This window comes from Sebastes umbrosus, chromosome 19 (assembly GCF_015220745.1).
Source record: "Sebastes umbrosus isolate fSebUmb1 chromosome 19, fSebUmb1.pri, whole genome shotgun sequence".
Lineage (NCBI taxonomy): Eukaryota > Metazoa > Chordata > Actinopteri > Perciformes > Sebastidae > Sebastes > Sebastes umbrosus.
In genome coordinates this window covers 3943300-4156649 of record NC_051287.1, presented here as the reverse complement: position 1 = coordinate 4156649, position 213350 = coordinate 3943300, and the positions used below count along the sequence as shown (strand labels likewise).

The following is a 213350-nucleotide window of genomic DNA, read 5'->3' as shown; positions in this document are numbered from 1 at the left end:
ACAGTCCAAAGACATGCAGGTTAATTGTTGACTCTAAATTGCCCTTAGGTGTGAGTGGTTGTCTGTCTCTATGTCTCTGTTTCAGCCCTGTGATAGTCTGGTGACCTGTCCAGTTTGTACCCCGCCTTCGCCCAATGTCAACTCTGAATAGGATAAGCGGTTACAGATAGTGCAAGAGCTTAAAATCCTGAGGTATTTGGTACAAACTCCTCCTGCTTGTTTCTGTAACTTGTGTGTTGTATTGTTCATCTTGACTCTGTTGAAGGTCTTTTTACACACTGCAGGAAGAAGCGTTGAGCATCCTGTTGTCCTCTGAAATATCCTCTTTTTCTCCCACAATAGTTTTCATTAAAGTGTCGCACAATTTTTAATATTATATTTGAAATGTATGCAAATTGAGACCAGACTAGACTGATGCATGTTGAGATAAATGACCACCTACAGAGGAGAAACCTTTGATTGAGCTCTGGTGCCACCTTCAGGCCAGACTTCACTAGTTTTTGGGGTTGTTGTTTTTTTGCCAAGAATAGCAATGTTGTATTTTTAGTTGTATTAATATAGTATGTGTGGAGGAAGCATCATTTTTGTTCATCTTTCAAACCTAAAGTAAAACGAAATACTTATATTACACGAAACTGATTCCCTTATGAACATGGTGGCAGAATAAACCTTTTAAATGCATCAAAAACCACATATAGGTAAATGTAAATTAACCCTTCCTTTATAGATTTGTGTTGCTATAAAGGAGGTGTGTGCATTTTGACTTTTTTAATCTTTTGCAGCAGCTGAAGGTCTCGGTACGCTCCGTCTCTCTTCTCTATAACCTATCCTATGTGTTCGTCTTCTTACGTCCCTGAACTCTTGGATACGTGGCGATGCTTTAATCTTAGTTTAATGTATATGAACTGATTGCACATTATGTGTAGGATGGTACAAACTCTTTAACGTAGTGTGTTGTATTGTTATTGTGTCATCTGAAGACTGTTGAAGGTCTTTTACACGCTCCGTACTGCAGGAAGAAGCATTGAGCATCCTTTTTGTCCATTCGAATTGTCACAGAATTGACATTTTGGCAAACTGAGACTAGACGAGACTAGAAAGGATAAACCGTTTTTGTAAGAACACGGCTGCACCTCTGGTGCCACCTCCAGGCCAAACTTCACTCTTTTTTTGGGGTTGTTTTTCCGCACAGTGATATCCAAGAATAGCAATGTTGTTTCACTACTTTCATCCTTCCAATATTTATTGCATGTAATTATTATTTCGTCCTCATTACCAGCATGGCTACAGACTTTTAGTTTTATTGTATTTTCAAACCTAAAGTAATGTTTAATACCTAATGAAATACTTATATTACACAAAATTGATTCACTTATGAACATGGTGGCAGAATAAGCCTTTTAAACGCATCAAAACCATATACAGGTATATGTAAATTAACCCTTCCTTTATAGATTTGTGTTGCTATAAAGGTGTGTGTTTACAACCTGTCCTATGTGTTCATCTTCTTACGTCCCTGATCTCTTGGATATGTGGCGATGCTTTAATCTTAGTTTAATCAAGCTTAATGTATAACGTAACGTTAGGAGTTTTTTTTTGTTATATATTTTTTTTTTCTCTTTTTTTTTCTTATAACAAAATAAAATATGGATAAAACAAAATGAAAAAAAACCCGGATCAAATAAATAAATAAATGAAAAATAAATAGATAGATAAAAAATAAATAAATAAAACTTTAAAAAAGCCAACATAACTGGGCAAAGATCAATATCATGTGACTGTGTACAGTGTGTTCGCTTGAGAGGGGTGGCTGGCTGTCAGTCAGGGTGCAAATCAAATTAAGGCAAGATTAAAAAACAATAAGATAAAATAAAATAAAATAAATATAAATAGATAGATACATAGATGATAGATAGATAGATAGATAGATAGATAGATAGATAGATAGATAGATAAGTAGATAGAAGTAAAAGAATGATGGATAAAAGGACGGTGTTTAAAAGGGTGATGGATAAGAAGATGATGTTTTAAAAGAGAATGATGGTTGAAAAAGATGATGTGGTTGTATGCGGTGTGTGCTTAATGTCTATGAACTGATTACACATTATGTTTTTCGCATCATTGGGCAAAAATTGCATAATAACCTTTCAGTATATTGTAATTCAAGTGTTCTGAGAGATAACTAGACTTCTGCTCCTCCTCATGGATCTTTTTTCAGGCTTTAGAAAATCAACAGGTCATTTCAGAGAGAAAGCGTTCCTATTGGCTATGCTCCGGTCATGTGACCGGTAGTTTGGCTTTCCTTCACCAGATTTCACAAACTTTCTCATTTTACAGCTAAACCGTGCACTACAAGATGATTCTGAAAACATTTGAGGAGAGAAATAGGCATTAATGTAACATAATATTGATTCATATTTGATCAGCGCTGCCTAGTTTGACTGTTTGGTCGGAGTTCGCGAGTGATTGACAGCCAGACAGCAGACCTCAGATCAGCTCTTACTGCTTGATTTCCTCCGGTCTGTGAAATCTTGCAGATGCCGTTAGGAGCACCGGAGGACACAGAGACACATCATTTTTTTCAGGTGACCTGTTTCATGTACTACTGTCACAATATAGCGACCGTTTTATAAAAATAACTTTTTTTTAATCATATTTGCTCCAATCTGGCCTACTGATGCTTTAATCTGTCACAAGTACATAAATTGTTTATACAATTATATTGTTGTTTTAGTCTAGCTTCATCTTTTATATTGAATATTGAATTAATAAAATATATTAAAATAATTTAGAAATATAATCAGCATGATAATAATAAATAAAAATAATGGAACACTATTGTTCTGAAAATTATAATTAATGTGGGGAATCATGTCAGTCAAGTCAACTTCCTGAAGTGTTACGGTGGTGTAACCACTATTCAAAGAGGGTCAGTGTATCTTTCGGTCATTCAATTTTCTTTTCACAAACGGATTCTAAAAAATGAGAAATTGAAATACTAGATGTTTTTCTTTATCGGGGTCAAAAAGGGATGAACTAAACTTTAAAAAAACGGGTTGATTTTCATTTTCTATTTCTAAAAACAAATAATAAAATCACTAAAAGACAGAAACAAAAATCGCCCCGTTTTTTCGTATTCTGCGACCGGACGTTGTCATTTACAAAGTAAGAGCGCGTATGAGGACGGCGCTGTGACATGACTTCTTCTCTGAGACACACTCTTTTATCGTTTAAAAAAACTACGTACCGATCCATGTCCATCACCTTCAGTTACACAGCAGCACAATTCTTCTTTCTCTCTCATAAACACAGCACTGTCCTCATACACGCTCTTACTTTGTAAATGGTAACTTCCGGTCGCAGAATATGAAAAAAACGGGGCGTTTTCTTGTGATTTTATTTTTTGTTTTTAGAAATAGAAAATCAACCTGTTTTTTAATTTTAGTTCATCCCTTTTTGACCCCGGTAAAGAAAAACGCCTTGCATTTCAATATTAATTTTTGTATTTTAAAACCAAAATCAAATAACCTAATTTTTTGTTTTTTTTAATATCCTTTTGTGAAAGGAAACTCAAATGACCAAAAGATACACTGACCAAAGAGACATTTTATTAAATAATTGTACATCAGTAAACCAGTGTGCACTTCCCCTTTAAATCTCTGCACCTGTCGTTGACTTAACGGCCACAGGTGTCGCTGTTAACAAGCATTTCTAATTCTTACAAACAGTCCCTTTAAAAAAAATAAAATTTAAATAACCACTAATTTTTTGTTTTTTAATATCCTTTTGTGAAAGGAAAATCAGATGACCAAAAGATACACTGACCAAAGAGACATTTATTAAATAATTGTGCATGAGTAAACCAGTGTGCACTTCCCCTTTAAATCTGTGCATCAGCTGGACTTCCTGCATCACAAGTCCCTCCCACCTCTCCTCCACATAACACCAGTGTGAGCTCTCTCTGTAGGTCTTGTGACTCTGCTGCTGGCAACAACATGATCACTACTGCTGTGAAGTTCACACTACTGCTGCTGCTGGCTCTGCTGGGCTTCTCTCAGGGCCACCAGAACAACAACTACATCATCGATGAAGGAGAAGTAGAGGAAGAGGTGGAGTCTGTTGTTCAGGCCTCTAAATTTGGATCTCTGTGGCCTCTGCCGCAGAAAGCTCAAATCTCTGATGTAGCATTCAAGATGACCAGCTTCAGCTTCAAGATAGTTGATGCCAAACAGTCAACAGCTGGGCAGAGCTGCAGCCTCCTGCAGGATGCATACAGGAGGTAAGAAGCTACACTGTTGTGTTTACAGCACCGTGATGCATTCAGGGACAGCATGGTAAACATGGTTCTCCCTCAACAGGTATTATGAGTACATGTTTGGCAGCAATAGGAGACAGGAGCTGATGAAGAGAAGCAGAGGAACAGGTCCAGTAGAGCTCACTGAGCTGCAGGTGTGGATCACATCAGCTGACTCTGAGTGTGACGGTTATCCTAGTGTGTCTTCTGATGAGTCATGTGAGTTTCTCTTCTCTTCCTCATTCATATCATAATGCACATTTAATCATTAATCTGCTGCACTTGTGCAAAGTGAGAACTAACTAGTGCACATTCACTTGAGTAGTTCCTTTGTGTGAAACTGTATGACTGTATGTTCTGCTACATGTCAGAGGGAAATACATATACTTTACATTTAGCTGATAATACTTTTACTAAAGTGACACATTTTCAAAGCAGGACTTTTACTTGTAATGGAGTATTTTTTTTTATTGCAGTATTGCTATTTTTACTTGAGTAAATTGCTGATGAATTATGATATTTATCTATTGCTTTTTAAGATATATATATAACCCCAAAAAGCATTTTACTAATATACAGTGGTGGTGGAAAGTACTAATAAGTACATTTACTCAAGTATTGTACAATGAGGTGCTACTTTATACTACTTTAGTTAGTTTACAGATTCATATTTTATAGACAAAAAATATGATACACTGTTAAAGATTAAACTGCCAAACAGTATCCACTTGCATTACAAGTACTTTCACTTTTGATACTTAACTTTTAGCTGATAATACTTGCATACTTTTACTTAAGGGACATTTTCAAAGCAGGAGTATTTTTATATTGCAGTATTGTTACTTTTACTAGAGTAAATGATCTTAATACTTTCTACAACACTGCCTAACCACTTGCATTACAAGTACTTTCACTTTTGATACTTTACATTTAGCTAGTAAATAATACTTGCATACTTTTACTTCAAAAGTGACACATTTTCAAAGCAGGACTTTTACTTATAAAGGAGTATTTTTTGCTACTTTTACTTGAGTAAATTATCTCAATACTTTCTACAACACTGACGACTACATGTCAGAAGGAAATATTGTACTTTTTTACTAATTTCATCATGAATCATTCTGCTGCACTTCTGCAAAGTGCTAACTAAGTACATTTTAAGTACACATTCACTTGAGTAATTCCTTTGTATGAAACTTTATACCTATGTTCCACTACATTTATTTAACAGCTTTAGTTACAGATTAATATTTTATAGACTAAAATATGATGCACTGTTAAATATTAAACTGCCAAACAGTATCCACTTGCATTACAAGTACTTTCACTTTTGATACTTAACATTTAGCTGATAATACTTGCATACTTTTACTTAAGGGACATTTTCAAAGCAGGAGTATTTTTATATTGCAGTATTGTTACTTTTACTAGAGTAAATGATCTTAATACTTTCTACAACACTGCCTAACCACTTGCATTACAAGTACTTTCACTTTTGATACTTTACATTTAGCTGAAAATACTTTTACTTAAGTGGCATTTTCAAAGCAGGACTTTTACTTATAATGGAGTATTTTTGTATTTCAGTATTGCTACTTTTACTTGAATAAATTCTTAATACTTTCTCCAACACTGACAACTATATTTAGTTTACAGAAAGAGACAAAAATATGATGCACTGTTGAAGATTAAACTGCCCAACAGTATTTGAAGTAGTTAAAATGGGCTCCATCAGGACCATTTTTCTGCATTACAAGTACTTTCACTTTTGATTATTTTACATTTAGCTGATAATACTTGCATACTTTTACTTAAGTGACATTTTCAAAGCAGGACTTCTACTTATAAAGGAGTATTTTAATATTGCAGTACTGCTACTTTTACTTGAGTAAATGATCTTAATACTTTCTCCAACACTGCCTCTGCGGAAATGATATTTGCATAATGCGGAAATGATATTTGCATAATGTTATCTGCAGACTTCTGCTGATGTATTAGGATATTTATCTGTTGCTTTTTAAGGCTTAACCCTCCCCCATAAAAGCATTCTACTTTATAATATGCAGTGGTGGTGGAACTATTTATTTGCTCAAGAACTGTAAGATTTTGAGGTCCTACTTTATATATCTACTCCACTACATGTCAGAGAGTATTATTGCACTTTTTACTCCACAACGTTTATTTGACAGCTATAATGATTATTTAACAAATCAAGATTTGACAAAAACATAAGTTTATAATACAACACATTTCAGATGTCTGACTGTTTGCAGTTTCACCAAAGAGGTAAAATGATCTCACAAAACCCAGCAAAGACTACAGAAAAGTCTTCCAAACGAATACTTTTACCTTTGATACTTAAAGTACATTTTACTGACAATGCCAAATACTTTTACTTAAATATTTGAATGCATGGCTTTTAGTTGTAACAGAGTATTTTTACATTGGTGTTTTGGTACTTTACATTACTTTACCTTACATTTTACAACAAGACATGGGGCATATATACTCATGACTTGCCAGTGGAATTAGAGATTACCTGGACAGTAGATACTGTCAAATGTTTAAAGCCCACCTGAGTGTTTAAGACCCCGACTTTAGCACCATAATAACCACCTGACGCACATGCAACTGTTTGTGTCCACAGATGAGCTGTCCGTGGATCAGCCGTACGCTATCCTGAAAGCACCGAAGGTCTGGGGAGCCCTGCACGGTAGGATCTTATTATTGCACCACTTCAAATAATAACCAAGTGGTATCGATTGATTATTTTCTGTTGATCACATAATTATAATCACTTCGGCTCTACTCTGGACCATTACAAACAAACCTTGCATCACACTGAAGGGGTTTATTTCACAACAATGACCCGCTAGCTGTACATTATTACACTTATTACACGGCTACTTACTGAAGAAATCAATCATTTTGACACAAAAACGGTCCTCCAGAGTCCGACATCAGAACTGCGTCCATAGCAACGGTCTGTTATACTTAGCAATGGTCTGTAATACATAGCAACGGTCTGTTATACTTAGCAACGGTCTTTTATACATAGCAACGGTCTGTTATACATAGCAACGGTCTGTTATACATAGCAACGGTCAGTTATACTTAGCAACGGTCTTTTATACATAGCAACGGTCTTTTCTTTTATACATAGCAACGGCCTTTTATACATAGCAACGGTCTGTTATACATAGCAACGGTCTGTTATACTTAGCAACGGTCTTTTATACATAGCAACGGTCCGTTATAAAGAAATAACGGACCGTAGAACGCCGTGATTGACCAATCAGAATCGAGTATTCAACAAAGCCGTGTAATAAATATCGTTTTTGGGATATCACATGACCTAGATCGTGATAGAAGATTTTAGCCATATCGCCTAGTTCTACATCACAGATGAAAAATGTTTGTGTAAAGTATATCTGCATGTGTTTGCATGCGTAATAAGTGCAATCAAAAGCTGTTTGATAAAGTGCTGGTGTTGCGTTACACCTTGTGTGACAGTTTGCGTCACTCCCTTCCACAGAAAATGACAGTTGTTACTGTGGAACTTTGCTCATATGTGTTTCATCACATGACAGTAACTTAATTTTATGGTGTCATTAAATCTTCCAGGAACTTGACATGATAACGTACAGTGTGTTTATTTATTTGGCATCGTTTTTAGGTCTGGAAACTTTCAGCCAGTTGGTGTATGAAGATGAATATGGAGCAGTAAGTGAAGGACAATATATACATTTTTTAATTCATAATGAGGATCAATGGTCAGCTGCATGAGAACCAGGTTCTAACTCTGATTTTCACTTTATTTCTTTTCAGAAAACCATCAATTCAACAACAGTCAGTGACTTCCCCAGATTTGCCCATCGAGGCATCTTACTGGACAGCTCGCGCCATTTCCTGCCCATTAAAGTCATCTTGGCCAATCTGGTACGTCAATTTTTATTTTGTTTTCTCATTTTTAAGTTTATTCACTTCATTAAATCCATTTTTTTCTTTTTGTTCCTTCATACAGGAAACAATGGCGATGAACAAATTCAACGTTTTCCACTGGCACATCGTGGACGATCCATCCTTCCCGTACCTGAGCCGAACGTTCCCACAGCTGAGCCAGCAGGTCAGTAATTATTCAGGTTACTGCTGTTAAATCTCAGCAAAGACAAGTAGAGTTTTTTAATATGAAGATATTGTATTTCTCACAACTCATTAAACTGTTGGCAGGGAGCGTACCACCCGTACACACATGTGTATACACCCGCTGACGTGAAGATGGTGATCGAGTTTGGCCGTCTGCGAGGCATTCGTGTTATCCCGGAGTTTGACACTCCAGGTCACACACAGTCTTGGGGCAAAGGTGAGTTCTGAAAGTGTTGGTGGAGTCGCCACCATTTGTGAATGAAATGCAAAAAAAATATGTATTTTTCAAATTTTATTTATACAAATTGAATTGTTATTTATATCGCCCAACCCTACCTGGAAGCATTCAGCAAGGATATACCAGGAAAAACAATAAAGCATGAAAAATCTCCTCCATGTTGTTTTCCTCTTAGGCCAGAAAGATCTGCTCACACCGTGTTACTCCGGCTCCAAACCCTCTGGCACCTTCGGACCGGTGAACCCCATCCTGAACACCACCTATGACTTCATGAGCCAGTTCTTCAAGGAGATCAGCACCGTGTTCCCTGATGCCTACATTCACCTGGGAGGGGATGAAGTGGACTTCACCTGCTGGTGAGACTATAAACACAATGTCAAATAAACTTCTCCTCAGCATCAAAGATTAGACGGCAGCAAAGAGTTTAGAAGCAAAGAGATGAAACTTTGGTGCATAGCTGCTAGATGGCACTGCGATAGCGCTGCCACTGAAAACGCCAATGAGTCTGGCGTAAGCATAGCTCTGCTGCTGGGCGCTGATGTTTCAATGGAACGACCAATTGGCTTTCACGTCTACTTCTACTTTCTTTACAGCAGTTAATATTTGGCTGCTGTTTTCTTTTTTTGCCCTGCAGGAAGTCCAACCCGGACATCCAGAAGTTCATGGAGCAGCAGGGCTTCGGACAAGACTACAGCAAACTGGAATCGTTCTATATCCAAAAGTGTGTTTCTTATTTTATATTTAAGTGTTTTGCTTGTGCAGCAGTAAACTGGTTATCAGAGAAACGTCACATTCATTCTATTCCTTATTCAAAAAAGAAAGATTTATTTTGTGCCTGTTTTGACTTGATAGACTCTTGGATATCGTCACCGCCACCAAGAAGGGCTACATGATCTGGCAGGAGGTGTTTGACAACGGTGTGAAGGTAACTAAAGAGTTGTTTCCATGTTGGGGATAATAATGTCGCACTTTTATATAGTAACTATTATAGAGATGCACCGATCGATCGGCCGCTGACTGGAGACAGGCAATGTTCAGCTTGATTGACCCGATCAGTCTCAGATATAGCCGATTTTGTGCTGGTCAAATTTACATGCATGCGCCGAACGATGGTTCACGTCCTGCGCACAGACCGTAACCGCCAACTTGGCGACTTTCTCTCTAGATTTAGCGACTTTTCGGACCCTCTTAGCGACTTTATTTCTTCAAAGCGACTAGCGACAACTTTAGTGATTTATTCAGCCTTCTTAGGCTGTGCAATCAGTAATCATAAATAGTTTTGTATGAATAAATACATAGTTTAAGATAGATAATAAATAGGCTAGTTGACTCTCTATAATAGGCCTACATACACACTATAAAATAATATTTTCTGATTCTGAAATGTATGAACATACAGTTGAAAGAAAGTTACAAAAATGTCGTGAATTATATTTCTTAGAAAGAAAGAAAATCATCCAGAGTCGGCAGGTCAGACTTTTAAAAAATCTGAAAATTGCAATCGGTGCATCTCTACTAACTAACACCAAGATTTCAGTTTGATTGATAAATACTTATCACCATTTATAATTTGTGTTTTTGTTTTTCATTCTGTGTTATTAAAGGAATAGTTTGACATTTTGGGAAATTTGCTTCTTATGTTAGCTTCATATTTAGCACACAGACATGAGAGTGGTATTAATCTAATCATCGAACTCTCAGCTAGAAAGAGAATAAATGTCAACCTATTCCTTTAACCAAACCCAACAACTCCTGTAGTATGTAACCTAAATCCAGTAGCTTGGTCTGTAACTATTCCAGTTAAAGCCAGACACAGTAGTGGGTGTGTGGATCGGCGGCGGCTCTAACGAGGAGATGGGCAAAGTCACGGCCGCAGGTTACACCACCATCCTCTCCGCCCCATGGTACCTAGATTACATTAGCTACGCACAGGACTGGAGGAATTACTACAAGGTTGAGCCACTCAACTTCAACGGTCAGTTTTCATATAAATGACAATTTGATGTCTAATTAATTTAATTTGATGGAGGAATAATTAAGGCAAAAAAAGAATTTGTTCAACAGGCTTACGCTTAAAAACTGCACAGTTGTGACGAGGAGAGTCAGAGACAGACCTGAGGTGAAGATGGGGCCGTGTGGGTGGTGGTTTCACATGTCGTGTCTTTCACGGGTTGATGTAGAACACTGAAGTGGAGGACCAATCCTGCTGTATTTGAAACAATGACCCAATAAACTAAATACTCAAATCAAATAGGAAGCACATAATGAGTGAACAATGTGGCATGGCAAGAAGGTACACACTTTGTCTGTGGTGTTCTGGGTTCAAATCGTGGGCGCCGGAAGTACTTTATAGCCCTGTCCCACTTTCTTTTTAAGGTTGTGAGTCATTGTAGCCCCCGCAAATGCTCCTATAATGCAAAAAAGACTTTTCCACCATTCCCGTCCAGACTGTGGAGTAAAACTCTCATTTTAATCTGTGCAGCAGCCGTCTGCACTGCTTTTTCTTTCAACAATACGTGTGTAAATGTGAGGTTGATGCCCAATAAAAAGCACTGAATAATATATTTATCCACATTTTGCAACCGGCGTAGCAGAGTGGATCTTTATCCAATCATAATCAACCATCGTGTAGCCTAATTGAAATGAAATCAAAGTGATCTGACATCCAGCCCGCTACAGTTTCATAATAAACCGAAAATGTTTTTTCACTTCTCAACTGGTGGGCTGGTTCTCGCCGGGTGCATCGTCCGGTGTGCCGCGACCGAGGTCTGCTTGGAGATGGGATTCCTGGCGCGACGGTCAACCGGGGCTGACTGTCCTCAGTGTGAGGGGTCTGCAGCGATGTCGGCACCTTGCCTTGTTTACCACGCTTATGCTGTGTGACTTTTTGCCATCAGCATTCACAACCATACAACGTTTATGATTTAGAATGACACCACAGTCTCTCAAAATCCTGTGGGAAACACTGTATTACATCACCCATAGCTGCCCCACTGACCCACTTCAAAACTCATTCCGACGCCGCCGGTTCAAATCCACCAGCAAGGAGAAAATAAGTCAAGTTTGGTCCTCCATAAACCCGGACCAAGACGAGAGTGGACTGAACCTTTTTTGATTTCCAGACACTCAAAATGTTACCATGCAGATTATGTGACACGTGTTCTGCAAATAGTTAAAAATGAAACGGTTTAAAACACAAGGCATACATTTCTTAAATGGGCTTGAAGTAATAGAAGGCTCTGACATTTTCGTCTTTGTCTCTCCCCTTCCTCCATCTTTCGTCTTTATCTTGCTGATATTTGTATGTATGTGTGCTCTGTAGCTGAAACCAGACACACTTATCCACGTTTGGAAAGGAAACCAGGAGCAATACCAGAGTGAGATGGCAAAAGTTACATCGTCAGGGTACCAGACCCTGCTGTCCACTCCCTGGTACCTGAACCGTATCTCCTACGGCCAGGACTGGCACGGCCATTACAAGGCCGACCCACAGGATTTCAAGGGTTTGTGTCTGCATGATTGATTTTAATTAGCAAGACTTTATTCCCGCTAACCCGTTATGACTGATAATTTGCTGTTTATGCAACATTGCTTTTTTGTCAGTATTCACATACTAGGTGTTATGACTTTGCCTCACTCATACGATTCAGTTTTATTGTTCTGTTGTTGGTCTGACTCAGATTTTATTGGCTGTTTTGTTTGACTCTTGTCAAAGTTGTTTGTCGCTCCTGTGCAAATACGTGTAAGCCTGTTGAATGAACAGAGGGGAAAATATCTTCACAAGATCACAGTATAATTATAATTAAATTAAGGATTTATTTAATTTAACACTCACTAAGTTGTAGATTTCCTGGATGTTGCTTGGGCTACCTGTTCTCATCAAGTTACATTTTAAAACAGGAACTGAAGCACAAAAGAAGCTTGTGATTGGTGGAGAAGCCTGTTTGTGGGGCGAGTATGTGGACGCCACCAACCTGACACCCAGACTCTGGTATGTTATTACACAGCAAGCTCTTATCAGAAAATGTATTTTGAACCATGGCACATCATATGACTGTAGACTGATTTTTTTCTTTTTTCTTTTGTCTTCCGTCCCTCTCCAGGCCTCGTGCCAGTGCTGTGGCAGAGCGGCTGTGGAGTGCCAAGGATGTGACGGACATCAACGATGCCTTCAACAGACTGTCTCTGCACCGCTGTCGCATGGTGGAGTAAGTATCTGAAGTCTGTTGATACTATTCACATCTATATCAGTACCTATGGAATCTATATACTATGACTTTTTTTTACTTTTTTCCACATACTGTACTATGACTTTTTTTCGACATGCTATACTATGACTTTTTTTTTTTACTTTTTTCGACATGCTATACCATGAGTTTTTTTCGACATACTACACTGACTTTTTTACTCTTTTTTCGACATATAATACTATGATTACTTTTTTGTCATGAAAAGCTGCGACAAAGAAGGGAGACCAGACGAGTTTCAGAGTACTAAATAGTAAAATTTATTCACAACATAATAAATTAGGAAACAAACATGAAAGTCAGTAAACAACAAAAACAACAAGCAGTCGCGTCTGCGATGGAATCAAGAGAGCCGTCCAGTGTGAAGGTGGTGAGGTTTTATCAAGAAACAGCCCTTGTTTGGCAGATCAAGCTAACGACCCAGATCCTTCAGCACAGGGAGGAGCTAGCAAAGGAAGGACACAGGAACACCTATTGGAGGGAAGGGGAGAAAAAATGAGAAAATAAGAAAGAAAAGTCATCGTGTAGCGTCTCAAAAAAAAGTCATAGTATAGCATGTTGAGAAAAAAAACACATAGTACAGAATGTCGTAAAAAAATCATAGTAAAGTATGTCGAAAGACATAAAAAAAGTCATAGTATTGTGTCGAAAAAAGTCAGTGTAGTATGTAAAAAAAAGTCTTAGTATGTCGAAAAAAAGTTAAAAAAAAGTCAGTATGTCGAAAAAAGTAAAAAAAAAAAAAAAGTCTAGTATGTCGAAAAAAGTAAAAAAAAAAAAAAAATCATAGTATGTCGAAAAAAGTAAAAAAAAAGTCAGTATGTCGAAAAAAGTAAAAAAAAAAAAAGTCTAGTATGTCGAAAAAAGTAAAAAAAAAAAAAGTCATAGTATGTCGGAAAAAAAAAGTCAGTATTGTATGCGGAAAAAAAGTCATAGTGTAGTATGTAAAAAAAAAAAGTCTTGGTATGTCGAAAAAAGTAAAAAAAAAAAAAAAAGTATGTCGAAAAAAGTCATAGCATGTCGAAAAAAAGTCATAGTGTAGTATGTAAAAAAGAAGTCTTGGTATGTCTAAAAAAGTAAAAAAAAAAAAAATCATAGTATGTCGAAAAAAGTAAAAAAAAAAAAAAGTCATAGTATGTCGAAAAAAGGTAAAAAAAAGTCAGTATGTCGAAAAAAGTAAAAAAAAAAAAGTCAGTATTGTATGCTGAAAAAAAGTCATAGTGTAGTATGTAAAAAAGAAAAGTCTTGGTATGTCTAAAAAAGTAAAAAAAAAAAAAAGTCATAGTATGTCGAAAAAAGTAAAAAAAAAAAGTCATAGTATATCGAAAAAGGTAAAAAAAAAGTCAGTATGTCGAAAAAAGTAAAAAAAAAAAAAAAAAGTCTAGTATGTAGAATAAAGTAAAAAAAAGTCAGTATGTCGAAAAAAGTAAAAAAAAAAAAAAGTCTATGTCGAAAAAAGTAAAAAAAAAAAAAGTAGTATGTCAAAAAAGTAAAAAAAAAAAAGTCATAGTATGTCGAAAAAAGTAAAAAAAAAAAAAAGTCATAGTATGTCGAAAAAAGTAAAAAAAAAAAAAAACTCATAGTATGTCGAAAACAGTAAAAAAAAAAAGTCATAGTATGTTGAAAAAAGTAAAAAAGAAAAGTCATAGTATGTCGAAAAAAAGTCAGTATGTCGAAAAAAGTAAAAAAAAAAAAAAAAAAGTCCAGTATGTCGAAAAAAGTAAAAAAAGTCAGTATGTCGAATAAAGTAAAAAAAAAAAAAAGTCATAGTATGTCGAAAAAAAGTCATAGTATGTCGAAAAAAGTAAAAAAAAAAAAAGTCATAGTATGTCGGAAAAAAAAAGTCAGTATTGTATGCTGAAAAAAAGTCTTGGTATGTCGAAAAAAGTAAAAAAAAAAAAAAAAGTCAGTATGTCGAAAAAAGTCATAGCATGTCGAAAAAAGTAAAAAAAAAAAAAAAAAAGTCCAGTATGTCGAAAAAAGTAAAAAAAAAGTCAGTATGTCGAAAAAAGTAAAAAAAAAAAAAAGTCAGTATGTCGAAAAAAGTAAAAAAAAAAAGTCATAGTATGTCGAAAAAAGTAAAAAAAAAAAGTCAGTATGTCGAAAAAAGTAAAAAAAAAAAAAAAAGTCCAGTATGTCGAAAAAAGTAAAAAAAAGTCAGTATGTCGAAAAAAGTAAAAAAAAAAAAAAGTCATAGTATGTCGAAAAAAAGTCATAGTATGTCGAAAAAAAGTCATAGTATGTCGAAAAAAGTAAAAAAAAAAAGTCTTAGTATGTCGAAAAAAAGTCAGTATGTCGAAAAAAGTAAAAAAAAAAAAAGTCATACTATGTCGAATAAAGTAAAAAAAAGTCAGTATGTCGAAAAAAGTAAAAAAAAAAAAAAGTCTAGTATGTCGAAAAAAGTAAAAAAAAAAAAAGTAGTATGTCGAAAAAAGTAAAAAAAAAAAAAAACTCATAGTATGTCGAAAAAAGTAAAAAAAAAAGTCATAGTATGTCGAAAAAAGTAAAAAAGATAGTATTGTATGTTGAAAAAAAGTCATAGTATGTCAAAAAAAAGTCTTAGTATGTCGAAAAAATGACAAAAAAAAAAGTCAGTATGTCGAGAAAAAAAAAGTCAAAGTCAAAAGTATGTTGAAAAAAAAGTCAGTGTAGTATGTCAAAAAAAAAAGTCTTGGTATGTTGAAAAAAGTAAAAATAAAAAAAGTCATAGTATGTCCAGAAAAAAAAAGTCAGTATTGTATGCTGAAAAAAAATCAGTTTAGTATGTAAAAAAAAAAAGTCTTGGTAGGTCGAAAAAAGTAAAAGAAAAGTCTAGTATGTCGAAAAAAGTAAAAAAAAAAAAAAAGTCAGTATGTCGAAAAAAGTAAAAAAAAGTCTTAGTATGTCGAAAAAATTAAAAAAAAAAAAGTCTAGTATGTCGAAAAAAGTTAAAAAAGTCAGTATGTCGAAAAAAGTAAAAAAACAAAGTCTAGTATGTCGAAAAAAGTAAAAAAACAAAGTCTAGTATGTCGAAAAAAGTAAAAAAAAAAAGTCATAGTATGTCGAAAAAAGTAAAAAAAAAAAGTCATAGTATGTCGAAAAAAGTAAAAAAAAAAAAAGTCAGTATGTCGAAAAAAGTAAAAAAAAAGTCAGTATGTCGAAAAAAGTAAAAAAAAAAAAAAGTCTAATATGTCAAAAAAAGTAAAAAAAAAAAGTCGTATGTCGAAAAAAGTAAAAAAAAAAAAAAAGTCTAGTATGTCGAAAAAAGTAAAAAAAAGTCAGTATGTCGAAAAAAGTAAAAAAAAAAAAAAGTCTAGTATGTCGAAAAAAGTAAAAAAAAGTCAGTATGTCGAAAAAAGTAAAAAAAAAAAAAAAGTCTAGTATGTCTTGTACTTTTTTGTCATGAAAAGCTGCGACAAAGAAGGGAGACCAGACGAGTTTCAGAGTACTAAATAGTAAAATTTATTCACAACATAATAAATTAGGAAACAAACATGAAAGTCAGTAAACAACAAAAACAACAAGCAGTCGCGTCTGCGATGGAATCAAGAGAGCCGTCCAGTGTGAAGGTGGTGAGGTTTTATCAAGAAACAGCCCTTGTTTGGCAGATCAAGCTAACGACCCAGATCCTTCAGCACAGGGAGGAGCTAGCAAAGGAAGGACACAGGAACACCTATTGGAGGGAAGGGGAGAAAAAATTAGAAAATAAGAAAGAAAAGTCATCGTGTAGCGTCTCGAAAAAAAAGTCATAGTATAGCATGTCGAGAAAAAAAACACATAGTACAGAATGTCGTAAAAAAATCATAGTAAAGTATGTCGAAAGAAAGTCAGTATTGTGTCGAAAAAAGTCAGTGTAGTATGTAAAAAAAAGTCTTAGTATGTCGAAAAAAAGTTAAAAAAAAGTCATAGTAGTGTCGAAAAAGTAAAAAAAAAAAAAAATCATAGTATAGTGTGTCGAAAAAAGTAAAAAAAAGTCAGTGTAGTATGTCAAAAAAAAAAGTCTTAGTATGTCGAAAAAATGACAAAAAAAAAAAGTCAGTATGTCGAGAAAAAAAAAGTCAAAGTCAAAAGTATGTTGAAAAAAAAGTCATAGTGTAGTATGTCAAAAAAAAAAGTCTTGGTATGTTGAAAAAAGTAAAAAAAAAAAAAGTCATAGTATGTCCAGAAAAAAAAAGTCAGTATTGTATGCTGAAAAAAAGTCAGTTTAGTATGTAAAAAAAAAGTCTTGGTAGGTCGAAAAAAGTAAAAAAAAAAAGTCATAGTATGTCGAAAAAAAGTCAGTATGTCGAAAAAAGTAAAAAAGAAAAAAAAGTCCAATATGTCAAAAAAAGTAAAAAAAAAAGTCGTACGTCGAAAAAAGTAAAAAAAAAAAAAAAGTCTAGTATGTCGAAAAAAGTAAAAAAAAGTCAGTATGTCGAAAAAAGTAAAAAAAAAAAAAAAGTCGTATGTCGAAAAAAGTAAAAAAAAAAAAAAGTCTAGTATGTCGAAAAAAGTAAAGAAAAGTCAGTATGTCGAAAAAAGTAAAAAAAAAAAAGTCTAGTATGTCGAAAAAAGTAAAAAAAAAAGTCATAGTATGTCGAAAAAAGTAAAAAAAAAAAAAAAGTCTAGTATGTCGAAAAAAGTAAAAAAAAGTCTAGTATGTCAAAAAAAGTAAAAAAAAAAAAAGTCTAGTATGTCGAAAAAAGTAAAAAAAAAAAGTCTAGTATGTCAAAAAAAGTAAAAAAAAAAAAGTCTAGTATGTCGAAAAAAGTAAAAAAAAAGTCAGTATGTCGAAAAAAGTAAAAAAAAAAAAAAAAAGTCATAGTATGTCGAAAAAAGTTAAAAAAAAAGTCTAGTATGTCAAAAAAAGTAAAAAAAAAAAAAGTCTAGTATGTCGAAAAAAGTAAAAAAAAAAAAAAAGTCGTATGTCGAAAAAAGTAAAAAAAAAAAAAGTCTAGTATGTCGAAAAAAGTAAAGAAAAGTCAGTATGTCGAAAAAAGTAAAAAAAAAAAAGTCTAGTATGTCGAAAAAAGTAAAAAAAAAAAAAAAAGTCAGTATGTCGACAAAAGTAAAAAAAAAAGTCTAGTATGTCGAAAAAAGTAAAAAAAAAAAAAAAAGTCTAGTATGTCGAAAAAAGTAAAAAAAAGTCAGTATGTCGAAAAAAGTAAAAAAAAAAAAAAAGTCAGTATGTCGAAAAAAGTAAAAAAAAAAAAAAGTCTAGTATGTCGAAAAAAGTGAAAAAAGTCAGTATGTCGACAAAAGTAAAGAAAAAAAAAAAAAGTCTAGTATGTCGAAAAAAGTAAAAAAAAAAAAGTCATAGTATGTCGAAAAAAGTAAAAAAAAAAAAGTCATAGTATGTCGAAAAAAGTAAAAAAAAAGTCAGTATGTCGAAAAAAGTAAAAAAAAAAAAAAAAGTCTAGTATGTCGAAAAAAGTAAAAAAAAGTCAGTATGTCGAAAAAAGTAAAAAAAAAAAAAGTCATAGTATGTCGAAAAAAGTAAAAAAAAAAAATGTCATACTATGTCGAAAAAAGTAAAAAAAGTCAGTATGTTGAAAAAAGTAAAAAAAAAGGCAGTATGTCGAAAAAAGTAAAAAAAAAAAAAAAAAGTCATAGTATGTCGAAAAAAGTAAAAAAAAAAAAAAAAGTCAGTATGTCGAAAAAAGTCATAGCATGTCGAAAAAAGTAAAAAAAAAAAGTCTTAGTATGTCGAAAAAAGTTAAAAAAAAAGTCTAGTATGTCGAAAAAAGTAAAAAAAAAGTCATAGTATGTCGAAAAAAGTAAAAAAAAAGTCAGTATGTCGAAAAAAGTAAAAAAAAAAAAAAAAGTCTAGTATGTCGAAAACAGTAAAAAAAAAAAAAAAAGTCTAGTATGTCAAAAAAAGTAAAAAAAAAAAAGTCATAGCATGTCGAAAAAAGTAAAAAAAAAAGTCGTATGTCGAAAAAAAGTCAGTATGTCGAAAAAAGTAAAAAAAAAAAAAAAAAGTCTAGTATGTCGAAAAAAGTAAAAAAAAAAAAAAAGTCATAGTATTGTATGTTGAAAAAAAAGTCATAGTATGTCAAAAAAAAAAGTCTTAGTATGTCGAAAAAATGACAAAAAAAAAAAGTCAGTATGTCGAGAAAAAAAAAGTCAAAGTCAAAAGTATGTTGAAAAAAAAGTCAGTGTAGTATGTCAAAACAAAAAGTCTTGGTATGTTGAAAAAAGTAAAAATAAAAAAAGTCATAGTATGTCCAGAAAAAAAAAGTCAGTATTGTATGCTGAAAAAAAATCAGTTTAGTATGTAAAAAAAAAAAAGTCTTGGTAGGTCGAAAAAAGTAAAAGAAAAGTCTAGTATGTCGAAAAAAGTAAAAAAAAAAAAAAGTCAGTATGTCGAAAAAAGTAAAAAAAAGTCTTAGTATGTCGAAAAAATTAAAAAAAAAAAAAGTCTAGTATGTCGAAAAAAGTTAAAAAAGTCAGTATGTCGAAAAAAGTAAAAAAACAAAGTCTAGTATGTCGAAAAAAGTAAAAAAAAAAAAAGTCATAGTATGTCGAAAAAAGTAAAAAAAAAAAGTCATAGTATGTCGAAAAAAGTAAAAAAAAAAAAAAAGTCTAGTATGTCGAAAAAAGTAAAAAAAAAAAAAAGTCATAGTATTGTATGTTGAAAAAAAAGTCATAGTATGTCAAAAAAAAGTCTTAGTATGTCGAAAAAATGACAAAAAAAAAAAGTCAGTATGTCGAGAAAAAAAAAGTCAAAGTCAAAAGTATGTTGAAAAAAAAGTCAGTGTAGTATGTCAAAAAAAAAAGTCTTGGTATGTTGAAAAAAGTAAAAATAAAAAAAGTCATAGTATGTCCAGAAAAAAAAAGTCAGTATTGTATGCTGAAAAAAAATCAGTTTAGTATGTAAAAAAAAAAAGTCTTGGTAGGTCGAAAAAAGTAAAAGAAAAGTCTAGTATGTCGAAAAAAGTAAAAAAAAAAAAAAAGTCAGTATGTCGAAAAAAGTAAAAAAAAGTCTTAGTATGTCGAAAAAATTAAAAAAAAAAAAGTCTAGTATGTCGAAAAAAGTTAAAAAAGTCAGTATGTCGAAAAAAGTAAAAAAACAAAGTCTAGTATGTCGAAAAAAGTAAAAAAAAAAAAAGTCATAGTATGTCGAAAAAAGTAAAAAAAAAAAGTCATAGTATGTCGAAAAAAGTAAAAAAAAAAAAAAGTCAGTATGTCGAAAAAAGTAAAAAAAAGTCAGTATGTCGAAAAAAGTAAAAAAGAAAAAAAAGTCTAATATGTCAAAAAAAGTAAAAAAAAAAAGTCGTATGTCGAAAAAAGTAAAAAAAAAAAAAAAGTCTAGTATGTCGAAAAAAGTAAAAAAAAGTCAGTATGTCGAAAAAAGTAAAAAAAAAAAAAAGTCTAGTATGTCGAAAAAAGTAAAAAAAAGTCAGTATGTCGAAAAAAGTAAAAAAAAAAAAAAAGTCTAGTATGTCTTGTACTTTTTTGTCATGAAAAGCTGCGACAAAGAAGGGAGACCAGACGAGTTTCAGAGTACTAAATAGTAAAATTTATTCACAACATAATAAATTAGGAAACAAACATGAAAGTCAGTAAACAACAAAAACAACAAGCAGTCGCGTCTGCGATGGAATCAAGAGAGCCGTCCAGTGTGAAGGTGGTGAGGTTTTATCAAGAAACAGCCCTTGTTTGGCAGATCAAGCTAACGACCCAGATCCTTCAGCACAGGGAGGAGCTAGCAAAGGAAGGACACAGGAACACCTATTGGAGGGAAGGGGAGAAAAAATTAGAAAATAAGAAAGAAAAGTCATCGTGTAGCGTCTCGAAAAAAAAGTCATAGTATAGCATGTCGAGAAAAAAAACACATAGTACAGAATGTCGTAAAAAAATCATAGTAAAGTATGTCGAAAGAAAGTCAGTATTGTGTCGAAAAAAGTCAGTGTAGTATGTAAAAAAAAGTCTTAGTATGTCGAAAAAAAGTTAAAAAAAAGTCATAGTAGTGTCGAAAAAGTAAAAAAAAAAAAAATCATAGTATAGTGTGTCGAAAAAAGTAAAAAAAAGTCAGTGTAGTATGTCAAAAAAAAAAGTCTTAGTATGTCGAAAAAATGACAAAAAAAAAAAGTCAGTATGTCGAGAAAAAAAAAGTCAAAGTCAAAAGTATGTTGAAAAAAAAGTCATAGTGTAGTATGTCAAAAAAAAAAGTCATAGTATGTCCAGAAAAAAAAAGTCAGTATTGTATGCTGAAAAAAAGTCAGTTTAGTATGTAAAAAAAAAGTCTTGGTAGGTCGAAAAAAGTAAAAAAAAAAGTCATAGTATGTCGAAAAAAAGTCAGTATGTCGAAAAAAGTAAAAAAGAAAAAAAAGTCCAATATGTCAAAAAAAGTAAAAAAAAAAGTCGTACGTCGAAAAAAGTAAAAAAAAAAAAAAGTCTAGTATGTCGAAAAAAGTAAAAAAAAGTCAGTATGTCGAAAAAATTAAAAAAAAAAAAAAAGTCGTATGTCGAAAAAAGTAAAAAAAAAAAAAAAGTCTAGTATGTCGAAAAAAGTAAAGTCAGTATGTCGAAAAAAGTAAAAAAAAAAAAAGTCTAGTATGTCGAAAAAAGTAAAAAAAAAAAAAAAGTCTAGTATGTCGAAAAAAGTAAAAAAAAGTCTAGTATGTCAAAAAAAGTAAAAAAAAAAAAAAGTCTAGTATGTCGAAAAAAGTTAAAAAAAAAAAGTCTAGTATGTCAAAAAAAGTAAAAAAAAAAAAAGTCTAGTATGTCGAAAAAAGTAAAAAAAAAAAGTCAGTATGTCGAAAAAAGTAAAAAAAAAAAAAAAAAGTCATAGTATGTCGAAAAAAGTAAAAAAAAAAAGTCTAGTATGTCGAAAAAAGTAAAAAAAAAAAAAAGTCATAGTATGTCGAAAAAAGTAAAAAAAGTCTAGTATGTCAAAAAAAGTAAAAAAAAAAAAAGTCTAGTATGTCAAAAAAAGTAAAAAAAAAAAAAGTCTAGTATGTCGAAAAAAGTAAAAAAAAAAAAGTCATAGTATGTCGAAAAAAGTAAAAAAAAGTCAGTATGTCGAAAAAAGTAAAAAAAAAAAAAAAGTCTAGTATGTCGAAAAAAGTAAAAAAAAAAAAAAAAAGTCATAGTATGTCGAAAAAAGTAAAAAAAAAGTCTAGTATGTCAAAAAAAGTAAAAAAAAAAAAAGTCTAGTATGTCGAAAAAAGTTAAAAAAAAAGTCATAGTATGTCGAAAAAAGTAAAAAAAAAGTCTAGTATGTCAAAAAAAGTAAAAAAAAAAAAAGTCTAGTATGTCGAAAAAAGTTAAAAAAAAAAGTCTAGTATGTCGAAAAAAGTAAAAAAAAAAAAAAAAAGTCTAGTATGTCGAAAAAAGTAAAAAAAAAAAAGTCATAGTATGTCGAAAAAAGTAAAAAAAAAAGTCAGTATGTCAAAAAAAGTAAAAAAAAAAAAAAGTCTAGTATGTCGAAAAAAGTAAAAAAAAAAAAAAGTCATAGTATTGTATGTTGAAAAAAAAGTCATAGTATGTCAAAAAAAAAAGTCTTAGTATGTCGAAAAAATGACAAAAAAAAAAAGTCAGTATGTCGAGAAAAAAAAAGTCAAAGTCAAAAGTATGTTGAAAAAAAAGTCAGTGTAGTATGTCAAAAAAAAAAGTCTTGGTATGTTGAAAAAAGTAAAAATAAAAAAAGTCATAGTATGTCCAGAAAAAAAAAGTCAGTATTGTATGCTGAAAAAAAATCAGTTTAGTATGTAAAAAAAAAAAAGTCTTGGTAGGTCGAAAAAAGTAAAAGAAAAGTCTAGTATGTCCAAAAAAGTAAAAAAAAAAAAAAAGTCAGTATGTCGAAAAAAGTAAAAAAAAGTCTTAGTATGTCGAAAAAATTAAAAAAAAAAAAAGTCTAGTATGTCGAAAAAAGTTAAAAAAGTCAGTATGTCGAAAAAAGTAAAAAAACAAAGTCTAGTATGTCGAAAAAAGTAAAAAAAAAAAAGTCATAGTATGTCGAAAAAAGTAAAAAAAAAAAGTCATAGTATGTCGAAAAAAGTAAAAAAAAAAAAAAAAAGTCTAGTATGTCGAAAAAAGTAAAAAAAAAAAAAAGTCATAGTATTGTATGTTGAAAAAAAAGTCATAGTATGTCAAAAAAAAGTCTTAGTATGTCGAAAAAATGACAAAAAAAAAAAGTCAGTATGTCGAGAAAAAAAAAGTCAAAGTCAAAAGTATGTTGAAAAAAAAGTCAGTGTAGTATGTCAAAAAAAAAAGTCTTGGTATGTTGAAAAAAGTAAAAATAAAAAAAGTCATAGTATGTCCAGAAAAAAAAAGTCAGTATTGTATGCTGAAAAAAAATCAGTTTAGTATGTAAAAAAAAAAAAGTCTTGGTAGGTCGAAAAAAGTAAAAGAAAAGTCTAGTATGTCGAAAAAAGTAAAAAAAAAAAAAAAGTCAGTATGTCGAAAAAAGTTAAAAAAGTCAGTATGTCGAAAAAAGTAAAAAAACAAAGTCTAGTATGTCGAAAAAAGTAAAAAAACAAAGTCTAGTATGTCGAAAAAAGTAAAAAAACAAAAGTCATAGTATGTCGAAAAAAGTAAAAAAAAAAAGTCATAGTATGTCGAAAAAAGTAAAAAAAAAAAAAAGTCAGTATGTCGAAAAAAGTAAAAAAAAGTCAGTATGTCGAAAAAAGTAAAAAAGAAAAAAAAGTAATATGTCAAAAAAAGTAAAAAAAAAAGTCGTATGTCGAAAAAAGTAAAAAAAAAAAAAAAAGTCTAGTATGTCGAAAAAAGTAAAAAAAAGTCAGTATGTCGAAAAAAGTAAAAAAAAAAAAAAGTCTAGTATGTCGAAAAAAGTAAAAAAAAAGTCAGTATGTCGAAAAAAGTAAAAAAAAAAAAAAAGTCTAGTATGTCTTGTACTTTTTTGTCATGAAAAGCTGCGACAAAGAAGGGAGACCAGACGAGTTTCAGAGTACTAAATAGTAAAATTTATTCACAACATAATAAATTAGGAAACAAACATGAAAGTCAGTAAACAACAAAAACAACAAGCAGTCGCGTCTGCGATGGAATCAAGAGAGCCGTCCAGTGTGAAGGTGGTGAGGTTTTATCAAGAAACAGCCCTTGTTTGGCAGATCAAGCTAACGACCCAGATCCTTCAGCACAGGGAGGAGCTAGCAAAGGAAGGACACAGGAACACCTATTGGAGGGAAGGGGAGAAAAAATGAGAAAATAAGAAAGAAAAGTCATCGTGTAGCGTCTCGAAAAAAAAGTCATAGTATAGCATGTCGAGAAAAAAAACACATAGTACAGAATGTCGTAAAAAAATCATAGTAAAGTATGTCGAAAGAAAGTCAGTATTGTGTCGAAAAAAGTCAGTGTAGTATGTAAAAAAAAGTCTTAGTATGTCGAAAAAAAGTTAAAAAAAAGTCATAGTAGTGTCGAAAAAGTAAAAAAAAAAAAAAAATGATAGTATAGTGTGTCGAAAAAAGTAAAAAAAGTCAGTGTAGTATGTCAAAAAAAAAAAAGTATTAGTATGTCGAAAAAAATGACAAAAAAAAAAAAGTCAGTATGTCGAGAAAAAAAAAGTCATAGTATTGTATGTTGAAAAAAAAGTCATAGTGTAGTATGTCAAAAAAAAAAGTCATAGTATGTCCAGAAAAAAAAAGTCAGTATTGTATGCTGAAAAAAAGTCAGTTTAGTATGTAAAAAAAAAAGTCTTGGTAGGTCGAAAAAAGTAAAAAAAAAAGTCATAGTATGTCGAAAAAAAGTCAGTATGTCGAAAAAAGTAAAAAAGAAAAAAAAGTCCAATATGTCAAAAAAAGTAAAAAAAAAAGTCGTACGTCGAAAAAAGTAAAAAAAAAAAAAAGTCTAGTATGTCGAAAAAAGTAAAAAAAAGTCAGTATGTCGAAAAAAGTAAAAAAAAAAAAAAAGTCGTATGTCGAAAAAAGTAAAAAAAAAAAAAAGTCTAGTATGTCGAAAAAAGTAAAGTCAGTATGTCGAAAAAAGTAAAAAAAAAAAAAGTCTAGTATGTCGAAAAAAGTAAAAAAAAAAAAAAAGTCTAGTATGTCGAAAAAAGTAAAAAAAAGTCTAGTATGTCAAAAAAAGTAAAAAAAAAAAAAAGTCTAGTATGTCGAAAAAAGTTAAAAAAAAAAAGTCTAGTATGTCAAAAAAAGTAAAAAAAAAAAAAGTCTAGTATGTCGAAAAAAAGTAAAAAAAAAAAGTCAGTATGTCGAAAAAAGTAAAAAAAAAAAAAAAAAAGTCATAGTATGTCGAAAAAAGTAAAAAAAAAAAGTCTAGTATGTCAAAAAAAGTAAAAAAAAAAAAAGTCTAGTATGTCGAAAAAAGTAAAAAAAAAAAAAAAAGTCGTATGTCGAAAAAAGTAAAAAAAAAAAAAGTCTAGTATGTCGAAAAAAGTAAAGAAAAGTCAGTATGTCGAAAAAAGTAAAAAAAAAAAGTCTAGTATGTCGAAAAAAGTAAAAAAAAAAAAAAAAAGTCAGTATGTCGAAAAAAGTAAAAAAAAAAGTCTAGTATGTCGAAAAAAGTAAAAAAAAAAAAAAAAGTCTAGTATGTCGAAAAAAGTAAAAAAAAAAAAAAGTCAGTATGTCGAAAAAAGTAAAAAAAAAAAAAGTCTAGTATGTCGAAAAAAGTGAAAAAAGTCAGTATGTCGACAAAAGTAAAGAAAAAAAAAAAAAGTCTAGTATGTCGAAAAAAGTAAAAAAAAAAAGTCATAGTATGTCGAAAAAAGTAAAAAAAAAAAGTCTAGTATGTCGAAAAAAGTAAAAAAAAGTCAGTATGTCGAAAAAAGTAAAAAAAAAAAAAAGTCAGTATGTCGAAAAAAGTAAAAAAAAAAAAAGTCTAGTATGTCGAAAAAAGTGAAAAAAGTCAGTATGTCGACAAAAGTAAAGAAAAAAAAAAAAGTCTAGTATGTCGAAAAAAGTAAAAAAAAAAAGTCATAGTATGTCGAAAAAAGTAAAAAAAAAAGTCAGTATGTCAAAAAAAGTAAAAAAAAAAAAAAGTCTAGTATGTCGAAAAAAGTAAAAAAAAAAGTCATAGTATGTCGAAAAAAGTAAAAAAAAAGTCTAGTATGTCAAAAAAAGTAAAAAAAAAAAAGTCTAGTATGTCGAAAAAAGTAAAAAAAAAAAAAGTCAGTATGTCGAAAAAAGTAAAAAAAAAAAAGTCTAGTATGTCGAAAAAAGTGAAAAAAGTCAGTATGTCGACAAAAGTAAAGAAAAAAAAAAAAAGTCTAGTATGTCGAAAAAAGTAAAAAAAAAAAGTCATAGTATGTCGAAAAAAGTAAAAAAAAAAAGTCTAGTATGTCGAAAAAAGTAAAAAAAAGTCAGTATGTCGACAAAAGTAAAGAAAAAAAAAAAAAGTCTAGTATGTCGAAAAAAGTAAAAAAAAAAAAGTCATAGTATGTCGAAAAAAGTAAAAAAAAAAAGTCTAGTATGTCGAAAAAAGTAAAAAAAAAAGTCAGTATGTCAAAAAAAGTAAAAAAAAAAAAAAGTCTAGTATGTCGAAAAAAGTAAAAAAAAGTCTAGTATGTCGAAAAAAGTAAAAAAAAAAAAAAAGTCGTATGTCGAAAAAAGTAAAAAAAAAGTCTAGTATGTCGAAAAAAGTAAAAAAAAAAAAAAGTCGTATGTCGAAAAAAGTAAAAAAAAAAAGTCTAGTATGTCGAAAAAAGTAAAGAAAAGTCAGTATGTCGAAAAAAGTAAAAAAAAAAAAAAGTCTAGTATGTCGAAAAAAGTGAAAAAAGTCAGTATGTCGACAAAAGTAAAGAAAAAAAAAAAAAGTCTAGTATGTCGAAAAAAGTAAAAAAAAAAAGTCTAGTATGTCGAAAAAAGTAAAAAAAAAAGTCAGTATGTCAAAAAAAGTAAAAAAAAAAAAAGTCTAGTATGTCGAAAAAAGTAAAAAGTCTAGTATGTCGAAAAAAGTAAAAAAAAAAAAAAAAGTCGTATGTCGAAAAAAGTAAAAAAAAGTCTAGTATGTCGAAAAAAGTAAAAAAAAAAAAAAAAGTCGTATGTCGAAAAAAGTAAAAAAAAAAAAGTCTAGTATGTCGAAAAAAGTAAAGAAAAGTCAGTATGTCGAAAAAAGTAAAAAAAAAAAAAGTCAGTATGTCGAAAAAAGTAAAAAAAAAAAAAAAGTCAGTATGTCGAAAAAAGTAAAAAAAAAAAAAAGTCTAGTATGTCAAAAAAAGTAAAAAAAAAAAAAAGTCTAGTATGTCGAAAAAAGTAAAAAAAAAAGTCATAGTATGTCGAAAAAAGTAAAAAAAAAGTCTAGTATGTCAAAAAAAGTAAAAAAAAAAAAGTCTAGTATGTCGAAAAAAGTAAAGAAAAAAAAAAAAGTCTATGTCGAAAAAAGTAAAAAAAAAAAAGTCATAGTATGTCGAAAAAAGTAAAAAAAAAAAAAGTCTAGTATGTCGAAAAAAGTAAAAAAAAGTCTAGTATGTCAAAAAAAGTAAAAAAAAAAAAAGTCTAGTATGTCGAAAAAAGTTAAAAAAAAAGTCTAGTATGTCAAAAAAAGTAAAAAAAAAAAAAGTCTAGTATGTCGAAAAAAGTAAAAAAAAAAGTCATAGTATGTCGAAAAAAGTAAAAAAAAAGTCTAGTATGTCGAAAAAAGTAAAAAAAAAAAAGTCATAGTATGTCGAAAAAAGTAAAAAAAGTCTAGTATGTCAAAAAAGTAAAAAAAAAAAAGTCTAGTATGTCGAAAAAAGTAAAAAAAAAAAAAAAAGTCAGTATGTCGAAAAAAGTAAAAAAAAAAAAAAACTCAGTATGTCGAAAAAAGTAAAAAAAAAAAAAAGTCAGTATGTCGAAAAAAGTAAAAAAAAAAAGTCCAGTATGTCGAAAAAAGTGAAAAAAAGTCAGTATGTCGACAAAAGTAAAGAAAAAAAAAAAAAGTCTATGTCGAAAAAAGTAAAAAAAAAAAAGTCATAGTATGTCGAAAAAAGTAAAAAAAAAAAAAGTCTAGTATGTCAAAAAAAGTAAAAAAAAAAAAAGTAGTATGTCGAAAAAAGTAAAAAAAAAGTCAGTATGTCGAAAAAAGTAAAAAAAAAAAAAAAGTCATAGTATGTCGAAAAAAGTAAAAAAAGTCTAGTATGTCAAAAAAAGTAAAAAAAAAAAAAGTCTAGTATGTCGAAAAAAGTAAAAAAAAAAATCATAGTATGTCGAAAAAAGTAAAAAAAAAAGTCTAGTATGTCGAAAAAAGTAAAAAAAAAAAGTCAGTATGTCGAAAAAAAGTCAGTATGTCGAAAAAAGTAAAAAAAAGTCAGTATGTCAAAAAAAGTAAAAAAAAAAGTCATAGTATGTCAAAAAAAGTAAAAAAAAAAGTCATAGTATGTCGAAAAAAGTAAAAAAAAAAAGTCTAGTATGTCGAAAAAAGTAAAAAAAAAAAAGTCTAGAATGTCGAAAAAAGTAAAAAAAAAAAAAAAGTCTAGTATGTCGAAAAAAGTCATAGCATGTCGAAAAAAGTAAAAAAAAAAGTCTTAGTATGTCGAAAAAAGTAAAAAAAAAAAAAGTCTAGTATGTCGAAAAAAGTAAAAAAAAAAAAAGTCATAGTATGTCGAAAAAAGTAAAAAAAAAAAAAGTCATAGTATGTCGAAAAAAAGTCAGTATGTCGAAAAAAGTCTAGTATGTCGAAAAAAGTAAAAAAAAAAAAAGTCATAGTATGTCGAAAAAAAGTCATAGTATGTCGAAAAAATGACAAAAAAAAAAAGTCATAGTATGTCGGAAAAAAAAAGTCAGTATTGTATGCTGAAAAAAAGTCAGTGTAGTATGTAAAAAAAAAAGTCTTGGTATGTCTAAAAAAGTAAAAAAAAAAAAAAAAGTCAGTATGTCGAAAAAAGTCATAGTATGTCGAAAAAAATAAAAAAAATAAAAAAGTCAATATGTCGAAAAAAGTCAGTATGTTGCAAAAAGAGTAAAAAAATAGTCATAGTATAGTTTGTTGGAAAATTACAGTATGCTGAAAAGATTTCAAAGTATACTATGTCTTAAAGTCATGAAAAAAGTCAGTGTATTATGTCAAAATTTTTTTTTTTTTTTTTTTTTAAAAAGCCATAGTAAGGCAGGTCGAAAAAAAAGTCATGTAAAGTATTATGAATAAAGTCATAGTCTTGTATGTCGAAAAAAAAAGCCATAGTATGACAAAGAAAGTCTTAGACTATAGTATGTCGAGAAACATCATAAAAAGTCCAAGTACAGTATGTCGAAAAATGTCATAGTAAAAATTGCAAATACTTGTACATTTCTATTTATTCATTTATATCAAGAAATATCTGCGTGCAACAAAAATACATTTGTGAATCCTTCTATGCGCATCCATTAATATTAATACCCATCTGATTGCATAAGTATCTGTCTCCAAATGCTTTATCATCCACCGGAAACACGCGTGTTGAGGGCTATTAATTAAATATAAAACATTAATCATCTAATCTTTTCCTATCTTAAGGCGTGGGATCCCAGCTGAGCCGCTGTTTTCCAGCTACTGTCCCCGTGAATACAGAGGTGTCTGAAAACAACGGAGAGGCTGGCCGTGGGAACAAGAAAGGGAAGCGAATCCACATACAATCAACTCTGTGCTTGTATTTCAAACTAAGAAATCAAATGCTTGACTGCCTATGTGGAAATGTCACAAATTTTTTAAATCTGCTCTACAGAACTCCTCTTGATCACATCTAATGTCATAAACATCTTGAATTTATGCACTCTATTTTTATGAATGTTTGTATGATTGATTGTGAATAAAATGTTGACAGTTTTGGCACGAGTTTTGTGTTTCATATTAAAAAAAACAAGGGCATGTATTTGGCATCGAGCTAAGACCATGGTATACAATTTGTAATGTCTTTGCCTCTTTCATGCAGTGGGTATTAATACTATAAATAGCATTTTACTTACTGATATTTACTGTAAGTCCTGGTTTGGGTACAAGTGTCCATGTCTTGGTCTCAGAAGGTCACTGGTCCCATTGCTGATCAGGGGATCACAGCAGACCAGCCACTCTTTTAAGGAGGGTGTTCTGGTCCTGGGGGTTCATGGCCTCATAGGTGTCCAGCTCCAGGGAGAAGGTGGCATTGCCGGACGTTATTGTTCGCAGGATGGTGGAATAGCCCTTTAAAAGGAAACAAGTATGAATAGTTAACAACTAGAAATGCTAATTTTTTATTTTTTTTCCTAACCGATGATCGACCCTCGTTAACTGATTATTAACCGTTAACCGACAAGATTAGTGCGTCGCATCCAGCGGTGCTATTTTTAGTGCCCAACAAGCCGCCCAGCTGCAATGTCAGGGTTACCCATTAAACCAAAAACTACAGACAAAATTGCATCTCACCATCATCTCAGCCAGGGGCACAGTTGCTAGCAGCACCTTGTCGTCATGGCGACTCTGGATGTCTCGGACGGTTCCTCGTCTTTGGGCCAAGTCGCCCAGCACAGAGCCGAGGCGTTCCTCCCCGACAGTCACCTCCAGGGACATCACTGGCTCTAGGACCTGACCTCCTGCTAGCCTCACGGCCTGCAGGAACACAGAAACAGAACTGTGGTTTATCTGTTGATCATCCTGTAGTTTACAGTTATGAGGCGGGAACTCATAATGGTTTACCTTCAGCATGCAGCGGGACACACAGGCGGACACCATGGCAGGAGACGTTCCTGGTTCCATGTTGACACTTTGGATCAGTGTAGATACACCCTGTAAAGGATAACCTAGCAATGGACCTGAAGGTGGAAGCAGGCATTGATAATGATTTCAGTTATTTCTTAAATAATACATCTTCAATATAAACAGGGCAGGACAGGTTTGCATGAGTTGCGTTGAATGATACCTTGAAGATATGAGCTGTGTACTCCATTCTCCACTGCCTCTTTCATTTCTGGTGATAGCTGTCCTCCCAGTTCCTCTGTGAAAGTGAATTCACATGAACCACCCGTAGCGGAGATGTCCAGTGGTGTGACGGTCAGCTCCACGGTCACGACATGTCGTCTCTCCCCAACAGTACGGTCCAGCGTATCTACGGTATAATTTAAGCAGGAAAATTCATAAAGGAACAAAAATTAGGACAAGTACAGTATGTAGTTGACAAGAGTCAGCGCCGCCGCTAGGTAAGTAACGTACTAAGTGCCGGAGAGTGGCCATAACACTGCCTATTGCCACTGAGGTGTTGCGAACCTCGCGGTAAAGACGGCTCAACTTTGGAGCAAAATTTTGCCCCTTTTCCAGTAAGCTAGCATGACATGTTTGGTATCAACGGTTCATCACAAACAAGATTAGTATGACACCTCTGTGTGTCCACTACCTTAAAACCCTTGAAACCCGCAACAGCCTTCAAATGACAGTAATGTTAATGCCAGTCAGAAGATCCACCATCATTTTCAGAGGGTTAAAAGTAAACCAAGAACTGAGGAGGAGGAATAATTCCAATTTTAAGATCATAGTGATTAGTTATTTCTCCCCCTCCCATGATGCAACGATTAAGAAATGATTGTTGTACCTGTAGTAGAGACCTCGTGGAGAATCGACTCCCTGTAAGCCACCTGTAGCGGCCCGAGGTGAGTCTCAATGCCATACTCTCTCCTGATCCGATCATGGATGATCTCGATGTGCAGCTCTCCCATCCCACACAGAATGGTCTGAGGAAAGAGACAATTAGTTGAGTCACTGTAGCAGATGCTCCAACTAAACAAACTCCTGGCTTATCCCATGATGGTATTACGTACCTGGCCAGAGTCAGGGTCAATCCTGACTTTAAGACTGGGGTCTTCTCTCTGGAGGCAATTCAGTGCATTCTCAAGATCTTTCAGGGGAAAAATACAATGTGTGAGAGACTTTAAGGTTGCTGGAGTATTTGTACAGTAGCATAACTGTAATCACTGTTACTGACCAGCCTGTTTGGCCATGGTGGGCGGTTCTATGGTGCAGAAGAAGACGGGATCAGGGACCTCCACCCCTGAAAGAACCACGCTGGCATGTTCCCCACGCTTCTTCCCAGCCTCGCCGTCACTTTGGGCTCGGCGGGCTGCAGCTGCTGCTGAAGCCTTCGATGAAACGATGGTGTCCCCTGTGACGGTCTAATGTGGAAAACAGAAAGAACATTTTGAAGGGAAAATCTTCAAAATAGCAAATAGAGAATATAATGTATATCTATGATGCTCTACCTGCTTCAGTCCGACAGTCAGAGCGATGTTTCCCGCTGTCATCGAGGGGATTTCTACATGCTGATCAGCAAACGGCACCAGCAGCCTGCTCATCCTCTCACTGCACACAACATGATACCAAAAATAAAAGCTTTGACATATCATGATAATGATTTCAGTCAAAATTGCACTGTATTGTAATAGAAGCTACATACATGCTGTTCCTGTTGATGTTGTGGACGGCAGTCTGTGGTTTCAGAGTACCAGAGTAAATCCTGAGAAACACCAGAGGACCACGCTGCTTGTCGTGGAGAACCTTGAAGGCCAGAGCACACAAGTCGTCCTTGTACCACCGCCTGTAGGAAGATGAACAGAGCTTATAGTCTGACAACATGGAAACATATTCATAAAAGCACGGCATATTCATTAAAGGACGATTCCAGCATGATTTGAATCTTCCATTCATTTAATATTAACGGTTTTAGTCGACTTGTGTGCATCAAAATAGAAGATATTTGTTAAATCGGTTTTGCACAACTTCTCAGGCTCATTCAGACGCATTAAATGTCATGTGACACTGAAAACAGACCTCAAATTGAGTTAGTATAGCTCAGAATCACATTTAACAAAACTGAAAATGCATAAAGGTAAAGAATAATATGATAAAAGCATTGAAAAACAATATCGGAGTACAGAACCTGGACACCAATCATGCAGGAAACGTCACAGCTGCTCAGGTCTGAGTTTGTTAAATAGGTTAAAGAATGTACTCACACCAGGTCGTGGTGGCGTTCATTGGGGGCAGGCAGGTAGGCGGTGATGGCATCTAAAAGAGGCTGAACACCTTTGTTTCTCAAAGAGCTCCCGCAGAGTACTGGGACGCCTTTACGGGCCAGAGTGACCCGCCGCACAGCCTCCTGCAGCTGAGGACACAGTAGCACGGTTTACTCTGTATTCACAAGTACTTTAAGTTACTTTATAGGATTATATTGTGGTTCAATACAACACTTACTTTGATTGAGGGAACAGCATCAAAATTGTCACTAAAATCAGTCAGCAGCAGTTCAGCAAACTCATCATCAAGATCAGCAACCTGTGATTGAGAACAGAAATATTAACTGGAGAATACTTTAACATTTAAAATATTAAACATTGCTGTAAATGTTATGACACGTACCTGCTCTATTAAAGCCGTCCTGGCCTCGTTGACTTCCTGCAGGAGTTCCGGCTCGTCGGACTGGTCGAGAGGTTTGCTTTCAAACACTCGTCCATCATCATCTCTCGTAGATCTTAGCCTCCATATCAGCTTCCGGCTGGTTAACAAGTCGACCACACCGGAGAAGTTTTTGCCACTGCCGACCGGAATCTATGAAACAGGACGGCTCTGCATGAGACAGCTACAGTACACGGTGACACACTCCCATTAGGTTTTCAGGTATACTTTCTTTGTTTAGCTTGTTTTTCCATTTAGTTATTGCAAATTATAGAGTAATAAAGATAAATTTGGACTTATTTGGCTTATTGTATAAAACCTGGTGGTGGTAAACCACTTATCAGTGAACTAATAATGAGAAAAAGTACAATGAAACGCCACTAGAAGACGTTCCTTCTTGTAAACTCTGAGTAAATCCATCCATCCCAAATTGGGAAACTCTTGTGTTACAGCAGCAGGTTATCCAGACAATGCACAGGAACAGTAAATACCCAATAAATATACATATCAACACTAGAGAATAGATACAGTACATTACCAAGTATGCAAGTTAGAATTTTTGTTTTAAAATGAAAATTTTAAATTATAAAAATGAAATGAGGTAGTAAACTACCCCGACTTCACGAAGAAGCAGTTGTCTGACGTCATACAACAATGGGAGCGCACATTCTACATTGATAAACCATCATCTAAAAGTCAACGTAAAGTATTCGCCTGTATTTTATTAAAATGATATATACTATTTTATATTAAAAACTGTTCTGCATGTAAATTGATGTCAAAATATGTCGCCATGTTATTGTGCTAAACAGTCTCTGAAAGTTATCTTCTTCAATCATTACAAATTAATGTCTTTAAAGCTGCAGACATGCTGCTGACATCCCTGGGATAAAGGGGTCAGGATATAGTGACAGAAACAATTCACTTTTTATCATATTTGCTCAAAGTTAGCGACTGCAGCTTTAATGGCATGTAATAGTTGCTGTGTTTTTCAACAGGCCTACCTGCAGGAGGACTGGATTGGCTTTCAACTTCTTTCTTATGCTCTCAATGGAAAAACTTAAACTGAGAGAAAAAAAATGAAAGACAGTTTTCAGTTAAATTTTGAAAAATGAGAAAGAAACTTGTTTATGGTTGAACTGTTAAGTCACTCACTTTGCTGCAGGCTTATCCATCTTATTCAGGAAACAAACACAGGGAACATGGTGCTTCTCGGCTTGTCTCCACACGGTCAGAGTCTGAGCCTGTTGGTGTTTACAAGGGAACAGAAGAGAATACGTTCAGGGTATGCCCAAATACATGACCCAAAACTGAAAAAAAAGAAGCAGTGGGCTCACCTCAACACCGGCAGAAGCATCAAACACAGCAACAGCCCCATCGAGAACACGAAGTGCCCGTTCTACCTCGAGAGTGAAGTCAACATGTCCTGTAAACACACACAGTCATATTTGAGTGGCTGCTCTGTCTCATTTCTAGACTGTTTTATTCTCACAAGGATGTTATTCCTACCTGGGGTGTCTATAAGGTTTATTCTGTGAGTTTTCCAATCAAATGTGACGGCTGCTGACTGTATGGTGATGCCACGCTCCCTCTCTTGAGCCATAAAATCTGTCACTGTATCCCCGTCGTCCACATCTGAAAGCAGAAATAAATTAAAGTGACAAAAACAAACAGGTAACAAAGAATTACCTATTGTTTTCACCATCCTACACACCTCCTAGTGCTCTCGTGTAGCCAGAGTAATACAGCATCCTTTCTGTGGTTGTCGTCTTTCCTGCGTCGATGTGGGCCATAATGCCGATGTTTCGGATCCTGCAGATACAGTTCATGAGTTAACACGGAGCCCAGAGCTGAATCTAAAGAACATTTCAAAGAACTGACTGCAGAATGAAATCACTTACTTGGATATATCAGGGTTGACCACAGCCCGCAGTGATTTGACATCATCTATGACAGCAAACATGAAGTACAATGATGATCTGACTGAATCACTGATGCTTTGTAAAAATGTCAACAGGGCTTCCTCCATCAACTGAGGAAGATCATGTGATATGATCTACTACTAAATGGACCATGCGGTGTTGAGAATTCTATTTTATTAACAAATTATATGATTTATAATGATGTGAAAATGAGAAAATCCATTAAATATGAACTTATGTCAGCTAAAACTGGAATATACTAGTTTTTGTTGCTTGACGAATCAACTAATTAAAGCATTGCGTCAGCAATGGTTAATCATAACCAGTGGTGGAATGTACTAATAACATTTACTCAAGTACTATACTTGAGTACAAATTGATGGTATTTTTACTTGCGTATTTCCATTTAATGTAACTTTATACTTCTACTCCACTACATCTCATTTGCCTGACAGCTTTAATCACTTTTCTGATTACAGTTTTTCATCCCCTTCCTGTCCAGTGAAAATGATCTATCTCCAGATGTGTTGATTTTGAATCAGTGTTTGTGATAAACTGAAGGATGAAGTGTTCCTTTATGTGTTAAGGAAAGCCTCCTACTTCTTAATCTAAATAAACTAATTAAAAGCCTCTTGGATCAGCTGGAAAATGCATCGTCACAAAGCTGAAAACCGGCTGTTTCACACCATGAAAAGTTGATTTTTTTTAGAAATATGTGGTTCTCACAGGACAGTGACGCTACAAACATATGATGATCTTATAATATATGATGCATTGCTGTAGATTAAACTAGCCAACAGGATATAAAGGAGTTAAAAACATTTACAGCAGTAAAATGCAACATGCACCTTCATGCAGCAGAAATATTAATCCAGAAACATCATATATAATAGTAAAACACTGACTTTTAATACTTTAAGTACATTTTACTGACAATACTTACATAATTTAACTTAAGTAGCATATTGAATGCACTCCTGTTACTTGTAGTGGAGTGTTTTTCTTCATAGTGGGGTATTGTATATGCCAATTTTTATATCATACTGACATAATTAATGTAATCAATAACACCTGTGTTTACCTGCAATGACATGTTAAAATGCTGCTGTGAAAAGGGCATATTGCTACTTAAATAAAGGATCTGAATACTTCTTCCAACGTACCTGGGAGAAAGCTGTAGTGTCTCTTTACAGGACAGCTCACTCTGCATCTGCAGCACTGCAGCCCAGCTGTTAATAGATACCTTCCCTGTGAAGGACAACAACACTGCTATGAAGTCAACATGATATTAAGATAATTAAGCATTTAGTTTGGCAAAGTATATCTTACCCAAATCATCTTTCTTAATGTCCCACAGGCTCTAACATGCATCTTTAATGTCTACTTATCTTCCAAGCTGTTTCCTCAGAGTCAGTCTGAGCTTAAAACAAAACATTATGGAGCAACATCGCATTCAAGCTTGTCATATTAACACTATAACAATAAAAAAAGAGGGATATTTACTATAACCAGCAGATAAACATTACATTTATCCCAAACAAAAGCTTTAAAATATCCAAAATATCCTACAAAACACAATCTCTGCTGCTAAATGTCATGCTTTCATACGGTGCGGCTCTAAAATACATCCCCTATACTTCCGGGCACGGAAACAAAATCGGCTCCGGCAAAATTAAAAAATGTAAAAATGTTTAATACACGTACATGAAGTTAGGCATTAAATATTTTGTCAATTTCTATTTTTTTAAAAATAATGTATTTTGTCTTTAACACGGTCCAGTGTCACTATAAGACTTTTTTAAGCCAACGCCGGTCATATTAAGCCAACCCACATCCCGTTGCGTCTTAATGACGTATTTCCTCTAAATTTCGGCTACGGGGATAACAACATCGGAACGACCCCAGTCCGACTTAAAACACCGAATAATCTGCGTTTTTACCAACTTTTACCACCTGTAACGCATTCATCGGAATATTTAACTACTATAAAACAAAATGGTAAGAAAACATCCGGTTTTTAAATTTATTATATTACTTTTATGAGGCGTTTAACAGGTTAGCATGGTGTGCTAGCATTTCACATGTGGCAGTGACGTGCTGCTCTGCTCTGTTGTTTATAGTCTTCATATTAACACTATATAACATCCACTCACAGAGATGCAGTTGAAACAATAGGTGTATGAGCATGAAAGTTTGATTTTATGAAAGTTAGTTTAGTTGTTTATCATCCATATGGTCTGCAGGACAGATAATAATGCACTATACTCATCTTTAACAGTTTCTTCTGCACTAGATTCACTTTTTTTAATAGTCGTGTATCACAGCTGTCACCCTGCACTATATTCACTTTTAACAGTTTTATTCATCTCCTGGTATTTTTATATCTGGTATATTTTTTGTACTTTGCACTACTAACTTTTTTACTGCCTTTTTACTAACATGTTTTGCACTATGGAACTGTGATGCTGGAAACTTGAATTTCCCTCGTGATCAATAAAGTTACTATCTATCTTCTTAGTTTTAGGGGTCTGAACAGTGTTTTCCATTTAATTATGGAATCTAAATGAACTTGGACAAGTCTAAAGTGATAATGTAGCTGTGTTTTTGTTGGCATTTGTGTTAAAACGAGGAGTGGATAGACTCAGGGCTGCAAATAACAATTGTTTTCATTATTGATCAATGTGCCAATACATCAAGTCAATACTATTTATATACCCCAATGTCACAAATCATAAATTTGCCTTAAGGGGCTTTATTTATCTCAGCCAAAGGTGACGTCTTCAAAATGCTTGTTTGTCTAACCACCAAGCCCAAATGTCAATTTACAATGATATAAAATAGAGAAAAGCATCAAATCCTCACACTTGAAAAGCTGGAACCAGAGATTGTTTTTAGCATGTTTGCTTGAAGAAATAACTGGAATGATTAATCAATTATACATTGTTGATAACTTGTCAAATTGACAACTTATAATATTTACTAATTAAGCTCTAGATAGATTTTTAGTTAATGGAAATGTGCTAGTTTAAATAAGGAGCGCTTTTAAAAATTAGTGAAGCTTGTAAGGGCCACTATAGGAGTCATGTTTGTTACATAAGATCAGTTTAATGCTGGAAGTTAAAATTTGCAAATACAGCCTGACTAATTGGAAGTTAGTTTCTCAAACCTTCACCATATATATTGTCCTATGCTGTAGTTTTTACTTGGAACTGGAAACTGTAGATTTCTGCTCCAAATCTGTGCATTTACTTCATAATGAAGTTGAATTTAATTGCATGTTTTGTTTTTCCTTTCGTAGCCCCAGAACGAGCATATCGAGTTACATCGCAAGCGGCATGGCTACCGCCTGGACCACCATGAAAAGAAAAGGAAGAAGGAGAGCCGTGAGGTCCACGAGCGGTCCCACAAAGCCAGGAAGCTGATCGGTTTGAAGGCCAAACTGTACCACAAACAGAGACATTCAGAGAAGATCCAGATGAAGAAGACGTGAGTATATACAGAAAATCTGTGTTTGTCTTTATAAATGCTGCCAAACAAACCATAAAAACTACGCTAAATGAACAGCCAAACAATTCTGACTTGTGTCTTTGCAGCATCAAAATGCATGAACAGAGGAAGACCAAGCAGAAGAACGATGATAAGACCCCAGAGGGAGCAGTGCCAGCCTACCTGTTGGACAGAGAGGGACAGTCCCGTGCTAAGGTCCTCTCCAACATGATCAAACAGAAGAGGAAAGAGAAGGCTGTAAGTACCAGATGAAATCTGCTCGTCTGTAGTAGCATGCAACAGTGAAGATTTCCTGAAACATATTTTTTGTCAGTTAATTTTATGGTAATGATATAGATGTGTGGAAATAACTTAACTGGTTTCTAATCACAAATGTGTAATGTTTTCTGTAGGGTAAATGGGAGGTGCCCCTGCCAAAGGTGCGTGCCCAGGGAGAGACAGAAGTGCTTAAAGTCATCAAAACTGGAAAGAGACAAAAGAAAGCCTGGAAGAGAATGGTCACCAAAGTCTGCTTCGTCGGCGATGGCTTCACCCGTAAACCTCCCAAATATGAGCGTTTCATCAGACCCATGGTAAGATTGTAGCATAAATTAACTGAAATGTTTTGTATGTCAGGTTACATTACACACTTGAACTAACATGCAATACTGTTTCTTCTGTACCTTCTCTTTTATTCTACTTTAGGGTTTGCGTTTTAAGAAGGCTCATGTCACACATCCAGAGCTGAAGGCCACGTTCTGCCTTCCCATCCTCGGAGTGAAGAAGAACCCCTCCTCACCGCTCTACACCTCTCTAGGAGTCATCACAAAAGGAACAGTCGTAGAGGTCAATGTCAGCGAGCTGGGCTTGGTCACACAAGGAGGAAAGGTTATCTGGGGTGAGTGCTCATCTATGTGTAGCAGTGTATTTACGTGCACTACAGTAATGTGATAATGTTGTAACCAAAATATTTATTTTACTTCCCAGGTAAATACGCCCAGGTGACAAATAACCCAGAGAATGATGGCTGCATTAATGCCGTCCTGCTGGTATAAGACTCTTGACCTTTATACAGACTGTGCCTGGTAACTCTGAATTTACACGAGGAGTGTTGATTACAACAAAGATGCGACAAGAAATGGGCTTCACATCACGGGACTAACGGGAAGATCAATGATGCTACACTTGGAAACACAACTGTTTTTGTAACAGAAGAAGAAAATAGGGTGATCACTGTGTTAAATGTGATATAAATAAACTTGATATGACACCAGATCATTTTTGTCCTCTTCTTTGCTTACTTGTGAAATACTCCATATAATAAGAGAATAGCTAAGCTACGTATTTGCCACTGAAACAGTAACACAGACTCTTGCTGATATCCCAGCTATAAACTACTACAATTTATCCAACAACATAGTGAGTGAAATGCCCAAGAGAAACTAGAATATCTTTCAAATTTAATGAGTCTATTTAGGGTGCACCTACACTTTGAACTGGGTAATTTCATGAATTAGAATGAATGCATTACAACGTGAGAGCTTTACAGGTAACATGCAAAAAAGAATATGCACTAACAAAACTGCTTTTCCCATCCATCCTTATGTAAGTTATATTATTGTAGAGGTACAGTATGAAAATAACCACAACTCAAAAATGCACATGGCATATTTTGAAGCTTCAAACTCATAAGTTCATTGTGTCGAGACCTACTGTTATAGTTCATTTTACTACCGTTTCTTTCTTTTCTTTATTTTAGCCGTGGGCCTAGAGTTGTACTTTGCACAGTAGTGTTTTGCAAGCTATTTGATTATTACATAACTATTTCAGTCCCAAGTTTTCAAGCTGCCGCGGCTGATCCATCACATTAGTGTAGAGAGGAGAGCCAAGTCTGAATGATTTGAGTTCAAAGGGGAAGAGAAATGTGTGTGTGTGGAATCAATAAAGTTTGGTACTTTGTGTACTGGTGTGCTGAATATTTGGCTTGTCTGTTCATAGATACCAGCTTAACTTCCTTTAGAATCACAGTATACACTCAATGATGGCTGTGGTATTCCCTGCTATTTTTAACTTTACATGTCCAGACCTATAGATACATTAGAAAGAAAAACAGGTCATGAATAACTAAATTATTATCACTAAATTTAGGATAATGTTCTTGCACACTCTGCCTCTCTTTTCTTTCTGCATTACTACATACAGCTGTTCTGACTTGTTTTATTTCTTTCAGTATTTGCTATTTAAGTGTATTCATAAACAGACAGGTGATCGTTTTCGTTCCCTGAATTGAAACCTTTCTATGGTTCAAATTAAACTGTTTGACAGGTCAGACCGGAATGCTTTCAGCTTTTCACCTGAGGACGATGAAGATGGCTTTCCGATAGGAAACTCTATCCAGCTTGTCGTAGTAGTCCAGGTACGGCTTTATGCTGTCAATCAAGCCAGGATGCATCTTGTCCATCTCATGAAAGATGAACATTGAGTGGGAACAGTTGGTGACGTTACCTTTGATCCACTGCTGCAACTGAGACTGAGGAGAAAGGGAAGCATATTCATATAAAAGGCCAAACAGAGCAAAGCCAATCTTTCAATTGAAAGTAACTGGATGTGTCATCATACCTTGTCGGTGTCACATTTATTTGAATATGGGAAGTGAAGTTCAGATATGAAAATATGAACAAAGCTGCAGAGAGCACCAGGGGCTTCTTCTTCCGGTTGTCGTTGCTCATGAATCCATTCGCAGCTTTCAGGATGACGCATCAGCTAAGATGTAACCTCATGTTCGGGGTCAGCTTTTCATCATTAAGACAGCTGCTTCATTAAATTGTCCCCCTATGGTTCAAAGGTCATGGTCCGCACTCTTCAGCCTGATGTGAAGCATACATCAGAAACAGTGACATCAAGAACATTTCATATTTTATTTGTGATTTGTTTGTCTGGTGTGTTTACAGCAGAGAGGCTCGCTAGTGTTGGTTTTCCATCCACACAAACAATATTCTTTCACATTCCACTTAAAGCTCCCTCACTGAGCAATTGTATAGAAAATATTTCACAACATTTTGTTTTTGTGGATCAAAACCTGACAGCAAACGGTCAGATTTTGAGAAACCAACTGAATCTTTTAAGACAAAATATTGAGTATTGAAAGAAACCTTTTGGTTGAATTTTAAATAAAAGTAATTGGATAATCAACCACTCTGATATATACAATATCATTAGAATGTTGTATTCTGAACTGTCTGCATTTTTAAGAATTAAAAAAAAAAAATCAAGTTTTGGTAACATGTTGTGTTGTGAGAATATTATCCTGAGTTCATCTCCAGTGTCTGTAGATGGTCTGTCACGGTGTGAATAAGGCAAAATTACACCTGGAAACATTTCAATATGGAAACATCCATATCAATTACAGTGTATATTATAGAATTCATTTCAATATGACACATAGAAACAGTTTTCTGCATCATGTATTTCTGTATTTGAATAGAGACCACCAAGGCCTACGTTGACTGTTGATGAACTCATGCACAGTGGACATGTGAGTGAAATGACTCAGTGGATTTAAAAAAAAAGGTGACATTAAAAGAATTAAGGCAGGTGTTTCCAGTAATCCATATAATATATACACATTAAAAAAGCAAATGCACAACAGTGAAATGCCGTGGTTTTACTGACAGAAGGACACCTGGTTAGTCATTAAGGAAAACTAACCCGCCTTTGAGACTCTCACTAAAGCGGCGATCAAACCCCTTAATCACTTATAAAGGGATAGCATTCCAGTCTTATTATTTTTTCATTCAACTGGTGCTGTTCTCTTTCATCAGCCTCCACATTCAGTGTAAGCGATACGCAACATTGGAGAAGGTCTGCTGAAATCCTCCACTTGGCCACAAGGTCAAACAGAGAAACCTCCACAGGGAGCTCTGCAGAGTTCAGTCAGGTTGACTTCCTCTCTTTAGTCATTTGGCTAAGACTGTTTTTCTTTAAAAAAGTGCACATAGTGATCGAACGTAGCATCCATCAGATTATGTGTAGTAGTCCAACTTGCTCTCTATCGTTTTGCAGCCTTTGACGGAGAACACTCTCTCCGATTTGGGGAAATAGACGACGTCTCTGGCCACCAGGTCTGCCACATTCTCGTCTGGCCGAGCACCTCTGGCTTTCATCTCAGCCATGGCGCATTGGACAACGTGCTTGTACTCCAGAGGCAGAAACGGGACGAAAAAGTCCACCAAGTTCTTGTCAATCAGACTAGTATGCCACAAGCCACCTGTAGGAAGTGATTAACAGATACTTTAGTAGTACAAGAATCCACGTTTTTCATCAAGTCTAGTTTCTGAGTGATGACAACAAAATATCCAGGAAAACAAAGAAGCGTTCATTTATTTTATACTCACTTTTCTTGTTGTTGAACACCGATAGAGAGATCAATGTTTCCAGATCTTTTAGCTCGATCTCTTCTCGATCTCGTCCTGCTTTCCAGAAATCTAAAGCCTGCTGTGTGATGCTCTCCCCTCCAGCATTGCTAGGAGGAAGATTAGAAACGGGGAGCATATTAAAATTTGCCTCTGATTGCAGCAGCAAATGATTGTAGTTCTATGTCATCATCATCATCATCACCATCAAGTGAATGTCAAAAACAAAGTTTTAAACACAGAAGTGTTTTTATACGTCACTGCTCTGTTGAGTTTTTATCATATAAAATACTAGCTTTTAGCCCCAACACACCAAACTCTGACCAAATATATCTCAAAGGCTGCAAACAGGTGCAAAACATTTTTACATTGATCACACCACAGATGTTTTCGTTATTTGCAAACAACTTGTCGAAAACATCGACAAAACATCTCCTCAACAAGAGCATTTAATAACACACCCATTGTCAAGATTCTGATGGAATTACATTTAACATCACTAAATTCAGGATGTTCTTGCACATTTTGCTGTTTAACTGAGAGAAACTGCAGAAAACTCTACGTACACTTCTCCTTTCTTACTGTATTACTACATACAACTTCTCTGAATTGTTTATTCAATGCTTCATATCCGTAAAACCTGTACAACCTAAGCTAAAAGGTTATGACAGGCAATAAACTATAAAAATTGATAAAAGTATTAAAATTGTCATAAATTCCCAAAATATAAAAATGTATTTTTTTCATAAAATGTTACTAATTAAATAAAAACACAAAACATATTGATCCAAAAGATTTCTAAATGTAGAAACGTGGACAAAATATTTCTTAACACTTCATAAGCTATTTGAACTAAGAACATTTTTTTAGTTTTTGAGATATTCTCATTTTTATAAGCAGATCAAGTGCAAGGCGCTTTGATAGTTTCCTTCCATTACGAACGTAATGACATCATAACGAATGTAAAAAATGATGACACGAAAGACAGAAGCCTTAGCTTTCTGCTGCAAGAAGAATGAATGCTCCAGCTATTATGGTTTTTATTTTACATTAATCTAAAGAGGATCATGCCATTTTTAAAGGGTTCATGTGTATTTATAAACAGACAAGTGATTCACTTTCGTTCCCTAGATTGAACCCTTTCTATGGTTCAAATGAAAATGTTTGACAGGTCAGACTGGAATGCTTTTGATTTTTTCACCTGAGGAAGATAAAGATGGCTTTCCGATAAGAAACTCCATCCAGCTTGTCGTAGTAGTCCAGGTACGGCTTTATGCTGTCAATCAAGCCAGGATGCATCTTGTCCATCTCATCAAAGATGAACATGGAGTGGGCACAGTTGCTGACATTGCCTTTGATCCACTGCTGCAGCTGAGACTGAGGAGAAATAGACGCATATTCATAAAAAAGGCCAAATACATTGGGTTTCAATTGAAAGTAATTGGATTCTATCTGATCTGGATTTGTCATCATACCTTGTAGGTGTCAAACTGACTCGCATGTGGGAAGTGAAGTTCAGATGTGAAAATGTGAACGAAGCTGCTGTCCATTCCCTCTTTGTAAATGTTGTCAGCAATCAGCTGACTAACAAAGTTCTTCCCGGTGCCGGTCCATCCGTGCAGAGAGAGCACCAGGGGCTTCCTCGGGTTGTCGTTGGTCATGAATCCATTCACAGCTTTCAGGATGATGCGTGATGCGATGTGCTGTCCAAACAGTTTGCTCTCCAGGTCAGCCTCGAGACCTACAGAGTACACAGCACAAAGTCAACAGGATTAGTGAATGCAAACACCTGACTGAAACACCTTTCTCAGCATCTCCACCAGGAGAAATGGTTTAGCTGATGTGGTAAGCCATCAAAATCATGCTCCATTTAGTTGTTAGGTGGCAACTTAAACAAAAGCTGTACTCATTAAACATATAAAATCAAACTTAATTTGTACCAAAGTGCTTACAAGTGACGGACACGCTGATAATAAAACTATTGGAGACTAATGCACACAAAAACAGAAATGATAAAAGTTAAATAATAAAATAGGACAAAAAAAATACAAAGTGATGAAAGACATTAAAACATTTAAAAAAGAATATGATTAAATAAAATTTACATATTGACCATAACACATTCTAATCAAAAGCCAAAACGAAATCTACACTTTTAGCTTCTCTCAGATCCCATCAACTTGGACATCGCCTCAAAAAACCAAAACAGTCGGTCTGAAGATAAATCTACAACTATTTTGATTATCAATCAATTTTCTTGAAGCACAACTGCCAAACAATACCTAATTACATATTCTAAATTGTGAGAATTTGCTGATTTTCTTTGTTTTATGTGATAGTAAACTGTATATATTTGGGGGTTGGATTGCTGGTCAAACAAAACCAGACAAAAAAGGTGTTAATTTTCACAATTTCCTGAATGAATCAATTATTCAAAAACAGTGATGCAGCCCTAATAATGTTTTAAGATGTTCACAGCGGCAGTGGTGGAGCAAGTATTCAGATCCTTTAAGTAAAAGTACTAATACCACACTGTGGAGATACTCCACTACAAGTAAAATTCCTGCATTTTCAACCTTACTTAAGTAAAAATATGTAACTATTATCAGCAAAACTATATGAAAAATAAAAGTACTCATTCTGCAGTAAAATGTCGCCTGTCAGTGTTTATTATTATATCTGATGTTTCTGGATTAATATTAAAGCTGTATTGATGTGTATGTTGCATTTTATTGCTGTAGATGTTTAACTCCTTTATATCCTTTCGGCTAGTTTAATCTACAGAAATGCATCATGGTCTATAAGATCATCATATGTTTCTATGTATAAAAAGTCAACTTTTCATTGAGCTCAGAAAATCAGCCCTTTCAGACAAACGTTTGTTGTTAAAAGGAGATTTCAGAGTATTTTAGTCTCCCATTTAGGTTTCAATTTAAGTAAAAAAAACAGTAACACCCAACCCATGGATTTTCATTGTCGCCTAGACTGCACGTTAATGTTTCTGGATTAATATCACTGCTGCATTAATGTGTATGTTGCATTGTAACTCCTTTATATCCTGTTAGCTAGTTTAATCTACAGCAATAGATAGATAGATAGATAGATAGATAGATAGATAGATAGATAGATAGATAGATAGATAGATAGATAGATAGATAGATAGTAACTTTATTGATCCTGAGGGAAATTCAATTATCCAGCATCACAGTTCCATAGTGCAATATTATATATATATATATATATATATATATACACATATATATATATATATATATATAATATTGCTTAGTGCAATGCATCATATTCTATAAGATCATCATATGTTTCTATGTATAAAAAGTCAACTTTTCATTGAGCTCAGAAAATCAGCCCTTTCAGACAAACTTTTATTGTTGAAAGGAGATTTCAGAATATTTTCCTCTCCCTTTTAGGATTCAATTTTAAGTAAAAAAAAAAAAACAGTAACACCCAACCCAGGGACTTTCTTGGTCGCCTAGACTGCACGTTAATGTTTCTGGATTAATATCACTGCTGCATTAATGTGTATGTTGCATTGTAACTCCTTTATACACTGTTAGCTAGTTTAAAGGTCCCATATTATAAAAAAGTGAGATTTTCATGTTTTTTTATTATAAAGCAGGCTTAAGTCCTATATAAATACTGCGAAAGTATCGAAACGCTCAATCCACAGGGAACTACACACAGCCCGTATTCAGAAACTCTGCATTTGAAACAAGCTGTCAGGATTTCTGTCCATTTGTGATGTCACAAATATACAATATTTAGACACTTTACACAGATTTAAACGTAAACATTCTAAATGTGTCCCAGTTTATTTCCTGGTTGCAGTGTATGTGAATGTCATTAGCTGACAGGAAGTACACATGGACCCAAGCTGTTGCCTAGCAACGCATTTCTGTTGCAATTCCGTCAAAATGCGCTAAAACGGAGCGTTTCAGACAGAGGGTAAATACAGGCATATTCAGACAGACTGTATGAGGGAAAATAACGTTTTTTTTTTAACATTACAGCATGTAAACATGTTCTAGTAGAAACACAAAATACAAGTATGAACCTGAAAATGAGCAGAATATGGGACCTTTAATCTACAGCAATGCATCATATTCTATAAGATCTATTTATAAAAAGTCAACTTTTCATTGAGCTTTCAGATAAACGTGTATTGTTGAAAGGAGATTTCATGTTACAACATGTTACTCCCTCAGATTTCGGTTTGAAGTAAAACACTCCATTGACTTTCATTGTCGCCTTGACTGCACGTTAATGTAAATAATTAACGTTTACAGGTGTTTTGTCGCTTTAAAACAAACTCTACACACACCTTTGCACGCGGATGCACCTGCTCACCTGTTGCATTGAGGGCTATCCATTTAGGATCGCAGCTTTCGTGTAAATAGTTGTAGATGGTTCTGCCCAGAGCCGCTCCGACACCCAGAACCAGTGTTGTTGTGAACGGCTCAAAGGAGTGAACCAGCAGGCTGGCTGACGACAGAACGCTCAGTAAGACACAGAGATGTGCTGATTTCATCTTAGAAACCACTTAATCTCTGACATCAGTCGTTGTTGTGCAATAAAAACAACCATAAACACCCACGAGCACAAACAGCTACTGAACCAGCAGGCTAACCTAGCTAACTAGCGACTTCACAACGGGGCACTTCCCTATACGTCATTAACACGCGACAAAGCAAGATGAGCTCTGATCAGGTTCAACACAGAATGACAAGTTTGATTGATAAATTAATAAAAATAATAAAAATAATAATAATAATAATAATTAAAAAGATTTTAAAAAAATAAATAAATAATAATAAAAAAGTAATAAATAATAAAATATTAAAAAATAAATAATAATAATTTTTTAAAAAAGTAAAAAAAAAAATAATAAAAAATAATAAAAAAAATGTAAAATTTAAAAATAATAAAAATAAAAATAAAAAATATAATAAAAAAATAGTAAAATATAAAAATAGTAAAAAATAATAAACAAATTAAACAAATTAAAAAATAATAATAAAAATAATAAAAAATAAAAAATAAAAAAAATAATTAAAAGTAATATTATAAATTATAAATAATAAAAAAATTATACATTTAAAAAAAAGTTAAGTAAAAAAATACAAAATAATAATAAAAAAATTACAAAAAAACTAGCTTCTTCACAACGGGGCACTTCCGTATACGTCATAAACACCCGACAAAACAAGATGAGCTCTGTTCGGGTTCAACACAGAATGACAAGTTTGATTGATAAATTAATAAAAAATACTAAAAAATATTAATAATAATTCAAATTAAAAAAGTTAAAAAAAATAAAATAAAAAAAAAATAATTAAAAAAAGTAATAAATAATAAAATAAAAAAAAAAGTTTAAAGAAAGTAAAAATAGTAAAAAAATATATATATATATATTTTTTTTAAATTCTAAAATAATAAAAATAAAAACAAATAAAAAATAAAATAATAAAAAAATAGTCAAATATAAAAATAGTAAAAAATAATAAAAAATAATAATAAACAAATTAAAAAATAATAATAAAAATAATTAAAAATTAAAAATTAAAAAAATAATTAAAAGTAATATTATAAATAATAAATAATAAAAAAATTATACATTTAAAAAAAAATTAAAAACTAGCTTCTTCACAACGGGGCACTTCCGTATACGTCATAAACACGCGACAAAACAAGAAGAGCTTTGTTCAGGTTCAACACAGAATGACAAGTTTGAAAGGGATGTAAATATACATTTAAAGTATAACAGGCTGTATACATGTTTATACATATATTAACTCATATAATAGAGTTGGGGATGGCTTTAGTTATGGATTTAAATATGTCATGATTGTAGTTAAACATTAAACTAGTTAGCTTCTTCGCTAAAGAAATAATAAATAATAAAATATAAAAAATTAATAAAAATAATAAAATAATAATAATAAAATAAAAAAATAATAAAAATAAATAAAAATATACAAAACAAAATAAATAATAAAATATATAAAAAAATATATATTAATAAAATAAAAAAATAAAAATAATAATAATAATAAAAATAATAAATCATAATAATAAAAAAATGATAAATAATAATAATAATAATAAATAATAAAATATAAAAATAGTAAAAAATAATAAAAAAAATTCAACAAATTAAAAAATAATAATAAAAATAATAGAAACAAATAATAAAAAATATAATAATATAAATAATAATAAATACAAAAATAATACATAAAAAAAATAATAATAATAAAAACAAAACAAAAAAAACAAAGCTAGCTTGTTCACAACGTCGCACTTCCGTATACATCATAAACACGCGACAAAACAAGACGAGCTCTGTTCAGGTTCAACACAGAATGACAAGTTTTAAAGGGATGAAAATATACATTTAAAGTATTACAGGTGGCTGTATACATGTTTATAAATATATAACTCATATAATAGAGTTGGGGATGGCTTTAGTTATGGATTTAAATATGTCACGTTTGTAGTTAAATGTTAAACCAGTTAGCTTCTTCACTAAAAAATAAATAAATAATAAAATGTAAAAAAATTAATAAAAATAATAAAAATAAATAAATAAAATAAAATAAAAATAAAAAAATGTTAAAAAAAATAATAATTAAAAAAATAATAATAATAACAAATAATAATGAAAATAATGAATAATAAACAAATGTTAAATTTTTTTTTTTTAAATGTAAAAAAAAATTTATAATAATACAATATAAAAATAGTAACAAATAATAAAGAAAAATTAATAAAAAATAATAATAATAAAAAAAATAAAAAAATAAATAATTCAAACATTAAAAAAAATATATATATATAAAAAATATAAATAATAAATAATTAAAAAATAATACATTTAAAAAAAGAAATGTAAAAAAAGTAAAAAATAATAATAAAAAAAAAAAGCTAGCTTTTTCACAACGGGGCACTTCTGTATACGTCATTAACACGCAACAAAACAAGACGAGCTCTGTTCAGGTTAAAAAAAAAAAAGTAAAAAGAATTATAAAAAATAATAATAATAAAAATAACAAATTTAATAATAATAACAATAATAATAAAAAAAAAAAAAATAATAAAATATAAAAATAGTAAAAAGAAAAATAGTAAAAAAAAAATAATACAAAAAAATTAGAAAAAATTAAAAATTATAATTTAAAAAATAATACATTTAAATAATAATAAAAACAAATTTAAATTAACAAAAGCTAGCTTCTTCACAACGGGGCACTTCCGTATACGTCACAAACACGCGACAAAACAAGACGAGCTCTGTTCATGTTCAACACAGAATGACAAGTTTTAAAGGGATGTAAATATACATTTAAAGTATTACAGTTGCCTGTATACATGTTTATACATATTAGGTAAGTGCATAGCTAACTTACCATGTAACAGAAGCGGTTAACGGTAAACCGGTAGCTGATATTAGCTAGTTAAAGTGTGAAGAGCTCACTAAATAATGAAAATAACAGGTGTAATGTGTTAGTTAGGTACACCTGTGTTTACCTGTCCTGTTGAAGGAGATCCACTCCGGTCGGCAGCACTCGTGGAAGTAGTAGAAGATGTTCTGGTAGCTGGCTAAGAAGCCGGTCAGAGCAGCAGCCATCCCCACCGCGATGCTGGTGCTGATCGGCTCTATCGCCTCCGTCCTGCCGGAGCAGACGAGCATCAGCAGCGGCAGGACGAGGCGCTTCCTCAGGTTCATCTCTCTCTGATGGGAGGAGCGGATCACTGCTTCATTAAGGTTAGATGTTAGTATAAGATATAAGACGCTAGTGTTCCCGGTGAGTGAGCCAAACTGTGTGCAGAAACCAGACTGAGAGTCAACACAGTGCAGACTGCTGGCAGAGAGGAGGCGCTGTGTGGTTGTCATGGCATGACGTCAGAGAGAGTCCAAAGGTGACGTTCACCTGAGGATAAACCAAATCCCACTCATGGACCCACTTAACTCAATATATTACAATATAAATATTCATTAACACAACTTAAGATACACTTAACTGAAATAAATATTAATTGGAACAACTTTAAGATACACTTAACTCAAGTCGTTTTACTTTGCATGTGTAGTGTGTGAAGCATCATAGTTGTTACTATGGTTACCTGCTGGGATGTTGATGTGTCCTGATATACAGTTCTATTATTACCTGCCAGCCATTAAGAAACTAGTATTTTCTGTGACAATGGTATAAAATCTAATTCCAACAGTTTTGTCTCATTAACATTGTTGATCAAACTGTTTCCACTGATCCATTTGCTGAGCTGTGAATCCTCTTAAAGGTCCCATATTGTGCTCTTTTTTTTTTTGGTATTTTGTGTTTCTACTAGATATTTACATGCTGTAATGTCAAAGAAAAAGAAACATTATCATAAAAATACAAAAAGTATTATCATCAAAATATACTTAAAAGTACTCATTATGCAGAATGACCCATTTCAAAATAATATATATTATATTACTGGATTATAATTATTGATGCATTAATGTTGCAGCTGGTAAAGATGGAGGTAATTTTAACTACTTTATATATTGCTGGCTTAATCTGTAATAATACATTATAAATTATTTGTTCATTTATATTTTGTATTAATAATCTGATTCTGCAAAGTAACTAAGGTCATCAAATAAATGTAGCGGAGTAGAAGTGTAAAGTAGCATGAAATGAAATTACTCAAAACAGTACAAGTACCTCAAAATTGAACTTAAGTACAGCAATTAAGTAAATGTTTTTAGCTGTGGTAGAAAGTAACTAAATACATTTACTCTTACATTTTTATTTTTTAGTACCTCAAATTTAAAATAAAGTTAAGTACTTGACGATGCAGTGTTTTAATCACCAAATTTTATTTATTACAAATTATCAAAAGATTTTTATAAATTTGACAGTACCTGACAATTCTTCCATGATACTCTAAAAAACAAATCACATTTATTGCATAATCATTTTTAACAATAACTACATTTTCTCATATAGGAAAAGTACCTCAATCATGATTTTGTTAAAATACAAAATATATAAAAAATCATTCTTCAACAAAGACGCTGACCACTGCCTTTAAAGCTTAGGGTCAGAGAGAAGACATTTTCAGTTACACTGTCGTATTTAGATATATGGATTCTTGATTGTTTGATTATTAAGACATAACTGGAATGTGATCGACCCCCCCAAAACTCAAAACACCAGAGACTTTGGTTTTTCCCAGGGGAACTCCTGTCTGCCAAAGTGACCGTAGCAGGCGGTGGCCTGGTAGATTGGCCGCTTCAAACCCAGCTCTCTGTAAAAGAAGTCAATATTACACTGTTATATTTACAGAGAAACACTAGAAATATTTCAGCTGTGAAAAACGACACATACTTCACGATGATCCCCGGCCTCAGGTCAAAGTTCTTTTGTACTATTTTCAGCAGCTCGTCTTCGTCCCTGTTCGATGAGCCGTAGTGAAACACTGAGATGGCGAGAGGTTGGCTCACACCGATCGCATAGGAGATCTAACGGGAGGAACAGACAAGACACCAATGCTTTCAGTCATTATTGATCACCGCCATCACTGTATCTCACAGACTGTATTGATAAATCAACCTGATCTCATGGGAAGCCGTATAAATAGCACGTCATTTTAAGGATATTCCACGTTTCATGACACATTTTAGCTTTTCACGTCATTTCACTCTACAGGGTTAACGTTGTGAAACTGCTTTTCACGTGTCATTTCACGCCACATCATTTCCGTTCATGTCATCAAAACTATGATGACGGCCACAGTTATGTTTAGGCAACAAAACCCCTTAGGGGTTAGGTTTAGAAAAAACATCATGGTTGAGCTTAAAATATGTACATAAACAACGTAACGTAAGTATGGACAACATGTCACAAATGTCACTAACATAACTTCAAAATAACTCAACAACACTTTGGGAAACAAACGTGGGTCTCCTGGTTGAAAGTCCAGTGTTTGTTGGACCCGGTTGTGTCTAAAAGGTAACTCTAAAACTGTAAAAAAAAAAAAAAAAAACCTTGTTAACTTTGTAAACTTCATAAACTTTGAACATTTAAAAAAACTTGCAAAAAACTCTTGTGAGACTCACTGCTCGACGACCTATCCTAACCTTAACCATTCAAGGTCAATGCCTAACGTTAACTCTTCGAGGTAAATGCCTAACCTTAAGCATCTCGCAAGAGTTTCGCAATTTGCGTGTTATCTTCTAGACGCAACCGTTGGACCCACATACCTTCTCACTTTTTATACATTAGCTCTGAGCGTAGCATATTCATACAGATGCGTTTACATTGCAGTCAGTACAGTCTACATGGCGTCTTTTATTATGCATTGACTGTCTTATCTGTTAAGTGTCCTTGGGTGACTTGAAAGGCGCTATAAAATATAAATTAAAATGTATTATTATTATTAATATGGAGTGTAAAGTGCTTTGGGAGGTCGGAAGACTAGAAATGCATTATATAAGTGCAAGTCCATTTATTGTGAAATATTTGCAGTTGTGGTGGAAAATTCAGTGACTGGCACGGTTCCCATGCGGTACTTCAAATGTAGCTACTGCCATCTTCTGGCACTTGCACAATAGGACACTAATAGATCAGATTAAATCAAAGCTTCCACTTTCTGATAGAGGTTTAATTTACAAATCAATTTGGTGATTTGAATCATTTTGTTCAGTTAATTCAAAGATTTGCTGTCACTGAGAAGACACCACAGTATTATTATTGGTAGTATTACTAAACAAAAAGTGAGTAACAAGTGGAGCTTTATAAACCTTCTCACCTGAACGAGGGCTCTCCTGCACAGTCCAGCTTTGACCAAAGACTTGGCGACCCAGCGTGCTGCGTAAGCTCCGGACCGATCCACTTTGGAGTAGTCTTTCCCGGAGAAAGCCCCTCCTCCGTGCCCGCCCCATCCTCCGTATGTGTCCACTATGATTTTTCGCCCAGTGAGTCCTGCATCACTCTGATGATACAAAAACATCAACTTCTGCTTGCACAACATTGATTTATCTTTAGTTACATTTCCCTCTGTGGTTTAGTCCTCACTCACCTGTGGGCCGCCCACAAGGAATTTCCCACTTGGCAGTAGATGGTAGATGGTCTTGTCATCCAAGTATTTGGCGGGAATGACGACCTTCACCACCTTCTCCATCAGATTACGTCTGATCTCTTCCAGGGTGATGTTCGGGCTGTGTTGTACTGAGATGACCACAGTGTGAACACGCAGAGGATCCATGGCTCCATTGTCGTCTCTGTACTCCACTGTGACCTGCAGAAAAGAGGGCAAAAAGCTAAAAGGAAACTCTTTACTCCACAATATCAAAACTAAATGTCATGCAACAAAGGTCAGAGTCAAACCGGGAAGGTTTTCGTTCATGTTCTTTGCCTTTAACCCTTAATCCACCAGTGTGCTCCTCTGTAGGCTTTTAAGATGGCTCACTTGTGATTTGGAGTCTGGTCGTATCCAAGGACACTCTCCGTTGAGTGACAGCTCCTTCATCCTGTGGTTGAGTTTGTGAGCCAGAAGGATGGTTAACGGCATGCACTCCTCGGTCTCATCTGTGGCGTAGCCAAACATGAAACCCTGAGGAGACAAGCACACCGATAAAGATGGAAACCAAGTCTGAGCAGTTATGTCAAAAGTTTCAAATCTTTAAACATTCAACAGCATTCAGCAGTGTCACCATTTTCATTCTAAATCCACGTGGTGAAACGTGGTAGTTTGGATAAAGTTGAGGTTTAAAGGTGAAATACTGAACCTGGTCCCCGGCACCGATGTCCTCCTGATCCCTGCCCTCAAACACACAGTCTGATATCTCCACACACTGCGGCTCCAGTGCCACCAGCACATTGCAGGTCTTATAGTCAAAACCTGCACATCACAGATGAGACTCATTCACTTTAATTCCCCAGAAAAATTATGCACAAACTTAAAGTTATTAAATAAGAATCCCACCTTTTGAAGAGTCATCATAGCCAATCTTCTTGACGGTATTTCGGACCACTGACTGGAGATCTACAATGGCCTTGGATGTCACTTCTCCAACTAGTAAAATCATGCCCGTCTTCGCCACACATTCTGAAACAAAACATTATGTTTTTACTGGAAAAGACCTGACCAAAGTGAAATTACTGTTTTTTTCAGTGGAGTCTGGTGGCTTTGAAGAGACTAAGTGTCTTAAATATGTTTTACAGCTGTACATTGCTTTGCTCCCGTGCCGGTACTCCTCTCTGTTTCTCCAAACTGGTGGCATGTCGACCGCCATATACTGTAGGTAATACGCTGACTATGGATAAGTACCTCATACAACCGCACTCCAAAACACTGAATTGAACTTTGATCAAAAGGGTAAACACTGATATCCAGACTGTTTAATTATTAGTTGTCAAAATATTGTTTCACATTAGATACAGACAAGTATTAACAACTGTCCTATTTTCATGTTTGCTACTATTATAGTTTAGATTTGTCCACACTGGGCAACATTTCAGATAAACTCTCATGTTGCTTTCCAGTTTAGTTCACAGACAGATTATTGATAGAGAAGAAAGAAAAGAAAAGTGGTGGTGAGTAAACAAACCAAAAGAAATATTCTGTGTACTCCTGTGAAGCCTCAAAACAAGACATAAACATCAATATCATCAGACAGAAAACTCACCACAGGCCACTTTAGAGTCAGGGTCTTGACTGAGGTATGCATCGAGCACAGCATCACTGATCTGATCACACATTTTATCTGTGAACACAAAGTCAGAGATATAAAAGAAAGAGACTCTATATATTATTATATATACAATGTTTTTGAATACTGAGATTATTAACCCTAAAATGACTCTTTTCAGAACTTACTGAATGTGATTTAATAATTTGTATGCACACTGACACACTGAGAGCTGTTGCTGCCCGTTGGGCTGCAGTTTGCCATGTTATGATTTGAGCATATTGTTTATGCTTAATGCAGTACCTGTGAGGGTTGTGACAATATTTATCATTGTTTTGTGTTGTTAATTGATTTCCAATAATAAATAGATACATACATTTGCACAAAGCAGCATTTTTGTCCACTCCCATGTTGATAAGAGGATTAAATACTTGACAAATCTCCATTTAAAGGTACATTTTGAACAGATGAAAAATGTGCGATAAACTTTGCAGATTCATTATATTTATAAATGTAAAATATAAATCAACTAATAAATTATGATGCATTAATAGGCTATAGTATAATAGTATATATACATATATATATATAAATATATATATATATATATTGTATATTAAATATCATATTATATTATTATATATATTTATATATATATTGTATATTATATATTATTATATATTATATTAGATATATATTTATATATATATATATATTAACTTCAATTTTAATAAGTCACATTTGGCTCTGTGAACTTAAATTGCAGTCTTTTTTTATTTTAATAGAAAAAAAAAAAATAACAAAATTAACCAGCAGATTAGGTAAATAGATAGAATAAATAAAATTGTAGACAATGCATAATGCATAATGACCAATCTACTTTTACTGCTTTGAGTATACTTTGATTCTATAGCTTAGTTTTGTACTTTTATTTAAATAAGATTCTGAATGCAGGATTTTTACTTGTAACTGAGTATTTTTCTACACTGTGGTAATACTACTTTTACTTATGCAATAACGTTACTTCTTCCACCACTGACTTTAACAGGTAAACTGAACAGTGTACTACATCAGTACACACACAGAGAGGTATAACCATGACAACAGAGTAGTAACTAAGGTTACCGGAGTGTCCTTCTCCAACAGACTCGGAGGTGAAGAGGAAAGTCTTCCCGCTGCGGGAGGCTCCTCTCGGGTTCATCTCCTCCAGCTGCTCGGTCCGTCGGTCGGTCGGTGGAGGAAAGTTGTATTTAACGGCACCGTCTCTCTTTAAAGTGTAAACTCCTTCTGATGTTCACCGACACTGATTATAAAAAGAGAATAATTAACTCTGAAGGCTGAGCTGAGCAGCGTGTGAACGCTGTAGAGTTGATTTAAGAACAGGCGGATTAACTTAAGAAAACAACTGATGCAACGTTTCACCAGTACACGGTTAATAATAATAATAATAATACTAGTGATAGGGTGATAAATACACACCGTTAAGTGCTGGTTGTCGGTGGTTTTCTGTCGGTAATCGGCTGTTTTGTGGGCTGAGGAATGTTAATGTTGACAGGTGGAAGACCTTCAGGCAGCAGCACGGACAGCCTCAGGATGGCGCTGATACAACACGTTCAATTAAATTCAATTCAATTAAAAATATATATAAAATAAACCTAAAAAATACAAAATAAAATGCAAAATAAATATAACAAATGAAATAAATGCATCAATAAAATAAAATAAGATAAAATAAACATAAAAATAAAATACAAAATAAAATAAACATTGAAAAATGAAATGTAAAATAAATATAAAAAATAAAATAAATGCATCAAAAAAATAAAATAAGATAAAATAAACATAAAAAAATAAAATGAAATACAAAATAAAATAAACATTAAAAAATGAAATGTAAAATAAATATAAAAAATAAAATAAATGCGTCGATAAGTTAAGATAATATAAACATAAAAATAAAAAATAAAAAATAAAATAAACATAAAAAAATAAAATGCAAAATAAATATTAAAAAAATAAAATAAATGCATCAATAAAACAAAATAAGATAAAATAAACATAAAAAAATAAAATGAAATACAAAATAAAATAAACATTGAAAAATGAAATGTAAAATAAATATAAAAAATAAAATAAATGCATCAAAAAAATAAAACAAGATAAAAATAAACATAAAAAATCAAATAAACATTAAAAAATAAAATGCAAAATAATTATAAAAAATAAAATAAATGCGTCGATAAGTTAAGATAATATAAACATAAAAATAAAATAAAAAATAAAATAAACATAAAATAAAATGCAAAATAAATATAACAAATGAAATAAATGCATCAATAAAATAAAATAAGATAAAATAAACATAAGAATAAAATACAAAATAAAATAAACATTAAAAAATGAAATGTAAAATAAATATAAAAAATAAAATAAATGCATCAAAAAAATAAAACAAGATAAAAATAAACATAAAAAATCAAATAAACATTAAAAAATAAAATGCAAAATAATTATAAAAAATAAAATAAATGCGTCGATAAGTTAAGATAATATAAACATAAAAATAAAATAAAAAATAAAATAAACAAAATAAAATGCAAAATAAATATAACAAATGAAATAAATGCATCAATAAAATAAAATAAGATAAAATAAACATAAAAATAAAATACAAAATAAAATAAACATTAAAAAATGAAATGTAAAATAAATATAAAAAATAAAATAAATGCATCAAAAAAATAAAACAAGATAAAAATAAACATAAAAAATCAAATAAACATTCAAAAATAAAATGCAAAATAATTATAAAAAATAAAATAAATGCGTCGATAAGTTAAGATAATATAAACATAAAAATAAAATAAAAAATAAAATAAACATAAAAAATAAAATGCAAAATAAATATTAAAAAAATAAAATAAATGCATCAATAAAACAAAATAAGATAAAATAAACATAAAAAAATAAAATGAAATACAAAATAAAATAAACATTAAAAAATAAAACAAAAATAATAATACATTTTACTAATATCTCACCTCAATCACCTTAAATTTGGTAACATTATATATTATCAGTGGTGGAAGAAGTACTGTGATCTTTTTTTTTCTGTAAAAGTACCACAGTGTAGAAAAACACTAAAGTAATATTATAGTTTCATCTTGTTACTTTTATTTGACAGATGTAGTTTGGCTGCAAAACATACCACATCATTTGTGTTGTTGTTGTATTGGATTGCATTATATCCAAAGGTGTCTCTTATATGATCTGTCTTATCTAAACGGACAAAACACCAATTGCAGTATAGTGTAAGGTGTAGCTGTTATTTATGACACTATATAACGTCACATAAACTGCTTCCCACAGAGCCGAGTAAACATCTGGCCCATAGCTGAACAAAGAAACATCATAAACTTCAAAGGAATAAGATTTATTGCAGGGCTAGTATAATAAGCTGTAGTATATTGTACACGTGATCAATTTGTTGTGTTTAAGTCCATGATTACTATGATTACTTATATAAGTCACAGCCAGCATGGTCAGGCTGCATACTGCACTTTCATACTCACATACTGCAGAGATTGTCTTCACTATTGGTCTTGATTATTTAAGGTAATAGAACATTAATTTATATATTTCTATTTGACTTCAAGCGATCATATGTTTACAGTGTTTCTTTAGTATTTGGCAAGCATTCACCAAAGTGCAGGACACTCCCAATGTTCAGTTAGTATGACTCATGGCCAGATCCTCTTTATTAGGGAAGTACATCAAGTAGTACTAACAAAGTACTATCAAGGTATTTATTGACCTGTTTAAGCTTAAGTACCATTCTGAGGTGCTTGTACTTTACTTGAGTGTTTTAATTTTATGCTCCTTCTAAACCTGAGCAGTTTTATCTTATTATTTATTTTATTATCTTTATTTGTTTTAAGTATTTTTGCTTTGTTTAAAATATTATTTTCAGGTATATCCTGTTTGATCTAAACCCAAGCAAAGTTTTATCTTATTATTTATTATTATTATTATTATTATTATTATTATTATTATTGTTATTATTATTTTATTATTAATAAAGTATTTTGGCTTTGTTTAAAATATTATTTCAGGTATATTCTATCTGATCTAAACCCTAGCAGAGTTTTATCTTATTATTTATTTTATTATTTTTATTTTTTCAGCAGGAGAAAAGGAGAGGAATTTGTCCCCGCTGATCTCAACACAGATATAATCCTTTGCCATTTAAATTATTATTATTTTTGCATAAAAATGTAATTCAGCACTGGCCTGCTTTATCTAGGGGAGGCTGTTATGTATGTTATCATTATAAACCATCAGCAGTGGGAGGCAGGGCTTTTTCCAGGCTGATCTTAGCAGAGGAGAAGAACTACTGACAGTCAAATCAGAAATAATCAGGTGGTGGAAGGGACATTTAAACCAGTAAAGTGTTACTATTTCTCAGAGGAACCTTCAACATACTGACAGGAGGGAGGAATAAAGCAATTTATTCTGTATTTGGATCCCTGTTATCTTCCACAGAGTGGTCGCTAATCTTCCTGGGGTCCGCACAGAAACAATAAAACAATAAAAACAATTTGACAAGTTGGACCTTGAGGAGCTCGTGGTGAAGCTTTGTCCGTCTTGTCGTCAGGTCATGATGTTGTCCAACACCAGTAAGCCATCTGGAGTGTCTGGACAGCATGGCAGTGGACTAATGGTCCACATGGCAAACGTCTCATCTTGCATGTTCATGCTCACAGTGATGATGCAGGGAATCTTTTCACAGGAGAGACTTAAATGTATTTGGTTTTTGAAAACAAGCCCGAGGAGAGTTTGGTTTTGATCGGGCCGGAAGGAGAGGAGCTTTGGCTCGGGTTGAGGAGGAGTTGGAGGAGAGGCTCCGGTCAGTCAGAATACTTCAGGAGGAGGAGGAGGATGTTGAGCTTAGAGATGAACTCCTGACCACCAGCTTACCAGAAGGACTGCTGCTTCTGTGGTTGCAGAAGTCAAAGCTGGGGTTGTGGCTGGAGGTTACCAACAGTTTGAGGAGGAGTCGAATGTTGAGCTTAGAGATGAACTCCTGACCAGTGGAGAGGATAGTCAGTGCATAATCAACATTTCTCAGAGGAGGCTTCAATGTAGTGACAGGATGGAGGGATGGATGGAGCAATAGATAAACCAGACAGGAGTTTTCTTGCCTTTAGAAAGGCAATCAGAGAGGAGTTTTGTCAAGGTGTCAGAGGGCAAGGAGACCTGCAGCTCTTGCTGGGGTGAGGAAGAGGAGGAGGAGGAGCTCGAGAATGCTGGGATCCAGAGACATTTTACACAGGAGGCATTGTCATACTTACAGGATGAGGGATGTAGAGAGTCATGCATGTTTGAGGCAGTGGAGACTTGTTTGTATACGTTGAAGGAGGTTGAGGGCATGAAGGAGAGGTTTTTGGTGAGAGAAACTGGCGGTGGACACCAGTGTTGGAGGAAGGCTTGAGTTAATGTTTGAGAGGAGCTTCATGAGAGAGTGAGGAGGTTCTGGTAGAAACAGGAAGTTTTTCAGTTAGACATTTTGGGAAATGTTTCGCTTTCTTTCAAAGAGTTAGATGTGAAGACGTGAAGTGCGTTAAGTATGCAGCTGGACTCAGATTAGCAAATAGCTAAGCTTAGTATCAGCTAACCTGTGAGAATGTCACTGTACAAGAGGACGTATGGGCAAGTCATCTATTGTGAATATGCCCATCTTCCTTAACGTCCTCTGTCTCCTCAGTCTTTGTTCCTCTTCCAGCCTCTTCACGTTCCAGACTAGTCGGCGTTGGTCTATTTCCAGATTCCTTCTTTCTATGAGCAGCTTGTTTATGTCGTACGCCTGTGGTTTGAGGTTACCTGAAACCAACAGCAAACGAAAGGTTAACTCTGGAGTCCAGTTGTACATCTGCACATCTTCTATTTGAACCAATTTACTGTAATTTACTATAATACATTACATCAGGGCTGCAAACGAGTACTTTTACTTTCCATAACTTTTGTTGATAATTTTACTTTGGTAGGACTTTTATTTGTAGCTTATGGAGTATTTTTACATTGCATATTGGTACTCTTACTGTCTGTGTATCTTTAGGAGGCAATGCATACTTTTATGGCATTTTATGTGTAATAATGTGAGTTGACTTTCTCACCACGACGTAGGTTCTGCTCTTTCACAACGTTGTATCTGTGGAGGGCATCGAGATGGTCTCTCTCGATACCATGCCACCACATCTGCAGACTGGAAAGCCAACTATCCTTCACTTTATCACTCTCAGTCTTCCACTCCTTTTCTCTTCTCTTCTTTTCTTTTCCCTTCTTCTTCTTGACCACCTTGTGTGTACCTCTCTCCCTCTTCTGTCTCTTTTTCTCCTCCTTCAGCTGTCTTTCAGCTGCCTTCTGTCTCTCTTTCCTCAACTTCCATTCCTCCTTCATCTTCCTTATCTGTCTTTCCCTCTGCATCTTCTCTTTCTTTTGTCTCTCCTTTTCCTCCCTCACCTTCTTCCTCTGTCTTTTTCTCTCCATTTGCCCCCTCATCCGTTTCTCTCTCTTCTCTTTGGCCACACTATGCCATCTTTTTATCTCCTCATTCACCTGTCTGTCTCTCTCTTTCTTCTCCATCTTGCGTCTCTCTCTCTCCTCCTTCTTCTGTCTTTCTCTCTCCTTTATTGCTGGGTCTTTCTTTTTTCTTCCCCAGATAATGGAGATTCTCTTGTTTATCTTCCACCTCTTTCTCCCAGCCAGCTCCTGTTTTTCTTTCTCTTCTGCCTCCTGTAATCGTCTCTCTCTCTCCAGCTTGCGTTGCTGTGTCTCCTCCTTTTTCTTTATTTTTCTCTGAGCCTTCTCCTCTTTTGTTATCACCTTATTCCTTGCCTTTTCTATCCTTTTCTGAAGGTATTGCTCCTTCGCTCTTTCCAACTTCTCCACTTTTTTTCTTGCCCATTTTTCTCTGGACTTTGTGGTCAGTCCCCAGGCAAAATTAACTCCCTCGGCTCTTCTCCTGAATGCCAACTCCTCCTCCTCTCTTTCTTGGTCCTTGTCCAGAGCAGAGAGAGGTCTTTCAATATAGGATTCAGGGAGGATTTCTGGAGGTGGCTGAAAGATCACCTTTTGGAGTGCAGATGGAGAAGAGTTCTCACCCCTTCGTCCATACTGCCTCCTTCCAGCAGAGTGCTTGCTGCCTTCAGAAGAAGGTGGAGAAGGGCTCTCACCCCTTCTTCCATACTGCCTCCTTGAGAAACAAGGCATGTTATCTTCGGTGGAGGAAGACGAAGGGCTCTCACCCCTTAGGCAGTACATCTGGTCGGTGTCTCCACAAGACAAAGGTCTCACAGACCTTTGCTTCTGGTACTTCCTGGTGGTGGAAGCAACGGTGTTTGCGAAAGACCAGCGGCTCTCACCCCTTGGTCTTCGCTCCTTCGTGGTGGTCGAAGGTTTGGTGTCTCCACGAGACGAAGGTCTCTCACCCCTTCGTTTGCGCGTCTTCTGAGAAGAGCACATCTCTACTGGAGCCCCTGGTTGTACAGAGGATTTGTGCTTTCGAAAGAACATTGTCTCAATGACTCTCTGACGCTGGAAAAACTGCAAACAGACACAGCAATTATTTAACTGATAATCTGAATATTTTTTCAAGCAGCAAATTCTTTCTAACTTAACTTAATTTTCTAACTCAACCAAAATTAACTGAGAAATATTTCTCTGGTTACTCGGCATGAACAAAAATGTTAAAGGTCTGTCAAAAATATCACTTCAAAACTCAAGACTTTAGACTATGATTTAATTTCACATTAATAAATTAAGTATTAACGTCTGTAAGACGCACATATATTGATTGACACATTATGGCTGCTAAAAGTAAAGTTATAATAATAATAATAATAATAATAGTAATGTCAATATGTCTACTAGTAGTAAGAATAAAAAAGAGTCTCAAAACTACAATGAAAGTAATTCAATTTCAGTTTTCAATTCAATGTATTTATATAGCGTCAAATCATAACAGAAGTTATCTCAAGACACTTTTCATATAGAGCAGGTCTAGAGCGTATACTCTTTAATTTACAGAGACCCAACATGTAGCACAAGAGATCAGAAAACCACACACACAGTTTAAAAAGGGGATTTAGGAGTCATATTTATTAAAATGTCTGTGCAATAATCTCTAATTCACGTTGCATGAAGTTTCTTCAAGTGCTAAGAAACACTACACTTTTGTGCACATGCAATTCAGACAACAACTAAAGCAACATTTACTATTTGAAATTGTTTTGTGCAAAGATAAGTTTATTTGCATCTCCTGATTACAACACATCTTTCTGTACTGATATTTGGAATATAACTAATGAAAAAAGTCATTTACTTGACAGAATAATGTGGGTAAAGTAAATGTACTCTTTCCCCAACACAATACAGTTCTATTAAATATAAAAGATCAAGTAAAAAAAAGTCTAAATCATGTCTTACCTCTCAAATGGCTGTTGTGGATATGAACCAGGAGTTCTGTGGTTCAGTAAATTAATACGTGTTCCATTATGATGTCAAATACAGAGCAGAACATCGTGCAGTGTATTGCACTATAGTTCTACTGTCAGTTCTATCGTTTGTTTTAAAAAAATACAAGCAGTAGTGGAATGTATAGTACATTAATTATACTGTAATTCAGTACAAATTTGAGATACTTTACTTCAGTATTTCCTTCTCATGTCCCTTTCTACTTCTATTCCACTAATTTATACCAGTTACTTTACGAATGAAGATTCATGCACACAAAACACACGAACCTGAAACTATTAGTCGATTAATCAATTGACAGAATATAAAATTGGTAATCATTTTGATGTCATTTTTTTATGTAAAATTATTATTTTTATTATTATTATTATTATTATTATTAATAATTATAATAATAGTATTACTATTATTATTATTATTATTATTATTAATATTATAATTATTAATTATAATAATAGTATTACTATTATTATTATTTATTATTTTTATTATTATTATTATTATTAGTAATAATAATAATAATAATAATAATAATAAATAAATAATTAAACAAATAAAATAAAAATGAATAAACAAATTGATAATAATTTGGTGGTTTGGGCTGTTGGTCATGTGAAGGTGTCACTTTGGGCTCAAACATATACAGTATACTTACATCACCACTATGTATCAGACATCAGATAAGACGTCTTCCAGTAACAAATACACAGGAAAATGGTGATCATAAAATAATATCAATGGTGCAAATTAACTATTAAACTATGTACATTTACTCAAGTTCTGTACAATCTTAAGGTACTTGTACTTCACTTGAGTATTTCCATTTTATGTTACTTTATACTGCCACTCCACTACATTTATCTGACGGAGACTGGTTGCTTTTTAGATTAAGATTTTACATAGATTTTATGGATTAATCACTGCTATTATATGACTACACATGCTAGTTATTCCTCTTCCTCCTCCACTCTGATCTCTCTACTTCCCTTCTGATGATGCACTCTCTTCACACATGTTGGTTGTTGCAATGCACTAGAGGAAAAAGCAGAAGTAGTGGAACAAAAAGTGGCGAAGAAGGATGTAGCACAGAATTACTTGGAATCAGAGGCGAGACTCTACAAGCAAAAACGTTTTTTTTTTTTTCATGCATTGGTCAATTTTGAGATTTGGGGGCTATTTTTCTTCAGTCTTCTTTCAGACTTGTGGAAAGAAACATCCAAAATACACATTTAGGTTTTTATTTTACTACTTTGTTTATGTGCGTCTGTTGATTTCTCATATATAACAATAAAAATAATATTTATTATATTTCTCTTTATACTTTATACTTTATACACTGCCTTTTAACTGAAATTGCTCTTTTATTTTGCCTTTTTATTATTATTTATTGCATTTTAAACCTTTTATTTGCTTATTTTATTCTCTTTTATTCTTCCTACCTGCTTCCTTTTTTAACTTATTTATGAAAAAAACAAGTTTTATGCACTTTTATTTCTCATCTGTGTCTTTTTTTAAACGAAATTATGTATGCTGCCTGTATGTGTTACATACATAAACTTGCTTTGTGTACATAACTAATCTAGTATTATTTGTAAAGAGTGGAGGTACTGTTTATTTTTGAAACTGAGTGCTTAACTCGTGCTGTAAGACAACATGGATGAAGCATATTTGCATTCATGAACCGTCCCTGTTTGCTGAAATAACAAGCTGCACAACACAGGATGAGGAAATGAAGTGTAGCAACAGAATGACTTCACCCTTTTATTGCCTTGCAAATATCTCTCTGGTGAAAAAACAAGAGCCCTTTGCCCGGACATATCAGCTCAACAACACTGGCCTGCGTCTGTTGCTCTGACAGCTCATGGTATGTAAATCTAAATAGAACAATTGGGACTAACATATGTTTTAAACTTGAATTGTGTTATTTAAAGTCTAAAATCGTTGGTGAATGTGTGGTAACAAGAGTTCATGAAAAGCAGGAAATGAAAGTGCTGCATTGAGTTCATGTTCCGACTTGAGGTCTTCGCAGCAACAGTAACTGGCTCCTGTTGAGCCAATGAGACTATGATTGAGGCAACAGGTAGTTAATGAGTAACACGGGAGAGGTGCAACCTTCAGCAGACATTTGTTCAGCTCTTACTGTGTGACTCATGCAGTCACAAGAAGCACACAGATCGGCTGCGTTTGTTTATTATACTGGCAGGACTTGGATAACAGGACTTTTGTGGAGGCCTTTATGAGTTGTTTTGTTGGTTGTGACTGAGAAACAGAGCTGCTGTTATGGTAAGTGGTGTACTTTTTATACAAGGATGTTTAGTTAATTGTATTTTTTTAAAGATATCACCGATTGTTTTATCTAAAAATCATTCTCCATCGGTCTGTCCATGTTGCACTTAACCACCACAGGAGGTTTTCATGTGACGATCACACAGGCCGCAGTTAAACTGACTCTCTTTATAGCACCCAGGAAGTGAGGTCTGGTCAGTTAATAACTGCGACTACAGCGGTTGTTGCTCCTATGTTTGACTTCCAGTGTGGTTTCTGTGGTTGTAAGATGTGGGGTTTGTGATTGATGTCACTAAAAATCAAACAATTTCCCCCCCCCATCTTTCTCAGGCTGACCCACGATCTCAGCCTCCGGCCGCTGGCTCGTCGGCGTCTAAACTCGACACGGTGCAAGGCCAGGTCAACGAGGTTAAAGTCATCCTGAAAGACAACATCAGCAAAGTGCTGGAGAGGGGCGACAGATTAGATGATCTGATCGGCAAGACTGATGACCTGCAGGCGTCTGTAAGTATATCTGAACTCTCTATGCTGATGTTCATAGATAAAGTTTTCATGTATGACTCATTAAAACAACAAGGATGGTAAAAACGGGTTTTACGGCGGTGGAAAGTACATTTCAAGTACTGTAGTTAAAGGGACAGTGTGTAGGGTTTGGCAGCATCTAGTGGTGTGGTTGCAGATTGCAACCAGCTGAGTACCTCTTCGCTCACTCCTCCCTTTCCAAGACTGCGGTAATGTGAGCCGCCGAGTGCAAAACCGTTATAACGCCGTTCGCCTTGATCATTATTATTATCATCATAATAAGACTACCGTAGGAGCAACGGAAGTCAGACGGCAGCTGGCGGTACCACGGTTTTACACTCTGTGGCTCACGTTACCGCAGTTTCACAAGTCTGCCGGAGAACTAGTGGCCTTCAGGTAACGATAAAAAGACTCTCACTAGAGCCAGTGTTTGGTTTGTCTGTTCTGGGATACTGTAGAAACATGGCAGACTCCATGAAGAGGAGATATAAACGGCTCATTCTAAGCTAACGATTCTCATTTTCAAATGATTATACACTAATTAAAACACAAAATGATCCCACAAAATGCTACACACTGGTCCTTTAAGTACTTGTACTTTACGTTTCTGTTACTTTATACTTATAAATAAGAAATATTATACATTTTATTTGCTACAGTGAGTAGTTACTTTTCAGATTACGATTTAACATAAAAAAATATATAATGTAAGTTTATAAAATACAGTGGCTTCAAACCTTTTTGCTTTTGTTGGGGCCCTTTGCTCTGTTAAGAGTTAATCAGAGAGACATTTCCCCTCTAAACTTCCCAAATGGTTTCATTTAAATAACAAAGTATTTAACAAAAAGGCACAAAATTAGAGAAACGTCCAACAAATTAAAACTAATTTGTGCATCAGAACTTCTTCTTCTCTCCCATTAATCATCTCACGACCCCTCAGACTTATCTGGTGACCCTTTGTAGGGGCCCGACCCCTAGGTTGGGAACCACTAGACTAAAGTAGTTAACTGTATATTATATTGTAGTTCAAACTAACTCCACCTGGAGCTACAAGTCACATTTTTCTGCAGAACGAGTACTTCTGCTTCTGATACTTCACGTAAATGTCACTGTTAATACTTCTGTACTTTTACATTTGAATGCAGGACTTTTACTTAAAGGAGCACTCCACAGATTTAGCATTGCAGTCCTATAACATCATCAGATTCATGGGGGATAAAATCGATACAGCAGAACCAGAATTATCGTCTTTTTTATTCCACTTATTCTTCTTCCTGGTCAAAATAAATCGGGCACCTACCATACCCACAATGCAACATGATTGTCAACAGTTAGGTTTAGGATTCAGGTGTGTTAGCGGCCAATGTAGCCTGGAGCCTCTAGCTTGCAGCAGAGATGAGCAACAGGCTACAGAGGTCTCACTCCTTCAAACTTCACATCTCCAATTTTAGAATAAAGTCATAATATTACGAGAATAAAGTCGTAATATTACAAGACTAAAGTCATAAATTGTATGTGTTATTTTAGAGGGGAAATAGAGCAGCCTGTGTGAAAATGAGGAACGTGGAGCATCTTGTGAAGTTATACTTTAGTTTAGGTTTCACAAATTAGGAAATACTTAATCTTTTGGCACATCAGCACCACATTATCATCAGTATCAGGACCTTGAAAAGATTGTGCAAGAAACTGCGTTGTCCTCTCGCCCGTTTTGTTGGTTGCTGGTAATATGTTTTCCTAATATCACAACTTTTATTCTCGCAATATTACAACTTTATTCTCATAATATTATGACTTTATTCTCAAAATCTCATATATTTTTTTTCCCTCAATGTGGCCCTAATATTCCGTCTTAGTCTTCAGACCCAACTGAAGTTCGTCAGACTTCACACAGCTCCCTCTGGAGACACTAAAGACCTTTTACAACTTTTTTCCACATATGAATTAGTGTATAATCGTTGGAGTTCCCCTTTAAGTAAAAGGATGTGGGTATTTCGGTCATGACTGGTGTTTCATTGGGGTTTCCTGTCCGTTTCTTTTCAGGCTGACTCGTTCCAAAGAACATCCACACGGGTCGCCCGGAAATACTGGTGGAAAAACATTAAACTGATGATTATAATCGGTGTGATTGTGCTGATCATCGTGATCCTCATCATCCTCTTTGCCACAAAAGTGATATAAAAATCCTCTCCTTTAACCGGCTCAGGACTGAAAGCAACAACAAAGACGGTGGATAAAGCTCACCTCTTTTATTGAGCATTTAATTTTTGCACTCACGAGAGAGTCTTCCAATCATTTCAGCTCAAAACAAACACATTTCAAGATGAATATGTTTATGTAAAATCCAAAAGGAGAAAAACATCTGCAAGCTTATTGATTAGGCTGCTCTGCGATACGATGATAGAAACTTGGCTGAATTACTTCCTTGAACACTCCAACAGTCTTTGACGTGTAATATTTCACAAAGGATCACAAATCCAAATGTTTATTTTTATTTTATCGCATTTCTGTATGTCCAATTAACTGTATATATATATTAACTTATATATACTGTATGTTTATGACTGAAACTCTGTAATGACAAATGTATTATATGACTGATAAATATGATAAAGAGGATAAATTGCATTTGATGCATTCTTTGCTACCACAAAACTGTATAATATATATATATATATGTGCAATCTGTTCCAACCAATCTAACATTTCAGTCTGTGTAATAATAAATGAAGCAAATTCACAAATAGCATCTGAGAAACATTAAATACAAAAACAAGAAGAGATGAGGAACGCAAACTGCTAAAACTTTGCAGCAATCTAAATAAATGCAAAAACACCAAAACTTGTAACAACGAACACGCCGGTAAATGTAGAGGAAATGTGCTGTAGGTTCATAGCGCTCTTCATTATTCTCTTACAATCAGCTTAGTGCTCTTTGCTGGATACCATCATCTCTCTGGCCAATGCTCCACCAGCCCACTGCTGTCTTTCATCACTCTGAAACCTATGAAAAACAAACAGAAACAAATCAGTTTTAGATGAACAAAAACCTGTTAAAATTAAAAAATAAACAGGAATCCCCCGTGTTTATAATGTCCAATGTCAAAAACAAACTGAGAACAATTATTTTACAGTTAAAAAAAAAAAGTTAGTCCATAAGCTAGAAATCCTGAAGTGCAATAAATTGAAGAAGTCAAAATACTAAATGGAAGAAAACCTTCGATTGGTCATAAAAAATACACATTACAGAAAGCATTACATGCAAACTTGTTGTTTTACAAAAGGTTATTAAGAGGAAAATTTGTTACAGGAAAATTAACAAAAAGAGAAGTCTTTTCCATCGCTGTCAGTAAGACAAAACAGAGCAATACATGTACACAAAGTAAAGCACTTTTATCCCCCCCGACACAGTCTCCAACCAGGTTTTAGCTCATGGACTACTGGCTACAAGAGCTAAATAAAGAAAACAAGCATTTTACATAAGATTAGGAATGCATATATTAACAATAGGAACTGGAAAGTCCAGAGAATGCTGTACGTTTCCTTTGAAAAGCAAATAGTTATTTTTACATATTTATAATCATTACTTGTGGGTGAAGTAAGGGCCTGTAAAAAATGACAATTACATGTGTATATTTTTAAGTTTTACATTACAAACATTTGCAAAGAAATTAAAATGGAAAGAAAGATGACAAAGCTTGGACGTGTCCCATATTGTTTAGTTTAGAAATGCTGATACAGGATGTTGTAAGACCATACCAAATGGCAGCATTCGAGAGCGTATGCTTCTCGTACCCGGTCCGCATTGAGCGGGCCCTGAGAGTATCTGGGAGTCAGCTCATGGCCTGCAAGGAAGCTCCGCTGGCAGGTACAAACAAGGTATGTCAGAGTTAGGAGACAACATACTTCCTTTTCTGTTTCCTTGCACATCCTTAACTTTGGCATCCATTTACTGTAGTAGCAGTACTTTACCTGTTAACTTTACAGTTAGAAAAAAAAAAAAAAAAAAAGAAGGTGCAAAAGAGGCAGCAGAAGGCCGGCTGTTAAAATAATCGGCACAAGAGTGTAGCCTCTATGTTACCACTACTGTAAAGCACTTGAGGGTGCTGAGAAAAAGAAATTTACAAGAAGAAAAATTATACATAATGTTACCAAACAGCAAAGTAAATATAACTACTTAAAGTTTAAAGTAAGAGGTGTATTTTTGTCTTTACATACCTACTTGAAGTTGAGGGTTTCCTCCATTAATACGGCTTGTAACTGTTGGTGTGACCTACACGCCGTGGCGACTTGCCGTATCCACCGGATTGATCTAGAAGTGTGTCGCAAAGTCTGGTTTTTTTATTATTTCAAAAGTAACAGAAAATGAATGGAATAGTTGACGTGAAAGTGAAGCTCGTCGGGGTGATTTACTTACTGTTGTAGTCACCATATCCATAATAGTTGTTGTAGCCAGGGTAATCATAGCCACCATATCCTTGGTTACTGTAACCATAATTGCCATAATTGCCATAATTGCCATAATTCCCGTAGCCTTGATTCCAGTAGTTGCCATAACCCTGGTTCCAGTTTTGATTGGGACCTGCAATTAAACAAAACGCTTTTCATCACATACTCACTTTAAAATCAGTTTTTACAGAACAGTGTTGTTGCCATTATTTGCCTTGATTCTTTTAGCCTCTGATTCCTGTATGTTTTGTGTCTGTTGTTGTGTTTTGGTATGTTATATTGTGATGTTGTCTGTCCCTGTTTGTACTTGTACATGTTTATGAAACTTTATTGCTTGCTGCCAATCTTGACCAGAAGAGAGATTGTATCTCAACGGCACCTTTCTGGTTAAATACAGGATGAAATTATTTCATTTTTGGGCATTTTAACCCTTTACTACAGCCAATATCCAAGACAGTATTTCATTATAAATTATCCATTAAGAGCAAATCTGTATGAAAACAGTGGAGTAAAGATGAAACACTTTGGTTTATGGGGGGGGGTTATGTGCCAGACTATTTCATGGGTGGGGACAGTGACTTATGGGGCTTTTCCACTGGCACTTTTGAAACCATGCCGCACTGATTTGCATTTATTTTATTTTCAGTAGCAAAATAACACCAGACTTTTATTGTGAAGAATTTATAGGAAATTAAATTTGTTTATCACCAAAATAGCGAAGCTTTGTTAGAGGCTATTCTTCACTAAAAACAAGTCTACTGCAGGGAGTAAGCAGCAAAAAAATAATGGGGGACTTTTATTGTGAAGAATATAGGAAATGAAATGTGTTTATCCACCATTTTACAGCCGCTCCTTTGACCACTAGTCACAGCCGTGGTTACACACACCCTCAAGCGGGTAGCTCTGTTGTAATGGAGATGCAAAGTCCTGCCGTGCTGGGATGATGCACCGAGTCAAGTCACGCCAGCACATGTGTATGGAGAAGAGGCTTTATTGCAGTCTCATGGTGACGACAGGACTCCTAAGTCACTGTGCCCTGCCAAGAATTAGTCTGACACATAACCTCCCAAAACACCACCACAACCTCACTTTTACTCTCCTGTGTTCTACAGATAAAACATACTGTACAAGACATAGTTAATTCATTCTTTAGTGAGCTTTATAGGTGCTAGATATTTCCCGAAAAAAAAGATGTATAATTTATATTTTTCTATACATGTAACATGTAACTATGTGTTTTCTATGTGTGGAGAAAACACATAGTTTTCTCCACTCACCACCGCCTCTTCCTCGAGACCTGGATGAGTATCCACCTCTTCCTCCCCAGTACTGCTGCTGCTGGTACTGCTCCTTGGACATTGCCACTTTTATTTCACACTAAAGGAACCACCAATTAAGTTTTACTTCCACAGTTATGGTCGTGTATCAGTTATAAAAAGCCACCATAATATGTGCCAAACCCATTAGCAGGTAATAAAGTTAAAGGAGCCTGTACCTTGCTTAGTCCAATATTGTGGTACTTTTTCTCCATGATCCCCTTAACTGGTTCTTCCTCTTTGAATGTGATGAAGCAGAAGCCTCTCCTTTTGTTTGTTTTGTTCTCCATGGGTAGTTCAATAGACTCCACCTGTTCACATTATCCATAAATGTAGAACATAATATGAGAAGTGTTTAATTATGTTTATAATTTTGATTTACTAGCGCGTAGATGTCAGTTTGTCAGGAGCCCGACACAGTCAAGCAGACCCACTAGAAAGAAATTCATAAAATGGATAATCAACTGTGATACCAATGAGCCACAGTACGAACTAACAGCTAAATTTGGGAAAGTTAGAAATAAACATACCTCTCCGAAGGCACCAAAGTACTCTCTGACTTTCTCTTCAGGAGTGTCTGGAGAGAGACCACCAACAAAGATCTTCTTCACGGGCTCCTTGCTCTTCATGGCCTTGGCTTTTTTGGGGTCAATGACCTTTCCATTGAGTTTATGTTCCTTATGTGTGACAACCTTCATAACAAAATAATCAATTAACAAAAGCAGTCATATAAGAAAATAATCTTTAGGTGTTAATTCACAACTTCTCGTTTGTAGTAAAGACATCCGACCCCAATGCAAATAATGTTTATTTGTTGTTAGCCTAATAATCAGACTGGGTCACTTCATTGTCAGGCTTCAATTATTTTCATCAATTAAGGTGCTTGTTAATTTTGTCAATTAACTCATTAATTTTTTCCATTTAAAGTCAGAAAATTGCAAAAAAGCTTGCAATTCAAGTTCATACAGCAATAATACAATATTAATTCCCTATTTGACCGCTTCATTTTACATTATAAGTCAGCACTATGCATGTGGCATTATGTACTCTGATTTGCAGACTATATATATATATATAATGTAAACACTGCTTACGGGAGCAGGACAATACCTTGTCAACACTGTCAGGTTCTTTGAAGAGCACAAAGCCAAAACCCCTTGAACGGCCAGTCATGGGGTCCAGTTTCAAAGTGCAGTCTACAACCTCGCCATACTTGGAAAAGTAATCTTTCAGGTCCTTCTTGGTGGTGTCCCAGCTGAGCCCTCCGACAAACATCTTCCTGTTGACAAAACAGCAAATTTGAAGAAAACAGATCATAATACAGATTGAAAAAAAACAGTGATCCTTTACTTAAAAGGTGCAGTGTGTGTAGGATTTGGCGGCAATGAGTTGTCTGGTTGCAGATTGCGAATACCATGGCAACGGTCGAAGCTTCGAAGCATTTGGGTCAGCCCTAGAAAACATACTTATGAATATTATATTCCATTTCTGCCAATGGATCCCCCGAAATGTTACGCACTGTTCCTTTAAGTAAAAGTACTAATAGTACACTGTGAAAATACTCCAAATGTAGTGAAGTAAAAAGTACAATGTTTACCTCTGAGATGAGGGATAATACAGATAATAATGCATACAGTGCACTTTCATAGACTAAGCTACTGGAGTTACCCTGCACTATACTCATTCTTAACAGTCTCTTCTGCACTATATTCACTTTTTTAATAGTCCTGTATCACAGCTGTCACCTTGCACTATATTCAGTTTTAACTGTTTTCTTCATCTCCTTGTATTTTTATATCTGGTATATTTTTTTGTACTTTGCACTACTAACTCTTTTACTGCCTTTTTACTAACATGTTTTGCACTATGGAACTGTGATGCTGGAAACTTGAATTTCCCTCGGGATCAATAAAGTTACTATCTATCTATCTATCTATCTATCTATCTATGTAAATAACATCAGCTGATTACTATTACTGCTGCATTAATGTGTATATGTTGCATGAAAAGTAACTAAAGATGTCAGACAAATGTAGTGGAGTAAAAAGTACAATGTTTACCTCTGAGATGTGGTGGTATAAAGTTGCATAAAATGGAAATACTCATAGTACCTCACAATTGTACTTAAAGGTCCCATATTGTAAAAAGTGAGATTTTCAGGTCTTTTAGGTAGATAGATAGATAGATAGTAACTTTATTGATCCCAAGGGAAATTCAAGTTTCCATCATCACAGTTCCATAGTGCAAAACATGTTAGTAAAAAGGCAGTAAAAAATTTAGTAGTGCAAATTGCAAAGTACAACAAAATATACCAGATATAAAAATACAAGGAGATGAAGAAAACTGTTAAAAAGGAATATAGTGCAGGGTAAGTCCAGTAGCTTAGTCTATGAAAGTGCACTGTGTGCATTATTATCTGTCCTGCAGGAGGAAAATAATGTGTTTTCTTTACATTACAGCATGTTATTATGAACCTGGAAATGAGCATGACATGGGACCTTTAAAGTAGTTGAGTAAATGTACTCAGTTACATCCCACCACAGGTAAACAGCAGTTGTTTTGATGTTTACAACCCAGCTGTGGTATCTTAACAGCACCACACTGACAGGTTAAACATGTCTAACTAACTGTAGAGACTAATATAAACTGTAATAAGAGTGTAAATGTCACCTTACCCCTCATCCTCCTCGTTTTTACTGGCATCAATCCTCGACCCCTCGGCCTCGCCTCCCATCAGACCACAGTCTCCGGCCGCAGACATCGGATCATCACTGTTCGCCTCTCCATCCTCCTCCATTCTCATCATAGTCGTGTCATCGCTGAACTCATAGTCGTCCGACATCGTTGTGACTTCTTTAAAACTCGAAGTACGTCAGAATCCCCTGCAGAACAGAAGCTAAGCTAGTTGCTAATGATAAGCTAATATTGTTTTGTATCATATATATCTTAAGCTGTAAACTCCTGGGGTTAATTATAGCAAGCTATTTAGTTCCTCTAAGTCAAATTAAACTGTAAAAATGAGTCTGAATTTAGGCTAAATTGTGTTTCATGAAGGTAAATATTCAGTTTCAGTTTCTAAAAATATGATGAGTCTGACAGCGTCGCTTTGTTTTGATCGCAGCCCACTTCCGGTTACTTCTTCTTCGTGTGTTTCTTAAAAAAACTAAATCTGCTCAGCAGCGCCCCCACCGAGCTGCAGGCGGAACTGACAGCTCGGAACATGTGTTTCTCTCTGCTCTTTCAGTCCAGTCAGTGTTAGCTGATGGCAAAGCACAGCTAGGTAGCAGCTAACAATAACCAACCAGGTAGTACACCTCTCAGCTCTCGGATACTCTGCTTCACCTGAACCAGGTTACAGAACCAGCGAGGAGCGCTTTTACTTACTTTAACACAGCTAATTATCAGCTAACATCAGCTAACCAGCTGCAGACTCTCCTTAAGAAAATGGCCACTGTTTCACTCCCTGCTGCTACCAGAGCTCTACTGCTGGATATCGAGGGAACAACAACACCAATCACCTTTGTAAAGGTAAGTTATATTAGATAGATTTATCAGCATATTAATAGGATTATGAGGTGATTATGTAGCATTTAAAAACGACTCTTTACCTGCTATAATAACAGAATAACAGATGACAGTTTAGCATTCAGCTAAACTAGCTCAGCTTCACGGTGTTTGTGGGTTTGTACCAGAGTCATAGCTTCAATTTAACGCTACTTTTCTTTACTCTGATTGTTTATTTATTTGCTCACTCTCTTAATTAATCAATTTATAGTCACATTAGATTGTAAAGTCTAACTATAAATGTCTAAATGTTCAGTCAACACCCTGATAAAAACACACCATATGCTGCGTTCACGTTCATATCGGAGCTGTCGTAATTATGAGTTACCAACTTGTAAATCATTTTTATTATATTGTTTTTATGTTAAATCAATACAATGATACAAATAAACAGTAATACTTCAAAGTAAACAAATACATAGGTAAATATGTATAGTAAATATATATACATACACACACACACGCACACACATATATATTTACCTATGTATCTGTTTACTTTGAAGTGTTACTATTTATTTGTATCACTATATATATAAAAGCAAATGACAGGATAAACATAAAATAAAGTAACATAAAACATGCCAGGGTTCAACATAAATAAATATAAAAATGTAATTTTTTTTGTTTAAGTTACTGTCTTATTATAAAGCTACATTTCTTTCTTGAAAACATGAAAGGGAGGTTTTACTTTTGCAAATTTATATTTATTAATGTAAAACTTTGCAAAAAATATGAGCTTGATTAGAAAATACTCTCTCATATATTGTTTAAACATAAAAAAAAAAAACACATTTTCCAGTAGGAGTTAAAAATTGCAGATATTATCCAAAATAAATATACTAATATTTTGCCACTGTTTACAGGTATGTATACATTTCCAGAACAGATGGACAATAGTTTCAGTATCGGAGTCACATAAGGCACAGCTTAAATCAATGTAATTTTTAAATTGAACTAAGAAGGATCTAACCAGGTTGCATCAATGAATGATTTTAAACTTTTTAACCTATATTTTATTTTATTTTTTAACCTTTTAACCAAAACAATTTTTTTGTGGGAGAGTCCAAACTTCTTTTCAGGATAACTTGTTTACACGGTTATTCCAAAAAGCTTTTGCAGGTGAAACAGAAACAATATTAAATTGAAATAGAGCAACTTGTAAATGACGTTCACGTCAACATCCAAGTCATAAGTACAACTGGGAAATTCTGACTTTTATGAAATCTCTGATATATCTGACTTTGTGCCAAAATCTGCTGTTCAATGGCGGTAATTAAAACCAAATTTAAGGGATATTGTGCTGTATTGTTAATGTACAGCATTGTTTTAAACTCTTACACAACCAACTTTATCATACAGCTGTTAGTAGTTATCAGATGACGTGAATCCATCCAGATGTTCATTCATTCCATATGGTTTGAAAGCAGCATAACAGTTATGCATTACACAATACACAGTCAAAATATTTTGCACCAAAGGCACAAAACAATGAATGAAATATGAATAAATGATTTATTTTTTGAATGAATACGAACCCGTACATTTACTGTCTGAATTATTTATTTTTTCGTTCTGTAAGGAGCCATCTAATGACTCCACTTTGTGTTTTTCAGGATATCTTATTTCCATACATCCGGGACCATCTTGAGGAGTACTTGTCTTCTCACTGGGAGGAAGACGAGTGCAAACAAGATGTTCATCTCCTAAAGAAACAGGTAAAGGGGTGATTCACCACTAACTCAATCCAATTTAATGGCGAAAATCTTCCTGCCAACAATCGTTTATTGTCAATAGCTTAGTCAGTGAAGGAGGGAAGACTTTGGCCTTTGCCATGTATGTCAGTGTATTAATAATTGTGTACAAATGTGTAAAAAGGATTATAATTTCTACAGTGTTGTTCTCACAATATGCAAATGCATTTGGAGCTGAATGTCAAAATTTTAACTCCAGAACAACGACAAACGTGTCAGGATGTGGGGATGCAGAACCTGCAAAAATTTAGTTAATTTAAATGAACTTAAAATGTCTTAATTTTGCTCATATTGAGACTTGAAGCTGGGAATGATACACCTATGGACGATAAAAAAGACTGACTTATTTTATTATAAATGCGGTACAAAACCTGGTGAAAAGCTCCTGACTCATGTCGTGCTTCGGATTGCCAAGGATTTGATTTGATGCTTCCTTAATAATAAGAACCCCTGACTGCCGTTGCAGATTGAGGAGGACATGAGACAGAACCGGTCGTGCCCCGTCCACGCCGTGGACCAGACGGTTCACACAGACGAGGAGAAGGCCATTAGAGAGGTAGTGGATAATGTGCTGTGGCAGATGGCAGCAGACAGGAAGTCCACAGCACTCAAACAGATCCAAGGTCACATGTGGAGGACGGCTTATTCTTCTGGGAGAATCAAAGGCGAGTAAGTACACTGATCAATTTCCTCACTTCAAAAATTCATAATACGTTTATACAGATGCTCTGTTCAAACCTGAGTAATGGCTTGGCAAGGTTTCCAGAAACATGATCAATATGAATGCTGCATGATGCACCCAAACAGTTCAGCAACCAGGACTATCTAATATTTAAAATTCTTCTTGTGACAAACAAGACAAAACTAACGGGGAGATTTCAAAGACCGATAAATTCAATATTTGAAATATTTTTTAATTAAATATAATTAGGGCTGAAATATATAATTTCTGTATAATCCATTTTGAGAAATAGAAAACAATTGTAAACCATGCTCAAATTCATTACAGAGTTTTGATATCTGAGGTGATTTTGGGACCTAAAATCGGCATCAATGAGCTTTATTAAAGTAATCAAATAGTGTTTTATCTTCTCATTCTGGTCTTGTTTGAAACAGGGTCTACCAGGATGTAACTCCATCCATCAAAAGATGGAGAGGACAGGGACTTAAAGTGTACATTTACTCCTCTGGAAGCGTGGAGGCACAGAAACTTCTGTTTGGATACTCTGAGGAAGGAGATGTTTTAGATGTAAGTACAGCCGCCTCTCTCATTGTGTATTTAATACTCATCAGAAGATTAACATATTTACACAATTGTCCATTTTTCTGTCTTATTTGGGAAGGAACCTTTGTGAACTAATGCTGTTAATGTTATAGATATTATGGCTAATGAGATGTTCTTTTTAAAAATCATTTCAGTTATTAGATGGCCACTTTGACACCAGTATAGGAGCTAAAGTGGACGGCAAAAGCTACGAGAGGATTGCTGAGAGGATTGGCTGCCAACCGGAGGAAATCACATTCTTGACCGACGTCACTCGTGGTAAGTATATTAGCAGTAATGTATTCATAAGCCTCAGCTGTACTTTAGCACTTTGGTGCTAATTTTAAACTAAAACATTACATCTGCTATACATCAGCATGCTAGTATGCTGACATTAGCATTTAGCTCAAAGCACCTCCTCACAAAGCCGCTAATCTTATTAAAGCTGCCCTGTGGACTTCTCATGTAAACAAAGTTTCTGTTTACATTCGGTGTTACTCAACAAAACTCATTGTCTTTATCCTTGAGGTCTAACGAACACCTTTGTTGGCGCATTAGGGTGTTTTCTTGGCAGGTGTTTATCATTGGAGTAGTGTGAAACCATTGCATGAGAACGAACAAAACAGCGACCCACAGATAAAAACTTTAGTGCTAATACTGGTCAAAATCCAGCGGAGTGGAGGAGGGTTGCACTCGTGTTGCTGTGCATGAAAGCTTTGCGAGTAAAAACACCCGTATGACAGCCGACGTAAAACAAAAGATCGGATCGGGCTCAATATAGCCGATACCGATCAGTTAAAAAATGCCATGATCGTCCCCGATACTGATCTTTGAGATCGGATCGGGACAGCCCTACTCTGAAACGGTCGTGATCGGAACACCGAACACGCAACAACCGGACATTTTGATGCTGGTAACTGTTTTAATTCAATGTTTAAAGCGTGCTAACTTGTCTGGATAGCAGAGGCAAACCCCACTTCCGTTGCCAACAGGCGCGCACATATTTTTGATGACGTCGGCTGTAAAAGGGTCTAGGGATGTCACAAGAACTGATACTTCGGTACCACCGTTTTTCTACAGTACCAGGGCTCGAGCTTAACTAAATTTCCTTGATAATGCTACAGTGTGAACAAAAGATCTGTGTTGAAATCGGCAGGAGGAGAGCTAGTTAACGTTATCCGTCAGCAGCCGGTGGACAGCACAGTCCTGCTTGGCTAAATAACGGAGCTAACAGCTGACGTACAGAGGTTGCATTGAGTACATTATGATGTGTTCAAGCTATATTCAGTAGAAATGAGTATTGAGCGAAAGGAAAATTATAACGTTATCATGATGTGTTCAAATGTAATCCTGTAAAATGTAGTTTTTCATTAGAAATTGATGATAAAGTCGCAGTACGCAAACGGTAATAAAAGGAGTGTATGTTGAAGTACACAGGATTTATTGTTTTGTTTTTAACGTGGGTATCGAGAATCGTTGAATTTCACTGGTACTGGTATCGACTACTACATTTCTGGTATCGTGACATCCCTAAACAGGTCTATTAATGCGGGATTAAACTTTGGATCCATATATTCACTCTGTGTTTTTGTCTTTGCAGAGGCTAAAGCCGCTGAAGAAGCCGGGGTGAACGTGGTGGTGGTGGTCAGGCCCGGAAACATGGAGCTGACGGATGACGAGAGATCCCACTATAACCTCGTTACATCCTTTAGCCAAGTTGAACTGACGGGACGTGCTTAACGCAGAGCGCAGAGGAAGACCTAATGACCTGTTCCTTCTCCTCTTTTGCCCTCCCACCCCACCTCCCTCCTTTTTGCAACTCTAATGTTTTTGTTTGTTCCACGTTGACAGTTGAAGAAGTGTAGGAGATGCTGCTGGGACTACAGTTAGCCACCAGTAGGGCGTCTAGGTGTCCCAGCCTGTGAGAAGTCAATGTACCCCGGTCTTTCAGGATGCCTTTCACATGAATGGAAACAGATCTACGGAGCGTAATCACTCTCATTGGACCATTTGATTGACTGGGAAGAGAACAGGAAAGCTGTAGATAAGAAAAGAAAAAGCCTGAAGGAAACTGCACACCTGTGAAGTTACTTTACCTTTTTACCTTTTAGATGATTTGGTTGCTGAACCTCTCCACTGTTAATCAAAACTTTCCAACTGTATGTGTTGTATTTGTAAACATTTTCCATCCATGTGCCGTTTTCTCCCTCGACACACACACACACACACACACACACACACACACACGTGTTGCAGATGTATGAAGTTTTCTCCAGTGATTGAACTGTTAAACGTCGTAATGTTTTAGAAAGTAGACATACAGTAGAGATGCACTCGGCAGCCGTGGTGCTGCTGCCGACAGGAAGTTCTCATTTCAGATGTGTCTTAATTAGTCCTCTCAGCAGGTGAATGGTGTCTATTTAAATGTGCCATCCTCGTAATGTTGGTGTTGGAAAGTTAACCCTAAAAATTGCCAAATTGATGATTCATGTGTGTGAAACATAAATGGTATTATTCAGGAAATGATGATAACATAAAAACTTGCTTCCAATAAATGCCTTGTCTCACACAGAAGCCTGTCTTCTTCCTCAGTCCACGTTTACGTTTGAATGTGTCGACAAATACTCGATGGAAACGCTTGAACATTTAACACTTTAGACTGTAAATCTAAAACGGTTAAAGGGTTAAGTTTCTGAATTATCCCTAGTGGTATTGAGCTATACATATACTAGTTTGGGTTTTATGTGCTAAAAAATTTAAAGGAAAATATTTACATTTTGTGAAATACTATTATCTGCATTCTTGCCAAGAGTTTGATAAGAAGATTGATACAACTTTTATGTCTGTGTGATAAATATAACATGTTACTTAGTGAGCTTTAGATGTTCTGGTAGGTGGATTACCTTGTGACAGAGTCAGGCTAGCTGTTTCCCCCCGTTTCCAGTCTTTATGCTAAGCTAACTGGCTGCCAGCGAGAGCTTCAGAGAGTGGTATCAATCTTCTCATTTCACTCTGGCAAGAAAGTAAATAACTATTCTTTTAAATTCCTCTAGAAATAAAGCCTTTCTGCTGATTTTCCAACATAGAGTTTTGTTTGTAAAGTACAAAGACTTCTGGTGGAGAAACACTGAATCCTTCTACTTAAATATAAACATACTGAGTCTAAAAAGACTGGATTCACTCAAAGCGACTGCTACTTTAAGTGTCATCTTTCCAGGAATACTGTTTTAGTTACTCTGAATAATCCACGCTATAATAATCAATCTAGGCTGAAGAAACAATGAGGAAGAAAACTCTGAAAAAGGTGCTAAATTTATCGACACTGACGATTATTAAAAATCAAAATGTTGCTGTATATTTATTGATACTGATTGCGTACTTGTGCAAACTTGCATTTTAAATCATAAAATCTATAGATTCATGCAATCCCCTAAAAAACTAAAACATTTGAAAAGATACAAAAATAATTTGCAATGTTTAAAAAGAAGTGTTAAAACACCCTTGTATATAAAAGAAAAAATGACCCAGCAGGTTTTCTATGTTTAAATGCTTCTAAATAAAAAAAGATGTAATTGTCAGACATGCAAACATGAAGTGGTGATCAAGTAATGGTAACAGTTTGTTTAGAAGGAATAAATGCATTTTAAAGTTGCTGATCCATGCGTCTCCTGCAGATCTTTGAACGTGAGACAGTGTAACATCCCTAAAGTTGATCCGGCTGGTGCCGGGACACTTCAGAGAGGGTCTCTGCATAGCTTCCTGGACCACCAGAGTTGTCTGTGCACACGATGGAAAAGCGGTTGTGACGAAACTCGATGGCAAAAGTGCCGAAGAAGGCGAGGAAGAACATGGCCACCGCCCACTGCAACTGAGCCGCTTGCATGTGGAAGCCTTGAGCCATCAGGGCGATGTCTGCAGCAGGTGAGTTAAGGGTGGTTTATGCATTCATAAAATACAGTATGTCAGTCATTACCTTTTAAATATTACGTTCATTAGTCTCTTAAACTAGTCTGAGTAAAAGGATACGGGGAATCATGCAGACGGTGATGCACCCAGACAACAGGAAGCGGAGGATACCGGCCTTCCTCCCTTCATTCTTCAGATTAACTCTCACGGTGATGTAGGACTGAACCCAGCAGAACAACGTTCCCAGGCCAAATGTCAAGAAGGTGCCAAAGTTGTGGATCATCTCCCCGGAGTATAGCTAAAACAAAACCCAATTAATTAACTCTTACAAATAGTCTAATACATGTACTGTATGTGTCAGTGGTGCACGATGTTACCTGAACGTTTCCCACAAGCGTCATTCCAAAGCAGGCGATAGAGAAAGCCACCAGACTCCCGACGTTCAGCCACTGTTTGTCCATCTTGTGTCTCAGCTGAACGTATCTGAGGACGGCAATAATGAACCCTGGATAATAAAAAAAGAACAATGAACAGTTGGCTTAATTCAACCTGTGACACAAACCTGTATTATAACATTATAAACATGATTAAACACTGCTCTTACCTACAAACGCAGCCAAGTTCATGATCTCACTGAAGATGCAGCTGGCTGGTGGAAAGTTGCCCGCAATACTGGAAGAGGAAAGGGAAGACATTTGTATCTGCTGTTCTAAAATAAACATTATTTACAACAATAACTATGCTTTTATTATTAAAAAGAAATGATGAGTATGTACCTAATGTAAGGAGGATAAAAGGATCCATTTCTTCTCCTGAAAAGAAATACAAATAAGATTAATCCAAATATAAGGAGATAGGGAGTCATTATTTGCTGTATATACTGAAATATTGTTTAATTATTACCTGTATTTTGAACCCAGCGGTGCAATCCTCCCATCATTGACAGCCACAAAGTATCTGCATCAAAACATAGGAAGGGATGTCATACTAAAGATGAATAGAATTATAATATACTGTAGTCTCTTTGTTGTCATTTGGCCTCTTTCTGTAGTATTTTGCGTCTTTTTGTACTCATATTTTGCAGTCCTTGCATCTCTTCGAAGATGTTTTATGTCACTTTGTAGTCGTTTTTTTCGTGTCTTTGTTGTATTGTTTCTCTAAGGTAGTTTTGTGTCTCTTTGTAGTCGTGTTGCCTACTTTTGTAATTCTTTGTTTCTCTTTGTAGTAATTACTTTTGTGTCTCTTTGTAGTCGTTTGTTCCAGTGACATTTTGCAGGTGCTGTTGTTATAAAAACTGCACCTTAACTTGAATATATATATTTATTTTATGAAGACAAGCTGTTTGACCTGTTTTTTTTCTGTCCAAAGCTTCACTGCCACAACAGATCCAGACTGACACTCCTCTGCAGATAATTACAGGCTTAATCTTAATCCTACAGCACACACTGACACTATTATTTAAACAAAAACCCTCAAAGAAAACTTGTTATATTTTCTTAAATGATCATAATTTCTTAAATTCTGCTGTCAAACTGATAATTAAAAGGTGGTCCTATAATAATAATAAACAGAACTTACACGGTCCACAGTCCAGCAGCAGTGAGCACAGCGTAGACTGGAGGTAGAAAAGCCCACAGACTGAAGCTCAACATCCTGTCTCCTCTGACACCACAGGAGAAGAACTCTGGTTTAAAGGTCCCCTATTGTAAAAAGTGAGATCTTCAGGTCTTTTATATTATAAAGCAAGTTCAAGTGCTATATATAAATACTGTGAAAGTATCAAAACGCTTAATATACAGAGAAATACACACAGCCTTATTTCCTTTTCATAAATTGTGCGTTTGAAACAAGCCGTTAGGATTTCTGTCCATTTGTGATGTCACAAACATACCATATTTAGATAATTACACGGTTTTAAATGTAAATATTCTAAATGGGTCCCAGTTTATTTCCTGTTGCAGTGTATATAAATAACATCAGCTGACAGGAAGTAAACATGGACCCAAACTGTTGCCTAGCAACTTTTGCAATTCTGTTGAAATGCATTAAAACGGAGCGTTTCAGACAGAGGGTAAATACAGGTATATTCAGGCAGACAGTATGAGGAAAATAAAGTTTTTTTTTAACATTAAAGCATGTAAACATGTTCTAGTAGAAACACAAAATACAAGTATGAACCTGAAAATGAGCATGATATGGGACCTTTAATGTAGTTTGGGAGATGGTGGGAACATTCACTTAAAAAGAGATACATGTCAACAGAAACATTAGCAGCAGATTCTCCATAAAGGAGAGGAAACAGGTTCTTCCTGTTTGTTTGTAAACACAAGATAACTGGATAAAACCTACCTGTCCTGTCCTCTCTGAGGATATTAATCTCTCACCTGGTCCTTCTGCTTCCTGTGTAAACTTTAAATACTGTATTAACCTCTTATTTACATTATCTGTGATTATAGTCGGTAATATGTTGGTAACAGCTCGTCTATATGCTGCTAAAGGTGTAATGATGTCGTCGTTGTCTCATACAGAAAGTACAGAACAGCATGTAGTCAAATGAGCTGGAAGGGCAGGGTTTCCGGTTTGATCATCTGTCCTTCAAAATAAAAGCACGGAATTGTAGGCTACATTTTTTTTTTTTATTGAAGATAATTAATTTACAAACATTAAGGCATTTTAATCTAAACTCAATACTTCTAACATACAAGGCACAATTGTATAATAAAGATAGCTTAAATTATAATAACAAAAATAAAAGAGGGGGTAGAAAATTATATATATTAATAATAATATTAAAGGAACAAAAAATAAATGCTTGATAAATAAATAATAAGACTGCACTCTTCCATAGTATAGTATCGTAATGATTTTTTTTATTACTTAAGTAAAAGTATCAACACTACAGTGTGAAACTGTTACAAGCAAACGTCCTGCATTCAAAACCTTACTTAACTTAAAGTCAGTTATTATTATTATTATTATACTGATTCTCTCATTTTTATTATTCTTAATGGTCTCTTGTTTTAATTTTACTTATATATTTTAACAATTTACTGTCTTTTTAATTGTCCATCTGCCTTTGTTTGAATGTGTTGTGTTTTAAGGCTAAATAAATAAATAAATACATATAGTATTCTAATGATTTTTTTTTTATTATTACTTAAGTAAAAGTAGCAATACTAAAGTGTGAAACTGTTACTAGCAAAAGTCCTGCATTCAAAACCTTACTTAACTTAAAGTCAGTTGTTGTTATTATTTTACTAATTCTCTCATTTTTATTATTCTTAATGGTCTCTTGTTTTAATTTTTCTTATATATTTTAGCATCTACTGTCCTTTTAATTGTCTATCTGCCTTTGTTTTAATGTGTTGTGTTTTAAGGCTAAATAAATAAATAAATACATATAGTATTCTAATGATTTTTTTATTATTACTTAAGTAAAAGTAGCAATACTAGTGTCCTTTTAATTGTCTAGCTGACTTTGTTTGAATGTGTTGTGTTTTTATTTTATTTTGTATATCACTTTGAGCTCTTCTTCATCTTCTTCTTCTTCTTCTACATTTTAGTTTCTTCTTCTTTTTCATTTTAGTTTCTTCTTCCTCTTCATATGCAGTTTAGTTTCTTCTTCTACATTTTAGTTTCTTCTTCTTTTTCATTTTAGTTTCTTCTTCCTCTTCATATGCAGTTTAGTTTCTTCTTCTACATTTTAGTTTCTTTTTCATTTTAGTTTCTTCTTCTTCTTCATAGGCAGTTTAGTTTCTTCTTCTACATTTTAGTTTCTTTTTCATTTTAGTTTCTTCTTCTTCTTCATAGGCAGTTTAGTTTCTTCTTCTACATTTTAGTTTCTTTTTCATTTTAGTTTCTTCTTCTTCTTCATAGGCAGTTTAGTTTCTTCTTCTTTTTCATTTTAGTTTCTTCCTTCTTCTTCTTCTTCGTCTTCTTGTGTGGTAGAAGTATAAAGTAGCAAAAAAAATGGAAATACTCAAATAAAGTACAAGTACCTCAAATTGTACTTAACTACAGTTCATGAGTACATTAACTAAGTTACTTTCCACAACTGAAATTTCGTAACATATCACATATGATCAGTGTATTATCAGATATTTTACTTTGATAAAAGTTACATTATTGTATTATAATCATCACTTTAAAAAAATTAAAAGAAAACTAAAAAAATCAAAATGACGCATCATATTGTAAATAAATACTATTTATTGAAAATATTGCATGTAGTCAATCTTAAACAAACACTTGTTTTTTTTCCTTTATTAACAACACAAACTGAGGTTGACCACTCAGCCTACAGCCCTCATCATAGTTGGAATGAAAATCAAGTACAAGTCTAACTTCCAGTTTCCTTCTGAGGTCCGATTAATTAGCCGATAATTACCTCCAGATGCCATTACTGACTGACTGTTAGCGTTTGTTTAAGCATGCATACTTTAAAATTCCATAAAAGCACAGTTTATCTCTTTTAAAAAGTCCGTTGCACTTTGCTGAGCCTCATGATTAAACTGAAAAAAAGACTACAAAAATGAAATAAAACATCCTCAACAAATGGGATTGCATTGCTTTGCATTGACAGATCCCACACACTGATAACATCTTGGTCCAATGTGTTGTATGTAGCGACACCAGTGGTGAAAGTAAGCCAGTAGAAGCACAAAGAGGGGATTAGAGTACTAACAAAAGTCCTATTAAGTACATTAATAACACATTGATTTAGCTTTAAATGCTTGCGAGTGGGACTACTGGTCAATCTAATGCCCTTTTTTAAAATGAATCCACATTTTGTCTCCTTAATTAGTTAAAAAAGAATGCATGATTTTGTACTTTCAAGAGAAAATTCTATGTATTTATGGATTATAAAAAGGTATCTGAGCATTAATGTAGTGCACAAATATCAAAAAAACTATAAAGATGAACAAGCTAATATTTCTTAAATGATTATTTGCATGAAAGCATGCTGCACTGCTGCATCAGCAGTCTGCTCTTAATGCCAAATTCATTGATATTTAGCTTTATTCTTTTATTTATTATGATCATCTCAACACAAGTAAATAGAAATGCCCTTAAAATTCCTGAATCTGGTCTATAAATTCCATATTTATTCCTATTTCCATGATGCTCAAGCTGTGCTTTCCTTACATTTCGCTTGCTAATTTGGAGATTTTTACTTTTATTATGCTTCAGTACGATTATTGCATATTCATTGAATTCTCATGTGAATCCATATGGCTACAAGTTTGAATTAAAAACAAATATTTAGTGTAATTTGTTTAGCATGTTGGTTAGATTAAGGTGTTGAATTTAACTAGCCCTTTAATTCATTAGTTTGCAGCGGGCCCAGAAGTCACTTTCACCACTGAGTGCGACTGATAGCATGGCTTGTGTTTGGGTTGTGTCAGAAAACGTGAATGGCACAAAGAAGAATTTTACAGGATTTTCATACATCTCAGAATTCTTCGTCATTTGCACTGCGCTCCCTGTGAAGCGAGCTCAGACCGCCGCTCGCTCGCTCGCTCTGCGCCGCGCCGGTCGAAGCTCTCGGAGGAGTTTTCAGCCCCGATCACACCCCGAGTTTGTTGGCTTGCGTCAGCACTACCTTGAGTACGGGCATGAACGCCGACGTCTCGCTGAAGTTGCTGTGACTGACTATGTGGGTGTGGATGTTGAGGCCCTCCGTGTAGGATCGGGCCTCTATACTCCTGGCGATGTTGTGAAGTCCTCCTACGATGGCGGGAGAGAGCTGGAGAGAAGAGCAGAAAGTGATGGTGAGAATAATCCTGTGTAAACTCTCTCAACTGGGATGTACTTTTTTAATTATCCTCATCTGGCTAAAGATTTTGGGCCTCATTCAACAACGTTTTGGTGTTCTTATCTTAAACTTATATTATTCTTTTTTTCTGTGACGTTTGCTCGTACGAGTCTTCCAAGATGTATTCACTCAAACCTCTTAAACTGGGCAGACATTGTACGGATGAAGCTCGATTTTAGTCCCAAATAAAGGCCTTTACACATCGTTTTGTTTTGGTTGATATCTTTAAAGTATTTTCGCTCCAAACAAGAAACCAAGCCAGGCGGGATATACTCACTGTCTGCTCTCTGAGTTTATCATAGAGCGCTTCCAGACGTTTGTTGGCGTCGTCGAGCTTCCTCTTAGTTTGCTGTGAAAAGTAGAAACAGAGAATGATTACACATCTAATGATTCACTTTCTGACATGTGTAGTGTGTTGGATTTGGCGGCATCTAGCGGTGAGGTTGCAGATTGCAACCTAAATTGAATTGTAATCTCCGTCAGACGGACTCACAGGGTCGGTAGCTACAGCCAAGCACTTCTGAATGAGCCCCTCAAATGTGGTCTTCAGGACCAGGTGCTCGTCGGGGATGGGCTTCTTCATGATCTTCTCAGCAGGGATGGACTGCAGAGGCTGAAAGGGTTAAACAGGGTAAAAAGGTAAGAAGAAGTATCAAGCTGTAATAATCTGTATATCCTGAGACAGAGGCGAGCTGTGTACCTGTATATGATCTCCAGTAGGTGCTCCTGGTGCCCCCTCCATACTGGTCTTGGGCATCGCAGGGTTCATGGGTGGAGGCGAGAGCTGCTGCTGCTGCTGGTGCTGGTGCTGCTGCTGGTGCTGCTGGTGCTGCTGGTGCATGCCCGAATAGGGGACCTGGGCACCGTGCGGACCCTGACCCATGACCGGAGGGCCTCCAGAGGATACCGGCTGAGCCTGAGGGTCAACGCCCAGCGGAGCCATGATGGGGGCAGGAGGGGTGTAGTTCATTGGAGCCGGCTGAAAGATGACATTTTATTTATATATATATATATTAATATAATGTGAACTGTCTTTACTGACAGACTGCAGTACTTCAGTCAGCAGACTTACCTTCTTCTTTGATGCTCTGCTCAGAGCCGGAGGGTCATTCCAGCCGTTCTGAGGCCCTACAGGAAATAACAAACTACCAGGTTAAAGTCTATTTGATGTTTTGAAATGTGTCAGAGTTAGAAAATTATTCAATTTGATCACAAACTTAGAACATTTCAAAGATTTCGGGAAATTCACTTTCTTGCTGAGAGTTAGATGAGAAGATCGATACCTCTCTCATATCAAAACTCTTAATATGAAGCTACAGCCGTCAGCTTAGCTTAGCTATTAATCGTTAAAGTCAAATAACTGACAATTAAGTCTACGGAAGACCAAAAAGTAAAATTCTCCCAATTAAAAATCATGTATTAATTCATCAATTAAATACAGAATTAAAAAAAACAAGATTAAATGACAATTTTGATCATTTAAAAAAAAAATAATAATACTAATAACTAAGTCTAAATTCTCTGATTGCAGCTTCTTAAATATGTGAATATTTTCTGGTTTCTTTACTCCTTTAATGGCAGTAAACTGAATATCTTTGATTTGTGGACATTTGAGGATGTCATCTTGGGCTTTGGGAAACTCTGATCCACAATTTTTCACTATTTTCTGACTTTTTATAGATCAAAAAACAAATTGATTAATCAAGAAAATAATTGAAACATTAATCAATAATGAAAATAATTGTTAGTTGCAACCCTAAATGATTGAAAATCATTAATTTCTTCATCGATTAAATAAAGAATAAAAAAAAATATTAAATGGCATATTTGATTTTTTTTTAAAATAATTTCTTCATTTGTTTTTTTTATTTATCATTTTAATACAGATTCAATTGATAATATTTTTTTGGAATGTATCAATGAATTAATTGACTGTGATTAAACAATGTAAAAGTCTCTAATTACTCTAGTGGCGTACTCCAGGCTTCATACTACTGATGGTCAGATTTAAATGGTGGTCAGATAAAAGCTTGTGTGGTAGTTAAGAAGAGGAATCACAGTTGATTTAGCACAGAGGCTGAGTGAGTTAGTGATGCTGATCAGAGGCATGCAGACCTGTTCTCTGAGAGGCCGGTATCAACTCTGTACCTGAGACTCCGCTCGGCGGAGGAGGAAGCATATACGACACAGGAGATCCTGGCCCGCCATGCTGGAAAGACGCTCCGGAGGACGGAGGAACGGAAAAGGAAGATGAAGAGGAAGAGGAGGAATTTGGAAAGTAAGGAGGAATATGGGTTTGAGGAGAGGAGGACAGGCACTGGCTGATGGGAGGATGTCCGGGATAGACCGGAGACGTCGGCTGTGTGTACTGAGAGAGAAAGCCGGGGGGCTCTGCAGGAGGAGGAGCAGCAGCAGAGGAGTACTGAAGAGGCTGATAGATAGTCGGCCCCCCAGCTCCAGGGGGGTACTGGTGGACCTGGGGGTAGGCTGGGAGTCACAACACATGCTGTTAGTGAACAACTAGCACTGTTGCATGTTATACTACCTGTATCATGCAACAGGACAGACTGAGTCGTAATAAGTTACAGTACAGTGCATGCTAAAGTATGTTTATGTTCTCAACAGGCAAAACATACTGAAATGTTACTCATTCTCATCTTCTGTTAGTGACTAACTCAGAGTACGACGGCATAGAAGAGGTCAGATATTACAGAGTCAAACATCTCCAAAAGGAAATGTTTGCCGATGTTTCAAAGAAGACAGAAACAAAGGTTGTGTGTTGTTCATGTGACACCTGTTGATGCAACTCTGTCTCCAAGAAAATGTTTATATACACTACTGATTCACTTTGACAAATATGTAACTAGGTGGAAGCACCAAGGCGTGGCGTGCTGCTCCAAATTGCCACCAAGCGCTGCGCTCAAAGTTCAAATCATTTCAACTTCAACCTCGGTCGCAGGCAGCTGACCTTTCAAAGTGCAACCAATGAGAACAGCTGCAACTGTGGTTGTTGCCTAGAAACAATGAATGGCATTCGTTGTGTTCTCTTTGGTGATATATTATGACCTGCTGCCTCTGCGCCCTGCATCACGGTGAGCGAAGAGAACATTTCTTATCATGTGAAGGCAGCTTTAGGCTTGAACCCTATTCGCACAGGACTAGTATTAGGGGACCATGTCTGTGTTTTGTGCGGTGCTTTTGCACAGGATAAGTCTGTATTTTACTCAAATTTACAGACATTTCCCCCTGGATATGATGTCAAAGCCCTGCATAACATCCAAAAAAAAGGGGCGGAGAAGACAAAAACCTTGCAAAAACAAAACAAAATTGAACTGCAGGTGTGAAAGCGACCTAAAACATTTGGTTACGGTTCGGGAAAGATGGTGGTTTTGGTTCAACATGACCATTAAAATGATACGTTTGGCAGACACTAAACAAATCAGACGTATATAAACTTAATTTTTAGGAGACAATGTTGCTTAATGACATTTAACCTTAAACTCTACTCTGAAACTGCTTTTCTCTCCGTATCAAAGATCTCTTTCTAAAGTCAATAACCCTCGTAATACAGAGAACTAACTCTTCTGGTGCAATATGTAAAACACTTACGCTGGTACTGTTGGGAGTACATGTATGCAGGAGTGGAGGAGACCGGAGGTGGAGCAGCAGCTGTGCAGGAGGGAGGCATCCCGTACATGGGGTTTGAAGGCTCCACCTGCAAAAAACACAAACAGAAATCTGAAACCATATTTCGAAGCAAGAGATCATCCACTGATAACCGTCTCTGTGAGCTACGACAGAAGATGTTATATAGATAGAGATATTTATGTTCTCCAGACTGAAATAACAGCTGTATTATGACTATTATTTGACACAGCCGACTTGATCCAAATACTGAAGGTCCTGATTGCTAAACTATGAAGTTTATAAACTTAAATCTTTCATATGATATGAATGAAAGATTAACTGGTGATGTGATCAGCTCCTGTTTTACTAGAGAAGACATCTCTAGGAGTCGTGGGAACTACAAAAACACTCTCGGTTGTACAGTTGTGTTACAGAGTGGCGGTTTCTCGTTCACAAAAGATCTTTGGCAGAGTACGAGCAGTTTAATTTTAGCCTGTCATCAAGTTATTAACGTTAATTAGCGACAGCTAATATGATCTGCCTCAGGCGATGTTTTCCGGTCAGCGCCGGCTAAAAGGCAGAAGCTGCTGCCTGAATATTTTTTATCACTGAAGCAAGCCAGAGTCACCTGCAGAGGTGCACCCAAATAATGTTTTACATTCTGAACATCTCTAGAAACCAGTCTGTAAAAATAAAGCCTGGTGTTGCTAACACAGGGCAGAATAGTCCAGTATCAAATTTGTAGGGTTGTCCTCAACCAAAGTAAATCTTAGTTGACTAACACTCCTGCGATTTTGTCGACTAATCGATTAGTTGATTTAATCGACAGATCTGTAAAACCAAGTTTCACCACAAAGAATCACAAAAGCATCACTTTAGATCTGCTGTTACCCAGAGATGTGCTCATTAGTATCTTAATAATAAGTCATTCAGTATGAAAAAAGCATAAAACATGACTAATCTACTACAGAAATAAGAGGGGGTAGCCCTACAAAGTTACTCGTCTGCTCTTCTGTGAGTGGAAATCACAAATATAATTCATGTAATGTTTGCTAACAAGGAACAGCATGCATGTCAGGAGTGGTGTGGTTAGAGTGATGTATCTACAATCAAATCACAACAATTGCAGTGCACCAAGAGAAACAAATGAAAGACTGAGTGGAGCATGCATCACAGGAAACAAAGAAAACAGTATCAACAGGAAGTGGGGTGGCGATGGGGAAAGGCAGATGAAAGGCATCATCACAGACAAACCACAGCAGCTAAATATAATTTGATTTCATAGATGGAAACACTCATTTGTTATGAAGGTAGTCTGTGTGCAACAACATCTGTAAACATCTGTAAAGGTGTGTGTGAGGAGGTTGGGTGGGCGGTCAGTGTACCTGCTGCTCTGGGGCTCTGCCTACTTGAAGAGGAGGAGGAGGGACATTGGGGAGGGCTGTGGGAGTCTGGTTACTCCAGGAGGTGACAGTGGAGGCAGCCCTCACCTGAAGCACACAGAGACACACGGCACATACTAATGATGGCCGCAGCATGGGAGGGCGGAGGGCGGGGAGAGGGGACACCAAACAACACCACAACGTATTGGACCAGAGCCGGGGTTCAAATTACAGAAACACAACTCCCCCAAAAATATAGTTTGTACATAGAGAATTTAACATTATTCATTAATAATTAATTTAACAATCAGCGTGTGATTTAAACCCGGGCTAGAACGGAAATCCAATTAATGAAAAGACTACAACACAACAGCAATGAGCACTTCACTAGGCGGTAAGTTAGTGTGCAATAGTGATGGGGTTTGCATTTTATCAAATCCACTTAACGAATGTGAATCCTTTTGAATTTCTTATCGAATCGTATCAAGTTTACTTTCCAACATTTGCATGTGCTAAATGCTAAAATAACTAAAATGTGTCTTGTTGACAGACAAGCGCTTGCATCCTTAATGTGGCCCAGGACACATTCACGTACACGGGACTAAAAGAATGTGGCCGTATGTGGCCCAGACCACATCTGAATGTGCTCTGTACTTAGAGCTGTCAACTTGTGATCGGATCATTCAAGACGCATGTTAATACCACGTCTGAACAAGGTCCATAAGTACGCGTCGACAGTGTTTATAAAATAACTCTCACTGCCAGAGGGGGGAGACAAATGTTCTGCACTCCAACTTTAAATGTATCTGACCCATTCAATTAAAAGCTACAGCCAAGTGTACCTCACCAGCTACTCGCTCTAAATACTGGAAGTCAAACTATGAAAACATACGGTTCACTCATGGTCGTACAGCGGTGATGCATCTTTTCACTCACAAACAATCTTTGTCTGAAAACAGACACCAGCTGCAGAGAGCAGATTAAATTTCCCTTTTAGCCGCTCATTATCTCCAGCTGATGTAATCTACCGCTGGCCATGTTTGTTGTTTTAACCAGCGACAGTCAGTTAAAGATGAGAAGCTGCTACCTGTTAGCATTGTTCTTTACTAATAAAAGGCGTGAGGAGAGAAGAAATGTTTGATAAGAGATTCGTTAACACTAATATGTCCCCTCCCTAGTTAGTATGTGACCTGTAGATGTTAGTGTTTAGAGGAAGAACAGGAAACCAGTCTGCCCTCACAGTCCTGATGTCTCACGATAAAAGCTTTTAACACCAGGTTTCTCACACAGATTCAGGTTTATGAGTAATATCTCAAAGTGAAGAGCAGTAAGAACTTGTGTGATGTGAAACTCAGAGGAACGTACCGGCTGGTAATACTGCGGCTGTGGTGGAGCGGAGGCAGCAGGTGTAGGCATGGCCACTGGAGGTGCTGCTGCTGCAGTGAGCCGAGGCACCATGGCGGGCTGCATCGGGGTGAACGGATGCCGGGGCATGGCTGAGGCGTGCTGAGTCTGAGTCGGGGCAGGAGGCTGAGACGGAGCTCTCTGGGTTTGTACCGGAGCTGCAGGAGTTGGCGCCGGAGCCGCTTGCTGCCCCAGAGCCCGACTGAGACGGTCACGGAGCTGCTGTACGGAAACCTGTACGGTCGAAAAAGAGAACTTAGAAGGTAGAAGAAAGATATTGTTGTACTAAAAACTTAGTAATGGACTAGCTGGTGCAGCCCAGTCCAGATGTGATACACACCTGGTTGGTGTTGTCAGGCAGGTAGGTGATGGCGGTGGACAGACTGCCCTGGGAGGCCAGCAGGTTGGCATACTGGCTCATCTTCTCAGCCAGCAGGATGCCGATAGCAGTGGGACCGGAGCGCTGGGTCAGCTCCACTGCACGCCGCAACACCACCACCTTCTCCACCAGGTCCTGAGGGACGGACACAAAGATCACATCAGCACAGACTAACATAAAGTGAATATTCCACTATTATTCCTGATATAACAATGTTCTGAATTTGATACGGGTCATGTAAACACCATATTCTGTAAAAGCCTAAAACCCACTGTGCACTACCTGCTCCCGACAGACAGTTAGAGACTAGCTGGTGAACATTGTGGAGCATTTAGCAGCTAAAGAGACAGATATTTCTCTCAGGAGCTGGTGGAGACCAAAACAGAGCTAAAAGAAGAGTGAATATTGGATTTAAATTCATCAGATAGACAGAGATGATGCCCCCAAGTGTCTAAAGAAATCAGTTATTGCAGGTTTGAGATAGAGACGCACCTGGAGAGAGAGTGGACAGTGTCCGCCCTGTGCTCTGGTCCAGCAGGACACAAGTTTCTCCACGTTCCCAGCACAGATGTAACACAGACAGGCCTGGGCTTGCAGTTGGGCGACCTCTGCTGCCTCCAGTCTGCCCCCGAGAAGGTCTAACAACAAAGACAAGTTCAGTCAGAAGGCACAAATTCACAGCGGAGACACAACGACGTTTAATAAAAGGAAACTCTCGAGTACAACAATATGTATGTGTCCTTAAACTAACCACAGAGGGAGGAGAACTCCTCGGGCTGAGCATAGGTCATGACCGCAGCCAGAGCTTCCTTCCAGTTCTGCAGGTCACACGTCTTCAGGATGTCATGCCAGTCTTTCATCACCACTGCGCTGATCAGCTGCAGGACAAAAACATTAACTTATATATCTAATATAACTAATATATATATATATATATATATATCATCTCACTTCATAAAACTCTCTGTAAATAAAAAAGCTCCAGGTCGTTACCTTGGTTATCTTGCTGTGTGTTTTCATAAAATACTTCTTCTGGGTTTTCTCTAAGAGCTCGGCCCCTCCGGCGATGGCCAGGATGATGCTGTCTGCCATCCGGTTGTCATGGAGACAGAGCTCCACGGCTCCCTCAAAGTCTCCGGTCAGCAGGGCCTGTGTGATGAGCCCGTCCACATCTTGCAGGAAAACAAATAGTCAATCTCTACAACCACAGATTTTGTTTAATCTCTTTCTCTCTGGCATGAAACTCTGAAAGAGTTGTTACCTTGACTGATGCTGAGACTGACTCCGTCTGATTGGGCTGGAGTTGGAGCTGGAGCTGGATTTGGATCCTCAACGGGCTCCTCGACTGGAGCTAAGATCTCAGGAGGACTGGGCACCTCAACTGGAGCTGGATCATCAGCGATTTCCTCGACCGGAGCCGGATCCTCAGCGGGCTCCTCAACTGGAGCTGAGGTCTCAGGAGGACTGGGCTCCTCCTCCACTGGTGCTGCTGTCTCCTGAAACACCAGAGAAACATCCTTTGATGTCTTAAGTTTACTTCTCCTACCCCCATGTGTTGCAGGACACTGGCTTATTTAATAAAACATTTAAAAATGTCTGTCTACTGCAATTTCACCAACACAGTCCTGAGAAAAGGTCCAGTCAACCTTAAATAATCAAAAATCAACTGTGTGTGTTTACTATGGTGTGCAGGGCCTTTAACAGATAAAACACAAGTTCAACAGTCAGCTGGGCTAGAAGACAGTATCTATGAAACTGTGCAGTGATGAAGGTGTACCTCGTCATCCAAGGGGATCTCCTCTTCCTCTGCTTCCTCCTCTGGGAGAACCTGGTCCCCATTTTCTTCTGGTTCGCTGGTCAGAGCGTCCTCTGGATCTGCTGAGTCCTCTGTCTCGGGGTCAGGAACGGAGTCCAGTTCCATCGTGGCTGCTGGCTGAAGGTTTGCTGCAGCGATCATGTCGAACGCCGCCTCTGGATTTTCCGCAGGCGGCGCGACAGCAGCAGCAGCAGCAATCATGTTGAACGCCGCCTCAGGAGTGTCAGCAGGAGGTGCTGCTGCTGCAGCGATCATATCAAACGCCGCCTCAGGAGTGTCAGCAGGAGGTGCTGCTGCTGCAGTGATCATATCAAACGCCGCCTCAGGAGTGTCAGCAGGAGGTGCGGCTGCTGCAGCGATTATATCAAACGCTGCCTCAGGAGTGACAGCAGGCGGCACGGCAGCAGCAGCAGCGATCATGTCGAATGCTGCCTCGGGAGTGTCAGCAGGCGGTGCGGCAGCAGCAGCAGCAATCATGTCGAACGCTGCCTCCGGAGTGTCAGCAGGCGGTGCGAGGCTGAGGTCTGGTAAAGGCTGCAGGCTGACTGGAGCGGGCACCTCCAGCTGAATATTGAGAGAAGGTATGGATTTAAAATCAGGGACTGTAATTGAATTTTCAACTGCGTAATAAAAGAGAAATGGGAGGCTGAAATCAACACATTTCATTAGGTATTTCATATTTTATCCAGATATTATTTATAAGCTATATCGCCCAACTCTATTTGACATAAAAGCAAACAGGCCCAGGACCCTACAGACTAAAAGTTAAACTCAAGATCAGCATAAGTTTGGATTTTACACTAGAGTAGATGTGTCATATGTGAGTTCAGTGGTGGAAACAGATGCATGAACAGAGAATACATCTACACATCAGAGAGGGAGATGTTTACAAAGACCACCCACATCCCCAGAAAAGAGTCAAGTGAATATCGACAGTGTGCACTTTCATGGAGTTGCGCAGCAGATATAAGAAATAAAACAGAAACATAAACAGTTTTTTAACTTTTCCATTGAGATTGTAAAATCAAAAGTCTGTGCAAAGCTTCCTGAAAGCAGTTTCAAAAGGGAAGTAGTATTTTTTAGCACTGAATCAAGGCTTCATCTTTATGAATACTTGCAGCACTTTCTTATTGCCAAATGTAAGAGAGAGAGAGAGAGAGACAACAGTCGAGCACTGTGGCACTAATTACTGCCAATAGTAGTCTGTTGTACTGTCAGTGAAAGAGTGTGAACACAGCACAGTAAACAGGAACAAACGGAAAGTAGTGCAGTGTGGTAATAGGCAATTTGGTCACATTTCTACTGCGTGGGTGGGTAGATAGTAGTGACCCTTTTCCCTTTGTAAATTTAAAATGGTTGGATTTTTATATTAAAACTTTCCAGTTGTGCGCTTTTTAAAGTTAATACTGGCTGACTTTTTACTTGTTTGTATGTTGTAATAAACAGTGGTGATGGTGGCTTATCAATTAGGAGGTGATCTTTTGAACCACACGGCTTTAAACACCTCTAATTCTCACTAATTAACACATTATATCTTGTTTGTTTAATACATCTTTATTTTTTTTATTTAATTAATGTTCGCAACTTCCTTGAATCTCTTTCTTCAGTCTTTTCAGTTTTTTGTATGAATGAAACAAATAAGATAACATGTTGATTAGGACGTGCTGGAAGCCAGGCTAGCCGTTTCCCCCCGTTTCTAGTCTTTATGCTAAGCTATGCTAACCGTCTTCTGACTCTAGATTCATATTTAACGGACAAAAATGAGAGTGTTATCCATCTTCTCAAGAGTATTTCCCAAAATGTCAAACTATTCCTTTAAAAATGCACCATAAGATTAACTTCTTTAAACAAACGTACCTGTGGAGGTTCAGCTGGCTTTTCCTCCAGTGCTGCTGAAATCTGACAATCAAAACGACACATTTATTTATCACAAGATGTACTTAAAGACACTTTATAAAAGTATTAAACAGGAAATGTATATATGTATAATGTCCTACAGTAGCCTATAAAATCCAGCTCACCTTTAAGGCTAGCTCCTCTTTGTTGTATCCCAGAAGTTCCAGGTACTTGCTGCGGATGTCACTTTCGAAATTAGCCTGAAAACACAAAATAGTCACAACTTAAAGGATGACCGTATCATTTACTGAAAACCAAATATTTCCAAGATATTTCTAGAAAAAAAAAAAGAGTCTTTCAGCCTTTCATACCTTGAGGAAAGACCAAAGTGTCTTTTCAAACTCATTTTCAGCAGCATTGATCTTTTCCTGGCAGAAATCCACAAAGCTGCCGGCACCCAGCGTGGCCTGCAGCTGAGCGGAGCGCTTCAAAAAGTCAGTTTCTGTAACAACCTGGCTGATGTGTACGACGTGAGAAGCGGGCTGCTGAGGCTGCTGAGGGTTCGGCTTTGTGTTCTCCAAAGACACCAGCTTCCCACCAAACTAGAAGTGAACGAGAGCCAACAAAAAGGATGTGTCAGACGGTGAAGTAACGAAAGCTCAATCCTCAATAACATGCAAAAGAAAAGAAGCGGGTCTCACAGCGAACGAGGCTCCGACGGGTCTGCGGATCCACTTGGGTGGCTTCTTCAGGGGGTTGACTGTAGCTGGAGGGGCGGGAGTCTGGGGCAGCTGCAGCGGCGGCATAGTTTGTCCCGTCCCAAAAGGATCCATGTTCCCAAACGAGTTGCTAATCTGTAACAGACAGTCAAGTTAGACACAAAGGCATGATGCTTAAGGTGCAAGAAATTTAATTCACAGCCAAGTTCATGATGTGCAGCTCTAAAAAAGGAAACATGGACAGAGGTTGGGTAAGATCAATACTAGAAGTGTAGATTGAACTGGTGGTTTGCTCGCCATATGCCCAACAGCACAGAGCGATCACATAGCATCTGAAATGCCATCGATAATAGCATCAGTTGCAAAATATAAAGGAAGACTATAAGCCTTAGCTATAAATTAAGGGATGATTCTAGCTTTATTGAGTCTCCATTTCCAGTTTCGTCTCTTAACGTCTGGACGCTATTGCTGGCGATAGTAAATACAAGTCTCGGTCCTGATAAGGACTGAGTATGGTTTAAAAAATGATGATACCAGTACCCTAAAAAGTGATACTGATACAACAAGGAAGTGCTTTGACTCTGTTGTTTTGTCTTTTAACTTCCCGACCACACAGCGTTGTGTAGGTTAGATATCAATTATTGATTACTAAGCACATCAAAAGCAGGACATCTCACATGGTCAGCGTGTCTCTTGCTCTGCGCCTGGTTGGTTCCTCCCATGATGGAGTAGATGTCGATGTGTCCGTCAAAGCTTGCAGCCGACAGCACCGCGGGGTTCCTGGGACACCACTGGATGTCAAAGCACCACTGGCTGGCGGTGGGCAACTCGTACAGCACCTGAGGATTCAAGCAGGTCATTTAATTTCATCAGATTTTACAACAGTTTTGTTTTCTACTTTGGTTGTTTTAAACAATTATAGTATGTTTACCTCTGCTGTGTTTGGATTCCAGCACAGAATCCTGTTGTCCTTCCCGCAGCTCAGGAGCAGCTCGGGATCAGCCAGGCTCCAGTTGATGGACAGGACACCCCTGTTTATAAAGAACAGTACAGTTATGTCTTAAAAAGCCACGTGATGTTTAAGGGACAAGGCTGGCAAAAGTCTATATTTTTCTTATTGTCATCAAATCCCATGAAAAGACCAAAACCAACAATATGTTAATGACTGTCCCCGTCTTTCTGCGGCCCTCAGCTCCAAGCCCATTGTTTCCGAATTAAGATGTATATCTTTAAAAACAGCTCATAGATATATAGTTTATTTTTAAAAAAGGGCTAAATAAATTCCTTAAACAGCTGGTCACTAGCTTTTAGCAAATGTTACTCTAACAGGAGGAAATAGTGCATTTGTTGGGGACTATTTTCAGCGGCGGATTAATCCACATGTGGTGCTCTAGTGAGTATTAGTGGCAACAGGACGGTGTATGTGGGATTGAGTCTAAGTAAACTACAGTGTGTGTGTTCGTGGTGATGAAGGAACATCGCCCAGTGCAACAGTGAGGCTCACTGATGTGTTTTTACAGCCTGGTCTCACCAAATGGCGCAAGAATAACATGCCAATTTCTTAAGTCATTTCATGTGTTATCGCTACGCATTTTTTGCTTTTCACGCCACGGCAATAATCAGAGCAAATGCTTCGGAAGTCAGGTGACGCAGCATAAAGAGCGGGAAAGTCTGTGTACGGGGGAGGAGTATGGGGTGCATGGATGGGTCAAACAAACATGACTTTCACCCAGGAACCCGCTGTTCGTGTCCTTTGTGAAACCAAAAGTCAACCGCTGACTTGTTTACGTTGACTTTCGTACGTAACTTAATTCATGTAAAATAAACATACTTATATTAATCCTTTCATTGTTGGTATTTTTCAATGATTTGTTGACAGTAAGAAAAATATTAAATATCACCAGTGATATCCTACAAAGTAAAGCTTTATGCTGCTTTGGCGCTAAATGAAAAAAGGTGTATTTACCGTGTGTGGTTCTCTAAAATCTTGAAAGGAGAGGTAGCAAATCGTAAGTCCCACATCTGGATGACCGGCATCCGGTCGTCCTCCGAGGACAAGACCAGTTGAGTGGCCACTTCTGGGTTCCACGCCAGCCCGGAGCAATGCATCTAAAACAAAGACATGCACACAAACAGTAGACAGTTTAAGTTGAGTGGACAGCACTGAAGGATTGTCCAAGACTTCATCTGAGTGCAGAAGGAACAACGTACTCTGTTGCTGTGGTCGCTAACTTTAATGATGAGGTCATTCTTGCGGAGGTCCCACACGGAGGCTCGGCCACTCGGGCTGGCAGAGGCCAGAATGTGTTGGACTTGTCTGTTCCACGACACACAGCTGATGTCCTCCAGAGGCTTTGAGACAAAAACATGAGCTCTTTTTGTCATTATACATTCATTCAAACAGTTACAAACATCATTTACATGCATGAGATGATACAGATCATATCAAAAAATGCTCATAAACTTCACACAGATGAAGAACTTCACATTTTGACAACAGAAAGGACGCAGTAAGTACATTTAAATGAATCACTGATGTTTACTAATTGCAGTAGAAAATAAATGTAGCTAATAGAGTAAAGGAAATACCTGAGTTTTAGGTCCTGGTGTCATTGGAGAGCCAAAGTTATTCATGTCCCAGATATAGATTTCAGACTCATTCCCACCTGATGCAACCAGGTTTGTCTGCAGCAGAGAAAACAAAATACAAACTTAGTCACTGCACTTGTTTTTAAACCAAGTACATGCACATGATATTAAATTCACCGACTCTGGAGATAAACAGATCATACCTGGAACGGGTTAACGTCGAGAGCTCTCACTGGCCCCGTGTGCTTGTCACTCTCAGCAATGATCACGTCGGTCTCTCCAGCCATGATCTTTGCAGGGTCGTACAGGATGACGTCGCCGTTCTCGCCTCCCGCAACAAGGACCCCAGATGGGTGACCTTCGGAATCCATTCCATAAGGACCCCAAACCAGTTTGTGGTATCTGGGGGGAGAAAGAAGGACACAATGAAAGGGATACAAAAAAAAGTGAACAACATGAGTGTAGTGAGCAGCTTTTAGTACCTGTGAGAGGAGGAGAGGCTGCCACATGACTTCATGTCCAGAGATGGCTCCGTCAAATCCAACTCGAAAAACTCCAGGGAGGCATTGGTGCTGAAGGAGGCATCCAGCTGCTGGGCTGATGTTCCTGCAGAAAGAGAGCAAAGGAACCTTTAGTGCATGCTCTGTCACATAATAATATGTTGCCTTATCACCAGTATTCATCAAACCTCTAAATATTACACTTAAGTAAGCTCTGAAGAGCAAAGGAGTAAAAAAGTAAAACACATTTATCAAAAGGTTTACTCCTAACAACAGCAAGTCATCACATGATTGATAACATGTACGCTCAGATAACAAATATCTGCACTGCTTTCATTCACTATTTCCACCCACAAAGTACTGTACTCCGTCAAGAGAAGTTGTTTAAGATCTATTTTAAAAATAAGAAATGAGAACTGACTGCAAACTCCTGCATCTTTTCTATTTTTACATCTCTTGGACTTTAATGTGTTATCCTTGACAGTTTTTTTAATTGTGTGTGATTCAGTGTCCTCCCTCTCATAATGTCACATAAACTAAACAAAAAAATATATATACTGCATGGTACTGCAAATGACGCAGCATAATTTTGTCCATTATTGTAAGTTGCCAGTGGACCAAAAAGTCAAACAAGACAAAAATTATATAATGTCTTGTGAAAACACCAGATAGCGGCAGCCCTGTGCCGGTGCTCGCTGCATGCTCATACCTGTTGCAAGGTAGATGGGGTGGTGCTGTGCAGGACTCCAGCTCTGGATGGCTGTGCGGTTGATCTCTTTAAGTTTCATCCTGGAAAAACAAGTGCACATTTTGATTGGAACATGCAATATAGATTTTTATTTTACTTTCTCTCCATGTAGCTTCTGCAGGAATCACCAAAGATAACAGTGTCTCTGTCTTAAAAGAACACTTGCATAAGGTCTCTGTAATTGTTCCTGCTGTCCATACTGGCTGTGAAAAGATCCCTTCCTCATGTGATTCCAATGTACACTGCATGTATTTAGAATGACATTTCTTCTTTGTGTTTCCCGAACAGTGTTTCCTTGTTGAGTATTGGTGGCAGGATAGTCACATAAAGAGGAATATTGCAGTCATTTTGAAAGATACCAACTTAATTTGTAAATACAGAACAATAGAGAATTTTGTCCCCCCCATCTGTTACATGGTTATCGCAGTAGGAATGGATCTTTTCACAGCCAGTATGGACAAGCAGGAACAAGTACAGCGACTGACAACTAACTATTTCAATGAACATATGTGCATTGGACACTCAGATGCCAGTTTAATAGGTGCATAAAGTCTAATAATGTAATCAATCCTCCCTTCATGAAGGTTAAACTGATTTAAAGAGGTGTTTTATTTTGGAGGATGTAGTTTGTTGAATTGTTTTGCATTATACAGAGAGGTGTTTCTGTTATTTAGTCTACCCTCATTGATATATAAATGCTGTGTGCAAAATAATAGAAATGCATCCTCCAAATTACAGTTCACCTCTTGGAAACAGTTTAAAATAAAAACAGAACATGAAAGAGGATTTATTGTTGTGTTAGACTGCATTAGTTTTAGCTATCGGTGTACCTAATAAACTGGCAACTGAGTGTAAGTATTGGGTTTAGATAAAAATGTGAACCTATCCTTTAATGCTAAGGAGGAGGCAAACTAGTAAATGCATATGGTAATGATGTTACCTGCAAGTGACAAGTTATAATCCCCCATTTGTATGGTGCATTTTCATTTGTATTCATAAATACAGCAGTTACAGCTACAGACCAAGGCCTACTTTGACTGACACTAATTATCACTTATGCACTGTAATGTAGAGCTGTGTTGCAGCAATGACATTACAAATGTTATTATGTGGCTCTCAAGAAACTGGGGAACCAGTCATTACTTTCAAAGGTCAACATTAGGAAAAAGTACAGTACAAGCTAGCAGCAAGCTAACAGCTGATGGACCAATTATGCTACTTTTGGAGGATGTAGTTTGTTGAATTGTATTGCATTATAAAGAGAGATGTTTCTGTTATTTAGTCTACCCTCATTGATATAAATGCTGTGGGCAAAATAATAGAAATGCATCCTCCAAATTACAGTTCAGCTTAAAATAAAAACAGAAAATGAAAGAAGATTTATTGTTGTATTAGACTGCATTAGTTTGAGCTATTGGTGTACCTAATAAACTGGCAACTGAGTGTGTGAACCTATCCTTTAAAGCTAGGAGGAGGCAAACTAATCAATGCATATAGTTACCTGCAAGTGACAGGTTAATAAACAAGTTGTATTCCCCCATTTGTATGGTGCATTTTCATTTGTATTCATAAATACAGTAGTTATAGCTACAGACAAAAGGCCTACTTTGACTGACACTAATTATTACTTGTGCACTGTAATGTAGAGCTGTGCTGCAGCAATGACATTACAAATGTTATTATCTAGCTCTCAAGAAACTGGAGATCATTTCATTCAAAGGTCATACAGAGAGGTGTTTCTGTTATTTAGTCTACCCTCATTGATATAAATGCTGTGGGCAAAATAATAGAAATGCATCCTCCAAATTACAGTTCAGTTTAAAATAAAAACAGGACATGAAAGAGGATTTATTGTTGTATTAGACTGCATTAGTTTTTAGCTATCAGTGTACCTAATAAACTGGCAACTAAGTGTAAGTACTGAGTTAAAATAAAACATGTGAACCTATCCTTTAAAGCTAGGGAGGAGGCAAACTAGTCAATGCATATAGTTACCTGCAAGTGACAGGTTAATAAACAAGTTTTATTCCCCCACTTGCATGGTGCATTTTCACCATTCAGCCCAGCTACTGCAATAAATACAGTAGTTACAGCTACAGACAAAGGGCCTACTTTGACTGACACTAATTAGAAATGCATCATCTGTAGCATTAGTTTTAGCTATCAGTGTACCTAATAAACTGGCAACTGAGTGTGTGAACCTATCCTTTGAAGCTAGGAGAAGGCAAACTAATCAATGCATATGGTAATGGTGTAACCTGCAAGTGACATACACAAGTTTTATTCCCCCACTTGCATGGTGCATTTTCACCTTTCAGCCCAGCTACTGTAATAAACACAGCAGTTACAGACAAAAGGCCTACTTTGACTGACACTGATTTTTACTTGTGCACTGTAATGTAGAGCTGTGCTGCAGCAATGACATTACAAATGTTATTATGTGGCTCTCAAGAAACTGGAGATCATTTCATTCAAAGGTCAACAGTAGGGAAAAGTACAGTACATGCTAGCAGCAAGCTAACAGCTGATGAAGCAACAACAATAAGCAATAAGGAGCCTGAGTTGTGGGAGAAATTACAGTCAAAAGGCAGAAAGCTGCAGGATAGCACTTTATGTACATGCTAAACCAGGACAGTACAGCATGTCCTGCAGCTACAAGCCTGCTAGCTGCTTGCAAAATCTAACAGTGTAGGAAGACAGTCACACTCAGAGGTCTTATTACTTCACTAAAGCGGCTTACCTTCCCTTCTTTGCTCCCTCTCACATGAACACACACATAAAAACAATAATGACAAACGCTCCTCCAGCTGTACAGGTTCCTGTTTCAGTTCTGCTTGAGGATTAGTGGTTGTAAAAACAAGAAGGAGAGCTATCTATCTATCTATCTGTCGGATCCCGGCTACAGACTCAAGACAGATTTCCACGTCCCCACTGGTCTCCATCAACGTGGCACTAGCAACAATCTCCTCCTGCCACGAAGAAGAAAAGAACAGCTTCCGGGGGACTTCCGCAATGCTAGCCCTGCTAGCATGCTAACTGTGCTAGCATGCTAACTCTGCTATACTGTACAAGTCTTTTACATAATAACTATACTATAATAGTTATAACTAATATAATACATAATTACATAATAATACATAATAACATACTAATTATTATCATAGGTAATTATATACAGTCTTTTGTCTACAGATACTCCTGCTAGCATGCTAACTATGCTACTCCTGCTAGCATGCTAACTATGCTACCCCTGCTAGCATGCTAACTATGCTACCCCTACTAGCATGCTAACTATGCTACCCCTGCTAGCATGCTAACTATGCTACCCCTGCTAGCATGCTAACTATGCTACCCCTGCTAGCATGCTAACTATGCTACCCCTGCTAGGATGCTAACTATGCTATGCTGTACTAGTCTTTTACATAATAACTATAATATAATAGTTATAATTAATATCATACCAAACTAAGTATTATAATAGGTAATTATATACAGTATTTGGTCTACACTACTACTCCTGCTAACATGCTGAATATGCTAGTGTTACTTTTTCATAATAAATCCAATAATTACTCCCAAATTGTCGAGAGAAGATGGAATAAGTTAAATAAATTGAAGATTTTTACATTTGAAATAATTCAAAATAAAATTATTGTGGAGTATAAATACATTTAATGTGTTAATATTATTTTATTTTTTAAATATTTCATATATAAAAGTGTTCCAGCAGCAGAACCTGCTGTATCTCTTTCACACACCTTGATCTTGATAGATTGTGCTGTTACATAATATAAAACACTGTATTTATGCAGAATATTTACTTTGCATGAATTTTTTTTTTTTTTAAATAAAATAAAAATAAAGTACTTTACTGAAGTAAAAGCATTAATCCAAAAGACTAAAAATACTCCATTATAAGTAAAAGCCTCCATTCAAAATTGAACTTCAGTAAAAGTATGTAAGTATTATGAGCAAAATGTGCTTTAAGATTTAAAAGTTAAAGTGCTGAAACACTGAATTCTACTTCTTTAGACCTCAAATAGTTATTTAAATAAAACCATCCATTTTCTTTAAGTAGAAATTTGATAAAGAGCCCCAACTAGAAACCATTTTTTTGGAGGCTTTAAAAGCCAATAACAGTTGGTGCCACTGGTTTAATATTTAACAATGCATTTTTAATATAAAATCTTAATCTGAGAAGTAACTCCAAAGGGCAGATACATTAATCAGAATGAAAAAGTACAATAGCATCAAATGGAGATGCACAAATAAAATACAAGTACCTCCATATTGTACCCAAGTACAGTATTTGAGTAAATGTAATTAATCACTTAACTTTCCACCACTGCCACCCAATTCTGATAATGGTCAGGGAGTGAAATAAGGAGTAAATTTAACAATATATGCAATATGAATCTATACTTGTTCAATTAAGTCAATACGCCTGTAATAAAGCAGGGTACTTCTGGCTATGAATATACACAATGTCTGAAAAGGCAAAGAAGAACACATACACAAATCATATTTATGTCACAATTTGTATTTATTTGGTAATGAGTAACTTCAAATAAAAAAACAACAACAACAGTCAAGTGCTTTTGGTAGATGCCCCTGGACTCACTTTCACTTCAGCAGGTTGACCCTGAAAGAACAATGCAGATATTTAAGTTATTTTCACATAGCAGCAGCAGCAAGCATTTCAGATGGAAAATTAATGCCAAAACCCTCATTAATAGAGTCATGAATAATCTTCCCCAGACACATGAATGGGTCAGATGGGTAGTGATTGGTATAATCATTGGGATGGCTATTCACTTCACTATTCATTATAATAACAGAACTGCAATACATACATGCATGTCAGGTCCACACTGCAGATTTCACTGGAACTCCTGTTCTTCAGTTGATCTGTCAAACAGACATCATCGTTAAGCAACTTCTTTAAATGTAATTCTCAAATTCATTCACATAATACTAGACAGGTTAATCATCTTCACCTGCCTTTTTACAAGACATGGCCAGTATTCCCTCAGATATCGTGGTGTACAAATATGGAACACCAAAATGCATGTTATCAAGAGCTCGTTATCCTTAGAACATTTTAAAAGGAAATGATCATCACATTTAATTCATGATGTCTAATTATCTTTTGATATGTTTAGATAAATTTTTCCTTTTTTTCTGTACTGTTTTTTGTATGTATTTCATTGTTTTTATTGGATTGTTTAGTTAGATTTTTCTGCACATTTTGTGTACTTCTTGTTGTTTAACTTTTGTTGTATTTTTAAAATTATGTTAGTTTAGATATTTTTTCCTTTTTTGTTATTGTTTTTTTTTCCTCCTGGTGTTGGGGGGAGGTCTTTTATACATAAGCCTGTGGCTTCTTGACCTCTCCTGTCACATTTCTTGTTTTTTTTTCATTGACTGGATTTTGTGCAGTTTCTATATGTGCAAATAAATAAATAAATAAAGATAAATAAACAGACATTTTAGGTGGTGAAAAAATGCAGTTATTGCATAAAAAAACAAGCATTCAGATTATAGGATGTATGCCGAATTGAAGAGTTGCTGTTTTAATTTAAGAAAATGTTTAAGTCCTGTTCTGTTGGCTAATAAATACTGGTCAATTAGCGTGTTAACACTTAAATACTACATTTTTTAATAGGACTTTGGTGCGCATCTATCACTCTAGAACACGCTGTCCTCAATGACCACGTGGTCTAGAGGTGGTGGGTTTACTACATGAAGCGGGTTAATTACCACTTTATCACTAAAAACAGAGTAATAACGGATTTAATTTATCATTTACTTACCAAATTATCAGACATGGACGCCCACGTGCAGTGAAATGCTATTACTGAACCAAACCTCGTTTAAAAATCATGCTCAAAATATTAATATGCACAAATGCTTAAAATTAATATGCACAAAACGTGCACTTTAACACTTGTAAGAAGAATATAAACGTTCCTATGTAACATTTTCCTGAGGACCTCGAGCATGCATACTGCTCCACTTCTGCAGCAGCCTTCATCTAACTTCCAGGTCTTTTCTTCTTCTTCTTCCGGTTTATTGACAGTTTCCACTCTGTGCACATTACCTCCATCTACTGGGTGAGATGCACTACTTTTCCTCTAATTTGTGAAGGAGACTGGGGAATGCGACCTTTATTTTATACAATTAATAAAGCCTCCCAGATTCTGAATTACTGCCATTTTTTTGGGAATATGTACATTTTCATAGATTAATCAATACAATAATGATCCTTTGTTTTAAAGGTCCCATATCGTGCTCATTTTCAGGTTCATACTTGTATTTTGTGTTTCTACTAGAACATGTTTACATGCTGTAATGTTAAAAAAAACCTTTATTTTCCTCATACTGTCGGCCTGAATATACCTGTATTTACCCTCTGTCTGAAACGCTCCGTTTTAGTGCATTTTGACGGAATTGCATCAGAATTGGGTTGCTAGGCAACAGCTTGGGGTCCATGTGTACTTCCTGTCAGCTGATGACATTCACATACACTGCAACCAGGAATAAACTGGGACACATTTAGAATGTTTACGTTTAAAATTGAGTCAAGGGTCTAAATATTGTATATTTGTGACATCACAAATGGGCAGAAATCCTGACAGCTTGTTTCAAATGCAGAGTTTCCGAATACGGGCCGTGTGTGTTTTCCCTGTGGATTGAGTGTTTCGATACTTTCACAGTATTTATATAGGACTTAAGCCTGCTTTATAATAAAAAAAAACATGAAAATCTCACTTTTATAATATGGGACCTTTAAAATACAAGAAATGTACACATTGTCCTAACATCACATTTGTGCCCTGATTAGTCTACTGATAAGATGGTATGGTTTAAAAACAAAAACAATATAACAAAAACAAAATGGAGACATAAAACAGAAGATGACTGCTAAGATGGCAAGAAGCAAATATCTTGTTTTTCTTAAATTAAGGGGAAGTGAAACTATGCCATGCATTCATGATGCAGTGGATATTTCCTGTGTCCTAACAATATATCTTAAGAGTATATGGTGTAAATATCTGTCATTTGACTGTCAAACAACGGATCAAGTAGCTGTAATCTGCTCTGTGTTACATTAACCCGCTCACCTCTAGTTAGGAACATCATTTAATAAGTCGTATAGGTTTCAATTGTTTTTCCATTCATGATGTTTTTAATGTACAGTAAGCAATGTGACTGATAAAACAGAAAACAGCACCAGAAGAAACGTCTACCTCCACCGCCATATTCCAACTCTTCTGAGCCGTGCTCTCTGTGTGTGTGTGCATAATGCATCGTGTGTGTGCATTCATAGGGATACAACGTAAGATTGCCTCTACTCATTTTCCTTGAAACAATTTAGCCTAGCCTCGGTTAATAATAATAATTAACAATTTGCAGCACTATAAGCCACACAATATTAGCGCTCACAATGATTACAAATACGTGTCAAAATAAATATCAAAAGATACATGTTCTGTTTGTCTACTGTAAGCACAAATGATTACATAAAAATTACAGGGATTTCATTTTCAAAAAGGGGAAAAGAAAAACGGAAGAAAATGGAAGAACAAAAGTTCAGAGGACACACAGAGATTTGATGGGGCCCTGTAGGGAAAGTAAAGTGAAGAAATCCCTGTTCAGCACTACGTTGCTCAGTCATTTCTGTCCATCACAGCCAGGTGAAGAAGTGGGAGAACAGCGTTAAAGGTCCATCAGAGGCGGTGTGCTCTGTCCATTTGTCCTTAAACGTCTGTTCTATGTTTATTATTCCAGCTGGCCTTAGGCTTGCCCAAGGCAGGGGGATCTACCCTCAGGCCATTGTTCTGCCCTTTAATGAGGGAGACAACCTGTTTCCCTGCAGGAGAGAAACCCCCAGGGGTCCGAGACAGAGTAATCCGTTGCCTCTCGGGCCCCCCCACAGCTGGGTTCGGGTTCGAGGGTGGGGAGAGCCAGAGCGCTGCTCGGCCTAGCAGTTGATGGAGGCGCAGTCTGCTTTGGCTTTCCCCGCCGAATTGATTATCCTCATGAGGCAGTGTCCGAACTCCTCCAGGATCATCCTCTCCGCTTCCTGCTGAGGCTGATGAGTCTGTTCGGCCTTTTTGGCCTGTTCCAGCAGACACTCGCACGTCGCTTCAAGCACCTCCTTCGTTACAAACGTATGTGGCAGCCTGCGGGGAAAGGAAAACAGGGCCTTGGTGAGAAAATGCATCTTCCTTCATGTCACCAGCTATCATCTGTCAGCAGAGGTGGTGAGTTACAGCCATGTTACACACAGGCTGAACTCATCAAATGACTTGAAGAGCCATTAAATCACACCCTAATTTTGATATTCATGGTTGCCATTTTATTTCAACAATAGCTATTAAATGTATTTACATTTAGTAATCACCTCTTAATTTTAATTTCCTACATAAATATCATTCAAAAAACTACAATTGACCCTTCCTAAGTCCCACGCCTTTTCGCTCTGTGCTCCAACAACAGTTGAGCAAGCTTGGAACCCGTTTAGAACCTCGGTCAGCTCTCCCCTTTCCATGTTACGTCTGTTCATAAGTTACATTACATTGGTGTCACAATCTTCACGGACACATCGCATTGTATATAATCACAGTTACTACGAGGAACTTTCATTTTGTGTTGATTTTGGCGGTCCCTGTGGACAAAAGCAAATGTGTTTCCAAGCACCAGTTCCTTTAGAAAGCCTCTAATTTTACAGCAGCAGGGTCTGACAGTCTGTCCCGCTTTGTCCTGGTTCTGGTTCTCCCGTATCTCCCTTCCCTCCAGAGGCCCAGCCGTACGGTCTGGGCATCCAGCAGTGTGGTGTCAGTGTTGGCTCCAAGCGGGGACCGGCTGAGCAGCGTGGGGAAGCTCTGCTGCTCCTGGCCTGGTGCGGAGCTCTCCACCTCCTGCCGGAGCTCTGACTGCAGGTCAAAGGCTGCAGCGAAGCCAGATCCGGGTCGGTCCAAGGCTGGAGTTTGAGCTGAAGTAGTTTCTGGTGAACCTGCATGATTTCATGCCCGAAACGGACCCAGTGGTTCCGATGACAAGCATTAAGAATAACTATATAGAAATAGCCAATCTTCTTGCTCATGGTCTCGTTTACTTAAGGAGGTCATATAGAGGCATCAGTATTAAACGGAGACTGTTTCTTAACCTGCATTGTTATTATTAGTGGTCATTTGTTCGTGCTTGTTTGGGACAGTGTTTGGCCTTATTTTGATGAACCATTTGATAATTCTGTGTTATTGATTTGGTTGTATTAAAATAATACTTTTTTTCCCCGTCATCATTAAAAACAACTTTAGCTGTTATGATAACTCTCCTGTAACATATTGTTGCTCTAGAGAAAAGTGTTGCAGTACCTCCCGCCTCCACTTGAGATAACAGGTGTCGTCCTCATGAGCAGGTCTGAGATCTGCGACGACAGCTTGGTCTTCGCTGCAGTCTGCTGCTGTACCCTCACTTCTGCTGCGTCAGCCAAGTGCATTAACGTCTTCCTCTCCGGGCTCTCCTCAAAGTTCTTACAGCCGATGCACTTACAAATGGACGAGCACATGATCTTCGCCTTCGAGGTTAAAACAAAGGAAATGTAGTCAGTTAGAAAGCGACAAACTGGGTTTCACAATTATATTAAAACAGCTCCTGTAAACAACGCAGTGAGGGGAAACCCACCTCGTAACACTCGCAGTAGTTCTTCAGGCAGCCTGATCGTTTGCAGTTGCAGCCTTTGCTGTGTCGACGGTCCGACTCGCCCTCTTTTCCTTTACCGATTTTAGGTTTGAAGGCCTCTGGGTTCCGGTCCAGACAGGTCTGTGAAAACACACATTTTCACCTTCATTCATCTGTGTGACAGGAAAGCAACTTGTGTTCTCACAGACCTCCAACCTTACCTTTATAGCTTTGAGACGCTCCGTTTCATGTTCCAGGTTATTGAAGCAGTTATTGCAGTTACAATTATTGCAGAACTCTCCATTTGCAAAGCAGTCACAGTATCTAGAGGAAGAACAACACAAGGCTGTGAGTTAGCAGCCTACATCTTACTGCTCTGCAAACACCAACAGAAGTGGACTGATGTACTGAACATGTAATACAGTTACACATACAGCACAGTACATTGATCAGGTTGGGCTGTATCTACACACTTTTATCAAACAAATGCAACATTAGGACAGTCAACAGTAAACAGGTTTAAATCACAGTCATACTTACAGTTTGAGGCACTGCGACTTGGTGCAGTTGCATGGTTTCCTCGGTCTTGAGGTTGTTTCTGCTGTTGACAAGCTGTGAGCCAATGAATAATATTACTTACATTAAAATTAAACCAAAAGCACATTCAACCAATCAGTTAGTATAGTTATAATTCTGCAGTCTTCATTTCAAAATAGTATAATCTAATCTCTCTTTATTTATATTTCAGTTAAATTGTGTTTTCAGTGTGAGCTTCAATTGACAGAGCGAGACAGGAAATGTGAAAGTAAACTTTCTTTAATACAAAATACATTTGGTTTCTGAAGTAGGCAAGAGAGTTTTTCCATTAAACCCCAATTTCTTTTTTTAGTTCACACTAATGTCTCTCACAAAGTTTAATTATTTAGTCAGTCTGTTCCACATCAAATAAGAAGTGCCTTCATGTCCCTCCTTACCCATTGAGAGGCATTCTGGCCTGAGTCTGGATACCGGGGGCCGCGGCGAAACCAGAGCTGCTGGCGAGGGTCACGAACGGCGTCTGCTGGAGCTACAGAGGAAGCAGATAACACGATAACAAAAATATGAATATCAAAGAGTAGTAAATTAAAAAACACAAACGCAACAAAAACCCCACTAACCTGTGTGACGTATTGTGCTGGCACGACTGCATAGCCCACGTTCCCGCCTCCTGGAGCTGGTGCCAGAACGGTGCCTGGAGGGAGGTTGGTGAAGTTGGGCTGGATCTGGGGCAGTGGAGTGGCAGGCATGATGAGGCGTTGCTGTGTCTGATTGGTGGTTACTACCGTTGCTGATGTTAAGGGCTTCGGTGCCATCTACAGGGAATATAATCCATGAACACAGCTCAAAAGAAAAAGCTCTGAATGAACATAAATATCATTTACAGAATAGCAAAGTTACCTGTTTGATGGTCTGTGCTGGGACGATCGGGACAGACATCCTGACTGCTCCTGTACTGACCACCATGGGCTTAGCTGTGGAACATTAAGAAGCATTAGTTGCTACAGAAGAGCTTCAACAAGTGTCATCAAGGTTTGTTATCACTATCAACAGGTCACCTGTCTGTATAGAGCTGGTGCTGGGACCACTGGGCTGTCCCGTGCTGCTCGCTGTTGTTGCCGTGACGAGGCGGACGTAGTGGAACCGGCTACCTGGAACCTGAATCTGCTGCACATTCGTCTGCGTAGACAGTGGGATGATGGTCTTGAACTGGGAGCCGCCGACTCCTCCCACAGACACTGACTGCACCTGTTTAATACCCTGAAAATGTTAAAAAACAGATACAAAACAGAGCTTTAAGTACAAATGACAGAAGAGTAAATCAACTTGGACATGAAAATCAACGATAGTCAAGTTAAATCTTAATCCACCGCAGAAACTTTCCCCTGGAACTAAGAACCTTTTGAGTAACTCATTGCTTTTCCACCGCAGGGATCAGGGTCTAAATTAAGTTCTGGGGATATTTTACCCCCCCAAAAAAGGGGGCTAAAGTCAGATCCAGCATCTCAGTTGAAAGGATTTGCTGCTCTTTTATGATAGTAAACTGCATATTTTCATAATTTCTTGATGTTTTTTTATCAAATTATGAGTTGATTATTTGAGGAAAATAATTGACAGATTAATAGATAATGAAAAATATTGTTAGTTGCATCTCAACTTCAACTTATCGAGGTAAACAAGGTGTTTTAATGCAGCTGTCTTTTCTACATTAAAGGTGATCGTGGCTTCTTTAGCAATGCAGGAGCACGAGAAGTTGTTATAAAACCATCCCCAAGCACTTCACTGTCCACACTCCAGCTGATAATAAACAGAGACCAGTTGTGATCTTACCTGTGTCGTGGTTTGGCCGGTGGCCACCTTGACTGGAGATCCTGATGTGGACTGTTGGACTGTTAGGATCTGCTGGCCAAGTGCTACATTGACAGGCAGCGTCATAGACTTCTGAGAGGCGCCGGATGTCGGAGAAGCCACCGATACCACGGTCACCTGGCAGAGACAAACAAGGAGAGCGCAGCACGATCAGTCCAACTACTGACCTGATCAAAAATAGATATTAATATTCTCACATACTATTAATGTTTGGCCCACACATATAAACTAACAACCAGCTTAAATTAGGGGTGTTGTGTTGCATGAAGGTTACTGCCTCGAACAATCAAGAATTAACACCGCATGTGCTGTGCAGAAACTGAATGAAAAGTAAAACAGACCTTTGTCACAGTGGATGGTTTGATTTGGCAAACAGGTGTATATAATAACATTAATGATTTCTGTTATCCATGTAGGTGTGTCAGCTCTAGGGCTCTGGTACTGTGCGTACCGGCTGACTGACTTTATGGCCCTCTTAAGTTGAACATCGTTAAGGTTAAGGACACCTGTGCTTTCTCTGTGTTATTTTGTGACTTTAGTGAATCCGAACTAACCAAAGTCACACAATAACACAAACATACTAACTGATCGAGGCAGCGGTAGACCAGCAACTCCTTTGTTCTGCAAGGTAAAATTACTGCTTTCTTCAATGGAGTCTGGTTGCTGTAGTGAGAGCATAGATAATGGCTTCAGTTCCCCGTCGGAAACGTAGACTGTATAGTTGTCTCATGGCAAGGTAAACAGGCGAAATATTCTAAATATAGTGTACACTTACAATGATACTGATGTTTTTTAGGTGAGCCTTCCTTTTAAGTGTCTAAAATAAATTTTGCTGCCTCCGTCTACAGCAGTACATTGCTTTGCTCCCGTGCTGGTACTCCTGTCTGTTTCTCCAAGCATCTACAGTAGGTAATACACTGACTATGGATAAGTACCTCGTACAATCCCACTTCGAAATACCCGATCAATCCCTTTAAGCATAACCACTTGAAAACTGTAGTGATGGTATTTCTAGGAACCTGCAGCTTGTTAATGTTGAATTAAACTGAAAATAAATGGGAAACACTTCACTAACATAACAGAAAAAAAGAGAAAATTAATCCTTTATTTGGTAAATGAGGATTGGTGTGTAGAATTTACCTTGCTGGGAGTCTTAAGCGGTGAAATAGCAATCTTTTTGCCAGAGATACTTTGTATACTGGTGTTGTGGGGCTCAGACAGAGTGATGGTCCTCTGGGGCATCCCTGGAGAACTCTGTGTCAGGACACGTCCTGTGAACACACGGCACAAGATTTGAGAAAAAGTGGCTTAAATAATACTGAAACAGAATCAAAAAGGTTTTAATCAATGGATTCACTGACAAAAAAAACAGCAATGACATGACAACAATGCAAATAAACTTACCTGCAATAACAGGAGATACTGATGTCTGAGGATTTAGACCTTTGCTGTTAACAGTTTTTGTGATGATAAACTTGATTGGTGCAGCGGAGGATACCGGTGTTTTCTTGGCAATCTGTGGAGATATTCAGTGAGATTTATGTGCATTCTATTCACACATTATTCATAACTTCAGTGGAAATTATTAATCCAAACAATTCCCATCTGCAAGCGATATCTAGTTGAATCTTGAATCATTCTTCAATGTGTAAGCTAACATAAGATTATAAATACACTTCACTTCTTCACTATAAAAGGAGACGTTTATACACAAACACGCTTTTTAAGCTTGTGCATATTAGGAATGCGACGACAGAAAAATTTCACGTCACGATTATCCAGTGCTGAGACAGTAGAGTCATTTGTCTAACAAACAGCTGTTCTCATGTTGTTTAAGGTCCTTTTAGGGCATAAAAGCCAACGTTAATGTTTACTTCTTGGCCAGGCCATTGGATGGAAAACACTGAGATTCAATCTAACAAAGCCAGTCATGTTTTTATTACAATGTTTATAGCTAATAGGGCTGCACAATTAACCAAAATGTTATCAATATTGCAATATGGCTTACTGCAATTTTCAAATCACAGGATTAGTTAAAATCACAATATTTGTTAAAGGTGAAATGTGTCAAAATTGCATTTTAGATTAAATACGGTGGTGCTGCAGAGATGTCCTGGCCAACACATCATATTCTACAGACTTAAGAAAACATATTTGTTTGGTACAGATCCCCATAAAAAACACACTATAATAATTTTAACATTTTCATTGAAAGTGAGAATGATGTAAAAATTATCATTTCCTCTAATATCGCAATATCAGTTAAAATAATCGCAATTAAATATTTTGATAAGATAAAATCGTGCAGCCCTAATAGCTAATTAATAGTTTGTGCAGTCTTATTGTCCAAAAGCTAAAATTTGCATTAATAATTATCTTTAATTTATCACAAATGTGTGGCAAATTTTCAAATGCAATATTACATATACTATATATAATATTACATTGTCAAATACTATCAACATCAATCGGTAAATATTGCATTATAACACAAAACTATCAATGTTACCTGTACAGTCTTCAGCTGCTGGGCCTGTAATGTGGTCAGCTGGTTGCCAACGCTCCCCATCACCGGCTTCAGCTCCGTCCTCCCACCAATAGTCACCACTTTATACTGTTGAGGTTGAGATTTGTTGTCTCCTAAAGTCTGTGAAACGCCAGGCTTGCTGACCGTGTGTGGTAACTGCAACACTATAGGCTGCCCCGACTTTCCTATCGCTGTAACCAAAAGTTTTTGTCCTTCCTGCTTGATGACCTGGGGTGTACCTGCAGACTTTGCTGCTTCTGTGGCTTGAGATGAGGCCACCTTGTTGAGAATGATCTGGTGGTTTGCAGGAGAGATGGTAAAGGGAGCCGTGAGCCTCTGTAACCCGCTTGTAGTGATACTAGTCCCAGTCAAACTATCTGTCGTTTTGGTAGCGGCTATGGAAGTAGCCATGGCTGGTTTGAGGGTAAGAAGCGATGACGATGTACTGGAAATGGAGATAGGAAGCTGACTCCCGGAGCTGATGCTGAATGTGGTGTCTGAGGCAGTGGAGGTGGTGAGAGCCTTTGTGTGTTCTATTGAGGTGGCATTTGAACAGAGGCTCAAATTTTCTGAAGCCATGGGCGTATCCGTTTCCATCGGCACCGGTGCGTCATCGCTGGGCTCTGACTGGGCCGCGGTGCCGTCTGGTTGGGAGTGAGGGATGTCCTCTATGGCCTCAGTATCCATGATCTCATCAGGAAGGAGGCTGTTGAGCTCTGGTGACACCACATCCATGCTTGCAAAGTCTCAGCTCTCTGTTGATCCCAAAAGAACAATGCAATCAGTTTTTATCGTAGTTGTAACGAATGTCACAGATATGCAAATTTTTCATTCATTATTTTTATGGCAGTAGCTCAGTCCATAGGGACTTGGCTTGGGAACCGGAGGTTCACGCTGTATAATGTACAACGGTGGGCCCTGAGGCTAGAATTAGTGACATACCTCGGGGCTGAGTGATACAGGAGGTCAAGTTTGGACAAGGTGGACCTATAAATAGCATCACCTAAATCAATCTGAGTCAAGAAAAGGCCAGCAAAACAGAAAACAAAGCACAGAAAACCCAGTGGCAAGATGCTCAATATCAAATTTGTACTTTTGTTTAGAGTTAATGCATTTAATTGCAATAAACAAGATTTACAATTCAAAAATATACATTTATTTCTGGTGTATTGCTCTCAATTTGCTCTACATTATATTTATTACATTTATACTTATATTTCTACATTTATATTATATTATGGACAACACCACCCACCCACTTCACCACACTTTGGCCAGACAGAGGAGCACATTCAGCGAAAGACTTCTCCTACCTCAGTGCACCACGGAGCGGCACAGAAGGTCCTTCCTACCCACTGCCATCAGACTTTACAACTCATCTCTTGACTAACTAAATAACACCCTACACTCACACACTGTCACTCATCCATCCAGCAGTGCAGTCAGACATGCATCATAATTGGACATTTGGCACTTGCTAACCAGCTTTTAAGAGTATTTATTGCTAATGCTTATTTTATATCTTATTTATTCTTATTCTATTCTTAATCTTGTTGTGTGCTTGTTCTATCTTTTACTGCTGTAACTCAGAAATTTCCCCTCGGGGATTAATAAAGTACCTACCTACCTACATAATTAATAAATAAGTGGACAATGATATATTTACTGTATTGTTATTGTTATTATATATATATATATATCACCTAATTTTTTGTTATCACTATTATGTAGTCATATTATTTCTTTATATTAATCTTGTCTCTAGGTGGAGGCTTCAGTTAAGCCCAGTGGGTTTTTTGCCTCTTCCTGCACTGTATATTATTCATTTGCGTTATGTTGTGTAGTCTTAAATTGTGCAAAACAAATAAACAAATAGACAATAATGCTTGCAAAAGGCTTTGCAAGAAATAAACAAACAAGCAAGGCAGTTAAAGCTAGTAGCGAGTTAGCTGTGTCCACAATAAAACATGCTTTACTTTATGCAGATACCTGTCTATTAGTTCAGTAATCACGTGAGATTTATCAATGGAGAGTACGTGTATGAGTTTCCACTAATGTTTGACACAGCCTGACAGCTGATGCTGGGTTAGCTATAGGCCGCAGCGGATCATCTCAGCAGGCGTGTATCTTTGTCCTGCTGCAACTCTCTACTCAACATTAATCCACCGAAACGCACATATGAACCCTTCACCCAGCCCATACTAAACACACACACACACTGTGTGCTAACTGCTTCTGCTTGTTTTTGCATGAAAGCAACCAATGCTGAGCTGCACTCTTATATGTTAAAAACACCCCTCAGAAGTGCTCCTAGTTGGGGGTTAAAGAGGGTTTGCTGTCTGCTGGCTGCGTTACTATTTCAGGGCCGGGGTAGGATTTCGAAAGATCCGCCATTTTTACCTCGTCATCAACTCTTGTTAGCTCTCCAGGCTAACACTTAGCTGACAATAAGGGATAGATATTATCTCACACTTCAGCTAAAACACTTAACCCACAACATAGCAGCACAGCTAGCATACATGAGAGCTGAAGACAACACTTCCTGGTAACTAAAGGGCTTACTAGCAACTCTTTTAGCTGATAATAAACAATGCTAGCCTTCAATATATAATCCCTCCTGTCACTTGAAACATCCATCTAGGATTAAAACAGTTTAATACAACTGCACTTATAGATTTACCTGAATAGCCTGAGCTTCTTTAGGGTGGCTGTGAGTCAAGTTAGCATGGCCTAACCGGTTATAAATGACATATTTATGACCTTACACTAATAAAAATCCGCTTTTAAAACCAGATATAATAAGAGATATGCTGCTAAGTGATGTGGGAACAGCTAAAAAGCAGAATATAACAGCTAACTTTGTGTTTTCATTATGTTTTGACAGCACACAGAGACATTAAAACAACTAAGCTAAGTTAATAGCTTTTACTTTTGCTTTAATTTCGCATGTTTGCATGATTAAATTAAACTATTAGTACACACCAAACTTTCTGTCAGCACACATAATACTGTAATGGATCTTTATCTTTTATTCAGATCTCCATTAGCTGTGTCTGAAGCCCTGCTATTCTTCCTGGAGTCCACTTAAATCAACTGTTTTAGGCTACATTTCAGTACACAATCACATTACAAATCTTTACCAAACAATGACTACAACATCAAAACACAACAATATATAATACATACAGTATATAGGCTAGACATCTTCACATGTACATACTGTCCAGTCTATTTATATCCAGTCAGTATTTATTTCTTTGCACTATTTGGATTGTTTACAACTTCCAGAACATTTGACATTTGATATTTTTACTTTTATTATTGTATTCTGGTAGCTGTTATTTCTATTCTGTAAAGTACAATGAGAGAGCTGCATATACGTACAGTATTAATTGGCAAAATAAACCTGATTCTGATTATAATAGGCCTATAATTATTTAGATATGAGCCATTCTGCATAATGAGTACTTTTACTTTTGGTACTTTAAGAAAATGTTGATGCTGATACTTTTGTAGGCTACTTTCAGTAAGAGTATAGAGGTACTATATGATATGATTCATTAGTGGTTGGACCATAGCATATTATGTCAAAATACAAAAACATACAAAAACAGAACAAGCAACAATTTAATGTTGTATTTATCCAACATTAAACCTGTTATGATTTGATGTTAGCTAAATATCAGCAGACACAGAGAGCTGTTCAGCTAAGGAGATGGTTTTATCAATCATATTTTAAATAGATTATTAACTAGATCATCTTCATCATCAGCAGGACAACTCTACTAGCTTTTCCCAATGTTATCCATGTATCTGTTTTTATGTTTTTTATTGTTTCCCACTCACAATGTTGTTTGGTTATGATTTCCCAGAAGTCTTTATAGATATTTAAATCAATATCCTCCTCACAAACACTAACCATACACTTCCACGCAACACACACGTGTCTTTGTTGATATATTTACTGTATTGTTATTGTTGTTATTATATATATATTGTCCTAATTGTCATATTATTTCTTTATATTAATCTTGTCTCTAGGTGCAGATAAGCCCAGTGGGTTTTTTGCCTCTTCCTGTACTGTATATTATTCATTTTTGTTATGTTGTATAGTCTTAAATTGTGCAAAACAAATAAACAACAAATAAACTTGCTGAGCTTGCTAGCTAACCCAAAGCTAGCTAGTTAGCTCGCTAAGCTAGCACAACACTATATGTCCAACACTGAGCAGCTACTCTTTAAACAAAGTGTGCTTTCTTCGTTCTGGACGCTGTGTAGCGAACCATAAAGAGAGAGTTGGTCGACACATAGTCACGCTTGCTTACCCCGTGATGGTTTTGTTTCGCTGGGCAACGTTTCCAGATTAAACGAGGAAAGGAAAAAAGGCGATTGTTCAAAATACCGCGCCGAGCGCCATTCCGCCATTCCTCCCTGACATCTCACAAGTCGACCACGCCCTCCGCGGCTACGTCACTGCTACGTCGTTCTTAAAGGTGCAGTACAACTTCACCTACAATAATATATAGATAGATATATCTTTTTTTTTTTTTTAATAAAAGCATTTAAAACCCACAATTTTGTTAATTTATGTATGCATATAGAATAGAATAGAATAGAATAGAATAGAATAGAATAGAGACTTTATTGTCATTGTCGAAAACAACGAAAAGCAGTTTAGCAACTCTTTGCAGTAAAAACAAACATTAACCTTCCTGTTGTCCTCGGGTCAAATTTGACCCCTTTTCAAACTTCATTATATCATAAATATTTAGGGTTCTTTCATCTAATTGCCCCAAAACAACATGGATGAAAGTAATTCATAATTTCTGGGGGGTTTTCATACTCAAAAATGAGGTATAATCTCTTGTAAATGAAGTATATTGACCATTAATTACAAAAAAAGTGTAAAACTTGTGGTAATAAGTTGGAATGAAGTTGGCTAAAAAGGTGTCATTATGTGGTGCCGTTGAAAATCTTTTATATTATAATATTTATAATATTCTGACTAAACTTTGACATATGTGATAATCCATCGACATTATGTTCCTCTGATACTATATAGTCAAAATAATTAATAATTTCTGCCTTTTTTTACTAAAAAATTAGGTGTAATTTCATTGAAATAATGTTTATTGACCATAAATCCCCCCCAAAAAGTGTAAAACTTGTGGTAATGAGTTGGAACGAGATTGGCCAAAAAGATGTTTCACAGAATTGGGTAATAATTTATAATTTATGCCTTATAAACCGTCAAACCAGACCAAAAGTTGCACGGTCGACGGGATGACAATAGGAGGGTTAAAAACAACCATAAAAACATTCAATCACAAAGTACACAAATAAATAAGTGGATCATCATAAAGTGCAGGTGCCATGATTATGGTTCAGCAGCTAGTGTCCTCAGCCTTTAGGGGGGGGGGGGGGGAGGGGGTTCTACACACTTGACAGCCTGTGGGTAAAAGCTGTTTCGTAGTCTGTTGGTGTGTGTTTTAATTGTCCTGTATCTCCTACCGGAGGGAAGGGGAGCAAAAAGTACATGTCCAGGGTGGGTGGGGTCTTTGGAGATACAGCTGGCTTTCTTACAGAGCCGGGCAGCGTATAGGTCACTGAGGGGGGGGGGGGGTAATGTGGTCCCAATCACCTTTTCTGCCATCCTCACCACCCGCTGCAGGTCCCTCCTGTATATCTCATAATTGGTGACTTTTTGTACAAAAGTCTTATGTTCAACATTTTATTTTGGCTTATGTTTTTATGTTTTTATTCTGTATTGTTTTTATCTTGACGTTTGCACTATTTTAACTTTTGTAAAGCACTTTGTAACTATGTTTGGAAAGGTGCTATACAAATAAAGTTTATTATTATTATTATTATTATTATTATATTATTTAGGTAATAATAGGAACATAGGGTCATACAAAGAGTATTTTACTCTCTGAAGATCACTTTGCAGTTATTGATGTCAAAATTTACATAAATAAATAGATAAATAGATGAATAAAAGAAAAAGCTCAGTGGCATTCAGTAAATTCTACAAAAACAGCAAAAGTTTTTTCCTTTTGAAACACATATTACTACTTATACATGATAATAATATAATACTAATACAAATAGTACTACTACTACTACGTCTACTACCTCTACTACTACTACTACTACTACAACAACTACTACTAATAATAATAATAATAACAATAATAATAATAATAATAATAATCTGTTAAAATTAAATATAAGCAGAGGATGCATGCATTTGGCAGAGCTGATTTTGTGCGCTTACTGTAGGCATCAAATGATGTTTCCAGCACATATTTCATTTAGAGCAACTAGAATACCTATGACGTACATCTCTGGGAATGTAAAAGTCTAATTATAGACCAGACAGTGTGACTTTCTGAAATGCTGTGCTGTGCATTGTGGACGTATACTGTTACCTTTAAGTAGTAGGAGGCTACAAGAATCATTACATTTTGCCTGCAGCTCCAGGAATCATTTTTAAATCAATATTAATTTGATTAAACACAAACATATACATCATGTAAATATGCACCGAAATAATAAAGGTATTGAAACTAGATTTTACTACAGGGACACAGAGGGTCTGGCCTGTTGGCAATCCAGTCTTGAATGAGGTCAACGAAATAGTTAGAAATCAGTGGTGTTGGCCTACATTTACTCAAGTACTGTACTTTTTGAGGTATTTATACTTTACTTGAGTATTTACATTTGAATCTACTTTATACTTCTACTCCACTGCATTTTGGATGAGTACTTTTGGAAAAACAGAACTTATTATACCATAAATACTTTGTATTTATCCAACATTAAACCTTTTATGATTTTAGCTAAATATCAGCAAACAGAGAGCTGTTCAGCTAGGTTTTTTCAATATTATTTTAAATATATTTTGTGCTATTTTCTTGAATGTTACAGGTGAATATCCTCTCTGTGCTTCTTCATTTGTTTCTGCTATCATCTTCATCATCAGCAGGACAACTCTACTAGCTTTTCCTAATGTTGTCCATGTATCTGTTTTTATGTTTTTTATTGTTTCCCACTCACAATGTTGTTTGGTTATGATTTCCCAGAAGTCTTTATAGATATTTAAATCAATATGCAAAATGTGCTTATTATTCCATTAAACATTTTTTTAACAGCTTTAGTTAGTAATGCACCTATAAGCTGGTTTACCAACCGCCAATAAACACCAAAAAAGAAGAGGAAGAAGTGCAGAACTTTCGCTTCGCTTCATTTCGCTCACACGCTTCGCCGCGTCGCTGTTTGGTTGTTCGCTGTTCGCTTGGAGGACCGGAAGTTGTCGCTCCTCTCTTGGCAGAGGAAGCCGGAAGCCGCTGTTGTTGACACTTCGACAGGCGACAACAATGGCGACCGACGTGAGGCAGGAGCTGGCTCTGCTGATGAACTCAACTGGATCTCACAAAGATCTGGCTGCCAAGTATGTTTCCCCGATTATAAAAGACGCATTACTTGTTAATAATCAACATTATGCTTTTACAAATGTATAAAATAAGCAGTAACTGTTAGATAGCTCGCAATGAGGGTAGACCTAGCTAAGCTAACGTTAGCTACCTAGCTACATTAGCCACACATTCAGCCGGCTAGGTAAACATTAAACTGTCTGTCAAGCACTTTATATTACATATTATCCTTTAAACTGTAACACCATGTGCAATTGACATAAAAGCGTCGAGTCTAACACTGATATTATTGTTATATTTGATCACATTAGCATCCAACAGCTACTGTTTTCTAGCTGCACACAGTTAGGTAGCTAACATGGCTTTAAAGGTCCCATATTATGCTCACTTTCAGGTTCATACTTGTATTGTGTGTTTCTCCTAGAACATGTTTACATGCTGTGATGTTAAAAAACAACTTTATTTTCCTCATACTGTCTGCCTGAATATACCTGTATTTAGCCCTCTGTCTGAAACGCTCCGTTTCATTCAATTCAAATCACTTTATTTGTCCCCGAGGTGTCATTGCAGAGGCTAATAGAGTAGTACAATTAACAACACAAAACAGGACATTTTGAAACATCTTAACCCTCCTATTATCTTTGGGGTCAATTTGACCCCATTCAATGTTTAACGTCTCTAAATAAATGATTGACATCATTTTTTTTTGCTTCATATTTAATGACTTTTCCTAATTTAATGGGGACAACTGGGTAAACATAAAATTAAAATGGTGATATGTTTTCAATGTCCTGTATACATGCTGCACGCATCGGTGTTCTTTGGGGTCAATTTGACCCCAGGCTGTTTTAGCTGTATAAAACATATAAGAAATATCAACATTTTACACACATTTGTTTTGGATGATATTGAGGTCACTATAACATGCAACTTTATAATCTTCAAAAAGCTTTAGGGCCCTAACCTAACATAACCATAACTGTAGTAGTGCGAGAACCACTGATAGTTCACACGACATGGGTGAGGGGAAACATCATTCTTGCGAGAACTTTGATATTTCCCCACGCTTTGGGGGCGGCAAAATATGGTTCCCGTGAAGATATTGATTTTATTTAAAGGGCTATTTAGGTAGTCAACAAACAAACATAAAGTACCTGACACATAAACTTGGGTAACAATTTTAATTATAATCATTTTCTGGAGGTTTAAATTGCTGGGGTCAAATTGACCCCAAGGATAAAAGATGTTAGTAAATTTGAAGGTAACAGGAGGGTTAAAAGTTAAAAATAATGATACTAATATAGTACTAATACTAGTAAAATACTTAAAATAGTGCAAAATAGTTGGGTGAGTAGAGGGACAGGAATGGTTGGGAGTTGAGGAGTAGGACAGCCTTGGGGACAAAGGTTGCCCTCGTCCTCTGTGTCCTGCAGACTGGGCAGCGAAGTCGGCGTCCTGATGGGAGCCACTCAAAGTCAGGGAACAGGACGTTTGAGGGGTCCTGTAAGATCCTGCCATCTGACCTTAACATCTGCTGCTCGCATAGAGAGGTGGAGAGAGCTCTAATAGGAAGTCCAATAATTTTGGAGCAGACTTTGACTGTGCTCTGCAGGCGGTTTCTGTTGTGAAGGCTGATGGAGTGGAACCAGCATGTCATGTCATGTCAGAGAATGTCATGATGCTCTCAATGAAGGAGTAGTAAAAGGTTGTGAGGATGTCCTTGCTGACCCCAAAAGAGTTGAGCTTCCTCAGGAGATATTGCCGCTGCTGGCATTTCATAGCTTTAAAAGAGTTTGAACTTACAGCTTACAGGCTCAAATTTGAGAAGAAATGTACAAATGCTAACTCAACACTTCTGCTGCTGCTTCACAGTATCGTTTGTTCTTTAAATGTCCCTTTTATTAACTGCCCAACAAGCTATGTGTAATAAATAATGTGCTTTTAAGCTTTATATTTATAAGATAAGATATTTCTTTATTAGTCCCACAGTGGGGAAATTTGCAGTGTACAGCAGCAAAAGGGGATAGTGCAAAAAACAAGATGCATCAGCTAACACAGTAAAACAAAAAAGAGCTAAACACAGTGTAACAAAATATGAACCATTTAAATAGAAGGAAGTATAAAAATAGGAGCAGTATATACAGTATTGACAATAAACAGACTATTAACAAAATTGCACAAGTGGAAAATGATATTACACAGTGAGAATGAAATGAAATTTCACCTGAAAATATCAGGTTATTGTCAGTTTTTGGTGTGTAAGTGGTCTACTTGGAGCAGTGCTAGTTGTGGAGTCTGACAGCTGCAGGAAGGAAGGACCTGCGATAGCGCTCCTTCACACATTTTGGGTGGAGCAGCCTGTCGCTGAAGGAGCTCTCCAGTGCTGAGATGGTGTCCTTGTTTATACTAAAGTGTATGTTTGTGACAGAGTGTGTGTATGTATCACATTTTTACAATCTTAGTCTGTTAAATTTTCCATTTATCAGTTGCATGGACTTCCAATAAACAGTGATGTAGTTTCTAACCTGTAAAATCTTTTCTAGATATCGACAAATTTTGGAGAAGGCCATTCAGTTTACAGAGGCAGAGCAGCTGGAGTCCTTGAAGGCCTTTGTTGAAGCAAGTATGCTATGCCTGTATTTTTTTAGCATAATTTTTTCTACATGCTCAGTACATTTGGATGTAAACATATATATATGTTACCTCAATATTTCTATCTATCTTTTACAGTGGTCAATGAAAATGTCAGTCTTGTCATCTCGAGACAGCTGCTCACTGATTTCTGTACACATCTGCCCAACCTGCCTGACGCCACAGCTAAAGCAGTGTATCACTTCACCTTGGAAAAGATTCAGCCGAGGGTCATCTCCTTTGAGGAACAAGTAAATGCCCTCACACTCTCTCATAGCCCTACTGGGTATTTGTTGTTGACAATTCAGTCAGTTATGTAGAAATGCATAACTATATTATGTTCCTACGCATCCTCAGGTAGCCTCAATCAGACAGCACTTAGCAACCATTTATGAAAAGGAAGGAGACTGGAGAAATGCTGCCCAGGTTTTAGTTGGTATTCCCCTGGAAACAGGACAGAAGTAAGTAAGCTTCTAGCAGATTTATTTCTTCACCTTTTAATGTTTGTGATATTGCCAGGTCTTTAAATACTTTTTTATTTCCTTCCTTAGGCAATACAATGTTGACTATAAGTTGGATACATACCTGAAAATTGCCCGTCTCTACTTAGAGGATGATGATCCAGTGCAGGCAGAGGCCTACATCAACAGAGCTTCACTGCTTCAGAATGAGTCCTCTAATGAACAGCTGCAGATACACTATAAGGTACACAGGTTGTATCTGCATCATTCTTACTTTTGTAGTAAACAATGTCTGTAGTTGCTTCGATCAGTGTTTCATGCCGTTTTACTTCTTAGGTGTGCTATGCCAGAGTCCTAGACTTCAGGAGGAAGTTCATTGAAGCTGCACAAAGATACAACGAGCTGTCTTATAAGTCAATTGTCCATGAGACTGAACGTCTGGAGGCACTGAAACACGCCCTAAACTGCACCATACTGGCCTCTGCAGGTACCACCAAGACTAATGTGCTTATGTTTACATTTTCAAAGATAATCTAAATGTCAAACTTTGTGTCTCATACCATAAATATTGTCTTTTTTTTTTAGGCCAGCAGCGTTCCCGTATGTTGGCCACTCTCTTTAAGGATGAGCGCTGTCAGCAGCTGGCTGCCTATGGTATTCTGGAGAAGATGTACCTGGACCGTATTATCAGAGGAAACCAGCTGCAGGAATTTGCTGCCATGCTGATGCCTCATCAGAAAGCCACCACAGCGGATGGTGAGCGAAGTAAATTGGCTTTACGATGGGGCAAAATGTTCCTTTTCCCACCATCACTTCTTCAACTGGTGATAGCTAACATTTTTGCTGGGTAGGCCGTGTGAGCCCTGCGTGCCATGCAGTGTGTTGTGTCTAGAAAAACTGCAGTAGCTTACTGCTAAAAACAATCACCTGGTATTGAAATTGTCAACTGCCTAATTCACTTTGCAAGTGGAAAAAGCTTAAAAGGCACAGTTCAGTGGGACGTCTAAACCCCATTCAGACTGGATTTATTTCTTTAGAGGAGGTGGGGTGCTTTTAACATCACCTGCGCTAGTCACTGATTTTAATTCCTTCGTAATAAAAGTGGCACTGCATGTAATAAATATATGTTTCAATCTGACCCTCAGTTTATGAGGTTCGTAATATAAGCATGTATGTAATTTTAGTTGTGTGTTCTCTCTCTCGCAGGCTCCAGCATCCTTGACAGAGCTGTGATCGAACACAACCTCCTGTCTGCTAGCAAACTCTACAACAACATCACTTTTGAAGAACTAGGAGCACTGCTGGAAATCCCCCCAGCAAAGGTGAGACATCGCTTAGATAAATATTTTCTATGCTTTTCATTTTAAGCTTTTTCTGTAAACATTGACCATGAAGTAATTATGTTTCCCATAATATATATAAAGAGATGTTTTGCTTGCTTTGTTTGTCTTTAGGCTGAGAAAATTGCTTCCCAGATGATCACTGAAGGACGAATGAATGGCTTCATCGACCAGATAGACAGCATTGTACACTTTGAGAGTGAGTTGACAGCTTTTTATGCACCAAAGTCTAGTATATTTTCTTAAAAAATGACTCAAACCAATTAATCAATTATCAGAATAGTTGGCAATTATTTTAATAGTTGACAACTAATCGATTAATCTTTGCAGCTCTATTGTTAATCTGGTGATATTGTTTATATTGTGATATTTGACTCAATAAACTAACTAACTATCTATCTGCGTCCAGTAGGGGGCAGCCTCTTCATACAGGAATGATGGAACGGGGCAGAGCTGTGATAGATAGTTACTCACACATGTCATGAAATGGAAATGTGTTTGATGCCCCTTTTTGTTCTTCTTTTGTCTCTGGCAGCCCGTGAAGCCCTTCCTACCTGGGACAAACAGATCCAGTCTCTGTGTTTCCAAGTCAACAACCTCCTAGAAAAGATCCGTGCGGCTGCTCCAGAGTGGGCTGCACAGGCTATGGAAACCCAGATGACTCAGTAAACATCCCCACCCCTCCCTAAACAAATGAGCCTGTCCTAAAGTGTTGTCTTCCTGGTCAAAAACATCACCACTTCAGTCCCAGTAACGGAAGGAGAAGCCTCTGGTATCACCATCATCACGGATACACTGTTCTATTGCTTTTTCCCCTTAGGGAAAATAGTTCATTGTATCTCAATATTTCAGATCTGTGTCAGGCATAGATGTATCCACAGGAGAATTACAATGTAAAGTTTAGGTGTGACTTCATATTATTTACTTGGCATGTTAAAAATTTGGATGTGATTATTTAGATAGTTGACATTTAATAGTGTCAAAAACAAGTGAAAAGATGCGGGGGAACAACTGGTCTTTTGCGTTCCAACACATCCTCCTGTTTTTAACATAATGACACAACAACGTCTGTCGAGTGGTTCTTGATTTATGGCGTCATGTAAAACCTTCTCGGTCCACACTTTTGAAATTTTGAATTAAATTCAAAGCAGAGAGAAGTCGTTAAGCATTGTGGTCGTGTTGTTTAAGTTTATTATCTGCTTCAGTAGAAAGTCATTGAGATGTTGTACAATTTATATCAGCATTCATACGATAAAGTCATAAAATGCACTTTCTGAGTTTGTTTTCCAGCAGCTTTGGTCCTCTTTTAGCGACCAGGACGTTCGTTTGGTTGACCTGTGAGATCATCAGAGTACTGGATAATACAGACAGAAAATATTAAAGCAAGTTAAAAGTAGTCGGAGAGCTTAGTTAAAACTATGTTTTGTATTTGTAAATGTTTTTCTTCTTCTTAACCACACACACATTGACTCAAATCTTTAATTTGAAGTCATTCTTTTACATTTTTGTAGTTCAACCGTTGTTCATCTGATAAAAAACATGAAGTTGTACTGTTGTTTGTTTGGTTACAGTAGCTCAATATCCAACAATATACTTTGATGAGGATAAAAAGCAGAGCAGATTTTGCAGACGTGTGCATAAAGACATTCTTTATTGCGTGGAAAAATTCATCTCCAACCATTTCAAACATATTTTCCTTAGTGCACACTTTTATAGTTTGTAATTATGATCCAAAACCTTGTTCTTAAATCAAAATGTAAATGTTCAATTTGTTTTACAATACAAATTCGGAATCTTATAACACAGCTGTAAAGAATGAGGCTAGTGTAATGTTTCACTTTTATCAACAAGTTCCCTGAAGACACCAAAACCAGCAGTGATTTTATGATGCTAATAAGTGTAGTCTGTGTAGCCACTACCTGATGCATTGCAGCGTATGCCTCTGTGCCACATAGAGCATTATTTTCGTTCATTATCTGTCCAAAATTTCATCATTTCACTATTTTATCCTGTTAGGCATGTGAGTGAAATTTTCATAATTAGCATATGAATTATTGAGTTATGGCCAAAAATGTGTTTTGTGAGGTCACGCTGACCTTTGAGTTTTGACGACCAAAATCTATTCAATTTCAATTCAATTTATTTTTATAAAGAGTCAAATCACAACAGAAGTTATCACAAGACGCTTTTCATGTAGTCAGATCTAGACCGTGCTCTATAATGCACTTGGTGCGACTGTGGCAAGAAAAAACTCCCCTTTAACGGGTAGAAACCTTGGGCAGAACCAGGCTCTGGGTGGGCGGCCATCTGCCTCGAAAATCTAATCTGTTCATCCTTGAGTCCAAGGACTTTGTGCCAAATTTGAAGAAATTCCCTCAAGGCGTGTCTGATATATCATGTTCACGAGTATGGGACGAAAGTAAGGTCACAGTGATCCCTGACCACCAAAATCTAATCAGTTCATCCTTGAGTGGTGGAAGTTTGAGCCAAATTTGATGAAATTCGCTGAAGCCGTTCCTGAGATATCAAGAGAATGGGACGGACGTGAGGGAGAGTGACCTTGACCTTGAGCTTTAACCTTTGACCACCAAAATGTAATCAGTTCATCCTTGAGTCCAAGCGGACATTTGTGCCAAATTTGAAGAAATTCCTTCTAGTTGTTACTGAGAGATCGCTGAATGGACCGGACAGACAGACGGACGAACGGATAACCTGAAAACAGAATGTCTCTGGCCACGTCTGTTGCTGGCGTGGAGGCATAAAAATGGACACAAAACAAAAACACTCAACACAACGCCAGAGTGTCGTGAAATATCCAAAAGTGTACAAACAGGAAAACAAGGCACTACCTCCAGTAGTTCAGATTAAGAGTTTTTTTTATTTAAGGAACACCTGCTGAGGACAGCACAGATAAGCTTTATCTTATAACAGTAGCAGTAAATCATGACGCCGCTTTCCACTCTCAGGGTGTGTCCCAGCTGACTAATGTTTAACTGACTGGAAGAGATGAATGTCATTTCCTTCAGAGGATTATAGTTGATACAGAAAAAATCACAAAGATAGTCAATTTACAACACCATTAACGGCTAAATTATACTGAATACCACTTTATAAACATCTTTATCAGAGAGAGAATGGGCTGTAGATCCAGCACATTTACAACTTGTCTGGTGTGGTGACGGCATCTAGAGGGAATAAAGTACACATGAGATTTCCCATGATTACAACAGCTCCATAAATGTAATGATGTGGTTTATGTACTTTATATGAGGTATTTACTCACCCATTTAGAAAATGCCTTGCTCCTTTCTGCGGTCGATATCTCTCTTCAGTTGGCACGTGGCACAGAATGGACAGCACATGTTTGCCATGAAGTCACTACACATCGACCCCTGTGAACACAAGGAGGCATTTCTATTGGATGCGGTGGCAGTGTTTTGTGATGCGAGTATGTACATCGATGACTAACCAGGGGAATTTAAATTTTTTTCACGAGGTAATTGAATCAGAGAGCATCAGAAAGTCTGTAAATATATGAGCTTTGTATCTCAAGTGTAAAGGATTTGAACAGACAACCTACACAGACTGTTTTTTTTGTTAATTTTTACAGCTGTGGTTCTCAACCTGAGCGTCAGGACCCCCAAAAGGAGACGTGAGATGAATCTAATGGGTCGCAAGATTATTACTTACTGGTGTAGGGAACAAGAAGCAACTAGAAGAAGTGAGGCTGCACTTTCACACACTGGTGCTAAATGCTAACATCAGCATGCAAACATCTGTGGCGCCACACTTGCTAAAAACGAAATTCTGCTACACAGAACTACATTCAATTTTTGGCTTTTCTATTCTTTCCCTTACTCTATAGTGTAAAGGTGCAGTGTGTACGATTTGGCGGCATCTAGCGGTGAGGTTGCAGATTGCAACCAACTTGAGGTCAAGCATGTAGGAGAACTACTGTGGCTGATGCAAAAACATGCAAATGGCCCCATCTCAATTTTTTTTTTCAATTTTTCAATCTCAATTTATTTTTATATAGCTTCAAATAATAACAAGTTATCTCGAGATGCTTTTCATATAGAGCAGGTGTAGACCGTACTTTGTACGAGTCTCTATCGAGAGCCAGTGTTTAGTTGACCACCAACGTTGTTTTACTATTGGCTCACAAGCCTTGTTAGAAGTGGAACCAAACATCAGATATCTTCCACAGTGAAACAAAACATTCATTTTGGACCCGCCAAAATTATAAAAATTATCATTTCAAAATCATAATAATTTTTTTCAGGAAAAGCTATACTTTTATTTGGCACCGTTCTAAAAGCTCTGTGGATATTTGTTTGTTTTTTAAATATTCGTCGACATAAAAATGTTATCAATTTGACCTTTAATCTTTAACTGCATTGTTAAAGATTAACTGCATTGTTAAAGATTAAACCAGCAGCTCCTAACCTTTGTGGCGTATAAAAAAAAAACGGGTGTGGCTCCTTTCCACTTAAAGAGTGATTCACCGTCATTTAAATATAGCGAGGCCCAAACCGATAAAATGATCTAATATTTCACGTAAAAGCAAAAGATTAGAAGTTTGAAGACGTTCGTTTATCAGAAACTTTATTTCCTCTCCCGTTAATCATCTCAAGACCCCTCAGATTTATCAGGAGGGTCCCGACCCCTGGGTTGGGAACCACTGGACTAAAGTAACTTAGTCTAGTATATAAAGTAATATTAATATCTAGTATTAGTAGTATATAAAGTAGTTCACCTGGAACAGCTACAACAGTAACATGCTGCACTCAGAAGCCATTTGAAGAGTATTTTTTGATACTTGAAGTACATCATGCTGACAATACTTTGACTTCAGTAGGATTTTTAGGAAGTAGGACTTTTACTTTTAGTGTAGTATTTGTATATTGTCATATCAGTACTTTTACAGAAGTAAAGGAGTACTTCCTCCACTGCTGGCTGTGACATGGAATCACAAGCAGAAGCAACTTTTACAGCTTCCTGTACCTGTACAAAGTGCTATAACCACAATTAAAGGTAGTACTATCACACTCAGTGTTACCTGAAAATAACTGTTATACTACATTGTCTAAATGGAGTCCTACAGTCATCCAGCTCCATGTAGCCACAGACAAACTTACATTGATGTTGTATTTGGTCCTGTAGACGCTGCGGATTGCCCCGTTCAGACCACACAGGCAGCACTCGCCCATGTCACTGGCGATGGAGCAGCCGAGGCACGGGAAGCAGAAAAGGCCGTAGCATACTGTATTAATAAGAAAAACACTACATCTACATCTTACTTGCAAATGTCTTAAATGTGTATTTTAATCAGAAAAGGAAGGAGTGCTCACAAGTTCCACAGTCATCGCAGATATCACACAGGCCCGTCTGGAATTCAGAGGGTGCGTAGCTGCCTGGTTGGTTGGTCACAGCCATGATCAGGATCTGTTGGATGAAAAGAGTTTGTCACTGATGTTTGTTCTTGAGCTTATAAAGCAAGGGCTTATTTTGTGATCATTACTTCTGTATCTTACTAGCAGAGATATCTACAAATTAAACCTCTTTAGAACATCAAACAATAAGTTCCCAGTCAAGCAGTCGTTAGGAGGTAAATCTTACCAGATGGTTGAAGGATGGTGAAACTGACAAAAGAGGCTCCTGGACGACAGATTGAGACCGGAGGCGACGTGTGTCTTTATAACCGATAAAAGCAGGTGACTAATGTGGTGGTTGCTGGCTTCATCTCTGTTTTATTGCGCAGCGATATTCCCAGCACTAAACACACCTACACCACAATACTGCTATAAACCGAAACTGCATTGCATAATTCTCTCTTAACACATCAGGGTGTGCTTCCCGATGTGTTAAAAGAGAAGAACACATGTTTTATTTTATACTTTTAAATGCAAAATAGAGCTGTAGTGATTAATCAGGTAATTGTCAACTATTAAATTGATCGCCAACTATTTTGATAATCGGTTTGAGTAATTATTTTAAGAAAAAACAAGTCTAAATTCTCTGAGTCCAGCTTCTTAAAGGGACTGTTTGTAACTTTCAGAATTGCTTGTTAACAGCGACACCTGTGGCCGTTAAGTCAACGAAAGTCAGCGTCGGGCTCGCGCTTGCTCGCTCTAAATAGACATGAACGCGCATCGCTCAAAACAGTGAGACGACACACGTCAGCTAAAACCACAGTATCACTCTATATTTCACCTGCTTGGCAGTAATGTTAGCTGACCAGACGGAGGTCTCTCCATGAATCAATGCTGATCCTAGTGTTGCCTTTTCCTGCCTCAGCCCCGCTGCTTCAGGCTCCGGGGCTGAAGCAGAAGAAGCGGGTCGGTGCCGAGGCTGAAGCAGGAAGAGAAACGTTATCGTCTCCCGACCGCAGCCGGAGTGAACAGGGGAGACACGGCACCCGGTCGGAGACGACAACGTTACTCGCTGGAGAGCCCCGTCACTTCACAAGGAGCTGCAGCAGTTATTTCTGCACAAACGTCCACTGTACATTCACTAGATATTCTCAGAGCTACTAACTCTTCTGCAGTGTGGAGTGAGCGCGCATGCACGTCTAGAGGTGGAGCGAGACAGCGAGAACGCGCGCGTTGTGTGAGTGAAGGCAAGCAGGCAGCGGAGGAGAGACTACGGCCACACGCAAGCATATGCGAGCGCGCATGGGATCCCGACCCGGTAGATTTATACCTGTAAAAAGTTACAAACAGTCCCTTTAAATGTGAATAACTTCTGGTTTCTTTACTCCTCTATGACAGTAAACTGAATATCTTTGATTTGTGGACAAAACAAGACATTTGAAGACATCATCTTGGGCTTTGGGAAACACTGAAAGACATTTTTCACCGTTTTCTGACATTTTATAGACCAAAAAACGAATCGATTAATCGAGAAAATAATCGTTAGTTTCAGCCCTAGATGTAAATGTAAAGTTTAGAGGCAAATGGATGATTTAAAATAGAAATAAAAGATTAAGCTCAAATCTTCAATTAGATCAATAGCATCTAGAAATTATATTAATGTTGAGTTTTGAATTGTTTCTGCCTCCAATTCATAATCAAATTAATAATCCCAATTAGGATTTTATTATTTATGAATTGCCCTGCTGTGTTAACAGCAGCCAGCTCAAAGGTCAGAAACAATGCTTATTGACAAAGCATTAAACTTTTACAATTCAGTTTCACTTTGAGTAAATTTGGCTAATAATACTTGAGTTTGAATGCAGGACTGCATTGTCAATTCAAGTCAATTTATACAGCCCAATATCACAAACCACAAATTTGCCCTTACAATCTGTGTATCATATGACACCCTCTGTCCTTTATGAGCCTCGCAGCGGATGAGGAAACCTGTAGGACGGACAGACGTGCAATAGATGTTGTGTGTACAGAGTAACAACATAATGAAAATACGACATAGACACTCCATATGACAACATTGATCCATATAATGTGAACATATATGAAAAGGATCTAAAGGATCTGAGTACTTCTTTCGCCTCTGAACAAAGCTGGCAAGTCACACGCTTTTATTGTGTATATTGTACTTATAAACTACGTAGTTATAAACATGACAGTTATACAGCTGACACACCTTGTCCTACATTCACAGCAAGTAATCTGAACTGAAATCACCTTTGACAGGACAGAGTACACACGTCTAAAAGTTAATTTAGGTGATTATATGAGCATGTGTTTCTTGTAAAAAATCATTTAAAAACACTTATCAATCTTAATGTGTTTTTTTTATTTGGTTTAATCATGCTTTTTATTGTTTCCTTAAGAAAAAACACTACAACAACCTAAACCACAACAAATAATATATGTATATATATATATAAACAATAATATGTTCATATAACAGATATTAATTGTAAATTGAAAAACAGACTATTAAGAAACAAAGGAGTGGAAAAAAGTAAAAATAATAATAATAAATATAAATAAATGAATAGAAATAAATATGAAAACAATATATATATATATAATAAATAAATTAAATTCACTTTAAATTTATGAATAAGTAAAAAATTAATAAATTCATAAAATAAATTCATACACCACATTGTTTCCTTAAGAAAAAAAGACTACAACAACCTATAACCATATAACAGATAGTAATTGTAAATTGAAAAACAGACTATTCAAAAACAAAGGAGCAAAAAAAGGTAATAATAATAATAATAATAATAATAAATATAAATAAATAAATAATAATTATATAAAAAATATACGAAAAATTTAATTGTGTGGAAAAATAAAAAAATAATAATAATAAAACATAAATAAATAAATAAAAATAAATATAAAAAAATATATATCCAATAAATTTAATTAAATTTACTTTAAATTTATGAATAAATAAAAATAAGTAAAAAATGAATAAATGAATAAAATAAATTCACACACACCACATTATTTTAATAATAATAAATATAAATAAATAAATAAAAATTATATAAAAAATATATAAAAATTAATTTAAATTAAATTAAATTTATAAATAAATAAAAATAAGTAAAACTAAATGAATAAAATAAATTCACACACCAGATTAATCTTCTTTTTAAACCTCGGCTATGCTCCTTTCTGACACACGGCGGCACTGCTTCCCACAAACTAGCTGACACCTACTCTCTCTGTGTAGGAGAGCTTGTAATGACAACCTGACTGTAATGATATAGGCTCCTACATAATGAGCAGCTGTAACTGGAACTCAGGAATAGGCATGATTTTCAATTTCCTACAGACTAAAGATAGACGTGGGCTAAATTACACCAAAACACACGGGGCTGCCATTAGCCTGCACAGCAGACCCTGAAAATACTTTCACCAGACGGAGCACATCCAGAGATTCAGACATCAAACTTTGAAATACTTATTGGCAAAACATAAAGAGCCTGTAACTGTATATGTCTTTGATTTATCTCAGGTCAGGATAGTACAGGGTTAAAGTTAAAATCAGACAAACGTCAGCCTGACAGCAGTTTTCATTAGTTAAATTCAAAGCTGGAGCCAAATAAATGTCAGAATATGTTCTTTTCTTTTCTGATATTGTTCCTTGTTGATATTTGTGGTTGCTGGGTGATCATCTGTTGCATGATATCACCATCTTCTGTTCAGATTTATACCTGCAGCGAGTGGATTTATACTGCACACTATCATTTTGTTGGAATACTTCCAGTTTATGCCACTTTATTCTTCTACTGCAGTACAATGAGAGGGAACATTTCTACTTCTTAATCCACTACAGTTACTTTTCAGATTAAGATTTTACACACAAAACCTCTGATCAGTTGCTCAAATTATGATGCATTATTATAGATAAACTACCCAAAAGCAGTTAAAATTAGCTCTTTCTCGACCAACTGCACCTACAATAATATCATTACGTAACACTGACAGGTGAGTACTTTCACTTTTGATACTTGAAGTATATTTTCTTCACTGGTGGAAGAAGTACTCAGATCCTTTAGTATAAATACAGCAAAATACTTCATGTAAATGTCCTGCATTCAAACTCCTACTTCAGTAAAAGTACAGAAGTAATATCAGCAAAACGTACTTGATATATGAATAGTAAAACTAGTCCTTTTGACTGATTATTATTATTATTATATATGATATTAACACATGTTTGATACCGATGCATCAATGTTAGAGCAGCATTTTAATGTTATAAGTACTTTTTATACAGTTAGCTAGTTTAGTCCAGTGTGGAAAGTAACAAGGTCCTTTTCCTCAAGTACTGTACTTAAGTACAAATTAAAGCTACTTGTACTTTACTTGAGTATTTCTATTTTATGCTACTTTATACTTCTACTCCACTACATCTCAGAGGCAAATATTGTGCTTTTTTACTGCACTACAGTGTTTTTGACAGTTATAGTTACTGCAAATTAAGATTTTACATAAAAAACACATGATGATCTTATAAAATATGATGTATCGTTATAGATTAAACTACCCAACAGTATATAATATAGTTACTGTCATCTCCACCTTAACCAGTTAACAGTAAAATGATACTTACACATTAAGGCATCAGTAATAATAATAAAAATAAGTAAAACACTTTTACGTTTCATACTTTTAAGTACATTTTACTAATAATACTTTTCAGTACTGGACTTTTACCTGTGAAGAAGGTATTTTTAGTGTGGTATAGCTACTTCTACTGAAGTAAAAGATCCACTGCAAGTGAAAAAGGTTTAATTTTTAACAATATGTTAAACTCATCATATGTCTTTTTATGTAAAATATTAATCTGAAAAGTCGTAAAATAAATATAGTGGATTAAAAAGTACAATATTTCCCAGTAGAAGTATAAAGTAGCAGAAAATGGAAATGTGCTTGAGTAAATGTACTTAGTTACTTTCTACTTTTGCTTGAGTAACATTTGCAATGCAGGACTTTGATCAACATGTGTTGTTTTTAAATGCACTTTTGACTTTACTTTAACTTATAATGGAGTATTTATATAATGTGGTACTTTTACTCAAGTAAGGCTTTCTGTATTAGAGGTATAAGGTGAACAGAGCTGAAGTTTCATGTGTTATTTCAGGGCAGCCTCACTGATAGACATGCGCACAGCTGATGAGAGAGAGAGAGAGAGAGAGAGAGAGAGAGAGAGAGAGAGGCACATCTGCACTGACGTCACCCTCCTCTCTGAAAAAGCTGCCAATTTGAAGCTGTCCTGGACTCTGGGACATACCCGGTCTCTCCCTGCAATACAGTGAGGAGGAGCAGCTCCAAGCCAACTTTTTTTTTTTGCTGCTGTTTGCATGCACTTCTCTCTGAAGCTGAAGCAGTGTGTGCGAGCTGTGTCGGTCTCTCTCTTCTCTCTTGAGGTGGCAGGACACCTCTCTCTGCTCTGCTCTGCAACAAACCACTTCTCTTCTCTAATCCACCACTCTGAGCCAACCAACCAAGAACACAAAGTCTATAGATTATAAAGACGACAGAGAATAGAGAGCCTTCTTCTTCTTCTTCTTCTTCTGCTGCTGCTGCTGCTGCTGCTGCTGGAGGAAATCCAAGACTCTGGAGAGAAAAAAGCAGCTGAATAACTTGCTCTTTTTGTTGTTGTGACAGTGTGTGTGAGCCTCTCAGGATGGCAGAGCCCACAAGGAGATGAAAAGAGGAGAGCAGCAGCAGAGGTTTGAGAGCGAAACTTCTCCAGAGCTGCAGAAGAAGCCTTTTGTCCTGCAGCTCTCTTCTGCCTGCACAACTCTTGGACCGGAGCTGACAATGAGGATGAGCATGGTAACTATCTGTTCACACTGTTCAGAATAGGAACAAGTCTTTCTGCTAGGTTTTATCGGAGCAGATGCATTTAAAACCCTCTCAGTTGCACTGAGAGTTCACAGAGTTTGTTTGCATTGCGCTTTAGGAAACATTTACGCACATTTACGCACAGGATCCACATGCAAGTAGTGCAGGTTCCACATCTGCTGCAGACTTCTGCTCGAACTTCTTTCTTTTTTTTGTGTGTGCAACAACACAGTCAAAGCGATGTCAGGTGGTTTATTTTGCTTTGCTCCTTGAGGGTTGTTGCGTTTGAGGTACCGGTGTAATGCAGGCAGGCTGGCTGCCAACTGTCTGGGTCAGAGTGGCCAAGTAAGTAGCGCTGTCTGTCTGTCTGTCTGTCTGTCTGGAGCTGCTGGAGAAACACACACACACACACACAAAACACCATGCATCTCCTAAAGGGCTGCTTGTCATGTGTGTTTGGAGCACCGGTCACTTTCATTGGACATCAGCCTTTTCCTTCTCTCACCTGGACCTGCTGACGTTTGTTTATACTAGTCCAGTTTGCACATGTCAGTGAGTAAAAACCACCCTCCACAATCTGCACAAATGATATCATGTTGAACTATAGTCAGCCCTGTGTGTTTTTAAGATTCATGCATCTGTTTTTAACTTAGTTTTTATTGCAGTTTCAGCAACTTATACAATCATCATCACTGTATTTTCATTTTACAGCTGTCTCTTTGTTTTTACACAAAATTACACAACTTAAAACAAATGTCATAAATGTGGTGAAGGGTCGGAGGTCAAGGTATGTGCTTAGAGAGATGACATGGGTCAGGAAGACAGAGATACAAGTATGATCCAGGATATATACAAATATTCAGATCACCAATCACTGTATTAGTATAATCATGGCAGGGCTCCACCTTTTAATAGATGTGTCTTTTTGGAGTCTTAGGGAATAGGTTATTTGTTCCATGTGGTAAATTTCCCATGCCTTCTCAATCCAGAAATTGTATGTTGGGCGCTCAGGTTTTAGCCACTCAGTTGTGATGCATTTAAATGCTGCTCTTAGCAATATTTGTAAGAGATATGCATCCGTTTTTAATGTGTTTATTACGCTTCAGTTCCACTGTGTAGACTCGTTTTAAGTCCATTAGTCATTAAACTGTCACTCCACTATAGATGAGTATTGAATTAATGTTGTTCCTGGCAAGTTTGTTCTCCAAGTGTTAAATGATGTGTTGAGTTGAGAGCCATGAAACCAAAACACAAACAAACTGTAAACCTTCATTATAAGATATTTAACTTTTGGATTAGATTTTCATTCATGCATCACCTTTAGCTAAATTGTTATTTTCATTAAAGCTGCAAAGATTAGTCGATTAATGGTTCTGTTGATCACAGGGCTGTCCTCGATCAAAGTCAACTAATCGATTAGTTGATTTAATCGACAGATCTGTGAGGAATCACTCAAAAGCACCACTTTAAATCTTGTCTTTACCAAAGATGTGGTCGTAAGTTTCTTGGAAATAAGTCATTCTGCATGAAAAAAGCATAAAAAAACGACTTATCGTGTCAAGAAAATCTTAGTCAACTAAGACCAAAACGACCGATTAGTCGACTAATCGACTAAAAAATCAACAGAAGATGTATTGATTCATCGTTTCAGTCCAACTTTTTCTGGCTCCAGCTTCATAAATGTGAGGATGTGCTGCTTGTTGTTGGTTTATATCATTTTAAATGGAACATATTTGGGTTTTGGACTGTTGGTCAGCTAAAAGAAGCAATTTGAAGAAGTAATTTTGGACTCTAGGGAATTGTAATGGGCGATTTTGTGACATTCTGTAGACAAAATGGTTAATTGTTTGAGAGAAAATCCTCTGCGGATTCAGCGGTAATGGACATTTTCATTATTGTTTCAATCAATTAGTCAGAAAATAGTGGAACATGGTAACCTGAGCCCAATTTTGCAACTTCAAATCCAACCAGAAGTCCAAAGATATTCAATTTAAAATGAAATAAACCAACGAAAAGCAGCATATCCTCATATTTGTGAAGCATTTATGCTTAAAAAAGAAGACTAAAATGATCAATTGATTATTAGAATAGTTGCATAATAATTTTCCATCAGTGATGAATTGATGAATTGATTAATTGTTTCAGCTCAACGACAGATCCTGATTAAGCGGTAGTTCCCGGAGATAATAGGTCATTTAACCTCTGATTGATTTCCTTCCACAGGAATGCAGATGGATCGGTCAAGACAAGCTTCCAATATAGAGCTTCCAGTTTGGAGTTACACCTGAGAGTGACTGTGTGTCTGATGGATTACGGTGTTTTCTACGAGCTGCTGACATGAATCCAGAGGCCAGTGAGATGTGGAAGCGCTCGCCTTCAGGAGAAATCTGAGACCTGGATGAGCCTTCGAGCACGACGAGAACATTTGAGCGAAGGAGGAATAAACCATGGACTTGTTACGGTGTGGCATCGGACCGACCGCGTGCTTTTAACCCGTTTGTAGCGCCCCCTCTACCCTCCACCCCATGTCACACCTTTCCCTGAATTATGGAAATTTTGTGGAAGACGCTGACTTGGACACTGAGCCTGGTGGTGATGGCCGCTTCTGAGTTCCAAAGCATCAACAGACTTTCACACAACTCCCAAGGTATGACTTAGACAGGTGGACAGGAAGATCTCGTGTTGTATGTTCATTATCACATTCTTTCTCTTCTCTCTCCTGTAAAAGAGGAGTTCCTGTCCTACCTGCAGCACTACCAGTTGACGGTGCCGGTGCGGGTGGACGAGAGCGGAGAGTTCCTGAGCTACACTGTGAAGCACCACCGGCCGGGCCGACGGAGACGCGGGGCGGTGGACCCCATAATGGGACAGCTGCCTGCGTTAGACCCGGACCCCCCACAGTACCGGCTGTACTACAGACTGTCAGCCTACGGAAAGCACTTTCACTTAAACCTGACACTCAACCCCCACCTGGTGTCAAAACATTTCACAGTGGAGTATTGGGGCAAAGAAGGGCTGGAGTGGCGTCATAACGTGGTAGATAACTGCCACTATGTTGGATTCTTGCAAAATCAGCAAAGCACGACCAGAGTGGCGCTCAGCAACTGCAAAGGCCTGGTGAGTACAACCCTTTTACTGACCAAGAGTTCACACTAAGAGTTCACGCCGCTGACCTCAAACAAACCAACGTCAGATAACTCATATGTATGCCGAGCTTGTGCTGCTCTCATGTCAGCCAATCTTTCAGACGCAGCGCCAAAGGATTAGACCAATTGTAGTTTGCTTAACAGAAACTTGGCTTCCTTCCACTTGGCACGCTGAGTCTGCAGGCAGCTTGGAGCGAGGTGATGCCCATGGAAGAAAAAAACATCTCAGTGATCTGTTAGTGATAAGCATTTCCATTTCAAATATCACGCTTTAAAAAGCCTCAGTAGTTGAGATCACATTTCTTTAGTTGATCCTTTTTGTGAGCTGTTAAATAACGTTTCTAAATCGTAAGTGAGCAGCACTAACAAGGCATCTAATTATCCCGTCTAAGCTTCTGGTCCTCAGACGGTGTGACTGTCCAGCTTCTCTTTTACCAATCAAGAAATTGGAAGACGTTTTAATAGCTGTTATCCCTCCTTGGTTCAGAGTAACTCTAAAGAAGGAAAAAATAGGCCCTGCTTCTTATTGGCAAATGTGATCATCGGGAGAAAACATGTAGCCAAATGTGTTGGCAAGACCGACGCAGAGTATCATAAATTGAATTAGCGTTTGCCCTTTTTTCTAACAGCACCAAAAATGGACAAAACTGTGTCTGTACTTTAATGTAATCAGCTGTCTGGACAGTTTGAGATCTTGACATCACACACACTAATCAGATGTGTTTCTCTGTGCGCCGGTGTGATGTGTGGTTAATTGCTTTTCTTTGTGGGTTTTTACGGAGCCAAGTCAGTGTTTTCTACAAACTCATTCTCTGTGTTTATGCTCCACAGGGGGCGTTGAAGGGCAGAGAACAGAGCTTTTAATGTTGCTCTTGATGTAATTGATTGTTAGGGGTTCTTTCATTTGACTGCAGACTAGTAACTAATGTGTTGTATGCGCTAAAAACATGACCCCATCAGGGGGAGGAGATCACGATAGTTATTTAAAGGGGCACTTTAAAGCTTTTAAGTATTGTGCAAGATCGGAGGCTTGAAAGAGACACAATAAATGGTCTAAATTTAAGCAGCAAAGACGGAGATATCCTAACTTTTAGTCCCTAGTATTAAAAAACCCTGGATCCTACGTTTCCCATAATGCAACTCAGTGGCATCTTTCGTCATACTTCATGTGCCTATTAAATGCTCATGTGTTTTAATCGCCACATCCCCAGTTTGTAACTAAAGCTTTCTGTAAAAGTCTCCAGGCCCAAACTGAGATGACCCCGATGATGTCATAAGGGGTTATTTCTGATGATGTCTTCAGGGTTAAAGAGCATTTCCTTTAGAGCCACAGAATAAATTCTACTACAGTCGAATGTGTGTTCAGACCAGAGGTGTGGACTCGAGTCACAAATTCGATGACTTTAGACTCTACTTGACAAAATCAAAAAAGACTTGCAACTCGACTTGGACTTGAGCCTTTTGACTTGAAAACACTTGATACTTCCCCCCCAAGCCCAACGATTAAAAAGTATGTTATTTAAAAAGTGTGCCACAAGTCGATTTTTTTTATGATTAAATTCAGTCGTACTTGTTTTAACAAACTTGTTTCAACAAATAAATACATATTTCTAAAATAATTTATGATTTTTAAATAGAATATATTATAACTCTGTTGTTAAAAGAGAGCGTTGTGACTTGTTTAGGACTCAAGACTCAAAGTTTAGGTCTTGGGAAACTTGAGTACAAAGACTTGAGACATACTTGTGACTTGTAAAACGATGACTCGGTTCCACCTGTTTTAGACAGAAAGCAAAGTGAATTTTTGCCTCACGTTATTTGACAAATTTGACCATTTGCGTTTATTCGACCCAAACAGACACAAACATTTATCGATGACGCAGACGTTAGCTGTAAGCTTGCGGTTCTTTCTGGTATTTCCCTGCAGTCTCTCTTCTTTTTTCTCATCTCTGTACGTTCATGAAGCAGATTTATAAAGCTGATGGTACGTGTCCACAGGCTCCGTCATTTCCACGCTCCCCATTCATTGTCTATGTAAGCAGCCGCGCAATGCATTCTGGTAGCGTGGCGTCGCGATTCGAGAGACTAGGCATCACGACGCCCGCTCCTTATTTGCATAAAGTTGAGGGCTCGTCTACTTTATGTAAATCACGGGCGTCCGAAGCGACTCGCCGCCTCTCGAAACTCCCGAGGATCTTTTAAAATAAACGTTGTCGATCCAAATTAAAGACAGATTCATCAACTGCATGGATTATTTCTCGCCTCAAATGTTTTCAGAAACACATTTCAGTGAACTATTTACGTGAAATAAGAGAAGAAAGTTTCCAAACGAGCCTCCATACTGGTTCCGGTTTGAAAGCTGGGAGCAGCAGCCAATGGCGGGAAAGTGTTTGTCCAATCAGGAGCCGAATGCCTTGATTCTAGGGACAGCACACCAAGCGTCCAATGTTGGGAAGCGTCGCGTCCCCTCGCGATAAAAAACGCCCCTGTGGACACGTACCTTAAGTGTGAAACTTGACTTCACACGGACACGTCTTATTTCAATTTGCGCTACCTCAGGTGCATCTTTCCATTGACTTTGTATGCAATTGCGTCGCCTCTAAAAATGTGTGTTCTGTCTGACAGTTAAAAGTAAACTGAACTCCACCTTTAATAGACTGAAAGTATTCAAAAATACAAAATAAGTTGATTTTTCCTGCATTTTTGTTGTTATTTCTGCATTTAGCAACACTGTTTACTTGTGTCTGTAACCTGTTTCTTTCTCCCCCCAACAAGCATGGTGTTATAACAACAGAGGAAGAACAGTATTTGATAGAGCCATTAAAGAACATATCCTCCACCGCCTCCAGTGAATGGAACCTGGAAGAAGCACAGCAACATGTTATTTATAAAATGTCTGCCATTCCCTCACCACAAGAGCATAGCCAGGAGTTCAGCTGTGGCATTTCAGGTTGGTGAACCTCCATCTGGGTTGGACTCTGTGTGGGTGGAACTGACGTAAAGGAATAACTATACATAGCAGGTTAGAGGAAGTGCTGGTTTGGTTGTAGGCCCAGGTTCTGGTAGACATGACCGGGCCTCTTGTGTGCTATAGTTGCTCCTGGCCTGGACACCTTTCAACCTGTAAGAGAAAGTCTCTCTCCAGCTTTCATAAAAAGGCCCTCTTCAGTGCATAGAGAGTTCTTGGCTCTGACTTTTATAGAAGCACAAATCCTATTTATAGAACCAACAATCATGTTCAGATTTTGAGATTCAAACAACTCCGACCATCGTCTGCTGAGATATGACGAATTGGAAAAAGAACCAGGTGGATATTTAGGTATTTGGGCCAAGGTCTTATAAGAAACAGCAAAGGCTGTCATCGCCAGGAAGCTAGCGTGCCCTAACATGTACCATCTTATAGCTTTTTCCCAGAGCATCTGGGTCATAAAGCAAAAGGCTTTAGCTGCAAGGTTCAAAGGGGCAGATTCCCTATGTGCATCTACCTTACACAAACCAGCTCTCTCTCTAACAGATCATCATTTTGAAGTTCATAATTCACAATAACCCGTCTTTGTCTCCCCTCTCGTCCACAGACCTCATTACGAGCAGTGCACCTTGCCCGTCTAGCACGCCTTCCTTCACGGTCCCCCGCTCGTCCCCCGTCCCCCAGAACGACAGCGAGCAGTCGACCAGCACCCACAGACAGCGGCGCTCCATCAGCAGCGAGCGCTTCGTGGAGACGCTTGTGGTCGCTGATAAAATGATGGTCGGTTACCACGGACGCAAAGACATTGAGCACTACATCTTGTCTGTCATGAATATTGTAAGTTTGATCCTACTTTTTGCTCATGTTGTTGTTGTTTAGTTACTTTCAGATTATAGTTTTTCATCCCTTTCCTGTCGAGTGAAAACCACGTATCTCCAATCTGAAGGATGAAGAGTTCCTTTATGTGTCGAGAAAATCCTCCTACTCCTTAAGCTAAATAAACTCTTTAAAAAGCCTCTTGGATCAGCTGGAAACTGCATCGTCACAAAGCTGAAAACAGGGCTGTTACGTGGTTCTCACAGGATGGCGATGCTATAAACATATGATGATCTTACAGAATATGATGCCTGTTAGGGCTGTCAATCCATTCAAATATTTAATTGTGATAAATCGCATGATTGTCCATAGTTAATCGCGATTAATTGCAAATTAATTGCACATTTCTTATCTGTTTAAAATGTACCTTAAAGGGAGATTTGTCAAGTATTTAATACTCTTATCAACATGGGAGTTGGTAAATATGCTGCTTTATGCAAATGTATGTATATATTTATTATTGGAAATTAATTAACAACACAAAACAATGACAGATATTGTCCAGAAACCCTCACAGGTACTGCATTTAGCATAAAACAATATGCTCAAATCATAACATGGTAAACTGCAGCCCAACAGGCAACAACAGCTGTCAGTGTGTCAGTGTGCTGACTTGACTATGACTTGCCCCAAACTGCATGTGATTATCATAAAGTGGGCATGTCTGTAAAGGGGAGACTCGTGGGTACCCATAGAACCCATTTACATTCACACATCTGGAGGTCAGAGGTCAAGGGACCCCTTTGAAAATGGCCATGCCAGTTTTTCCTCGCCAAAATTTAGTGTAAGTTTGGAGCGTTATTTAAGCGTTATTTATTTATGCGTTAAAGAAATTAGTGGCATTAAAACAAATTTGCATTATTGCGTTAACTTTAACAGCCCTAATTGCTGTAGTTAGTTAGTTAGTGCATCTACAGCAGTAAAATGCAACATGAGTACTTTTACTTTTGATACTTTGAGTACATTTTGCTGATACGTACTTCTACTTATGTAAGGTTTTGAATGCAGGACCTTTACTTGTAGTGGAGTATTTTCACAGTGTGGTATTAGTTACAGTGCCTGGTGGTTGGTTTGATCAGATGTTGTGACATTTGGACACAATTTGTCTGACTTTGTGTCTTTTCTTCTTTTCTGGAGGTCAGGTTGCCAAACTTTACCGCGATGCCAGTCTAGGAAATGTTGTGAACATTATTGTGACCCGGCTGATTGTTCTGACTGAAGATCAGGTAAGAAAAAACTCTCTTCGTACCCTGACTTCTTGTCTGTTTTTCTCATTAATCTCACGAACCTTGAATCATCCATGCAGTATTATCGCGGTTATTATCACCGTGAGCCCTTTTTTTTTATAGTGTCTGTACCTTCACCTGTGGTGAGTGTATAACTGATACGCTTGGCGTGAGTGAGCTGCAGTATTTTATGTGGTTGAAGGGGGAGAGAGAGACTATTCACCATATGGCCACCACTTCACATGAAAGATGTGCTCAGACGTCTTCCCTCAGGGAGCCTCGATTGAGGATTCTTACATGAACCGTACATGTGTATGTACGTGTGATGGGAGAAACAGAGTGCCTTCCTAGCATCTGTTTTTTTTTTTCTAAAGGGGTCATAGCGGCTACGTAGCATCAGACAAGTTTTCAGGTGAAGTGGAGCCGCGCTTTGATCCAATAGGAAGGAAGATCAGAAAATACAGTTGCAAAACAAGCATTTTATGGTGAAAGTGAGTCACTGATGGGCTGTTGAGTTGTCTGGTGTTGTGTTGTAATCAATCAGCTGCATCATCGGCTGGCGGCGATGCGATGGTTTCCTATAGTTGAACCATTCATGGAAGTACTGTAGATGCATTTTGCAGACTCTGCTACAACTTCCCCAACCCCTTCTTCTTCTCCTGCTAGTCTTCTTTCCACTTCTCCTGCTTTTTCAAATAATCACATGTCCTTGTTCTACCCCTTCCTTCTCTTTGCCTTTACTACGACTGCATCTTCTCAGTACATTAAACTCCTCCAAATAATTCATCCCGATAGTCGCTCTGCATGGCGGCTCATTCGTTAGCGCCGTCACCACATGACGTTAAGTTCAATGTCACATTAGACAGTTGAGACCGACAGGAGAGGCATTATAGACACCTGGCTGTAATCGAACCAGGGACGTTGCGGGGACGTTATGGTATACGTCTAACCACTCGGCCGTGTCTCGCTCCTGTGTCACTTTGGTTACTTTTGGTTTGAAATGTGCTGCTTAAGCAATATTCCAGCTGCTTTCAATTAATCCACACATATTCTCCATGGTATGGTAGACAGTATGTAACAGATAATGCCCGACAAGGTGTCCATTATTTGGAATTAATGGACGACCTCAGATTTCTTTGTAGCCAGCGCATTTTTTAATTTAGAGCGCTGAACAGACAGTTTAACTGGAACTACGTAGTACGTGTACATTATCAGGAATTAATGAACACCCTGCAGCCAATTAGAATCAAGTATTCACCCAGACCATGGTATAATGTACAATAGAAGATATGATTTCGGCACAATGTAATACAACATGATTCAATATGACATGATACAATAAGACACAACTTGATTTGGTACAACAGGACGCAACACAATACGATAAGAATTGGCAAAATACGATAAGACAAGATGCGATACAACACGACACGTTATGGACTGATACGATATAACACAACAAGATGCAATAGGACACAGAACGCTACGATATAACACAATATGATATAACACGTTACGACACAGTACAACACAACACAAAACGACACGATACAAGACCTTACGGTACGTTACTATACATTACGATATGAAACGTTACCATACATTACGATAGATATGTTGCGATATGTTATGACACAATACGATACGGTACGATACAATACGATACGATACAATACGGTACGATACAATACGATACGATACGATACAATACGGTACGATACAATACGATACGATACGATACGATACGATACGATACGATACGATACGATACGTTACAACACAATACTTTGTACCATGGTCTGGGTGAATACTCATTTCTGATTGGCTGCGGGGTGTCTATTAATTCCTGATAATGGACACCTACTAAGTAGTTCCAGTGAAACTCTCTGTTCACCGTTCTAAATTAATCAATGCATGTCGGACAGTTCTGGCCTCCACGTCATCCATTAATTCCTGATAACGGACACCTCGTCGGGCATTATCCCTTACGTAATGTACTGTAACAAATTGTTATGTGCTGTATTATATGGTTTTGTTCTGTAATACCATATCGTGTTGTGTTGTCTTTTGCAGCCCAACCTGGAGATTAACCACCATGCTGACAAGTCCCTGGATAGTTTCTGTAAGTGGCAGAAGTCCATCCTGTCTCATCACAGCGACGGCAACAGCATTCCTGAAAACGGGATGGCTCACCATGACAACGCTGTCCTAATCACCCGGTAAGTGTAGGCTCATGTACGTCTACTGTACAAGCACGGACTACAATTTCTGCTCACACGGCATCATATAATGATCCAGCATTGGATTCATGCACTTCAAAGTAGTTAAGAGTTTCAGTTGTTACGTTCACTGTAGGTAGCACTTATTTACTCATTTTGAGCAAATAGGCTGCAGGTTAATTTCAGTGCTGTTAAAAGCTGTGGGAGTCACGGTTCAGCTTCACACTGTAGCTGTGTGTGTGTGTTTGCTAACAGAGGTGGACAGCAGCTTCAGCAAGTGAAACCTCCAAATGTCCAGTTCTTGTGCACACACTTTACCTGTAAAAGTGTTAAAGCTGATGGGAATACAGACCTCCGTTCTAAAAAACGAAATGTGCTGTTTCAGACTTACTGTACCTGTCACACTGCAATTTATGTCGAGGGTGTTGCCATAAAACTGCAAAACTCTGTCATTACCTGGAATAGGCGTCATTGTTGCCAGAACTGTTTTGGCCACATTACCTAGCAACTAAAGTATATACTGTATATTTCCCCCCCACGCTGGTTTTGTCTTGAGAGAGGATGGCGTTCTGTGATTGACATGGAACAATAAAGCCAAGCTGTTTTGACTCCCTGGGCTATGTACAAAACAGCTTCTATCATTAGCGTTGCTTGTTGTCTGTCAGTTGATGTTCTCCAGCTCCTTTGGCTCCTGTTTTTATTGGTGGTTTTAGCTTCACTAAGCACCAGCAACCAAAGGCTGCTTAGTAGAGTCTACATGCAAAAGGTCATTGGGTTTATATAGATGATAAATATGATGATGCCTATTCTCTACCAAACTACTCATGCAACCGGCAGCAAAGTTGCTGCAAAATAACGATAATGAGATAATAAGCTGTGGGGAGGAGGCACCAGCTGAGCTCAGAGATGCTAACATTGGAGATAGTATAAATAGCTGATGGTAGACACCAGGAAGCCCTCATTAACCGCCATGTCTGGAGGAGCAGTCAGACATTCCTCGCTATGGTGGAATGCACCTAAAAAAGGTCTCCAGTATGATTTTTTAAGGTGGCTGATGCAGCCCTCAGCTCAGAAAACACTAATTTAATTCATACTTTTGGAGTATTTTGTCTTTGGATTGAAGTAGAGTTGAAACGATTAGTCTATTTTTAAGCAAAAAACACCAAACGTTTTACGACTCCAGCTTCTCTAATGTCAGGATTTGATGCTTTTCTTTGTTTTATATCATTGTAAACTGAATATATTTGGGTTTTCAAGTGTTTGTTGGACAAAACAAGACATTTAAAGACAATACTTTGGGCTTTAGTAAACTGTGATGGCCGTTTAATAAAGGAAATACCTTCAGATTTATCGATAATGAAAATTAGTTGCTGCTCTAAATCCAAGGCATAAAAATATGTTATGATTACTTTTCTTTTCTCAATACAGTAATGTTCTTACTAAATCTCTATTGACAACTAAAGTGAAACTTTTGCTTTTCAGTGTATAAAATGTTTCATCTGTGAGAATTGATTGGTATAATGTATTTATAATTATGTGTCCTCACTACACACAGAGAGTAAAGAAGCAAAGAGACGAAACTCTACCAGCCGCTGCCGCCATTTTGGACTGAACACGCTTATTATATTTAGTGTTGAACACAGGCTGTTTCGGTAGAATATGACAATAGAATAAAAATAATTTTGTTTTACTTTTGTACGGCACTTTTTAGGCGTGCATTTTGATTTTTGATTTCTGGTATCCAGCAGTCGTTTTCAGTCCAACATGGCGGAGGCGTAGCTCTGCTGCTGGGCGCTGATGTTGCAATTGACTTTCACTTCTTGGCAATATACGTTCTTTGCTATTACATATGAATTTAGTTCCAATTCATCTCAACACTCAAGTTAATATAATTACTATTTGACATAGGGCAGGGCAATATATTGATATTATATCGATATCGTAATATGAGACTAGATATCATCTTAGATTTTGGATATCGTAATATGGCATAAGTGTTGTCTTTTCCTGGTTTTAAAGGCTGCATTACAGTAACTTACCAGACTATTTTAGCTGTTCTATTATTTGCCTTTACTCACTTAGTCATTATATCCACATTACTGATGATTATTTATCAAAATCTCATTAAAAAAGCACCAATAGTCAACCTTACCATATCGTCACAATATCAATATTGAGGTATTTTTAAAAAAAAAAAAAAAAAAAAGGGAATTAGGGGAAATTAATCAAAACAAATAGACGTCCCTAAAACGAGGTCATGATTGTACCTCACTGGTTTGGAGCTGCTCCACTGGGAGGAAGAGAGAGAGAGAGGGGGGAGAGTGAAAGAGGGAGAGAGGGGAAGGAGAATGAAATTAAATTTGCTGTGCCCTTGGTTTTAATAGATTAAAAGCTTTAGGAATGATTGGATCATACATTTGAAATGTATGATGTGGCTCAGAGTGTTCTCCCCCTCTGCTCTATTGGATTACCTGTATGAGAGTTACAGGGTTAACAGTAGGGACACAGCATGAGCGAAGCCTTTCACTTTACTCTCACTCACGTCTGGTGTGTTGGCCAAGTGACGTTTTCCTAAAGGCTATAGATGGAGGAGCGAACCAGGTGTTTTCTAGAACCCAAACCTGTCACGACCTCATTATATGCTTATTGTTATGCTAAAGGTTGAGATTATATCTGGCCAGACTGTGTGATTAAACATGGAAAGAATGGAATGGCAAAGAGCCAGTGGAAGAAAATACTCTACATGTTTAAAAAAAGTGTAATTTAATTATTTGTGTTCTTTCTCCTTTTCTTTTTTTTTTTTAGATATGACATATGCACCTACAAGAACAAACCCTGCGGTACCTTAGGTGAGTGAACTAAAGCAGATTAATGTATATTAACATGTGTTTTCTTGCGAAATTGGTAATCTTAGCTGATGTTGACTCTGTGATTCTTTGGATTAGGAGCTCATTCTTCTCTTTCTCCCTCTGGAGAGGGTTTTCGTTTTCACGTTTCGGCCTTCAGCGTGTCCTCAAACAAACCTTATTTAGCAAGCTTCGCCGTCTCCTTTTAGAAGAACACCAGACGGCTCCTGTGAGACATAATGAGAAGGATGTTTTCACTTGTGTTATTATAGCTCCTCAGCGACTCCCCCTCTCTGTCGCGTTGAGGCCACGAGCCCTGAACCCATGGACAGCCGTGGTCACCTCCTCGCACGGACTCCAGTTTATAAAAACTGTCTCTGTCCTCAAGTTTGTCTAAGGTGTTTACGCTTCCACATAGAGAAAGGAAAAAGGTTACGTGTTGGGAGACTTTGAGGGGATAAAGAGGAGAGTAGTGACGGAAGGAGGAGATGGAGAAGAAGAGGAGGAGTTGAAAGGAAAATGGAAGGGGAAAAGGACAATTATAGAGAGTGTTGGAGTATGTGAGTGGGTGATATGCTGGTTGTGATGGTATTGGGGGTGGGAAAAAGGACAGCAAGCAGTGGCAGAGACCCCCACTCCTCCTCCTCCTCCTCCTCCTCCTCTCTCTCCTCGTCCCACCCCAAACCTCCTTCCCACCCAGCTCTTCTTCTCTCCTCATCTTATCTTTGTAAAGGCCCCGCAGGCACCACAGTATATCTTGGAGGTAATATTGTGACTTCAGGGGTGGTTTGACAGATTGACCGCATTCGTCACATTCCCCGGTCGCTTTAATTGCACTGGCATCTGCTTGGCTTCCTCGTTGTCTCAACCCCCCAACCCCCTCCCAACACCCATCTCCTCCCTCTCCTCTCCTCCCTCTCCTCTCGGGGATCATGCTCCCCGGGTCAGATCGCTGGCCTTTAGGGTCGCCGAGTAATCACGGGGCTGGAGATAATACACAGTCCACCCCGGCGTTAAGAAAACAACTTGCAATGCAGGGTGTGTGTGTTTGCGCTCACCCTCGACCCACACACACACACACACACGCACACACGCACACACACACACACACACACGCACACACACACACGCACACACACATTTTACTCTCTCTCACACACACACATTCTTAAACTAATCGTAGAGTAGCCACCCTCTTTCCTTTCCCTCCTCCTTCTTTCTTCACCTTCAGGCTCCCTTCTTTTCCCTGCAGTAATGGTTTCAGTGGCCTCCTGATTTGCGAGTCTATTCTTGTTTAGCCTCTTAGTAAAGAGGATACAAAAGCCATGCCACTTTTAGCAGGGAGGTGTGCAAACTATACGGGAGAATCTGAGGCAAGTGCTGACCACCAAAACACGATCCCCTCACAAGTGCAAATGCAGTTGTGTGGCGTTTATCGATATGCGTGTTGCAGAACTGTCTCCGAGCTTGAGATCAAATTAAAGGGTCAGTCCACCCAAATTTTCTCACTCATCCCATGTTGTGTCGAGCAATTCAGAGAGTTTTATTTGCCTCAGTTAAGAGATGTCTCTCTCCTCCTCAGTAGAAGGCAGCTCTGATTGCGTTTCCATCCACCTGTTTTTATGCAAATTATCAATTTGCACATAAATAATTTGGAAAAAAGCAAAATGTGAAGAGCAAAACTAAAGTGATGGAGAGTGTTGCTTGGGGACACAATGCTTTAAATATGCTTGAATCACTGACGATTCGAAAATATAATGGTATTTGTTGTCTATGATCTATGATTCGTTTATCTGAGAGAAGCAAATTGACTTGAACAACAGAGGCCTCTTGCATTAATGTGTTTTAACTCCTAATGGTTTGAAAGTTGACAGATGTTTCTATGATTTGTTAAAAAGTTATAGAGATAAAATCTTCAATATTTCAGCCAGAGGAAAATTGTTTTTTATAAACTATTTTTTACCCCGAAAAAAGCAGACTTAGTGAATATATTATGATAAAACATGTGACCTAAACGTCCACTGAACGTCCATTATTTGAGCTTTCATTGGAGCTCTTTTAATTACCTTATCTCGTTGTGTCCTCTTCTTCTGCAATAGTTTAATGGCACCTAGACAATTAGCGCCAAAGCAGCCAACTCCTAATACTTGCATAACAGTAGTGGATAGAAACCCTCTGAGACCCACAATAGACCTGTTTTGGGGGGCTTAAGGGGGTCTTTAGGGGGAGATAGCAGGTCAACAGTAGATGTCACATAGAAGTGGTGTACATCATCTGAAAGCTGAGAACCTGAAGATTAATTTGAGATGCAGCTCAGCACTGTGTGTCAAGTTATTCTAGTCATAAATCAGAAATAAACATGAATTAATTCATTAATTAAAATAAATTGTGAGAATGTTTAAGGGTTTAGAACATTATAATGGAAGTATATGATGGCCATCCCCATGCTCTATTATGTCTCATAAGTTGTTGCAGCAATTTTTGGGTTGATACCATTTGTTACACAGATTTTGTGCTAAATTTAACCATTTTTTACCACTCGAGAATTGATAAAAATGATCAATAATCCCTCCAAAATACCACATTAAGACACCAAGAGCTTGAGGAACACCATAGAAAAAGCCTTGCTGTGATTTGGAATCAAAAACTTGAACCTGCTACAGCCTCTGAAAGACAGTAAAGTCAGTCTCAAGTGGTTAATTCATTATTTTCCTTTGCAGATTTTTCTGTAAATATGGTTAAAATGTGGATGGACACTTGACTTGTAAGGTCTGGGGAGTATCAGGGACACTGTGAGCACCACAAATGAATTCCCATTCAACTCCATTATGTTGGAGAGGAGGCAAAAGTCTTAGAAGATCTCCTAACGTGAGCAAATGAAAGCAAAACTTCCTTTTTATGGAGCGTCTTCTTTACCTCAACAACATAATTAAAATGCATTAATTTAATGCACATCCCCCAACACACACTCACACAGCCGGACACACACACACACCTGCTTTGCGCTGTCACCTGTAGATGTAATCTGTGAAGAATTGCCTCCTGTCTCCCTATCTGACCTGTCAGGCTTTCGGAAAAAAGGACCTGCGACACCTGGATTGTGGAGCGGTTTCAACTTTAAACACCCTCTCCTCCTCTCCCTTTCTCTCTCTCTCCCCTCTCCCTCCTTCTCCTCCACTCCGCTTCTGAAACGAGGAAAACATCTATATTTCCTGACAGGTTTCTGGTGGGGTACGGTGTTGGTGAAGGGGTTCTTATATTCCCTTCCTTGGCTGGCGTTTTTAGGCGATCCCTTGTTACATGAATTGAAATGTATAAATCTAACCCGTGTCTAGACATTTTCCAGCCGTCGCTGTAGTTTAGAAGGAATAAAATAAAAAAAAAAAGAGGTCTAGCCGGTGATGCTAAACTCAACTCCCCCTGGTGATCGTATGTGTGGAATCCCAGTTTTATGACCATGACTCCTAAGAATGCTTCGTCTTGACCCTGTGTTTGTATGTTTGTCTGGTGTGTGTGTGTGTGTGTATTTGTGTCTAGGCTTGGCCTCGGTGGCTGGAATGTGCGAGCCGGAGAGGAGTTGCAGCATCAATGAAGACATCGGCCTCGGTTCTGCTTTCACTATCGCGCACGAAATCGGCCACAAGTGAGTTTTTAGACTTTTAAAATCCTGTTATAAAATGCTAAAATTGACATTGCACTCTGATGCGAATAGCAGCGGTGGGACAATGTGGAACAAAGGCCTCACGCAAGATGAACAGATTCATTCTTAAAGATCCCCTTCCAGACATGTTTGAAGACGTATAAAAAGACTTTCAATAAGAACTTGTATCTGATGTGGTTTTTCCACAAAAAACACCACAATTGGCTTCCCAACTAGTTGTGATGTCACAAATCATGCTTGTACGTGCACGTCTTCACACTCAGATTTAAAGGCACAATGTAGGAGTATAGAAGGATTCACAAATAATCCCTCTCAATTATCGCTACTGACCCACTATAAGTGTGAGGTGGTGTCTGTATCTGCAGAGACCCTGCAGCCCTCTGGCTGGATTTTATTATTTTTCTGTGTTCGGGACGTTTCAGGGCGTCAACATCCATAAAATAACGTAGCGACCAGGTGCCAGATTGTAAGCCTGCATCCAAGGGGAATCTACGAAAATGGCGAACACAACCCCGGAAAAACGCAAATATAGCGACAAAGCTCGTTCCAAAACTAGAGTGAATCTGGGGTTGGCATTCACCCGCTGGCGAGCACCCTAACCCTCGTTGATCTGGGAAGGAAGGCCCAATTTTGAATGTTTTGTTTACAAACCGCAACCGACAAATCCTACTCACTGTGCCTTTAAAGGTGAGCACAGAGAAACATTTAATTATAATGCCTTAAAGGTTCTCTATTCGATATCCAGAGCATTAATATAGCAACAAACAACTATTGTCTATGTAAAGATATAGTAATGTCTACCTGAGCAGAGATTAAGTCGCCTTCCCTCTATGTGTGTTGTAATCTGTGCTTTGTTGACACCGCCGGGCCGGCTGCGTATGTTTTTCGTGCATGTTTGTGCATGTGAGTGTGCCCCACTGGCTAGCTCATGGCCGCCACTCTGCGTTGCAGTTACAGCTGATAACACCGCCCCGACCGACGGCGCCGTTGCAGAAGAGTGTGTTAGCTGTTAGCTCTGTCAGCGCTGTCGCTGTTGTTTTCAAGTTTAGTGCTGTAAGCTACGAGCCGCCAGGCAATAGAAATGCTCCCAATCTCGCATTTAGCACCTTTAATTCATGTTTAAATATGTAACAAAAATCAACAAAAATAAAAATAATATTCTCTTCACCACGTCATCGTTGCTTGCCAGTTTGCAAGAGAACATTTTCTCTTCTTTTTCTTTAGATTTTATGATTTTATTTTCACATTTCGGCACAGCAACTTTACACAGTTTAATAGTTGCTTGGAAAATTCTCTCACTCCGACAGCTTCCTCCGGGTCTTCATGCAGGCCTGTCCAGAAAAAACACCTTTATGCTTGAAAAGAACTAGTTAGTACGACGTGTTGTCCGACCACGTCAGAAATCAATAGTAGTTCTGAACGGTCACGCTGGAGGGCAGGGTGAAAAGCCGGCCGTCGTAGATATGGGGGGGATATTTTTAAATAAGTGCACATTTTCAGAGAGTCTTTCCTGGAAAACCTTCCTAGTTTTGCTCTTTGTTCTTGCATATGGAATTCCTTCTTTTGCTTCAAATCATCTAAAAACCTTTTATCACGTTCACGTCTGTAATAATTGCTCTTAAACAAACATTACTTACTACTTGAGTTCTCCAGACCTGCATGTAGCCGTTTTTTCCAGACGTCTTGAACTGTATCTCCACATATTTCCTCATGCAAATGTCAGTGTCCACATACCTCTGGCTCTTTCTTCCTGAATATAAAGCAAAATAATGATGATGTATTAGTCTACGTATCCCTCTCGAGAGAGTTCAGCAAGATGGCGATTTCCTTTATTATGTCTCGTGTCTGCTTCTGTTGTGGGGCAGTTGTAAAAATAGTCTCTGCTTCTAGAGGATGTATAAAAAAAACACGCTGCAGCGGGGTTTCAGCCGGGCTGATTTATTTCCAGAGTAGGGTAAAATGTCATAAACGCCAGCCTTAGAAAAACAGGTTGAGGCCGTGCGATGTGGTCGGGGTTGTTATATACATTAGACCTGATTTGTGCTCCCGGACTGTAAGGAAAAAGTAAGCTTTGACATCCTGCCGTAACGTGAGATTTTCCCCTCAAATGATATCCAGACAGATAAGGTTTTAAAAAAAAAAAAAGAATTGTTAAAATGATTTATTTTCAGCCCTCAGTGCAAAATAAATTCTTGAGCAGCTTTCATAACAGACCACAAGGTCGGGAGCTGTTTGGGTTTTGGATCTCTCTGTGCTCTCTGGTGCAGCGATTGATCTGAAGCTCCAGTCGGTCGGCGGTGAGTCTCCCCTCCCGGCCTGCTCAGACCTGCAGCCGGTGATTGACAGGCCGGCATCAGAGTGGTGATTAGAACTTTTTTTTTGTTCCTGCGGAGCTCCAGACAGGGTTTGACCCTTGACTTCTGGCTCCACACAGCTGTTTTAGAGCCACGGAGCTCGATCTTTACAGCCAGGGCCACGGAAGGAGACATCCTCCAGCCAGCGACCTGGACCGGCCACTCTCATCCCATCTGAACTGTGTAGTTAACTGCCAAAGAGAGGGTCACTTTTAGACCATCAGAACCAGCTGACCTTTTTTTATTTGGTGTGTTTCAGTTTTGGGATGAACCACGATGGGATCGGGAATTCCTGCGGTACCAAAGGCCACGAGACCGCCAAGCTGATGGCCGCTCATATAACAGCCAACACCAACCCTTTCTCCTGGTCCGCCTGCAGCAAAGACTACATCACCAGCTTTCTCGAGTAAGTGGATGATGGTTGTTCCCTGTGGGAGAGTCTGAGTGTGTGTGGATATATGTGTGTGTGTGCAGTAGAGAAAAAGGTGCATGCCTGTTTTCCAGCTCGCTTGCAGCCGCCTCTCTTTACAACCCGCTGTGGTGACCCGCTAGGCTGTCTTGTAAGCAAGTCCTTCCCCACTTATTCACATCCATTTCATCACCAAGCCTCCTGCCAGACCTCCTTGTGGCTGTGTATGATAACCGGGTGCCTTCCACCCTTGCATCCTCGCACCACAAGGCGGGTGATGTTAGAGCTCATGTGGTCCTCGGTGGCGATGTGTCGGCCGGCTGCCTTCAACCGCTGCGCCGCTGTTTTGTGGATCACTCAAAGAAGAGTGAAACTTGGAAGTGCGCAAATAAAAAAGCGGTGTCATTTGGCAGATTGAGGGATTGCTGGCTGAGTAATGCCAACCTGGCATGGTAAAAAAAACAACCTACACAGGTTTAGAGAAGGCCAGACAAAACATCTGGAGTCTGGCCTTCAGAGTCTGGCACACATACCTGTGATCATGGCAGGACTGTATGAACTAGAAGCTGCTACCCTGAACCCTGCTCATCATGGGTACATTGAGTTTAAGCTGCTTTTAGAGGTGCTGTCTGAATGAGCAGCTTAATTTAGGGATTGTACAGCTCACCTCAAGCGAACAGAGGAATAATAAATGTTAAATGAGTATTGCACTCTCTGTCAGACTCATGATGGACAGTTAAAAAAAAAGGATTAAAATTGATGCAGTAGAACCAGGGAGGTCTTCATTTTTATTCCAAAACCTGGCGCCTACATTACCCACAATGCAACTGCAGACAGTTACAAATCTTAACACTCACTAGTTGCCAATCTCATGCGGATGGGTTTACATTGTAGTTAATGGAACGCCCGGTGCGTCTCATACCGGCGCTCAAGCCTGCCTTTTGCAGCGGTAACACACGCCGACGGCTGTGACAAAGCCTCGATATTTAACGCCCTGGGAATGAGATAGAGTCGGACAGACACAGTTAGTGACTAGCTAGTGAACATAGTGGAGCATTTAGCAGATAAAGAGACAGGCGGGAGGTGGTGGAGACCAAAAACAGAGCTAAAAGGGAGAGGGAATATTGGACATACATTCGTCGGGTGGATCTGACCGTGTTGTTTTCATATCAACTTTATATTTCATATCCAAGTGGTCAAAGTTAAAGCAGGTATAACTGCTCTTAAAGGAGCAGACTAGTTTAAACAGAAGAAGAACAGGATCTTGTTGGAGTTAGTTGAAAAGGCTTTATCTGCTACAACAGCATTCGTTCCCTGATTGCACTGGACATGGAGAAAGGTTGAAAGGGGGTGGGAGGTCAGGGTCAGCTTCATCTTTCAGCTGATTCCTATCTGAGTCTTTCTAAGTGGCACTTCAGTGCAGAAGGGTTAATAAGGGAGCTTGAAGAAGAGGGGTCTTTCAGTGTGGCGCTCTATACTCTGCTCTGCTGTCCTAATATGCATGCTTTATTGTGCATAATAATGTGCATGTATCTGTGTATGCCGGTCTGTGTTTGAGTACGGAACACATTCGATTCAGAGTCGATTTATTACATTAGATATGCAAACGATTAGTCGACTATTCGATTAGTCAGTCGCCCACTATTTTGATAATCAAAGTAATTTGTAATGCAAAAATGGCAGAAAAGCCTCTCAAATATGGAGATTTCCTTTTTTTCTCTGTGTTATATCACATTAAAGTGAATATCTTTGGGTTTTGGACTGACAAAACAAGACATTTAAAGACATCATTTTGGACTTTGAGAAACTGGGATGGACATTTTTCTCTATTTTCTGACATTTTATAGACCAAACGATTAATCTAATTCATCACTAAAACCTGCTTGCAAATCCTAATATACAACCTTGTGGTGAAGTATTGGTTGGATGCGCTGCAAGTCTGCGGTGTGTGTGTGTGTGTGTGTGTGTGTCTGTTTGTGTATTCATGTTTAGTTAGCGAGGCCCTCCAAGAAAGCCGATAATAGCTGCCGTGGTTGTCAGATGATGTTTCCGGCTGAAAGCTGTTAGAGGAGGGTTAGTGAGCAGCACTTGTGACAAGAGATGACCGTATTATGTGCCAGCTTCCAACTGGGACACAAAGAGCCGCTTCACTGCTGCTCCGCCGGGTTTCTGTCCGGTTCTGGCTCCAGTATCTGAGGATGACCAAAGCTAGAGCTGTTTGAGTTGTTTTCTAATCAGAATCAACTATTGCTCAGCTTATATTATACCCCTATTAGTATCAGACTGTTTGTGAGTTTTCATTTTGGTTTTATTGCCTTTAGCTTTTATGTTTCTTACAAAAGCTTTTCTGTCTGTAAACTCCAATTATCCTCCCTTTCTCTCCCTCAATCAGAGTTTTGGATATCGCACATGCTTCTCCTCGCCAAGTAAACAACTTTGGCTGTGGTGTTGGCCTAGATTCACCGTCTTGCTCCGGAGCAATATGTGGTGCTTTTGTAGGAATGGTTTATGAATGCACTCACAGTTCAGTCATAGTTTATTCTCCCAAAAGTCTGCAAAGCCAGTGTGTTGTAAATGTTTAAAAGGCAGGCTGTTTGGGTTTATTAAACTCTCAGAGACCACATATAATCTCTTAAAGTTGATGTCAGACTTGTGCCTTTATGATAATTGTTGGGTTAGTCTGATTTAATCATGCTGCTGGTTGGTTAATATCGACATGAACGACTGGTGTCGGAGTTCAGGGATCGCTGGTGTCCTCTCTTATTATTAGAGGATACTTCCGCTCGGCATAATGAATTTGGCTGAATCCACCGGACAGGAAGCCTTTGCGACGATGTCAAATAATAACCTCTATGTTTAAACTTTGACTATTTTGTCTCCCTCCAAACCAATAAATAGAGAGGCTTGCCCTCAGTGCACAGGGAGTTTGTCTCTCTCTCTCTGCATGATGAGAGGATCCTCCGAGGAACAAGAGCCAAGAAATCAGATTATTCCATTCAGTAACTGAGAACGGGGGATGAAAGAGGGAAGATAGTGGAAAAAAAGGAAGGAAGAACATTTTTTATTCGCTACTCTGGGATGAAAACAAACAGCATGTATTAGATGTCTTCAACATTAACTTTAAACTGTGCATCGATGGGAGAACTGTTGCACCAGCTGTTCATAAGTTTTGCTTAGTTATAATGTTTAATAAGTAGATTAGATTTGTGCATCTCTGAATTAGAAGACAAATTAAGATAAAACTAGGTAGTTCTTACAGATGTCAGGTTAATTAAAGGGTGGGTTTATTATTATTGTTTTTATGCAGCTTCCCAGTTTGATCAAAGTACATATGTTTTAGCATTCATAAAACGTTTTCCCATGTGACCTGGTGTAGGTTTCTGCACAGCGTTCACCTTATTCATAACCTTATTGATTAACGTGCTTTGGTAAACTACATCACTGCTTTATGCGAACATCTGAGTGGACGTTTCCATTAGAAAACCCCTGGAAAAGAACTCCTTGAAGGAGCTTTAGAGGTGCTGGTAGGGGGACTGTTTTGCTCTTTGACCGAGCCAGGCTAACTGTTTCCCTCTGTTTCCAGTCTTTATGCTAAGCTAAGCTAACTGGCTGCTGGTTGTCACTTCATATTCAACATGCAAACATGAGAGGGGTATCGATCTTCTCATCTAGCAAGAAAGCGCATAAGCATATCTTCCAAAATGTGACACTATTCCTTTAATAGTACCATCTTATTTAGTAGGAACTTAGAAAGGAGTAGCTGGTGTAACACAATCCGGAGGTAGAGCGGAGATGTATGAGAGGTGGACGTTTGTCCTCTCAATATAGCCCGGGACATTAAAGGGTCAGTTCAGCCAAATGACGATAAAATTATATTTTTCTCCTTTGTTTTAGTGGTATGTTCAGCCAAGCAGATTGATTTTAAGATAAAGATTTTATTTTATTTATTTTATTTATTTTATTTATTTTATTTATTTTATTTATTTTATTTATTTAAAACATGTAACAAATAACAAATAAAAAAATAATAATAACAGTAAACATATAGCACACTCTTAATATACACGTTCTAAATGTCCAAAAAGGAGTCGGAAGAAGTGTACACTTATATAATACTACCCCATCTCCATAATTAAAATATACAGTATATAACTCACAAACAACTATCCCAATGCTATTATTTACAACCCAAATAATCCACTCATTGTCAGTAAGATATAACTTAAACAATTACCTCACGTTAATAAGATATTTCTGCCTCCTTCCCAGTACAACAGAGGTAATTAGATGTTTATTTTTGGTGCTCAGAGCAATGAAAAAATACATTTATTCCCCGAATAATCACACATTATTAACAATTTCTGCAGGGACTATTTGTTCTTTGGAATGTAGTTCCAAAGAAAAACATTTTTTTTTTTCAAATTAGCAAAAAACAATCTTTCCACGTACTGCAGAAGTACTCCCTGGAGTACAAGAGTTTCTAGGAACTTCATAAATGTAAACTTTCTCTGCGTGGCTAAACACCACCAGAGGTAAGTGAGAAAATATGTGTTGGGTGACTCGGCCGTTCGGTGTTTAAGTTTGCCTTCTTCTCTGCTGTATTCTGGGCCAAAGTTGCAGTCAATCATAACGCCTAGCTCCTCGTTATTGTTGTCACCAGGCCCACTTTTCCTTTCGAGGGATGGGAGGCATTCCTCTGCACGTTGCAGCTGCCACATCTGGAAAGAACGCAGAGTTATAGTAAATAGTCATAGTAGTATTTTTGCCTTGAGAGAATCCTCCGACTCAGGGAGAAGCGAGCATCAAAAAGAAGTAGATCTCTGTTTGTTTATTGGCACGTGTCCTTGGTATGATTTTAGCGTCTTGGCAAAAGGTCAAAAGAAGTTTGAGTTTGAGTGTCTGCCCTCATAGACGGGGCGAGAAACGCATCCACAAGCTCAGCATCTCAACGCAGAATAAACACCAATGAAACGTGTGCTTCTTGGCTGAAGTAATTTTTATTTTTTAAGCTACTAGAATACAAAACAGCCGCTGCAAGTTCTTTGTGAGCGCACATATTTCTATCTGACAAAACAGACTAAACATAATCTTAGACCCTGGACGTTTGACCCATAGCTCACTCCAGATTTTTCTCTTCCTCTCCCTTCCTTCTGTTATTTTATTGGCTCTTCTGTGGATTCAATATAAGCAGTGACATGCTGAACAGTGGAGCACAGAGCCGTCTAATCAGAGAGACGACAGGCAGCCCTCTGGTTAAATGTAACTCTCTTTGATGAGGAGGTGTTGATGTGTGATATCAACATTAACGACATGTCATTTGAGATCTCTTGACAAGCTTCCTACTAGTTTGGTGGTAAAATTAAATGAGTCAAACAACACCAGCCAGTGTCTTAAAGAGACGAGGAGGAGGAGTGGGGGGTGGACTTTAATCATCCAACCTTGGCATGTCTAACTGCCGAGTGTAGAAAGGCTTCTTTGTGTAAGAAACAATCCTATTGTAGGTTTGTTTTTTTGACAGCTCAGGTCGGGGGACGTGTCTGGACAATGAACCTATGAAACGAGACTTCCTGTACCCAACAGTGGCCCCGGGGCAGGTGTACGATGCAGACGAGCAGTGTCGCTTCCAGTATGGAACCTCCTCACGCCAGTGCAAGTATGGGGTAAGAAACCAGCATCTTTCATCCTCTCACTGACCCAAACAGGATCTCTGTTATATGTTTTAAATGCTCATTTAATTCTAGTTCACAATCTTACATTTTCTGACGACATCTCACAGTAGCATCACTGAAACACCCACACAGGACGGGACTTTACTAGGAAAGGATAGCAGGGATGTAAACAAATATTATTATGGCCAATTTTCAGACATTTTATAGACCGATAATAAGATTAATTGAGAAAATAACTGTCAGATTAATCGATTAGTTGCAGCCCTAGAAATCATATAAAAAAAGACACTCCTTATAACTTCTGATTTTGTCTCATAATCATCTGATTGTTGTCTGTTTTCCTGGTTAACATGTGAACAGGAGCTGCAAGTAGCCAAAGCAGCAAGACTTCACATGATGATGTTAAAGGGACTATTTGTAACTTTCAGAAATGCTTCTTAACAGCAACACCCGTCGCCGTGAAATCAACGAAAGTCAGCGTCGGGCTCGTGCTTGCTCGCTCTAAATAGACATGAACGAGCATCGCTCAAAACAGTGAGGCGACACACGTCAGCTAAAAGCACAATATCACTCTGTATTTCAGCTGCTTGGCAGTAATGTTAGCTGACCAGACGAAGGTCTCTCCATGAATCAATGCTGATCCTAGTGTTGGCTTTTCCTGGCTCAGCACAGGCTGAGGCAGCGGGGCTCTGCAGCGAGAAACTCGTCTCCCTCCGCCCGCAGCCGGAGTGAACAGGGAGACACCGGCACCCGGTCGGTAACGAGACAATAACGTAACTCGTTGCAGAGCTCCGTCACTTCACAAGACACGGGAAACCTCCGTTGGTCTGGAGGAGCTGCAGCATTTATTTCTGCACAAACGTCCACTGAACATTCACTAGATATTCTCAGAGCTAAACTAACTCTTCTGCAGTGTGGAGTGAGCGCGCTTTCACGTCTAGAGGTGGAGTGAGTACGTGAGAACGTGTGCGCTGAGTGAAGGCGAGCAGGCACAGGAGACGAGACAGCGGCCACACGCGAGCGCGCATATGCGAGCGCGCATGTGTGCCAACCCGCTACATTTATACGCTTACAAAGTTACAAACAGTCCCTTTAAAGCTCTATTTTCCACATGTTTAATAAGAGGTGTTGATGGACACTTACAGCCTGTTCAGTCCTTCCTGGGATGATAACAGTTTTCTTCAAGTTCATATTTCCTAGTTGAGATTAAAGGAGGGTAAACATGAGAGGGAGATAATTGTTTAATAATTGTCTGAGCTGATTCAGAGGTGTCTTTCCACATGTTGCCTTATTCTTCCTTTTAATCTATAAACGTCCCAGACAAAGAGATGAAGGATGGAAGTCAACACTCCCCTCATCTGTAAGTCTGTAATGATAATAATTCACGAGTAATGAGAAAACCTCAGCGCATGAAGTGACACAGGCAGTGAAAGACGAGGAACAACCACGCCGTAAAATGAGCAGTTGAAAGAATCCTCAAAGATTTAATGAACAATAATGTGATATTGTTTTGCATTACGTAAATATTGAAAAAAAAAAAAAAAAAGGGGGGGACAGAGATTAGCCGAGTTATTTCATTTCATTGAAAGACAGCAGATTATAACAGGCCCCAAATCAAGCCCTGTTATTTTGGCTCCTAAGCTCATAATTGTGGTTTTAGATCAGCATGAAAGACGCACATTTATGAGCGGATTGGATTCCAGCACGGATTCAGCGGAGCTAGATTGGACTTTTTTTTTCATCTGACAATCAGATCTATTTCATACGGCCATCTGGGAAAGAGATGCCCTCTGCGACGGCTTACAGGACAGACGTGACCACAGAAATGGATAAAAGGTCTAATGAGTGGAAGAGTCTGGTTTCTGAAGCCGTAACCTGCTGAACTCTTTCCCCATTTGGATGAATATTTTGTCGTTATCATTTTGCAACTGCAACAGCGATGGGAAACAAGGGGGAAGTTTAGAAACGTCATATCAAAGCTTAATATTACAATAAATAATGTCATAGTGCAGTTTTAATATTTCACTGTTAAACCATGTTTGGCTTAGGCTGTAAGATGAACAGGATGATTTGTTTTGTGTTTCAAACCACAGAAAACTCTAAAATTCTGGCCACAAATCTGCACCACATTCATTCATCTTCTGGATAGGATGGGAATTAACCACCACATGTGTGTCCTGTTCAACTGGGTTAAACCGGGAACAGTCAATATAGAGCAGCAGTTCCCAACCAGCGGGTCCGGACACTGTAAAGGGGTCATGAGATGATTATTTTGGCGCAGGAAATAAGAAAAAAATAGATTCTGCTGCACAAAATTAGGTTTTATTTTTCACACTTTTCTCTAATTTGTGAAATAATTAAAATGTGCTTGTGATACTTTGGGCTACTTTTTGTGTCATTTGGCGGTTTTCCCAAATATTTATACATAAGGTTAGGCTACATTCTCATGAATCTGCGCCTGCTTTACTCCAATGACTACGATTTATATTCACAAGGACAGTCTCAGAGCCACTAGCATGGCTGCAGACTCTTATTTTTTGTTTTTGGTATTTTTCCTGTTTAATTTATTATTTTGTCCTTATAAAAACTATTACATTTGTTTAGAAGTGAAGACTTTTTATGTGTAATGTCCAAAAGACTTGGTGGAGGTAAATGGGCTCTACTTTAAAATAATAATCTCTTGCATTTTCAGTATTACGAACTGGGTTGTCTGTGGCGATCACCGAGAAGTGAGATCCAAACCACACACCTGCAATTACAGCTTATCGCCACAGGTGCCGCCAAAGAGAACAAAGCGGAGATCTCAGAGATTGTAACTTTAACCCCAAATTCACACCAGAGTTGTCATGCAATGTCTATGAAAAGCTGCAGCAGCCACTCCTGAGCTCAGCGAGCTGCGGCCAAACTAAAGTTGGGAAAACTTTAACTTTTATCGCGCGACGTACGGCTGGAGAATACCTGCAGCCACTCAGGAAACAGATCCTGTGACTCTTGTGACATGTCAACCCGTTCTCACTCCCAACTCGTCAAATACCGCCGTTTGGTAAGCGCCCCTTGGCATCGGAAACCGACACACAGAGGCACCCTTTAGTGGATTAGTATGTGACTTAATGTAAACCCACCGGCGGCGTTTTTCGGCGGTCAGAGCAAGTGACGTAGTATTAATAGCGTGAGAGTCCATTGAGGGCGAGCGGAAGTGTCGCTGGATCGGTCAAACAAACACAAGACTTTCAACCAGGAGACCGGCATTCGTGTCCCGTGTGAAACTAAAAGTAACGTTGATTTATTTTGTCATGTGAGTCGTTTAGTATCGTCAGCCCCGTGAGACACGTGAGTCACTAGTCAGTGAAGTTAACGTCAATCACGACCGTTTCCTCACCCTAATTTAGTGGTTGTGTTGCCTAAACCTAGCGTCCTGTGAAGTTTATTTTGAAAGGACTTTGAATTTCTTCCTGCTTGAAAACATGAATATGCTTCCTGGCCGCAGAAAGATTTAATTATTGCGGCGAGCCACACTTCGCCGCTGCCTTGGTGTGAATTCGGCGTCAGGATGATTGAGTGGGTTTGAGGCTCTGATTGGTCTATTTGGTGTCAGTGAAATCTGGCGTCATTGGATCAAATCAAACCGCCTAAGAAGGGGAAAATAAATCAAATTGCTCGCAAATCAAACCAGAGTATATAAAGCTTTGTATTTAGGAGTCATTACCCAAAAGAGGTTGTGAACCTCTGATGTAATCCAACAGCAGTATTTCACTGAATATGGCCAACGACGTCTTCACTGGGGTTCAACTAAAGACTCTTAAAGAACCGCGGGGGTGTCACAGACTTTAAATCACAGCGTGAGACTGTGTCAGAGGTGGGAAAAGTGACACAGACGTCCAGAGAGGAAGTTAAGGGTGATTTATAGCAATAATTTGGTTCTAAGTGTGTGCTCAAAGCCACCAACACAGACATGTGACACTGCGTGCTGAAGGTATGAGAAACAAACAAGCTTTGATGGCTATATTACGATATATTACTGAGCGCCTCTACCCTTTTTTATCTTGTTCTCTCGTAGCGTAAATCCATCAGACCCACATCCGTGTTCGTTAAAGCCCGGGCCGCTGACCTTTTAGCGGGGCCGCGATAGTGAATGGAGCAGCGGGGCGGCTTATTGAAACCAGCTGGCAGAAGGGGAGGCGCTGCAACCAGAGAGTGGCAGTTTGCCGCTTTATTTAATCTGGATAGGCTCAGGGAGCTGCGGGGCCGTGGCATATTTACTGACCCCGGGGGTCAGAATCTATGCGCCGGATCATAACTCTTTTTCATGGGCCTGCTCCTCTGCCGTACACAATTGTCCTGTAAAAAGCCTTTGAAGTGGAGACGCGGGGGCGACCCAGCTCGCTTTAATGGGAAATCTAATGCGAGGTTGTGCAGAGCTGTCCTTGTAACATGTGTTCACTTTATGGTTTTATTTATTTGGGGGGCAACTTAGTGCTGTCTACCTGCTATCTCTCCTCTCCCTTCCTTTAGTAATCTAAATGGACTCTCCTTACGCTTGAAGGAGGAGAAGACGGAGATGTTTATTCAGTAATACTAAAGATATTTGTTAGGCCTACAAGTCGTCTTTATCTAAGACTTGGGAGGCCTATTGCTCACTCTTTATTTCCCCTAAGAAGCCGAAATTGGATTTCTTGAACTGATGTCACGGTCCCGTGTGGTCCTGAGGTGAACGTGAGCAAACGTTAGTCATGGTGTTGATCCAGCTGACTCTTCATTTCTCATAAGAGAACATTAACAGCACCCGATGACCCTCGGCGTATTGCTCAAGATGCACCGTGATCCAAAGCATATGGGCTCTTACAGTTCGATGCCTCGATGCGGTCTCATCAGCTCCTCTCATCCTCTGATTTGATCGCGCAGATTTATAGATGATATTTCCATGTGTTGGAGTGGAGAAAAAGAGGAAAACCACCAAAGGCTACTGATAAATCATCTTCATCCCCCCCACACACAGTCTGCTGAATTGATTTATTCTGACCAACTTGCTTTTGCCTTCTTTCCTAGGAAGTGTGTAGAGAGCTCTGGTGCCTTAGCAAAAGCAACCGCTGTGTAACCAACAGTATCCCTGCTGCAGAGGGGACTCTGTGCCAGACGGGCAGCATTGAGAAAGGGGTAAGTCATCTAATGTTTCTCATGCATTTAAAGCTTTATTCTAATTACCAGGTGCTATCTAGGCATGCATGAGGTTTTAAGATATCCCTTACCCACGTTGTTACATCAGGAGAAGGAGGAGGAGGAGGGAGTTCAGTTTTCAGACATCCAAACACACACCTCTGACCTGTGATATCTCTGCAGTCGCTTTTATATGATGGACGGGGTTAGCTAGGCGCCATAAATCACATTTGAAGGGAGATTTGTCATGCATTTATTACTCAAATATGCTGCTTTATGCAAATGCATGTATATATTTATTATTGGAAATCAATTGACAACACAAAACAATGATAAATATTGTCCGGAAACCCTCACAGGTACTGCATTTAGCATAAAAAATATGCTCAAATCATAACATGGCAAACTGCAGCCCAACAGGCAACAACAATGACTTACCCTAAACTGCATGTGATTATCATAAAGTGGGCATGTCTGTAAAGGGGAGACTCGTTGGTACCCATAGAACCCATTTTCTTTCACGTATCTTGAGGTCAGAAGATGGCCATGCCCGTTTTTCCTCGCCTAAGTTTGGAGCGTTATCTGATATCCTTCGCGACAAGCTAGTATGACATTGGTATACCAATGGATTCCTTAGGTTTTATAGTTTCATATGATGCCAGTATATTCACTCTAGCTTTAAAACTGAGCCTGCTACAATCTCCGAAAGATCGATTGAGTTAAAACGTTAAAGAAATTAGTAGCATTAGTGCATTAACGCGTTATTATCGCGTTAACTTTGACAGCTCTACCTCCATTATATTTTTAACCAAAACTATCTGAGTGACATCTGTAGAGGTAAATGAGAAAGTCAAGTTTTTTTTGTGTATTTTGGGTGAACTGGCCCTTTAACGGTTGCACACATATTAAGTTCTGTACCTGGTGATGTGAAATGAGCACTTCAATGCCCTCCTCTGTGTGCAGGAAATTAGCCTCAGCTAGTGGTACCTCACTGCCTCCACTTGCATCTGTTCCACTCTGGGAAGGGGTACCATTCCCTGAGTGTGCACTTATGCAACACACACACACACACATGCAAGCAGGCCAGGCTTTAGGTCATCAGCCCGCTGTTGATGCCAGCCAGGTTAGGGGAGACAGTTTTAACACGGATTACGGCAGCCATTGTCACCGGATGGTCCGAGGTCTAAAAGGGAAGAATAGGAGAGTGTCACGAGCTGTCACCCGTGATTACCATTAGCTCAGTGGAGCCTTTGAGGACCGGGGCCCACGGACAGGGTCCTGGACAACACAGGGGGCCCCAGGTTGAGCCTGGGGGGCTTTGGAACAGCTTTTGGAGCAGCTTTAGGAGAGCCAGTGGCATACCCTGTCTGCCCCTCCCGGGGGGGAAAGCTTCAAAGGAATATGAATGTCAGCCATTTCTCACCCAGCGTGTAATGGAGAGAGGCCCTTCCAACAGGAGCAGGGAGGGGAGAGGAGAGGGGAGGCGGGAGAGAGACAGAAACTGACCACCAGAGAGGAGTTTTTACTGTGTGTTCACTCACAGATATATATACTCCAAGATTCCCTTCTCCCCACCTCTCCATCCCCTCTCTCTTTCCTCGCACTGCTAATCTGGTTTAGACAGACGTGAATGAGTAAGTCAGAGAAGGAGGACAGTAACCCGACGTAGCCCTCTCACCTTGACTGTCCCGGTCTCTCTGGGTTCTTAACCTACTGACACAGTTGGAGAGACAATGGGCCGTCTCTGATCCCCTCTTCCCTCTGGAGCTGTGAACGGCTTAGCACGAGGCTTAAAACACTCCTGAAACACCACCGTATGCACGGTGCTTTCCATCCCTCACCTGCCTCTGAAAGCTCCTCGCACTACTCCGGAAGCATTAAACAAGAATACAGAAACATGCAAAATCAGAATATGAAGCTGTTAAGTTAAGAATTAGTTAAGAATGTGTTCAAGAGAATTATAAGAACATGTTTTGTTAGAGTAAGAAAATGCACAAATTAAAGGAATAGTAAAACATTTTGGGAAATTGTCACCGCCTAAGATCCTAACCTTTTACCTCCTAGAGGTGACTTACACTACTTCTCTCCCCGTCTTAGATGTTAACTTACATTATATTCTGTCTCTACACTGTCTATGAATTTATTAGCATCAAGAATTAACAAGAAATAGACAGGACTAATGTGGAAATTAAATAACAGGGTGAGTAATAGTGTAATCACAAGTGAGTGTGTGTGTGTTTTTATGGTGAGACAGAGGGACAGTGACTGTGTTATTGAAGGAAAACTTCATAAGTCAGATTCTGTATAGTCTACGTTTCACTGTACACAGATGCTCCTGAATTTATTGTGAGCTCAAAACTGTTAAAAACGGACACTCAAGTGTTCTGTGTTGTACTGTAATAATGTTATTACAATCATTAATGTGTCTCAGTGTTTTTGTTGTAAAGATGATTCAACTACTAAAGTTCCTCTCTCTCTCTTTCTCTTTCTCTTGTGTGTGTTCCTGCTCCTCCCCGGGCCAGTGGTGCTACCAGGGGGAGTGCGTAGCGTTCGGTACCTGGCCTCAGAGCGTGGACGGAGGCTGGGGGCCCTGGTCGACGTGGGGGGAGTGCAGCAGGACCTGTGGGGGCGGTGTGTCCTCCTCCATGAGGCACTGTGACAGCCCAGCGTAAGTAGGCAAAGTAAGCCACAGCAAGCTGAACACACACATCCAGGTCCTGCCTACAGGTGTGTGTTTGTGTGTGTATGTGTGTGTGTGTGTGATGTATTTCCTGTTGAAACAGATCAGTAAGTGGTCAATCGTATGTGTAAAAAGATGAAGAGAGAAGCTGATAGAGAGGCGTTTGGATTGATAATGTATTGATTGAACTTTTCACCACTGAAGATGGATTGTTTTCGGGGAAGTTGAGGTCTTTAAAGTGAGACTATGGCTGTATTTGAAACCTCATACTAAACTAGTAGTACGTACTGATTTGCCCAAAATGTAGCGTCAAGTATGCAGTATACAAACAAAAGCGAAATCTCCAGTATGTCAGACTGATTTTGAAAAAATCTCCAATCTACCTCGCCTACTGTATCCCACAATGCAAAGCTCTGGAACGGTACACAAGCGGCCAAAAACGTGTGCTATTTCATCACTAAATTCACTGTGTAGATTTAGAATATTGGCAGTTTTACTAAAACTGATGGCGAATCGAACATTTGCTACAACGTTTTCGGAGTTGAGAAGCTTCACGAACTGCCGTGACAGCAAGCCAGCCATTTTTTATATTTACAATCTCCCCACGTTAAAGATCCTGTCTGTTTTACTTCCCCATGAGCTGTTAGAATAAATTGCTTAAGGGGTGGTGGAGCTAAACCATGCAGTATCTTATAAAATGAACAAACATTGGTCATAAGCAAACAAGCTCAAGCTCAATAAGTCTTATTTTTGGATTATAATGCAATTATAGTTTTTTGTCCAGTGCTTTAAGCGCTGGTTTAAAGGCTAAAGCCTGGTCTAGCATGCTGCAAAACAAATTGATTTAACAGTTTCATACTACATACTACTGATGAACGCAGTATGTACTGTATACTGTATACTGCGTTCATCTGTAGTATGTAGAAGGTGGTTTTGAATACAGTTAATCATGTTTTGAAAGAAGAAATACCGCACTCTTCCTCTTACAAATGAAAACTTAATCTCAGTGAAAACCCCATTTGAGATGCATATTCTGAATGTGCTGTAAACATGTCCAAAGAATGCCCCTAAAATCGGAATAATATCGGCATATCCCTCATGTCTTTATCGGAAAATGATCACAGAAGTATGTCCGCTTGCTGTTTGAGATGGACTGATGTAGCGTGTGAAATCAGTTCAGATACTCTCTTCTGTAGATTATAGTGTAGTTTAATTTTAAGGCCTCTCGTGACAAATCATTGCCCAGCGCATCTTTGTTTGGCAAGTAGACATTTGGGGATCTTTACCCTTCTTCCATCGTTGCATTCCTTTGCTTTTGGACTCTAGATATTACGTCAGAGAGTGATGGGAAGACACAAGAAAGAGCCGGGGGGGAACCAGAGGGAAGGGGAAAAAAGGGGGGGAGGAGGGAGAAGAGGCACCGGCATAATGTGGAACACCTGTGTAAGGTGATCGCTGCCGCTCAGGCATCAGTGCAAAGAGGAGGGAGGCAGAGAAAACACAGCCAGACCGGCTTCTGCCACATTCATTACAGAGCTTTGTAAATAGTCGTGGAGGAAAGGGAGGCTGATGAAGGTGAGAAGAAGGACGGAGATGATAAGAGAAGATAAACAAACCCTTTCACAGATGTAGTAGATGTGAAGAGTGAGTAGAGAACAAGCTCACAGACTTCATGTCTCTCTCTCTCCCAAATCGAAATGTCATGTCACACTTAAAAGCTCTTAGAGCAGCTTGGATTTCATGAATGAATCACTGGCACACACACACACACTCAGCAAATGCAGACACACAAACACACTTTGTCTTCTGGCAGAGACTTGTTTTAAGACCTGCATTCACCAAAAATGTGCTCACCAAATTTTCTTTGTAGAATTTGTGGTGCTTGATGTGTTGAAGTGTGTCCTCTCGCTTTTTCAATTCCCCACTCATTCAATTCTCCTGTGTCTCTCAGCCCGTCTGGAGGAGGGAAGTACTGCCTGGGAGAGAGGAAACGTTACAGATCCTGCAACACCGACGTGAGTTTTCTGCATTTCTTTGCCTCCCTTTGTGTTACTCTGTCTGCTCGGTATTTAGAGCAAAGTATACAAGTGACTTGGAAGCTAAACCGTCCTCTGCTCTGGTTTGTAAAGGGACTCAGATAGTTGAGGCATTCTGACCTGGGATGGATTTCGGCCTGTCGCAGCACGACTGCTGAACCTCTCCACGTTGTTCTCCTGCAGAACATGTTATCTTAAAGGCTTTATAAGGAGCATGTTAGTGAGCAAGCATTACGCCGCCTTTAAGCTTTCTGACATGTTTTCTTCCTGGAACGGTGATTCGATATTCCCCCGGCAACTTAATAGTTCACATATTGTTTGTGACATTTCACTTGATGACAGCAACATTTTATGAAAAGCAATTCACAGAGCTTTTTTTTTTTTTTTCTAAAGTCTGGAGCAAAGCTTTAAACAAATATTTAACATGGCTGCAAGTGGAGATCTCTGTTCAACTATTTCTAGGTGGGCTTTTTTTTTTCACAAGGTGAAAATTTAAATAGTTAGGGCCCTGGTGGACGTTTAACCGCAAGTCTTAAAAATAACAGCTGAGAGCAAGCACTGAGTGTTTTCTTTGGAAAACAAACAACATCCCCGACCGCTATTTCATCACACTGACCACACCTTGTCCAAGGAAATGTGTGTGTGTGTGTGCACCAAATGTAGATACAATGACAAATACACACACACACTTACATGCATAAATTGATGTTTATATCTCGGCTATTTTTACGTCGATCAGCAGTCAGATATTATTTGTTAATGGTGCCTCCCTCCCTTCCTGTTGCTACTGCGTCTGTCCTGTGGGAGGGTACCTTATATTGTACGGCTGCTCTCATTAGCATAATGCTTCATATTAGGCTTGGACACAGTCAGATAAGCAGGTTATAGTCGACATTAAAGGGTCACTCCAGCAATTTAGTATTATACTACCACAAAGTTAGGAGACTAATTAATAAGACTAAGGCTGCAAATTCCTAAAAATACGCTAAACAGTATGTGAGATTTCTTTTTAGTATGACCGAAACCTTAATATAAAACCAATAGTACGTGAATTGCATACTATTTCCTTTGAAATATTACAGTATGCAAACAAAGGACACTATGCCGGCATAAATATCCCACAGTTCAATGTGGTAGTGACAACAACGTTCATAACAGACAACGGCAGACAGCTCTGTGACGTCAGTAATGCTTTAATTTAAGTGTAAGTGATTCCACTTTTCTATAATCATAATATAGTTTTTAAATTGGTTCAGACTTAATGATTCTCACAAATCATCGTTTGGTCACACAAGGTTGGTACAGGGTTACCATGGTTACACGTCTCCAACAAGGAAGGAGGCTCTCAGGAAGTGACGTGGTAATTACAGTTCAGTGCGTCCGAACAGATACATGCTACTGTTTGTTCCATAGACTGTCTAAAAGTCACCCATTGGTTTGTGGACTGCTGTTTTGAAGCCTTAAGTTCTGCATTTTGGTTGCCATCTAATTAACTTTCATGAACTGAAAACACACTGTGAAAGAGTTAAAGTTGTAAGACGAAGACGCTTACAACTCCCAGACCGTCAACGCCGTGGTAGTGACCTGTCAATCACAGCCCCGCCCTAAAGCATCCCCTGCTTTATGGTCTATTTAACTCTAAATGGAACCATAATTTTCTAAATGAACATCATGCTGAGTTGAAGAAGACTTGAAACCAGCAATTGAGACCATAAACTCATGTTTACAATGTTTACTGAGGTAATAAATCAAGTGAGAAGTAGACTCATGTGTGGCTTGTTTTTGCATGCCAACATTTGCTGAACAGCACTAAACACCAGTTTAGTACACCTTAGGCTGATAGGAATGTAATTAGCTGATTACCTGATGATGGTGTTAACTGGGTCATTAAAGATATTACAAAACATCCTGAGGGGAACGTGGATGTTTGTGCAAAATTTCATGACAACCCGCCCGTTTATCGAGACATTTCACTCGAAACAACCTCATGGTGTCGCTAGAGGGAAAGTCAGAGGATCATCAAAGTCAGTAGGATTCATTGTTTGGGCACCGTGGACATCTGCACCAAATTGCATCCCAATACATTCAATAATTGTTGAGATATTTCAGTCTGGACCAAAGTGGTGGAACAACCAACATCCCCAGAGCAGCTCGCACGCAGCCCAAAACAAGATTACCGAGGTGATGCCTGTTTTCACAAGTTCCCATTTAACTCTAGAGACTAATGTGTCATGGCAGACTAGTGTTGTCACATAAATATCCAAAGTCAATTAATCAATCAACAGAAAATTAATTGACACCAATTTCGATAATCTACCAACCATTTAAGTTATTTATGAAGAAGAAACAACAAACATTGCTGCACTGCAAGACTTGATTTTCTGAGTAGAAGGCAACACCACTTTCTTTGTCTCCTTTGTGGTGTGGGAAATCAATTCCCCTGAAGAAGTTCCAGAGAATAAAAGTCAATTCCTGCTCACACTGACTACCTCTGAATTGATTTATTTTAAAAAGAGTTGACGTTTCGGTCACAAAGACCTTTTCTCAGGACATATTGAGGTCCTTGTGACCTCAATCAAAAACATAACCAGCAGATAAATCGATAATCCTTCCTTGCAGCTCCACTGATATGATCTTCTGTGAAGTTCTTTCCTCCTTCAAAACACGTGTCGGAACATGTAAATCTCATTTAGCCACGTGTTGTCATTTCAACACACACTTGTAATAATATTATTCTGTCTCCTCTGACTCAATCTGAATGTTTGATGTGCAAGTTTAAAGCTGCCATATTGGCAAAACACTCGAGTGGTAATGAAAGTGGCTCGGCCTTCCCCGCGGCCGACTCCGACGTGGAACGCTTTCAGCATGTGAAATACAGCCTTGACCCCGGAGCTTTTATTTGTCCCGGGGGAGAGTGTTTTGGGGGTTTCTAAGGACCTTTTCACACCAATAAAGTGTTTCTTTCCACTTTTTTTTTTTTTTACCTCCTCTTACTGGAGCTACATCCACTCATGAAAACAAAGCAAAAAACCCTCCAAATGCAAAACACCCCGTTCTCAATTAGGAGTTCCAAGAAGCAAAGTCTGTTTTAGTGTCCGAAAATGAAGTGGGACATCTTCTGCGGACTTTGTCCAGTTGTTAATAACGATGCTGTCTTTGCAAATAAAAACTTCCCAGAGTAAAAAAGCAGATAATTCACAAATGGTAACAACATGCTAGCCTGCATCTCAAAGACCATTTTAGCGTCTTTACTACAAATCATGCACTTTTGTTTTCTGACCTCTTTTGAATGCATGCAACAGATTTCTAGATTTATGGGTGTTTTTTATCAATCGTTCCAGTTATGCATCGTTTCCATTAATATTTTATGAGATAAAAATCAATTGGCAGACTCTTAAAACTTGGTTGAGTTGTGTAATCCATCACTGTGAACACATCAAGTCTATATTTTCTCAACGTTACATAATGATTGCTTGGTGATGTTGGCAGTTTAATAGCAAATTGATTCGAAAAGTCTGTATTGTTTTATTCTCCAACAGTGTTTAATACCTAATAGAAAACATTTTTATGTCACTAACAACAAACGCAAACAGCTCCCAGGCACCATGACATCTATTTCACAAACATTTAAACATTATGGATAGCCAGACTTCATGCAGCGCTACGTAGCTCATGTGTGATTATACATGATTGGTAAAGCATGCAGCAAAAAGAAAAGGTATTAACCGTTTTATCCATCTTCCAATTCAGTCTTTCCATCTAGACTAGCTGGTGCTATTGGTATCAGCTAATGGGGATCCTTTTTAAATAAATAAATAAATAAATAAATCTCATCTGCTGCTAGCAAGTTTCAAGGGTCTTTTAATAGATTTTCATATTATATGGAAATGTATACTTGATACTTGATACTGGTATTCGTTGGTATGGTCCTTTAAACATCATCAATTCTAAAACATTTCTATTTATTTTGCAGGCCTGTCCTGCAGGATCTCGTGACTTCCGAGAGAAGCAGTGCGCCGACTTTGACAGCCAGCCTTTCCGTGGGAAGTACTACAACTGGAAGCCTTACACTGGTGGTGAGTTCAGGACTGGGTTGCACCAGGGATTTACAAACAGAACTGGATATGATGTTGGCGGCGGGGCCCCGTTCATTCCTATGAAAGTTGCTCATGAAGCAAAAAAAGTTTGACTTCAGAGTAAAAAAGTATCCGGATCTTTCACTAATCTTCCGCTCCACTGGTCCCATAGAGCAGGCGCAGTAGCGTTTCCTTTAACTCCGCCTCCAAGCCCTCCCTCAAGCCTCGGTCTGGGTCTCATTCATATGAACAGAAGAAGGAAAATAACTCTGGATTCAGCTATTAGTGAATTTTACAACTTTTAGGACCTAATGATTTATACGCTGAGTTACAGAAAACTTTACGGAAAAAGTCTTTTATGGGCCCAATGGCATCACGTGATGGACACGGAAGTTGTAATTTCACTGTCCACTATTAGCTACTGTAAACGCCAATCAATATCCGTCACAAGTCCCACTGTAGCTTACTGTTTTTACAGGAAACACGTAAATATGTGCGGAATCAAAGAGCATTCAGTTAACCATTTCATGGTAACTTTAATTTAGTGATGTGTAAATCCTCTTTTAATAAACATTTACGTTGTCACCAGGCTAAAGTTGACCTCAACTAGCAGCAGAATATTTCATAAATCTAATCTCTACTTTTTCAAGTGCTGAGCTGTAAAAAATCTTCCTGTCGTCCTTTTTTGCGTCACCGATGTCAGTGTGCAGGCCGGCCTGTCTTGTGTACCCAGTTAACACCAACAGCCTCTCTGATTGGTAGTGAATTCTTCAGATTCCTGCACACTGTGCTGTGTTCAAAGAGCCTCGCTGGTCTTCTGTATCGTCCAACCTGGGAGATTTTGGACAAACGTCCTGACACACGTCTCTCAGAATCTCCCTGAAGGACTCATTCTTTGGACCGAGGTTGCAAATGCTAGTGTACCATCACAGTTATTGGCAGGCGTTTAGCAGTACATACTTTGTCATTCTCCACCCTAAGTTCTCTCCTTGATGTCTGCAGATCATGGAAAATATCCACTTCACTAAAAACAAGAAAAAAACTGATAAAAGTTTGAAGCATGTAAACACGTCTTTTATTTTCTCTCAGCGATGGAGGAGCTTAAGTTAGATCTCTTTTATCAGAGGGGTCTGTTTTGTCAAATCCATCACCTCCTGATTTACAGCGCTCTGTGGGCTGCAAGCCGTCATGTATAAACAGCAGATAACCTGCACGTTGATGTCAGTGTAATTGTTGTTGGCAGCCGCCGCTGTCTCTGTTGATGTCAGTGTTACAGTGACGTCAGGCTCTGCGTTTTTTAGATCTGAGCGCCGCTGACTTTCCTCCTCATGATTGTTATTGTCAACAAGTGGAAAGGAGATCCCGGAGTTTGCTGGTCTCTGTGTGGTGTCTATCTCTGAGTTGTTCTATTAGCGTTCAGGTCATGTTGTCTGTTTTCTGTGTGCAGGCTGAACTCTAGATAACCGTGTCTGTGTGCTCTCTGCAGGTGGTGTGAAGCCCTGTGCGCTGAACTGCTTGGCGGAGGGCTACAACTTCTACACAGAGCGCTCTCCTGCAGTCATAGACGGCACCCGATGTCAGGCCGACTCTCTGGACATCTGCATCAATGGAGAGTGTAAGGTAAGGGAGCTCTGCTTTGTCATATATGGTCATTTCAAAGTCTAAATCCACATGATCAAAGATTTACAAATTTCTGTTTTATACTCTTTTATTGAGGTCTTAAAGGAAAACTATGATTTATTACGACTTCATCTGATGGCTGGAGCTCAGAAAATAAAAGTTTAACTGTAATAAACTGTAGTTTTCCTTTTACCGCCACTCTGCCAACATTAGCAACAAAACTAGAAACTCACTGATGTTTGGAACATAAATTATGACTTGAAACATGGTTGAAAAATCTGTAAACTTTAAATTCTTTTGTGGTGCTTTCAATCGCTCGGTCGCGGTCTTCATCAGCGGATGGAGTTGTGATGGAGTTAGCGCCTGTCATCATGTGACCAAACTTCCATAACCAGGTCGTATGATAACAACTGAGCAAACTCCATCCGCTGAGGAAGACTGTGAAAGCATTTACACACCGAGGGGCGTGACGAATAAACAGATACAAAATGCAAAATTATGCGCATGCGATTATTATATGTCTAGGTCTTTTATTGTGAAAGGTAGGAACGGAAGGAGTGGATCTGGTCTGCGCTGCCATTGTCGAGGTTGAAAGTAAGAGTTGAGAGTAATAAAATTTGACGTCTTTTGTTCAGACTACGGAGCCTCTGTGTTTTTGTTTCATAAATATAGGCGCTACTCCGCACAACGTGATTGGTTGATGCCTTTATTTGCGGTGCTAAAGCTCAAAAAACAGTTCGGAAAAATATATTGATGTGTGAATTAAAGGTAGGGTTGACGATGTTCTCCAGTAGACACTATTTGTTATATTGGTTGAAATGGTCAGCGATCCATTACTGATGAGCTCTGAAAAAGGACCGGAATAGAGCCGTCATCTGTAGCTGCTGTAATCCTATAAAAACGTCTACCAATCACTGCCTCGAGGTCCGCTCGGAAAGAACCAATCAGATGCCTTCCTGCCTCCCTGCTTGTACTCTAACCTTGGCGTGCACCAGCCTGAACTCAAATCGCGTCGCCGCCGCACGTTTCCTGGAGAATGGAAGAGAAAACTCAGCCCTGCAGTAGCACTGCTGCGGTTACTTGTCATGAGGTAGCGTTGTTGAGTTGAGGTCCTCTCTCCGCTCTGTGTCTGTGAAGTAGTTACGAATTATGCTAGCTTTGCAACATCGTCGACCCCATCTTTAATTGCACCAAAAAAACGCTGCGGTTGTGTAACTTAAGATGTGTGTTGCGACTTCAGGCCAGAGGTAAAATCAGTGGACGTAACACAATTACTTTCCTTGACAGTGGCTCCCTAAAAATAGAATAGAATGACATGTCTTATAACAAAAGCCACTGAAAATGTATTCTACTGTATGAATTAGTTATTCCCAGATATAAATATGTGATCAATCCTGTTTGATTAAAGCATATTTGCGGAACATGAAATGACATGTTGATGCAGTGACTGGCAGTATTATTGATTGATTTGCATATGAAATACATGTCAGATGCACTAAGAACATCATGCATGTCCTGCTCTGAAATAATAGAATGACACTCCACACGATGACGTTTTCCTCACTGGGCTCTTGTGACTCTGATATTTTGTCAAATGACATCCAGAGTGACATGTCAGCTGTACATTAACTGACCTAGCGAGAGTTCCCTCACTCTCCATGCCAGTTTTTTATCTTTGACAGCACAGTTTACTAGATTACTGACTGCGTCAACACGACTGCCAAAGCACAAAACCGCACCATTCTCCAGTGAAGAACAATGAAGCCTTTGAGTTGCTGATTGTGGCTTATTGTGATCGAATGACTGGCATCGCTCTCTCTGACTCTTATCAGGGCTCCGCAGCCTCGGCCACGATTGTTTTGTGATAAATAAAACATAAAAATCATTGTTATGATTGAATAAGGATTTTACATATATTTGAAAAGGCTGATTTAATAACATTTTATTGAAAGGAGTTGGCAGTCAGTGCCGTCTTTGTTTTCACGAGCGTAAATCACGCTTGTGTGGAGATGAACGTGTGTTTTCTGAGATGCAGCTGAAATAACTTTTTGGTTCCTCGCTTTTTAAAGTATTTGCTTTGACTTCCACCTGAATTTGATTCCTGTTTGGCACGAAAATGCAGCGTCTGTGCCAACAACATTACTCTGATTTTAATATAAAAACACAACATGGTGCGTGTTTTAATGGGACGAGAATTCTAAGAGGTGGAATATTCCTCACCAAAGGAGCACTGCAGGTTTATTTCCAGTCTGAATCCAGCGTGTCGTTTTTATTTCTGAGGCTGTCGGCTCTCTGGGTTCGCTGCCACACTGTGATAAATCTCCAGAACACTGTCTGCTTGGACAGCTTTCAGAAACACTCAAAGCTGCGATGCAGTTTACAGGTGCTGAGAGAGAGAGAGAGAGAAAGACTAGGAATAACAGAGAGGAGAAAAAACTGGGATATCCAAAGTGTTTTTTCTGCCTTTTTGCTAAAATGTGTGCTCTATATAGTGTAAAATCACATTTTCCCGGAGTCCCCTTTTGTTCAACTTACAGTCCAAAGATATATTTAGTTTGCGATGATATAAAACAGAGAAAACTTGCAAATCCTCACACTGGAGAAGCTGCAACCAGAGATTTATTTAGGTATTTTTGCTCAAAAATGTCTTGAAAAATGTATTGATTATCGCAATAGTTGCCGATAAATGTTCTGTCGGTCAACTTATCGATTTTAATCAACTAATTTTTGCAGCTCTAATATATCTACTTACTGCTTACTCTAGAGTTTCTAATAGTTAGTGAATAATTAAGTGAATGAGTGATGATTTTTGACTCCGTCTCAAGCATGTTAATACTGCACTACAGTTCATCTTTATTGTTATTATGATTGCGTATATAACAAAATCTAGTGTCGTGATTTCAAGATCGTGCAACTTGTTAAAAATAATGATAAAAAAAGTATATAATGATCAACTATAAAAGTTATACGCAAAATTATTTTGAAGAGATTAAACATTGTTGTTTACACTGTATAAATATAGTACATACAGACAAAATAATGTAAAATCTGCACTTTAAAAACACTGGATACATAGAGAGTAGAGCTGCAACAATTAGTCAACTAATCTAAATTAATTAGTCGATCAATAGAAAAATAATCGCCAACTATTTTGATAATTGATAATAATAATCGTTAAAAAATGGCAGAAAATGCTGTTTTCAGCCTCTCAAATATGGAGATTTCCAGCTTTTTCTATGTTTTATATCATATTAAACTGAATATTTTGGGGTTTTAGACTGACAAAAGAAAACAAGACATCACCTTGGACTTTAAAAAAACTGGGATGGACATTTTTCACAATTTTCTGACATTTTATTGACAAAATGTACAGACGAAATAATCGATTAATCTAGAAAATAATTGGCAGATTAATCGATAATGAAGATAATTCTTAGCTGCAGCCCTCGTAGTGAGCACAGGGGAAAAAGAGCACTCAAATTTACATACAAATTTCTAGACGTTTTGATGTAAATTGTATTAAAGTGAAGTTGGAAATGGTTCCTTTGCTTTATATCAGTAGACATAACCACAGACTGTCGGCCTAACATATAACAGATATTCTCATATTGCAAATGCCCTAATGAGTCCGCAGACTGCTGGTGTTGGAGCCATTAAAGGGGAAAAATAATGAAAACACAGCTTTTAACCTTCAATCAGAATGTGCTGAAAACCGCTGCTCCGAGGCATTACTCTACCAATCAAGTAGTGATGAAGCAATCACTACAGATTGAGCACAGATAAAAGATTTAATGGGCTCCATGAGGCCTGCATATTAAAAAATTTATACGAAGCCAACAGAGTTTTATCTGTTGCGTTGGCTGGTTTCAACACCGTCGTGTTTTATGAGCGCTGATATGTTTTACATGTAAAAACCTGCCAAGGTGTACCAGCAGATTACGGCTGTAATCGATGTAGCTGTGTTAAAGGATCAGTCAGTTATTCTATATTGTTTTCTTATTGTCAACAAATCCCATGAATAGATCAAAACCAACTGTACAGAGAGGCAAATCAACGTCAATTCATACTTTCTTTCTTTCTTACAGTAACGTTAATTACTTGTAGAAAGGGACAACCGGCACGGCGGGACTATACGCACACACACACACTAGATGCCGACGCTGTTATTTTACAAATCCAGCCGGCATAAGTGAGTCCGCGACTTGCCACGAGTCGGTTTCTACGGAAGTTAGGTTAGCCCGCTACGATACACTAGGGATGTGACGGTGAGGAAATTTATCCCACCGGTTAATAAACTCTTGATAACACTGGTGTTACCGATTACACCGGACGTTTTACAGGAAAAGATGACGCTCAGTATCTGTAGAGCGCTTACTTTGATCTTTAACGTCTGGTGGCTGTGCGTCTGGCCTTTCCGGTAGAGCTTTCACGGCGGGGCCACTGCAGGTTTCCACCCGGCGACGCTGCGCCACACACACACTGGCTGTGACCGCTCCGTCCTCCACCCGGCGATTACATCATTAACGTTATGGTTCTCTTATAGCGTTGGGTTTAAATACAAATATTGCCAAATAGGCGCTTTTGCTTTTCGCTTTAACACCAAATCCTCCGCCATCGTCTTGTCTGTCACCTCTCTCTTGTCCCGTTGAGCTGAGACCCCGTACGGAGCAGACACTTTCACTTTCAGTTTGTAACGTCCGTCGTCCAACAATGTACTGATGACACGCCGCTGATACGCGAACATGAACTTAATGGGTTTCATTTCCATAAAAAAAGCAAAACGACGGTGGAGGCGGTGGGCAAGTAACATAATCTGTGTATGCCCGACCGCCGTGTAACACCGACTACAGCGGAAAGAATCAAAATTCAAAATCAGAGAATCGTTTCACCCCTAGTAATGAGTCATTTTCACCTTAAAATGGTGCTAAATCCTGTGTTTAAATAAAAACAATGCTCTCTCTTTCTATGACTTCAAAGCATGTGGGCTGCGACAACATCCTGAGCTCTGACGCTAAAGAAGACCGATGCCGAGTGTGCGGAGGGGACGGCAGCACCTGCGAGGCGACGGAGGGACTCTTCAACGAGTCTCTACCCAGAGGAGGTAAAACACTCCTCAGGTCACCTCAGGTTTCTATTACATCTCCATTTATATATTGAACATGAGGAGCAGAGTGTTTCGATGACCACATGTGACAAAATGAAAGTCACCGGAGATGATTACGAGGAAAACAACGTCATTCTTTTTGTCCAAAAAACATCCCCCGAAGCCAGGAAGATAATCTCTCATGGAAATGAGCCTTTCTTTTGTCTTTGTTACCCACCGACAGAACATATGTTTTTCGCTATTTAGAATTATGTTGTCAGAATATAGATCAAAACATAATATTTTCCTCATTAATTACATCATGGAGTGAAGAAATCAGGAGTAGAGATAGGGACTCGGTGTTGGCTTTAGCCTGAGGTTGTCTATAGAGAGCAGGAGAGAGAGAGAAAACATATTTCTCCTTCTATGGTATGGCTAGTAAACCATCTAAAAATACTGTGTCCACGTGTGTGTGTGTGTGTGTGTGACTGTAAAAAAAAAAAAAAAAGGAGGGGATTGTTTTGTCCTCCTGCTTTGTCCTTTTTGGGTGATTTGAATTTATTCTATATGTACTGCCTTTGACTTTGAGTGGGAGAAAATACCACGTTAACGATCGCTGTCCTCGTTTTTCAGGCTACATGGAGGTGGTTCAGATCCCAAAAGGATCGGTTCACATCGAGATCAAAGAAGTTGCCATGTCGAAGAATTACATCGGTGAGTCAAAGGCGCATTTTAGAGTTAGACTAATTATGCACTTTTATGAGCTTTATGGATGGTAATGTCTGTCTGCCCACCACTACTGTGGTCCAGGCTTAAGTATCTCAGCAACTATTGGATGGATTGCCATCAAATGTTGTGCAGACATTCATATTCCCTTGAGGATGAATGACTTTAGTGGTCCCTTGATGTTTCTTCTACTTCCGTCAGCAAGGCAAAAATATTGGTTATCTAGTGAAATATCTCAATATCTACTAGATGGATTGGCTCACAGTTTTGTACCGACATTCATGTTCCCCAGAGGATGAAGCTCACTGACTTTGGTGATCCCTTGACTTTCCCTCGAGGGCCACAATGAGGTTGACATTTGTGATTGTAAGTGAAATACCTCAACAACTATCAGATGGATGGCCATTCAGTTTTGGCATATATTCATGCTCCCCAGAGGATAAATACTAATGACTTTAGTGGTCCCTTGATATTTCCTCTTGCTCCATCAGCAGGCAAAATCTCATCATCTACTAGATGGATTGGTTTACAGTTTTGTACAGACAGTCATGGTCCCCAGAGGATGATGCTCACTGACTTTGGTGATGCCCTGGTTTTTCCTTTAGGGTCACCATGAGGTTGCAATTTTTGTTTTTTAGTGAAATACCTCAACAACTATTGGATGGATGGATGGCCATTAAATTTGGTACATATATTCATATTCCCAAGAGGATGAATCCTAATAACTTAGTTGATCCCCTGACTTTTCCTGTAGCACCGCCATGAGTTTGAAATTTTAGTTTTTTAGTGAAATAGCTCGACAACTATCATATGGATGGCCATTAAATTTGGTTTTTATATTCATGCTCCCCAGAGGATTAATCCTAACGACTTTAGTGGTCCCTTGATATTTCCTCTAGCTCCATCAGCAGGGCAAAAATATTCATTATCTCGTGAAAAATCTTAACATCTGCAAGATGGATTGGCACACAGTTTTGTACAGACATTCATGGTCCCCAGAGGATGAATCCTAATGACTTTGGTGGTCCCCTGACGTTCTCTTTATGGCCACCATGAGGTTTACATTTGTGGTTTTAAGTGAAATACCTTAACCACTATCAGATGGATGGCCATTAAATTTGGTACATATATTCATGTTCCCCAGAGGATGAATCCTAATGACTTTGTTAGCCCCTTGATATCTCCTCTAGCTCAATCAACTGAGTAAAAATATTAGCTATCCAGTGAAATATGGTGATCCCTTTAGGTTCCCTCTAGCACCACCATGAGATCAATGTTTGTGGTTTTAAATGAAATATCTCAACAGATGGATTGCCATGAAATCAAGTGCAGACATTCATGTTCCCCAGAGGATGAATCCTAATGACTTTGGTGGTCCCCTGTGGTTCTCTTTATGGCCACCATGAGGTTGATGTTTGTGGTTTTAAGTGAAATGTCTTGACGACAATCAGATGGATTGCCATGAAATTTAGTACATATATTCATGTTCCCCAGAGGATGAATCCAAATGACCTTGGTGGCCCCCTTGATATGTCATCTAGCTCCATCAGCAGAGCAAAATATTAGCTATCTAGTGAAATATGGTGATCCCTTGAGGTTCCCTCTAGCGCCAACATGAGATTAATATTTGTGGTTTTAAGTGAAATATCTCAACAACTATCGGATGGATTGCCATGAAATCTGGTGCAGACATTCATTGTTCTCAGAGGATGAATCCTCATGACTTTGTTGATCCCCTGACGTTCCCTCTAGCGCTACCATGAGGTTGATGTTTGTGGTTTTAAGTGAAATGTCTTGACGACAATTTGATGGATTTTCATGAAATTTGGTTCAGACATTTATGTTCCCCAGAGGATGATTATCCACTTCAGTTTACGACCAAATACCTGCAAAAAACTAATGACAGCTGCACTCCAAACTGTTGGTGAACACGGTAAATATTACATGCATTTAACTCAAAGCACCACTGTGCTTAAATACAGCCTCACAGAGCCACTAGTGTGGCTGTAGACTTTCTATTCTTGTTTCACTATCAATCCATCAATCTCAGTAGACCCCGAACCACAGTGTGGTGAATTGTCAATTTGCGACATCAAGCCTGTTTCTTATTATCTGTTCAGTTCTGTGTCAACCACATTTCCAGGGATTTCCATGCGTCTTTGTCAAGAGCAAATTAGAAGATACCATCGTTAAATCTCCCGTTGCCTAACGTACAGTAAAGCCATAAAACAGAGTCTGTAAAAAACCTCTCTGGTCTGAATCTTAACACATGTGATGGCCCTCTTGGCACCAGAAACCATCTGCTCCGTTCCAGACTAAACAAAAACTATTTGCAACACTGGCAGCGTCGGACCCAAAACAATCAAACAACCGGATTCAATTAAGCCCATTTTGTGTCTTTTCATTAGCGAGAGAAAGACATGTGACAGCGTGTTGAATTTATAGCGGATGGTGTTGATGGAGGGCTTAAGTTACACTTTGAACCGGAGAGCTGCATCAGATTTATAGGGCCGTGGTGACAGCTGCCTGGTCCACCAGGATTATGGGGGGATATGATGTCTATATATCAAACTTTAAAGAGTGCAATTTTGGCTATTGTGTTGGACTAGATTTTCCCCTTCCGAGCAATCTGTAACTTTGTTATGAATTTCATCTGTGACCCCAGTGATAAAGATAATATTTTACTTCTGCAGCATTGTCTGAGTGCATGCTATTTAGGTCAGCAACGTTTTTAAAAAAATGTTTTATTAAAGCACAAACTAAGTGAGACAATATAAAAATAGAGACTGGGATGCCTGTGGAGACTTGTGTAAACTGCACCGTTTCAAAATAACAAAATCACAATGCCGCACACAATCGGTGCCAGATGTGCTGAAAATGAATTTATTGAGAAGGGGATTGTGATATTTTAAAGAGGAGTAAGCTATTGTTTGAGAGGGAGAGAAGAGAAGGGGGAATCTGCGGAGCACGAGCCAAAGAGACAGAATAGCGAGCGGTTGGATCGTTTCTCCTGAATTTGGCCTCATTTCAACGCGGAGAAAGTGGATATTTTCAGATCTGTTGTGCTTGGAGACCAACTTTTGTTTTGACAACCAGACAGAGTGGTATTCATGAGGTTCGTCCAGGCTTTCACCTGAAGTGTGCTTTCTTTCTCTTTCTAAATTAGACGTATGTACATGTCGGTGCATGTGAAAGTCTGCATTTACAGCGTGTGTGTGTTTCTGCTCAGAGAGTTGACATCAAGAGAGGTGATGATGATGATGATGAAAATGAACGACGGCTATGACATCACACTGAATGATTGTCTCCACCTGTTTGTCTCGGCTACCGTTCCTGTCTGCTTCAGCTTTCTAAACGTATTTCTTGTTTTTTCTGTGATTGCTCAGCTCTGAAGTCTGAAGTGGATGATTATTACATCAACGGCGCATGGACCATCGACTGGCCCAGGAAGTTTGACATCGCAGGGACGGCCTTCCACTACAAGAGACCCTCTGATGAGCCGGAGTCTTTAGAGGCGCTGGGTGCTACCACTGAAAACCTGGTTGTCATGGTAATAAATTATATTTTATTGTACACCATACACTATAAAAACCGCTGCATGTGTCAAAATCACACCTTTTTTGCCATATAATTTAGTGGCACAGTCGGAGGAGCAGCTGGTCCTGGAAGTAGTTTCCCCTTCAACTTAGAAACCCAGGAGTCTCCTGGACAATTTAAACCTGCATTGTTTTTGGCCACAACATTCCTTTTGAGATGATATAGCGGACTTGTTAGCAAACCCATTAACCTAACTTACGATTTTTAGGTTGTAGTGAGCTCAGTTTTAAAGCTAGAGTGAAGTTACTGTCATCATATGAAACTAGAAAACCTAAATAATCCATTGGTACCAACCCTGTCATGCTAGCTTTTTGCAAAGGAGGATAAATAACGCTCCAAACTTATGCTAAATTTTGGCGAGGAAAAACTTCATGACCATTTTCAAAGGGGTCCCTTGACCTCTGACCTCAAGATATGTGAATGAAAATGCGTTCTAGTCAAGTCAGCACACTGACACACTGACAGCTGTTGTTGCCTGTTGGGCTGCAGTTTGCCATGCTATGATTTGAGCATATTTTTAATGCTGAATGCAGTACCTGTGAGGGTTTCTGGACAATATCTGTCATTGTTTTGTGTTGTTAATTGATTTCCAATAATGAATATATACATACATTTGCATAAAGCAGCACATTTGCCCACGCCAATGTTGATAAGAGTATTAAATACTTGACAAATCTCCCTTTAAGATACATTTTGAAAAGATGAAAAAAAGATTCACAGCCCTAATTTGAAGACATGTTAGTGTCCACCAGATGGTTGTATCCAATATTCTCTCTCTTTTAGCTCTGTTTTTGGTCTCCACCAACGCCTGAGGGAAATATGTGACTCTTTAGCTGCTAAATGCTCCACTATGTTCACCAGCTGGTCTCTAACTGTGTCTGTCTGCTGTGAGATGATGCTATGAGTGAACCAGAACAGTAAAGTTTTGGGCCGGAAACTCACTATAAAGCTCCGTAAAGCCGAGGGGAGCTGCAGATTCAGGTGATAATTCTCTAAAGGTTTATCACTACGAGTTACGAGAGACACACATTATTATAAAAACATAGATAATAGCTACTTTAATGATAATATAGGTTGAATTATTTAAATTTTTGGCATGCAGAAAATGAGTGGGACATCCGGAAACTTGCACACCAGAAATAACTCATCTCACTTTGCAACTCTATAGTTAGCTCTGTACATTTTCTGCTGTACGTATGCTGTTGGTCTGAGTCCACTTAAACTCAACATCTGGCTGCTAACCTTAAGTGACCGTCAGCCAGCGGTTTGGGGTTAAAAGCTATTTATATGTGCCTATTGAAAAAAGCATCTGTGTTGTTGTATGGGAGTTAGCTCGTGCATGTTAAGTAGTTTTTTAAAATAGCTTTCATGACAAGTTTCTCTGCATGTTTGTGTGAAATGTGAGGCAACTGAGCATTTTCTTGTCGTAATACTCGGTGGTTTCTGCCTTGACATGAATGCTGAAAATACCAGACCACACAGCACCACTGGAATAGACAAGCAACTGGCCACTCGACCACTAGCCATTTCTTTGCGGCTTGCAAAGCCTGACTCCCTCAGTCTCCATCTGCATCCAGCAGACTAATATAAACCCACCAGAGCCTCACTGATCCGGACTGTAAAAGAAACTGCATTTAAAGCTGCTATAATCAATATTTTGACAGTGGTTGAAATGACTAATGTGTAATGTGAAAGCCACAAAACCCACACAGAGTTATCACCTGATTGTTTTCAGTTTGTTTTCATACAGAAATTGTACAAAATGTACATTCTTCTTCCTACTATGTCTCTCTCTTTTTCTGTTCTCACCTTTTTGTTCTCTGCTCCCTCTGCAGGTCCTCCTTCAGGAAATGAACATGGGAATACGCTACAAGTTCAACGTGCCCATCCAGCGCACAGGAAGTGGTGACAACGAGGTGGGCTTCTCCTGGCACCACCTGCCCTGGTCCGAATGCTCAGCTACCTGCGCTGGAGGTGAGTCGGTACTGCAAGCCTCGACTGCAATAACTTTCCTCTCTGCTCCGCTGGACTTTTAACGGTCACATAAACATAGCGGTAGTGGAGGTAGCGAAGAATCTCAGGGTGTCCAGTTTAACTTTTCACACAAAGGTTAAAATGTGTATGCTGTTGTGTTTTCTTCAGTTTGGAAATAAAGTCAAGTTTCCATCCAAATTTAGTGTAAAGTTGAAGAGAACTTCCAGAAAATCAACACAAGAAAATGCAAATTTATGTGCATTTCCATCCATAACTGTGAAGAAAATATTAGGAGTTGGTGGCGCCAATTCTCCGATCAAACAAACGACGTGGAATGATGTGGAAGGCGGTATGGAAATATGGCATTTATGTGTGTTTCATGTATTAAATTTGAAGAACATTACAGTCTTCTCATCGTTCCCACACAGATTAGATGTTTTTGTCTGCAGCCCTTCACGGTTATTTCATGTGCAAATTGAAAATGTGCATAAAAATAGGTGAAGGAAACACACTTCTACAATGGTCAGCTTTTTTTCTTGTACTGTATTGCATGGTTTTTAATCAATTCTAGCGCTTTATAATTTGGCTAGTTAGTTTAGTCAACCTACAGATCTACAGTCGCCACCCAAGCCACACCTGTAGCTCCTCACAGGATGCTGATTGGTCTGTTGTTTGGCGAGCCGTACACAAACTTATCACTTGAAGCCTGATCCTGCAATTCTTCTTGTGACATCGCGAGAATCCAGCTGCCGTGCAAGATTGCATAACATACCCAATGTGTCTTTTATTATCTCCACCCCTGTCCACGGCTAATCTCGCATACTACTGGACCCATCAGCCTGATATTTTCTGTGCTCATGTATGACTGTATGCTCAAGGACCTTTCATGGTTGCAGCGATTCACAATTTTTGAAATACCTACTTGGTGACTGTTTTATACCGTCACTGACTGCTGACTCCTCACTCCTCCTAACCGGCCGGTTGCGGTCAACAACTGCTTCAGTAGCAAAAGGCTTTTCCGACAGTTGGCTAGGCTAAAAACAAGCCTTACCTAGTCTGTTCCAGGCCACATTTTGGCCTTTGTTGTAACTCAAAAACTGACATCCGTAGAAAGGTTTGGTCTCATTTTGAACCTGAGCATCTGTAGATTAATTCCATTACCAATATGTTATGATCCAACTAAAGTTGAGGGGAGAGGGAGACACACCTGGCGGAGATCTGCACTTTTCTTGTTGTGTAAAGTACTTCATAAACATTAATAGATTTTCTAAATCTACTGTACAAGTTTTCATTATTAAAGTTTATTTTTCTGTGAGAGAAGAACAGCGTCTTGTCCGTGTCGACCTTCTGCTGAGCTCCAGTTGCCTTTCGCAAAAAGAGCACTCCAAGCATTTTGGTGTTGAGTAGCATAACACGCTGTGGGTGTTTTAAATTCTTTTTGAATATTTCTAACCTTCTCAAATATGTAATACTTCATATCTTGTGTGTGTGTGTGTGTGTGTGTGTGTGTGTCATTCTGTAAATCTTCCCCAAACCAATAATTACACAAATGCTGAAGAGCAGTGTGTGGAAACCCAGTATCATAATTTGCGACGGCTTTCCAAAATCATTACTTTATAGCTGGAGATTCAGCCCCGTAATAAATTCAATATGTATATTTTTTCCGTGTTTCAGCCAGAGTAATGAATATGGTGTAATTTCTGTGAATGAGCCTGCTCTGCATAGCTTCTGGTTTACCAGTGCTGCACACAGATACGGCCGCTCTTCCACAGCGCTTGTCCTACAAAGTCAAACATTCAAAATCTGAAACCGCAGTGAAATGTTGACCAAGGCCTCAAGAATGACTAAACCAAACCTTTTAGCCCAAAAGCAATGGGTTTCATGTAACAATAAATAGTGTTTCTTCCCAGTTGTCAAGTGTGGCCTGGACGGGTTTGTAATATTTTGTAAAAGCATGACTGAATAAGCATGTGGGTTTTTCTGAGGAAGGATTTCCAAGTCCGGAGCAGAAAGCTATTCCTTAGAAGGGGGAAGCGCACACGTTCCTTCCAGTGTTGTAAACATGCCTTTGCATTGTTGATCCAAATGATCTAATTTGTGACCGCGCTCAGCTTTAAATCAGTAAAATGTTATTTAATCATACACCCATTCGATACGTCTAGTTCAGCTAATCATTGAAGCCTTGTTTAATATATCACTACCGTAATAAAATCCATGAAAAACATCTTTTGACAGCCTTACAACCAAAACTCTTTTACCCCATGCCTCGCACTGTTCCTCCAAACTGTATTTCACTTCGAGCTACAGATGGGTAGATTTTCTATACTTCACGCACACACATCCATATCTCATTACATCTGCCAGACAAGTCTGCTGTGGGATACGTCCCACGAGGGCCCAAACAGACCCTTTCTGAGTTGGTATGGCATATATATACACACACGCACGCACGCACAGAAAACTCATGCATGCTCACACACACACACACACAGTGGGAGGTGTGACACCGATACGGTAGCCCTCACTCTCTCCATTAGAAGCCAAAGTAAAGAGCTCTCTGCTCTGTAAAAGTGATTTGCCAAGATATCCTGCAAAGAATCAGGAATTTACATGTCTGGATTTACTACAGACTGAAAGCGATACCATCTCCGCTCAAACACGGCGCTCAAACACGACGACAGGCTTCCATGTTTCTGAATGTGCGAGATCAGCTGTGCTTGCTGCCTTATTGATTATCGATCTTTTTTTTTATCCCTCCTGTTTAGGTTCCCAGAAGCAGGAGGTGGTGTGTAAAAGGTTGGATGACAACTCGGTGGTGCAGAACAGCTACTGTGACCCAGACGGCAAACCTCCAGAGAACCAGAGAGACTGCAACACTGAGCCGTGTCCTCCAGAGTACGTAGCGCTCAGATTATTTTCATTATCAGTGGATTAATTGATCCGTTGTTTAGGGTGTAAAAGCGGTGAAATTAGAGAAAAATGTCTATCAAAAGTTCCCAGAGCCCAAGGTGACGTCTTCAGTTAGATTTTTTTCTCCAAAACATCATCATACCTATGTTTTCTTTAGTGTAAAATCACCTGAAACTAAGAATCGTTGTGTTTTTCGTTAGCTTAGAATGAGCCCTTCATATCTACATAGGGAGTGGATCCTCTTCACAGAACGGACAAACCAAACACTGGCTCTAGAGAGAGACTTTCATGTTACCTGAAGGCCCCCGTAGTTCTTTAACAAGCTTGTGAAACTGCAGATTGCAAAACCGTGGTACTGCCAGCCGCCGTCTGACTTCTGTTGCTCCTAAAGTAGTGGTAAGAATGGCCTCTGAGCGAGGCGAACGGCGTTACCACGGTTTTGCACTCGGCGGCTCACGTTGAGCGGAGGGGCACTCAGTTGGTTGCAATCTGCAACCACACCTCTAGATGTCACCAAATCCTACACACTGTACCTTTAAATGATTAATAGATTATCAAAATTACCGTCAAATATATTTATGGTAATTAATTACATTTTCTTTCATTTTTTTCCCTCAAGTTCTGCTCTCCAGTATAGTTTAGCCTGCTTAGTTGAGTACTTTTGTATTTGAAAAATAGTTTTTTAAACTTACATTGACATAGAAAGTGTCAGTATGTAAAGTAAAGTAAAGTATGGGGTGGATGTTGGGGGTGACAGATGGGACACAAAACACAAGGCTTTTACCCAGGAGGCCGGAGTTTGCATGCCATGTGAAATCAACAATGTTTAGTTGACTTTGTGTTGAGCGTTAAGGTTCGTTTAGTTTTGTTACCTAAACTTAAAGAAGTTGTAGTTTTGTTGCCTAAACCTAAAAAAGGTGTAGTTTTAGTACCTAAATCTAAAGAAGTTGTAGTTTTATTGCCTAAACCTAAAGAAGTTGTAGTTTTGTTGCCTAAATCTAATGAAGTTGTAGTTTTGTTGCCTAAACCTAAAGAAGTTGTAGTTTTGTTGTCTAAACCTAAAGAAGTCGTAGTTTTGGTACCTAAAACTAAAGAAGTTGTAGTTTTGTTGCCTAAACCTAAAGAAGTTGTAGTTTTTTTTGCCTAAACCTAAAGAAGTTGTAGTTTTGTTGCCTAAACCTAACTGTTTTTGTTGTCTAAACCTAAAGAAGTTGTAGTTTCATTGCCTAAACCTAAAGAAGACTTTTAGTTTGTGTTCAAAACGTAACGTTTCATTCAGTTTTACGTTGTAGAACGTGTTGCTTTTAAGTTTCACTTCTACTTTTACAACGTAGTAGGTGTAGTAGGCCCCTACTGACCTACATCTCTGGTGCTTATAGCAACCGATAATGCCTATTAAATGGCCTGATAACAGTCGAATCTGGTGCATATTATCAACTTTTAAGGTAAACGTGTTAGCAAACAGTTACCTATTTACAGACATGTCGCAACATTATCATTCATTAGAACTTGTCTTTGTGTCCAATATTCACTCTCTTTTAGCTCTGTTTTTGGTCTCCACCAGCTCCCGAGGGAAATATCTGTCTCTTTAGCTGCTAAATGCTCCACTATGTTCACCAGCTGGTCTCTAACTGTGTCTGTCTGCTGTGATGATCCAACTTAATCTCCTGTTTGGTGCTGTTTGGGCAAGTAGCGTATGTTTTTTATTTGCTGCATGACAACAGTGAGACTGAACCAAAACAACAAAGTTACGAGCCGTAAAACCAAAATAATTAGCTTAAAGATGCTAAAACTGTTCCGTAGAACTAAGGAGAACTGTGATAATTCCCTGCAGGTGTGCTACACCTTTCACAGTACCCGTAGACATCTGATCCATTGTTAGTATTAATGCTTTCAAAAAGAAAAACCCTCCATAAAAATGAGACTCGCGGTATTAATTTGCCTTCAATGAGCCCTGCTTTGGAACAAAAATAATAAAATAAAACGGCGGTGATTTATAACTTCATATGTTAACTATTTTCAGTGTTTGGCTCGTGCCAGAAATTAGAGCCCTGAAAATGACCACCTGTGTTTGATTGTTTTGGCTCCTTCGCCGGTCTTCGAGGGGTAACGTACACGTATACAGGTGGAATATGAACCTGTGTTTGGTGGCCAAATGTCTGTAAAACCCCACGCCGTAGCTGGAAGCATGAAGCCAGACTCACTTCAATCACGTCTGGAAAAAGAGGGATTAAATGCATCGAGTTAATTAGTTTCAGACTATCTGACAATTATTTGTGTATGAGAATGAGTGTTGGTGTCTTTCAGCCAAAAAACAAACTGATAGCATCGTAAATCTACTGTATAAGTGGTAATTTGTTTTCATACATTTAGACTACAGTCTTGGGTTATTTATTTTCACATCTGTATTCGGTGGACGCAGACTTGCGCTATCTCATTTATTTTGATTAGTACTTGAAGGCTGCTGCAGAGTGCGTGTGTGCGTATTGAGTTACAGTCCACACATGACATTTGTGTGTGCTCGCGGGAGGCAAACAGCCGCTCCGCAGCCTCAGGAAAAGGCCGACTGAAGGAGACCACGTAAACACGATTGTTTTTAGAATAGCTAGGGTTTTTATGGGCTCGAGTAATGAAAGCTAACACAGATGTTTGAACACGTCGTTAATTCTGTATACATTCCTTCACATGATGTAATATCTCGCAGGCTGGATGTGTTTGGAGGGCTGTTGTCTGGGCAGTTTTATGATATTAATTCTGAAGTCTGTAGACAGAGAGCTTGAATAAGACTGGAGGTCAAAAGCTCAGCAGCACGGTGTGGCAACATGGTGGTTACCTGTCTGTTTATCTGCATCATTCATGTTTTACATTACAGTTTGTGAACAGATTAAACTAATGAGATACACAGAGTTAGTGAGCTTTAGGGGTGGAGAGATCAAGGCTAGCTGTTTCCCCGAGAGCGGTATCGATCTTCTCATCTAACTCTCGGCAAGAAAGTGAATATTTCCTTTTCATGGTCAAATTAACCAAACCGTTCTCCTACACTGTTTATAGCCATACCCACGAAAAGTAATGCACTGTTATTCGTATATATCCCACGAAATCAATTCGTATGTAATCCACGTAAGTATAAAGAGCAACAAATGCTGCATAGGGAGGAGGTCGGGGTGGATGGGTAGGTACAGAAACACAGGACTTTCGCCCTAGAGACAGCTGTTCGTACCATATGTGAAACCAGAAGTCAACATCAATGATTTATTTGTCACGTAACTTCCGTACTTAAGTTGTTAAGCCACTTAGTAGAGTTATTTTAACCCAACCACAATCTTTTCCTAAACCTAATCAAGTTATTTCCTGTGAAGACAGAAGTTTATTTTGAAAAATTGTATGCATGTAACGAGCAGAAATTGCCACGTATTGCTTGATAACGTAGGAAAATGCACGAAAAATGAAAGAAACGATATCACACGAACCGTTGTATGAGAAAAAACTGAAGTAATAAAGGTTTTAAAACTAGATTTTGACATGCCTTTTCAGTTCCTTTTGTACTTGGTGATGCGTATTCCCAAACAAATTTTCAGTAATTAATCGATTTACCATAAACCAGTTGACACAAAGTGAACCTGGGGCTTTCGAGGGCTGCAGAGGGTCTGTGGTGGAGTTTGTAATTTTTCTATGGTAATGCCGATACGATATCTGAGTTTCAGTATCAATACCAAAATAGTATATTTTTTTGAAATACCTAACTTTGAGAAATATAAACATGTTTTTCTAGAATAACGTGCCCCAATAAATGAGTCTAAAATTGACATAATTTTGATTTAAATCAGGAACAAGATTAATAATTTGACACGTGACAGTTTGTGATACTCAGTGCTGTGGACGTATTTCTGTTTGTACCCAAAAAGGTACTGAGGTTCGACGCCCTGCTGTGTTTTCCCACTTTGCCCTTTTTGGTAATCCAACCTTAATAAAGTCAAATACGCAGAACTATAATGTGATTTTACACTCTGACATTATCAAAAGCCTGTTTTGTAATGAAGTAACCACAGGGAGTATAACACACTGGTACACAGACTAACAACACTTGTTAACTCATGTCTGTCTCCTCCAGGTGGTTTATTGGCGACTGGTCGGAGTGTGGGAAGACGTGTGACGGCGGGATAAGGACGAGGACCGTCCTGTGTATCAGGAAGATCGGCCCCGCTGAGGAGGAGACGCTGGAGGACACCCACTGTCTGACTCACCGACCTATCGAACGAGAGTCGTGCAACAACCAGTCCTGCCCGCCCAAGTGGGTCACTCTGGATTGGTCGGAGGTGAGTAATAATATTCTGACACTGCCTTTAGCTCGTTGGTGCAGTCGAGATGTTCTTCTGACTCCTTCTCCTCCCTCTGTATAGTGCACGCCGAAATGTGGCCCCGGCTTCAAGCACCGCATCGCCTTATGTAAGAGCAGCGACCTCGCCAAGACCTTCCCGCCCGCCCATTGCCCGAGCCACAACAAACCTCCGGTCCGAATCCGCTGCAGTTTAGGACGCTGTCCTCCTCCTCGCTGGATCCCTGGTGAATGGGGACAGGTAGGACGGCACCTCCTTCACATCACTTTAGGACACCGCCGACCTCCAGCTCTAGCAGGCTCACTTTTAGAGCTAGTATGAAGTTACTGGTATCATGTGAAACTAGAAAAACCTAAAGAATCTATTGGTACCATGTCATGCTAACTCGTCGGGAGAGGGGCAAAATTTTGGCGAGGGAGAACCTGGCATGGCCATTTTCGAAGGGGTCCCTTGACCTCTGACCTCAAGATATGTGAATGAAAATGGGTTCTATGGGTACCCACGATTCTAATCATGAGGTACCCAAAACAATACCGTTTTTTGCATGCAGTACAAATGGGTTATTTTCGCTATTTTTGCCTATTAAAAATACATATTTTTCCTCTTACTTGTGGTGCTATTTATCAATCTAGATTGTTTTGGTGTGAGTTGCCGAGTGTTGAAAATATTGGGCGTAGAGATGTCTGCCTTCTCTCCAATGTAATGGAACTAGATGGTACTCGGCTTGTGGTGCTCAATTTGAAAAACTCAAGAGGCAATGTTTATTTCCAGAAATCACGACCCGATTACTGAAGATGATCCACAGACCTTGTTGTGAGCAGTTTCATGTAGGAACTATTTTCTCTCTACTATACTACACCCGCCAACCGTGTCACCACGCAGAAGGAAGCGTGCGTCTACTCACGGACGAGAGGCTCGTGACAGCGCCAGATGTAAACATTGATCCCGTCCTCCTCTGCTGAGCTGTAACGTAGCTCAGTGGTGCTAGGTGAGCTAGCAGTATCGAGTATAGATGCACGCTTCCTTCTGCACGGTGAGAAGGACGCCATAAATGTTTACGTGTCGCGCTATCACAAGCACCAGCCTCTCGTCCATGAGTAGATCATCCTTCTGCATGGTGATGCGGTTGACAGGTGCAGTTCGGTAGAAAGAAAACAGTTCCTACTTCCCAACGTTTTGCTAGAAGAGTGCCTTGGACCTTCCTTCTTTTGTGAACTTTTATGTTCCCTACCAAAGAGCACCTTCATTACACTTGTTTGAACTTTACGAGCGCTCCAGATCTTTTCTCTTTTTTGAAGGTCTGTGGATAATCTTGAGTAACCAGGTCATGATTTTTAGAAAGAGACATTGCTGTTGGAGCACCACAAGCCGGTGGTTCCATTATATCGGAGATTGGACATCTCTACAGCCGATATATCTCCGACACTCTGCAACTCACACTAAAACAATCTAGATTGATAAATAGCACCACATGTAAAGGACAAATACATATTTTTGATTTTAGGCTGAACTGTCCCTTTAAGCATGGTTTTTCGGAGCTTCCCAAACAACCGTACGCTGGTTAATCCTTTAAAAGGATAGCTTGGATGTTTAAAAGACAAAAGACGCTCAGATAGATCCCATGTGTTGGTGAATGGTTAATATAATTTACACCTGGATGACACACTAAGCAGGCCTGTGACGTGTGTGTCTGCGTAGAGGTTGTGTTTGTGCGTTCGGGTCCAAGTGCTCCAGCAGGCCCGATCAGCGGCAGTAATATCCTCCCGGCTGTTTGAAGTTTATCTCTGCTTCGGACCAGGCCTCGCTATCACTTCCAGGAACACGGTTTAGAGGAAGGCCGAGGAGGAGCATTCTTGGGCTCACCCTGACATGACTTAGTGTGCTCAGCAAAGCTGTTGAACACTTTACAACACAGCTGACTCATGTTGGCGAGGCGACGCCAGAAACACGTGCGTCACAGAAAGCTGCACGTACAAAAAAAGTGTGGCTTGTTATTCTGCAGGATTTGTTGATAATTTAGTGGAATTTTAAACAGTGTGTTCTGATGTTTAGAAGATGGTCACTTGTGCTCTGATGGTTTGAGCCCCCCTGTGTTGTTCAGGTCAGAGGTCAAAGGTTAAGAGTCAGGCAGTCTAGGTCACAGCTTCTCCTCATAACGGCCACATGTGCGTCCACAGACATCAATAACGCACCTTCACAATTCGATCAGAGCCAATAACAGTCGTAAACAAAGCGGAGCTGACTGATAACCTCCAGCGCGCTCCTTCAAAGAGCCGAGCCGACCTCGTGGAGCAACAGCTGGAGTCTTACACAGCACTTTCTCATGCACTGCACATGTGCGTGTGTGTGTGTGCAACCCTCTCTCCCTCGCTGTAATTACAAGCTTCGCCCTCGCAGCTCCGGCCCCTCCAAGCGTCAGAAAGGGGAGATTGTTGCCAGCTACCGAGCTCCTGGTCTCCCAAGGCCAAAAGGTCACCGGTTCAAATCCCACTTAAGTCGCTCCATTGACGTACGCCATCTGTCACGGCCGGCAGCGGGTCCTAATAAAAACTCTCTAATTGGGAAGGGATGACATGCGGGCTCACTGATCTGAGGCAGCCAGAGAGGATCATTGAAGGTGACAGAAAGCCTGGTAGTTCTCTCGTCAAGCATTTGTTGACGGCCGGGTTCACATCACACACTCAGACACACACACACACACACACACAGTGATGGCTGACAGGTGTTGTGTGTAAGTAATTATGAAGACTCATTTGAGGCTCGTGTTTTGCCCAAAGGTGTGTTGGCATCTACTGCCATTGTTTTCGTAGTTTTTTTTTTATTCTGTAAAGGAGTTTAATGGCCAATCTCAGTTTTTATTACAACTAACACATTTATAGAAGTCAGGTGCACAATTTGGGTTCAGCACAAGAACCCTTTTCATGCGTCAGCAAACGTTTTCTCCCTTAGTTCTGTGGCCAAGGTGAGTTCATCGAGTCATTATTCATTAAGGTTGCTTTTATTAAAGTGATAGTTCAGGTGTTTTGATGTGGGGTTGTATGAGGTGCTTCTCCATAGTCAGTGTATTACCGACAGTAGATGACGCTCGGCACGCCCCCAGTTTGGAGGAACAGACAGGAGTACCGACACCGGAGCACGGCAGAAAAACATATCTTAGCCACCTAAAAGAAAGGCTCACTGAAAAAAATCAATATGCATTTAAGTGTATGCTATATTTAGAATATTTTCAATGCTTTATCTTGCCGCCCTTTCCTTCTCCTTTCCGACGAGGAACTGAACTGAAAGTGAAACTTATCTTTGCTCTCTCCAAAACCAGCAGACTCAGATGACAAGTATAGATATGCTTCACTTTCAGTTCAGTTCGGCGTCAGAAAATATTCTAAATATAGCGTACACTATATCCATTTTTTTTATATAATATTCAAACATTTGAAATTGAAATAATGTCTTAGGCCCCATGAAACAAAACAAAATGGGTTAGTTTGGTGAGTAAGGTCAATATTAATGTTATTATTAATCTAAATATTCACTACTATCTACTCACCTTTTATGGATTTTGTAGTTTTTTACTTCTATTGTTTGGGCTCTTTTTTTATTTATTTTTTACTATTTTTGTCTCATTTCTGCAGCTTTTTTAAAGATTATTTTTTGCCTTTATTGGATAGAACAGAGTGATAGACAGGAAAGGGGAAGAGAGAGAGAGACAGGATGACATGCATCAAAGGAAAAAGGTCAAAGGGAGGTGAAAGGGTCAGGTGCATGCAGGTGTTCTGAAAACAACGGTAAGTTAGTTATTGAAGTTTGGCCGCTGTTTTAACTCAACAGCAGTGATTGTGACGCAACTCATTGAGGCAATTAATTACTTTAAAACCCTTTTTGCGCCTCTCTGAATTCTCTGAACTCTGAATCTGAAATCCATCATGAATAAACTTCCATAAAAAATGCTTAAAATTCCTAGAAAAATGACTCCAGAACTTTCTAGTTATTGCCTTTCTGCCAGCAGCACTTAATACATGTGTCCTCATCATTTCATCTGAAATGATTCACCCTCGTCTCCGTCACTGTTTGCAGCTAGGCTCTTAGTCTGAAAAGAATTAGAGGGGAATTCCTCCAGAGAAACAAGAGGCAATTTTCAGTCTGTTCTCTGTCTCTCTCTTTAAGCCAGAGAGATACTTGCTTTTAACTATGTGTTTGCATGACGCTGCCTCGCATAACCTTTTGGAGCGTTGGTTGTGGTTAAAATGCAAGTATATCTACGTCCTTACACATATACAAAAATGAGGAAAAGCTTTGCGAGCAAGAGTTGACCTGGTTAGGAAACAGTCACTGACAGGCAGCCAGTTGAATGAGACAAAAGGGAAGGTGACTCTTTCTGCTCGCTGCCTGCGTGCCCTGATGATTGGTTGATTGGATCAAGTCGTGCAGCGTGTGTGTGTGTGTGTGGAGGGATTACTCAGAATGGCTGAGTGTGTGTTTGCATGCATGAGGGAGCGAAGACTTCAGGGTCACCGAGGAAAGATGGTCCTCATCTACCTTGTTGAATGTCAGTCTCCACCGGCTGAACTTGCTCCTGCACAGACACTAAGTGTGATGTGTTTTTGTGTCGCAGTGTTCGGCGCAGTGCGGCCTGGGCCAGCAGATGAGGACGGTGCAGTGTCTGTCGTACACCGGGCAGCCGTCTAGCGAGTGCGCAGAGTCCCTCCGACCCACCACCATGCAGCAGTGCGAGAGCAAGTGCGACGCCACCCCCATCTCCAATGGCGACGGTAAGATGACCAAAACGTACGGCGCACACACACACATCTGAGGCAGATGTGCTATTGTGCTGCATCGCTTTCACACAAAGCCCCAATTGAAAAGGTTATAAAGTGTCTCTATCTTCATCTTCACTGTTCTGCTATGACCTAAACACGCTTGGATGACACACTCCTCTACACTTTGCCAGCTACATTAATCTTTCCAGTGGGGTTGGCCGCTGGTCAAAGCGAAACAGCTCAACCCTCCATATACACTTACACATGATGGATGGCTATTCAGATGCATAGAGAAGGGCCCTTCGATTAGCCTGAATGGAAAACGTGAGCAGCGTTTACAGGCTGGCTAATGGGATTAGCTGTAGGCTAATTGTTCCTTTACGGACAGCAGTGAGGCAATGTCTCGTTTCATTTGGCTCTGCGGAGGCAGGGGCCAAAGCCTAATAAGGGAAGACACTCTGATCGTGATAAGGCATTTAGAGCACTGCCTGTCCGGCATCCAGCAAGCACAGTGTGTGTGTGTGAGTATGGTAGGGATGGCAGGAAGCCCAGTTAGTGAACGAGGCCAGGATCTGTCTCAGCTTCAGCCTCTGCGTCCAAGTATAGTTGCAGAGTTTGACTCTGTTGAGGCCGGAGGGAGATGCTCCAGTCCTCATGTAGCAGGTTAGCCCAGTTTGTGCCTCTCGTGTATTTCTGTGAGTCACGGCGCTGAGCATCCTATTTTGCTTAAAAAATAAATACTCAGTGGTGTTTGAAAAACCCAGAAGGTTGTTTAAAACCACTCACCACTGTTCTGACGTATTTCCAGAATCCTTAAAGACTCCTCTAAACATCTGGATGAGAAAATATTCCAGTTGTTGCACAATAAAAAAGATTCCCAAGTTTCGACACTATTTCCTAATCAAGCAGAAATGACACGTTCTTGCTTTTTTTGTAAAACACAAGCAAAATATTAAGACTTTATTTTGTATTAAAAACAACATTTGACAAAAAACTTGCAGGTCTTAAAAAGCATTGTTTCCTCAAAGAAAGGTCTTCATGTATCCGATTGCAGGCTGTCAGGAAACGTTATACACCTACAAATTAAAAGTAGGATGTTTACAAAGGAGGCTCTTTAATCCTGTTTTATTCAGCACCGTCTGACCTGCAGCAACACCGTCACTACTGCTAGCAAGGGCTGCAACTAACAATTATTTTCATTGTTGATTATTTTCACAATAAGTTGTTTGATCTATAAATGTCAGAAAAATGGTGAAAAATGTCGATCAGTGTTTCCCAAAGTCCAAGATGACGTCCTCAAATGTCTTGTTTTGTCCACAACTCAAAGATATTCAGTTTACTGTGATAGAGGAGGAAAGAAACCAGAAAATATTCACATTTAAGAAGCTGGAATTTCGGCTTTTTTTCTTCTAAATTTACTCAAATTCCAGAGGCGGCGAGTTGCATCAGACGCCCCTGATTTGCATAAAGTAGCCTTATGCAAATGAGGAGCAGCCAACGTGACGCTCTGTCTCTCGAATCGCGCCGCCACGCTACCAGATTGCAATGAATGGGAAGCATGGAAAGGATGGAGGCTGTGGACACGTACCATCAGCCCGGATGTCGGCTGGCTACACCAGAACCCCAGAAATGTAGCCCCTTGCCCCAAGAGGCTTATCCGTCCTCAGACCGATAGCCGATGGGTTCCGAGATTGTCTAGTCTGAATTAGGAAAAGAGTCGCAACTTGGGAAACAGGTTAAAAGTCTTCCATTTTTCAAACAGAATGTGTTTTCATCCAGATGGTTGGAAGAGTTTTTGAGGGCTCTTGATATACCTTCAGAGCAGCGGTTAAGTGTTGTTTAACGACCTGGGGCACAAACTGGGGCTGGAAGCAGGTCAAGGTAAAAGGAAGGTCATATAATTGTATTACAATTCTTCAGTCTTTAACGTAGCTCTCTTCTTTCTCTCTCCAGAGTGCAAAGATGTCAACAAAGTGGCCTACTGCCCGCTGGTGCTGAAGTTCAAGTTCTGCAGCCGTGCGTACTTCAGACAGATGTGCTGCAAGACCTGCCAGGGGCACTGACCCGGGAGAACAAGAACGCGACGTAGCTGAAGAAAGAGAGCAAAGCAAGAAAAGATGGAGGGAGGCTGATGCGGCACTGAAAGGGAGAGAAGAAAACAGGGCCGACTGAAAACAACCTCTGGACGCGTGGAAGACGGAGGAAGAGAGAGATCGGCGCTGGCAGAACGAGGCAGAGAGAAGTAAGGGTTCCCCTGTTTATCACACCCGGTCCTCCTCCTGCCCTCCATCGTGGTGGAACCCAAACCACTGCTCAGCCCACAACGCTGACACAAACTGTTTTTAAAATTTTTCACTTCTGTGAAGTGGAACTTGGAAGATTATTCGTTGGTGATGTTATTTTTATTATAATAATAATTATTGATATCATTGTTAGTCTTCCTGCGTGTTTTTGTTGTTGAATGAATCCAAAGTGCTGGACACATCGCTCGCAGAGGATGTTACCCCAGACGGAGACGGAGGGGAGGACTCCTCGCTAGAAGAGGGGGGGATGGGAGTGTCTTTGGGACGACTGTGATGGTGCTATTGGCAGGCAGACTTTTTTTTGGCTTCGGTGCACTTTTTCGTGTAAATACTTTTGCCAATTTACCCCGCTCAGATACGACAGAGAAACCCCATCAGTGTACTGTATATTTATTGTACAATTCCAAGCAGAGCTGAGATATTGTCCTCTGATATCATGTTTGTGTCAGATAGTAGCCTACTGTCATGGAAGGGAATGTAATGTGATTGAATTCATATTCAATGTCTCTGTGCTGGAATGAAAATATTACATACTGTAACATACGTTAAACCCTTATATACTGTAAGGATTTGTATATTATATATGATGTTAATCCAGGACCAGAAAATACCACGTGGTTATAGGAGGATTGTTTAAATCACTTTTTTCTTTCCCCAGACGGGTGCCTTAGTTCCTAACACTTAATTAAAAAGCTCACCCAGCGTCAGTTAGTCCAGAGTAGAATGAAGATATTGTCAGACGGTGCCTGGGCCACATGAAACACTTTTTACCAAACTGGCCTTTACGAAACATCCCATTGAGGAGCTTTTCAGTTCGCTATTGAAGGATTCATTTTGAAGGAGCATATTCTATGAAGCAGCTTGTTCATTGGAATCACAGTGCAGTCACTATTTCTCACTCTTTTAAGCTGGATGATTATTTAATCAAAATCATATTTTTGTATTTCAGTAGCAAGCAATTGTTTCAGCGCTGACAAGTTAAAGGAATAGTTCGACATTCTTGCCGAGAGTTAGACGAGAAGATTGATACCAGACACTCTCACGTCTGTGAACATGAAGCTTTAGCATAAAGACTGGAAGCTAGCGTGGCCTCTGTCAGAGCGTAAAAACATCAACCTACCGGCACCTCTAAGGGCGCTTTCACAAGCCAACATTTATTCCGCTTTAATCGCAGTCTGATGCGGTTCGTTTGGGCGGTTGTGAACCCAGTAATCGTACTCTGGTGCAGCCAAAACAACCAGACCGAGACCGCTTGCGAGAGGTGTTCCTGGATACAGGTAAACGACAGGTTAACATGAGTGGGAGAAGACGGACCTGGAGTGTGTTCCAATCCGCGTACTTCTGTACTTACACTTACTACTTTGAGTGCATAAGTGCGTTCACACTGGGAAGTACGGCAAAATGCAGTGTACTCAGAGTACCCGGATGTTGTACTCAAAACGGTCAGATCGTTGAGTGTGGAACGCTGGACACTTTCCACACTCAACTGTCGCCATCTTGGCTACATAGCGGAAGGGGCGGAGCCACGATCACTATTCAAACATACGTAGATAACAGAATAAAACAATACAATACGTAAACATACCGGTGCATTTTCAGCCAACAGGAGGACACATGGTAGGCGTAGGCGACGACGTTGGAAACGTAATTTCCACTCTGCTTTCATTTTTTTTCAGAAGATATTTTGGCGGGTAGCGAGCCGCGGTCAAATGTTGCGATTGTCATTTCCGGTCAGTGCGCCGCAGAGTATTCGATTTGAGACGACCCTACCCCGCTGAAATTTACGCACTACTCAAGTGAGTACAGAGTGCACAAAGTGCACTACATTGAAGTGTACTTCTGGAAGTACGTGGATTGGAGCACACTCCTGGACTTCTGCAGACTTCTTTATGCTAAGCTAACCTAACCGTCTCCTGGTTGTAGTTTCATGTGTATCAAACTTCTCGTCTAATTCTCAGCAAGAAAATGATTTCCAAGCAGATTTCCCAAAATGCCTTAACTATTCCTTTAAGTAAGGGGACCAGTGCTAAATATACACACACACACATATCGCATTCATTATGGATATGTTGCCAGACCACGTATTCTGGCTTCAGATAAAGTTACCCCCTCGTCCTCTTTCCCATCATCTTCAGCGAAAAAAGACAGCCAACTGAATGGTGCTTTTCCCCCCTCTTTTATTTGATTTTGTTATTTCCATGGAGTACTGTGTTTACCTCTTCTTCTTCCTCCCGCTCTGCTCCGAGGGTTACGGCCTTCCCAGGCTTCTGGTGCTATCAAGTGGGTGCTTCCATTCAACCCTCCAGTGTGCTTAAACGTGAGGCTGGATCCAAACAATATGAAATAATATCCTTTGTCAATATCTCTGTTGGTAAATGCTGGTCATGTTAATTGTTTTGTTTGTATCGGTTTATACCTCACACTGGGAATTTTCATTGTTAACCGTGTATTGTTGTTTGTGCTACCAACAAAAATGGACACTCGCCCGGTTGTATGCAACTTACCCAGGTGACATTCCTGCTAGTTGTGAAAGGGAACGTCTCCATCACACACTCTCGTTGTTGTGGAGGTACAGTCGGAGAAAGACAATTAAAAGGAGTGTGCAAGAATCTCATCGAAGCTGTTAACAACTAATTTCTAATTTTGCTGCTGCTACTTTTTTGTAGCCACCTTCAGTATGACAATGTCGAGCAGATTTTTATCGGTTACCAAACCTTGAATGAGGCCGTCGGGAGAAGGGACAGTGGATGCTGAGAAGCTTTTGAATTCAAACTGCTTGGACTAACTCATCTGCTGGCCGCGGGATACGGAGCCTCCAGAAAAAAAGAGAAGTGAAATCACTCAAACTGGTACTCATTGCTGTGAACTTGGATGTTTGAATGTCACATTGCTTATACCTGTACCTAAAGTGCAAGAGAAATGAAAAGCATCATGTGATTAGTTGCGTATATTTTATATTCAGTATTAATGTTGGTACACTGTTACTAATTTTTTTTTTTTTTCAAATGTAAATTATATGCTAATTTATTGCGTTGTCTCACTTGTACATTTATTTCACTGCATGCAAACTGAACTTTAGCATAGTGAAAAAAATGCAGTGATGCAGCCCTTCACCAGCCCTTTTTTTAAAAAGTAGATACAATAAAAAGAGCAGCTTTTAAAGAGACTCTGTGTTAGTGGATTCATTTTTTCTCCCCCCCTTTTGCTTGTCAAAACACATCAAAACACGTCCGCGCAACATTTCTACTGGTGTGCACGGTGATCCCTGTGAGAGGAAAAAGCTCACTGAGGATCAAATGAGAAGAAGAAGTGTTGGTGCCAGGCTGGATGCTCCGTTCTCACAGGCTTTAAGAGATATATACTCTTGTCCTTTCACTCAACTCTTGGAAAGCACCCACAGCATGAGAGCAGCTAATGGCATCACACCAGGATACCCGTTACCACCGCTGAAGACATCCATTCATTCGCTGCCTCAAGTTTAGGGTGACCGAATCGGAGAAGGAGGGCAACGCTTGTATAAGCTTTTGTGCTTATCTACCTACACACCGGCTGCATCATCATCTGAGACTCAAACATAATAAACGTCAGCTTATTGTAGGAGAGCAGCGTTAAAAACACCATTCTGAGTTGCTCTGTTGCCATAGCTTTGGTGCGGCACACTCCTTCCTCTCATCCTGGCCTCAAGTGTCTGGATTCACTCTTTGGGAACTGTGAGGTTTCCACTCTCCTTGGTAATTAATTCCAAATAAACAGTAACTAGCCCACTTGGCTGGGAAACGCCGCCGTCTCCTTCTAATCCACAGTGTCCAATTACAGAGGGAGACAGATGGCCTGTTTGGTCTAATGTAACCAGTTTAGAATACCTGTACGTCTGGCCCGGCTTCTGTCTGCCGCGCTGGCCCGTCTGCAGCGGTCTGTGATTACATTAGTCCCAACCTGCAGAGCTGACGGCGACAAGGAGAGAAGAAAAAAGGGGGAAGGTGATGGAGTTCATCTGCAGATGACCTGACAGCCCCGAGGTGGCTACTTCACACGGAACATTTAGCACACGTAGGTTTTTCTTAGAAACATTAAGTCATTCACTGGACACTCTGGGTGAACACGGCCAAGAGGTCTCCAGATGATGAGGTGACAAAAGTAAGATTGAGATCAGCTTTATTGGTTTTATCTTTGGATTGCAAGTATTGAAAGTAGGGCTGTCAAAGTTAACGCGATAACGCGTTAACGCCACTAATTTCTTTAATTCATTGATGCAATTTTTAGGTTGCATTTTTAAAGCTGGAGAAAGATACTGGCATCATATGAAACTATAAAACCTAATGAATCCATCGGTACCAACCATGTCATACTAGCTTGTCGCAAAGCAGGTTAAATAATGCTCCAAACTTACACTCAATTTTGGCGAGGAAAAACTGGCGTGGCCATTTTCAAAAGGGTCCCTTGACCTCTGACCTCCAGATATGTGAATGTAAATGGGTTCTATGGGTACCCACGAGTCTCCCCTTTACAGACATGCCCACTTTATGATAATCACATGCAGTTTGGGGCAAGTCATAGTCAAGTCAGCACACTGACACACTGACAGCTGTTGTTGCCTGTTGGGCTGCAGTTTGCCATGTTATGATTTGAGCATATTGTTTTATGCTAAATGCAGTACCTGTGAGGGTTTCTGGACAATATCTGTCATTGTTTTGTGTTGTTAATTGATTTCCAATAATAAATATATAACATACATTTGCATAAAGCAGCATATTTACCCACTCCCATGTTGATAAGAGTATTAAATACTTGACAAATCTCCCTTTAAAGGTACATTTTGAACAGACTCAGGCCATATGTTTCACACCCCTGCTTAA

General features: G+C 38.1%; 15 protein-coding genes and 1 long non-coding RNA gene across 55 annotated transcripts; 6 read left to right on the top strand and 10 right to left on the bottom strand.

Annotated features, from left to right (window-relative positions):
* Positions 1-3930: 3930 nt before the first annotated feature.
* hexb (hexosaminidase B (beta polypeptide)) lies at positions 3931-29583 on the top strand. Of its 2 annotated transcripts, none has more exons than XM_037752866.1 (14): positions 3931-4279; positions 4359-4513; positions 6942-7007; positions 7971-8017; positions 8123-8233; positions 8319-8420; positions 8525-8657; positions 8854-9034; positions 9313-9399; positions 9531-9603; positions 12001-12181; positions 12579-12669; positions 12782-12886; positions 29273-29583. In XM_037752866.1, the coding sequence occupies exons 1-14, from the start codon at positions 3996-3998 to the stop codon at positions 29334-29336; spliced, it is 1680 nt and encodes a 559-aa protein (XP_037608794.1). In that variant the 5' UTR covers positions 3931-3995; the 3' UTR covers positions 29337-29583. The 2 variants fall into 2 exon arrangements, with proteins under 2 accessions (XP_037608794.1, XP_037608795.1); XM_037752867.1 differs by lacking the exon at positions 12001-12181 and adding an exon at positions 10479-10653 and having other exon boundaries at positions 3933-4279.
* gfm2 (GTP dependent ribosome recycling factor mitochondrial 2) lies at positions 23789-36900 on the bottom strand. Of its 4 annotated transcripts, none has more exons than XM_037752862.1 (22): positions 36799-36900; positions 36424-36509; positions 36258-36342; positions 35074-35119; positions 34887-34984; positions 34682-34807; positions 34510-34598; positions 34328-34416; positions 34177-34237; positions 33137-33325; positions 32972-33052; positions 32734-32882; positions 32175-32315; positions 31981-32080; positions 31707-31893; positions 31543-31619; positions 31317-31455; positions 30651-30836; positions 30428-30543; positions 30158-30340; positions 29722-29935; positions 23789-24023 (listed from the first exon to the last, which is right to left on the bottom strand). In XM_037752862.1, the coding sequence occupies exons 2-21, from the start codon at positions 36463-36465 to the stop codon at positions 29807-29809; spliced, it is 2313 nt and encodes a 770-aa protein (XP_037608790.1). In that variant the 5' UTR covers positions 36466-36509; positions 36799-36900; the 3' UTR covers positions 23789-24023; positions 29722-29806. The 4 variants fall into 4 exon arrangements, with proteins under 4 accessions (XP_037608790.1, XP_037608791.1, XP_037608792.1 ...); XM_037752863.1 differs by having other exon boundaries at positions 36424-36514; positions 36799-36817; XM_037752864.1 differs by lacking the exon at positions 36799-36900 and adding an exon at positions 36598-36710.
* Positions 36901-36942: 42 nt separating this feature from the next.
* nsa2 (NSA2 ribosome biogenesis homolog (S. cerevisiae)) lies at positions 36943-39855 on the top strand. The gene is made up of 6 exons (XM_037752871.1): positions 36943-37092; positions 38393-38580; positions 38688-38838; positions 38994-39173; positions 39286-39478; positions 39568-39855. Exons 1-6 carry the CDS (start codon positions 37090-37092, stop codon positions 39633-39635), a joined length of 783 nt encoding a protein of 260 aa, XP_037608799.1. The 5' UTR covers positions 36943-37089; the 3' UTR covers positions 39636-39855.
* A 1629-nt stretch (positions 39856-41484) lies between these two features.
* On the bottom strand, positions 41485-50932 carry tor1 (torsin family 1). 2 transcript variants are annotated; one of them, XM_037752868.1, is made up of 5 exons: positions 50541-50932; positions 44468-44733; positions 44194-44369; positions 42975-43102; positions 41485-42847 (listed from the first exon to the last, which is right to left on the bottom strand). In XM_037752868.1, exons 1-5 carry the CDS (start codon positions 50905-50907, stop codon positions 42603-42605), a joined length of 1182 nt encoding a protein of 393 aa, XP_037608796.1. In that variant the 5' UTR covers positions 50908-50932; the 3' UTR covers positions 41485-42602. The 2 variants fall into 2 exon arrangements, with proteins under 2 accessions (XP_037608796.1, XP_037608797.1); XM_037752869.1 differs by lacking the exon at positions 50541-50932 and adding an exon at positions 47361-47675.
* Positions 50933-51862: 930 nt separating this feature from the next.
* mat2al (methionine adenosyltransferase II, alpha-like) lies at positions 51863-57287 on the bottom strand. Of its 2 annotated transcripts, XM_037751866.1 has the most exons (10): positions 57175-57287; positions 56821-56998; positions 55693-55770; positions 54990-55112; positions 54793-54905; positions 54474-54617; positions 54084-54302; positions 53814-53996; positions 52391-52524; positions 51863-52310 (listed from the first exon to the last, which is right to left on the bottom strand). In XM_037751866.1, exons 2-10 carry the CDS (start codon positions 56894-56896, stop codon positions 52208-52210), a joined length of 1173 nt encoding a protein of 390 aa, XP_037607794.1. In that variant the 5' UTR covers positions 56897-56998; positions 57175-57287; the 3' UTR covers positions 51863-52207. The 2 variants fall into 2 exon arrangements, with proteins under 2 accessions (XP_037607794.1, XP_037607793.1); XM_037751865.1 differs by lacking the exon at positions 57175-57287 and having other exon boundaries at positions 56821-57083.
* Positions 57288-61087: 3800 nt separating this feature from the next.
* On the bottom strand, positions 61088-64293 carry LOC119477811 (trichohyalin-like). Its single transcript, XM_037751951.1, has 4 exons — positions 64180-64293; positions 61869-63297; positions 61371-61575; positions 61088-61227 (listed from the first exon to the last, which is right to left on the bottom strand). Exons 2-3 carry the CDS (start codon positions 63265-63267, stop codon positions 61382-61384), a joined length of 1593 nt encoding a protein of 530 aa, XP_037607879.1. The 5' UTR covers positions 63268-63297; positions 64180-64293; the 3' UTR covers positions 61088-61227; positions 61371-61381.
* A 1641-nt stretch (positions 64294-65934) lies between these two features.
* si:ch73-234b20.5 (uncharacterized protein LOC449923 homolog) lies at positions 65935-70022 on the top strand. Of its 2 annotated transcripts, none has more exons than XM_037752365.1 (3): positions 65935-66091; positions 66844-67017; positions 69076-70022. In XM_037752365.1, exons 1-3 carry the CDS (start codon positions 66089-66091, stop codon positions 69211-69213), a joined length of 315 nt encoding a protein of 104 aa, XP_037608293.1. In that variant the 5' UTR covers positions 65935-66088; the 3' UTR covers positions 69214-70022. The 2 variants fall into 2 exon arrangements, with proteins under 2 accessions (XP_037608293.1, XP_037608292.1); XM_037752364.1 differs by lacking the exon at positions 65935-66091 and adding an exon at positions 66249-66510.
* Positions 69390-75908, bottom strand: LOC119477997 (heterogeneous nuclear ribonucleoprotein D0-like). 19 transcript variants are annotated; one of them, XR_005204354.1, is made up of 9 exons: positions 75473-75639; positions 73908-74076; positions 73328-73489; positions 72977-73108; positions 72759-72858; positions 71450-71614; positions 71251-71344; positions 70792-70893; positions 69998-70036 (listed from the first exon to the last, which is right to left on the bottom strand). XR_005204354.1 is itself a non-coding variant. In XM_037752351.1 (8 exons), exons 1-7 carry the CDS (start codon positions 75637-75639, stop codon positions 71277-71279), a joined length of 963 nt encoding a protein of 320 aa, XP_037608279.1. In that variant the 3' UTR covers positions 69390-70893; positions 71251-71276. The 19 variants fall into 19 exon arrangements, 9 of the variants coding, with proteins under 9 accessions (XP_037608279.1, XP_037608278.1, XP_037608281.1 ...); XR_005204355.1 differs by lacking the exon at positions 72759-72858 and having other exon boundaries at positions 69390-70036; positions 71255-71364; positions 75473-75906; XR_005204356.1 differs by having other exon boundaries at positions 69390-70893; positions 71251-71364; positions 75473-75899.
* Positions 75909-76004: 96 nt separating this feature from the next.
* On the top strand, positions 76005-81953 carry enoph1 (enolase-phosphatase 1). Its single transcript, XM_037752359.1, has 6 exons — positions 76005-76325; positions 77978-78079; positions 78582-78784; positions 79232-79364; positions 79535-79658; positions 80980-81953. Exons 1-6 carry the CDS (start codon positions 76242-76244, stop codon positions 81117-81119), a joined length of 786 nt encoding a protein of 261 aa, XP_037608287.1. The 5' UTR covers positions 76005-76241; the 3' UTR covers positions 81120-81953.
* A 686-nt stretch (positions 81954-82639) lies between these two features.
* Positions 82640-85851, bottom strand: tmem150c (transmembrane protein 150C). 4 transcript variants are annotated; one of them, XM_037752362.1, is made up of 8 exons: positions 85651-85851; positions 84864-84987; positions 84189-84242; positions 84062-84097; positions 83890-83957; positions 83663-83790; positions 83406-83583; positions 82640-83291 (listed from the first exon to the last, which is right to left on the bottom strand). In XM_037752362.1, the coding sequence occupies exons 2-8, from the start codon at positions 84935-84937 to the stop codon at positions 83083-83085; spliced, it is 747 nt and encodes a 248-aa protein (XP_037608290.1). In that variant the 5' UTR covers positions 84938-84987; positions 85651-85851; the 3' UTR covers positions 82640-83082. The 4 variants fall into 4 exon arrangements, with proteins under 4 accessions (XP_037608290.1, XP_037608291.1, XP_037608288.1 ...); XM_037752363.1 differs by having other exon boundaries at positions 84864-84985; positions 85670-85851; XM_037752360.1 differs by having other exon boundaries at positions 82641-83291; positions 84864-84989; positions 85634-85851.
* Positions 85852-87474: 1623 nt separating this feature from the next.
* Positions 87475-107084, bottom strand: sec31a (SEC31 homolog A, COPII coat complex component). Of its 11 annotated transcripts, none has more exons than XM_037752845.1 (29): positions 106841-107084; positions 104062-104141; positions 103335-103458; positions 103056-103254; positions 102853-102948; positions 102475-102615; positions 102230-102372; positions 101195-101294; positions 100941-101102; positions 100246-100398; positions 99916-100146; positions 99730-99804; positions 99566-99607; positions 97670-98272; positions 97154-97388; positions 96886-97064; positions 96644-96770; positions 96385-96530; positions 95854-96027; positions 95475-95747; positions 94113-94217; positions 92710-92815; positions 91249-91587; positions 90173-90228; positions 89801-90079; positions 89594-89713; positions 89378-89449; positions 88830-89031; positions 87475-88783 (listed from the first exon to the last, which is right to left on the bottom strand). In XM_037752845.1, the coding sequence occupies exons 2-28, from the start codon at positions 104138-104140 to the stop codon at positions 88852-88854; spliced, it is 4539 nt and encodes a 1512-aa protein (XP_037608773.1). In that variant the 5' UTR covers position 104141; positions 106841-107084; the 3' UTR covers positions 87475-88783; positions 88830-88851. The 11 variants fall into 11 exon arrangements, with proteins under 11 accessions (XP_037608773.1, XP_037608774.1, XP_037608775.1 ...); XM_037752846.1 differs by having other exon boundaries at positions 87475-89031; positions 97154-97293; positions 97324-97388; positions 106841-107083; XM_037752847.1 differs by having other exon boundaries at positions 87475-89031; positions 97154-97309; positions 97355-97388; positions 106841-107083.
* A 1540-nt stretch (positions 107085-108624) lies between these two features.
* Positions 108625-110464, bottom strand: LOC119477847. The gene is made up of 3 exons (XR_005204330.1): positions 109914-110464; positions 108954-109008; positions 108625-108742 (listed from the first exon to the last, which is right to left on the bottom strand). It is a non-coding gene; the product is annotated as an uncharacterized LOC119477847 (long non-coding RNA).
* A 407-nt stretch (positions 110465-110871) lies between these two features.
* lin54 (lin-54 DREAM MuvB core complex component) lies at positions 110872-123201 on the bottom strand. Its single transcript, XM_037753295.1, has 14 exons — positions 123046-123201; positions 118703-119475; positions 117598-117709; positions 117334-117464; positions 116155-116310; positions 115383-115584; positions 115225-115298; positions 114945-115139; positions 114762-114853; positions 114328-114399; positions 114009-114111; positions 113791-113928; positions 113481-113683; positions 110872-112286 (listed from the first exon to the last, which is right to left on the bottom strand). Exons 2-14 carry the CDS (start codon positions 119453-119455, stop codon positions 112085-112087), a joined length of 2433 nt encoding a protein of 810 aa, XP_037609223.1. The 5' UTR covers positions 119456-119475; positions 123046-123201; the 3' UTR covers positions 110872-112084.
* Positions 123202-126023: 2822 nt separating this feature from the next.
* On the top strand, positions 126024-132136 carry cops4 (COP9 constitutive photomorphogenic homolog subunit 4 (Arabidopsis)). The gene is made up of 10 exons (XM_037753225.1): positions 126024-126173; positions 128700-128779; positions 128887-129038; positions 129145-129248; positions 129339-129492; positions 129585-129735; positions 129834-130004; positions 130455-130570; positions 130703-130787; positions 131124-132136. The coding sequence occupies exons 1-10, from the start codon at positions 126100-126102 to the stop codon at positions 131255-131257; spliced, it is 1221 nt and encodes a 406-aa protein (XP_037609153.1). The 5' UTR covers positions 126024-126099; the 3' UTR covers positions 131258-132136.
* Positions 132137-133223: 1087 nt separating this feature from the next.
* On the bottom strand, positions 133224-136544 carry LOC119478467 (placenta-specific gene 8 protein-like). Its single transcript, XM_037753226.1, has 5 exons — positions 136208-136544; positions 135940-136033; positions 135727-135851; positions 133872-133980; positions 133224-133773 (listed from the first exon to the last, which is right to left on the bottom strand). Exons 2-4 carry the CDS (start codon positions 136022-136024, stop codon positions 133876-133878), a joined length of 315 nt encoding a protein of 104 aa, XP_037609154.1. The 5' UTR covers positions 136025-136033; positions 136208-136544; the 3' UTR covers positions 133224-133773; positions 133872-133875.
* A 4753-nt stretch (positions 136545-141297) lies between these two features.
* On the top strand, positions 141298-209749 carry adamts6 (ADAM metallopeptidase with thrombospondin type 1 motif, 6). Of its 2 annotated transcripts, XM_037753809.1 has the most exons (25): positions 141298-141861; positions 144094-144517; positions 144599-144987; positions 147792-147966; positions 148592-148821; positions 150003-150086; positions 152160-152305; positions 155111-155154; positions 158689-158794; positions 161426-161572; positions 167094-167235; positions 172291-172398; positions 174921-175066; positions 177030-177093; positions 181088-181190; positions 182677-182810; positions 187788-187911; positions 188527-188607; positions 192006-192169; positions 194052-194190; positions 196956-197085; positions 201212-201416; positions 201501-201677; positions 206047-206203; positions 208145-208254. In XM_037753809.1, the coding sequence occupies exons 2-25, from the start codon at positions 144418-144420 to the stop codon at positions 208252-208254; spliced, it is 3405 nt and encodes a 1134-aa protein (XP_037609737.1). In that variant the 5' UTR covers positions 141298-141861; positions 144094-144417. The 2 variants fall into 2 exon arrangements, with proteins under 2 accessions (XP_037609737.1, XP_037609738.1); XM_037753810.1 differs by lacking the exon at positions 141298-141861 and having other exon boundaries at positions 144418-144517; positions 208145-209749.
* The last annotated feature ends 3601 nt before the right edge of the window (positions 209750-213350 follow it).

Excerpts from the sequence above, each read along its gene's own strand:
- LOC119477811 (XM_037751951.1), bottom strand. The coding sequence starts at position 63,267 with ATGTTCTTTCGAAAGCACAAATCCTCTGTACAACCAGGGGCTCCAGTA. Across the intron at positions 61,576-61,868 it reads AGAGCAGAACCTACGTCGTG|GTAACCTCAAACCACAGGCG; the intron begins GTGAGAAAGTCA and ends TGTTGGTTTCAG.
- LOC119477997 (XM_037752349.1), bottom strand. The coding sequence starts at position 75,639 with ATGTCGGACGACTATGAGTTCAGCGATGACACGACTATGATGAGAATG. Across the intron at positions 73,109-73,327 it reads ACTTTGGTGCCTTCGGAGAG|GTGGAGTCTATTGAACTACC; the intron begins GTATGTTTATTT and ends TAATGTGAACAG. Across the intron at positions 70,037-71,254 it reads GAGGAAACCCTCAACTTCAA|GTTTCAGAGTGATGAAAGAC; the intron begins GTAGGTATGTAA and ends TGTTTTTCATAG.
- mat2al (XM_037751866.1), bottom strand. The coding sequence starts at position 56,896 with ATGAACCCGAGAGGAGCCTCCCGCAGCGGGAAGACTTTCCTCTTCACC. Across the intron at positions 54,618-54,792 it reads ACATCGGTGCCGGGGACCAG|GGTTTCATGTTTGGCTACGC; the intron begins GTTCAGTATTTC and ends TTGTCTCCTCAG. Across the intron at positions 54,303-54,473 it reads GACCAGACTCCAAATCACAA|GTCACAGTGGAGTACAGAGA; the intron begins GTGAGCCATCTT and ends TCTTTTCTGCAG.
- adamts6 (XM_037753810.1), top strand. The coding sequence starts at position 144,418 with ATGGAAATTTTGTGGAAGACGCTGACTTGGACACTGAGCCTGGTGGTG. Across the intron at positions 147,967-148,591 it reads GTTCAGCTGTGGCATTTCAG|ACCTCATTACGAGCAGTGCA; the intron begins GTTGGTGAACCT and ends TCTCGTCCACAG. Across the intron at positions 158,795-161,425 it reads GCGCACGAAATCGGCCACAA|TTTTGGGATGAACCACGATG; the intron begins GTGAGTTTTTAG and ends GGTGTGTTTCAG.
- LOC119478467 (XM_037753226.1), bottom strand. The coding sequence starts at position 136,024 with ATGGCTGTGACCAACCAACCAGGCAGCTACGCACCCTCTGAATTCCAG. Across the intron at positions 135,852-135,939 it reads CTGCGATGACTGTGGAACTT|TATGCTACGGCCTTTTCTGC; the intron begins GTGAGCACTCCT and ends TTATTAATACAG. Across the intron at positions 133,981-135,726 it reads GGACCAAATACAACATCAAT|GGGTCGATGTGTAGTGACTT; the intron begins GTAAGTTTGTCT and ends TTGTGTTCACAG.
- cops4 (XM_037753225.1), top strand. The coding sequence starts at position 126,100 with ATGGCGACCGACGTGAGGCAGGAGCTGGCTCTGCTGATGAACTCAACT. Across the intron at positions 129,249-129,338 it reads CCCCTGGAAACAGGACAGAA|GCAATACAATGTTGACTATA; the intron begins GTAAGTAAGCTT and ends TTCCTTCCTTAG. Across the intron at positions 130,788-131,123 it reads CAGCATTGTACACTTTGAGA|CCCGTGAAGCCCTTCCTACC; the intron begins GTGAGTTGACAG and ends TGTCTCTGGCAG.
- hexb (XM_037752866.1), top strand. The coding sequence starts at position 3,996 with ATGATCACTACTGCTGTGAAGTTCACACTACTGCTGCTGCTGGCTCTG. Across the intron at positions 9,035-9,312 it reads GAAGTGGACTTCACCTGCTG|GAAGTCCAACCCGGACATCC; the intron begins GTGAGACTATAA and ends TTTGCCCTGCAG. Across the intron at positions 12,887-29,272 it reads CACCGCTGTCGCATGGTGGA|GCGTGGGATCCCAGCTGAGC; the intron begins GTAAGTATCTGA and ends TCCTATCTTAAG.
- lin54 (XM_037753295.1), bottom strand. The coding sequence starts at position 119,455 with ATGGATGTGGTGTCACCAGAGCTCAACAGCCTCCTTCCTGATGAGATC. Across the intron at positions 114,400-114,761 it reads GCCAGAATGCCTCTCAATGG|CTTGTCAACAGCAGAAACAA; the intron begins GTAAGGAGGGAC and ends ATTGGCTCACAG. Across the intron at positions 112,287-113,480 it reads ATCTCAAGTGGAGGCGGGAG|GCTGCCACATACGTTTGTAA; the intron begins GTACTGCAACAC and ends CTTTCCCCGCAG.
- tor1 (XM_037752868.1), bottom strand. The coding sequence starts at position 50,907 with ATGACAACCACACAGCGCCTCCTCTCTGCCAGCAGTCTGCACTGTGTT. Across the intron at positions 44,370-44,467 it reads GTCAGTTTGACACCTACAAG|TCTCAGCTGCAGCAGTGGAT; the intron begins GTATGATGACAA and ends ATTTCTCCTCAG. Across the intron at positions 42,848-42,974 it reads GGTGTTCAACAACAAGAAAA|GTGGCTTGTGGCATACTAGT; the intron begins GTGAGTATAAAA and ends CACTTCCTACAG.
- gfm2 (XM_037752862.1), bottom strand. The coding sequence starts at position 36,465 with ATGCATGTTAGAGCCTGTGGGACATTAAGAAAGATGATTTGG. Across the intron at positions 34,417-34,509 it reads ATGCTTCTGCCGGTGTTGAG|GCTCAGACTCTGACCGTGTG; the intron begins GTGAGCCCACTG and ends AAACACCAACAG. Across the intron at positions 32,883-32,971 it reads ATGCTGTTCCCTCAATCAAA|CTGCAGGAGGCTGTGCGGCG; the intron begins GTAAGTGTTGTA and ends CTGTGTCCTCAG.
- si:ch73-234b20.5 (XM_037752365.1), top strand. Across the intron at positions 67,018-69,075 it reads CTGATGACCTGCAGGCGTCT|GCTGACTCGTTCCAAAGAAC; the intron begins GTAAGTATATCT and ends GTTTCTTTTCAG.
- tmem150c (XM_037752362.1), bottom strand. The coding sequence starts at position 84,937 with ATGTTGAGCTTCAGTCTGTGGGCTTTTCTACCTCCAGTCTACGCTGTG. Across the intron at positions 84,098-84,188 it reads CCGCTGGGTTCAAAATACAG|GAGAAGAAATGGATCCTTTT; the intron begins GTAATAATTAAA and ends ATTTCTTTTCAG. Across the intron at positions 83,292-83,405 it reads CACCGTCTGCATGATTCCCC|ACATCGCCCTGATGGCTCAA; the intron begins GTATCCTTTTAC and ends CACCTGCTGCAG.
- enoph1 (XM_037752359.1), top strand. The coding sequence starts at position 76,242 with ATGGCCACTGTTTCACTCCCTGCTGCTACCAGAGCTCTACTGCTGGAT. Across the intron at positions 78,080-78,581 it reads TTCATCTCCTAAAGAAACAG|ATTGAGGAGGACATGAGACA; the intron begins GTAAAGGGGTGA and ends CTGCCGTTGCAG. Across the intron at positions 79,659-80,979 it reads CTTGACCGACGTCACTCGTG|AGGCTAAAGCCGCTGAAGAA; the intron begins GTAAGTATATTA and ends TTGTCTTTGCAG.
- nsa2 (XM_037752871.1), top strand. Across the intron at positions 38,839-38,993 it reads AGAAGAGGAAAGAGAAGGCT|GGTAAATGGGAGGTGCCCCT; the intron begins GTAAGTACCAGA and ends TGTTTTCTGTAG. Across the intron at positions 39,174-39,285 it reads AGCGTTTCATCAGACCCATG|GGTTTGCGTTTTAAGAAGGC; the intron begins GTAAGATTGTAG and ends ATTCTACTTTAG.
- sec31a (XM_037752845.1), bottom strand. The coding sequence starts at position 104,140 with ATGAAACTTAAAGAGATCAACCGCACAGCCATCCAGAGCTGGAGTCCT. Across the intron at positions 102,373-102,474 it reads TTAGCGACCACAGCAACAGA|ATGCATTGCTCCGGGCTGGC; the intron begins GTACGTTGTTCC and ends TCTTTGTTTTAG. Across the intron at positions 92,816-94,112 it reads GCAGAGCCCCAGAGCAGCAG|GTGGAGCCTTCAAACCCCAT; the intron begins GTACACTGACCG and ends TGTTTTTTGCAG.